Here is a 243,793-nt window from a genome sequence, read left to right on the forward strand (position 1 = left end):
TAGGATTTACGTGCCCCCTCTTGCCCCCCGCTGCGGACGCCCATGATCGTAGCCTAGTTGCACGTGTTTAACTGTGCGTCACAAAGCTGGCAAAAGACGCAACGTATTGTTTTGAAACAGAAAAAGCAGTCATCAGGGAATACTTTGCTGACGGGAAGCGTTTCCTTTATTAGCTCGCATGCCTGGTGGATAAGACGTTGTGACTGACTTAAAATCCAGTGTCAACATGTTTTGTCCATGGACTATCTGATTGCACAACAGAACAAAGTGCATCGACGTATGTAGGCCGTGGTTTAAAGGCCATTGCCGCAATAGGCCCCTTTATGTATAACTCTCACTTACAGCGTTTTTTAAATGACGGTAGTGGTAGGCTACTAGCGCCGTTGGGAGGTTCGCGTACCGCAGTTAGAAACCCATGATCTTTCATTTTAGCTAATAAATGGACTTTGGTCATAACGACAGTTTTCTAAACGCCGGACAGTAGCCAACATTGTGCAAACTTGCAGATGCAGCCTTTGTGCCGTTTGCGATTAAACGTCTACGCAAGTTAACATGGGCGATTTAAGTGTTCTCGTGCAAATATTTGTTTTTTTATTAAATACTACTTGGCGTAAGGGGCTTTATGCTCTTTTGACCCCTGTGCGCTTGTTGCTTAGCAGCATCTCTTGTTTGACTAACTTTTGCTCTGTTTAACTTGCGCCCGAATGGACCGACGGTAGGTGATATGTCTGAACCTAGTTTCTTTCCCCTCGTATCTTGCTGCTTAGTGATGTAGTAAGGTAAAGACAGCCATAGTTTAAAGTTCTGTGGACTCTGATTTAATTAGGCGACGCATTGTATTGCTTAAAGTTCTGACCGTTGTGTTTGTTGCTGTAGCATGTCGAAGAACGTATAACATATTTGAGAATTTATGACCTCAGTTATACACTGTCTGATGAGCTTCAAAGGCCTTCTGCTCAAACAGGCTAATATAACGTAGCCAATCAGCCCGATGTTGAAAAGGGAAACAATCGAGCACTATTGACTGAAAAAGTACGACAGATGGGCAGTGCAGTGCATAATGGCTCTACCCTCGCAATTGTTGACAGTGGGTTATTTTTGTGTGTGTTATGTTAGAATTAGGTACTTCGTTTTATCAAATATCTTTTTAGACTTTTTCATCTGGGCAACTGTTGTTTTAACGCAACGCACCTTTTCATGGTTGCAACTCAAGGAAAGAAATCTGAATTGGTCAGCATTTTGATGTTGCCTCAAGATGAAATAGACAACTGACGGTTATCTAAGGTTATACGCCTAAGAAAGATCACGTAGTTACCTTTGATTTTCTGTTGTCTGTAGTTTTGGTTTTACCACAGCACATTCCTCAACATTTCTGCATTACACGGTGTGAAAAACATTGCTGATTTTAGGCACTAAAACCCGCAGGTAGGTTTCCGAATCAAAATAATACTTGCGATGGCAATAGAGATAATCTGTTTCTTAGGTAGACTGGTTGCAATTAGGTTTATTTAACGCACAGGCTATAGTTCTGTCAGTTGATAAATGCGTGACGTGGCAAACATGCATATCTTTTCTATGAACTTCAACTGAACTGCAGCAGTAAAGCAACATGCGCTCAGCAAGTGCCATGATTCAGTTTTTGGTTGGCATAGCCAGTAACTGTTTGGTTTATGCTTTACAGTCCAATTCCAAGGCACGGACTATATAAGATGATTATCTGCAGTAAAGTGTGGGGTACTGTAGTCCACTAAGTGACAAGTTTACAACAAATGTTTTCTTTTTACTTTTACAACAATTACAGAAGTAGTGTAAACGTTAATACAAAAAATGAATGATCAAACTGATGCGACCTTTGTTTACCTTAAACATCCTGTCACAGGGGAAATATGCATCTACCCGGGCGGTTTTGGACAGAAACACCTTGATTCAGCGGTTAAGTACGAAGCAAAACCAACCGACATCTTTGTTTGTTCTTGTGCAAAGTGCGGAACAACCTGGCTTCAAAATATTGTTTGGCTGATAATACATGAAGGCGAGAAAATTTGTGGTGCTATGATGGACTCGATTCCAATGCTGGAGTTCAGTGGAAACGAGGTCACCAACAAAATTGACGACAGCAAGTATCCTCGAATAGTGAAAACACATTACAAGTACGACTGGGTTCCCAAGCACCCTACAGCAAAATACCTGTACATAACACGCAATCCAAAAGACGCAATGGTGTCTTTCTACTACCATTGCAAGGGATTTGAAGGCTACCAGTGTCCAGACCTTGATTTTAACAAGATGTTTGATCGCTATGTGAAAAGCGACATTGAATTTTGGGGTTACTTTGATCACGTGGCTGACTGGTATGGACGTCGTCATGAAGAAAATATGCTGTTTTTACTTTACGAAGATCTAAAAGTTGATCCAAAGGGTGAAATTTTGAAGATCGCCAAGTTTCTTGGCAACAAGTATTACGAGTCTCTCATGAAGGATAATGGAAAACTTCTTCAGGCAATCATTGAAAAGAGCAGCTTTTCCAGCATGAAAGTCGTCTCGGCAGAAATTGTGGGTAGATCGCAATGTTACCAACAAAAGTTATTACCTTGTGATATCCCAATTTTTCTGTTGAACAGATCTCAACTAAACGTCCAGAAAACCTTCCATTCATTCGCAAGGGGGAGGTTGGCGACTGGAAAAACCACATGAGCTCTGAGCAATCAAAGATTATGGAAGATTTGATTAAAGAGAAAGGAGATCCAAGTGGTTGGAGTTCGCTGTGGGATAATCATGAAAATGTGTGGGAAGACAATTAATACTTTTTAAATTTTGCTAACGTATTCGCTGACATACATTTATAGTTATGGGCCAAAATAGGTTTAAATACAATTCATCGGAAAATAGTATTAGGTTTTGTTTGACGAATTGCAAGAAATAAAATCACATTTCTGTTTGTAGCGTGCTTACGAAGTTTCAAAATCAATTGACGACATCAGCTCAGCTGCAGGGCAGGCAAAGAGTACAATGTCGCAGTTTGTGCAAAAGAGTTAAGCGTCTGGAAACAACCCAACGTTCTCATTGACCATTTGTGTACTGAAGTAAAAGCAGACTATACATTACAAGCAAAGCCAAACTTACCAGCACAATACAAAAAGGCAGCTGGAATCTCAGCCAAGAAATCATAACAATTTAGTTAATAGATGCCAAGGAAACACCAGTAATAATTCTTTGGGCACTGCGAGACATATTACACCAGTCAACAGCAAACACGCAAATACATACCACGAGTTAAGTTATAAACTCACTACAATACATACATAGCAATCAGGCCATGATGTTATCCAATAGAACACTAATTGTCTTATCGGTTGTTGCATCACAGAACAATTGTTACGTTTGCTCCACAATTTTAAATTCACATTGATTGGCAAAACGACTTTACATTTGGTGATTATTCTATACGTAGAGGCTTTAAATTGGCAATTGGTGTTCGCTGTGGAGTACCATGACAAAGGTACTTTACTTTTCTTTTGTTTATTGCTGGCAGACTAATGCAGCAGAACGGTCGCATTTATTGCTGTAATTTGTGTTCACTTTATATAAATTACGTTTCTTACATCGTGAAAGCTGGTGAAAACATGATAAACCAAGTATGGTTATTCATTTGTCATCTCTCAAAGAGTATATTACATTCACACGTTTAAAAGCTTTCTGCTAAGCCCAACAAATTAGTTTGATCTGCCCGATGTTAAAAAGGAAACAATTTAAGCTGCATCGATTGCATTCGCTGCAAAGCCTTTATTACTTGAAAAAAGTGGTCAGTGCATTAGTGCTTCCACTTCCCGCAATGTTTGACGATGGGTTGTTATTTGGTTGTTTAACTTTTATTTACAGTAACCCCGTTCTATAGATATTTTATTGTAATTTTGTAAAGGCTTTTGCTCCTTACTTAGCCTACTCTTGCTTTAAGGCAATAACACATTTGTTATGCGTTGTTGCGTACTTTTACAAAAAAAGTTCTAAAGCGAGATTACTTTCAGTTGTTGCAATAAAAGGAATGAAACTTGAATAGCGTTTTATCGCTGACCCGAAGTGAAATGAATCTGCTGGTCTGAAGACGCCATACGGCTAAGGAAGAGCTCACTCAGTAACCTAATAGATTTTTGTTATGAGCAGTTTTATGTGTCACTACAGCAGATTCGTCGACATGTATCTACATCGCACAGTGCGAAAAACTTTTGCACCGTAACAAGCAAAGTGACAGAATTTGGCGAAAAAAGCTTTGTCAGTTGACCGCTAAAACAATTGATTTAATGCGTGACATGACAACCGTGCAGATAAGCTTAATGAACTTAAAGTGAACTGCAGCATGCAAGGCATTGTTTTGTAACTTCCGCTAAGAGAGTGGCAATTACTTAGTTTCAGCTGGGCATGGCGAGTAACTGTTTGGTTATATACTGCACTGTCGTTATCGGCTATGTCAGCATTGTTTGCAGCGTAGTAAAGTTAAGTGCAGTGAAATTAACGATGAAACATTTATTGTAGATTTGAAATGTCAAAAACTCGCAGTGTTTGCATGTTGATTTGATGTGTGCATTTTTTTCTAGAACCAACAACCAATCAAGGTTATAATTAACGTTTTTTTCTACTTTTAATTACAAATTAGAACATAAAAAATGAACGATCCAACGGATGTGACCTTAGCTTACCTTAAACATCCAGTGACAGGAGAAACATGCATTTATCCAGGCGGGTTTGAACAGAAACACCTCGATTCAGCAATTCAATACAAGGCAAAACCCATGGACATCTTTGTTGGCTCCAGCACCAAGTGCGGATCAACTTGGCTTCAAAATATTGTTTGGCTTATAATACATGAAGGCGAGGAAATCTATGGGCCCATTATGGACTCGATTCCAATACTGGAGTTCTGTGGAAGCGAAGTCACCAACAAAATTGGCGACAGCAAGTATCCTCGAATAGTAAAAAAACATTTTAAGTACGACTTGGTTCCTCAGCACCCTACAGCAAAATACCTGTACATAACACGCAATCCAAAAGACGCAATGGTGTCATTCTACTATCACTGCAAGAGATTTGAAAGCTACCAATGTCCAGATCTTAATTTTTTTTTTTTTTTTTTTTTTTTTTTTTTTTTTTTTTTTCTTCACGGGGTTCGAACCCAGGAACCTCCCGGGGACGAATCCCGATCAGGTTTTTTATGTCTGTATATGGGTCAGACGCGCCAGGCCATTCGGCCAAGTTCCTGCCCCAGATCTTAATTTTAACAAGACGTTTGATCGCTATGTAAAAAGCGACATCGAGTTTTGGGGTTACTTTGATCACGTGACTGACTGGTATGAACGGCGTCACGAAGAAAATATTCTGTTTTTGCTTTACGAAGATCTAAAAGTTGATCAAAAGGTGAAATTTTGAAGATCACCAAGTTTCTTGGCACCAAGTATTACGACTTTTAAGAGAAAAGGAGAATGGAAAACTTCTTCAACAAGTTATGGAGAAGAGCAGCTTTTCCAGCATGAAAGTCGTCTCGGCAGAAATTGTGGGTAGATCGCATTGTTACCAAACAAATGTATTTAATTTCTGTCATCCTCTTTATTGTGTTAACAGATGGCAATTAAGCGACCAGAAAATCTTCCATTTATTCGCAAGAGGGAAGTTGGCGACTGGAAAAAACACTTGAGCCCTGAACAGTCAAAGATTATGGAAGATCTGATAAAAGAGAAAGAGATCCAAGTGGATGGAATTCATTGTGGGACAACCATGACAATGTTTGGAAAAACAAATGAACTTTTTTGATTGTTGTCTTGTCATTTGCTGTACATAGTTATGGGCCAATATTGGTTTTAATACAATTCATCGAAAATGGTATTAGGTTTTGTTTGACAGAGTTTTGAGAAATAAAATCTCACTTGAGTTTGCAGTGCGTTAATTGAAATACGTAAACTTTTAAAGATACAAACTCGAATGACGACATCAGTTGCAGGGCAGGCAAAGAGAACCATACGGACTTTGTACAAAACCCTGTTACTTATTGGCGTCAATAAGACTGTAAAGCAGGGGTGGGCAACCTACGACCCACGGGCCACATGCGGCCCTTTGATTAAAGTTGTGCGGCCCGCAGAGACACTTGGATTTCAAATCTAATGGCAAACGAGTCCAAATTATTATATTTTTTTGAGCAGATTAGTGCGCCTGGTGCTATTTTTCTGCGACCTGGCAACATGCTGCTGGAGTTAAATGGGAATTTTATATGTAGCTAGGCATTTTTGGTATGCAACGAAGTAAAATCACCTTGTTTTATATAAAGTTGCGGCCCGTGATCTAATCATCGCAATAGTATTTGGCCCCACAGTGAAAAAGGTTGCCCACCCCTGCTGTAAAGCGTCTGCAAACAACCCAACCAGTAAATATACCTGGCCTGGGCATTTCGACACAGGGTACACCAGTCAACAGCAAACAGGCACATACCACGAGTCACGCAATTTAAGTCGCCCCTTTATTCTCAGTTGTGCGTTAGTAACCTACGTACCTTCTGTTGGTTTTACTTCAGTTGACATTGACAACAGTATTTGTAAAAACGTTGAGATGTTTTACACAGATAGTGGCTGGTATTTTTCTTGTGAGAATATTTATAACCGTGTATTGTGTCATAAGTTTTAAAACGACGCTTTAAAATGAAGTTTTTCATAAGGCATAGATAAATACTGTATGTTGGCATCAATTATTAGCAAACGCCTTGTTGGTGGTTTTTGTTGTAGGTTTGGGCAAAAAGGGTTTCAATCATTTGAACTAGTGTTTGTTTATGTACTGCTTGATCCGTTTCAGTGACTTCCTTGATGCTAATTTGCATGTTGCAGCGGTTCCTAGTTTGCTTACATTAGGTTTTTTTAGGCAATTTCTGTTTAAGTTTTAGACGGTTTAATTGTACGACTGGTAACGGAAGTATTTGTTACTGTTTAAAAATTGCAGTGTGAGCAAAAGTGAGCGCTTTACTGTAGTCTTGTCGGCATAGACAGAACGCAGAGAAGTAACAGCTTTGGTGTTAAAAAAACATACTATTTAAGATTTGAAAGTTATTTCTTGTATTGAAGTTAATGAGAATAAAAATATTAAACTTATGTTACAAGCTAGTTTTATCCTATTTCAGTTTAAAAGTGTTAAGTTGCTGTTACAAATATGAGCATTTATTGCTTTCAGCATTTTTAACCATACAAAATGAACGACAAAACTGTACCGACCTACGCGTATCTGAAGCATCCAGTGACTGGTGAAATATGTGTTTCTCCAGGTGACTTTCAACAAAGACATCTCGAGTCTGCTCTTGAGTACAAAGCAAAGCCAAACGACGTGTCTGTTTGCTCATATTACAAATGCGGAACAACCTGGCTTCAGAATATAATCTGGCTTATTTTGCACAAAGGTGAAAAAATCCGTGGGGACGATGCTAAGCTTTTAGCCCGTAAACATTACAGTTTAGTAACCAAGATAAAACAATTTTGCACCCAGTTTGCATGATCGAACTCAAATTTATCTTCAATTTGCATTTTTTAACGTCACATGCAAATTGTACAAGCGTTGTGTTATCGGAGTGTTGTTGTTTTTCGCAATGGTGGTATATCAGACAGCAAAGAAATGTGTAAAGCAGCTATGTGTCTCTACCTGGAATTTTTGATGGAAGCAAGTTTCCAAGCTGGCGAATTCGACTGCTTTTTATCACTCTTCGATTCATTAAATGTAAGCCGGATAGGCGAAGTAGACTAATTTGGATATACGGAAGGTATTGCAGCATTGCAAAAGTTGAAGTTGTTTCTTATGTCTTTAAAATCAGTAGTGGGGCAAATGCGGCGATCGTAAAAACGTGGTTGCTTCATTGTTATAGTTCAGGTACTGATGGGAGTCGAACGACAATGGATGTTATGTTGGATGATGGGCATTTCTGACACCAGGGGTCACCAAACTACGGCCGGCGGGCCAGATCCGGCCCTCTAGGTCTTTTTATCCGGCCCGCGACCAAATTTTTTGGTTTTCCAAATCGTATTGATAACTTTGTAACATTCAAAAAATACTTTACTCCTTACGAAAATTTTCCTGTCACGATATGCAGAATTAGTATTACCTAAGTTTCATACGATTACTATGTCAGGATTGATCTTTGTGACCTAATATACAAGCATTGCTCGTCAAGATGACACTAACCCTGTAATTTAACAGTCGCATCACCAGATTTTAAAAGGGATGGTAGAAAAAACATATCTTAACGCCCCTTCAAAAATCACCTTACGGGCTAAGTTTGTAAAGACGGCCATAGGCGCCGAGTTTTACAAAAATGCAAGGTGGTGGGCATAAAATATGACGTCACTTTATGTGACGTCACTAATGCGAACAACCACAAGAACTCAAATTCAAAGCCAAACAAACTTTCCAAAGAATGCAACGTTCGTCAAAATCAGAAAAAACATATGTATGAAATAAATAATGTTTAGTTCGCAATTGTAACACGTCGCTGTAACGTTATCACAGCTTAGCAACGCTTTTTGGTCATTGCAGTTTGTTTGTTGATTTTGCGACAAGTAAAGTTCGAATGAGGCAAAAAAGTCGTTAAAACTCGAGTATTGGGTCGAAACCGCTTGTTTAACTTAAGTCTAACGTTCTTACACTTGTAAGTGTACAGTATATATATTTTTAGAGACCATAATTTTGCAAAGAGAAAAAAAAACATATCTGGGATTTTTTGGTTATACAGTGGGTCACCTCTGTTATTGCCATTAAAAAAAATGCCAAGGAAATTAACATGAATAAAATCAACACTCCCCCCCATCTTAAAATTTTGAGCTTATTGAACTTGGTGTTTTAATTTATAGGCTGTAGCCTTAAAGCCTGTAGCCCTAATTTTGACTCGGGTTAAAATATCCCAGTAAATTTGTTTGCTTGAACGAACCGACCCCAGCGTGTCAACTGCAGCCTTTCAAAGCGAAACTATCAAACTAACAGAAACTTGTGCATCCCTACAACAATTGCTAACTGACAAACTAGCTTAATGTGCTGTCAGACAGTGTTGGTGGCAAAAACTATAATAAGCGGAAAAATGAAACGCGTCCTGTCAGCTTGTCAGACAAGGCATTCATCGAGAAACGGGTTGACTCGCAATTATCCAAAAACTCAATAGACCAGTGGTTCTTAACCTTTTTATACCGACCGAACCCCTACGATATTTTTCATCCTTTGGTCGAACCCCAAAGTTACATCCTAGGTTTTAAACCCATTTTGTTTGGTGGGTCGTAATTAGTTTTTGTTCAAACGTAGTGCCAACAGTCAATGTTTGTCATTTTTTTTAATTCTGACATAATATTACAAGCAACTTGTTTTAGGATTGCTTTAATTCCGGCAATTTTTTAGTTTTTACCAAAATGAAGCATTGTATTTTTAGCATCTGTACACAAACAAAAAAAAGATGAAGTATATAACAAGTTTTTGCTGCCAACACAATTTTGTTGTTTTTCTGCTTACGAACAACACGCACAGTGCTCTTTGTTACCTCAAAAATAAAATAAAACCTTAGTGCAGGGGTGCACAACCTTTTTGCTAGGACGGCCGCATCGCAGAGATGCTTTTTTGTTTTAAAATACTTGGTTTATATTATATATATACCATCTAATAGCTTGGTGCACAGGTTGAGCTACACAGCGTGGAGATCAGTCTTAAGTGTTTATGATGTCATAATCTATATTGTGATGCTTGTGGTTCCTGTTTTGTTGGCATTGTTTGCACACAATAGGCGTACGAAAAGTCTGACGCATATGGTTATTTGGCTGGTAATACTTTTTTTAGTAGCACAAAAACTGTTTAGAGCAGTTTAAACATCAAAATATTTAGCAAAAGAGTTTTATTTACGTCACGGCCGAAAACACGACTCTGCGGCGGCATGCTGCCATACCCCCGCCTTAGTGTAAGTGTCCCATCCCTTAGTATAGTCACTATACTATAGTGTAACCTTCCAGCGTTTTGATATTTGGCAAATAGAAATACCATTTTTTAGCGACCATAGACCCTAAAGTTTAATGAAAACGAGTATTTGTATTGTACTTCAAAAAGACCTTCGTCGAACCCCTGGGGTTCGATCGAACCCCGGTTAAGAACCACTGCAATAGCCAAAGATCTGGTCACAGATTCGTAGTGAAAACCACCTAAATTCATTTGAATGAAAATGATTAGAACTCAAGTGAGCAATAGCATGGCAGAATATCTCCATTTTAACAACCAGACAGAGGTTTGTCACAACAGTAATTGCATGTTTAGTTTCGTGTGGTTGGATATAAGCAGCAGTGTCAAGCACTTAGCACTTGACTTTGTGTATGTGTTGTGTAACGTGTTACATACACTTAAGCCTTAACTGCCTTCATCATACGATAGTTTCCTGTGTTTACCCAGTGTTCAAATTGCTGAGCGTGTGTGTATGCTGGCGAGTTTCCTTTCAAGTTAATATTTAAAAAGAATCAACAAACTGTAGGCTCAGTTTTAAAGACGATTAAGTCCAAGTAACATAGCGTGATGCGGTTCCTTTATATCAGTGGTTCTCAAAGTATGGGTCGCGACCCAAACATGGGTCGCGCAGGGTCAAAAAATGGGTCGCGCTGCAGTGATTCCATTCTGCCCAAACGAACTATTACCGTATTAAGTAAACACAAACGAATTTTCTTAATGTAGTAGTAAAGTCACCTCATTTGACACGTTGTTCAGTAAATGAATCAATCATTACAACATACCGACAATAGCCTTTCAATTTTACTGTTACGCACATAGCGATTGTAACGTCATAGCACGGGGAAAAAAAGGACAAGGTAATCTTGCGAAACTAGACGTGGAGATATAACAGTTAGCGTTTAAGGATTATTAAGTATTCATACAAGGAAACTTTTTAGATTTGGGATTCACTTCTATCAATGATCATGGTGCTGCAAAGCCACAATGTGTGTTTTGTTATGCAGTGTTGTCAAACGAATCGACCTCGTTAAGCCTGCAGCCATTTAGACATGGGCAGACTCCTATGCGGCGACGGCGTGGCCTCGAAATTGCAGTTCGGCTCGTTAATAAGAATATTTAAATTTTTTGATGTTATTCATAAAACTCAGATTTGGGTCTTGGTCAAAAAAGTTTGAGAACCACTGCTTTATATGAAGTAAAACAAAGTGAATGGTTTAAGTGGGTAGCAGATTTTTTGTCATAACTCCGTCTCGAAGAAGCTTGATTTGGCTTGTGTTGGATTTGTCACTTATGGATATTTGCTGAGCTACTGCAGCTGGTAACAGAAGTTGGGACGTGATGTGCTTTGCATGATGCACAAACTATCAACAGTTATAGGGTTGAGTGGGACGGGAAATAACTATCGCGCCGCTTCCTAAAGCTTTGCACGTAAACGCAGGTCGACAACTAGTCATTGCAAGGATGTATGGCGTTGAAATAAAGTTACTTTAGATTAGATGAGGTTTGCAAAGCAAAATTGCTATGGTTTTTTACTTAGGCCTACAGTTATACAGATCCAAAAAAGTACAATTGGATTCTAAATGGAGAAATATAGTTTGTTTACATAACCGCTTTGCTTCTTTTGTTTCAAATTCAAAGTTCCAGGTTCGTTCAGCAAAATAATACCAAACTACGATTTGACAATTGTCTTTGTATTTCAGATAAAATATGTAAAATAAATTGAAAAATTATGTCAGATCAAACTGATGCCTTGTTTGTTTACCTAAAGCATCCAGTGACTGGTGAAACATGTATCTGCCCAGGTGGTTTTGAGCAAAAGCATCTCGATTCATCAGTCCAATATAAAGCAAAACCAACCGACATCTTTGTCTGTTCCGTCCCCAAGTGCGGAACAACCTGGCTTCAAAATATTGTTTGGCTTATAATACACGAAGGCGAGAATATCAATGGGAACATGATGGACTCGATTCCAATGCTGGAGCTCAGTGGAAGCGAAGTCACCAACAAAATTGACGACAGCAAGTATCCACGAATAGTGAAAACACATTACAAGTACGACTTGGTTCCTAAGCACCCTACAGCAAAATACTTGTACATAACACGCAATCCAAAAGATGCCATAGTGTCTTTCTACTACCATTGCAAGGGATTTGATCACTACCAAAGTCCACGTCTTGATTTTAACAAGTTGTTTGACCGTTATGTGCAAGGTGATGTTGAATTCTGGGGTTATTTTGATCACGTGACTGACTGGTACGAACGGCGTCATGAAGAGAATATTCTGTTTTTACTTTACGAAGATCTAAAAGTTGATCCAAAATCTGAGATTTTAAAGATTGCTAAATTCCTCGGCACTAAATATTACGAGTTTCTTACGAAGGATGATGAAAAACTTCTTCAACAGGTTATTGAGAAGAGCAGCTTTCCCGCGATGAAAGTGGCATCTGAGGATCTAGTAAGTGCAACACAATACACACGGATCAAAATGGATTATTCTGTTTTTGACTTTGCAGATTGGAGCTGATCGACGACCAAAAGACCTTCCATTCATTCGCAAAGGGGAAGTTGGCGACTGGAAAAACCACTTGAGCCCTGAACAGTCAAGGATTATGGAAGATCTGATAAAAGAAAAAGGAGATCCAAGTGGATGGAGCTCATTGTGGGACAACCATGGCAATGTTTGGAAAAACAAATGAACTTTTTGATTGTTGTCTTGTCATATGCTGTACATAGTTATGGGCCAATATTGGTTTTAATACAATTCATCGAAAATGGTATTAGGTTTTGTTTGACAGAGTTTTGAGAAATAAAATCACACTTGAGTTTGCAGTGCGTTAATTGAAATACGTAAACTTTTAAAGATACAAACTCGAATGACGACATCAGTTGCAGGGCAAGCAAAGAGAACACTACGGACTCTGTACAAAACCCTGTTACTTATTGGCGTCAATAAGACTGTAAAGCAGGGGTGGGCAACCTGCGGCCCGCGGGCCACATGCGGCCCTTTGATTAAAGTTGTGCGGCCCGCAGAGACACTTGGATTTCAAATCTAATGGCAAACGAGTCCAAATTATTATATTTTTTTGAGCAGATTAGTGCGGCTGGTGCTATTTTTCTGCGACCTGGCAACATGCTGCTGGGGTTAAATGGGAATTTTATATGTAGCTAGGCATTTTTGGTATGCAACGAAGTAAAATCACCTTGTTTTATATAAAGTTGCGGCCCGTGATCTAATCATCGCAATAGTATTTGGCCCCACAGTGAAAAAGGTTGCCCACCCCTGCTGTAAAGCAAACAACCCAACCAGTAAATATACCTGGCCTGGGCATTTCGACACAGGTTACACCAGTCAACAGCAAACAGGCACATACCACGAGTCACGCAATTTACGTCGCCCCCTTTATTCTACGTTGAGATGTTTTACACAGATAGTGGCTGGTATTTTTCTTGTGAGAATAGAAAAAAATACAACCGTGTATTGTGTCATAAGTTTTAAAACGACGCTTTAAAATGAAGTTTTTCATAAGGCATAGATAAATACTGTATGTTGGCATCAATTATTAGCAAAACGCCTTGTTGGTGGTTTTTGTTGTAGGTTTGGGCAAAAAGGGTTTCAATCATTTGAACTAGTGTTTGTTTATGTACTGCTTGATCCGTTTCAGTGACTTCCTTGATGCTAATTTGCATGTTGCAGCGGTTCCTAGTTTGCTTACATTAGGTTTTTTTAGGCAATTTCTGTTTAAGTTGTAGACGGTTTAATTGTACGACTGGTAACGGAAGTATTTGTTACTGTTTAAAAATTGCAGTGTGAGCAAAAGTGAGCGCTTTACTGTAGTCTTGTCGGCATAGACAGAACGCAGAGAAGTAACAGCTTTGGTGTTAAAAAAACATACTATTTAAGATTTGAAAGTTATTTTCTTGTATTGAAGTTAATGAGAATAAAAATATTAAACTTATGTTACAAGCTAGTTTTATCCTATTTCAGTTTAAAAGTTTTAAGTTGCTGTTACAAATATGAGCATTTATTGCTTTCAGCATTTTTAACCATACAAAATGAACGACAAAACTGTACCGACCTACGCGTATCTGAAGCATCCAGTGACTGGTGAAATATGTGTTTCTCCAGGTGACTTTCAACAAAGACATCTCGAGTCTGCTCTTGAGTACAAAGCAAAGCCAAACGACGTGTCTGTTTGCTCATATTACAAATGCGGAACAACCTGGCTTCAGAATATAATCTGGCTTATTTTGCACAAAGGTGAAAAAATCCGTGGGGACGATGCTAAGCTTTTAGCCCGTAAACATTACAGTTTAGTAACCAAGATAAAACAATTTTGCACCCAGTTTGCATGATCGAACTCCAATTTATCTTCAATTTGCATTTTTTAACGTCACATGCAAATTGTACAAGCGTTGTGTTATCGGAGTGTTGTTGTTTTTCGCAATGGTGGTATACCAGACAGCAAAGAAATGTGTAAAGCAGCTATGTGTCTCTACCTGGAATTTTTGATGGAAGCAAGTTTCCAAGCTGGCGAATTCGACTGCTTTATATCACTCTTCGATTCATTAAATGTAAGCCGGATAGGCGAAGTAGACTAATTTGGATATACGGAAGGTATTGCAGCATTGGAAAAGTTGAAGTTGTTTCTTATGTCTTTAAAATCAGTAGTGGGGCAAATGCGGCGATCGTAAAAACGTGGTTGCTTCATTGTTATAGTTCAGGTACTGATGGGAGTCGAACGACAATGGATGTTATGTTGGATGATGGGCATTTCTGACACCAGGGGTCACCAAACTACGGCCGGCGGGCCAGATCCGGCCCTCTAGGTCTTTTTATCCGGCCCGCGACCAAATTTTTTGGTTTTCCAAATCGTATTGATAACTTTGTAACATTCAAAAAATACTTTACTCCTTACGAAAATTTTCCAGTCACGATATGCAGAATTAGTATTACCTAAGTTTCATACGATTACTATGTCAGGATTGATCTTTGTGACCTAATATACAAGCATTGCTCGTCAAGATGACACTAACCCTGTAATTTAACAGTCGCATCACCAGATTTTAAAAGGGATGGTAGAAAAAACATATCTTAACGCCCCTTCAAAAATCACCTTACGGGCTAAGTTTGTAAAGACGGCCATAGGCGCCGAGTTTTACAAAAATGCAAGGTGGTGGGCATAAAATATGACGTCACTTTATGTGACGTCACTAATGCGAACAACCACAAGAACTCAAATGCAAAGCCAAACAAACTTTCCAAAGAATGCAACGTTCGTCAAAATCAGAAAAAAACATATGTATGAAATAAATAATGTTTAGTTCGCAATTGTAACACGTCGCTGTAACGTTATCACAGCTTAGCAACGCTTTTTGGTCATTGCAGTTTGTTTGTTGATTTTGCGACAAGTAAAGTTCGAATGAGGCAAAAAAAGTCGTTAAAACTCGAGTATTGGGTCGAAACCGCTTGTTTAACTTAAGTCTAACGTTCTTACACTTGTAAGTGTACAGTATATATATTTTTAGAGACCATAATTTTGCAAAGAGAAAAAAAAACATATCTGGGATTTTTTGGTTATACAGTGGGTCACCTCTGTTATTGCCATTAAAAAAAAATGCCAAGGAAATTAACATGAATAAAATCAACACTCCCCCCCCCCATTTTAAAATTTTGAGCTTATTGAACTTGGTGTTTTAATTTATAGGCTGTAGCCTTAAAGCCTGTAGCCCCAATTTTGACTCGGGTTAAAATATCCCAGTAAATTTGTTTGCTTGAACGAACCGACCCCAGCGTGTCAACTGCAGCCTTTAAAAGCGAAACTATCAAACTAACAGAAACTTGTGCATCCCTACAACAATTGCTAACTGACAAACTAGCTTAATGTGCTGTCAGACAGTGTTGGTGGCAAAAACTATAATAAGCGGAAAAATGAAACGCGTCCTGTCAGCTTGTCAGACAAGGCATTCATCGAGAAACGGGTTGACTCGCAATTATCCAAAAACTCAATAGACCAGTGGTTCTTAACCTTTTTATACCGGCCGAACCCCTACGATATTTTTCATCCTCTGGTCGAACCCCAAAGTTACATCCTAGGTTTTAAACCCATTTTGTTTGGTGGGTCGTAATTAGATTTTGTTCAAACGTAGTGCCAACAGTCAATGTTTGTCATTTTTTTTAATTCTGACATAATATTACAAGCAGCTTGTTTTAGGATTGCTTTAATTCCGGCAATTTTTTAGTTTTTACCAAAATGAAGCATTGTATTTTAGCATCTGTACACAAACAAAAAAAAGATGAAGTATATAACAAGTTTTTGCTGCCAACAAAATTTTGTTGTTTTTCTGCTTACGAACAACGCGCACAGTGCTCTTTGTTACCTCAAAAATAAAATAAAACCTTAGTGCAGGGGTGCACAACCTTTTTGCTAGGACGGCCGTATCGCAGAGATGCTTTTTTGTTTTAAAATACTTGGTTTATATTATATATATACCATCTAATAGCTTGGTGCACAGGTTGAGCTACACAGCGTGGAGATCAGTCTTAAGTGTTTATGATGTCATAATCTATATTGTGATGCTTGTGGTTCCTGTTTTGTTGGCATTGTTTGCACACAATAGGCGTACGAAAAGTCTGACACATATGGTTATTTGGCTGGTAATACTTTTTTTAGTAGCACAAAAACTGTTTAGAGCAGTTTAAACATCAAAATATTTAGCAAAAGAGTTTTATTTACGTCACGGCCGAAAACACGACTCTGCGGCGGCATGCTGCCATACCCCCGCCTTAGTGTAAGTGTACCCCTCCCTTAGTATAGTCACTATACTATAGTGTAACCTTCCAGCGTTTTGATATTTGGCAAATAGAAATACCATTTTTTAGCGACCATAGACCCTAAAGTTTAATGAAAACGAGTATTTGTATTGTACTTCAAAAAGACCTTCGTCGAACCCCTGGGGTTCGATGGAACCCCGGTTAAGAACCACTGCAATAGCCAAAAATCTGGTCACAGATTCGTAGTGAAAACCACCTAAATTCATTTGAATGAAAATGATTAGAACTCAAGTGAGCAATAGCATGGCAGAATCTGCCTTTTAACAACCAGACAGAGGTTTGTCACAACAGTAATTGCATGTTTGGTTTCGTGTGGTTGGATATAAGCATCAGTGTCAAGCACTTAGCACTTGACTTTGTGTATGTGTTGTGTAACGTGTTACATACACTTAAGCCTTAACTGCCTTCATCATACGATAGTTTCCTGTGTTTACCCAGTGTTCAAATTGCTGAGCGTGTGTGTATGCTGGCGAGTTTCCTTTCAAGTTAATATTTAAAAAGAATCAACAAACTGTAGGCTCAGTTTTAAAGACGATTAAGTCCAAGTAACATAGCGTGATGCGGTTCCTTTATATCAGTGGTTCTCAAAGTATGGGTCGCGACCCAAACATGGGTCGCGCAGGGTCAAAAAATGGGTCGCGCTGCAGTGATTCCATTCTGCCCAAACGAACTATTACCGTATTAAGTATACACAAACGAATTTTCTTAATGTAGTAGTAAAGTCACCTCATTTGACACGTTGTTCAGTAAATGAATCAATCATTACAACATACCGACAATAGCCTTTCAATTTTACTGTTACGCACATAGCGATTGTAACGTCATAGCACGGGGAAAAAAAGGACAAGGTAATCTTGCGAAACTAGACGTGGAGATGTAACAGTTAGCGTTTAAGGATTATTAAGTATTCATACAAGGAAACTTTTTAGATTTGGGATTCACTTCTATCAATGATCATGGTGCTGCAAAGCCACAATGTGTGTTTTGTTATGCAGTGTTGTCAAACGAATCGACCTCGTTAAGCCTGCAGCCATTTAGACATGGGCAGACTCCTATGCGGCGACGGCGTGGCCTCGAAATTGCAGTTCGGCTCGTTAATAAGAATATTTAAATTTTTTGATGTTTGAGGCTTGGGTCGTGAGATATTCATAAAACTCAGATTTGGGTCGTGGTCAAAAAAGTTTGAGAACCACTGCTTTATATGAAGTAAAACAAAGTGAATGGTTTAAGTGGGTAGCAGATTTTTTGTCATAACTCCGTCTCGAAGAAGCTTGATTTGGCTTGTGTTGGATTTGTCACTTATGGATATTTGCTGAGCTACTGCAGCTGGTAACAGAAGTTGGGACGTGATGTGCTTTGCATGATGCACAAACTATCAACAGTTATAGGGTTGAGTGGGACGGGAAATAACTATCGCGCCGCTTCCTAAAGCTTTGCACGTAAACGCAGGTCGACAACTAGTCATTGCAAGGATGTATGGCGATAAAATAAAGTTACTTTAGATTAGATGAGGTTTGCAAAGCAAAATTGCTATGGTTTTTTACTTAGGCCTACAGTTATACAGATCCAAAAAAGTACAATTGGATTCTAAATGGAGAAATATAGTTTGTTTACATAACCGCTTTGCTTCTTTTGTTTCAAATTCAAAGTTCCAGGTTCGTTCAGTAAAATAATACCAAACTACGATTTGACAATTGTCTTTGTATTTCAGATAAAATATTTAAAATAAATTGAAAAATTATGTCAGATCAAACTGATGCCTTGTTTGTTTACCTAAAGCATCCAGTAACTGGTGAAACATGTATCTACCCAGGCGGTTTTGAGCAGAAACATCTCGATTCAGCAATCCAATATAAAGCAAAACCAACCGACATCTTTGTCTGTTCCGTCCCCAAGTGCGGAACAACCTGGCTTCAAAATATTGTTTGGCTTATAATACACGAAGGCGAGAATATCAATGGGAACATGATGGACTCGATTCCAATGCTGGAGCTCAGTGGAAGCGAAGTCACCAACAAAATTGACGACAGCAAGTATCCACGAATAGTGAAAACACATTACAAGCACGACTGGGTTCCTAAGCACCCTACAGCAAAATACTTGTACATAATACGCAATCCAAAAGATGCCATAGTGTCTTTCTACTACCATTGCAAGGGATTTGATGACTACCAAAGTCCAAGTCTTGATTTTAACAAGTTGTTTGACCGTTATGTGCAAGGTGATGTTGAATACTGGGGTTACTTTGATCACGTGACTGACTGGTACGAACGGCGTCATGAAGAGAATATTCTGTTTTTACTTTACGAAGATCTAAAAGTTGATCCAAAATCTGAGATTTTAAAGATTGCTAAATTCCTCGGCACTAAATATTACGAGTTTCTTACGAAGGATGATGAAAAACTTCTTCAACAGGTTATTGAGAAGAGCAGCTTTCCCGCGATGAAAGTGGCATCTGAGGATCTAGTAAGTGCAACACAATACACACAGATCAAAATGGATTATTCTGTTTTTCACTTTGCAGATTGGAGCTGATCGACGACCAAAAGACCTTCCATTCATTCGCAAAGGGGAAGTTGGCGACTGGAAAAACCACTTGAGCCCTGAACAGTCAAAGATTATGGAAGATCTGATAAAAGAAAAAGGAGATCCAAGTGGATGGAGCTCATTGTGGGACAACCATGGCAATGTGTGGGAAGACAAATGAACTATTATATTTTTGCCAACGTATTCGCTGGACATTTGTAGTTAAGGGCCAAAATAGGTTTAAATACAATTCATCGGAAAATGGTATTAGGTTTTGTTTGACAAATTGCTAGAATAAAATCACACTTCTGTTTGCAGTGTGCTTACGTAGAAAATCAAATGAGGACATCAGCTGCAGTGCAGGCAAAAACACTATGCGCTTTGTACAAAACCCTGTTAATTGATGACATTAAAGAGTTAAGAGTATGCTCAACGTTCGTATTGAGAATTTGTGTACCGAAGTAAACCAGACTAATACCAAACTTACCAGCACAATGCAAAAGGGCAAATGAAATCTCAGCCAAGAAATCACAACAATTTAATAGTTGTTAAGAAAACACTGCTAATAATTCCTTGCCTGGTTGCTTTGAAACCTGTTACACCAGTCAACTGCAAACACACACATACCACGGGTAAAGTTATAAACTGATGCAACGTACACAGCAATCAGGCAATTTACGTCATTCAATGGAACACTAATTGTCTTATCGGCTGTTGCATCACAGATCAATTGTTACGTTTGTCTTACACTTTTAAATTCACATTGATTGGTAAAACGACTTTACATTTGGTGATTCTTGTGTATGTAGAGCAGTGGTTCTCAAACTGTGGTACGCGTACCACTAGTGGTACGCCGGGACTTTTCAGGTGGTACGCGAGTAGCTTTCTGCGATACCTAATTTACGTCCAATCTAAAATTGCAACTCAACTGACCCAACTGATCAGCCCTGGTTTGGGCGAAACTCGTGTTTTTTGACTTTCTTTTGAAATTGCTAAATATGCTAGCCGGGTTGAGAAAATTGGCTTATTTCTTGGTATCTATTCAAACAGGGTTTGAGACATTAGGTGGTACGCAGCGATACAAAAAAAATTTCAGGTGGTACGCGACCCGGAAAAGATTGAGAACCACTGATGTAGAGGATTTAATTAAATTGGCACTCAGTGTTCGCTGTGGAATACCATGACAAAGGTACTCTACTTTTTTGTTTATTGCTGGCCTGGCAGACTATTGCTGCAAAACGGTCGCATATATGGCTGTAATTTGTGTTCACTTTATATAAATTACGTTTCATACACCGTGAAAGCTGGTGAAAACATGATAAACCAGGTTAAGTTATTCATTTGTCATCTCTCAAAGAGTATATCACATTCACTAGTTTAGGAATCTACAATGAAAGTTAAACAGTGCCAGATGAGCATTAAAAGCTTTATTCTAAGCCCAACAAATTAGTTTGATCAGCCTGATGTTCAAAAGGAAACAATTTAATCCTTTATTACTTGAAAAAAGTGGTCAGTGCCTTAGTGCTTCCACTTCCCGCAATGTTTGACGATGGGTTGTTATTTGCTTGTGTAACTTTTACCTAAAGGAACCCGTTCTATAGATAGTTTATTATAATGTTTCAAAGGCTTTTGCTCCTTACTTACTCTTGTTTTAATGCAATAACATAATTTGATATACGCTGTTATTTTCTTTTACAAAAAAAGTTCAAAGGCGAGTTTACTTTCAAATGTTGCAATCAAAGGAATGAAACTTGAATAGCGTTTTAAAGTTGACCCTAAGTGAAATGAAAACTGCTGGTTTGAAGACGCCGTACGGCTAAGAGGAGCTCACTCAGTAACTTTCGATTTTAGTTGTCAGTAGTTTTATGTTTCACTACAGCAGATTCGTCAACATGTTTCTACACCGCACAGTGCGAAAACCTTTTGCATCGTAACAAGCAAAGTGGCTTTGTCGGTTGACCACTGAACCAGTTAATTTAAAACGTGGCATGACAAACGTACAGATAAGCCTAATGAACTTAAAGTGGACTGCAGCCTGTAAGCCATTGTTTTGTAACATCCGATAAGCTAGGGCTACCATATTTCCATCCCCATAAAGGAGGACAAATTGTTGAAACAACATGAAAAAATACTTAAGGGCCCCCCAAAAATAAAGCCTTAGAAATTAGATGGTATTGAATTATAATTCGGATCAAGTTTAACGTTTATCACATCACCACACTAAAAAATGCCTTGTTTTTTCAAAAAATTGTAAAATCTACCTGTATTCTTTAAAAAATAAGTTGAACATTAATATTTGACTGATTTTTAAAGGCATAATTGCCACTTATGTAGTTGTTAAATCAGAAATTCTTTGAAAAGGAGGACATTTGGGTACTTTTTCTAGTTTTCGGAGGACAACTTGGTTTTTGTTAAAAAGGAGGACATGTACTCCAAAAAGAGGACGTATGGTAGGCCTCGCTAAGCGAGCAATAACTTAGTTTCAGCTTTGCATGGTTAATGACTGTTTGATTACATACTGTACTGTCGTCATCGGCAATGGAAGCATTGTTTGCATTGGGGTGAAGTTTATAATTAAACAGTTTGTGTAGATTTTAGAATGTCAAAAATATTTTAAACTGGCAGTGTTTTGCTGCTTGATTTAATGTGTGCATTTGCTTTTATTGAACCAAGGCAAAGTTAAGTTTTTCTTTACCTTTCAGTTTATAATTATTTTGCGATAGAAAATAATGAACGATCAAACTGATGCGACCTTTACTTACCTCAAACATCCAGTGACAGAGGAAACATGCATTTATCCAGGCGGGTTTGAACAGAAACATCTCGATTTAGCAATTCAATACAAGGCAAACCAACCGACATCTTTGTTTGCTCCAGCACCAAGTGCGGATCAACTTGGCTTCAAAATATTGTTTGGCTTATAATACATGAAGGCGAAAAAATCTCTGGGCCCATTATGGACTCGATTCCAATGCTGGAGTTCAGTGGAAGCGAAGCCACCAACTAAATTGACAACAACAAGTATCCTCGAATAGTGAAAACTCATTTCAAGTACGACTGGGTTCCCAAGCACCCTACAGCAAAATACCTGTACATAACACGCAATCCAAAAGACGCAATGGTGTCATTCTACTATCACTGCAAGGGATTTGATCACTACCAATGTCCAGATCTTAATTTTAACAAGATGTTTGATCGCTATGTGAAAAGCGACATTGAATTTTGGGGTTACTTTGATCACGTGGCTGACTGGTATGAACGGCGTCACGAAGAAAATATTCTGTTTTTGCTTTACGAAGATCTAAAAGTTGATCCAAAAGGTGAAATTTTGAAGATCGCCAAGTTTCTTGGCACCAACTATCACGAGTCTCTTAAAAGGAGAATGGAAAACTTCTTCAACAAGTTATGGAGAAGAGCAGCTTTTCCAGCATGAAAGTCGTCTCGGCAGAAATTGTGGGTAGATCGCATTGTTACCAAACAAATGTATTTAATTTCTGTCATCCTCTGTTTTGTGTTAACAGATGGCAATTAAGCGACCAGAAAATCTTCCATTTATTCGCAAGGGGGAAGTTGGCGACTGGAAAAAAACACTTGAGCCCTGAACAGTCAAAGATTATGGAAGATCTGATAAAAGAGAAAGGAGTTCCAAGTGGATGGAATTCATTGTGGGACAACCATGGCAATGTGTGGGAAGACAAATGAACTATTATATTTTTGCCAACGTATTCGCTGGACATTTGTAGTTAAGGGCCAAAATAGGTTTAAATACAATTCATCGGAAAATGGTATTAGGTTTTGTTTGACAAATTGCTAGAATAAAATCACACTTCTGTTTGCAGTGTGCTTACGTAGAAAATCAAATGAGGACATCAGCTGCAGTGCAGGCAAAAACACTATGCGCTTTGTACAAAACCCTGTTAATTGATGACATTAAAGAGTTAAGAGTATGCTCAACGTTCGTATTGAGAATTTGTGTACCGAAGTAAACCAGACTAATACCAAACTTACCAGCACAATGCAAAAGGGCAAATGAAATCTCAGCCAAGAAATCACAACAATTTAATAGTTGTTAAGAAAACACTGCTAATAATTCCTTGCCTGGTTGCTTTGAAACCTGTTACACCAGTCAACTGCAAACACACACATACCACGGGTAAAGTTATAAACTGATGCAACGTACACAGCAATCAGGCAATTTACGTCATTCAATGGAACACTAATTGTCTTATCGGCTGTTGCATCACAGATCAATTGTTACGTTTGTCTTACACTTTTAAATTCACATTGATTGGTAAAACGACTTTACATTTGGTGATTCTTGTGTATGTAGAGGATTTAATTAAATTGGCACTCAGTGTTCGCTGTGGAATACCATGACAAAGGTACTCTACTTTTTTGTTTATTGCTGGCCTGGCAGACTATTGCTGCAAAACGGTCGCATATATGGCTGTAATTTGTGTTCACTTTATATAAATTACGTTTCATACACCGTGAAAGCTGGTGAAAACATGATAAACCAGGTTAAGTTATTCATTTGTCATCTCTCAAAGAGTATGTCACATTCACTAGTTTAGGAATCTACAATGAAAGTTAAACAGTGCCAGATGAGCATTAAAAGCTTTATTCTAAGCCCAACAAATTAGTTTGATCAGCCTGATGTTCAAAAGGAAACAATTTAATCCTTTATTACTTGAAAAAAGTGGTCAGTGCCTTAGTGCTTCCACTTCCCGCAATGTTTGACGATGGGTTGTTATTTGCTTGTGTAACTTTTACCTAAAGGCACCCGTTCTATAGATATTTTATTATAATGTTTCAAAGGCTTTTGCTCCTTACTTACTCTTGTTTTAATGCAATAACATAATTTGATATACGCTGTTATTTTCTTTTACAAAAAAGTTCAAAGGCGAGTTTACTTTCAAATGTTGCAATCAAAGGAATGAAACTTGAATAGCGTTTTAAAGTTGACCCTAAGTGAAATGAAAACTGCTGGTTTGAAGACGCCGTACGGCTAAGAGGAGCTCACTCAGTAACTTTCGATTTTAGTTGTCAGTAGTTTTATGTTTCACTACAGCAGATTCGTCAACATGTTTCTACACCGCACAGTGCGAAAACCTTTTGCAACGTAACAAGCAAAGTGGCTTTGTCGGTTGACCACTGAACCAGTTAATTTAAAACGTGGCATGACAAACGTACAGATAAGCCTAATGAACTTAAAGTGGACTGCAGCCTGTAAGCCATTGTTTTGTAACATCCGATAAGCTAGGGCTACCATATTTCCATCCCCATTAAGGAGGACAAATTGTTGAAAAAAACGTGAAAAAATACTTAAGGGCCCCCCAAAAATAAAGCCTTAGAAATTAGATGGTATTGAATTATAATTCGGATCAAGTTTAACGTTTATCACATCACCACACTAAAAAATGCCTTGTTTTTTCAAAAAATTGTAAAATCTACCTGTATTCTTTAAAAAATAAGTTGAACATTAATATTTGACTGATTTTTAAAGGCATAATTGCCACTTATGTAGTTGTTAAATCAGAAATTCTTTGAAAAGGAGGACATTTGGGTACTTTTTCTAGTTTTCGGAGGACAACTTGGTTTTTGTTAAAAAGGAGGACATGTACTCCAAAAAGAGGACGTATGGTAGGCCTCGCTAAGCGAGCAATAACTTAGTTTCAGCTTTGCATGGTTAATGACTGTTTGATTACATACTGTACTGTCGTCATCGGCAATGGAAGCATTGTTTGCATTGGGGTGAAGTTTATGATTAAACAGTTTGTGTAGATTTTAGAATGTCAAAAATATTTTAAACTGGCAGTGTTTTGCTGCTTGATTTAATGTGTGCATTTGCTTTTATTGAACCAACGCAAAGTTAAGTTTTTCTTTACCTTTCAGTTTATAATTATTTTGCGATAGAAAATAATGAACGATCAAACTGATGCGACCTTTACTTACCTCAAACATCCAGTGACAGAGGAAACATGCATTTATTCAGGCGGGTTTGAACAGAAACATCTCGATTTAGCAATTCAATACAAGGCAAAACCAACCGACATCTTTGTTTGCTCCAGCACCAAGTGCGGATCAACTTGGCTTCAAAATATTGTTTGGCTTATAATACATGAAGGCGAAAAAATCTCTGGGCCCATTATGGACTCGATTCCAATGCTGGAGTTCAGTGGAAGCGAAGCCACCAACTAAATTGACAACAACAAGTATCCTCGAATAGTGAAAACTCATTTCAAGTACGACTGGGTTCCCAAGCACCCTACAGCAAAATACCTGTACATAACACGCAATCCAAAAGACGCAATGGTGTCATTCTACTATCACTGCAAGGGATTTGATCACTACCAATGTCCAGATCTTAATTTTAACAAGATGTTTGATCGCTATGTGAAAAGCGACATTGAATTTTGGGCTTACTTTGATCACGTGGCTGACTGGTATGAACGGCGTCACGAAGAAAATATTCTGTTTTTGCTTTACGAAGATCTAAAAGTTGATCCAAAAGGTGAAATTTTGAAGATCGCCAAGTTTCTTGGCACCAACTATCACGAGTCTCTTAAAAGGAGAATGGAAAACTTCTTCAACAAGTTATGGAGAAGAGCAGCTTTTCCAGCATGAAAGTCGTCTCGGCAGAAATTGTGGGTAGATCGCATTGTTACCAAACAAATGTATTTAATTTCTGTCATCCTCTGTTTTGTGTTAACAGATGGCAATTAAGCGACCAGAAAATCTTCCATTTATTCGCAAGGGGGAAGTTGGCGACTGGAAAAAAACACTTGAGCCCTGAACAGTCAAAGATTATGGAAGATCTGATAAAAGAGAAAGGAGTTCCAAGTGGATGGAATTCATTGTGGGACAACCATGGCAATGTTTGAAAAACAAATGAACTTTTTTGATTGTTGTCTTGTCATATGCTGTACATAGTTATGGGCCAGTATTGGTTTTAATACAATTCATCGAAAATGGTATTAGGTTTTGTTTGACAGAGTTTTGAGAAATAAAATCTCACTTGAGTTTGCAGTGCGTTGATTGAAATACGTAAACTTTTAAAGATACAAACTCGAATGACGACATCAGTTGCAGGGCAAGCAAAGAGAACACTACGGACTCTGCACAAAACCCTGTTACTTATTGGCGTCAATAAGACTGTAAAGCGTCTGCAAACAACCCAACCAGTAAATATACCTGGCCTGGGCATTTCGACACAGGTTACACCAGTCAACAGCAAACAGGCACATACCACGAGTCAGGCAATTTACGTCGCCCCTTTATTCTCAGTTGTGCGTTAGTAACCTACGTACCTTCTGTTGGTTTTACTTCAGTTGACATTGACAACAGTATTTGTAGAAACGTTGAGATGTTTTACAGATAGTGGCTGGTATTTTTCTTGTGAGAATATTTATAACCGTGTATTGTGTCAAAAGTTTTAAAACGACGCTTTGAAATGAAGTTTTCCATTAGGCATAAATAAATACCCTATGTTGGCATCAATGAAAAGCAAAACGCGTTGATGGTGGTATTTGATGTAGTTTTTTATAGATGTGGGCAAATAAGGTATCTATTATATAAAATAATGTTTGTTTATGTATTGCATGAGCCGTTTAAGTGACTTCCTTGATACAAATTTGCATCTTACAGCAGTTCCTAGTTTGCTTAATTTACGCTTGAGTCACTCGCCTCAGTGGTATGTGTGATGTGTCTAACCATCCCTTAGGCACATTAACAAATTAAAACAATTTTTAACCCTGATTCATTCAAGTAAATCATAAATAGTTACTTGTGAACGTATTAATCGAATCATGGTGAGTTTTTATTTATCGGCATCCTCTTGTAAGCATAAAAGTTATCGTTCTGTTTACGCTTTAGACGGGTTAATTGTACGACTGGTAAGTATTTGTTCCTGTTTAAAAATTGCAGTGTCAGCAAAAGTTTACCGCTGTTGGCACAAAGTGAACGCTCCATTTCAGTCGTACAGGCATAGACAGAACGCAAAGGAACAACGGCTTTGCTGTTATAAAAAGACGATAGAAGATTATTAAATTAAAGTTGTTTTCTTAAAAATATGGTAAGTGGAGAAATATTAGTATGTTGCAAGCTATTTTTATCCTAATTCAGTTTAAAAGTTGTTGTTACAGATATGATCATTTTTTGCATTCAGCATTTTTGAACTAGACAAAATGAACGACAAAACTGTACCGACCTACGCGTATCTGAAGCATCCAGTGACTGGTGAAATATGCGTTTATCCAGGTGACTTTGAACAAAAGCATTGTGAGTCTGCTCTTCAGTACAAAGCAAAACCAAACGACGTGTTTGTTTGCTCATATTCCAAATGCGGAACAACCTGGCTTCAGAATATAATCTGGCTCATTTTGCACAAAGGTGAACAAATCCGTGGGGATATTAGAAAACAAATACCTATGCTAGAGTTTGATGGAGACGAGAAACTAAACCAAATCGACGACAGCAAGTTCCCACGAGTAGTAAAAACGCATTTTAAACTGAAGTGGGTACCACAGCACCCAAAAGCAAAATACATTTACATAACTCGCAATCCGAAAGACGCAATGGTCTCATACTATTACCATTGCAAAGGATTTGTCAGTCATTTTGACTGTGAGGATCTTGACTTCAACAAGTTGTTTGATCTATACGTAAAAGGTGACGTCGAGTTTTGGGGTTACTTTGATCACGTGACAGAATGGTACCAGAAGCGCAACGAAACGAATGTGCTGTTTTTGCTTTACGAAGATCTAAAGGTTGACCCAAAGGGCGAAATTTTGAAGATAGCTGAGTTCCTTGGCAAAAACTACTTCGAGTCTCTTCTGGTGGAGAATGGAAAACTTCTTCAGCAAGTTATTCAGGATAGTAGCTTTTCAGTGATGCAAACTGCGTCTGCAGAACTAGTAAGTGCGAATACAATATATTTAGAAGAAGCCTCGACCATAATTAAACTACTTTAATGTCAACAGATTAGTTTGCCGCGGCCGAAAAGCCTTCCGTTCATTCGCAAAGGGGTGATTGGCGATTGGAATAATCATTTGAGCTCTGAGCAATCAAAGATAATGGAAGAGCTAATCAAGGAGAAAGGCGACCCAAGTGGCTGGAGTTCGCTGTGGGACAAACATGAAAATGTTTGGTCAATCTGATTTTGTACGCGAAATTGAATTCTCAAAAAATAAAACATCCATCTTTGCCTGAAATGTTGTCAGCGTGAATTTATATGTTTTTATATGCAAATTTTGAAAAAAAATGCACGTCTTTGCTGGTCTTTATATTCGATTATTGAGATAAACGGGTCCCTGCTTTATGTTTTTACAAATTCAAGCCCCCCTCAGAACCATACTAAATTATGTAAAACATGTTTTCCACAGATGCTAATGAATAAAAATAAAAAAAAGTTTAATCAGCCATCATTAATTTTTTTGTCTTGTAGATGGAAAAGTTGCGCAACACTGTACCCCCTACTAACACATCTAGAATATACTTAATTTTAACTTGGATACTAAGCCGCAATATACAATATCTATTTCTCCCTATCTTTTTACGCAATATGGCTAATTCACCAGACGCCCCTGCCTTTACCAATCAACAAGGCAAAACAGTTTCTGAAAAAGTTTCGGACCATCATCTCTACCCGATAAAATTGTGTTGTTTTTCCTGGAAAATTAGTGTAATTTGTGAAGTTGCGGTTTAAAATTAAAATATAATTTTTGGTTGTTATTGTAAATTAATACCCTTACTTCACTTTGCTTTGAATACAACACATTTAGTCCCACACATTGAAGTAGAAAAGTAAAACAGGCATTTTTCAATTGCGTAAAATCTACCCGTTATCTGTGCTCTGGTACGTAACTCAAAATTTATTGGATGAAACGTCATTTCCTGTAATGTTTCATTGTTGCACTAATTTAAAAAAATATTTTGTGTCATGGAAAATGGTGTTTTGGGTCAATGGTTTTGTTTTTTATCGTTTCAAACTTTCCCCCATTAAGTATTGCTTCATAAAATACGGCCTGATCAATACTATTATTCTGGTCTAGTTAACAGCGTATATCTGTTGCAAGATAGTTCGCATTTATCACAGCGATATGCCTGCCCAGCACCACATAATGTCATTTTGACCTAAAGCTACAAATTTTTCCAATACCTTACAATTTCAAAAAACAAATGAACAACACATTAGCAAAAAAGAAGTTTCCTAATTTTCCCACACATTTTCATCGTTGTCCCACAATGAACTCCAACCACTCGAATCTCCTTTCTTTTTCATCAAATCTTCCATAATCTTTGATTGCTCAGTGCTCATGTGGTTTTTCCAGTCACCAATTTTCCCCTTGCGAAGGAAGGGTAGACTTTCTGGTCGCTTAAACGGGATCTGTCAACATCAAAATAGGAATGTCAAAAGATCATTACTTTTGTTGGTAGCAGTCCGAACTACTCACAAGTTCCGCAGACACAGCTTTCATACTGGAAAAGCTGCTCTTCTCCAGAACTTATTGAAGAATTTTCCCGTCATCCTTCCTAAGCGACTCGTAATATTTGGAACCAAGAAACTTAGCTATCTTTAAAACTTCGCCTTTTGGATCAGCTTTTAGATCTTCGTAAAGCAAAAACAACACATTCTCTTCATGACGCCGTTCGTACCAGTCAGCCACGTGGTCAAAGTAGCCCCCAAACACGATGTCGCTTTTCACATAGCGATCAAACAACTTGTTAAAATCAAGATCTGGACATTGGTATCCTTCAAATCCCTTGCAGTGATAGTAGAATGACACCATTGCGTCTTTAGGATTGCGTGTTATGTAGAGGTATCTTGCTGTAGGGTGCTTAGGAACCCAGTCGTACTTGAAATGGGTTTTCACTATTCGAGGATACTTGCTGTCGTCAATTTTGTTCGTGACTTCGCTTCCACTGAATTCCAGCATTGGAATCAAGTCGATCATGGGACCGCAAATTTTCTCGCCTTCGTGTACTATCAGCCAAACAATATTTTGAAGCCAAGTTGTTCCGCACTTGGGGAAGGAACAGACAAATATGTCGGTTGGTTTTGCTTCGTACTTAACTGCTGAATCGAGGTGTTTCTGTCCCAAACCGCCTGGATAGATGCAAGTTTCCCCCGTCCCTGGATGTTTAAGGTAAGCGAAGGTGGCATCACTTTGATCATTCATATTTTCTATTAATGTTTATTTTAAATTGTCATTAACAGCAGAGTAAACGTTCTACCAAACACATTTTGAGGGAAGCAGCAAAGCCTTGTCTGCTAGTTATTTTTTTTCTTGTGTGTACAAACTGGTCTGCTAACTTTTGACATTCTTAAATCCTGAAAAAAATGTTTTTGTGGTAAGCTTCAATACCTTACTACGGATAACCCTTTCAGAGTCAACAACGACTGTATGTGGTGTACAACTGTGTAGCGGCCATTACATTGTCGTGTACAATGTTTACATTAACGCCTGTATTTTCGGGTGCAAAAAGCATTACATAGAACGACAGGAAACTCGTCACAATAATTGTTTAAATAATTTATATTTCTCTCCCTTTGATGTCTAAGATATTTTGAGTCACATTGCCGTTTTAGAACACTCATTATAAACGTAAGGTGTTTTATCGATGCACTCCTCCTGATTATGCTGTTAGTTTCCTGTACAACTTCAGCAAGAACACAACCTGTTAGTACCTGGGAGAAATCATCGTTAACTATGTTAGAGGGCGCTATGAATCCGTTTTGCCGCAACATGTTTTTGAATAATTATTCCGGAGATTTGGATGTGAAATTGTTTGAATTTAGTTTGCCTCTTCAAAAGTACAAAGGAAGATGAGACACTGTTTCGTTGTTAATCAGTCAGCTGATATTGAAGTCTGACTTCACTCAGACTTCAATAAACAATTGTAATGAACATTACAGTTTTCATTGTAATCACCCCTTTACAAGTTGTCATCGAGGCAGGGCGACTACAACTGTTACTCGCTATGCTGAAACTAAGTTATTGCTAATCGCTAGGCGCATGTTACAGATCGTTGAAAACAATGCCTTGAATACTGCTGTTTACTTAAAGTTCAAAAACTGTCAACACGTTTGTCACACCACGCATTTGTTAACTGTTTCAGCAGTCGACTGTCTTTCAGCCACTTTCACAGAGTTCCGTCACTCTGACTGAAACAATACTAATTTTTTAGCCTGGGCGTTTGATAAAAGTAAAGACCACCGTACACGCCTGTCTAAGAAGCATTACGGTACCGGCTTCTCATTGCAAATCTCACATACATCGTAACCTACGGTCAATCAGCCAGCCTGGGGAAGCAGTTAAACGAAGACAGGCTATTTATCTGTAAAACATCAACTTCGTTCGGCCGTCCTCAAAACATGTCGCTTGTGGCATTGTTCCACGCTTAGCCTTGTTTGTTTGATAAACGAAACTAGATACCCAACACAGCATCGGTCTTTCCATCGTAAATCTCGTTGTTTGTACTACTAGACAATTCAGAAAGACAGAGTTGTAAGCGGGCCTGAAACTGGAGCCCGAACCCGTCCCGAACCCGAAAGTACGAGCCCGAAACCCTGCCCGAATCTGAATCGTTTTTGGGAAGCCCGTTTAGGCCGGAAAGCTTGAATGACAGGCGTATACATTAAAGCCTTTAGAAAAGACCAAGACAACCAACACAATATACAATTGGTCTTAAACAAAGCGTTTTAGGGCTGTTTGACATTAGGTTAGGACCAGCAACTCGCTACTTAGCTAGTTAAATTTATTTAAAAAAATGTTGACCCAAAGTGTAAAGTCGGACCCGAATCAAACCCGTTTTTTTTTAAGAAACTCATGCCAGAACCCGGCCCGAAACCGAAAGCGGCCCGAAAAGCCCGGCCCGACTAACAACTCTGCAGAAACATGTTGACGAATCTGCAGTGGTACAATATGAAACTAAACTAACAACAGATAACAATTAATCAATGGTAACCGAGTCACATCTACTCAAAGCGTCTAAATACCTTACTACACCAGCAGTTTTGCAATCGAGTCCATCATGGACCCATTGTTTGTCTCGCCTTCGTGTATTATAAGTCAATCAATATTTTTGGGGACGTAACAGACAAAGATGTTGGTCGGTTTTGCTCTGTATTGGATTGGTGCGACGTGGTGTGTTTGTTAAAAAACGCCTTGGTAGGTGTCGAATTTTCGCAAACATAGAGTATAGGCTAATTTGTTATGATGGGAAACAATTTATTTTTGGATGGCATGTTTGGTTGTTTCTGAATGCTTTCATCTATATGCCATTTACAAAACACACCTTAGTCCACAATTTGAAATAGAAAAATAACACTGGCGTTTTTCTTGTTGTGTATTCAACATCCGTGCACTTTACACTGGTGGATAAGTCTGTCAGATTACGTGAAGCAAAAACAAAGGTTTTGAAGCGATCGTGGATTTTTTTGTGCACCCGACCCATGTCCGAGTCATGTTACAAATGTGAAAGAGGAGCAACGCAAAATAGGCGTTTATGAACAGGCAATGGAGGTAATAGAAAACAAACAAACAAATGGCACACTTCGATGCGCATGAGTGAACAACACTGGTAGTAAAACGGTTGTGTCAAAATGATAAACAGAATTCCGTGGGGTGAAACGTCTTTTTCCTAATTGCAGGCCAATATTCGTCCATAATTCCAAAATTTAATTGTTTTCCCAGACATTATCATGGTTGTCCTACAACAAACTCCAACCACTTCGATCTCCTTTCACTTTTATCAGATCTTCCATAATCTTTGATTGCTCAGAACTCAAATGATTTTTCCAATCACCAACTTCCCCCTTGCGAATAAATGGAAGATTTTTCGGACGAAGTCCAATTCCAACCTGCAAATACACAAACGAAATATAACGCATGCGAACTTGTTAGATTTCATAGGATGTCCTCACTAGTTCTTCAGATGCAGCCTTCATTACTGAAAAGCTGCTCTTCTCAATAACTTGCTGAAGAAGTTTTTCATCCTCCTTAATGAGAGACTCGTAATACTTGCTGCCAAGAAACTTAGCGATCTTTAAAATCTCAGATTTTAGATCAACTTTTAGATCTTCGTAAAGCAAAAACAGAATATTCCTTTTATGACGCCGTTCGTACCAGTCAGCCACGTGATCAAAGTAACCGCCAAACACGACATCACCTTGCACATAAATATCAAACATCTTGCTAAAATCAAGATCTGGACACTGAAAAAATTGAAATCCTTTGCAGTGGTAGTAGAAAGACACCATTGCGTCTTTTGGATTGCGTGTTATATACAGGTATTTTGCTGTGGGGTGTTTAGGAACCCAGTCGTACTTGAAATGGGTTTTTACCACACGAGGATATGTGCTGTCGTCAATTTTGTTGGTGACCTCGTTTCCACTGAACTCCAGCATTGGAATCGAGTCCCTAGCTCTTCCTGGGATTTTCTCGCCTTTATGTATTATAAGCCAAATAATATTTTGAAGCCAAGTTGATCCGCATTTTGTAAAGGAACAAACAAAGATGTCGGTTGGTTTTGCTTCGTACTGAACTGCTGAATCGAGATGTTTCTGCTCATATCGGCCGGATAGATGCATGTTTCACCAGTCACCGGATGCTTAAGATAGGCAAACTTCGGTACAGTTTGATCCTCCATTGTAGTGATAACCTTGTAAAACATCGTAAGTTATTTATAGTTAATATTCAATTTCGGTTTCTAACTTGTGCCCAAGATGTGTATGTTCATTGTAACGTTTTCGTCTGTAAATTCGATTTACTGGTTGCGCGTGTTGGTGTTTTGGGGATTAGCTTGCAGCTGTTTTCTTTCGTTACTTGTGCCATGATATTTATGTATCCTGTCGTGAGCCAGGTACGTTTTTTAGTATTTCGTGTGATTTCGTTTCTTATTCTCTACTGTTACACGAAACTCTTACTCGCTAGTTGCTGTTTTGACTATACCTTTAATAAAGTCAGAGCACCTTTCTTTTAAGCTTTGTACGCGTCTGCTATCAGCCAAAAAATCTACTAACACCATAACTTACGTCAGTCGCATATTTAGTTAATTTTACCAAAGAGCACAAATCCTATTGAAAACGGTATATCTCACAATGTGCTGACGGTTAGGGCTGTTAGGGCTTTTAGGGAAGGAATTAGGTTTTATCGTTAAAGATTCAATAAAACTAACTATAAAGTTTAATTCCTAACGTAAAAATTTCTCACTCCCCAACCCTATCCTTCTTTAGCAGCTGATTAAATAACTCAGCTCCCTCGCCACCAATCGAAAATTAGCTAAATGTAGGGTGAGTTGTGGTGTCAGTAGCTGTACCCTATCAGCCATCGGTCGAGGCAATCGACGCAACGTTTTGCCAACCCGCCAGCAACATCCGATACTATTGTATCCCCCAACAACGTAAGCCAAAAGTTTTTCGTTGGTGTTGATATGCAAACAAATGCACCACCACTATTTGCAAGTAAAACACAACTAAAAAGACATGTCCAATCACACAAGGAATGAAACAAGAAAGCACGATCTGCTAAATTTTAATACTTTTGACATTATGACACCAGTATAAAATGTTTGATGGCAAACTTCAATACACCATGCCTTACTACAAATAATGATTTCATAATCCACAAATAAAACATAATACGGCATATAGCTGCTACTCGTTATGCCAAGCTGAAACTAAGACGTTGCTATACTTGCTGGGCGCATGTACAAACAATGCTATTACTGCTGCAGTCTACTTCGAGTCAAATGATTAATCGTCAGCCCGTTTTTAACGTCATGCATTTCTCAACTGCTTTCAGGGTTTACTGACTTTCAGGGTCGATTGACTTTTAGGTATTGTTGCTAAGTCATCTTACTGCGCTTGTTACGATGCTAAGCTTTTAGCCCGTAAACATTACAGTTTAGTAACCAAGATAAAACAATTTTGCACCCTGTTTGCATGATCGAATTCAAATTTATCTTCAATTTGCATTCTATAACGTCACATGCAAAATGTACAAGCGTTGTGTTATCGTAGTTTTGTTGTTTTTCGCAATGGTGGTATATCAGGCAGCAAAGAAATGTGTAAAGCAGCTATGTGTCTCTACCTGGAATTTGTGATGGAAGTATTTCCAAGCTGGCGAATTCGACTGCTTTATATTACTTTTTGGTTCATTAAATGTAAGCCGGATAGCCGAAGTGGACTAACTTGGATGTATACAAGGTATCACAACATTGAAAATAGTTTGTTACTATGTGTTTTAAATCAGTAGTGGGGCAAATGCGGCGATCGTAAAAATGTGGTTGCTTCATTGTTATAGTTCAGGTACTGATGGGAGTCGAACGACATTGAATGTTATGTTGGAAGTTGATGGGTATTTCTGACAAAACCAAAACGGCTTAAACAATTCAGGCGAGGAAAGGCATAGCGGTTTACGGCTAGGTTTTACGCATTTTGTTTCATTATAGCGCTTTTTGGTCATTGCAGTTTGTTTGTTGATTTTGCGACAAGTAAAGTTCGAATGCGCCAAAAAAGTCGTTAAAACTCGAGTATTGGGTCGAAACCGCCTCTTTAACTTCAGTCTAACGTTCTTACACTAAGTGTATATATTTTTAGAGAAATGACAAATGAATAACCGAACTTGAAACAAACTATTTATGTTTTTAAGAAGCATAAAAGGTAATGCTGTATATCTAAAGTCTAAATCGAACACAAATTACGGTCACACATGCGACAATTTTGTTGCATTATTTTGCTAAGGAACAAGAAGACAAGTCCATCTGGGCTGTTTAATTTGCTAATTTGTTTTTGATTGGCGTTTGTCATACTTTTAAAGCCTAACAATCTGCTCAGAAATATACGTTGTTATTCAATAAAAATATTGTGACTGGATTAAAAGATCCCAGAAAATTTGTTTGCTTGAACGAACAGACCCCAGCGTGCCAACTGCGGCTTTTAAAAGCGAAACTATCAAACTGACAGAAACTTATGCATTCCTACAATTGCTAACTGACAAAGTAGCTGAATGTGCTGCCATGCATGCAGTGTTTGTGGTAAAAACTATAGTAAGCGGAAAAATGGAACGCGTCCTGTCGGCTTTACACACAAGTTGTTCATCGAGAAACGGGCTGACTCGCAATAATCATCCAAAAACTCAACAGACAAAAATCTAGTCACTGATTCGTAGCGAAAACCACCAAAAAATCCATTCATTTGAATGAAATTACTTAGAACTCAAGTGAGCCATGCCAGTGTAGAATATCTGCCCTTTAACAACTAGATAGAGGTCTGTCACAACAGTAATTGCATGTTTAGTTTCGTGTGGTTGGATATAAGCAGCAGTGTCAAGCACTTGTATCGCTTGGCCTCGTGTCTGTGTTTTGTAACGTGTTACATACACTGCCTTCGTGGTACAATAGTTTCCTGTGTTTACCCAGTGTTCGATTTGTTGAGCGTGTGTATGCTGGCGAGTTTACTTTAAAGTTAATATTTAAAAAGAATCAACAAACTGTAGGCTCAGTTTTAAAGACGATTAAGTGCAACTAACTTAACGCGATGCGGTTCATTTACAACATGAAGGAATACAAAGAGAATTAATCAAGTAGGTAGCACATTTTTTGTCATAACTCTTTTTTAAATAAGATTCATTTGACTTGTGTTGGAATTGTAACTTACGGATTTTTGCTGAGCGACTGCAGCTGGTAACGGAAGTGTTTGGTCGTGATGTGCTTAGCATTATGCACAAACTATCATGCTGTAAGGCAACAGTTAGGGTTGAGTGAGGGCGGGAAATAACTATCGCGCCGCTTCCTAAAGCTTTGCACGTAAACGCAGGTCGACAACTAGTCATTGCAAGGATGTATGGCGTTGAAATAAAACCACTTTAGATTAGATGAGGTTTGAAAAGCAAAATTGCTATGGTTTTGTCACTTACAGTTATGCACGTCTAAAACAAGAACAGTTAGATTCTAAATTGAGAAATATAATTTGTCTGTAACCGTTTTGCTGCTTTAGTTTACATTAACCGTTTTTGTTTCGTTCAGCTAAATAACATCAAATTACGATTTGATTGTTGTATTTGTATTTCAGATAGTGTAACATAAATTGAAAAAATATGTCAGATCCAACTGATGCCTTGTTTGTTTACCTGAAACATCCAGTGACTGGTGAAACATGCATCTACCCGGGCGGTTTTGAGCAGAAACATCTCGATTCAGCAATTCAATACAAAGCGAAACCAACCGACATCTTTGTCTGTTCCGTCCCCAAATGCGGAACAACCTGGCTTCAAAATATTGTTTGGCTGATAATACATGAAGGCGAGAAACTTCCGGGCATTATGAGACACTCAATTCCAATGCTGGAGTTCAGTGGAAGCGAAGTTACCAACAAAATTGACAACAGCAAGTATCCACGAATAGTGAAAACACATTACAAGTACGACTGGGTTCCTAAACACCCCACAGCAAAATACATATACATAACACGCAATCCAAAAGATGCAATGGTATCATTCTACTACCACTGCAAGGGGTTTGATATCTACCAAAGTCCAGATCTTGATTTTAACAAGTTGTTTGACCGTTATGTGAAAGGTGATGTCGAATTTTGGGGTTACTTTGATCACGTGACTGACTGGTACGAACGGCGCCAAGAAGAGAACATTCTGTTTTTACTTTACGAAGATCTAAAAGTTGATCCAAAAACTGATATTTTAAAGATTGCTAAATTCCTCGGCAATAAATATTACGAGTCTCTTATGAAGGATGATGAAAAACTTCTTCAACAGGTTATTGAGAAGAGCAGCTTTCCCGCGATGAAAGTGGCATCTAAGGATCTAGTAAGTAAAACACAATACACCCAGATCAGATTGGATGGTTATGTTTTTATCTTTGCAGATTGGAGCTGATCGACGACCGAAAGACCTTCCATTCATTCGGAAGGGGGAAGTTGGCGACTGGAAAAATCACATGAGCTCTGAGCAATCTAAGATTATGGAAGATTTGATAAAAGAAAAAGGAGATCCGAGTGGTTGGAGTTCATTGTGGAACAAACATAAAAGTGTGTGGGAAAATTAGGAAACTTTTTTCAGGATCAATACCAACGGTCCTGCTTACAGTTCTAAAAAATATTGTTTTGGTAATATATGCTACAAGCTTGTAAGATTTTAGTCTTGAGAACCAACGGCAGTCTTGTTGTTAAAGAGACAAGTTTTCTTTTGATCCACAGAATCTGTTTTCACCATTCAAATGTACTAATGCTAATGTTTAAAATAACGTTGATAACTATGCCCGTTTCAAGTCTTATTACTGTGCAAGTGTTCTGATTAATTTCGTCGTTGTGTGACTGTAATACGATTTCCTATGGTAAGTACTGATATAAGCAAAATGTAGAATAACTTTGTTTAGAAACTTGTACTTGTTATAATACGTAAAATCATCCATTTGTCTAATCTCTGTAATCTAATTGGCATATGTTTTGTGTGTGTCGAAGTAATGCGTACAATGTATTTTTCTTTGTTATATATGCTTGTCGTGGTTTGACATTTTTGGTCGTTTTCGTGATAACTATCATTGGACATATCTTTAAAGACATTGAAATTGGTAAACGTTCTATTAACTTGATTACCATTGAGTAATGGTGCCACATATCCTGCAAGCATGATCTAAGCAAAACGTGACAGAGCTGCAGAAAACCACTATGGTTTGGTTGGCAATGCGATAGTATTGTTCTTTCAACAAGCCATGATCGTATTGTAATTAGTATGAATAATTTCACGAAGACAGTAAGAAAGTAAAAATGGGTGACAATATTACAACAGAATATTATAGCATAATAGTTCTTCGTTATACTTTCGTTCAAAAGAATTATTTGCTTTGGGGTATTGATTTAAACTACACTATTAATTGGGTATCTTTTCATCCCAAACATCTCCATGATTGTCCCATAACGAGCTCCAGCCGCTTGTGGCGCCCTTTTCTTTGATCATTTCTTCCATAATTTTAGATTGTTCAGAACTTAGGTGATTTCGCCAATCGCCCACTTGGCCTTGACGAATGAAGGGCAAATCAGCTGGACGTTCTGCACTTGTCTGCCAACAAAAAATACAAACAATATTTTAAGCTTGTCTGCCAACAAATAGTACCAACAATTGGTTAGGTTGTAGAAACAAAACTATTGGTTTCTTTAACGAAATGTTACAACTACTTAAACTCTCAAACCGACTTTCCAAATCGTATTCATGTATTTGAGAACTTTTTTCTTTTTGAAGCACTCCAGCGTGTTGCGGGTGTTTTAACGTGGCTAAGGACATTTTAAAGGTCTTCTATAAAATTGACTTGTAAATTTGTACATGGACCAGGATAGATATGATTTTAAATTGGCTACTTTCAAGTCATACCCATTTAACGTTGCTGTTGTTTTTCATGTGCTTAAAACTGCTTTTCTCCACAATGACTTTCAATAGTTTCCGGTCCTCTTTTAGCAGCGCCTCGTAATATTCCTCGCCCAGAAATCTTGCAATTCCCAATATTTGACCTTCTGCGTCTTGCTTCAAATTCTCGTAGAGCAGAAACAGAACATTTGATTCATTTCGCTTCTCGTACCATTCGGTCACGTGGTCGAAGTAGCCGTTTATGTTAGTTTCACCTTGCGCGAACATATCAAAAAGCTTGTCAAAATCGATTGCATCAAGGTATTGTGGAAAACCCTTGTAGTGAAAGTACATTGAAACCATGGCGTCTTTCGGGTTACGTGTGATGTACAGGTACTTTGCTTTTAGATGAAAAGGTACCCAGCTCTGCTTGAAGTGTGTCTTTATGAGGCGGGGATACTCAGTGTTGTCAATTTGGTTTGTAAAGTTGCTACCGTCAAATTCTAACATTGGAATGTTGTCACGAAGACAGCCTTGCATATCTCGTCCATGGTGGAGAATAAGCCATGCTATATTCTGCAACCATGTCGTTCCGGTTTTAGCATAGGAACAAATAAAGACGTCCGTGGGACCAGCTTTATATTGCAGTGCCTCGTCAATGTCCTTCTGGTGAATACTCTTTCCAAATTTGGAGGTGTCCTCTGTCACTGGGTGCTTAAGTGTGAAAAACATTGTGCACCCTATGTGCTGTTTTCGTCCTATTTGATTCTATATTATCATACAAAAAGCACAATAGTTAAATAAAAATCAAACGTTAGATTTTTGTTGAACAATAGTTACAATTTCCTTTTCTTGTGCGTAATGCGACTTCAAATCCTACAGCCTATATTGTCCGGTAGAGCTACTAACACCATGACTCACGTCAGCTGCACATTTACCTAGTTTTCGGTAAGTGCGCAGGAGATATTTTTTTATTTGGCGGCTAAAAAGGGGTATGGTTGAAAAGTAAGTTTTAAAAATTTTACAATACGAACTAAATTTTAGATGAAGTTTCATTAAATTTTATAGATAATACCGAAACCAAACCCTAATAGCCCCAACCGTCAGCATATTTTTGGATATTCTGTTTTCAATAGGGATTTGTGTTTTTTGCCACCTATCGAAAATTAACCAAATGTGCTGCTGACGTGAGTTATGGTGTTAGTAGATTCTCCATATTGTCCCGAAAAACACTGAAAAACTACATGTACAACAACTCGTTTAAATTTATGTCACATTGTTCTGACCACATTTTAAAACTCTATACGATTTAAATCAACATCAACGTAAACACGGACCGATCTATGCTTGAACTGAATCTAAAAGCTACCAACATGCAGTATAAACAAATAACTGTCATCTGTATTTCATCTGTATTTTCGCTACTGGTCACTGCCAAAAACAAAAGCATTTATGTGATAAACATTCCGCTTGGGTTGTCAATGTTTAATCAGTTAAATTACAACCAGAATGCCCAATATCATCTGGTACAGACCACTATTGCTAACTAAAATGTTGTCACGCGCATTCTTTAGTTTCGTCACATGATAAGGTGACGTAGCAATACGTATGGTTGCTGTGCATCCGGCCGTGCACTTGACGCATGCGAACTTCAGTGTTTGTGGAGAGCGTACGCCGTACATGAAACATCCCTACAGTGCGTGGTGTGTCAAACGAAAACTTTTAACTCATGTTAGCTTGGAGGTATCTGACCTGACTAGTTTACGACTGTTTGTGATGTCCTGATAGCCTTGTTTTGTATTGACCAAGCAATCACTGCGTTGACCGCATAGCACAGAGCTGCAGCCCATGTTTACACAGTGGCCTCGAGCGTAGAAAATAGAGAACAGTGTGCAAGCTAACGTGTTTGGTTTGAATACCAAAGCCTCTGTGTGCACAATTTGGTTAGGTTGCAAGATTGTTATCGGGAAGCTACTCTGCTGAAAAGGTTGGCGAGTTTTCTCATTCATCTCACGTTTCGTGACAAAATGCTTTGAAATAAGAATACCTCTTGCCACTAGTCGTTAACATATGTTTTCGTTAATGTTTGAATTGCAGAACTAGTCAAATATGGAATGTTACTTGATTAGTTGTACAGTTAAGCTAGTAATTTATGTTTACATGTAGGTTATTGAAGTAAATAAAACAGAGATATGTCACACGTTAAGCAAAACCAAGTAAGTGATTTGGACAACTCTGAAATGCCGAGTTTTATTCGACTGAAGCATCCAAATAGAGATGAAACAACACTGTATCCAATGGACTTTGAACAGAAAGAATTAGACGATGCTGTGAGGTACGAAGCCGAGGATAGTGATATTTTTGTCTGTTCTTATCCTAAATGTGGCACAACATGGCTGCAAAACATTGTTTGGCTGATTGTGCATAATGGTGAGCCGATTCCAGACAAAATACGGTACTCGATGCCAATGCTTGAGTTTGACGGGGCGACGGCAGTGCTGAAAATCGACAACAAAGTTTACCCTCGAATCATAAAATGTCACTTGCCGCAGAGTTGGATACCTTACAACAAAAACGCCAAATACCTCAATATCACACGAAACCCCAAGGATTCACTAATCTCTTACTTTTACCACTGCAAGGGCTTCAAGGAACACTATGGATGCCCAGACCTAAAGTTCGACGCACTTTTTGATTTGTACACTTACGGAGAGGTCGAGTTTGGAAGTTATTTTGATCACGTAAGCGGTTGGTATGCAAAGCGAGATGATCCAAATGTTCTATTTCTACTTTACGAAGACTTAAAGAGAGACATTAAGAACCAGGTGCTTAAAGTTGGAAAATTTCTCGGTGATCAGTATGAAAAGGCATTGCTGGCAAACAACGGAAAATTGCTGGACACAGTGGTCGAGTTAAGTTCTTTAAAATCTATGAAGAGTCAGGAACATAAGTGGGTAAGTGATTTGTGCTGCGACGGTTAGTTTTTTGTATCTTTTTTATTTTTTACTTCATAAAGGATACGCCTAAAGTCCAACAGGCCTTGGTAAATAAATTGTATTGTAAATTTTGTCGCTTTTAGACCATGTCTGCTAGGACGGACCAACAGCCTTTTATCCGCAAAGGGCAAATCGGCGACTGGAAAAATCACTTAAGCGAAGAGCAGGCGGCAGCCATCGACAAACGAATCAAGGAAATGGGTGATGCAACCGGTTGGTCAGGCTTGTGGGACGACCTCAACAAAGTCAATTAGTAACTTACGACCAATTTGTTGTCCACTAAAGTCATGCTGTTGTCAAAATATACAATTGATAATTTCCGTATCACATACATAAAATGAGTGGGCCAATTAAAATGCGATTTTACCTTGCTTTGGTAATTTGGTAATGCCTTGCTGACGCTGTGCAATACAAATGTGTGTTATAGAGTTTTTTCGCGCTTGTATTTGTTGATAGATAACTGCTCTTATTGGCGTATCCAGGCGACCTAAAAATACAAACCAAAATCCTCGGCACCAATAGTTTCCAACAACAAGGTTAAATACATTAAGTTTACAACCGACCAAAAAACAAATTTATTCCCGCAACGCTACGAGATCGTTCCGTAAGAACTTGAACGTGCGCTACGAGCGTCTATTGCGATGCTGGAACCGCTTGTGCGACCTTCCTCAGTTTGTGCACTTGAGCGTGGGAACGTCTCTTCCCCGTTTCCTGATCCCGGTTCAGAAGGTCCAGGAGATTTTGCCACGTCTAATGTAAACGTATCGCGGTTTGCATCGTCATTTCGGTATGACAAGGTCTTTTCCATCGCTGCCAATAAAGGCATGCTATTGGATCTAGGAAACAGTTAAGCGTTGGTTAATCGCGATAGGTGATCATAATCAGTTTCATTTGTACAATGGGTTGTCCATGAGTAAGGTATAAAAAAATGCTCAAAATCACATTGAACAAATCTTTGTGTCATACATTTTGTTGATAGCAAGGCAAATAAATATAGACAAGTCTTTGGTGATAATAAATTCTTTCTCCGAGCCTGCCACAATTGACGAAAAAAATAAAGCGAAGAATATAGGAATCGTACATACTTGATAAACTATATTGAATACTGCTTAGCTAAACGTACCTGTAACACCAGTACGCAATCGCTGCCATGATAATCACCGCTATAGCAACAGCAACAGGAATTATTAGTGACAAGTTAAAAGGTGATGTATCTTCAACATTTCTGTGTTTGGGGTCAGCTACAGACGGTGGAGTTTCTAAATCAAAGTAATTTAGTATTTACTTAGATGACCAGTTTACGGTTGAGTTATATTGGACCTACTTGTTGTTTGAACGGCTTCGGTTGGTGACATTGTGGATTCTGGAATTGGTGGTGGCGTTGTCTCATCATCTTTAAATGCAGAAAAAAATGATTGTTATTGTTTTTTCGGAATCATGGTTGATCCCTAGTTTATACAAACTTAAGCAAAGGGCTGATACAAAAATTACACTTCAAGTAGTCATAGCTCCATTATAAACTAACGCTCTACCCCTTTTCACAGTTGTTTTTCAACATAAGATCACTTAAGTAGATAACATATTTTGTGGAGAAACTCAGGTTATCCTTTTTATGATGTTTGATGACAATAAACGTTGATATCTGCAGTTGACACTTAATACATGAAATTTAAATACATTTTCAACAATTTTGTTCCTTAACGCAGGGGTCGGCAACCTTTTTTGCACTGCGGACCATTTTTGAAACTGAAAATTTGTCGCGGACCGGCCTCCACAAATCTACAAATATTTAGCAATGAAAACGCATAAATTAGTTTATCATCCCGGGATACATTGGAAAAATATTTTGAAGCATTTGACCTGAAACAGTATACGGCCCAGTAACGAACTTCTCGCGGACCGGCGACCACTGCCTTAACGCAATGCAAACTCATACCAAAAAAACAGTTTTATCCTAACCTTCGTCGATTGGTTCGCTATAAAAGCACACAGGCTCTCCGCTCCATTTGCCGTCGTTTTCACATTCCAGAAACTGCTGCTCGTCCATACTGGTCCCGTTCACACAATCCACCAGCACTTGGGATCCGTAAAAGTCGTCGCATGAAAAGCTTGTTGCTTTGGCTCTGCGCTGTTTTAGATACTCTTCTGGCAATCCGCAGCGAATAACTGATAAACGTAAATCAAACCTTATGTAAGCTGTTGCTACCAGACGTAATATCAAATTTATAGAGTTCATATTGGTATTATACCAACGTTTCGACGTTCATTTACAGGTCGCTTTCATCAGGGTGTATCAAATCTTTACTACTATAGTAACAATCAGTGCAACTTACATTTACGCAACCAGCAGTGTTATTGTTTACAATGCAGTGTAATTGTATTTGTTGACGTGATAGCTATTCTTATTGGTGTAGTAAGGCGAACTAAAACCCAATAAACCAAATCGTCGGCACTGAAGGTTTACAGCAGCACGATTACATACATACCTTGAGATTTTAAAACCGACAAACAAGTTGTTTGAAACAAAACAACATCCAACGTTTACTACCAACATTCAGTAAAATCTAAATTTACGCAACCAATGTTTTCGTTCACAATGTATTATTATGGCAAAATCCTTTAATACAGTATTCAAAACCGTAATAAATTCAGTCTCTGAAAAGTTGTGGCTAATTTAAAATGTCATGAACACAACTTTGTACCTTTAACTGAGATGAGAACAGCACAAGTGTCGTGGTTTCCTGCCGCATCAACTGCAGTGTAGCGATGCTCGTATTCTCCTTCAGTCAGGTTTACAGGCGGAGGTCTCGCTGGAGTTTCTAATCGGACTTCGCCAGAATTATCGCTGGCAGCTGGCATCTAAAACAAAATATTTACTACTAGTCATTTTTTTTCTGTGCTTTTGCGATTATCCGGTCTAGTTGCAACCATTTTTTGAAAACATTTGCGGATAAGCAAAAACAAATTAACTAAAGTTTATAGTTTTGTCCTAGAAATTGAAAAAAAAAAATTGAAAAAAGGATATTTTTTTATTGTTTGCATTAAGATACGCGTTTTATCTGCTGAGCTGACTCTCGAATCGATAACACTTTCACGATTTGGGTGCTAATAGTTAAAAAGGGAACCACTTGTACAATAATATAACATATTCTTGTTCTACAGAATTGTTCAAAAAATGCCATTTTTCAGGTAACTGTAACATTGGAATTCCTTCTAAAGGGAATTTAATATCGACACCACTGCCCAAACCCAAACACTTTTCACACATTAAAAACTAATCTCCAAACAGTCTTGGAACGAACCTTATAGTTGACCAAGACCTTGCTACCACATCGCGGGGCCACAAATGTCATTGGACCTGGACAGGTTCCGTTAAAGGTCGGTGCAATGCCGTCGGTGCTGTTGCTGGGCTTATCGCAATCTTTGTCTTGTTGTTCGTTGCCACACAGACATATCCGAGACGTAAGATATATGTCATTTTCCCCGTTGATTGCATTCAGTGACGTTCGATTTTTGGGCAGTGGAATACATAAGCCAGTGCAGTTTCCATTCGCATCCTGGCAAGGACTTGTTCCTATTTTGTAAAAATACTAGCTTAAAATCAGTGAATTTTGTTTAAACTTTTGCAACAACCGCATTGGGGTTAAACAATAATTAAAATTTGTTTAGTCCGACATAACTTATAATTAAATATTATTTTGGTTTGGAAAAAAGACAAAACCAAATGCTTGAGTTTTGCACATATAACATTTTTCGAAAAGTTCCCTGTCTCAGGTGTTTGTTTAAGTAAGTGTTAGGGTTGCTTACCATTTTCAAGTGGTGCAGTTTTGCTGCCAGTAAAACTGTGAACGTCGCTTGCTTTTTCGAAGATTTGCGGACCAAATTCTTGAACCACCCTTTCGGGGGTGTTCTTGCGCATGCGCATAACAGACGGGCGACTCCAGTCCGTCCAGTAAATAAAATCTTAAAACAAAGAACGATACGTCGTTACCATACCAAATATCACTTTGCCTTCAACATAAAACCGGATTATTTTCTGTTTAAAACGAAACTTCTTTTTTGGCATGGTGTTTGTTGTTCCAAATGTGATGTTTAACTATTATGTACTGATTTCACTACTGCGCATTGGTTAGTGTGCAACTAAATTACATCTCATGTTTTGGGGCGACTCTTACCATCACTTGTGTCGATTCCAAACACGTGTGTGTCATTGTCGTCAAACTTTTTTACCACTTGTCGGTTTTCACCATCCATGTCAGCCATCTCGATGGTGTCCTTTTTTGCATCACACCAGTAGAGCTTGGATGCTAGAAAAAATTTAAGCCTACTTTTAAGATCCAGTTTGGCTTTGGTTTCTACTTTATAATACAACATTTGGGTGAAATTTTGAGTACAGCTTTTACTACAAAATGTTGGTGACACAATGTTGATGCTATATAACCACATTCGACACTATTGAAATGATAAATTGATATTTCGTGATTGGTGGTAACGTTAACTTTATGGCAAGTTATGCCAAACAAACCGAGTCAACTGACCTGAATAATCAAGTGCCAATCCGTTCACCCACTCCACGCCTTCATCGACGATAACTTTTCTTCCACTGCCATCCATATTCGCCATTTCAATCGTGTTTCTTCCCCAGTCCGACCACCACATATAACCCAACGTGGGGTCGACCACCAAACCACGTGGCAAAGTAAAGTTAGAAAGAAGCGTTTTTCTGTGTTTCCCATCAGTTCGTACCACATTAATCGTTCCGGTTCCTATGAATGTGAAAGTTTACACGTTTGACATCAAGACTTTTAGTCACCAAGCATGTTGTTGTCCAAACATTACTGAGAACGTCCAATGCCACAAAATATTATATCAAGCCTGAAAACATTTTCCTGTGCCTCTCACACATTTGCTATGCTTAGTAACACTATACACGGATCTGTTCAGCCTAGTGATGTCTAGGATATAACGGTATACGAATAGATGTAAAAAGCGACATGTTATTTTGTTTAAACGTTTCGGCAATTGCTTATGCCATCATTAGCGAGATTCTGTGTCTATTTCTCACATCTACATTGTAATGTTTTTTGTTACTTTTTTGAACTTTCTGTTACCTTCGTCCGTCCAGTACAAATTTTTCGAATAGCGGTCCAGAGCTAATCCGGTGGGTTGTCGAACGTTTGTCTTTGCTATCACCACGTGATTACTGCCATCCAAGTCAGCGCGATTGACCGAAGATGACCCAATATCTGTCCAGTAAACCTTCAAGACAGACTTATTAAACCATGTGTGGTCTTAGCACAGTGGTCTAAAATGACAAGTATATGTTTTGAATTTTTCCATACCCTTTTAGTCTCTGGGTCGTATTGCGTTTGCACAGGTATGTTCAGACCGGAAAGATTTAACTTTGTGTAACGTTGGCCGTCTGCGGACACTTGAAAAATCCATCGCATATCCGAGTCGACTACCAAGTGAAAATTGTCTTTCATCAGTTCTGGCAAAAAAATGGACTTTGGATAGAGTTTGATTTTTCACATTCAGTTCGTTTTTACTCTACTTGATACACATGAGGCGCCGTCTGATCCCAAATCCATTCCCAAGCTGCAGCCGCATTTCCGTAAATTTCCTGGTGGTTGTGGGAAGCAGAAGTGCTCACAGCCACCGTTTTTAATGTCACACGGTCCTGTGCGATAAAACGTGCGTTGTTATTCTCACCACAATTTATGTGCGTTGAAAGCGCCAATGCAAACATGAATAGCGTACTGATACGACAACAGTTTTACGGTTTTAATTAAATTTTGTATTTAGTCAAGGCTGAACTGAAAATACGCGTGAAAAGCACAAAGTTCGGTGTTATCAAAACTCCAAAAGATATAGCATATTGAATATATTTTTTTGTCGTGCTTCAGTCATTTTGGGCGGTAGGTTTAAAAATGCAAAAACACCGATCGTACTATTTGCATTACATCAGCAACGCTACACTCAAACATGTTTCGCTAATACCAACATGCATATCTACGTATACCAACCCTCTTGATGCAGTTAAGTGTTCACCACCCACCTGGCGTGTTCGGCTGTGCATCTCCTCCAACTACGGTGACAGCAGTTGGCAAGTGGGTACGAATGGTTCTTATCACGTCGCCTGTTGTTTTGTTAAGCATTAGAATTTGATTTACGTTGTTAGCTGTGACGTAGATCCAGTCCTGCGCAAAACCGTACATCAGATTAAAACTGGGTGCATGCTTAGGCTTTAATGTTTTGCGTTGTTCTAAAATCTTCGAAGCAATATCGATCGCGCGTGTGAAGGAGTTATGAACTCAGTCACTTGAATTAAAAAGAAAAAACGGTCTTATTTTACTTAAAAATAGGGCGATACCAACGTTCATACACACCAAGGTATTGTCTTAGGGTTTGGCTTTGTTACAAAAAACAGGTTTCAGCAAAAGCCATTTAAGAGTTATAAACTCAATCAATCAATGGATTTGAAAAGAAACCCGTTTTTCTCTCATTTACTACAAAAAACAACCATAGCGTAACGAACGTTCGTAAGTACGTCATATAGTATGGTTTATATTATAAACCGTTTTCATTAGGATAAGATTAATCGAAGCTTACCCTGAACACATGTAAATCCTCCAGCACCATTGTCGAATTGGCGAATAACATCTGATATGTTGTTTTGCCATAAACATCCACTTGATAAATGGCCATCGAACTTTTGTCGATCCAGTATAGTCTGAACAAATTAAATTAAAGTTTAATTTATATTCGCGGTTTCATCAAATTTTTACGTCATCAAATTATACTTTTCGTTTTCGTAATCGATGGAAATAGCCGATGGTGTTCCCACTGTTGCAACGACTGTGGTCGGCTTCTCTCCAGAAAGGGAGGAACGCATAATTTTCGAGGAACCCATTCCATCGCCTAGTTCACTCCAAAACAGCAGCCTGCAAATTAATCACACCATTTAAAAAAATAAACAAAAAACCGTACCGTGTTTTTTCATGTTGCTCCAAATATAATAAACTTACCCCTTTTGTGGGTAAACTGCTATACCTCTTGGAGCGGCAACGTTTGGCACGGCCACAGTGGAATGGTTAAAGTCAGATGTGGAAACAAACAACCACTTGTGACCTTGATCGGTCCAGTATATATTTCCAGTGGTCCAGTCTATGGACACTGCAGTGGCTGTTAACAAACAAAATATGGTTTCTAAGAGGTATTTTACTGCATTACGAGCACCGCCCGGTGATATTTAAATTTAATCAAAAACATAACTGCCAGAGTACTTCTGTACATAGAGAGTTGTCTGCATGATGTATTCGGTATATACAAGTACCCTGCCAGTTATGTTTTTGATTAAATTGCTTTTCAAGTCCATGTATGTATGGCGGATTTTGTTTTTGAAAATCTAGTATTACAAAACAGGAGTTACACGTCGTTTGAATTCCTGTTGAATGATATACCAACGCACAAATATTTCTTCAAGCAGGGATAAGATAAAGAATAGCCTTAGGACAATATACTTCTGGCTTATATGTTCCAACTAATATGGAAAAGCGTGTTAACCTTGTTTTGTAAGTCCTTTGTGGTATCGAAGAATCGAATGCGTCTGTTTACTGACAATAGCAAGGTTTCCGCGGCCGACATCCATAATAGCAATTTGTCCCTTTGCGTCATTGCTACAGGAAACAAGAGAAACGTATGTCGCGTTTATGTGACAAAAACAACCGTTCTGAGAAACAAATTCAAACTTATGAAAATCGCTTGCCCATTACCTGTCGACGGAGCCGATAAAGTGCGGAAGCTTTAAACTTAAAATCCTTTTGCTGAAAATGAAACCGCCGGATGTTCGTTGCTGGGAAGGCAGCGCTGGCGCCAAGTAAATTCCTGAAGACCGAAACTCTGTCCTTTCTGCGCTCCACAGTAATTGTGGATTGCCTGTTACTGAAAGGCAAAAAAATACATATTGACAAAAGCATAAACATTTGAAAGTAACTATTTAATGCAATGAGTGCTGAACCATAACAATTCCTTTTAATGCAAGAACAGTACGTAAACAATAAAACTACATAGGTAAACTACATAAAACTACACGAATGTACGTAAAATACACATGTACGTAAACCGATTTTCGCAGACTCCACTGAAGCTGTATTTAATAAAAAATACTCCATTTAGAGTAGTCAGCCACATTTGATATTTGCTCCCTTCTTACCAGTTTTAATGTAAAGACACCAGAACGTCAACACAGGTAGAACAAAATAGGTAACAAATTGCATTCTTCAATCAGTCAGAGCTTACACCCAATCGTTTTTCTGTACGTTATATAACTATTCAATTTGGCATCATATTTCTTGGAACATAAGGGATTTATTCTTAATGGCAATACTAAACTTTACAAACAACACAACACTATATAGACTTACTAAAAAGCTATTTTGCTCACAAACACTTGCCTGGCCAAACTTTTTTTAAAAACTAGCCTACCTCCCTGGTAATGATTTTTGTTTCAGGCAATATACCGACATATGTTTTCAGTTTGCACGAAGGGCAAACGAGGCGATCGGAGAGTGGTAATGAAACGGATTGTGGCGATTAAGCGCTCCTAATCTCTGTCGCCGTAGTGATTACTAATAAGCGATTTTTCGACTGACCACTCCACAAAACGACAATCCGCGAATACTGATTGTTAACACCAAACAGGCACTGGAGACGACTAAAATAACAATCGGGTTTTACTACATACAGCTGTTAAAGCAGTGGTTCCCAACCGGGGAGGAATTCCTCCCTAGGGAGGAATTTTATGAGTTCAGGGGAGGAATTTCATAAAAACTGCAAAAAAATTATTTTGAAAATGTTACAGAATATTTTGTATGTACATTATTATGTATTATTATAATTTGGACCCGGTTCACATTTGGTAAAGGATTCTGAATGGACATCCCTAATTATAAGGTCTATTTCAAAATGCTTTAATTTTTACTGTTATATTTGTTTTTCTTCTTATGGGGAGGAATGAATAGTTCGAAAATGGGCGAAGGGAGGAATGTAACAAAAAAGGTTGGGAACCACTGTGTTAAAGCATGCATCCTGGCGTCGAATACTATAGTAGGCCTACAGTTTTTGTTGTTTGTAGGTCATATGAAAGTGAAGTATTATGTACAACTAATAACAATCATTTCATATAATTTGACCAGTTTGCACGGTAACAAAAGTTTAAGCAACCTCTCAGGTTAGGACGATTAAATATAACATCATAAAAATATAATAAATTTGTCAATCTCTTCTTTGAATGTTCCTTTTTAACACAACGCATGGATTGTAAGATAAAACCTAGCAAAACATTCGCTAAACACATAATAAAAAGATCTAAATCCCATTTCCAATTAGCTCAATCCAAATATAATAACAACCTTTCTAAACCCTCGCACCTTGGACTTATATTTTATTAGCAATACAAAAAGCTCGCCACAAGTCAAGTTTGCTGTTAAAACTACTGATGCACCGAAACCGCATGCCTAAAAAAAGTGAAGGTACCATCATCCTTTTTTTTAGAAATTAGTACCAAATGCACCAGAAAAATGATGAAAACGACATAAGTTTGGTCGTGATGTAGTATTTTTAGGCAGAACGGATTAATATTTTTTGCCATGTAGATACAATAAAAACATTAGATAGGAACAAATTATATATTTTTATTTGCAAATTGTGCATGCTTCGTTTTGTCGTACAATTAAGCAAGAAACTGGTAAATAACGTTACAATGATGGGCCGTATTGCCAAAATCCGTCATGGTTTAGTGGCGTTAGTTACCTGGAAGAAGATTTCAACAATTCCAATTTCAACTCATCAATGCACCCGTTCTAGCCTCCATTCTGGCTATTATTTCTATTTAAGCATGTCCGAAGGTTATTAAAAAAGTTTTGAGACTACCAAATTCTTAAAAAGGGTGTTAAATTTAAATTTTGATTTTAAAAAACCTGCCCGGTGCCGGTGCAACTAAAATACACAGGATCGCTTGGTGCACCTTTATATCACTGGGTGCATCCTAATAACATTTGGTGTATCTTAATCTTGCTTGGTGGAGATTTATATAGCTCGGTGCTCCTGTATAATGCTAGGTGCACCTTTCCCTAACAATATAAAGATACGCCAAGTGGCATCAAGGTGCACCAAGCGATATAAGGGTGCGGGTGCACCAAGGGAGATAAAGGTACACCAAGCGATATAAAGGTGCACTAAGTGTTATAACAGTTAGCCAAGCGGTGATAATATTTCACCAAATGACCCTAAATATTTTAGATACACCCTAAAAAGGTTGTAACTATTTGTTTTAAAGATTATATTTATTTTTGCTTTTAATTTTATTTACTTCTTGACAACTAAGACCAGGTTTAAATGACATTTGTTCCTTATGAATGAGCTTAACATTACATGGTGTTTAAGTTTACAGTTTCTTTAACAGGCATCAAAATGAGTACCACCAACTCTAACTTAGATGAAATCTGTGAAAATGTTAAAATGGGACGTGAGTATGCCTTACTGGGAAACTATGATACTGCCATGGTGTACTATCAGGGAGTATTACAGCAAATACACAAACATATGAATTCAGTCAAGGATCAAGAAACTAAGAGCATGTGGCAGGGTGTAAAACAGGATCTTAGCCATGAATATGAAAATGTTAAGGACATTACAACTACTTTGGCAAGCTTCAAGGGGGAGAACAGTTACACTGCGCCATCTCGTGGGGGAAGAGGAGGATTTGAAGAACCAACTAGGGATCCAGATGTGTGGCCACCTCCAACTCCAGTGGACCAAGGTCATAGACCGGCACCTAATGTCAGAAGGAACAATCCACCACGTGCGAACCCAGCCAGGCCTAGTCCCCAGCCAGCAGTAGATCGTAGAGTTGGAAGGATGAACAATCCAGGCCCTGCCAATCCAAAACAAGATGATCGTCCCTACAAACGTCAAGCAGATAAAGTAAAAAAGGGTGAAAAGGGGCGTGCTAACTCCCCTCGAAGAGGTTCTGAGCCAAACAAGGATGAGCGTCGCTTTGATCCCACAGGTTATGATAAAGATTTAGTGGAAGCTATTGATCGTGATATTGTGCAAAGAAATCCAAGTGTACATTGGACTGACATTGCTGGTCTAGATGAGGCTAAAAAACTACTTGAAGAAGCTGTGATTCTTCCATTACTTATGCCTGATTTCTTCAAGGGCATTCGCAGGCCATGGAAAGGTGTTTTGATGGTTGGACCTCCAGGGACAGGTAAAACTCTTTTGGCTAAAGCAGTTGCAACTGAATGTAAAACTACTTTTTTTAATGTGTCCTCTTCTACACTGAGTTCAAAATATAGAGGAGAATCTGAAAAACTAGTCAGGCTTCTTTTTGATATGGCAAGATTCTATTCACCAAGCACAATCTTTATTGATGAAATCGACTCAATCGGAAGCAAGCGGGGAACTGGTGATGAGCATGAAACCAGCAGACGGGTAAAAGCAGAACTGCTAATACAGATGGATGGAGTTGAAGGAGCAACTGGTGGAGATGATGCGACAAAGATGGTAATGGTGTTGGCTGCCACAAACTTTCCATGGGATATTGATGAAGCTCTTAAGCGCAGATTAGAGAAAAGAATTTACATTCCTCTTCCAGACACAGATGGCAGAGAGGCCTTGCTAAGAATTAATCTTAAGGAAGTGGAAATGGCTGAAGATGTTAATTTGAAGTTAATTGCAGAAAAACTTGATGGATATTCTGGTGCTGATATTACAAATGTATGTCGTGATGCATCACTAATGGCCATGAGAAGAAGAATTGCTGGATTAAAGCCCGACGAAATTCGTAATCTATCAAAAGAGGAGCTACATTTACCAACGACAGGAGAAGATTTCTTGCAGGCATTGTTCAAAGTCTCAAAATCGGTTTCTTCAACTGATCTAGAAAAATATGAGAAGTGGATGAAAGAGTTTGGTGCTGCTTAACTGTGAATTTTTAGCTTCATTGGGTAACTGTGAAGAATACAACTTGTCAGTGTACTAACATAGCTTGTGACTCTTCTTGTACAGTATTTGTTTTGCTCTTGCAACAGCACTGTTTCTGTACACATGTTTTATTGACTGCTCGACTACCCCCACTGTAACTGCTTTCCCTAATAATGGTACATGTTATAAAGTTCCCTAATCCAAAAAATTATTCCACTAAGTGTGTCACTGCATCATTTACAAACAATTCTTTGTTATTTGGTTTGAATATTAACAAATGTGGTGTCAGTATTACCTATAAATTCTTTGTGTGCTCTTTATAAAAATGTTTTGATCTTAAACACGTTCTTAATGCAATGCCAAGGTTCTGTATTGGTGCTAACTAATCAATTTCTGCATTTAATTGAAGATATGTTCCAGTTGCATAAGATTATTTCTAGGCTGTCAATCCATACCAAGACTGTGAATTTGTGTTTTCGAACCAACATGAATCTAAACGCTGTTGTATCAGTCCTTGATAATATTGCTCCTACAAAACATGCTGCAGGCTGGGACAATGTTGGCTTGTTAGTTGAACCCACTCAACCTCATATAATAAAGAAGATTATGTTGACCAATGATTTAACCCCAACTGTGATGGAAGAATGTGTGGTAGAGAGTGTGAACATGGTTATATCATACCACCCACCTATCTTTAATGCATTAAAACGACTTACATCATCATCCTGGAAAGAAAAAGTTATTGTTACAGCCATAGAAAATAGAATTGCTGTTTATTCACCCCATACAGCATGGGATGCTATTGATGGTGGGGTAAATGACTGGCTCAGTAAATGTCTCGGTGATCTGGAGTTTTCCAAACCATTACAGTGCAATGAAATCACCCTAAAAACATCTTTATCATTTGACATTGATTTATCTGTTCCCATCGATGTTGCTTTTACGAATGAGCTAAAGGAATTATTTACTGTGACTCAAGATATAATTGGAGAAAATTTAGCCAGATTAACAGTCACTCTGAATGAAAGCGACCAACAAAAAATAACTTCTTTGGGCAAGAAATTTAGTCAAGACATTCAATTTTGGCGAGGGACCCCAGCAATAAAACTTCCATTACCAAATATAGGTTCTGGCCGCCTTTGTAAATTAGCCTCTCCTGCAACTATTTCAAGCCTAATTGAAAACATTAAGTCTCATTTGGGTATCTCCCATGTTCGATTGGCCCTTGCTGAAGGCAGTTCTATAGTGAAAACAGTGGCACTTTGTGCAGGAGCTGGTTCATCTGTATTAAAAGGTGTGAAGGCTGACTTGTACCTCACTGGTGAAATGTCACATCATGATGTTCTGGATGCGGTGTGTAATGGAACAAGTGTGGTGCTATGTGAGCACACTAACACTGAACGGGGCTTTCTGAAAGTTATGAGTGACCAGCTGTCCATTCTAAAAGATATCAACGTTATTATCTCTAAAAAAGATGAAGACCCATTAAAAGTGTATTAACAGTGTATTTTCCAATTTAAAAGTGAGAAGCGAAATGAAAATTGCACATGCATTTCATATAATTTTCATTGTGTTGCATATGTGTACACAAAATTTTACTGGGAAAAAATGTTATAATGTATGGTGTGTTTCGTTGGGCGACTTAAATGTGTGATTCTGTACATTTTTAAAGATGAAAGTCCTAGTACTTTGGAAAAAGTCCTGCTCTCTTCTACACAACCGTTGCCATGTTGCCAGATGGGATCAATAAAAGTTAAATGTGGAAAGAATTCAAAAAACAATTCAAGGTGATACATACTGTTCAGGTGCATATAAGTCTTACAAGGTATGGATGCAGGAAAAATAATGTACATAATGGAGTTATCATAAATTAGTGACCTGTTTATGTGCATCTCAAGAAGTTTTAGGTCTGTTTCCATTGAATGTTGTATTTGTAGTGCAGACACAGTAGTTCGGGTTGTTGATTCTTTAGCTGGCCAGTTAATAAGGTGAAGAGGTGTACGATAAAACAAAACATTGATGTCACTATTATTTGAAATTTGACTGTGAGTTTTGACAATTGAGTGAAGATATTCAATACAAGGCAACATTCCACCTTCATAAGCCATTCCAAAACACAAAAATGTGAAAATATTGAGAACCATCCAGCTGCCACATAACAACTTAACATGCTTTATATGGCTAAGGCAGAATGAGCCCAAAACAACTAATGGAACAGTCAATGACAGCAATACATAATAATCATGAGGAGTAAAAAGCAATACAAGCAACAAATTGGCAGTGATCAAAGTCCACATCATGTTTACGGACCATTTCAAGTTGGAAATTGCACCATTATGGGTTTGAGTGAATGTCTTCCAAAAAGCAAAAAGATACAAGGGAGACAGTACAAAAAGCAACTTGGCTGCTTGAAAGTCAATGGCAGTTACCTCAATGTATTTGCTAAACTGGTCATAAGGCGCAAAATTCAGTTTAATAAATAAGTTCGACATTTGCTGTATTCCTGTGTCATACAGGTCAACCAGTTTCTCTGGAGTTGAGAAAAAGCAGTCAATTAAGGTCAAGATTGCAAAAGTAAAAGTACACCCAAGTAACAAACTGATGGCCTTGGAAACAAATGTAGTTCTGCTTCTTAACAACCAGAAGACTAATGGCAGCAACACCATGCCAGCGGACTGTACATCCACATAAGTAGCCAGAGAAGATAAGTAGGAGATCAAAAGTACTTGGTTGTGCGAGTAGTCCTTGCATATGATCAAAAATAGAATTGTAGTTACCAAAACCAGTTGAAATGTGGCAACAAAAGTTCTTGTGCAAAAAATCCAACTGATGGCAGAACTGGCAAACATGAGACTAGCATAATGAGCTTTTTCTTGACTGTTGTACAGTTTAAGTGATATTTTATAAGTTAGTATGTCAACAACAAGACTTGTTATTGTCATGAAGAAACGAGGTACCAACAACAACGTGTAGGGGGTAATGATTGAAGGAAATAGTTTTGAAATATATTGCAGCAACAAAAATGGCAATCCTGATGATAGAAGAGGGAACAGTACGGGTTGGCTTGAATGTCCATTATTCACAATTCCAAAGACATTAGCTGCAAAAAATCATTGTAAAAATTAATTGTTATGAATACTATCAATTGTATGTATTTATGTTACCTGCTGTCAGTTCTGATGATTCTGAAAATTCCCGCTCAGAAATTAGTCCAGTTTGAGGTAAAATGCAAAGCATAAACCTCAAAGCAATCAAATGAAGCCATATCATTTTAAGCCATAAGCAGTCCATAATAAGTTTATTTAACTAATTTCATTCCAGAGGTTAAATAACTATTCCTGTGACAAAGTAAATGCAGAGTTTACAAACACAAACAAGTATCCCTGTGCAGTTGTCCAGGTTTGATTTTTTTTGTTTACAAATGATGTGAAAGTTAATTACTACCCTTGTTTCAGTGGTGACGGAACTAAATCAGTCAAGTATTATGAGAAGGAAAACTTCAATGTAAATTACAGGATGTTATTTTCTAAAAATGAAGCAGATGAGTTGTTTCACCAGTTGGAAAGTAATGTGGACTACTATTCAGGAGACCTTGCTAGGATCAAGGTACCAAGTTTGTATGATAAATACACACACTTTTCATTAATGTGTTTGGCACAGTGTTGTACAGATACTAAGCACAGTTGATAAAATGCCAGAAAAGAAAAAATATAAACAACCAGAATGGGATTCTAGACCAGTCTATGTCTACAGAATATGGCAGTTCCCTACGAGATTTTGGGCATGCAGGACAAACATGTCCTGTTTGTGCACGTACAAGCGACAGAGGCCAAGGCAAGACAATTAAATGCCTTTGGTGCAAAATTTCTGCATACAAGGGAAAAAACGCAAACATTTAAAAAAAATTAATCCTGTGTGCACCTGCCATACTTTGCAGACTAGATTCTAGATTTGACTTCTCTATTCTGCAAGAGTGTATCCTATTTTAATTGCATATCCTCACATTACATAAACCGTATTTTATTCCATTTTTATTGTTTTCTGTGGAAATGTCTGCTATTTTCTTGTTAGATGTTTGGAAAGTGGGTTAATATTCCCAGGCAGCATGTTGCATATGGCAGCAATGGATTGCACTACAAATTTTCAGGAAACACTATCCCAGCAAAGCCATGGAGCAGTGTGCCATGTTTACAACAAATCAAGGACAGAGTGGAATCTGTATTGGGTGTTACATTCAACTTTTTGCTTATTAATCGGTACGCAAATGGAATGCAGTACATGGGTGAACACAGGGATGATGAAAAAGAGCTGGAAAGTGATGCTCCTATTGCATCTGTATCCTTTGGACAGGAAAGGGACTTTACGTTTAGGCATAAAGACTGTAGAGGTAAGCAGAAAAAAAGGAGTGATGTACCCAAAATTACACATTCTTTGCAGCACGGAAGCTTGCTGGTTATGAATGCACCTACAAATAAATTTTGGTACCACGCACTTCCCAAGAGATCTCACACAAAAAATCCAAGAATTAATCTAACATTTCGTGTAATGAAAGAGTAGTGTGTACGTTATCACAATGACGTTTGAACTATCACAACGTTTTATTGATGTTTAGCACTACTGTTTACAGTGTCCGACAATTGCCTATTGCAGCGGTTCTCAAAATGGGGTATGTGGTCCTTTAGGGCAGGGCTACTCAAACTTTCTTTCTTTGTGACCCCATTTTAAAACAGAAATTTCTACGCGAACCCTTGATGGGTATGATGTAGAGAAATATATATATTTTATATATATATATACCATCTATTGGCGCCTAAAAAGCCTAAATTTATTTCTAACTTGATACACAGGTTGACAGTCTTAGTTTTTATGACGTCATAATCTATATTGTGACGCCTGTGGTATATGCTTTTTCACATTGTTTGCACACAATAGGCATAAAAAAGTTTGGCGCATTTGGCTACTAGGCTGGTAAAACTCTTTTAAGTTCTACAAAATGTGTTTAAGAGCAGTTTGAATACACGGGAATGAGTAAACAATAAATGTACGCACGTATACCATTTATTGTGACTGACATAATAACCCATAATGTTTCGCGACCCCAAAATTATATTGACCCCAATTGGGGTCGCGACCCACAGTTTGAGAAGCCTTGCTTTAGGGGTCAGTGAGGCAATGTTGGGGGGACCACGAAAAGGTTGAAGTACTTCTATGTTCTATAATCTTATTTGCCATCACTTTAAATCTAAGTGGAATTAAGAATCGATTGTCTCCGTTGCCAAACAGTAGCCTTTATTGCATGAAAAATGCAATTGTTAGCGCACAATCGTAATGCTTTTGTTTTGTCTATGATGTCACAAGCTGTCTTTGGATCATTGTTATGCGCAATTTTGCATAACTAGCTAAAATCCTGCAATCAACTGTCGTTTTTCTGAAATACACATTCAGGCTTCAGGACCGCGAGCCCTCGATATAATGGCAAAGGGACCGTTTGGAAAAAATATGAAAAAGTTTGAGAAACACTGGCCTATTTGAAATTTTAAATAACGCTACGCATGGATAATGATGTACGCATTTATTCAATTAATCCGTATCATGCGGGTAAGGTTTACTGAACCGTGGAATTGTAGATGTAAAATCCTATGGTGCATTTTTTGTTGATTGCAAATGTATCTGTGATGTTCGCGAAACGTACCGTTTTGGCCGGTTTTGTTTTGCGGCTGTATCGGGCGCACGCCGCACGATGGACATCAACACGTGACCTAAAACGTAAATTTAAAGAGTCTCTGTGAGCGCGAACACTGGTGGCGGTTATGTCAATCTTGTTCAGCCAATTTTATCAATACAAAATAATGCCAATCACAATGTTTCTACAACTTTGTTTGGTTTATTTGTCTCTGTTTGTGTATGTCAAACTTCAGTGCGGAAAAATATGGAAATTTCGTGATTTTACAACAGCAAAAAACAGTTCGAAACATCAACAAGTCATGCTGTGATGGGCTTATAGAAGAACGTCTTGATGTTCACTTCCCCTCTCCGTACTTTGAGTAACCGCCATCAAGGTTTTGGGAACTAAAAATACAAACAGTATCATTACACCAGCGCCAATAAGCGTTTGATTTGAAGTAAAACGATTACGAAAATTTAAAGAAGGCGGTAGTGGGATTTCCACTCACTTCTTGATTCCTAACTTATTTGCGAGTACAACTGCTCTTGATCCTCGTCCGCCATGTTGACAGTGGAATACCACCTCATCTTCACCCGAAGGCTGATCAACTCCATACTGCTGCTTGAACACCTCCTTCGACAGTTTTAAGGCATTTTCTGATAATAACACCAAAATACTTCAGGTAATGATGATTTACTGGTTACAAAGGCTTTAGATGTGCTATTGGTGTGAACTATGTTTACATTACAACGTCTGAAATCGTGTTAGCCTACCTAGTTCTGGAAAAGGAATGTTGATACTTGGTTCAATAAGGCCATTATCCTTTCGTTCTTGTACATTGCGCACATCGACAACTAACAGTTTCTCCTTAGCAGCGAGTTTTTCCCTCAGTTGCGCAGGGTTAACTTTTTGATCATCACTGCAAATAAAACTGGATTTAAACAAGCCATCACTCAACCACACAAGTGTTACCGGTGTTGAATCACTTCCCTTAAGTATGAACAACGGAACTACCAGGCAAATCCAAAAAGGTTCAAATAATAAGTTATAATATTAACACGTACATTTATATGCGGTTAAGTTGTAACCTGTTTCCTTATTTTAATAATAGTGCACTAATAAATTAATACATGTTTACAGTATTTTCAGCTGCAACTTATTCAGTTGGTTGTGCACTGAATGACTTGCTTACAAGTAACAATGTCACTTTGTACAAGTTCCTAGTCCAAACTTAGTAATGACCCTGTTACAGAAACAAAGACATCATAACGGAAACTCTTACCGTAAATCAGCAATATTATGTGCCATCTTTGCAATACTTAACAGCTTAGATGCAGTTCCAGAGTCTGTGTCTGTCTGGTTGCTGTCTTTCGGCACAACAGTACTCCAACATGAATTATCGACACGATCAGTCAACCATTAACCAAGAACGCTTCCTTTCGTTTTAACGGCGTGTAAACTTGCGCAACGTAGAATTTTGCGATGCTTTCAGTGGGTTTGTCTATTCTTTAGATGTGCCCGCAAACAGTGACTTTGCACTTTGCAGAATGAAGGTAATAATGACTAACGGAGGCTAAATATAAAAAAATACGGTGGAAATAGAAATGAAACGGTGCACATTGCTTTTGTCATGTAGAAACCACAAAGCATACTCTTCTTTGCCATGCGATGACAGTTACGAAAAAACGTATCATACACTTTTAGCCGATTTGTAAACACTCCATGCATATAATATTTTTGGTTCGTTTATTGCTTTTTTCTATCTGGTATCCAGTGTTTAAGAACAACCCATGTCACTGTCAGCATGGCATTATTTGTACATTGTTTTTGCATTATTAAAACGATCTTTTCCATGTACTCTGTCCACCCTCCAGGTTTTTCACTCTGTAATTGAAAAAAAGGGATAGTCAATACGCACAGTGCCCGAAGCAAAATTTACAAACGGTTAAACATTGACAAAGTCAGTTGTATTGCATACTTGTCAAAGCCCAGTGAGTTGGCGGCAATCACTGCCTTTGACGCCCTTCCGCCTTTACCACAGTTAAAAACAATTTCTTCGCCTGGTTTTGACGGTTTTGGCAGCCCATACTTAGTTTCAAAATCTTCTGGTGACATCTGAAGGGCTGTCTCTGAAAATAAAATAAACACATGCAATCATGTTTTATTGGCCAACAGCTCAATACTCTTACCAAGTTCCAGCAAAGGAATGTTCATCCAACGTTTTGCATCAATCTTTCCGCTCCTGGCAACCTGGTCAGGGTCACGCACGTCAATTACGACAACCTGATTCTTTGCTACTCTCTCTTTCATGTTTTCAATCGATTCCTGCTGGTCGGGTCTGTAGACAGGAAAAAACAAATTAATCTACCTTCCTAAAGCTATTAACATTTCAATCGAAACAACCTGAGCGGGGTGACTTCCGGCTGATGCATTTAATTTTGCTACGACGACACTTTACAGCAAAGACTTCAGCTGAAAACTGTAGCTCTGGTATCGCAATAATTATGCGTCGCGCCTTTGTCGCATTTGTTCAAGTGCACGCATGGCTAGGCACGGGAAATGACGAGTCAGCAACTAATCGCTGCGTCACGCTTGCACGAATGCTTACAACCGAAATTTTACGAATCGCGCGATACTATCAAACTAACGAACTTAGTTTTATTATTTTACCCAAATCAACAACACCTTAACAGTCTAATGCGATTGCATTTACTTGGCTTTATGTCAACGGCAGTGGTGGGATTAAAATTTTTTGTCAGCCGGTTCTATCACAAAAGTCATGATTTTCAGTCAGTTCTGTTACAAAAAGTCCATTGACAGTAACCAGTAAAGCTAATCGGTTCGCTGATCTCATAAAAGTTCGTGAGAAGGTTCTATAAAACCTGTGCGAACCAGCTGAATTTCACCACTGGTCAACGGGTACTAATGTAGTTAGGAAAAATAATTTGCCTAAGGGCCAAGGTTTATTTGCTTCTTCAAAAGCTAGACTGTTTTATGCGATGGAGGTCAAAATAGGCTATTAGGCTACTTAAATTTGCCAACCTATACGTTTCCGACTCGCCCCATCGAAACCCCATTGACCGGAAACCCGCATTTCCATAAAAACGGCAATTCTTGGCATTTGTTTGAGCAGGCCCAAATGGCGCGCGGCGGTTTATGTGTTTGGCCTCGTACAGTCGTACAACAAACTTATTAGTAGGTGTAAGTAACTTGTGAAAGACTGTATTTTTTTAGAATTCAGCCCTGACTTTAACTATACAGTGGTGATGATTGCAGTTTTAATACTCTGTGCGCATATTTCCGCCACGGTCGGGTAAGTACTAAGTTCAGTGGAATAGATAATTAAAAATTTGATCAGTCATTTTTCATGCAAAATTTTAGCAATCTGTTACTTGAGTTTGTATAAGAATTTTTGTGTCTATGCAGACTTGACCATACTATCGTCGGAACCAAAGAGTTCCGAATTGGATCTGACAACAACGTTCTGCTTAACTTCCATGGGTATTCAGGCACTGCGAGGGTGATTGCGTTTCTTCAGGTAAAGCGTAAGTTTAAGCACTTGGATTGCATTTGATGTAAAAAGCTGCTTTGTTTATTTTCTAGACTCTGCCCCGTCGGAGACGAATTTTTGCCCGTACGCAAGAAACAGTCAACGTTGATGCACCAGTTCTTTTAAGATTCAACGTAACTTATAACAAACTTTGCAAATAGTTCTAACTTCTAATGCAGATCGAGTGACTTACACACAGCTTCTGTGCGGTACCGCCTATACCTCATGGTTTTGTAAAAAAAAATGGATGGGAGTGGCGTACTCCATCATACAGTGCATGTGGTATAAATTTCCTCTTATAAATAACGACCTATTCTTTTTCAAATAGTGCAAAAGTTAAGAGGTCGAGAAGTCATGGCTACCGTTCCGAATTAAATTAAACAGGCCTATGTGATAAATTAAAAAAAATTACTATGAAAAAAACAAAAAAAATTTTTTGAGAAACACTGGAACTATTTTGTCAACAAATACAAAAACATTTAAAACGATGAGTTTCAAGATCAAATCTTGCAATTTCGAAAGAGTTAAATATTGTATAAAATCGTTTTTTAGTTATGTGCGCACATTTGTTTGGAGAAATGGGAATATTAATCGCTTTCATTGTAGAAACAGTCTTGTGCGCTAAGTTGTACTAAGTTACATAGCCTATCACGTATTTTAATTAGAATTACATAAAATCATTTCGATGTGAGACAGGAAAAAGAGGAATGGTGTTGTCTGCTCTGTTATCTTGCCGTGGTAATGCAGTTGATCTTTGCTTTTGGTATTTGACTCCACCAGGTCTCGCAAACCGATTTGGTTGAACCGAGTAACGGCGGCGATATGTACGTGGAATTACATGTCAACGTGGAGCAATCAAGACGAAACTTTAGAGAAACCATTCCGGTTCTTCTTAACTTCACCAGTGGTTACATGTTTGTAACAACCGACCGCCCCGCTTACAGGTACACAGCTACTGTCATTACTACTGAACTTAACCGAATCTTATTTAGTAAGTTGTTTTGCAGGCCAGGGGAAGAGATGAATGTTGTTGCCATGCTCACCGATCAGAACCTACGGAAAGCAGTCAATGTTCCTGTAGAAATTATTTATAAGGTCATGGACCATATTTGACGATTGTTTTGGGCCAGATTAAAAACGTTAACGATTGACCGATATTAATTACCCACTCCCAAAAACATTTAACATTTTAAACTTATTCACATTTAAAACATTTGTTGCAAAAAAATACTGCTAAATTTCAAACTTCCATATATCAAGTAAAATTTCTTAACTTGAAAAACAATTGCAGACTCCTTTGGAACATGGTAAAATCGGCATCATGAAAATCAGGAAAACGACAACGGCCAACGAATTCATTAAATTTAAGTATCAAATTCCTTCCGAACCATTACTGGGAAAGTGGTACATCGAGGCCTCCGCCCCAGTACGCTTTTCTGCATTTAAAGCATAATTTTGTTTTTTTGTATGCTATTGGCAACTAGGTGATAAAGAAAAGTTTTAGTGAGTGAGATAGAAAGACAGCAAATTACATATGGCATAGTTACTTTTATTTTTTCTTAACTGATGGTCTGTAATGTTTAGACTCTTAAAATCACCAGTCAAACCACCTTTCTGATAGACAAGTACAGTAAGTGGATCTTTTTAACGGATTTTTGTGCGTATTTGATAGCGTGGGGGAAGTGTTATATTGAGTGCTTACTTTGTTGCCAGCTTTGCCAACATTTAACGTCAAATTGAAAATGGACCGACATTTCGTTCTGCCCACAACCAATTTTGTCAGTGGAACAATCAACGCCGAATACAGTTATGGCAAAAGGGTTACTGGCTCTTACTTTTTGTTCGTCAACCTTGTGCGAGGTGACGAAGCATCTACAACTGTGCAAATCTATCGTCAACCGGCGCGTTTCACACAAAGGGTAAAATATCTACATGTTTTGAAGATGCAATGTGCGATATAAAATTTTATCGTTGTGCAGGCGGGAATCGTCAGCGGTCGCAAACGCTTTGAGATCAGCACAGATGTAATAACCAACGCCCTGGGTGAAGGTGAAACCATGGACGATCTTGTTGCTGAAGGTGCTTCTCTTACTGTGGAAGTAGCGGTGACTGGTAAGTTTGCATTCTAATACCCTTTTACGCGCTGGACACAGTTTTCCGCGAATTTGAAAGTGAAATATTTTAAGCAATACATGTCTGGTCACCAACGACTTAGGAGGCCTTCACCGCGCATCGTTGGAGAAATACTTAAACGCCAAAGATTTTGTGTGACATTAGTTTCAAAAGTAAGCAATAGTCATATGGCGATTTTAAAGGCGATGTAACTGCATCGCGTTTAGCTGTGGTCGATCAAATGTGGCCTTTACTATTTCTTCCTAAAACGTTTCAACATGCACAGCAATTTCTATAAGTAATTGGTCTAGTGCAGGGGTCACCAAACTCCGGCCCGCGACCACATTTTTTGGTTTGTCAAATCGCATTAATAACTTTGTAACATTAAAAAAAATAATCTACTTCTTACAAAAGTTTTCCTGTCGCGATATGTAGAATTGATATTACCTTGTTTTATGGGATTACATCGCCCAGGATTGACCCAAAGCCAGTTTGTTGCGTCACAAACAAGACTAAAAGTGTTAATTGTGCGCAAACAATTGCTTTCTTTGGTCACTTGTTACGTAATAGAGCTTGTAGCATTGCTTGTAAGATGAGACTAACTATACAATTTAATAGTCGCATCACCAGATTTTTAATGGGATTATAGAAAGACCATATCTTGGCGCCCCTATCAAAATCGCCTTGCGGTCTAAGTTCGCAAAGACGGCGCTAGGGCATGTAAACTATCCGGCCCGCGCGAATTATTATTAAACTTATCCAGCCCGCAGTAAAAAAGTTCCCTGGTCTAGTGTAATTGTGTTGCAGTGTTTTCTTATACCAAACGAATTAAACTCAACTTAACCCAAAACATGCAAATTGTCAATGGGACCATACAAGTCAGCGTATCATTTAATTACGAACTGAATAACTTCCTTTTGAGTCTCTAAATTGCTTTGCAGGCCAAGCTGAAAGCATTTACGAGACCGACATTGCGTCCGGTATCAGGTTTACAAGTTCGCCCTACGTCATTAAAACTGACCGCAGCTCGCGATATTTCAACCCAGGAATCGTGTATGAAGTAAAGGTAAGTGGGCAAAAGTTTTTTTTTTTCTTTTTTGAAAACTTCTGAGTAAAATGGATGTTTGTTTTCAGGCCGATGTCTTGGATGCCGTAACGTTGCAACCGCTTCCAGACATTCCAGTCCACATCACTGGTTAGTTGAAACCAATTAATTGCGTTTGTAAACAAAACCTAATTACATCCTAGCAAGGTGGTTAATTAAGTATATATCGCTACAAGGACAGTCTGGCTTTTAAAAACCAAAAAAACAAAACATATCAGTTGTATTTTTTTAATAAAAAGTGAGCCAGATCCACTCTTGAGTTTAAACTTACAATTCACCTGTGTTGCTCAAATATGGGCCGATTTCCGATTTTTTGATTTTGTGCTTTTTGCTTTGGACGTAAAATTTAATAAAATAATATATTTTGAATAAGTTGGAAACATATTCAAAACACAAGATTCCGATGGGGAAGGAAAAGTAACAATTGATTTTGATACGACCGACATACCAGAGATGATCATAGCAGTAAGTAACTAAGTCAGTTATAGCAGTAAGTAACTAAGTCAGTAAGTTTTTGATTTTTAATTTAGAACACACTGATGCTGTGTGTGACAACTTCAAAAATATGCTGTACCAGATTAATTAAATGCTTTAAACGAAACACTTTGGGTTGTAGAATGAAATTTATTAAGACACAGAATGACCCGCTTAATTTTAGATAAATTGGCACATGCACAAATCCCCTAATCAACATATTGTAAGCATTGTATCAGATTTGCATTCATTTAGGTTAAAATGTGTTTAAACGCATATGTCACGTTTTTGCACAGCGTTGAGCTAATTTATCATTTGGAAAAGTTGTTTTTTATTTTATCTATTGGTATTTACAGGACAGTGCAGCACAAGCTGTTTTTAAAATAACACTGCAATAGTTTTACTTTAATCAATTTTTTTTATTTGTGCAGCTAAAAACTGGTAACCAGGAAGGCCAGTTCAACACCACGTTTACTGCACAAAAGCACGATGCCACGGCGTTCATGTCTATTACTTCAAAACAGAAGTTCGTACTACAACCATACTATCGCAATTTAGACGTGATTATATCCTCTGCACATATTATTGTTTAAACATGTTAACCTCTTGTTTTGTGGTCATGGATTTCCTTATGGAGATGATATACTTCAATCTAATAATTAATTTGTTAACTTGTTCAAATCAAGTCTCGACAGATTTGCTTGTAATTGCTGTTTCATATCCTTTGCAGGAGTGCTGTTGTTGGAGATGATTTTGTGGGTCAGTTGCGATTTGAGCCAGATGATGTACGTGGTGACATTCGATATTGCGTAAGTTGAACATTCTAATGGACTAAAACAAAATGATTTTGGCTAAGCGTTTTTTTTGCTTTGTTACCAAATTGGCATGACTTAAAAAATGGTTTCTGTGTTTTTTACAGATTGTCTCCAAGGGACAAATTGTGGGTCAAGGGCACATACCAAAGTCTACGAAGGGTGACAAAACGTTAGATATTCGCGTCACTCATCAAATGGTTCCTTCTGCTCGCTTGGTGGCGTACTATATGCGGGGCAACGAACTTATTTCTAATTCCATGTGGTTCGATGTCACTGACGTGTGTGCAGGGACGGTACGTGCTGAATGTAACGGCTAAATGTGTTTTACTTTGTCAAAGTGGCTAGGAATATCAAATATAGTCTAGGAAGTCATTTTTTCTACAGTACTTTTTGTTATGCCTGTGTCGTTGTTACATGAATTTTTTTTGTTTTATTTCTGTTTCCTATCATATAACCCAGTAGTTCTCAAACTGTGCGTCGCGACGCCCTGGTGAGTCGTTTTAATTTTCCAAGGGCGTCGCAGAATATTTCCGTTTCGTGGCTGAACTCAGTTTATCTCATAAAAATGAAGTTTCAGTGCGGTTGACGTATATGTACGTCCAAATACTTTTTGCGTAAAGTGCGGATTGACGTTTTACCTCAAATGTTTTTGATCAAAAGTCCGCACGTGATTGCCGGGTGCACTAAAAGTGTTGAGTGCAGTTTTATAACTTTGTCGAAACTAAAATTGTTCTCTAAGTGCTGTTTAATAGATTTAAATTAACTGTTTATTGATAAGTTTCCCCATTACCTTTTATTTGCTGGTGCGTCGCAAGTCCAGAAAACTTTTCCAGAGGCGACGCAACCAAAAAAAAAAAAAAAAAGTTTGAGAACCACTGATATGACCGCTTGCGTAGCCCAACTTTTTTAACTTTAAATTCTGACGATTAGGGTTGAAATTTTGGAACAAAATGCACACCTAACGGGCGGTTCCAGAGTTAAAATTATTCCACTTTCACAACTATTGGGGCATAACCAGATCTACTTTTATTTTGAACAAAGTAAATGTAAAATTAATTGCCGTTACAGGAACTCTCTATCGAGACAGAAAACGCGCCGGATGAAACTATACAAGTTCGGACACGAGGTTAGGGTGCCTGCCACAAATCACATCATAGATTTTTCAAACTGTTTATTTTTTCCACTTTTTAGATTGAAGCATTTGGGTTGGCGAACGCAAATTAATTCACCATAGTGGACTATTGACGATTTTTGCTCTTTTACAAATTCTTCTTAACTTTATCGACATGTAAACCTATACAAAAATAAAATAAAATAGCTTGGTTAGCGTAGTGCACTTAGCCCGTGCTAAGCCGGGTATCGGAGACAAGATAAAACTGTTATTTTAATTACAGACCCTTACTCAAACCCCAATAGCCCTAACTGTGTTAGTTTTTCAAAAAAAGTTTTAAAAATTAGAATAGGCTTGGAGGGACTTGTGGGTGAGACCGGAGCTTGGCATTTAGTGGGCTTATCCGGCATGCAATTTTAGACTTTTTCAATTTCCGTTGACTTTTGGTAAAAACAGTATGATTTAAGATTTTTGTTCAAGGCAATCCGAACGCACATTTTCATTTATGGGCGGTGGATCGCGCAGCTTACTTTGTATACAACGGCAGTCGTCTGACGCGCGACGTAATGTGGAGCAAAATGCAACAGTACGACAGTGCTTGTTCTCGCGAGGGCGGAAGCAACAACAAGGACGTTTTTCAGGTAGTGGATTGTTAAAAAGCCAATAATTACGGTATGTTTCCCCCTTTTCCCCTTCCCTTTTAGTTTTAATTTTGCAGATTTTTAGGGTGATATCGCAATGTTGTTGTTTTTTACTTTCTAGGAAGCAGGCCTTTTTGTCGTCACTAATGCTATTCGCCCAACCAGGTACACTCACCCAGTTTGTGCCCGACCGGTGTCCAGACAAAAGCGTCAATTGGATTTAGATGCGGCAGAAACTGACTTCGGTAAGAAGTGGATTAAAAGCGTATGTTTTGGGGGCAACTGTATCGTTTACTTTTCGTATTTAAATGTATTTTTAAGATTCGCATTTCCACACGAAAGATTGCCAACTGCACGGGGAGTTTGTAAGCTATGGCGACGAAACATGCAGTAAAAGGCGGGATCGTGTCCTTGATAATACTGGCAGTGTGGAGTGCGCCTTATCTTTCTTCCGTAAATGTCGTGAGACAGAACGCAGGCGGTAATCAAACTCTACGCTTTGCTAAAAACAGTTTACGTCGTTGTGAAGCCTTTTCTGGTGGTTATGTAAGAAAATATTAACTGTAAATGTTTAAACAGTGTGTTTAACTTTGTCTTAACGAACACGCGATTGCAATGGTGGTAATATTATAATATGACTGTCTATCACAAGTTTTCAATGTTTTACATTTTGTTTCAATGTTTTACATTATGTTTGCAACATCAACTGCATTTAATTGTTAACATTTAGATGGTCCTTCGGAAGATCAAACCAAATCCAAACTGTCTCCAGTGCCCTCCAGCGAAAACAAAGAAAAAACTTCGATGAAAACTGGCTCTGGATTACTGATTTTTTAAGGCAAATAATTGAAACCAACAAATTAAATCGGAAGGACGAATAAGGGTTTTTTTCTTCCTTTTTTCGGCAGGTTCAGATTGCAAAAATTTGAACATCTTATTTCGAACAAAGAGCTTTCAGTGTATAGTTTGTATTGGACATTTTTCATGTCTTGGTTATTTTTGAATGTGCGTTTGCGACGTTTGCTTTTACGTAATTTAATTTTGTTTTCTTAAAAAAGGCACATCTGGTTTGATGATTTGCAAAAGAATTTTAGTAGCCAATGACCACTGATGGTAACAACTGTATAAAGATCAATTTATTTAATAAAAAGACATTAATAGATAAGTCATATTTTTTCTCATTAATCTCTCCACAGTAACAACGGTGAATGGCATAGAAACAGACCTGTTCCTGCAAGCATCAGCACCTTTGAACTTAATGCCTTCAGTTCGAGCAATCAAGGTAAGCGGCTGCAAAACAGACGCAGACAATCTTAATTTACAGTAGGCTACCATTAAAAAACGTATGTAACAACGATACGTTTAAAAGCTTATTTCAATACTTTTATTTCATAAAACTTTAAAAATAGAATCAACCAGCTAGTTCTATTTGAATAAGATGCTGATGATGTTGTTGGAGAGAAATATATTTTTCAGTCTTCAGGACAAATGACTGAATGTTTTTCATAAATTATTTTTTGTCTATGTTTTTTTCCTTCAGTCTCCGGTATGGTATTTCTTTTGTGAATTTTTTTGCAGGATTTTGTATTGCCAGACCTGCTCAAGTTCTTGTTTTTAAAACGGTCTTTATCCAACTCTATCTTCCATATTCCATCCGCTTTATGGAGCAGACCAATATTCGATATTCGGTTTTTAATTACAATCCTAACGAAATTCAGGTAAACAGTGCGCTGACTTCCAAAGAACAGAATCCCAACACCACAAATGCTCCTAAAATTGTTTCATACAGGTTAATGTAAGGATGATGCACTCAGAAGGCCTGTGTTCCAAATATCCAGCAAGTAAGACGGCAACTAATTTGCTTCGTTGGCGTGTCAAATTTTCCTTCGCGATTAAAACAGAGTTATAAGCGGGCCGAATCCTGAACCAAGTGCAAACATAAACAGCCCGAACCATAAGTTTTTGTTTAAAGTAAAGAAAGAATTTGCTCCCAAATCAAGACTTATTAAGGAAAAGTTATAACACAAATGTGACGGAGTGCAAAGTCAGGCCGATTCAGACTTCCGAAAAGCCCGGCCCGATTTATAACTCTGGTAAAATATAATTTTTAACACGCAGTTTATACCTTATTAATAAAGCAACATATTTTTCTCCATATACCCTTAAAAATTTAAGTCTCCAACGACCCCTATAACAAATTCTATTATTATAGAAAAAATGACACCGATTGCCGTTTTGACGGTGCCCGGAAACTCAGCTAAATCTTCCTACATTACTGTAATGCCAATTAAAACTGGAGTACAGAATGATTCCGCTTGGATCGAAATGACAGCCAACTCGGGGGTGGGAAACGACGCGCTCAACAAGAAATTGCTCATAGAGGTCTTCGCCATCTAGTGGTGCCAAGCATTAAGCCAAATATAACAACTGTTTGTAATGTTTTGCAGCCTATGGGTATGATAAACGAAAGTTCCAACACCTTTGTGCTCGACCCTCCCAAAAACTTCACCTTTAATTTCATCATTGATGACGATTTTCAGCCACAGACTCGCAAGTGCAGGATTTACGCATACGGTAAAACGAATTGCTGTTCCACTATGTCAGTGGTATCCAACCGGGGAGGAATTTCACCCAAGAGGAATTCAAAAACTTTAGGGGAGGAATTAGCTATATTTTTTACATGTGGTTGTAAATAGACAATTCAGCTCTGGAAATATAACCTATGAAGTGATAAAATACCCAATTGTAGTATGACCTACTATGTAATCTATTGGAAAATCTTCTAACACCATACCTCACGGCAGACCCACATTTGGAGAATATTTGATAGGTGGTGAAGAGCATTTTAGCCATTTAAAACGACATATCTCTAAAATTGTCTTATACGGTTAGGGCTATTAGGGTAAGGTGCAAGCATTCACAATTCAATAAAACTAGCAATAAAACTTAGTTTCTAATGTAAAATTTTTAAAAACTTGCATCCTAACCCTACCGCTCTTTAGCTGCTATAAAAATAATGCAAGTTGTTGCGCAACCTATCGAAAATTAGTGTGGGTATGCCGTGAGGTATGGTGTTAGTGGCACTACCTAATCTATTGGGGGAAGATTGAAAATATTTTGATTTGTTAAATGAAGAATTCGTTGAAAAAGGTTGGGAACCACTGAACTAAGAGTATGATTGATCTATTGCTAAAAATCGACTATTTTCTCTTAGCTAACATCATGGGACCCATAGGGGTGCCGGATCCGATAACAAAAAAATTCAACAACCTGCAAAAACTAATTTATAAACCGACTGGTTGTGGGTAACAAGTAATAGTGAAAGTTGCTCCGATTGTTTTTGTGCATAAATACCGACTTGCCACCGGACAAGTGGTGTCTAGTGGACCCGAAGAACAAGAAGTGATCAAGTATATTCGACAAGGTAATATGTCCTGGCGTAGTTATGAGACTTTATGCTTAAAGCGTTATTGCCAAAATCGCATGGGGTAAATAAGTTAGCTAGTTAAGTTTGTCTAAGCGTGAGGTTAGTGAATACTTACAAAATCTTTTGTCAACAGGCTATGAGATTCAGCAAGGGCACCGATCAGATCGGGTTAATAAACGAGCATGGGCTATGTATCGCGGTTCATTGCCGAACATTTGGTGGGTGGGTGTGCGAGCATAATATTCTCTTTAAAGCTAACTTTAAAGCATTATACTTGTTTGTTTTTTTGCCTATCCTGGGACCACCTTTGTCAACTACCTATCCTTAAAATATTATTGCTCGATGCCACAGGTTAAATGCCTTTGTCGACCGAGTGTTTATTGAGGCGTTGGACATTATGTTTGACCTTGACACGAGACAAATCTGTTCGTCACTATTGAAGAACTCTGCTTCAAAACTAAAACAAGCAGTGTTTGTACTACAAGACATGAATAAGTTCTTATGATTTTCGATGCAGCAGGGAAAACTTTGAAAAGTGAAATTTGGCCCTGTCGGGAAAATATATCTGTCATTATAAACAAATTCTAACCCGATTTTGGCGCAGGAAATTTCGATGACGGCACACGTGGCTGTGACGCTAGGAATGGCTGACCGGGCTGATTGTCCTCATTTGGAGGAGAATCTTCGTACGGCAAAGCAACGTGCCTTGGGATATGTTCAAGGCCAGTTTGCGTCTCACATCAACAACACCTATGTTTTAGCTGTAACAACATACGGACTTGCAGTCAGTGGAAGTAATTTGTCACATGCACGCAGTTGGAATAACAGGTAACTTTGGCTGTTAGCATACCATCAACTAGTAATAAACCATATTTTTTATTGTGTGATATAAAAAAACTATAGTTGCCAGTTGGCAGTGTATCTATGTGTTTATAAAAATATGGCGAAAAATGCGCAGTTCCGGTGTTAGGGAGAAAAAATACATAAACCTAAAAAAAACTTGAAGTAGGTTTAGTTTTGTGGAGTCTTATTTTCAATAATGTTCTTTAATATAAATTCCTATTTTCTTTTTGTATTTTATTACCTATAAATAAGGTTTTACTTGTGGCGCAGATAAAATGAACATTTTAATAACTAAGGCGTTGTGCAACATTCAAGGTTCTCAAACCCCCTAAAACATCCCTGTAATTAGGCTGAGAGAATTGTGCACAGAAACGACGGAGCGCATTTACTGTAATGGATCTCTTGGTCGGGCAGCAATGGTTGAGACAACATCTTATGCCCTTCTGACCGAAATCGCCCTAACCTCTGATGTTGGTACGTATAAATGAATGCATCGTTACTTACGTTGCGTAAGTAAAACAGTAAATATCCACTGCATGCATTATTAAATATTGACAAAAGCTTAGAAGAGTAAGGGGTTTGGTTGATAAAACATAAGTTTGAAAGCTTCATAGTTCGATGTAAATTTAACATGTATGTTTTATCTTTATTTCAACTTTTGCCTGACCCTGTAGAAAAAATTATGCATCAAAAGTCCTTTGGCACATGGTTGCAGGCAGTGTTTTTTTAAGGTGTTTTGATTTCTCCAAATTTCTCCTGCGGTTTCCCAAAATTTGGACTTGCAATTCGTTTAAGCAAATATGGCTATTTTTTGGTATCTAAATGAAACACTTGCGGTCTCTTAAAACTACTTAGCGGTCACCCAAACCAAACCTTAAAAAAAAACCTGGTTGCAGGTACTGCTAATTTCTCTGTGATAGCGCTACTGTCCGTTGACAAAACATTGTAAAAACAACTGGTTAGAGGACTTATATTACATTTGCAATCATTTTTTCCCCGCTGACCGAAAATTTGGCGCTCGTTGTTTAGGAATAAGCTAATTCATTGTTATTCAGTTCTTAAACTGTGCAAATATGTATGTGTAATATGCTGGCCTACCCAATTTGTAACGACCCGTGAATGCGCGCCGGTTATAGCGCGGAACGTCACACTAGGAGAGAATTGAAACGCGATTCCTAAAGGCTTTCAACAAGCAGTCCGCACAGATAGGTGTTTGATAATCTTATTAGGAGAGTTATTTGAATGCAGGAAAAAGAGGACGATAGGATACGATGAAAATCGACAGGAAACGGTTCTGCATAAAGCATGACATTAACAAACTGCGCTTTAAATGCATAAATATAGCACAAATCTTACCAACTGTTGTAGTAACCGGAGAGAGTAAATAGCCCGGGCATTCAACTCGCAGCAATTACTGGTACATATACTTAAACGTACAATAACGTAAATCTCCACAATGTGCCTTTATGACGTCACTCACAGTTTTTGCCAAGCTATGTTGTGCGACAGTACAGGAATAAGTCACGCTTCATGTGAGGAAAAAACAGGAATACTGCGTAAACAAAATGCAACTTAAGCACCCTTGTCCAAACCCAATTACACATACAGTACAACTATTCCAAAGCGTAATGACCATTGCAGTTCAGTTCGAATTTATTATAGTATAGTTCACATTTTGGAGTCATTACACACATATGCACAAAGTCGCTCACCAATAATCGTCAACACGACAATAAACGGTTTTTCTAATTTAACCGACGCAGCACCGTGCTCCACGGAAGTCAGCAACGAAAAGAACCACACTACGTTGCGTTATTACACAAAACTGGCAGTCGTTTATTACGTCACACAACGCAATAGATTGCAACACAAGTTGTAGCGAGGAAAAGCGGAAATCAATAGAAATCGGCAATTACTGGCAAATAATATGTAACACAATTCATTGTTTCATTGGCATTATGTGTTTTAGTTGCATTCATGCTATTAAAAAAATAATATGTCTGATTTTCAGAAGCATGTCTTTGTGAACAAATCGATTCGAAAAAAACAGTTTTAATGTTGTTCACGAGTAAATGAAATATGAGTTCTCTAATTTTTGTATTTTTTAGCGAGCGTGGAGGAAAAGGAACGATTGCGTAAGATGGCTCTCTGGCTGGTTGAGCAGAGGGATAGTTTTGGTGCATCATACACAACCCAAGCAACAGTGTTGGCTCTACAAGCTTCTGCCGAATACATGAAGTGGATTGACGCAATTGTAAGTATTAAATTTATGTGACAAAATAATTCTAACATTATTATTTTTTTACAAACGTTTACAAATTGAATGCACTGTGGGTTTTTAGTTCCCAGGATTGGCATTGTATGCTTATTATAATGCTCATCTTTTTCGAAGAGCAGTTTTAACTTAAATGTCTGTCTATAAGCGTTTGCTGCCAGGCATAATATCAAGTTTTTTAGAGCTCTTCTGGCAAAAGTAATTTTATTCCGACGTTTTGACGTCCTACACAGGTCGTTTTCATCAGGGCAAATAACACTGAAAGCGACCAGTACAGTGCACGATAAACAAAGGAAAAAAGAATGGAACGCAAGCACGTTACAAGGCAACAAAAACACCGCGCGATAACGAATGATTGGGCCTCTAATCTTTAAGCAGGTGCCTGTAGCACGCTGAAAACATCACGTCTGTTTGATGTTCATTGTGTTGCCCCGTTGGTGAATATATCATGACTCAAGAAATAGTCTTTTTCTGTAGTCAGGCTCCCTTGCCACAGCAAACGCCGCATTGAAATGAATACGGTCGCCTTGTGATACCGCGTGATTGGAGAGGGCCGACTTCTTCGTGTCGTTGTTGGCAACATCCCGTTGATATTCTTTTCGGCGGGTGTTGAGGGACCTTCCAGTCTCCCCGAAATATATTAACAGACACTCGGCGCAGGGAATAGAATATAGAACACCTCGTTGTTCAAAGGTGTTGATTGTTTTTTTGGGGGTAACTCAGTAGCTTGGGGAGAGTATTGGCAGGTTGGACGCCAACCGCTACGCCGAAGTCACGCAACATACGCCGTATAATATCCGTCAGTTTCGGTATGTACGAAAGTGTCACAAATTCCTCTGTTTTTGGATGGGTCACCTGTTTGGGAGAAGTTGCCCGTCGATCACGGAGAATTCAGTTGAAGTAGCCGTTAAATTTCAAGGCTTTGCGAACCTTAGCCAGTTCCGCCTCGTAGTCGTCGCTATGTGTGCAAAGCGTCGTGCCTGATCTTTTAGGGAACAAACCATCTCACTTTTCCGGTATGTGGGGTTATGAGATCGAAAAATGAGGTACCGGCCGGTACTCGTTGGCTTAATGTGGTACACTCTCGAGTACATCTAAAAATAGCTTGAACATCTAAAAATGGAAGACAGTTTACCGATTGGAGTTCCATGGTAAACCGAATGCCTGACTGCGCCTCGTTGAGATGCCGTACGTAGAAATGCCTCAACCTTGTTCTTAGCAATGACACAAAAAATGTCGTCAACATATCGCCGCCAGAATCTTGGTGGGTTGGCAAATGTAGATAATCGTCGCTGTGCCTTGGGTTCCCCGGTCTCTGTGTTTGTCGCAAACATGACAATGGAAGCGCTTGAGAAAAAAGCCTTACCAACATTTGCGGCGATATGTTGACGACATTTTTTGTGTCATTGCTAAGAACAAGGTTGAGGCATTTCTACGGCATCTCAACGAGGCGCAGGCATTATTTAATTAACTTAAATTATATTTTCTAATTGAAAATTTATTTGTTCATATCTGTTTCTTACGAGGATGATTTTTTTATCAGTTCTGAAATACAGAGCTGTATGAAAATAACGTCTGCAATCAATCGTCTTATAAGTCTAAACTTTGCTTATTTATACGTAAAGTTGTGTTACAGAAACCACCTCCCACAAATATGAATCTGACAATCACCACAGTCGAGCCTGGAACATCCTGGAGTAATTCGCCTGTTGAGTTGCATTTGAATGATTCAAATCAGGCCTTGCAATACGAACGAATCGTGCCGAACGATGTTATCGGCGCGAGAATAAACGTTAACGTTACGGGTGGGTAGCCATCTAACAAAATATGCCAAACTGTGGACAACAAAAAAAAACGCTTGTTTCACCACTTTTCAAAAAATTTTAAATGTACCAAATTAATATTCTTGAAAAATGGAATATTGTGCTAAATTTAATTTCTTGAAAAAAAATGCGTCAAAATTAATTTCTTGAAAACAATTGTGCCACATTCGATTTCTTGTAAAAGTAATTTTCTGCCAATTTTTCAGGAGACGGGGAGGGGTCGATGTCGTACAGATGCACTTGGAGGGAAAACAGGGATAGCAAAAATTGTCAGTTCCAAATTACTGTCACTACAAGTGACGATAGTGATCCTGAGGACATCGACGACCCACAAACTTATCTTAAACTCAAGGTAAATTGTATTGTGAAGTTGACACTTATTATTTTTTGTCTTAATTCATGTCATAAATGCCTAAAATACCTGTTAAGTTTCCCCCCATCGTTTTGCCATTGGTAATAGACTTTTGGTTTTCCGCGCAGCTCAACGTTCGAAAACTAGAAAACCCGGATGCCAACATGTCCATTGTCGATGTCGGTCTCATTTCTGGTTATATACCTGTGGAAGAAAGCATTGATAACTTGCTGAACGAAAAGCTTGTAGACGGCATAGGTTTGGTTTGAACAATGGCTTTGTTTTGTTTAATGTTTAGTAGGCTTGTTTCTAGCGATGTCGGCATTAGATAAATTTTCAATGCATAAAAAATGTTTGCGAAATTTGACAAATATTTAAAAACCTATTTTTCAGAAGGCTTTGTGTTTTAATTCAAACGAACCTATATCAAAACCGAATTTGGAAACCAAATTGATAGTAAACTTTTGACATTGTGAATTTTATGCACCAACAGCCGACAGATACGAAATCACCCACAACTCGGTGAAATTCTATCTAAGCAAAATCAACCAGAATGACACCGTTTTGACCTTTAAACTGAAACGAGAAAGTAATGTTGAAAATCCCCAGCCTGTTGCTGTGACGGTCTACGATTATTACAACCCCGAGGTAAGGATCCTTGCAATTTGCTAGTAAACTAAAACTGGCTTTGCTGCCCAAATAGGTCCAATAGGCTTAACTACACCAACAGGCTTAATTTTTAAAGCGCTTTTGTGGTTGAAAAATGTGAAATAAGAATAACATTATGTATGTTTTACGATGAACATTTTCTGACTCGTGTTATTAGATTTATAGTTTGTTTTTTGCATTCAGATTTCTTGCTCGAAATTTTACGGCCTGGGCAGTCGCGTGGAGCTTCGTGCACCTTGTTTTAACGGGGCAGAAGGTTCGAAAAAGATATGTAAATGTTTGGAAGGAGATTGTCCAAAGTGCAGGTGATGTGGCTGGAGTTTTAAGGGACCTGTTCCCATTGTTGTGCCCAAAGTCTATACGAAGCAAAAGCTGTCCAGTCGTAGAAGTCTAAAACATAGAGGGATCCTGTTTTATATGTACTTTGATCTAACCTAGATTTAAGTTTCACATTTCTTTAAAACTAAGTTTCACAAGGCCCGAGCCCGAAGCCCGATGACGGTGTGCATTACAAACAGCTTTGTTTTGGGACTATGCGTTCGGGGTATTTTATAACACGGGATAATTTTTAACAAATTTGTAGCTCTTTCAGCAGTTTTTAATATAACATGCCGCCGTTTCGTTGTCCTATACGAGACACCTTCATCAGGGTATATAATGACATAAAACAAAAACAAAAAGTAAGTCACCATAAACGTGTTGGTCTGAGAATGTATGTTCCACGACGACTATAATCAAAACCGCTGGAAGGGCTACATATTTGTTAATAGATTATGCACAGCAGCAACAGTTTGTTTACGTTTACGGGATAATTAGGTCTCGAATGTGCACAAGTAATATTTAACTACGGTTAGGCTCAAGGCAGAGGTGTTTCATTATTTTGTTTTATTTTGCCTACTTCAAGGGTCAAATCGAATTTGTATGCTAGCTCAACTTTTCGATCCAAACCCTAATGTACAATCAACAAACAAATACACACTTTGTGTGTAAACACTCGTGCAATAAAAGCGAAAATATAATAGATAAGTAGTAAAGTATGAACTTGAGTCAATATCTGTCTCGTTGTTTCGAGAAAAGAATCCAAAACAGTACCTTTTTACAATCTAGGCCAGCTGGGGTCGGCAAGGTAATCTTTCTCGGCACGCCAATCGATTTGCGTGTTTATGTAGAAGTACTTACTGTTTGTTTTCAGTTTTTTTTAGCATGCCAATGTCTTAAAATCCAGCCTACAAGCACATAACACTCTACTTTCTGCTTACTATTGAAATTAGTTGGCAAAAATCACTATTACCCACAAAAATGTTAGCACGCAAAGCCATTATCACACGGAAATAACAAGCAAATGGGCACGCGCCGCTGAAAAGGTTGTCAAACCATGGTCAAGGGCAGGGGTCTCAAACTCAAACTGCTTTGAGGGCCAAAAACAAACTTTTAAGTAAGTCGAGGGCCGCACTATCGAAACATTTGTTACAGTGTGACATGACAACAAACATATTGCGTGATTAAAAAGGAAATGTTTATTAATCCCATTATAAATTGTCGTGGATGGGCAATATCTAAACCTCCAACAGCCGCCATGCATACCGACGATAACTGTGCAAATTGTTTAAAGAGTACTGTTGCGAGCGCCTTGGTTTCTTTTTGCCACCCCCCTTTTTCTCTTTACTTTTGTCCACGGTGTAGGTCTTGCCAGCTTTTCACAGGTGTTACCTTTAGGCTTTCCAGGCGTTGCTGGGTTTGCAAGGTTTTTAACGATTTTGTGTTTGGCGACACTCGCGTTGTTGAGTTGCTTAGAACATTGTGTTTGTTTTACATTCTTGATATTTTGGTGTTGATCTATTGCGTTTTTCAGGAACTGATGATGCCATTATTAGGCGAAATATATATTCCTACTTTCTAATTTACTGACTGATTCTGTTGGCAGTTGAGACAGTCCTCTCAAATTTCGAGTAATCCCATTATAGTATTAAAAAAACAATATTGTAATAAATAACACACAAACATACAGTGTAGCAAAGTGAAAGAGCCAACTCTGCTTTATTGCTTTGTGTTGAAACAATGGCATACAGTGACACAACAATCGCAATTACTGATTCTGAAGATGGACTATTTTGATCATGCCATTTAAACGTTGCAAATACCACTATCAGAGAATGATTATATCATGTAAACTCACTGGTTTTACAGGGTATTCCACCCGAGTAAAACACATAACTTCTAAAAGTACCTTCGCGGGCCGCACAAAAACCCTTGGAGGGCCGCATGCGGCCCGCGGGCCCCGTGTTTGAGACCCCTGGTCTAGGGCCTAGAGTCTAGGCCCTAGACCTAGACTCTAGGCCTTTTTCGGTCGTTGGACTTTCGTTTAAATCAGTGGTTGGCAAACCCTGGCACGCGAAGTGATTTTTCGTGGCTCACAGAAGCCCTTCAATTAGTTTTTGTTTGACTTTAAACAAATTTGTTGTAACTTACTTGTTGTACTTTATACAATTTATTGCTTGTTTACAGTTTGTTTGCGATGATGGCACAAACCATTATTAAACACAAGAATGTATGCGAAACCTTTTTGATTTTTTTTGACACAAGTCCCAAATTGGCACTCGGCGTTATATAGTTGCTGACCCGTGATTAAGAGACAAACATTTTTTTTATTTTAGAACACGTCAATCCGTGATGCATGATTCAAGTTGCATTTATCTTCGAGACTGGAAGTAAGTAATGTCAGTTATCAAGTCATGCACCATGTTGGCTAAATTAAATTTGACCCAAAATCGAATATTCGCCTTTTTCGCCAAAAAAAGATGTCCGAATTTTCCAAATTATGTGTGACTTCACGCAAAGTCGTACTTTAGGGTTTTGACGTGAAAACGTAAATTTTGCTGCCAGGCAAACAATTGTGTTTCCATTACAGGATGGTCGAAATTCTTAAAAACGGCCAAATTCGCACCAATAACTTAGGTTACATGAGTTTTCAGTACAACACTAGTTGTAACCTACAATAGGATTATCAAAACAGCTATTGAAACAGTTATTGTTTGCCATGACATCTATTGTTGTTGATATAAGCATGTCAACCGTTTACCATTGCAAACTATACGAGCATTATTTTCCGAAATATGATGTACTTTGAAAACTTAAACCAATTTTTAGATTATGGCCAAATTTTTGTTTTCGTTGGCACTTTTGTTTTTAAATGGCACTGAGTGGGAAAAAGTAGCAAATAAATTAAAATGTTAAATATATTTTATCTTAGTAAAGAATGCAATACGGGACTACCCTGCTCATCTCGACAAGCTAATGCAAGCTGTTTTGACGGAGTAAAAGAAGCTTGTGCAAGGTTGTTTTGTACTTTTCATTTTCGTTTAGCTTGTATTTTTGGTCAAATATACATATTTCCCTTGTTTTATAGCAACTATATATACTATCTATTTTGTGTGGTTAGTAAGGAAATATTTGGTTGTATTATTTGTAGTTGACAGTGTTTATTGTTCAAGGAGTTACCTCCTGTATGTAACGGTGACAGCAGTAAGAAATCATTCAATCTATTTGATGGAATTTAATGCCACTGTAGATGAAAATCCGAAACCCGGTAAGAAGAATCAGATAATAAACATTTTTTTAGGTTTGGGCTATTAAATTGTTCCTACGTGGCACAAATCTATTGCAGATATTAGAGGTGGTACTATTAAAGTTGCAAAACATTTAAGAAAAGATAACGACGCCAGAATATGTTATAACATGAAAGAAAAATGGTTTGCTTTCTAAATGAAAAAGCACAAATGAAACAGTTGCCAATTGGGCCACATGTACACCCGAAATAACAGGCATGTCACGTTTGTTTCCAAACTATTAGCATGAAGTTTTAGCATTGGGCTTCATGCTTGACGAGTGCTTTCTCCTAGAAGCTAGACCCTTTGTTTCGAATAATGCAGGTCGAGACACATCTAAAGGAACGAAAACCTTTCAAATAAGGCGCGACTGTTTTTCGAGTTGTCAAGATGAGGCTTTCACCAAAAGGGTCAGTTTTTACGTCTTATTAGCCAGTCCACATCATTACAGCACACTGACTAATTAGTTGTCTTACAACCGAGTAAAACAGACGACTTAACCACATGACCGATTTAGATTGCCTACACCCCAAACGAGTTAAAAACATTTAAAAATAATTTAATCTAAGGGGCATCTTACGTTGTGTTTTAATTGGTAATGCATAATACTGATTATAAAGGCCTAACACCACAGTGTGGAGACTTATTGTATTGCCAATCGTGTCTTGTATTGCAACTGTTTTTTTTTCATTGGATAGGGAGATCATATCATTAGGGTCAATCGACGCTTGGTGATCTATGGAAATGAACCAATCCTAAAAAAGAATTCCGAGTAAGTACGTTAATGTGTCATCGAAGTGCAAAGTATTGTAGTTGTTGATGTTTTAAATCGACATTTTTAACTTCTTGCGCCATCGCCCAATTTTACATCGTTTTGAAACCAGAAGCCATTTCAGCGACAAATGTTATCTGGTGTATTTTTAATATGACGACCTGATTGTACTGACGACCCAATTTTATACAACGCTTAAGCCATGTTTTCAACGTTTAAGGAATTCCTACATACAATTTCCTACTAGCATATTTAATTGCTGGTGATTTGTGACAGGTACCTCTACTATTTGGACGAGACTGCTATTATTGATGTGACCCCGGGAAACGAAAAGTGCGAACGGATTAAATCGAAATGCGGTCCAGAGGCAGATCAGAATTCACAAGCATGTCTTAAAAAGCGACTGTGTATGTATCATGAAAACCTGAGAAAAGAGGTTTACCGTGGATGTGGTTAGATATCTCATTTGATAGACAGACATGGTTTTAAAGCAAAACATTAAATATGAATAAATCAGTTCTACTCTGCCGAATCACATTCACATGGGTCCCACGGCCATGTGTACCATATATAGCTGGTATATGTTATTCAACTATTTTTCGTTTGCGTATCTTCTTTCACGATATATCAACTTCATTGTGAATACAGTCGTAAACCTGTCATCATGTATTTACTCCTAACGATGGTGAAGTATTTAATCTAAACCAGTAAGGATTTAAACATAGTTGATAATTTTAGGGTATTCAGTAGCCAGATACTTCTACAATTTCAACAACAACAACATCATCATATTCACACTTTCCTAAAACTGAAGCACATTTGATTAGAATTTCTAACCGAAAGCCAAGCAAATGAAATTGTGTGTGTTAAGTGAAACAGAGTAAATGTGCTTAGAACTAAGTTTTTGATGAAAAAACTGTCACTGTTTTGATGAAAATTCTTCTAATATAAGAACTCATACTCACATAAGACAAAGCTTCCTAAATATCAATAGACTGCACAAAGAGCATTGTAATGTCTGAAACAAATGAGGTAAAGTTTAATAATAATAGTAACAATAAAAACAATTAAAAAGCTAAGTTAACGTTAACGTTAAATTTAGTTCCTAACCCTACAATAGTATCACAGCTAATTTCAATAATTGTGCTCTTTAAGCCACCTATTGGTATTTCGTAAACTTTATCTGTTGTGGTTTTTATCTGTCAGTAGCTTTAATTACCTGTTTTAACCAAAATTAAACCAGAACAAGAAAAAGGAAAAAAAGAAATACAAAGCCAACAATTTGGCAACAATTCGCACCCATTGAAAAACAAAATTTGTGAGTTTTATGATTGGAAAGTTTAGCTATAATTAAATCTACTGACGCCTGAAAAGAGAAGTTGTCAAATCGAAACCTCTATTGGTCGGAGCTCCATACCTTTACCCTTCCTGTTTTGGATCTCGTTGGTTTGGCCGAAAGCAAGTAAAACACAAATATTAACCCTAATTGGCGTTTCCTGTTCCCAGAGCAATACGAAATTCATTTCAGACGGGAAATGCGTAATTCTTTTGGTGTTTGGCTGCAGGGACTTCTTTACACTTTGAATTGGAGCACAAGATTTGATAAAGAGTATGAGTCAGTTGGTTCGGTGAGGTGACGAGTCAAACCGTAGCAAGGGTAACAAGCACTCAGCCAAGATCGTGCACGGCGAGTCAGATACGACTTTGCAAAATATAGTTGGAAACATGCGGACGACCAGACGCTCTTCTGATACATGTATAAAAACCGTGTAGCAAACGAAGTTAACAAGTTGTGGGCTTGTCAAGCACATTTAACGGCCTACAAATGTAGTTGAAATCAAATAGATTTCCAGTTGTATGTGAATGAAATTCATGTTGATAAACCAAATCAACAAGTTGTAGATAACCTTCTGCTGCTGCAAGGGTCGCACTGTTAAATTGCAACTTGTTTTGCTAGAACAGTTTCGGTGACGCACGTTGAATCAAGTACCCTAGTATCGAAAACATGTTGACTGAGAGTCGGATGGTTCGAAGAAAAATTTCCGGCAATAGGGCAATACTTGTTCTTTTTTCATCAAGCCTTCTTAAAAGCCTCATTGTTGCCGGGTTATGAAGATAAACAACTTAGTTGCCGCTGGTCGAAAAGCGTATATTAAATAGGTTTAGGCCAAAATCTGATAAGGTTTAAGCCAAAGGTTGATGCTAAAGGTGGAATAGGTGTCCTGCTGTTTTTATGAAGTTATTGCCAACTTACTTTTCAGCGTAGGTACAAGTACAATGATATGAAACAAATGATGATGATCGCGTTTTTGGTAATTTGTGCAGTCACTAGTGGAGCATTCGGGTGAGTGGACAAGGTCGTTACTAAGCAAACCAGGAATAATAGTTTTTTAGCAAGTAAAATGTTTAAAACCAATATGTAGAAAGTTTTTATCTAACAAATTTGTCGTTCAACTGGTGTAATGCATAACAAAATACTAGTTGTTGTTTCAAGAACTTGTATTTGCTAACGTTTCGCCCACCATAACGGCAGGGCTTCATCAGAGCAATGAATGATGTATTGCGAGCAACAAGCGAAAAAGCGAAAAGTTTTTATCTTACAACTTGTGTTGCAGCCTTGACCACACTATCGTTGGTGCCAAGGAATTTCGTGTTGGTGCAACAAACAATGTCGTACTCAACTTTCACGGATATGCCGGCACTGCCAATGTTGAAGTGTTCCTTCAGGTAGGAAGGATTGGTAAATTAGGCAATACTTGTTATCAAAACGATAAAGTAACAACTTAAATGCTACTTTAATTATTTTTTGTCAATTTTGGAATTTTGTTTATAATCACACCGTCAACGTGTAAACAATTGAGCTTTATTTAAGTACATAACACCGGTGTTTTGTAGACTCTTCCTCGGCGGCTAAATCAATTTCCTGAATCGCTATCAGAGAGGGTTGACGTGACACAGCCATATGAGTTTAACTTACAGGTATTTTGTGCATATCTTGTAAAAGGATTGGCACAGCCCGCAGCCGGTAACACAAGTTTGTGAGACTGCGCAGATGATAAAAAATTTTAGTTATTTATTTGGCTTCCGAAACCAATTCGCTCAAAAACCCCTCCGAAAGCAAATTTCTTTGTTACTAAGTTATAATTTACTGACCAAAAACGGCCAGAAAAAGCGGCGGTTGTGGAAATAAGCATCTGTGAAGCGGCCGCTAATAGAAAAAGTGTACCCCTGTCATATAAAGTGCAAGAGCATCTGCTGCGAAGGTTTGTCGTTCCAACAAAAATCTTTCACTAATCTAAGGCAGGTTTTCACGTTTGCGCGACATAAACATTTTTCATGGCAATTTTACGCAAGATAACTCCAGAAGACTTGGTCGAACCGAATAACGGCGGAAACATGTATGTGGAATTACATGTCAACGTGGACCAATCGAATGAAAACTTTCAGGAAGCTATTCCGGTTCTTCTGAATTTTACCACTGGATACATGTTTGTATCCACCGATCGCCCTGCTTACAGGTATGTTAACACCAAACCTTGCGTGTGCCACACATTGAGCTTATTTCGGGTGGCGCAAAAAGCACGAATACCTATTTAATTTAAAACAATATATCTTCAAAAATGGTGAGGTTTCAGACTATTTGGGTTGTGGTATAAGGTATTATCTTAAAAAATAACAAAAATAACTTTGACTTCTAATCCAAATTATTGTTACTTCCTAACCTTGTCCCTTTTTTTCACGGGGTTCGAACCCAGGACACTCCCGGGGCCGAATCCCGATCAAGGTTTTTTGTGTCTGTATACGGGTCAGGCGCCAGGCCGTTCGGCCAAGTTCCTGCCCAACCCTGTCCCTTTTAGCCGGTAAATTAATATTTTAGCCCTATGAGCCACATACCGGAATATAGCCAAATGCTTGGCTGCCGTGAAGTACACAAATAGTAGCTGTTTACCAAGTGCCCCCAATCACATCACTCTACCATCGAATTATTTTGTAGACCAGGAGACGAAATGAGGATCATTGCCATGCTTACCGATCAAAACCTTATGGACAGTCATGGTGTTGATGTTGATATCATTATCAAAGTAAGTGTCTATAGCTGCAAAGTTCATTATTTTGTCCTGAAAGGCGTCCTTTGGTAAATCAACCAACAATTAACAACATGTAACAGATATGATGGATTGTTTGGTGTGTTTACTGCAAATAAAATTTACATTTTTAGCACCAGCAGACTAGTAAAACAAGCCTAAATTTTCACTTCGTTTTGGTAAGAATCAATAGACATGTACATGGCCACAAGATTCTTTTGCAAAAGCTTGAAAACACTAACATCTTCAGAGAAATTTCTGAATAAAATGCAAACAAATGTTTTCATGTGAATTTCACATTTTGGCAGTACAAAACGACAAGTTACATTTATTTATCCATCAGACGCCGTTTGAAGAAGGTGGTCATGGTAAAATAGGTGTTCTCAAAGCCAAGAAAACAACGGCTGCAGGACATTTTATTATCCATGAATATCAAATCCCACCAGAACCTTTGCTCGGAAAATGGTTTATAGAGGTTTCTGCTCCAGTAAGTTTTGCACAAATATGTTTTTTGCATTAATTTTATTAGAATAACAGCTCCATTTCCCTCGATCTTATGTATAATTTAGGACTTGGGTATCAAAAGCGAAACCACGGTCCTCATCGACAAATACAGTAAGTATTTCTAACGTATGTGAATGTAAATATACATTATTTGATTACAAAATACGACAGTGCCAGGATTTTGTAAGACTTTCAAACTTCAAGCCTGTGTGGCTGTTTTGTTTCTTGACAGCTTTACCAACTTTTAACGTCAAGATCAAAATGGATCAACACTTTATTCTACCTACCACCAATTTTATCAGTGGAACAATAAACGCCGACTACAGTTATGGCAAAAGGGTGACTGGCTCTTACTTCTTGTTTGTAAACCTTGTACGAGGTAGTGAAGTGTCCGAAACTGTGCAGATCTATCGACACCCGTCAAGCTTTACACAAAGGGTAAAGTATTTTCACGCTTCCAAGTTGCAATATGCGATATAAAACTGTATCGTCCTGAAGGCGGGAATTGTCAGCGGCCGCAAACGCTTTGAGATCAGCACAGAAGTAATAACCGAAGCTCTGGGTGAAGATGAAACCATGGAAGATCTTGTAGCTGAAGGCGCTTCCCTTACTGTGGAAGTCGCCGTTACCGGTGAGTACCCATGCAATTAGTGAGTGCCAAACGCTGACTTTATTTGATCTGGCGATAACCACACAACCTCTGCAGGTGGCGCTGAGAGCATATACGAGAGCGACATTGTTTCCGACATCAGATTTACGAGTTCGCCTTACCTAATAGTCACTGACCGCAGCTCGCGATATTTCAACCCAGGAATTGTGTATGAAGTAAAGGTAAGTAGACCTGGCATGTAAAAACACACCATTTATAATTTGTTGAGAACAAAGAACCCACTTTGACACTTTTATAGGCTAACGTTCTAGACTCTGTTACCAGAAAACCAATCAATGACGTTCCAGTGGCCGTTACAGGTACAGGTAGATTTTTCATGATTCCAAATTGGTTGTTAGTAATGTTACTTTATTTTAAGTCGGTGATGTTGTAAAAAGATCCAATTCGGATGAGCGGGGTGAGATTGTGGCCAGTTTTGATCGAACCAGCGACGCACAGGAACTGCAAATCACGGTAAGTAAACTGTCCAGAAAATTACTAATTTCCTGCCGTTAGACATTTGTTGTGTTGACCAGTTGGTTTACCTTTGACCATACGACCACGACCACACCTTTTATTATTCGATAACATTTGATCCAAAATACCGTTAATTTTACAAGAATGCAAAGATTACTAGCGCCAGTTGTGCAAGCCAAAGGTCCATAAACATGCTTTCATTGTAATTGGCATGAATATGTTTGGCAGTTGACAACAGCAAAGGAAGGACTTCAAGCGGAAGATCAGTATAGCACCACTTACACAGCACTCAGGCACCAGGCAGGAGCACTGATGTCAATCAGTGTTGACACGTGAGTTCGCAGGGCTCACTTGTTTGCCAGTTTAAAGCATTGCTACATATTCTTTGCTTGTTCTCAGACACGGTGTTGTTGGACGGATGATGAACGCTGTGTTTCGCTTCGAACCAGACGATGTAAGCGGCGACATCCGATACTACGTAAGTTTGCATGTTTGTTTAAAGTTTTTTACTCATTTCTGTGTTCTTGGTGTGATTTTAAGTCGATGGCTATAACTTAATGATGCAGTCGAGATCAGTAAATTTTCGGAAGCTGTCAATGGGCGCAAAATGCGAACCAGATTTGTCCATAAAAACAACCATTGCAATCTTAGGCATGTTTTTATCACCTAGACCCGTTTTTACTAGGGCACTATAGCAAAGCAAAACAAATTGTGACACTACAAGAAAGAACCATATGATATATATAATATATATATCTATGTATACATTCGCTAATCTGGCATCTTCGATTCCATCAATAAAAATAGATTGCAAAGACGAATTTTTGTGGCATAGACTACGGCAGTGGTTCTCAAACTTTTTGTTGTTGCGACGCCTCTGAAAAAGTTTTCTGGACTTGCGACGCACCAGCAAATAAAAGTTAATGATGAAACTTATTAAAGTTGTGTTTATTGATACAACCACAAAAAGCCACGAAAAGGAACCATTCTGCGACGCCTTTGGAAAATTGAAACGACGCACCAGGGCGTCGCGACGCACAGTTTGAGAACTACTGGACTACGGGATCAAATAAAAAACGAGTTTTTTTTCAGATTGTTTCCAAGGGTCAAGTCGTTTCCATTGGTTTAATACCAATAGATCCAGGACACCGCGGAGATAAGACGCATGATATTCCTATTACACATCAAATGGTTCCTTCCGCCCGCTTGGTTGCGTACTACATGCGCGGCAATGAGCTTGTTTCCAACTCAGTGTGGTTTGATGTCAACGACGTGTGTGGTGGAGAGGCAAGTACAACTTGTTGACTGTTACTGTGGACGAATATCATGAAAGGATTGTGTTTGCCTTGTTTCGTGAGCTACTGCTTTAACTGTGTACACTTTTTCAAAGGAACTTACAGTTACAACATCTGTGAGCGAGGCGCGACCTGGAGACGACATAACAATCAATGTGCGAGGTTAGTTATAGTTAGTCCTATAAAAATAATATTTATGGGTTTGCGAAGAGGCCTAAGGTGAAAAACAATCCAATGCACTTGCTTCTTTGCCTATCAGAATGTTTACACGTTAAAATCTCACCCGGCCCATTGGAGGCGTAACACTGAGCCTGGTTGTCTCTAAGTATTACACTTTTACAGGTAAAGCAATAATGTTAGCCTGCGGTGGGATTCGAACCCACGACAGTAGCCTTTCCGGGACTCGCGCTCTACAAACTAAGATACTGGCCGATGAGCCTGTTAAAAAGTCGAATCACAAGCAATGTTGTCTGCCTCGTTAATTATGTTTATTTAAAGAGTTTTTCGAAAAACACAAACTCACTTTTAACTTGATTTGTAAAGAGCTGTCCGTTTACCTAACAAGTCTTCAAACCACCTTTTTACAAAGGCAATCCGAACGCGCTATTTCATTTATCGGCGGTGGATCGCGCAGCTTACTTTGTGTACAACGGCAGTCGTCTGACGCGCGATGTGATGTGGAACAAAATGCAGCAGTACGACAGCGCTTGTTCGCGTGAGGGCGGAAGCAACAACAAAGACGTTTTCGAGGTATTGCTGATCGGAAACATACTTGCAATTTGCCTGTATGCATTTTAGTTGGCCACACTGTAAATTCAAATCAGGTTTCTGACAATGACTATTTTAGAGCTGTGACTACAATTTTTACATGATTTCAGGAAGCTGGACTGTTTATTGTTAACAACGCCCTTCGTCCCATATTATACGATCAACCAGTTTGCCCACAACCCGTACCGCGACGAAAGCGGCAGGTGGATGTGATGGTAGCTGAAACAACCAGAGGTAAGAAGCCAACATAATACATTTATTATATTGGAGCCCGACCTGGCCGGAATCCGATTTGTTTTTGAGAAGCCCGTTTAGGCCCGAAAGTTTGATTGACAGACCTATACATTAAGCCCTAGAAAAGACCAAGACAACAAACACAATAGACAATAGTAGACAATCAGTTTTGAACAAGGCGTTTTAGGGCTGTTTGACATTAGGTAAGTCCAGCAACTAGCTACTAAGCTCGTTAAATTTATTTAAAAAATACTGACACAGAGTGTCAGCCCGAAGCATGCCCGTTTTTTGAAGAAATCTAAGCCCGAAAAGCCCGGCCCGACTTATAGCTATGCCATGTACTACATTTGGCCACGTGCACATTGTATTTCTTATTGCCACTGTGGTGCGCAGCTATTCTCTTGTGTTGAACTTACAGATTTAGCATTCCCTCATTGTGCCTTTGGGGCTTTGTCTTGCACTGATTGGCGTAGAACGCGCTTCTTTGCAATTAAGCAGGCACAAAAGGATCATGTTTAAAGAGTCAGGCTTTCTTAGGTTTGCTTGAGATTGGTGTTGGCTGTTGGTCACATCAACTGTTTGCGCCATGTTTTGCCGTTTTACTATTTTATTGTTCAATTTGTGATACTTTTAGCTTTTCGAGTTATAACGGTGTTGAAGGAGCCCTTTTCAAGGATTTTTACCTCAACAGTTTTGACCATATCGAATAGGCCGAAGTTAATGCTTTATAAACTAGGATAGCATTTAGGTACACTATTCACGGTTTTGAATAATTTGAGCAAAAAAATCAGAGACAGTATTTGTATCTTCAGTCATATTCAGTTTGCCAGAACAAAAGTAATTTTAGAAATGTAGTCATGTTTTATACACAAATACTGGCTCTGATTTTTATGCTTGGGATAGCATTGCTTCACTAACTGTTATACACCATTAATCTTATACTGTTACAATAATTCAGTAACACAAGTAAGCTCTGTTTCAGGTCGCCAAACGTTTTTAGCAGACTGCGAAAGAAACGGTAGAGACACCGAAAGTGACGAATTATGTTTGAGACGAAAGTATCGTGTTTGGATCAACACCCAGGATTTGGAATGTGTTCGACTATTTGCTCAGGCGTGTCGGCAAGAGATGGCGCGGAAACGAAGGTAAATATACTAACTGTAATACATGTTATGTAAGCAAAAGCAGCCCAAGACTTTATAAACCATTTGTCCTTGATTGTATTTTTTGAAAATAACTTTTAAACAAGAAAAAGATTGATATAACAATACATAGAAAACATTGCCTGCTGAAAATCACCTTTACCAAGCAGTTTGCTTATAATATCCAGTGGGAAATTTGCTGGCTACTGCTTTATATGTGCTACTGCTAATTTGGGTACACAAAAAGGAATAGTTTAAAGTGAAATCAACTCTTTACAGTCGCAGTATTCCGGTGATTACTGTTCTCTACATCAACATAATCCAAAACCCACTGTACAAACCCCTAGGCCCAAAAAATCATAATTTTGTTTGTCCTACTAGGGTTTTGTACACCACATTAGTTTTGGATTATTTGTGTACACAATGCACGGGTTTAAATACAATCAGCAAAAAAACACAACCCAATTATTTTGTGCAAATCATCCTTATCGTTATAAGCATATGATGCTTTACACACAAATATTGGCTTTTTTGCTTTAACTATACCGCCAATTTGCTTTGGTTTTCTAGAGGTAGATTTGGAAGATCGAACAGCGCTGAAAAAGTTGGTGAAGCGCAGGATCGTAAGAAGCAAAGAACAAACTTTGAAGAAAATTGGTTGTTTATTACCAGGAGTTTAAAGTAAGTGTTTGTATTTAAGGTGAGATTGAATAATGTTTTTTACAAAAATTTTATAACGACGATGTCACGTGAAAAATATGTCGGAATTGTTTTGATATTTTGAAAGATTAAACCTCCTTAGCCAATCGATCTTGACTTAAACAGACACCAATTGTAAAAGCATATGTTTAGCAATGACGGTGGGTGGTCAGATACCAGGCCTGTACCAGGAAGTATCAGCACCTTTGAGTTCAACGCCTTCAGTTCCAGCAGTCAAGGTGAGAACTGTTATGTTTTGGTTTGTCGTAGCTAGAACCAGAAGGTTGTTATGCTGCTTGATAAGTCGTTGCTTGTTTCAGTTTTTTACTTAGCAAACTGCATTTGTCTTTCAAAAATTACAAAAAAATGTTTGTTTGTGGTGTTTCCCTATTCTGCCCCATACAATTTTTTGTTGTTGCTTCTTTTCTGTTCATATTTTAGAATAAAAAATAACTGGTTAATTTTTTTTGTAGGCTTTTGTGTTGCCAAACCAGCCAACTTTCTTGTGTTTAAAAAGATCTTCATCCAGCTTTATCTTCCTTACTCTGTTCGGCTAATGGAACAAGCCAGCATTCGTTATTCAGTATTTAATTACAACCCGAATGAAATTGAGGTAAACCATATAGGACACTTATTGTAAACGTTTTAGGAGCACGAAGCAACAAATCAGGGGTACTATAACACTAACACAAAGGCTTGTTCATGACAATTTGTTAAAAAGTAAAGTTTTAGTTTGGTGAAAGAAATTTATTGAATAAAGCACATAACACCACCGAATACGGAAATGGATGACGATTTTACTTTAGTAACTTAATATTAATAATACAATAAGATTTTTATCTGTCATTGGAGACACGGGGGTAAAAAAAATCCGAAAACTTAAGGGGTATGCATAAATGTTTGAAAGCACTGATGTAAGAGTTGTCAACAGGGTTACAGTTAAGTGGTGCGGGTCGGGACTCCAATTTCAGGCACGTTTGAAACTCTGGCGCAACAACCATCACGTTTGGGTTCATTATATTTAGGCGAGAGTTCAACTGAGACACTCCGAAGACTTATGTTCACAATTCTCTTCAAGTAAGTTAGCCATGTTTAACTTAACGATTGCCCTAAACATGTTAGAGTACACTTAATTCGTCGTATTATAGAGAAACAATTCCTGTTTAACTATAGACCTCGGTTAATTCGGACCAGTTTGGACCCAAACATTTGTCCACATTATAGGCGAGGATCCGAATAAAACGGTGTCGGTTAGTTCAAGCCTTTCACATTTCCAATTTTTTGTATGTTAAGTTTTGTCCGAATAATATGAAGATCTGATAAAACAAGTCAAGATTTAAGTGAGTTTTAAAGCAGTTGGTTTTAAAACGTCTGGAACTGATTTAACATATTAATAATTGAAAACAGCGCCTCAATCGACTAAAATTGTGCAAAAGGTTTTGGCAAACCGAAACTTAATGCAGCACTGCTTAGGCAAATGATACATGGTTACGGACAAAAATGGTTTCGTATCTAACAGAATGCATTCCTAACAATAAACAGAAACAATGAACACGATTGCCACATTACGAGTACCGGGCAATTCCGCCAAATCTTCCTATTTCACCGTGATGCCCATCAAAATTCCGGCTGACCCAAAAGGTGCCAGCATAGAAATGGCTGCTGACTCAGCGGCGGGAAATGACTTTCTTGTGAAGTATTTGCTAATTGAGGTACGGCTTTGGTTTATCACTTGAATATTTTTTTTTACTTTTGGATTTTTTTGCATACAGCCAAGCGGTCTTTTAAACGAAAGCTCAAAGACTTTTGTTCTCACTCCTCCTCAGAACATAGCCTTTAGCTTTTTAGTCCCAAACGACGGTTTTGAACCTAATACTCGAAAGTGTTGGATCTATGCATATGGTGAGAAGGCATGAAATACCTCTTAATCATACAAAGCCGTTCAACATAAATTTATGTTTCAAGCCAACGTTCTTGGGCCTATTGCGACACCAGACCCGATCACCAACAGATACAACAACCTGCAGAACTTGATTCGTCAACCAGCAGGCTGTGGGGAGCAGAATATGATTAGAACAGCTCCTATTGTTTTCATTCATAAATATCGACTGGCCACAGGTCAGGTGTTAACAGGCGGCCCAGAAGAGCAGCAAGTGATTGACTACATTCGGCAAGGTGAACTCCTTAACTTGGTTGGTCTTAAGCTAGAAACTATACATAAAGACGAGTGTACAAAATTTACAGGAAATATAATTTCACAATCGATAACCAAATGTGTTCCGCTTTAAGGTTGGGCAAGGTGGGTAATTAAACTGAACACAACACATTAAAAAGTATCTGACATGACTACGGCATCAAATTGAAATGCTTTTAGGTTGGGCAATTGAGCTTCAATGGCGATCAGACAGTGTAGGAAAGAGAGCCTGGGCTGTGTGGAACGGTGTGCCGCCAAGCGTTTGGTAAGTAATTGGGACTTTTCAAACTAATTAGAAATGATGGAAACATCAAAATTTTATGCTCTGAAAATGTTTGAGTCCAAATAGGCTTATAAGTATAATAATCATTTTAACAACATGAAGTCCGTTTTGCTACATTTTCATTGGTAGTTATGAACAGAGAAGTAAGAATGTTGGAACAGTTCAGTTGTATAAAGCAGATCTCCTAAAAGTTAATTTTTTATCAAACGATTTATTTGCGCTATTTTATATCAGAAACTTTTTTTAGTATTTCCACTAATAATGAAAGTAAAAATAATTTCTTTCTAAAATAAATTCTTAGGTTGAACGCTTTTGTGGACCGAGTGTTCGTGGAGGCTCGAGACATAATGGTAGATCTCGATCCAGCACCCATTTGCTCGTCGCTGGTTTGGTTAATGGAACAGCAAAAGCAAGATGGCAGATTTGTGGAAAGCTACCCTGTTAGGCACCAAGAAATGGACGTATGTTATCAAAGCTTTAGCTGCACTGTTTACCATATTTATACACAGCACATTTTCAATTTTCGTTACATTGACACCTGGTTGTTGGTTGAGCGTTTTAAAGGGTAGATAAACTACAATATAACGGATAGATCAAGTTCATTGGCATGTTAAATTTGCTTTGCAGGGTTTAGTTCAAGGTGACATTGCGATGACGGCTTACGTGACTGTGACGCTTGGCATGGCTGGCCGGGCTTGTCCACACCTGGCAAGGAATCTTAATGAGGCGAAAGACAATGCCTTACGTTTCCTGGACGACCAATCGACCGCTATGATGAATAACGCATACGTAACAGCTGTGACGGCGTACGGACTTGCAATGAACGAGGGTTATGAAAATCTTGCACGCGCATGGAACAACAGGTAAAATGGCCATTTGGAGGTTGACACTGAAAAGTGGCGTTTTTGCTTTCGACCCAACAGAAATCAACCATATTTTTATGTTGTGCCCAAGTAATGAACCAATGAAGTTCTTAAACAATATATCCATACGCAGGTTTTTTTTAAGGTTTGGTTTGGGTGACCGCTAAGTAGTTTTAAGAGACTGCAAGTGTTCATTTAAATACCAAAAAATAGCCATATTTGCAAAAAAATAGCCATAAGTCCAAATTTTGGGAAACCGCTGGAGAAATTTGGGGGACCGTTTCGGTCCCCCAAAACACCTTAAAAAAAACACTGCCCATACGTATGTTCAAAATGTTCTGTCCTCCTCATTTTATACATGATATTTCAAACGAACGTTCTGTTATTACCTATCTTTTTACCTAGATTGCGTGGCTTGTGCACTGAAACTGCACAGCATATTTACTGCCAAAGCGCCGGCGGCCAAGCGGGGAGAGTTGAAACAACTTCTTACGCTCTCCTGGCCCAGATCGCCCTTGTTTCCGATGTCGGTGGGTGTTTGTGAGATTTTTGTGAGATTTAGTGAAAAAGACAACCTAGTCTACACAAACAAATTCCTGGTTTTGTTTTTTTGTCAGCAACCGAGGATGAGATGTTACGGGTTCGTAAGATGGCTCTCTGGCTAATTGAGCAACGAAACAGTTTTGGTGGATCACAAACTACTCAAGACACAGTGATGGCTCTGCAAGCCTCTGCCGAATACATGAAGTGGATTCACACGATCGTGAGTTACAAAAGTGTATAAATCAGTATGTACTTGGCGACTATGTTACCTGACTTATCAGTCAATTACTTCCTGCAGGCAATGTATGCTTCGATGTACATGTGCAACAAGTAAAGCTTTGCGGAAAATAAATTATTGCTTTCCACAGAATATATTAACTGACGAATAATTCAATGTAACTGAAACTTAACTTCCGTATAAAGGAACATCAATTTTTTGTAAAGAACGCAGAACCTCCGCCAACTAATATGAACGTCACATTCTCGTCTATGTTTCATGGAGCTGACTGGCAAAACCAACCTGTGAAGATTGCATTGGACGAGTCAAATGAAGCTGTGCGTCATGAACTCGAGGTTCCAAATAACGTCATAGGCATGCCGGTTGATGTTAACATTGAAGGTGCGTGGCTGTTAGACTACAACTTCAATCAGCGTGAATTTATGCGCTTTTTTACCATATTGTTTTCGTTTTTGAAATCCGCATTGCATTAAAACAGTCTTTCTCAACCTTATACACCAATTGCATACCACCTGACAACTTCCTAAACCTTGCCACCTAAACTCTGTTTAATGGATATAATCTAAGATAGGCTTGTATTCATGATTTGAGGCAATGTTAAACCCCACAGAACCAAAATAAGGACGAAACACAACCATTCTGTACTAATAGCCAGGTAGATAAACTTTTGTTTTCATGTCAAACGCGTAGGGTACGACTTCGCGTGACGTCATAAATGATTCGGTTGATTCGGCCAAAACCGCCGAATATTCGGTTTCGGCCGAATCGAAATTTCGCCGATTTAGTCCATCATTAATTTAAACCTTGCCTCGTTTTTGTCCAGGCGTTGGAGAAGCATCAATGTCGTACAGGTGCACATGGAGAGAAAACGTTGATGGCAAGAACTGCCAGTTCGAAATCACCGTTACGACCAAAGTGATCCGCGATCCCCAGGACGTGGACGATCCTCAAACATATCTTAAACTAAAAGTAATCATAAAAAGTTATTTAAATGCAAAATACAAACTTTGTTAAATACAGTTTAAGTTTTATTAGGTAATAGAGATACGGTCAGGGAAAAATTTAGGTCGTTTACGATTTGTATATGTGCGTAGTTTGGTTGTGTGTCAAATCCATTTTGTTGGTGTAACAGATATTTTTGTTTTAAAGAAAGTTGAACCATATTTCAACTCATTGATTTGATGCTTTACTATCCACAGATCAACATTCAAAAACCGGAAAGTCCTAAAGCCAACATGTCCATCGTTGATGTAGGATTAATATCAGGTTTTGTCCCGGTTCGGCAAAGTATTGATAATTTGGAAAAAAACAACCGCGTGGACGGTACTGGTACGCAAAAAGTAGTGTTACAACATGCATGATTTTTTACTCAGTTTATGTGAAACCAAAAAGTTAGGTCCCATTTACTCAACAGGTAAATTACAGTAGAAACATGCTGTTCCGGTTTTGTTCGCTCTCACGTAGTTTCTATATTAGGGTTGCTACACCTGAAGGGACCAAATTCCGACAATTTTAATACATACCTTTCTTGAAACTAAACTGGCGACGTGTTGCGTGTTATACAATCGTGTATCAAAAACCGCACAGACAACAATAAACGTAAACAGCTTTAAATACACTTGTGCGCCGAAATAAGGAAGAAATCAGTCGGTTTAGAATGGTAACGTGATGGGGCATTGCCACCCTGGTTTGAATCACCATATCAAGGAAATTTTGGCCACCTTTAGAACTTGTAGTTTACTAAATACCGAATTCCGGACATTGGGCGTGTGATTTAAATTAGTTTTGCATTCTTAAATTAGATTTTACAAGTCTATTCTCCTTTAGTTGACAGATACGAAGTCACCGACAACTCGGTTAAATTCTACTTAAGTGAAATCAACCAGAACGACACTGTATTGAGCTTTAAACTGAGACAAGAAAGTGTCATAAAAAACCCGCAACCCGTTGCTGTGAAAGTCTACGATTACTACAATCCCGAGGTAAAATAATTGCAAAACCTATGATTTGCTCAAATTTATCATAATGTGAACATGCAATATTTTCTAAACGCATTTAACTGTATCAACTATCTTATGTTATTTTTTTCATCCGAAAAAAAAGGTATTTTTTGTGAAGTGTCGTTAGCAAACAAAAGCACATGGAAAGTTTCTAGTTCGTGGTAAATTCCGTGAACACGTATAGGCGATTTTTTAAAACTTCAACACGGTTTAAAACCTTTGCAAGCGCTTGCAAGTCATTATGTTTTACCTGTATTAGCAGCAGCAAACAGTTCAAGACTGATTTAGGCACTGCGTCTACCTTTACGAAGTTAACTTTTGCACGCAGATTTCATGTTCAAAATTTTACGCGTTGGACGATCGTGTCGAACTTCGAGTAGCTTGCAACAACGCTGCAGAAAGGTCGCAACGGATTTGCAAATGTGCGGAAGGAGGATGTCCAAAGTGCAGGTAACAATGGGGAGTGATCATTTCGTACAAGAGGTCATTTCGTATAAGAGCCTCCAAACTTTTTTCGCTACCGTCGTAAATAGCGCTGGCCGCATGGTTTTTATGCCCTAGCGCTGTCTTTCCAAACTTACTCCGAAAGTACATAAACTGTAATGGAAGCCAAACCAGTTTAAGCATAAAAAGAACCGAATTCAATAGGCGCTGCCTGCCACGTCAAGACAGGAGCGTAGTCGTTTTTATTGGTATTCTTTGATAATAAGTATTTTTTATGAATACTTTTTGGGTTTCCCTCTGCATTAGCCCAGTCAATATAAAAAACACATTTTTCAACTAGTTATGAGTTTATATTAAATTTGTAAACTGGGTATTAGGACTCGTGAAGAAGTCGCAACGGACTCAAAGTGCATCATACTTCCAGTTGCTAATAACAGGTACAGATTGTTTATTATCATACACCTGCAAATGTTTGCAAGGCTTTTCAACATGTGAAATTGCCACATCAATTTGTTACACGTAACATACTTATGTACACAATTCATATTTCCTAACTAGAAACAAACAAGCCAAATATTTGTGTAAAACATAACGTTTCGGTAGCAACTTATTCTCAAAACCTACGCGATCCTGGCAAACCGCTCAAAACGACTGAAATGTTTTACCGATTTATTTTAAGTTACCAAAATCGGGATATTTCGACCCAAAATTCAGATGCAATTTTTAAGGTTTTGCCGCAATTTTTTGTATTTTGAAATTCTGCATGCTCAACTTAGTACAGATGTGAAAGTTCACCGTTCTACCTGTTCTATAACAAAAGATATGCGATGTTTTTTGTGTGCACTGAAGCCGTTTTGCGCGGTTTGTCAAGATCGCGTAGGTATTCTCAAATGAATGAATGTAAGAACCAGTAAAAGCAATAAAAAATGCGCGAATAAACTCGAATGCCAGTTAAAAAAATAATCCAAAACCCAGTGTATAAACCTATGTTTAGAATCAACCGTTGTATATAGTATTTTCACAGTTCCTGTGAGCGAATACAACACTGTTATAAAAGCGATAAAATATTGGCAGTTAAAAACGAACGTTTTCTGAGTTTTTAGGAAAAGACGCTGCGCTGATTGGGAGGAAACTTGCATGAGAGATCCGAAAGTTGGTTGTCATGACTCTGTGGTCAAGGCTTGCGAAAGGCTAGTATTGTATTACTTTATACCAGGGGTGGGGAACCTGCGGCCTTTTAGGGCACTAAGTGCAGCTTTCGACGTCAGAATAAATTTTAGGATGTTGATATTTCAAACTGCACCAGGCGCTGAAAAATAGACAGAAACAGCCAAATGGTCCCGTTGTGGTACACGAAGCGATTTCCGTAGGTTCTACAATGCTACTTGTCTTGTAATTGTTTACGCATAATCGAATGTCTTAAACACGTCTGTGATGTCACAAGCTGGCCTTAGATCATCGATATTTGCAAACAAGCGAGTTTCTAGGTTAAATAAATCCTGAATGTTGTGTTGAAGGGGCAAATGTAGTGAGGAATAGTATTTAAGTCCTACAACTCTACGAGGGAATAACAAAACGACCATTCTGTAAGTCAAAAAGATTGAACACCACTGTCCTCGGCCTGGGAAATAGTCTATGCGGCCTAAACGAATGTAAATAAACCGTTTGGTGGCCTTTATAAACAAAAAGGTTCCCCGCCCCTGCTTTATACTGTACGCTTTTTTTCTGTTTTTTTTTTTCACACAAACTCTTGTTTGACAAAAAAAAACTCTTTCGTAATTATTTTTTGATTTCTTTTTCAATTTCACACAATTAAACAAAATGTTAACTTATTTATTTCTGCTTTTAAAGGAGTTACTTATTTTATGTGACTGTGACTGAGGTACGAAAAAACCAACCACCAAACTTCGTCGAATTTGATGCAAATGTTCTGCATAATCCCAAAAAGGGTAAAGTTTCATTCCATTCTTGTTGTGTTGTGTTAACAACCGCTCCCATACTCTCTTTAGTTTGTTTTCTAACTCAACTGATGCCGTGTCGATAGAAAATATTTTTTATTTGCTAGGTTTGGACCTAACAAAAGGCAAAAAGACTTTCCGAATGAGATTTGATTGCTTTGAAAATTGCCGCGATGAAGCACTCACCAAGCAACCGGTTAGTCTACATTACTAATGTGCATTGTGATGTTCTTAATCATCATCAATATCCTGAAAACTTTTATTCGTTGAGGAAAATATTTAAACTTTTTTTCAGAATATAGATGTGATCAAAGAAGGTCGCAACCTAATTATTTATGGAAACGAGCCGCAGAGAGCAACTAACCCGGACGGCTCGCCCTCGTAAGTGTTATAAAGGATAAGTAGCTTGAAGAAAAAGTTAACCAAAATAGACTACAATTAAAGCTAAAATAATCAGTTTTAACCGGTGTGTAGTCAGTTTGGAGTTGTAAGCGAAGCCCAATTTTGGCCCTTAAAAAAACGGAAAAGCCCGTCCTGACTCACAGCTCTGAATCAGTGTACTGTGGCACAAAGGTTATTTTATATTTATTATACACAACGAAAGGACTTCATTTTCGTCAATGTAAAACTGATGTTTTTTTAGTTACTTATACGTCTTGGATGAGACTTCCATTATTGAAGTTGCGCAGGCTGGTAAAAAATGCACAAAACTTCAGAAAGAAGAATGCGAATCAGCTGCTGCCATACTAAATAATGCTAAAAAATGCCTGCGCAAGCGAGTGTGCTTGCTGCATGAGAATCTAAGGAAGATGGTTGGTCGTGGATGTGGCTAATATCGCTAAAAGACGCAAAAAACAGTTTCATACCTTGTAATCAAACGTATTCTCATCCTGCTACTCTAATCATCTTTTGGACGATGTATTTAGATTCGATGAACTGTCTAATTATACGCTTGTGTCCTAATCCGCCAAATACATGAAACTTATGTATATGATTTGTTGAGGCATAAATACATAACTAGGACTCATATACAAATCATAGTACGCCAGGTATATTGAAGGCGTCATACCGAATTAGCCGTTCAAGCAGCAAACGAGGTAGGCAACGATGGGTTCAGCTGGTAGAGGGCGTGTCCGGGTAAGGTTCATGTTTTGGGTTCGAATCCCACCGCAGGCCAGACGCTTCTAACTAGTGATGCACCGAAGTTTCGGTTGGCCGAAACATTTCGGCCGAATACGCTGTTTTTCGATGTTTCGGTTTCGGCCCGAACTTTTTTGAAAATTCGGCCGAAACCGAACTTTTTGATTGCATAGAATTAATGCCCAAACTAGCATTTTCACCTGTACAAAACGTCATAAATTAACTAATTGTTGTAAGTTATCTATAAAATACGAGCCACTTTGTCTGCAAAATATTGCACGTTTAGTAAAGCTTCCAGATGGTGTAAGTGATTTTGATTTGTCATAATTCACTTCACTCGCATCAACGACACAAGGTTCAGTTGAAAACATCCATAGAACAGGATTTTAGGTTCGGCCTGATTCGGCCGAAATTATTCGGCCTCGTGGCCAAATATTCGGTTTCGGCCCGAACGTTTTTAGGCGGGTTCGGTGCATCACTACTTCTAACCTACTCCTTGCCGTATGTGAATGCTTGGTGACCAGCTGATAAGCCTGGCGTATACTATGATTTGTACGTGATTTGTGTACGGATGTGCGTAGGCGATCAAAAAGACATTCCTTCACTACTGTACTATAAATAAATAAAACCGATGCTGCAGTAGACCAAGCAATAGAGAGTTTGCTGCTTTAATAAACAATTGTGATAAATGAGAGTGACCTCATGTCAAAACAAGAAAACTTGGTAAAAAGATTATCAACGTCAAAATCGATCACGCTCACTCTCTTCACTATCTTGCATCAGTTAAAATGTTGTTTGTAAGTTTTGCTTTTTTACCGGTCACAAATCATAATTTATCATGTCACACATTTTGGCGCCGACAAACGCGTTTGGATAAATGCACTTTTGAGTTGAGTTTACTTTATTTCGCTTGGAAAAGCACATATAGCGTCACAGCGTCACAGTGGCACTGAACAATCACCAAGCCGAAATAAGTTGCACAACGTTGAAACGTTATGAGGCGCAAAGTAGTAAATGGCACAATTGCTGGATCATGATTAAAGGCGCTGCAGCTGTACCGTATTATAAAGCGTTATGGTGCGGAAGATCACCAGTGAGTGAGTTTGGCGCACTGTGAATATAGCACGACTAGGGGTACAAAGTGGAACCAGGGTGTTAGGAAAGAGGGTGAAATACACACACACACACGAAATGACCTTCCACAAGATTAGTTTACTTTAAACTACGTTATAGTTTTTGTTTAATTAAAAAAACGGCATTATTTTAGTTTCGATCAAATCATGAATAAAAAAGGAAGAAAAGTTAAAGCCATTTTTAAACAGCAATAAAAGGATTATGTATTGAAGTATTAAACGAAAAAAGAAAAAGAAAAACAAACATATAAAAACAAACAAAAAAGCAAAAATGTCGAGTAACTAGATGTACTTGAAATAGAAGTCGTCAGCGCAGATTTCTCCAACGCATGACGCAAGACTTTTATGCGGTTATGCGATACTTTTATGTAATTTCGACGGGTTAGACCCAAGTTCCAATTTGACGTGTCGAGCCTATAGTTTATTTTGTCCAAAAGAGCTCACATGAGCTTTTGACGCCTGTAGAGTTTAGCTCAAGCAAAACTGAAGTGTGCAGGGTCTTTGTGACCAGCAATGGAAATTGATTTTTGACTTTCGTGTGTGGACAAAGAGCTAGCGACGTGACTGGGAATAAATTCGGAGTTTTACAGATGTTCCTTTCTTTGACCACGTGCCTAATAATCGAAGCTTCCGGGAACAATCACTCGGTGAACAAGTTTGTAGACGCCAATGTTTCTGTCGAGACGTGCCGCGGCGCATCTTGCACACAAGGTCACGTGGGCGGGTACGTCACAGCAAAATATGTGAAACATTGAGGTTCTGACCGAGATTTTTCCAGGGTTTTCTTTTGTTTTGGCGACAGTAGCGGGGCCGTTCCACTTCACAGCTATGACAACAGGCTATTGTCAGCCAGTCACAAGTTACGATTTATGAGCTCGGCTTCCGACTCTTGTGTGCAATCGCTTGTGCGACGACAAGTGCTACAGGCGCGAGACATGAACGCTGTATAGGGATGCCTCAGCGGTAAAAATTCCAGTCCATTCAATCGGGGCCTTTATCGCGATCGTCGAGTGACACATAGTAGCACATAATGTTGGTTCAGAAGAGAGTTTTGACCGAGAAAAGTCGGATACAATGGATTATGGCGGTTATTGGGCCAGCGGCGAGTCATCCAAAACGCACACGCCTTACGTGAAATTTTAGGAAATGCGAAGATTATTGGAATTCAGGAGAAACGGAATCTTGTTTTCATCAACAAACCGCCCCAGTTTAAAAACGCACAAAATCATGCACCTTGTTCACTTAGCTTTGTGTTTGGGCGCAGTTTACACCCTCCAGTAAAATATAAAATCTACTCTTGTTATAAACTCCGTGTCGAAACCTGTAAAGCGAAGAGGTAGTTTCTAGTGGTCAGAAAAACTAGTTTACATCATATAAGGTATTTCTTGCATTTTGTCTTTACGTTTTAAATGGTTTGACTTCGCGACATGCTAGAAAACATGTTATGCGCCTAGTAACAATATTTGACTACCGTGTCACGTCAATGGAGATATAAAACAGTATATGCGGCATCGTCAATGAGTTATGGAGACATATATGGTACATTGGTCACGACATGTGCAAGATTACAGATCTAACAGCGCGTCTGTGGCTGCCAACACAAAAAGCTGTTTGGTTTGGGCTGGACAAAAAACCGACGCTGTTGATGTGAAAACTTGTTTTTTCAGTCGCTCTAATAGCGCTCAAGTAAAGCGGCGATATCTTATTTGATCGCGCGTGAATGGAGACTTATGTCGAAACAGGACTTGTGGTTAGCCGGGGTAAACAACAACGGCGATAGTAACTAATATACAATGGCGATTTGCGCAACCTCATAAAAATCGCGAGATCCGATTTCGATATTCATTGCAGCGATTACAGCGTATTTGAAACAACTTTGTATTGGAACTTTTGCCGATTTTAGCCACTCAAGAAATTGGATGCAGACATTAGGAGCTTTGAGAAAGATCAGTTATTTAGCACGTATTTTAGAAGTTAACATGGTGAATAACTTAAATTTCTTAAATTTCTATTTTAACCTTGCAAGAATTTTGTATAATAAAATCAGTGAGTAAATTAGCTTGTGTGTGCATAACAAAGGTTGTTTTTTTTGGTATTTTAAGCCTGCAAATATTTTGTATAACACTATAAGAGCCAATTTCTAGGAAGTTTAGTAAATTTGGTTGTGTGTGTATAAACATACAACTGCAAACACTGAAAACATTACTTTTATTCTCAGTTTTGCGTCAAAAGAAAAATACACATTAAGCATATTAACTAAACATGCCAATAAGTTCTACAAACAGTCGGCTTACTCGAGAACTGTATAAGCCTCCTCCGAAATCGCTGGAGCAAATTCGTCGAGAGGGGCAAGGTAGCGGTCAAGCATCAAGAGAGAGTACTCCATCTACTGTATTACAAAGAGAAAGACATTTGGACAGTTATGTAGGAAGACGAGTAAGTAGTTTTTCACCAATAACCGACACTTAATTTTGGATCTGATTGTAAATTCCCTCCTCGATGAATTAACGGCAGAAGTCACTAGCTACTGTGGTTATTCAAATGCGAAACTAGAAAAGTTAATAAAACCTCAAACCGAATTGTCTTCTGCGAGGACTTGCGTGATGTGGAAAATACTATAGTGGTGTCATAAAACATAAAACAAAAAGTTGTGTTCTAATTTGACTTTGTACTTACAGACAGCGGTCGTTGGTCCGGTAAACGACCGACCGCCTGACAATGGCAACGGGCTTCATACGAACGGCTATGCAACTTCGGGGGTCGCAAAGCCGAGTTTCCCGGCATATGCCTGGTCCGGGTCGGGTTGCTGCCTTAGGGGAGTGTGCTGCTACTGTCATGGACTTATTTGCACGCGTTGTTCTATTCTTGCTTTTCTACTCGGCTTGTTGCTTGGGGCACTCATCGCTGGGTTGGTAGTTGGACTAATCCTTGATGATAGAAACAGAGGTACGGACTGTTTTTTTCTTATGTTTAAAAAATGGTATTATGAGATCTATAAGAGGTGTGTATAAGCATATTGCTGTTGCAACAAAACGAGCCCAGGAACAATTTATGCGAGTTTACTCCTGTTTTATCAACTTTTTATGCTAAATAGGCTTAAGCTGCAGCGGAATGTCTTTCGTGAAAAATGTTGTATTGTAGCCTTAAATTTAGATACAAACGAATTGATTTTTTCGGCAGTTGTGCTTGATACATTTAGATTGGTCATCGATTGATTATGTATCAAGAATTTTTTCATGACTGTTTTGTTTGGAAATACAGTTGCTTTGGCTGAAGCAACCCAGCCGCTGACAGGATGCTTTCAAAGTCCGTGTCCGTCCGCTAACGCAACTTGTGAGTACAGAGCGAACAACACCGTGATTGACTGCAACTGTGTGCCTTTGATGGGGGAACCAATATCAACAGGTAGACTTTTGTATTCTCGACATTAATTGACTGCTAAATAGTATAATTGTGACATGGTGCAATCGTTTTGAAACATATTTGTTAAGATACGTTTCGCTGAAATGTTTTTGGAAACACGAAATACAATAATGATTTTAATTTTGTACAATGGTTGAAAACACAGAATAAAGATAGAATTATTTACTGGTTTGGTTTGGTGTCATGTTCACCGAAAACATTTTTCACCAACATTTAATGCATTCATTTTGTTTATAGTATCTTTTTTAAATTATGAAAAAGCGGTTTCAGTTTAGGTCCCGAATTTACTGTTCTTTTGAAGGTTACTTGGTTTTCCAATGTTACCCAATATTTTAAGCATTCGGTTTTCTTGAGATTTACCTTATCTAAATTCTAACCGTCCTTGTGTTATAGCTGGAGTATCAGCTGAGGGCTACAGATGCAATCTGTTCAACTTTACAAGCACGACCGTTGCTCCAGCAACCACCGCTCCCTGATGATGTTCTTTCGTCAAAACGACTTTCGTTCAGCCCTGGCTCGACAGGCGCTGTTTTTTTAACTTTTTTGTGATGCCTCTATTAGACGGTTTTCATCACAGCCTTCGGGAAAGTGTACATACGTTTTTTTACGATATTTATTAAAGCAGTGAAAACTGTGTTTTTTCGGTACTACTGCACAGAATACATTTTGTAGAAACTGTGTTCAGTTTGGATGGTTAACAATGTTTAACGATAGTACAAATGGATTCCAAAAGCGTAAAGTGTGCAAAAGAAAAGTAAGGTCTTCTGTTTGAAAATGCGAATTCTAACTCATTGTACCTTGTTTTAAAAGTAGCATTTAAAATTCACGGTTAAAACAGTTTCTTTTACTGAGATATTTTGACCGATACCAATTGTGCAAAAAAGCAACGTGACTTTATGAGACAAAGGCAATTCAGGCCTCGTTTATGTAACCATCACCTTCTTACATTACCACAAACAAAAAATGCTCTTTTGACTAATCTCTTCAGTAAACGGCTTAAATGCATCGCTCTGCGGTTGGGATGCGTCAACACCAGCCAAACTACTTCTAATACGTGTTCTGCCTCGGCCCACTTGTTCAGTGCCGCAAATAGCCAGCGGCATAACGTGAAGATAATGAAGCGTTAGAGTTGCCGAGAACAATTTGTGATTACGTTTTTCTTAGCGCGATTGAACATTTCCAGGTTGGCAATTATAGCTATTGAAGTCTAGTGAATTAACTTTACTGATACAGAACATAGATTCACCAGTGAGTAGGCTTGAAGAACTAATTGTTAGCACGTCGTAATGGAGTTCAACAAAAGCACATTACGTAGAAATTTTAAACACGGCATGTGCTATAGTATAGGCATAGTTATAATATTAGGTAGAATGTAAATGACGATCTGGCAAGCTGTTTTAAAACCTTTTAATGTGGCCTGAAATCGAATTCAATGTGGCCCGAATACATTAGTGTTTTCTTGCATCTATTTGTTTCTGTTACTTTTGCGGTCAAACCTTTGCTGAAGCGTGACGACGGGGGAGCCCCGGTACAGGCGGTGACGTGTAAGTTTTCAACTTATATTGATTTCTATAAAAAAATTATTTATTTAACTGAAAGTTGGTCTTTAGATACATACACTCGCTTCAGTGGTGAAACATTTTTTGTTAAACTTCGCGCACCGGCATCAAGCTGATTATTATTATTACAAGTTTCTAAACTTACTTTGACCTTTGTTTTGTTTGCTTGTTTCATTAAAAATGGCTTCCGCAATCCTAAGATTGCAATAGCATTAAACAACATATTAGCTAATAAAACTACACCGTAGAAAATGCTCATAAAATTGTAGCTGAAGCAAAATATCCAACTTGGTAGACATTGCGTGACAGCACAATAGATTGTGCCAATTCTGATTCAATTGGACTAACTAACAGCTTTTTTCTCGCAAACTAAAAATGCGCGAGTCACTTATTTCAAGGATAAGGCGTTAGCGTGCAAGTTTTTTTATTTTTCGGGTGTGGAGTTTTTAAATTCTTCTGGTTGGCAGGGTTTTGTGTTCAACGCGTGGAAGCAGGAGCGAAATGGAGAAACTTTCACAGCCGAGGTTACCCTAAAGCGCTTTACGTGAAGGATTCGCGATGTACATGGAGGTAAAGTAAACACGAATGCAACAGATTGCCACAAAACGTACCAAGCATATGGTGATACCGAACACGGCTAGTGTCTGTGGTTTCAACACTATTTGAGTTATATCGGGTAGATTAAAAACAGCCAAAATAACTTCACGTTATCAAAAAGTCATCGCCGCCTGCGGCAAGACATTGTAATGCCATAATAATATTTGAATAACATCAAGTAAATTAAATATATTTTTAAAGATTTACAGATAACTGCAAAAGTGTCGTTTTTTCTCATTTTTATGAAACGTTGGTTGCTGTTTGGCTAAATCTGAATTTGATAATAATATGTATTAATATATATTTCAAAACATATGTCAAAACAGTAATATATACATTAAAGCTGTTTGGCTTAATTTGATACATTTTCTATAGATTGCAGGCCGCCAAAGGTCAACGAGTTCAAATTGCTTTCAAAGGATTAGATTTGCATGCAGATGATCCTGCTCACTGTGCTTCCGATTATGTTGAAATCATTGATGAAACCATCGGAGTGTCACAAGCAAAGTTTTGCGGGAAAAACACGCCTGGTGACATTGTATCGCAAGGTATGCCAAATCGAGGCCTGTTAACTGACCCTGGCTTATAAGATTGTAATCATTTGTTGGTGCAGGTCGTAAATTACGGATTGACTTTCAAGCACAGCCGGGGAGGAGTAATATGGCCGGGTTTATGATTAGCTTCAAGGCGACAACCAAAAAGCCTGGATTTTACGGTAAACTGTTTTCTGTGCACCAAACCTATACACAATACCTTTTTAAGTTGTACTTTCTGTATAAACGAGGTTACCTGAAATTTTGGGGTTTAGATATGTTTGTTGGCACGAAAATGTAATCAAAATTCCTTTCAGAAATTCCTCATATTGTATACCAACGGCTGGATTCGGAAGTGTTAAATTAATATGCCTTACTATAAAAGTGTATCAACGATTGGTTAAGCATTGCTCTTTTACATGAAATGAAAGAAATTTGTTTTTGTATTAGCAAAAAAATCCTTTGAAACTCCTGTCACACAACGTCCGAAGAAGACATCGAAGAAGAAGAACACCCATACAAGTAACAGAAACTTAAATTCTCTTAACTTTATCCTATGCTCTGCAAACTTTTCACCCTGATTCGTGCTTAGATAATTTAAACAATAACAACTACAACGATGGAAACACCAATAGTCAGTCTTCAAGTATGAGCACTGTTCACATCGTGGGACTGGTCATAGGATTGCTGATTGCATTGGCTATCGTGATTTTCATCGTACGGCACATGCACAAAAAACGAAGAAAAAAGAAGAAAATGAATAAAGAAAGCGCAAGCAATCAAGTCACCAAGTTTACTGATCTTGATCCCAATTTGCCACATGTAAGGTCTGCAAGTATTAATTAGTTGAGATTAATTTAACTCAAAGCCTTCAAATTACCCTTGATTTGAATGGACACAAAAAAAATATTTACTTATTTCTGAAACAGAATGAAGTAGATCCGTTTGAAAGAATCGACATGGCTTGTGGACCCGCCCCATCAGCTCCTGATCTTCCTCCGCCTCCTTACGAACACAGACACGAAACGTTTCGACCTCCACCATATCCACCTACCACTGACCATCACTTTAAACCAACGGAGTTGCCAGAGTCACGCAATTTCTCATGGAACCAGCACAAATATAACAACATTAAGAGGCGAAGCACTCATGAAAAGCACGGTCCGGAAAATACCATTCCGATCTACAGCAACGAGATTGAAAACGCTGTGGACGTGCCCCGGCAGAATAGACACAGGCCAGGCCGAACTATTTCCTGTACGCAGCCTCCGATGCCACACAGAAATGGTTTGTTAAAATCAAGAGACAGAGACTCGAATGGTGATAACCGTCCACCACCCTTGAGAGCTTACCCGAAAACCCTTTCACACAAAGTTTCGCAACAACGTGGTAAGTGCGATGTACGTTGTAGAAACTGGCGTAAAAGTTTGGATTAGCAAATTGTGTTACAATGTTAGCTAAACGAATACCCAACCTGTAGCTATAATGTTAAGGTACATAAATGCAAGTACATTTTCCTCATAGGTTTTCTGATCTAGATTACTCCCAAACGCCACAAAATAATTGTTTGTTTATTTTACAATTGCCTGCAAAACATTCCGACTGTAGCACCATGTCGTACTCCATGCCCATTGATTGCATTATACCGAATCAAGCCGTTCTCCCAAGCAGGGCTGATCCCAGTACGTGTGATGTTTACCGCCTTAGATGTAGCACCATGTGTGCTTTGTTTGTCATTTTCACTGTTTTGAAGATAATGTGATTCTTATTTAAACTACAGATACGCAGGATTTGGTACACAAAAGTGGCACACAAAGTCTAAGCCACTTGAGACGTTTAGAAACCAGAGTCACATCTCGTCATCCCCAACGTCGAACTGATGAACATCATTCAAATAGAAACGGAACTGGGGCGGTTTCGTCACATCACGAGTCGACAACGAGAGTTGAAAATGGCCGACTGCCGTCCCGAATGACCAATCCGAGTCGCTTTTAGATTCCAAATGGGAACCAAAACTTAGAACGATAAACGTTAAACTAGATAGACGGTCATCCAATGCATCGTTCAGTTCAGTTCCGATACCTCCTAAACGAAGCATTGTCGTAGTGCAGGGGTGGGCAACCTGAGGCCAGCGGGCCAAATGTGGCCCTTGATTAAAGGTTGTGCGGCCCGCAGAGACGCTTGGATTTCAAATGTACTGACAAACGAGTCCAACTACTGTATATTATTGAGAAGATTATTGCGCCCTGTGCTATTTTTCTGCGACCAGGCCATATGTGGCTAGAATCAAATGCGAATTTTACTTGTAGTTAAGCATATTTGGTAAGCAACAAAGTAAAATCACCTTGTGTTGTACACAGGTGCGGGCCGCGGTCTAATCGTGGTAATTGTATTTGGCCCCACAGTAACAAAGGTTGCACACCCCTGCCGTAGTGGTTTGGTTTGGTAAGAAAAATCTGTGGTTTGGTTTAGTAAGAAAAATCAACTGTAACTTCAAACTATATGATGTGTTCAATGTCCTGTGTAATATGTACCAAATGTGTAAACCGCCAGTGTTATCAACGTATCTTTAATATCGTCGCTATCCATTTAACCTTTTATAGCTAGTCCGTCGTAAATATCTGCTGCAAAATCACGTGATATACTTTTGCTAAACAGTTCACAAGCAATGTAGCTGTAATAGCTTTTGCAGATTGCATTGGTTCTGTTTTCAAGATTTGTTGGAATTAAAGTTTGCAACAAGAGCCAGATGAAGAGAGTTTTATATCAGTTGTTTGAACATAATCTTGTAACAACGACCATAATCTGGTGTCGTTTACCGCGCTTTGGTAAACACAGCATCCAACGGCACATCTGCAAGGCTGTCGGCGCAATATGCCCCAAACAGTGTAATCAATTCAGCTTTATAGTGTGTCTGCACACTGAAAACACTTTAGTGTCTCACCAGTAGCGTTTTTGTTTGAAGCCAGTCAGTGAGGCAGGATTTTGTTTTTGTTTAAATAGTGAAAGTAACTAAGCTGCTAAAATGCGGGTAGTGGTAGCCGGTTTGTACAAAACTGGTACAAAGACTTTAAAACAAGCACTTGAAACACTCGGTTACAATGTTTGGGATGTCTCAGAACAACTGAATGCTGTGTGTGGTGGCCCAATGGCTTGGGAAGATTTGCTTCAGACAAATGCAGATCCTATCGTCCAGTTACAAAAGGTAAGTATCACAAAAATGTTAACACTTTTAGAGGAACTAATGCAAAATAGAATTAACTTGTCTTGGCCTTCAGCATCAGCAAACAAGGCGTCAGATTTAGCAGTATAAAGATTTTGTATGGCTTTAATGTGTTAGGTAGTAACTGCCCAAACGTTTATTTCCAAGTTGAAAGTTTTTTATTTTCAAAAGTTTTGTAAGAATTGTTTCGAATTGCCTACAGCTTTATTTTGCACTTATATTCGAAATATTGTGAAAACATTTTTTCACTGTTTTCTTTTTTGTTTTTAAAAGATGCTGCAATACTGTGATGCTGTTACCGATGGACCAAGCGCCGTTCTTGCCCCAGAAGTTGCCCAAGCATTTCCTGAGAGCAAGGTTTGTGTGAATGAAGTGTTTTTGTACAGTCAAGGCGACTTATCTTGCTATACCCAAGAACTTATTGTACAGAAATGTTAAAAGGGTTTGCAAAAGGGGTGAAAGGCATTTGATGGTTATACATTTTACGAGGAGTATTTTTTGGTTGGCACAGGTGGTCTTGTGTGTAAGGGACAATGAACATGTTTGGTACAAGAGTTATGAGAAGAGTCGCGATGTAAGTTATTGGTTTTTAGAGTTTTAGCCTACTTTGTTTTGAGTTTATGATGTACTGATCAATCATCTATTCACGAATTTTTTTAAGCAGATGTACGAAACTTTAGCGCTAATAATTTTCTGATCGCAATTGTACCTTGATTTGTTACGCAAAAAATATGTAAAAACTTTATTATCCTTATTTCCACTTTGACGCATGCCTTCGATTGCAGACGTTGAACTGGAACTTTTTCGTGCAGTTTTTTCGTCTTCTCTCGCACACAGCGCGTCGTCGTTACGAAATCATGCGCCTGGTCAATGACAGCTTATCTAGTGGCCGATTTTCCACAGGAGTGCATTCTCTTTCTTTTGGTCTCAGTTCTGTTTTATGCCAGCACGCCTACCTTGCCCATAACGCTCTAGTCGAAAAGCAAGTGCCAGAGAATCGATTGCTTAAATTCAATGTTAAGGAGGGATGGAAACCCTTGTGCGATTTCTTGGGTCACGAGGTTCCATCTGTACCCTTTCCTCATGCCAATCGTGGAGCATTTAACGCCTCCTTACCTGGTTTTCTGGACTACATGCGATACAACTCGGCTAAAGACACCCGCAACAAAGTCTTCATGGAAACAGCTTTTGCCTTGATGGCTATCGCTACCACGTTTTTGGCTCTGTATATTGCCTTTCACTTAAATTAGTTTTCAAGCTGTGTTTCTTGTATTTGCTTCAATGTAGTTTACATATCGCATGGACAGATTGTTAGAAATCAAAAACGCTTTGCAAATAAACATCAAAGAGAAAGTCCAGTAATGGATGTGATCCACCGATGGTAGTTGTTGACTTTTGTGTAAACCCCAGGGGCCAAGGGACGCGCACACCCATGGCCCCAACTTACCACGCCCCAAACATAATATGACCCTGCAAAACAAATTTGTTCTCAGATATTTAACATTTTAAGCAGAAGCCAAACGTAAAGAGTTGTTTGCTTACTCGTGGTATTGTCGTAGCAAAGAAGCGGTCCTCCTGAGTCGCCTTGGCATGTGTCGATTCCACCGTGCATGTATCCAGCGCAAAGCATGTTGACAGTCAAAGCAGTTCTGTATTCACTTTGCCTGATGCAGTCTGCGCGGTTGATAAGAGGCACCGTAGCTTCTTGCAAAACGTCGGTAAAGGGAACTTTGCCTGTAAACAGATAAGTGCGAAAATAGTGGGAAAAAATAAAGAACAGTTACACTATTTTTTCTGGTCAGTTTTGTCTGTCAGGCCGTTGAGGGTTGGTGGTGTTTGAAATATTTTTGAATGCCTGGCTTGATTTTTAATCCCTTTTGTGTTGCACTTTTAGACACTGAAGTTGCTTGCATAAGCGAAATATGTTTGTTCTTTGTGCTAAAGCTAGCCGATTTTAGTCTTGAAACAAACGTTTCGAAACTTGTGTTTTGGCTTGCTGCGTTTTGGTGCAGATGTTTAAAATATACTTATGTTTTAGAATGCCCTCAAACAGGTTTATGGTCCAGGGCAGTAGTTTTTTTTAACATTTTGTTGTCGTTACCCTTCATAACAACCAGATAAACGTCATACATTAAAAAACTAAAAAAAATGATAATGAAAATAGTAGATTACCCTTTGAAAAGTGTTTATTACACCTTCGGGGGTAACTACCACCAGGTGTAGAACCACTGGTCTAGAATGAAAGGCATCAAACCCAAACATTGCTGCAAATGTTTCTAAAGTTCAATACTTACTGTCAGATTCCGTTTGTCCCCAACCGATGATGTGACACTTGTGGTCATCGGGAAACGATTTGGAGGACGATGGAACGCAAACTGGCTTAACATATTCGTTGAAGATCGCACAGCGCCCGTTTCGTGACTGCAGCTGCACGTATTAAAAAAGGTTTCTATTAAAAATAGGAGGCAAATCAAACTGAATTGCTCTACCTCAAGTAAAGCTATATCGTTGTCATTGGTGTTCGTGCTGTATCGGCTGTGTGAGATGATTCGTTTGATTTTGAAGTCTTGTTCTGTTCGGTCCGAGACCTTTGTCTGGTGGTCGCCCAAACGTATTGTGTACGACGATAACTGGTAGCTTCGTCTAAAATGTACAAACCAAAGATTGTGAGTTAAGTTAAAAACTGGGTAAATTGAAAAATCGTCCTAATATCAACTCACTTTATTCGCAAAACAAAGGAATGAAGAAAACAAATCAAAGATTGTTTAGGAACACTACATAAAGTAATTTAATCATAAACATAAATGTCAAAGTACTGGTGTATATCGAATACATCATGCAGACGTTTCAATAATCTCTTTTTTTATCTTAGTGCAGCTTGTCAATCGAACTGTAAAACACGGTATATAAAGCACTTAGGAAAAAAGGTGAATGCCAGGTATGTAACGTCTGTATGATGTATTCTATATACACCGGTACTTTGAAAGTTGTGTTTATGATCAAAGATTGTTTGTTTTATTAAGACAAGTTTTAATAAGATCTCTGTCAATTTGCATTGATGGCCTCTGCGTTGTGTTGTAAACTCTGAAAGAAATTCGCTCATGACAAATGGTGATAATTTGCTTTGCTTACGTGAAACAATGTGCAGCAGTGAGTACCCAGCAGCTATCAATAAGACTTCCTCCACACTTGAACTGCCACGGAAGCCATATTCCAACCTGTAAAAGCGTTTTATCTTACACCGAAAACTAAAATGCAGTATCACTTTCACAAAACCTGCCACGGCCATTCATGAGCGTCTGCGTTTAATCCACCAACAACACGACTTCTGATGTGAGGTTCGTGTGGTGGCATATTTCCGCATAATGGCGCTGGTGGGCGTGTTACAACAGGTCGAGGTGTTGTGGTTGTAGGAGGCACGGTGGTTGTGATTTTTCTTCTTCTTCTTGTCGTTGTTTCAACTGTTGCTGAAGTAGGAGCTGGGTCCCCTACGCAAAGCACGATACTGCATTTGATTTTAAAAGCTCCGCAAGCAGCGACTATCGTATTTAGTAAATTTTCCGGGGCGTTTACCAAAACAATATTGTGTCGCACTGAACTATTGTATCGAGTGACATCGAAGTTCATGTCACACTGCGATTTTGTTGTGCATGCGTTTTTTGTTGTGCATGCGTTACTGGAACCTCATGGCCTTTTGGCGGCTGCCCAGAAACTAACAGAACAAGCTTTTTTCAAGTATTTTTTCTTTGGCGCAAAATACACTACCCATGCGCACAGCACCATTTCCAAAATTGACTGCCCTCGTCAACAACACAGGTCAACACCAATAATGTTACGTGTGCTTTACGAAAGAAGTTTGCGATTGCTGGCATTTACCAATCAACCACTTGTGCCTGAAGAAATATCCCGCACTGACATATCCCGCACTAACCGCGCAAACTGTACGCAAATTTGCCACAGTGAAGTGATCTCTTAAAGAACAAGCGCTCACAATACTGCAACACAAAAGACGAATTGACAGAAACACAATTCTGGCTCTACGCATTACAGACGTCCTTTCACTTAGCAACAAAAATGCAAGCCCTACCTTTGCAGACAACGCCGGCCTCGTGGTCCATGTTACAAGTCGCAAGGTTCCATCCATCGTGTTGGCAATCCCTCAATGATGATTCGCTTCCTCTGCATCGCACTCCACTTAACTTATAACCTAAGTTAGTGCGCGAAAAGAACTGGCCAGTCAATTCCATAAAGGCTCCTCTTCTGTGACGAACAAGTGCATATAAAATAAAATGAGACTATAGAGTGTATTCGTTATTTAAACAAACATACCGAAAGCCCAGCTGTCGGCAAGCTACATTTGCTTCGTTGATTGTCCAACCAACGTCGCAAATAAGACCGAAATCTGAATCTCCTGCGCTAATCTCCAAGCGGCCTTCGAACGCTGAAGGTCCTGCCGCTAAACGGAGAACCGCGTTCACTGGAATGTCAGCTCTTTCGGGTTCTGGAAAGTGCATTGTAAAATTGCTCCTGGGAATCATTCCCTATTCTATTGCCATTGTTGCAACGAACTCCACCTTTCATTACATGTATGTCACAGGTTGGGAAATGGTTATATCCTGGTTATAATCAGTTGACAATGTTAAAAGGACAAATTTATTTAACTAAAAAAGCATCTTCAGTGCCTAAAGAGAGCAATAAAAGGGATTAAAATTAGAAAAACCTAATAGTTACTTCGATCATTCCTCAACTGAAAGCCTAGCAGAGATTAACATTTTAGAATAAACAAATCTAACGAAACAAAAGTAATACTAAGCCTATATATTCCGATCAAAAACAATCAGTGGAGTTGCTATTTCAGTTAAGGAATAAGAACTATTAGCCTTGTATAATTTTAATCCATTTTGTGTTACCCTTTTAGACATTGAATATCCTTATGCTTACAGGTGAATTATATTTGTTTTATATAAGCTGGAAATAAACGTTTCTATTTTAACCTGTAAATAAACGTTTCCAAACAAGAGATATGTAGTATAAAAGGTGGAAATCGTCACAAGAATGTCAACAGAATAGCGAATGATTCCTAGAATCAATGTAGTAAATAGGATTAAGTTAGTTACTATTTCAGGTAACAAGACGAAAACCATACCACAGTTTTGTTCGTCAGTTCCATCCAGGCACTGCATTATTCCGTCGCAGACGTTGTTGGTGGAAATGCATTGGTCACCACAAAGAAACTGGCGGCAGTTGTTAAGTCTCCTCATTTCGAAGTGAATCCAGTTCTTCCTTACATTGGACGAAGGAACTATCAAGCCGAGGTCATCATTGGATTGCGTTGACATATGACACTCATGTTTTGCCTGTTGGTTGATAGAATAATGTGTTTTAGCGTAGAAGGCTTATTATAGGCCAGGGTATGTGGCACCAATCGTGTAATAGACACATTTGGGCGTAGCAAGGTACTGATATTAAGGTAAAGGTCATAGAATGTGTCACCTTGCTTAAAAATTAGGTCATCTTTTGGTCCTGTAATGTTGAATTTAAAAATATTTTATGGTTCTGGCCTTACATAAAGGCCTTTACATATTTTTGAAGTCTTCATTGGTGTCGAATTTTGTACGTAAGAATCAATTTGACAGATATAACCGCATGTGGATCCATGGAATGTGCGACTGTTTCTAACAAATCTGTTTGGACACTTTAGTGAACAGAAATGTGGCAGAGTGTAAATTAGGACCCAAACCTGACTCTTTGTAAAAAATAACTGAAAAACTTGGCGTGACCAACAACTACGTGATTGTGAAAAATACCACTGGTATTACTACTTAGTTTTACCTTGTTGTAGTCAAACGATGCACATTGAAACCTTTTCTCTTCCCTGCACTTTTTGGCGCATGCGTAGGCGGACACATGCCGCCAGCCAGTGCTATATTGTCGCTCGCCCAGTGGCAGCTTCACTTCGGGTTTGCGTCGAAAATGAGTCAAATGATCCTCTGTAAGTAACGACGAAAAATTGCTTTAAACCCATTTGCACCAAAAGTGACTGAAATTTGGGATACTTGAAACCTCATGCACTGCCAGTGAAGCGTCTCTTACCGCATGAGCTTTCGTCGCTGCCGTCAGGGCAGTTGTTTTCCCCGTCACAAACCAACAAGTTGGCGATGCAGTTGCCGCTGCTTCTTCCGCAGTAAAAAGACCCCGTCGGACACGAATCTGTACAGCACATATTAAAACCACTATTTTTTTCCATTATTGCAGGGGTGCTAACCCTGTGGCCGGGCACGTGTACAATAAAGTATAAGCACTGAAGTCCCACTTTTTGGATATTTGACTTCTCAAACGCTTGTAGGCAAAAGAGTGTTTAACAGGTACATTAATAACTTACTATACATACACATCTAAACACAGACCTTTTGCAGGTTCATTGAGTCCAAACAATTCGATAAAAACAGGCAATACAATGAGTTATAATGTAAATGGGAACGTCAAAAATAGTCAAGAGTGATTGCTTATGGGTTAAGCCTTCAATCAATTAAATGACAATGTCAAATTGGACTTTATTTTGGATTTAAGACATTGGTAGATGGGATACTATGCAATAAAACTAGTTGTTATAATTGTAGTCAAACAAAAACACAGAGACACCAGCGATGCGGTCATCCATAGCAAACTGGTTTATGGCCTAGTTCCAAAATATCAGAGTTCCCTAACATTTCAGATTTTCCATCGCATCTATAAACGTTTTGTTGCACTTGTTTCAATACGTTTACCTGACGCGCAATTTTCCTCGTCCGTGCCCCAAGGACAGTCAGCCATTCCATCACAAGAGTAAGATGGCGGTACGCACATTTGTTGGTTCCCACACAAAACCTCGGATTCTCCACAAGTTATGGTCTCAGTGGACGTACTCCGTTTACCTGCATATTAATCATTTTGTTGACTTTAAGTGAAAGAAATTCAGATAATCGTGTACCTGCACAGGTGACTGCAGCAACGCGATCCGGTTCGCATTCTCCCGATTCCAGTCGCTCTCCGCTGCATTCCGTAATGGTCTTCTCATCACCGTTGCAACCCACATTGGAAAAGAACCCAGCCAGACCCCGCGACGCTTTGGGAATCTTTTTTCTTTGGAGGCTCAGGGCCCGTCTAGCCCCACCACTTCAAAAAGCAAACTTAATATTTGAATTTTTTACTTGAAAAAATCCAATTAAATGGTTTACCCGAACTGCAAGTAGTTGCACACAACGCGAGCTTCTTCAATACCCCAATTGGCTCCACATAAAAGGCCCCAAGCATTATGTTCTCTGTTGTAAATTTCCACAACTCCTTTTGCACACTTTTTGTCCATGCAACCCAAACGCATGTCTCCCTTTTACAAATCAAAACAGTCAGTTACTTTTGACAACAAAACTGTACCTTTTCGCCTTTTAGTTGTCATACATGCAAGATAACTTATTTCCGAATACGAAAAAACTTGCTTTCATGCAACTGTGGTTATATTTTTTTCGCGAAGTTTAAAACAAAGCGTTACCGTAAAACTTCCCTCCCCTCTCCAGGGTCTATTTAAATTTTCGATGGACGGTGTCGTTATGACTGGAGGTCTAGCAGAGGGCGTTGTCTCTTCACTTTCGGTTACAGCACCTTCGTTATCACCGTTTCCCGTCGTGCCGAAAAAGTCGCTAATCTCGTCCGTATTGATTTGTATGTTTTCATCCCCAATCGACCACGTAAAGGAGTTGCTTTGAGACGATGATGATATTCCAAGCAGATCAAGAAATGAGCCAAAGACCGAACCACCAGCAGCCCGATTCGTCTGACCACCTCGTGTCATTGGGTTTCGTCCTCTTCCCTGTGGTGCACCTGCAGACCACAGCGTTACGGATTAAGCGTCGAGTTGTTTTGACCAGATAATAATTCAAACACACGCGTTTTAAGGAGTGAAACGGTGTATGTTCAATATTTTTAACACTTGCGCCATACAAATTTTGTTTACTACATAAGAGGTGTTTGTGGTTCAGCCCATTAAACCCTAATATTAAACCGAAGTGGGTGAAAGCATAAAGGATTCTAATATTGTATCTAAAGCCTATTTAAACTAGAGATGAATCTGGACATTTTGGGTTCGGCCAAAACCGAATATTCCGTAGTTATGCCGAAAAAATTCGGCAGAATCAAATGAATCATTTATGACGTCAAGCGAAGTCGTACGCAGAGCGTTTGACTTGCAAACATATGTTTCTCTATCAGACAAACCACAAAACAGTAGTGTTTCAGTGCCAGTTTCTAAGGTTCTCTGGGCCATGGATGTCTGCCTGATAATGATTCACTGACTTTCTTCCTGCAGTGGGAAAACGGTAATGTTTTAAAATCCATAATATTTTAGCCATGAAGTTTTGTGTGGCTTCAAATTTTTGTTCGTAAAATATTCGTTTTCAGTCGAATATTAATCAATTATTCGGCCGAAACCAAATCTTTATAAAACTGGTCAATTTGGTGGAAAAAATTCGGTAAACTGAATATTCGGTACATGCTTTCCAAATCTTGTTTTCGTAGGACACTTGTACAAACCGTGTCTGCGTCTTGCATCGTTCTCTTGACGTCCTCTGTTTCTTGGTGGGGGTTCGTGACCTCTCGAACGCGAAGAGTGGCGACCTCTATTTTGTCCATTTGAAACTTTAACAACCGAAGCTATTACCAAGATGCAAATGCAGCACAACAACCACGTTTTGTGTGCAAATTTCATCTTTCTTTCCTAGAAGGATTAAAATCTTTAGTAAAACGGCCTTAAACTATCGTGCCTAATTATATCTGTACGCCGCACTTCATATTTTTTTGGAAATCTTTTCTTTACAGATTGTTTTCCTGTTCGCCTGTGACCCTTTTTGCCTAAAAAGAGTCATGAGCTTTTGCATAAAATCTGGTTGTTTTTCTGGGCTAATTACCAAGTAGGTTTAGAATCTACTGGCAAACACAACAACTTCGCTGTTTCGCTGTGTTTGCAACCTAGTAACCGCTACTGTTTGTGAAGACTACGGGCTTTCACGCGTCAGCAGTTTTGAGGGCTGGTGACAACACACGCTACAAGGCTAATTGATAGTTGCTGTGCATGCGTCGGTTAACAATTTTGTACGCTTTTTTAACTGGACCTCAAGCCCACTGCAGGCAGTTGCTTGAATGGCAATGTCATTTAAGTAGCATATACTTCATGTACTAAAAATCGTTTTGTTGCAGGCATCGTTTGCGTTCCGTTATAACATATAGTACGCAGTAGCATTTGTTTTGAAGTGGATACTTTTTTGTGCACACGAACAACTCCCCTCCCTGTTCCTTGTTGGTCTCGTATGGAAGGGACGAAATCAATAATTATGACAGCAACTAAAAATGTTTCAGTATGTTTTTTTTCTAATTGGTAATAAAAGTGATGCATTAATAACAAAATTTTCATGTTCTGGTAGAGCAGACCTTGCAGAAACCAGTTGTGTATGCTGCCACCAGAGATTCTCGTTATGCTGCTGTAGCGTTTATTAGGCACCACTGCCGGTACGCGTATCACAGTTGTAAAAAGCACTGTGGTACAATATACACGAGTAATCACTATTAACGTATTCAAATATAAACGCACATAATATTTCAATAATACAAATAAAGTTTTAGAGACAATATGTTGTGATGTTGAAATTTCAGCGATAGCGCAGTACACCTCTTGAGCTACAGCCGTACATGTAGTACTTGCAAATTATATTAACTGTTACCGTTTTCCAGTCAGAAGAACCCTGTACCTTCCAGATATTGGCCTACATCCTCTTGCTTGGAATATTTAGATTCATGAACTGCGTACCTTTGTTAGCGCTTTCACTCAGCAAAAACTCAATTTGTAATAATAAACTCTGCCGTTTGCAAAGCTTTTCATATGGATAAAACTTTGTCAGAGTAAATTTCTTAGCCAATAGCTTATTTTAACTCGTTCATTCGGAAACTTGGTTCCAGCGTACAAAACATCTCACGCGAACTATTGCCAATGGTTCATGCTCCACGGAACGATCATTCGATCTTCGTCAACAAAACTCTGGGCTTTGGTTTGATTAATAGACTGTCTGTTTGTCGCCAAAATTTTTGACTTTCGGAGAGCTGCTTCCTTGTCTTCACAGGTTTCATGGCATCGCTATGATTCCACACGTATGTGTCACCTTTTGCCCGTTGTTCAGGATCTTTGGTATCAAATTGTCGCATGGACGTAACTGGAAAGCTTCCAAATGATTCCTGTGCCATGGGTAAATCTAACAAACACAGCAAAATACATATTATTCATGCATAACTAAACCCGTAAAATTGTGGTATATTGGGGCATTCTTACAATTAGGACACCCACGAATCCAGATCCTAGATAATCCGAAGTAATTTAACAAATAAGCAATCTGGTTTATAGGTTTGCTTAAAGATCTACAAAATGAACGGCTTTAGGCAACAAATCAATGCATACCCGGTGCGCATGCATATTCGCCTCAATAGTTAAAGTAAAAATACGAAGTCACATAGCTGGAAAAAATCTAAGCTCTAACCCACCCCGATAGGCTCGGCCCGACTTACAACACTCAATTGCTATTGATTGACAACTATACAAATCGACATTTTCTGAACCTTTTTACCTGCATCAACTCCATGACCTCTGACCTCATTTTCCGTCCCATCTCCTTTCTCTGTAATTTCTTCCAACAGGGAAATCCGTCTGTGTATGGGCGAGCGAATTCTCCTGGCAGCAAGGGCTTCTTGCTCCCTCTGGTGGTAGTCGGCTGATATCTTACGGTAGTAGTTGGAGTTGGGATGAAGCGATCGCTTAATTTGCAACGGCGGCAAAACCAGTCTTCTCGGCTGTTGCATCGGTGGGTAGGATGCGCTGAGCTGTTGACAAAAGTAGTATATTGCATTGGTTTTAAACGAAACGCTTGCTAATGTGTAAAGCTTATGTATTGTGAATTATCGAACTGCGCAAACTTTTTTAAGACAGTGATCATTTCTCGGTGTTATTAGATCCAATAAAAAACAATTGTGGTAAGTTTTATGTAGGTTGAATTGACCAGAGATGTAATCACAGCCTAACATGTGGATGCGAACCCAAATTTGTTTTATGAATAGCAAAAATAGGCCTAAAAATGTGATAAGTCAGGCACGGCTATACCCGGCAGGAGCCCGATATTAGTGGTCCGGCCCAGTTCTAAAATCAAAATTAGATCACGTAAATGAATTTAAATCAATAAAAGTTTGTTACAGTTTGATACAAACCAGTTCAGGGGTGGCGTACGATCCATAATTATGACCTGTAACCTCTCTGATGTCATCAAGATTTGCGACGTCGTGATGCGATTTGTTCCAAGTATTAATGGGCTTACGTTCCTCGATCTTGTACAGCTTGAAACAAAAACACATTTAAACTCTTAGATGAATACATCGACTACATGGTCGAGAGGCGATCCCCTATAACAGCATACAAGGCAGGCAACGGTGCTGGTGATTCGACTTTCGGCGGGTTCACCACTGAGCTACACAGGCTTACGAAAATAGTCCTGAAAGCACTCCTGTCGTGAGGTTGAATCCAACCGCAGGCTAGATTCACGTCTTGCCCTATTGGAATGCTTGGGAGACCAGTTTGATTCAAAAGACGCCTTAAATCGACCTAGCGTACCTTTTTAACTCAAAATCCCCTCTAAACTGTTGAGCCTGAACATTAGCTTTGTAGCTAACAGATGCTGTAAGACACACATTTACCTGTAAAATATCTTCAGCAAGCTTTCCGGCATGATTCGGACTTATGTCCCGTATTCTTCCATCTCGTTTTCCCTGAAAAAAACAACATAATTTTTCAAAACATAGTTGTAAAGCGAGGCTGAATTTAGGCCAGGGGCACCGAAAGTATATAAGCCCGAAGTCAGACCCAAACTTGATAGATTTTAAAAACAAAGCCCGAATTGGGCTCCACAGTTGGTGAAAAAAGTGGTGCTGAGTGTAAAGCCCGAATGAAGCAAGTTTCTCAAATCTCAATCCGAATCTAAACCCGACCCGACTAACGGCTTACAACTCTATCTCAGGCGCACAGTAACCAATAGGTTCCTATTCTCATACCTGCTCCAGTTGAATTCTTGCTTTTATTTTTCGTCGCTTTGCGGGGTCGCGAATGCGCTTGTACTTCTCGCTTTCGGCCTTAACCTGCTCCACTGTGGCACCACCGTAGCGACCCAGGTTAAGAAGCGGTCTTGTGTCCTCGTGAAACTTGCTTTGCTCTCGTACCGACTTAATGCGACGAAGCAATGCAATCTGGAATGCCTTGAGCTCGTCGTTGGAGTTTGTCATGTGATTGTTGTTTCTGCAAGTTGTTAACTTGTTATTGTCCGAACAGAAATTTTTAACGTAGCCTACTGAATAAGGACTCTTAGCTCCAAATGTATGACTTTTGTAGAAAATAGGCGCTGCTCTTGCTCGAGTAGTTGGGCTTCGGAAAGTTATCATGATTTCTTTTTCCGCAAAAACTACGTTTTGCGCTTTAATTTACACAATTTGAGAAAAGAATTTTACAACAAGTATGTCAAATACCGCGTTTAAGGCAGTGTGCTGAGTAAGCCGCAGTTATTTCGAAAAAAATCGCACAAAAGATCTTGTCAAATTGTGGTAGGTTATAGTCTCAAAACATATGTTTAAAAACTTTACAATGATTTAAATCGCGCAGAAAACTCTTTATTTTTACCTTTCCAGCTTGTGGTGTTCGACACTGCGGTCATTTTCTATCTGTCGCTTCAGAAAAGTCAATCGCTTGTTTTCAATTTCGTTGATAACTGTAGTGAATCTTCTGCGCTTTGTGTTTTGCTTGTAAATGTTCGCAACCCTGCCACCCATTGACATCGACAATGCGTCGGCCATTTTTGCAGTTTCTTACGTTACAGTATAAATTTAAATCCTATTTAAGAGGCAATGTACATAACATGTTAAAAATGGGATGTTTATGTCTATACACCCTGGCCAACTTCCAGAACTGAGTGCTAGAAATTGCCTACGAAGAGCCAAATAGGCTACGTTCAAATCAAAACACCTTTTCTGACATGAATCATTCTGACGCACTACAGTCTGTCTCTATCAAAACATATGCAGTTGTGGTCCCACCATTTCAACACAACTATTCTTTGTCTCCTTGTAAACTTCTCCAAAGTAAATAAATGTCGGACTTCCTGCAGGCCACAATACCGCCTTATATCACCTTTCGCCATTGTGTTTTTAATTAAACATTATTTAATGGCATATTGATTTCAAAGAGCTGTGACGGTCGCACGATCTTACGCGACCTTGTTCAGTCTATTCAGGCGCTATATGACAAGCTTCGGGTACACAAGTGGCAACTATTTTCAGGCACATTGTAATCAATATTGTTTGTTCACAAACGTTTATAAAAACATAATGTGCCTTTGCTCTGTAGAACAACTGTTCAAGTGTCACTTTGCTTAGAAACGAAACGACAAAGAGGGAAAACAAAAACCTCTTATATTATATCGTGAACAATCTTTATCGTCACTATCAGAACTTAGTTTTTCCCACCATTTTTGTAGAAATATAGGCTAACTAAGCTACATTGTGTCTTTGTTTGCTGACACTGCACATGTGTAAGCAACATTCTACTAAATCTGACGTCTCAAAGACTATTTTTCTTTTTACCGCTTGTTGTGCAGTTGTTGTTTCTCTTCTAAATTTTATCAGCTACGAAGCAGTTAATATATATGTGTAAAAAGGCATACAATACCTAAAGTTTACATCACAGTGTAATGGGTCACTCTGCCCTTTATCGGATCAGATTGCAGACGAAACATACGTTCAATAGAAAACAGCAGCACATTATCATGTTTCCTAAACAAAGCGTAGCGAAAGTAATTGACCTCGACGACTTCTGTAATGCTTTGGAAATTTCTGTCGTGACCAGAAGTGGAGAATTGCCATGGCTTGCACAAAATAAAAGAAATCTTAATAAATTGTGCCCCAAAATTTTTCAAAATAGAAACTTAATTCAACAACTTTTTAGTTTTTTCTTCAGCGTAGGTGACTAAACAAGTTTCCCTTAGAGATAGAGTCTCTTATAAACATTATTTTTAAGTATTTTTGCCACTAGATAAGTAAACAATGAAACGTCAAGCAGTCATGAAATTTAGCGATCATTCTTGCTTCAATACCAGTAACTCACTTCATGTTGGTTGACTATTTAGGAAATAACTATACCCACGTTTGTATTAATTAAATATGGTTACTATGGTAGAGCTACTAACACCATACGTTTCTCCTGATCCAAAAGTGCTTAATTTTCGATAGGTGGCGTAAAGAGCTGAATTATTTATTTAGCGGCTATAAATGGGTTGGGCTGGGAAATATTTACATAAAATTTTTACATTAGTAATTAATTTTTTGGGTTAGTTTTATTGAATTTTAAGTGCTAACACCTTACCCCAACCCTAATAGCCCTAACCGTTAGCATTTTTTGAGATATACCGTTTTAAATGAAAAAAGTGCTCTTTGCGCCACCTGTCGAAAATTAAGCACTTTTGGATCAGGAGAAACGTATGGTGTTAGTTAGTAGCTCTACCGGTTACTATTTATAAAACTATAGAAATCAGTTTAAAGCGTATTTTACATCAGGTAGAGCAGAGGTACCGTCCCAGGTTCCGAGGTTAAAATTACAACAAATAACAGCCCTAAAGCAATGCTAAAGTGCTAACTTTATGTGGTAAGTTTTTTGTACGGACATTGATTGCTTTATTTTTAAATCGCGACCCTATTTCTTGTCCTAAAACAATGTTACCATAGAAATTGATGATCTTTATTAAATGCCGCTTGTACATTTTGCTTTCGTCATGGTCGGGTTAACCCAGATGTTTGAGTTCAGTTAGTTGTCATTAAAATTTATAAACAAGAAGAATACAAATACCCGATCAAAGCAGTATTTAACCAGCAGCAACAGGTATTGTAACTTTTTTATGTTTTTATTTAATCTGTAGTCAACAATGTTGCTTTTTGAATATTCTTAGTTCTCACTCAAGTTACACGTGCCCCGAACACAAATATTATTTTAGATTTGCTGGTACACTTTTATTTTCTCAACACACACAACTGCATAATTTTTGTGTTTGGATCAGTGTGTCAGGAAATTTAGCTAATCTGACCATGATTTTTGTTCTTTATACATTTGTGCATGTGGTTTTATAAAATGCCTTACAGCAAGGGCGTGCAACCTGCGGCCTATTTTAGTAAAGGTTGTGCGGCAAGCAGAGATGCTTGGATTTCAAATGTACTGGAAAATGAGTCAAATTATTTTATATTTTTGAGCAAATTATTGTAACCCTTGCTATTTTTCTGTGATCTGATAATAATGCAGCAAGAACCAAATGCAAATTGTACTTTTGGTATGCAACAAGGTAAAGTCACCTTGTGTTATATGAAAGTGCTACCTGCGATCTCATCATAGTAATTGTATTTGGCCCAACTGTGGCAAAAGTTGCACACCCGTGCTTTACTGAACTATGAAAAAATGAGATTTACAGTAGAAAGTGTGATTTAGTTGTAAAATGCTTTTAAACGGTTTGTTTGTACAATTGTATTTAAGTAAAGAGCAGAAGAAAGTTTTGGACTCATAGACTTGAAAATGGATATAAATGAAGGTGCCACTGCCAGTGTAGACCAACACAGCTTTAATGCTAAATTAACTTGCATGGCACTTGCATGTAAACTTTGCTTTCTAAATATACCTACAAATTCAAACACTTTCGGTGATCAGAAATCTTTTTCTAAGAATGCCAGAAAAAATTAAAAAACTTCCTAAACTCACAATAATACTTCTTGTAGGTTATGAAACCATAATTGTTCATGGATGTTAACTTTGGCAGCTAACAAATATGTGTGCATTTAAAAAAGGCAAAAATTGATGTGTACTTTGATTAAAACCCTCTTTAAAATCAAATTAATTTGTTCATGCTATAATAAATGAATGACTTTGCGAATCTTTGTAATAGAACAAACCTTAAATAACTGGATTCCTTTTTGGCCAATAAATTAAAGTGTGATATATTTCCCTACCTGTCATGTTTTATTTGTTGGTATCAACAGAATCAAAACCTGCTGCTAAAGCCCAGAAACCTAGGTGGAACATCTTTCAGCGTGGCACAAAAAATAAATCGAATTCCTCACTTTCAACACTTGCCGATCCAGCCGAGTTGCAAAGAGTATCTTTTGCGACATCAATTAATGATCTCCCTGAAAGACCTTCTGCTTTTAAGCAGGTAAATTTGTACAAATGACAGATCAACAAAAATAAGTACTTGGTTGGATGCCACGAGTGTAAAAAAAGCCCATAAAACTAAGCAAAATGCTGAAAATAAAATATTTTCACGAATACAATTTTCTCTTTTATTTAAATCAAACGGTAGCCATTAGTCTGTGCTGTACTGTGTGCTATCACTTCACACCTGTAATGCTATTTCATAGCATGTTTTTTAATGCCATGTGTGCCTTATTTTTCTCTAGTATTATTGTTATTCAACATTTAAAAAACACTGTTTTTTCATTGCTTAACATGAGTTGTTTTGTTTTTTAAATATATATACTTTTGCACATTTGGGTTGTTAGTGACATTTTAATTTTGGGGCAATAATTTTTAACATGGATTTTCCCGTACCCATAGTTTAGATGCAGTTTCATTCAAAAAAAAAAATTAATGCAGTTCACTTGCTTTTTAGGTGCTTGGACAAATTGGTGCTCAAAAAGGTGCACAGAAAATGAAAAGGGTGCATAGTTTTAAAAAGCTAGCAAGAGATCGGGATGGAAGATGTAGTTCACCTCAGGTATCACAATGCAAGCAAATTGCTTCTCGAACAGACTAAAAACGTATTTCTAAAACTTGGCACACTCATATCCTCCATTCCATAACTTGTAATAAGTTCAGGATGCATAAGAGGAAGCTTACAGCTTAGTTCTTGGCAACCAGTACAAATTTAATTAAACTGCACCACAGTAAGTAACCTAATCTGCTTTGTTTTTTAGTATATTACACTTAGCAATACTAAGGAGCCTGCATTCAGTACTGGGTGGCATTGTAGTATTTTGTGCCCCAACGAACTGTATGATATGAATTTTATTCGACAGGGTCGACTATCTGTTGGAAGTGCTACTTCAGCAAATCTAGATGTTGCGTCTTACACAGGAATACCCAGGTTAGTGTGTATTAATCTTATTGTTCTCATTTTCCTATTGTGAAAGATATGGGTGAAATGCTTGCTGCAGTTTCTCCCTTTTTTAAGTAACTAGCAAGTGAGGGTAAAAATAGCACAGAAACTCATATATTTTACATGTTTTGTAGGTCTTCATCAAATTCTTCTTTTCATGGACTGCCTACTGAAACAAAATCGCTATATGCTGAGGAACATACGGTTTGTTAGATAATTTTGTTTTTTTGTTATGACTATGTTTACCTTTAAAAACATAGTGAAAAAAAAATGTTTCTTAAGTTTGATACTAGACGGTATCTTAAGCCAAATACAAACCATATCTATACTGGAACCTAAAACAGTTCCAGTAACTATATTTGATTCTTGTACAAGTTGAAAGTCCCAATCAAGACTTTTCAAAGTAGGCAGTGCAGCCCACGTTTAGGCATTTTGTAAAGTGAGTTGGCAGTCTAACATTAGTCATATGATGCATCCCATTATGTCTGCCAATGAAAAATGTTTTTGCATGGAAAAGATTGATTGTGAGGTTCCTGTCTAAATTATAAAAATCTCTAAAGTTATGGCTTCAAAACTATAATTTAAATATAAATTATAGGAAATAATATACTGGTTGATTGATTATTATCAGTGCAGTGGTGCGTCAATGATACAATTTCCCTTTGTACATCAATATGTAGCTTGAGCCATCTCAGGGGATCATTATTCAGACATGACATGCATTATGCATACCTTAGGAGTGGGCATGCTTTGACAAATTTTGACTCATTGACATGTCGCCCATATCTTTCCTGTCAAGCATCTTTTGTGCGTCGTGATGCACTGCTCAGACACAGACAAGAGCTCACTGGTGTAAACTAGACTTTAGAATTTGCCTGTGTGCATTGTCCAGACATTGTCGGTCGATTTTGCAGGGGATTTGGAAGTATTAAATGTCTTCTCTCAGAAGAAGAAGCTTAACAACAACGTTGGTGCATAGGGACCTCATCGTTCGGTATTGATCGGTCGTCGTCTTAATTTTTTGCTTGCTGCAGTTCTTTAAAGCATGCAGCAGTGTTGCTAGCCCTGTTATCGACTGTTTATTATGTCACGAGGCTTTGGTCGCAGTGCAGATGCCTTGTTTTGTACCACAAGCGTTTCAGGCGAGGTCACATTTCGATTATTAGATGTACAATCCCAGTTTTTACCGTTTACCGGCTGTTGGCATAGAATGACGTGCGATACGGAGAAAACATGTGTAATTGTGCACCAGATCTTTGTAGGGCTAAGAATGATGTAATCCGTTTGGCGTGCTACGTCATGTATGTGAGTTGCCGATTTGAATACCGCTGCCCACGTTGAAGCATGTTGTACGGTATATGTTTTGACAGCCACGCGTAAAGCAGCGTATGCCGGGTTGCCACGCGCCCAAAATCTGTATAAAGCAGGCCGCACCTTTATATCCCACTGAAGGCGGTTAGTATGTTTTACAATTTACATGGTTAGGAAACCTCGAGCATTTAGTCAGAAAGAGCATAACGTTCAGTGGTGTTGTGGTTCTAATGAACAAAACCTAATGACCGACATGTTTAAGGGCGGTAACATCAAAACAAACCGTATGGATGGACTTCCTCGTTAAGAGGATATACAGGTTCTATAACAAATGCGTTAGTTTAGTCAGTTCGGCAACCCAATGAGTGAAGGCACAAATAGACTTTATCTGACCTCGTTTGGCTGTTCATTGATGCTAAAATGACAGATACCGAGATGTGGCAATGGGAGTGTGTTGCGTCAGCGTCATTTAACTGACATAACACGTCTGTTTGGATGGCATTCGCGGCTTTTTGGATAGGAAGTAGCGTGGTATAAACTATGACAGGTCATTTAAATGAGAGTTTACTTAACACATGTTTTACTATAGTGGTTAAGCGTATGTTGCACTTTTATGCTGAGCATTTAGGTAGTTACAGTCTGTACCATTTGACTTGGCGCAATTGAGCAATATGGAGGATGTGGTTAAAAAGGATGAGGTACCTGAAATACCCGACTCGCTGAATATCCATCAACAGCAAGCTAGCGATACGTTGGACAACAGCAATGTGGTATCCGACTTGCCGGATATGACTGCTAATGACGCCGCAAACACCGATGAGTCAGGCTGGAGCGATCTGGACAGCGAAGACAGTGGCACAGTCGAAGACGCTAACAGCAACGGCCCTGATGAGTCATTCGAAGAGTTTGCACGCAAGCATAGCGCCCACAAGGAAATCTTCCGTTCCAAGGGCTGTTCTTCACTGTCAGCGGCAATTCCCAGATCGGTGTCTTTGTTTCGCCGACGAAGCCCTACCTCGCCACGACGGGCCTTCTTTTTCCCTAGCAAACCAGGCCCACACGGCGACGATTCAGAAGCACAGGACCAATGCAAATCAGCACCTCATAGTCCCCGCGCATCGCCGAAAAGGGTCGTTGGGCCACAGGTGCCGAAATCGCCGATAAAAGATGCTGTTGTACGGTCGAGATCGCTTGAGAACTACCGAGACCAGACCAACTTGACAAAATCGCCGTCGACCAAAATGCACTGGTCTAAGCGATTTTTCACGCCTCCTTCTATCGTTCTTACTCAACCTTCCGAACACTCGCATGGCGTTGCAGACACAAAATCCGATTCGGCCCTAACTTCAGATGCGAAGAGCCACTCGTTCGAAATATCATTGTCAAGGTTTCTCAAACCCGCATCGGGCCAGGCAGCAAAAAGGCACCACTCTGCTAAGGGCCACGTAACAGCCGAAGCCGAGTTTCAATGGAGAAATATGGTCAGTGGGATAGTGGTTTATCACTCAATCAAATGTGACACACATGTATGATGCACAGAAGAGTATATATGTGTTGCTTCGACGTTGGTCTTTATATGGAGTGTTCAGATTATATTCAAAACGAGCTTTCACTTGCGTTATGTGTAACATTTAAACCGCGAACCTGTTAAACAAATGGCGCAGCGCACAGAGCTCATAAGTCAACACGTAGGCTTTTCAGGCATAGGTTGTTTGTCATGCAAAGTTTAATTTAACCATCTGGCAGAACGTGCCTGTTTTGAGAGACTTTTTAAGAGTCTTGGTGTATCGTATCCACCAGTTGTTGTATGAAGTAGGTATAGCTATTCCACACGCTGCTTTCTCAAAAGGTCGTTGTGTTATTAATACCGCCGCTCATTGTTCCCCGTACGAGACAAAATGCTGTCGTCTTCAGCAACTATTTAAATTCTTATTGGTTGGGGAACACAGTAAATCAAGACAGTTGCGTTTTAAAAGTACGTGAGCATCTGAGGGCATTCCTTGTGTAAAGCATTTCTGCAACGGTATTGTCATACTTTGATATAACGTATTTAGGTTTATTTGTGTAGCAACATAAAAGCTATTTAAAGGCTCACTAGTTTTTGAATTATCGAAATTCTATTATGTCGTAAGTATACGTTTTAGCCTCTAAGACGCAACGGAAGTAAAGGGGTGTTTTGTTTTTCTTTACAGGCTAGCAACAACAACACGGACGGTCGAAATAACACAGACAATCGATCATCTACACCAGCAGCTGGGGTTCTGCTCTCTGAGGCGCCTATACAACCGTCGGCAGCTCCTGTTCTCATGTCAGGTACATACTTAAGTTTCAATGGACTGTAATTAATTTTTGCGAGCCTATCTTTGACTGTATCAACGTTGTGCTATATTACCACGTTGTGCACAAGTTCTGATGTGCCTGGTATGATAATTGCGCCAGTGGCAAAGTTTTTAGACTCGGTTTCGTATACGCGTTTGCGTGCATATACTGTTGGTTTCAAACACGTTAATAGCATGAAGGCTCCCTGTTTGCTTTTGCTAATTGGCTCAACCAATATTAATTTAAGTTGAAGTCCTGTGTGGAGTTACGCCCAAAGATAAGTGGTATTTTAACCATGGGCTTTGAAGTTTATGCAAACTATACTATGGTCCACGAATCAAAGTTAAAAATCGGGTCGGGTTCGGGCATAAATTTGATAAAACTGGCTCACTTAGGGCCTGACTTTATACTCGGCATATTGATTGCCGCGTTTACACAACATTTTTGGACTTGATTTAGGCTATAACCAGTGGGAGTCAATTGTTTTGTCAGTCGGTTCTATCACAAAAGTCATATTTTTCAGTCGGTTCTGTTACAAAAAGTCCATACTGACTCTGTCTCAAGAGATTTTATGAGATCAGCGAACCGGTTAGCATTACTGGGCCTATAAACAACTCTGCCACGAATAGGAAAAATTATGGTAAAAAAACGTAACCTATTCAGATCGTTGTAATTTGTTTGTTCAGGCGCAGAAAACGGAAATCAGAGCTTGAACGTTACGCAGTACGACACGGTGGACGGTTCACCTTCGGGCGAGCAACAGAGAAACCGTAATTCCGTTGAACTCGACCACATACAACAAAAGATCTTGAAAATTAGGTACAAAATACAAACTTACGTGCTGACTTTTCTGCAATACGTTTTTCAGTAAAATAACTTTCAACTATGAATCATTTTTAGAATAATTTTCACACGTAGTCAGAATACAAGTTAAGCATCTTGTTTTGTTTGGATTCTTTAAATATTTTACTCCACTTCAAATGGGAATTCGGCAAACCAAGCAAAAGCAGTTCATTGGCGATTTGCTTATGGCCTGCTCGTACAAATCTTAACAAAATAACTCTTATTATCACAATTATTTTCTACTTTTAAGAAAAGCACTTGTTTACGGTACAAGCTGCATCACACTTTATTGTGTTTTATTAAAAAAGAAGACAATCTGTTTGAATAACTTTTTAAAAAAAATTTTGACGACTCGATGAACATTGTAGAGAAACATGATTGTAATGGAAAATACTAGTGCCACTGAACCCTTCATAATCCGTATTTTGGTCGGTACCTTGTTAAAAAAAACACATGCAATAAATAGGGTCTTGTAACTATGGTGGACAATACCGATATATTTACTTCGTATGTTTTTGAGTTTGGGGCTATTTTTATGTCTAAATCACCGTGTTTTGCTATCCGGTGTTTTCACCCTGCTTTATTGTTCGGAGATTTCTGCAGAACACAAGCCTGTATTGTAACGTGGGCGTTTTCGAAAATTTCACAGAACTTCACTCTTTGTATGGTTAATGTTTTACCTGTGGTTTAAAGGCTACGTCATTCCATGTTTTTCTGCGAAATGTTGACCTTGAGTAACCTCGCAAACACTCTACCTCCGTGATTTTAAACGAGATCAACACGTACAAGTGGTCCTTGTTTGATTTTGCGACACATTGTTACTAGGTTGCACAATATCAGTAGCTTTCTGCAATATTTTTCACTGACGGCAATTTGAATATGCCTGAAAAACGTTGTTGCGATCTGTCCCTATTACGTAATTGCATTATGTGATTTGCCATTCTCATTATTTGCAACTAAGGAATGTATCTCCAACAAAAATCTAGCTTCTAGGCATTTTTAATGTTTTATTATGTAACTAGTTTGTTTAATGTTGTGTTTCAAATCTAAAGCCTTAAAACCTTTGCCACTTGCGTACTACACAAAGGGGTTTGGCGGCATAACCTGCAATTATAGTATATGATTCACTTGTCTTCTATTCTTAAAATAGCTGTACAGTTTCACAATAGGGAAAAAAGCTTGCTTGAAGCATAGCCTGTGTAACTTTGTTTTTTCTCAGGAAAACTTTTGTTCTATGTAACCCAAAATAGTTTCATGTCTGCCTAATACAGGGTTTGCTGGTCTTTAGTTCATTCTAACTTTAACTGCATTAATTTAAAACACAAACATAAATGTGTAAATTACAGACGTGAACTAATGTTTTCTGTGACAAAGATTACAGCTCTCCCAATTTTCTATAACGACCAGAAGTGGGCGCTACAGCCTAAGTAAAGAAGTCCAGGCCTAATGCATCCATCCATTCTTTATTCAAAATTAAAAGTTAAAATATTTTTTTGCAGCGAAGCGATCAAACTAGAACAAGCAACACGGGACAGCAACGTTGCCGATTACCTTAAGCTTACTACGAACGCCGACAAGCAACAGACAGTCCGCATCAAAACAGTCTTCGAAAAGAAAAACCAAAAGTCCAATGCCACTATTACGCAGGTTTGTCATTTTGCAATAGCTCTTTGCTATGAGGCCAATGTGTTACGCCAGCCCACATAACAGTTTTTTTGTTACTGTGGGCTCAAAAGATAGCGATATGTTTGTGCTATTGACTCTATTTTGTAGCACACCTAAGCAAGGGCTATGGTACGGCGTCTTTTGCGTATTAAAACACAAAAATTTAAACGTATAATGTTACACTTATGCACATAGAAGTGCATAGGAAAGTATGGGTTTAAAGCAAACAAAGGTAAAATTAACTGTCCTTCGGGCCACTTAGAACTACCACTGTTTCAAAATGAAATATACAAATCACATTCAGGGCGGTATTAACAGCTCGTGTGACTCTGGCAATTACAGGTCGCACTACGCATGTTTTTATTGTCGGTCTGCGAACGTAGAGCCCTGAGAAACGCCGCTTGAGGGAACCAAACCGCTATTTAATTAACCCGCATCGCTGACCTATCGTCGTTCCTGTCAGGCAATAAGCAGATTGCGTGCGTCGGAAAGGTGAAAGGTCACAGCCAGCGCAACGAAATTATATGCAGCGAAAGGCAGGGACAACAACATACTTCAGTTATATTTAACTGTGCTTAAAGATTGTTACGTACGACGCCGATGACTGAATGGGTTAGTCACTGGCAAGACGTAGAACGTACCCACTGATGGTGTGACTGCGGTTCGAAGTGAAAGCAAGCGGTACCGCAGATCTTTCCTTGTGTTAGAATTAGATTGGAGTGTCTATAGTTACCCCGCATTCAGGCTGTAGATACCATTGTGCAGCTGTTCGTTAAGAGTTCGGCTCAACAAGTGTTGGAATCAGACGCTTTGTGTTTTCAATTTATAAGAAGCTAAGAGCAGCTGTAGTCTAGAAAGTGTTGTGTATTTGTATTGCTATAGCTTTGGTTGTGTTCGTTTTAAGAAGTGGGATATTTTATAGATTTCGTTGGTTATAGAGCGCATGTTGATAGCAGAAAAGGACAAAGTTTTTAAGAAAAATTAGCTATTGCTGCATAAGAGTTGTTTTGTTCATAGGGTGCATGCTGACTTCATTGACAATTGTATAGCTCTGCGTAGACTAGCCAATTCTCAACTGTTTGTTTTTAATACCAGTGCATGTTGAGTTGCATTATGTTTACGTGTATTAAAATAATTAATAATCATTGAAATAAATCTGTTTTGGTGTCCGTAAGGAGAACATAAATTCTGCGTAATCTTTGCTTTAACAAAAGAAAGTTTAGTGTCACTATAAATAGGAGTTTGTGGCTTTGTAGCTGGTCACGCCTGAATGATGAGCAATGAAGCGTGTACTTGCCTTGGTTTGTAGTACCAGCCTGTGTGTGTAGTGTAGTATCCTTATTAGCAAAGCGCCGTGATCGATTGTCATTCAGTGAAACGTTATTTGGCCTTTTAAGATTTCAAGTGTACAGTATGGACAAGTCAAGTCCAAGCCAGTAGGCTGTGTCAATGTAGGGTTGACTGTGTCAGGAAGCAACTGGCACGTGAGTGGTTGCAACAGAGGTTACGCGTGGACACAATGAAAGGTCATGCGCCGAGAAGACGTAGTTTAAGATCCGCTACAACCAAACACTTGGTAAGTCCATAATGAGAGTACTTAGTTCAAGTGAGAAACATTTTTCTCAGGTCAGGCTTTATACGGGTAAATGCTAGGGCAGTGGTTCCCAATCGGTGAGGGATTCCTCCCAAGAAAGGGATCATAAACTTAGGGGAGGAATTTACTTTAATTTTTACATGTGGTCTGTAAATGACAATTAGGCTTTGGAAATAAAACCTGTGAAGTTGATAAAAGACCCAATGATCTTATATGGTTAAGCTGAGCATCTCCTATGCAGTATATTGGGGAGGAATGAAAATGTTTTCAATTGGGTAGGAATTCTTTAAAAAAGGTTGAGAACCACTGTGCTAGGTCATAGCCTGGTTTGTAATTACAAACACTGTAGTGAATAGCAACGTGAAATAGCTCTACGCCGAAACATGGACCTAGCGTGCTATTGGTTTACTGTAGTGATAAATTATTAATTTTTACTCGTATTGCTTTTGATAACTATTTTATTTCGCGACACATCTATTAGTTTCGTTATGTTAAATGAACATCAAACGCTAGATATGTCAAGAGCACAAAGGACTTAACATTACTAAATATAAGTACAACACTTAAATCGATTGGCAAAACAATAAATGCGTTCTTTCAGTCGTCACACATAAGTACGTTACGAAACCTGACCAACATGTTCACCAAAACTGAGTTTCTTTACAAATGATTTTCATCGATTATTTTCCGAATTTGAGTGATTTTTTTGTTGATGCTATGTTAAAATACTTGTGCATTGCAGCGAAATCTCGGAAAAAACATATTTTAAACATTCCATAAGTTTTGTATGTGACCTATGGTCCGTTAATAAAACATAGCTGCCACTTTTTACCATTGTGCTCGATTAACCGACTACAATTACTGACATTTAAGCGGCTGATGTATGGGACGCTGACCTAAGCCCACGATTAGCATGCCAATCACTCAACCGACTTATTCTTTGTTGTCACCGCGGTCTGATCGATCGACGGTTTCGACGTTAATCGTCCAAAAATAAGACTTCGATTTTGCATTGCGCTCTTATTGCAATCAATTTGCAACCCTGTGGTTCCCAACGTTTTTCGACGAATTCCTTGGTTAACAATTCAAAACATTTCCATTCCTCCCTAAAATACCACATAGGAGTTGCTATACCATACAAAGATCATTTAAAAAAATGAGTATTTTATAAACTTCACAGGTTATATTCTAAGTGTCCATTTACAAAACACATGTAAATTTTAAAGTTAAATACTCTCCTTAAGATTTAAAACTCCTCCCTTGGGAGAAATTCTTTCCCGGTTGGTTACAAATGCCACGGCTACGGTTGCTAGCCATTTTGCGTGGCAAAGAACTCGGCCTGCCTAAACTGTAAATATTTTTGTGACTTGAAATTTTACACGTTTTTTTATCTGTGTAGTTGCAAAAGAAGCTTGAGACCTACCATCGCCGCTTGAGGGAGCTGGAGAGTAACGGAGGAGGCAGACAAGGAAGGTTGCGGGATGTTGGTGCAAATCTGCGTGACTTTTCCGGTGGCGTAGTAGACAGCGTCAAGCAAGTAAAACAGGTGTGTATATGCAATCATATCATATATATCCAGCTCATTTTCAGCGCTATTGAAATAACAGTATTCTAAAAATTGCATACTTTAATAGTAGATCTACTAACACAAGAACTCACAGTACTCACCGTAAAGAGCGCAGTTATTTAAATTAACAGTGAGATGGATTAGGAATTAAATTTGTTTTACTACCTAGTGCAGTGGTTCACAACCTTTTTGTAGTCACGGACCCCTTTTATAAATTTTATGCGCCTGCGGACTCCCAACACAATTTACCGGAAGTCTTTCTATGTGTTTTGTTTTTTGCATTATACATTTTTGGCAGCATTTTAATCAACCTTCACAGTCCCTAAATTTAAATGATGTTCCGTACTGTAGAAGTCAACGCAACACAGAGATAATTTTTCTGGTGTACAAAACTTGAAACAAACACTATAAATTCCATTGTTCATGTGTGTTGTGATGTCACAATGAAGATAACAATCACAAAAAAGTAATTTTTCCCATTCCAAAGGTTTGATACACAGTCTGCACTCGTATGCAGGATTGCAAAAACAGTTCGAAAACTTACAAATATTTGACTATTGGTTAACGGTACTAATGGTGGTTGCCTCCACGGTCCCCCTAAAACCATCTCACGGACCCCTTGGGGGTCCGCGAACCATAGGTTGGGAACCACTGACCTAGTGTGAGTGCTTGTGTTAGTAGCTCCACCATTTTTGATAGGCAATTGGAAAAAATACATTTGTAAGCCTAAATGTTATTAATGCACAAAGCATGCTGTCCAACACGAGTTGATGCTTTTTAATTGTGGGGATTAGAATTTTTGTCCGAAGTTGAAAATATATATATTGTTCAATTCCTGATTTTTTTGCATTTTTATGCCCTAATTGTACTAATAATTTTGATAAGCAAAATGCCGCCCAACACACATTTTCGTGCGAAGTTGAAAACACACATTTTGTTTGATTCTTGAATTTTCTTAAATACTCTTATGCCCTGTCAACTAACGTTATTGGTGAACACAAAACACCGCCCTAATTTGAGTTGATATCTTGCAGGCAACGCAGAATGCAGCGGGAGCGATTGTTTCCAAGCCTAAGGGATTGGCAACAAAACTGAAAAATAAATTTGGGAGCGTGGATAATTTAAATTCTCTGCCATATGAAGATTCCAACGACGGTAAGACCAAAAACGGTTTGACTTTCGATTGATATACAGTTGGTTTTGTACGAAAAGGCGATTTAAGTCTAAACAGGTGTAAACGTTTTTTTGGGGGGTAACAAACATTATTGACAAAACTTTGGATAAGTCTTTTAAAGGGGTCCACGGCCCAGTACCAGTCAGCGAGAAGTTCGTTACTGAGCCGTATAATTTTTCAGGTTAAGTCCTTTAAAACATTTTGCCCATGTATCCTGGGAATGATAAATTAATTAAGGCGTTTTCATTGCTAAATATTTGTAGTTTTTTAAAGTCCGGTCCGCGATAAAATTTCAGTTTCAAAAGCGGTCAGCATTGCAAAAAAGGTTGCCGACTCCTGCTTCTAAACTTTTAAATGATCCTCTGAAGTGTTTCTGCATTCGGGTCCCGGTAAGACTCCTGTCGTGGGTTTGAATCCTACCGCATGCTACATTTTACTAACCTACGCCTTGCCATGTGGGAATGCTTGGTGTCCGGTCGATGTGGTATTACGCCTTCAACTATAAAACAAAGCTTATATTTGAAAATGCAAAGCCTCACTGAAACTATCAACTTTTTTTCAGAATTTGGGGTAAGTAATGATGAAGTCAGCTCGACATCTGGATCTATAGATTTCCCTGGCACATCGGCCTATGACGAACTGCCCAATCAACATTCGTCCGTCCATTCTGGTCCAGAGAGTCCTGAAAATGGAATTCAGGGACAAAAATCCCAAACCCAACAGCTTCATGCGCTTGCTGAACAACTTATGACTTTGCAATCAGAGCTAGAGGTGGGAATAATGAACATCTGATGATAAGATTGTCCTAGCGTAATGTCCTGAACTTATCGGTTATGATGAACATAAATCCACAACTGGGTCAACCCTGAAGCGCCTTTGCAGACCAGCATTCACGGCACACTCATATATAAATCACAGTCCCCCCCACTAATGGTGTTGTTACAAGAAACTGAAACTAAGATTTTCAAGAGCCACGTATAGGTTTCCGACCTTGCTTTATATTCTAATTTTATTAAGTTTCAAAAAAATATGTAAGGACCTGTTCTCAGTTTATCAACATAATTTGCAAAGTCCAGCAGTACGTTTATAGTGTGACTTTTGTATTTACAATTTTTTTTTTGAAAATTTTTCAGGCAATCCAACGATCACGTTCCCAGTTTGAATCGAGCTGGGACTTGTGGAAAAATCAGGCCAATGATGAAATAACATTTTTGACAGACGCACTGAGGGAGGAAAGACACAGGTAGGCAAAACAACGGAAGAATTTTGCGCACTTCTGTACCGGGAATATTTCATAGATTTGTCCCATTCATGTTTGTGTCCACCATCTATCCAATATAGTTTTTTACCATTATGAAGGCCAAAATCTGTCCAAGATATATAAGCTGTTGCTGCCAGTAATAATATCAACTTTAAAGAACTCTTTGTTGCGCTGTGACGTGCTTGCGTTTAATTCTTTTTTTACCATTGTTTATCGTGCACTGTACTACGCAAATTCATTGTTATTTACCGTAACCAAGGCGACCTGTATTGGACGAAAAACGTCGGTGCAAAAATGCAATTACCAAGCTCTGTAAAGTTGATGTCCAAGATATGAAGTGTGTTTTTCGTTTTCAATGTGCTCGCTACGACTACAAAATTATATGATTCAACGGGTTTAGTTTAAATCTGCTACCTCATTAAGGACCATTTTCAGAAGAGGGATCATTCATTTTTGCTTGCAGAAACACCTGTGTTGTAAAATGGCAAAAAGATAACGACCCAAGTGATTTTAGGTCTCTAAAGTATATCTTGTGATTACAACAAATACGGCATGTGGATATGTGTGTATCAATTGCAATGTTTCCCCAAAAAATAGTTAAATTGATGTGATTCCGTTGAACTCCGCTACATTTACAAACCCAAATTATAACAGATACGAGAGATTAGAAGTTCAGCTGAACGATTTGACGGAACGGCACCAGCACGAAGTTTCATCCCTCAAACAGGACTTGACCAGCATGGAGGAGAAGGTCGAGTATCATGCTCGTGAAAGAGAAAGAGATATGCAGGTCGGTACATTACACCTGTGCCGTTGAACAAAAGTTTGACTTTTAAAAAGGTTGTTAGTTGATAGCGTATGCCATAAAACTTTCCGAACATCGGTGTCGCAAACTAGTCATGCAGGTCAGATATCCTAACTGTGCTTATTTGTGTTAAACGCTGTCTATTGGCACACCAAGAACTGTCGAGATGTTTTTTCTAATCTTCTCAAAATCGAATGCCCTTGTTTAAAAATGCACACCACAGCACCCCAAAACCACAGGTTACTGTAGGTCAAACATAGCGTCATTACAGCGACCAGACGCACTGTTATGTCATAAGATGTGTAGGTTTCAATGCACTATACAAGTTAATCTGTGGCAATCGGAATTTCGATATTTGATGCTCGGTGCTCGTAAAAAAAAACAGTTTAAGGCCGTAATATGGTAGGCGAAAGTTTAAACGAAGCCAAAATTACCATACGTGTGTCATCGAAAGCCTTATTTTAAGTGGCCCTGGGGAATCTCATTGGTTAAATTAAACGAAGTCATTAACTCCCTCAGTCGGAAAAAAAATAAATCAAAAATGATCCATTCAATACCACACTGGATTTATATAATGCTTAACGCATGGAAGCGCTTCCCATCGAGATGGCATCAAAACAGGAAAATATCAGACAAAGTTTGCTAATAAATACCGTTGCATTTTCGAACGTTACAAAAGAAAATTCTGTAAAAATCCTCATGATTAAGGCTACTTTAGTTGGGATAAGGTTTTGTAATAAAAATTACAGTAGAAGTTCCTAACCTTTAATTTAGTTCTTAACCCAATTCCTGCGTAACTGCTAATTTAAATAATTGCTCTTTTCGCCACCTATCTGTATTTAGCTTTTTCTGGTCTTAGGAGCAGTTTCATAAAAAATAAACAAACGCATAAAAATTACCACCATGTGACATACCCTAAATATTAATTTACATTACTAGGAGGCGATAGAGAACTGCCAGACGCGTTTAGCGAAGATGGAACTGCAGCAACAGCAACTTGTGGCAGTGGAAGGTTTGGAAAATGCCAACGCCCGTGCTTTGTTAGGCAAACTTATCAATCTACTTCTGTCGGTGCTAGCCGTTGTACTTGTATTTGTTTCAACTATATCTGGTCTGATCACTCCACTGATGCGATCACCGGTAAGTTTCGTTAGTTATCATTTGTACACATTTAAGAGGAAAAGCAACCTATTTTTAAAGCGAATGATTTACTTGGTGTTGAAAATTTTTTGAATGTGAAAATTGGTGTTTTTCATGTCCAGAGAGATTTGTGTGGAAATTTCAATACTTCTTGCATTTCAGGAATGATTCCGTCGGGCTTAGTGACCAGATTTGCCCCACTTTTGTTCTGAGCACCGTATCATATAAAATTTGTAAAAAAAAAAATTGTACAGTTTTTACTCGATTGTATAAGCCACGCAAAGTGTGGAGAAAATCTGTCGTAAGCCCTGGCGTATACAATCGAATAAATGCGGTATTTTTTTATTTTTTAAAGTTTGCTTTCCAAATAAATACGTAAAACTACTTTTATCATCAACACGATTTTAATGCGAACTTGTTTTCTACAGGCTCGGATTTTTTCTACCATTGTCGCCATATTTGCTCTCGTCATCACCTACAAGAATTGGGACAATTTCGTAAACTGGTATATGGGTTCGCACAGATAACGAATATCAACCAAACTGATACATGTTTTATTCCCTGCGTGCGGTTCGAACTGGTATGGTACGGCCCGGGTGCCACATTTCGCCTGGGTCTTTTCCATTTTACCACTGTCCTCTTTGCGGTACAAACGGTACTCTTGCCGCTCGGTACTTCCCGGCACGTTTCACTTCGCTACTCGTTCCGGGATTCCTCCCGCGTTTTTTTTTATATTTATTCTCGCGGAATGCGACGACATGGCGCTTCTTAAGCCAGGAGATCCTTTTCGAAAGCAAATGATGTAGGTAACGTGTTTGCGGTTTATAGAGGTTAAGGCACGAAACCTTCTGTAGTTAAATGGTTTGCTGTGAAAAGTTGCGGCCGTGTCGTTCATGCATTGCGATCTAACCCACTAACTGTGATTTCATATTGATTCGTGTTTCAATGTGCGTGTTCAAGTTCGTTTACTATAGCGTATTGGGGGTTTGACCTCTCAAGTCTCTAGTCAATGTTTACCAGGTGGTATGTCATTTGTTGTGAACCTTTTCCAGCAGCTTGGACGCCAGGCATATATTTCGGTGGTTGAACTTGTAACCTTTCCATCAATGCAAAGACCTGTGTGGGCACGCCTGAATACTGAGAATGATTTTGATCATCCAAACCCTTACCTTGCAAGACTACCTTGCAAGTTGCAAGCTTTTGCCGACCGATGTATTTGTCTAGGCTTAATTATGGGCTGCAGTTTGTTTCAATAATTTTATTTTCTACTTTATTTATGTTGACCTTCATTGTTATGATGTCAACATATAAGAGCATTGTATGGCTTTGGTGATTTGCCCTTTGAGTTTTACAGTGGGTCCATTTTTCTGCTGGATCATTAATATGGCGGTGCCTTTTGCCCTCTTACCTATAATTGCGTGCAGCAAGCTGGCCTTGGTAGTTGGCTAACGCTAAAGGCAACACTCTTGCTGTGACGACCACTGTGACTTTTAGGTGGTTTTGCTTGCCTCGCAATCTTTCTACAGTTTTCTTCTGGCGATTTTAGATTTTTATTGCCATGTTTGTTGCGTTAGGGAATAAGAATAGGTTGTGAAATGCTGGGATCCAAAAGTTTGGACGTACGTATTTGCCGCGATCCTAGACATTGTATTTCGAATTTTTACATGTTGGAAGTTAAGAAAAAGAAATGTGCTACATCTAGTAGTTTAACCTTTCAAATACGAGTTATGCATTCCAAACACAATCTAATTACCGGCAACCAGCAACTATCGTACAAATTTGCGTTGATGTATGAACAGAGATGCTGCTTTAACGGATAAAAATTTGATTGACTTTCACCGTACTAGTGCCAGTAAGGTATGCTAGTCGCATAGTTTTATTATGTTTTACCTTTTTGAAAAACAATACGTACTTATTGCGGCACTAAGCTTTGGTTTAAATAAATTTTCAGTATAATTTTGTACCACAATCGAACTCGCTAAGTATTTCGCTAACCGCTGCCTTTAACTTATAAATTACTAATTTTTTAACTCCATTTCTTAATGGATAGAAGCCAATATTCCGACGCATCCCGCTTTCTAAAGTGTTGCTGAATAAAACAATTTAATCGCTAAATCTTTTCATTGTATGTCCAAGCTGTTCAGGTCTTAAGGCTAAATTGTCAGATCTAATTAGAGTACTTCAAGATGACTGGAAACTAAATCTAAAGGAGTCAGATAATAAGATTTGAGAGTCATATTTGGTCTTTTTAGTCCCGCTCTAAACTCACAACGTATAAACTTCATTCATTTTAGCGTATCAGTTTGCAAAAAAAGCTTACCGCAGTGGTTCTCAAACTTTTTTCAAAAATGTTTTCTTTTAACGATCCCATTGCCAATATCTCGAAGTTTTGCCGGGTTGAAGAGCTTTATGTATAACTTACATGAGCAGAACGAAAGATTATGTTAACAAATAGTAAAGTCGAATACCTACTTTCCATAGCAAGATACAAAAATTATGCATACCTTTGGTATAACGGAAGTTTCACAGTATACGCCAGGCCCATTAAAGGCACCATACCAAATCAGCCGGTCATCAAACATTCCCCACCATATGGCAAGGCGTAGTCTACTTTAAATTGAAATTTTCATTAGCTCAAAGAGGCATAAAATATCAATTTGGAAAATCTTCAAGCTCTTGGTGGTCCCCGCAAACTTGCTTCACAGACCCCTAAGATGGGACCGCGGACCTCAGTTTGAGAACCGCTAGCGTCAGCATTCATTTTCACGATGTTTCAGTTGATATAACACAGGGGAGGCCAACTTGCCAGTCGTTAAGATCGACTAATTTTTTTCTCAATTGTACACGATCGACTGTTCAGTCGTAATTTAGGCTGCCGCTAACACAAAGCAATAACGCAAAGATTGACAATTGCCACATATTTATAGGCACGAGTTTTATTGGCAAGCATCACCTAGTTTTTACAACAATAAAACGTCGCATATGTATATAATTTGTATCTAAGTAGTCAGTGGGAACTTTTAAAGTTTTAAATCTCCCCAACCAATAGCAACCGCTTCGTTAACGCAAACACAGAAATTGTGACGACAAACAGTGCAGTTGTTACGACATAATTTGGTGCCAAAATAACAATTGTTACGCAACAAAGAAAGTAACAATTACATAGGTATTGTCTTATTGCACATTTGTGTGTTGTGTCAAAATGTCAGAAATGCTGTTTTATATTATTTAATTTGTTTTTCAATTAATAAGCTGTTGATTAGTAGTGGAGAACTTAGTGGCGATCTACCAGTCTAAAGCAGGCGATCGACCAGTCGATCGCGATCGACGTGTTGGCCACACCTGATATAACACAAGCAAACAAAATTTTCTACCTATAACTTGGTATGACTGATTCCTTCTTCCACTATAATGGCAAACTTGCTATTGGACACAAACAGCTTTCAGGTTGTTTTAAAAAAAGTTCTGGTTCGTATCGGCTTTCGAACTTGTGCTTGAGAAAAGTTTAGAAATGGACAAACAAAGATGGTTAGCCACATTATTAACTTCACAGCTGTAACGGACAGTAACGCTCCCCTACAACAAAAACCTTTCCCGCCGTTGCAACCATCACACCATACATGTATTGTTACGTCATAACTGCCGACCTTGTGTGTGTCCTACTTTCACAGTTTCCTTCGTTCCACACGTGTAGTGTGGTAAGTCTTTCAGCAGTATTTAAGTTGTACTGTATGTATTTAATTTCGCTGTATTGGACAAGTTTATGTTATATAAGTTGCATTGTTTGGACTGTTTGGTAATTGTGACGTTTTTTGGTTATATTTGGTTTAGGTGGCAAAAAATCCGTTTTAAATCACTGAAAATAAAGTGCATCTGAAACCGGCTATCTTATTCTGACAGTCAAGAGACTGTAAGGTAGAATTAGCGAGAAGGCTTGAATTCGACATCATTTAAAACGGTTTTGCTTTGCTGTGGCAATAGTCCTCAGAGAAATGTCTGATGAAAGAGAGAATGTTCCTTCTACATCGCAGGAACTGTTTGACGTGATTGATGTTGTCAGGCAAGAAACAACTAACGAAGGCGCCCCGTCTGTTAAAGGTTCTGTGCGAAGTGTCAAGGGCACTGCCAGTGCGAGTGCTCGCCGTGAAGCCGAAGCTGCAGCATTGAGGCTGGAACAACTTAAACGGCGATGTGCTCTTAGGTCCAAGGCGTTGGACATGGAACTGGACCTGAAAGCCAGAAAACAAAATTTGGAAATGGAGCTCGAATTGGAGTTAGACAAAGCCCAAGAAGAATTCGAGTTGGCCGGCCGAGTTTGCTGCTGATACAGTAAGCGAGTCTGACTCATGTGAGTCTTCACATGGATGGGATCATACCCCGATCAAAAAGCCTAACCCTGTAGTGCTAGTGGAACACGCAAAGGTTTCTGCAAAGGCACAGGACTGCAATCAGGAAGTAACGTCTAACACTTATAGGCATACTAAGCCGTTAACGCGTGCCCAAATTGAACAGACATTAAAAGATAATACAGAACGAACAACGAATGTGAACTCGACAGACAAACCACTTGCACCAGCCAAGTCACAGGTTTTTGTCGGGCCTTCTCGAGTCCTCCCAGCGAAGGCAGAGGGATTCGGTCCTGTGGTTGCCACCTGCGCAGAAGCCACTGGGCCGGCACATTTAAAAAAGAGTATCAGAACGCAACAATAAAATCTTACCCTCATGGTCCACCGGCGACTACTGAGAATTGGTATGTAATTGCAGAAACTATAAAACAAGGTTTTAATTTACCGAAACTGTCATTAATGAAGTACGACGGCGACCCTATTAACTATCACAAGTTTATGAACGACTTCGATCGGCAGATAAACAAGGCGTATTTATCTGATGCTGAGAAGCTGGGATATCTCTGTGAATTTTGCACTGGAAATTCTCTGACCAACATTTTGGAATGCAAAAGCATGCCTCCCGAATTAGGATACAGGGAGGCATTGGATATACTCCACAGGAGACATGGGAGATTAGACCTTGTAGTAAGAGCACATATGGACAGATTGACGCAACGCCCACAATTAAAGGATAGCGACTTCCAGGGCTTGGGACAGTTTCGTGCACAAGCTGCAGAAAGTTACAAGTTGTTCAGTTAGTGGGACTGTAAATACACGCTCGATCTGCCTCAAAATGTTGAGGCCGTTGTGCAGCGCTTGCCGCATAGTGCAATTAGACGGTTCATCACTAAATCATCCGAACTTCGTTTACGAAATCAGCCAGTGACCTTTCAGACTTTGCTGGATCTTTTGGAATTGTTGGTAGAGGATACACTCTCGCCAATGATGAGGTTTATTTCCGACGAGGAACGTAAGTCAAGTTACCAATAAAGGCAAGTTCTCGGGTCGAGTCGCAGCTACATACTCGACAGTGTCGGGTGAAGACTCATTTGTGAATCACGATCTGCCGGGACGGACCCTTGCATGCCCACAATGCGGGTCGTCACATTTTTTGTGGAAATGTGAGGCCTTGAAGAGCCAACCGGTAAAGGAACGCCATGCCCTAGTGCGGCGTAACAAGCTGTGCTTTAACTGTTTTCGTCCCGAGCATTGTGCGGACGAATGTACATCCAATTATGTGTGTCGTGTAGACGGTTGTGGGAAAAGGCACCACACGCTACTGCATTGGTCGCAACCTTCTGGCCCATCCGGGCAATCTTCTAGCGCTTTAGCGGGAGTTGACGGATCCGCCCTGCCTGGAATATCCGCTGCTACTCTGCGAACTCACTCTGTGCGACTTAAGGTCGTGCCAGTTACCGTCTCGGATAAAGATTGTAAACCCCATTTCACACATGCCTTTCTTGACGACGGGTCAGACACGTCATTGTGCTCTGCAGCATTGGCAAAGAAACTGGGACTAAGCGGTGTTGAAGACAACTTGACAATTACTACCGTAAACGGAACGCAGACATTGCGCAGTCGAAAAGTTTCGCTATACGTACAAGGCCTGAACGATGGCGCATGTTTTTTGTTGAAAGATGTTAGGGTCGTTCCCAAGTTACCCAACCTACAAGGCAGCATTCCTACTGTGGATGATATAAAGCGGTATCCGAACTTTCGGGATCTCAAGTTCTCTACAATAAACTGTCCGAATGTCGACTTCCGATGTTTACGAGGCTCACGGCCGATGTTTACGATTCGCACTGGTTTGGGTTGGTGTTTGTTTGGCCCAGGAAAAAAGCAGGACACTGAGAACGCGAACGTAAATCACATACACGCTGACACAAAGCTACATTATCAATTGGAGCAATTATATAGTACTGAGTTTCAAGATAAACGTTCAAGTGACCTTGGACTTTCACTTAATGACAAACGAGCTCTTTCAATCATGAAAAACAGTGTCATTAAAGTGAATGGACATTACCAGATAGCCTTGCCTTGGAAATCGCCTGAACCCATTCTGCCCTACAACAGGAGCTTGGCAGAACGACGCTTGTCACACTTAAAGCGCCGCCTCGACAAGGATAAGGAATTGCTTGAAAGGTACACAGAAAAGATGCAAGATTACTTGAAACAAGGATTTGCTCGAAAGATTCCCCCAGATAGCTTGCCATGTACAAAGCAAACATGGTACATTCCACATCACGCGACGGGTGGCAAATTCCGAATCGTTTTTGATTGCGCCGCTTCCTACAAACGAACTTCCTTGAACGACAAGTTGCTGCAAGGGCCTGACCTTACCAATAGCCTTGTCGGAGTGCTCTTACGCTTTCGCCAAGAAATGATTGCCTTTGCCGCTGACATAAAAGGCATGTTTCACCAGGTTAGGGTTTTCGATTTCTGTGGTGGCCGAACGGGGATACAAGCCTGCCGCCAGTGGACTATCAAATGTTGGTACATTTGTTCGGTGCCACATCATCGCCTAGTTGCGCGAGCTTCGCGCAGCGTAAGGCTGCGCTCGACCAGAACGACATGTTTTCGCATGATGCTATTGAGACCATTTTGAAAAAATTTTATGTCGACGACTGCCTCAAATCAGCGTCGTCAGTTACGCAAGCCACTGCGCTAATCAGGGACATAACCGAGGTTTTGCGTGAGGGCGGATTTCACCTGACGAAATTTCTTAGCAACTCGACAGCCGTCCTCGAGTCTGTTAGCGAACCAGATCGCTCAAGTGCAGTGCTGAACTTGGATTTGTCGGACTTACCAAATGAAAAAACATTGGGAATTCAGTGGAACATGGCCAATGACAGCTTTGGGGTTCGAGTGAATATAAAACAAAAGCCGCATTCCCGTCGCGGAATGCTCTCAATGATCAGTCAGGTCTACGACCCACTTGGATTTATTCAACCTTTTATGCTATGAAACGGCTAATGCAGTCTCTTTGCAACCAGCAACTTGATTGGGACGATCCACTGCCCGAAAGTCCCAATGCAGTCATCGTTTCAACACAGCTGCACTGCTTTGGCGATGCCTGCGAGACCGGGTTTGGTGCGATGTGTTATCTTCGCTTTGTGGACTCAAACGGGAATATTCACTGTTCATCGGTGCTTGGAAAATCTCGTGTGACCCCTTTAAAACCTGTCACAATACCGCGACTGGAACTTGTCGCTGCTGTAACTACAGTTACATTAGGGACAATGATTGTTCATGAATTGGACTATGACGTAGACAATGTGTTGTTTTGGTCTGACTCGACAACTGTGCTACACTACATACACAATACTGCTCGCCGTTTTCAGACGTTTGTGCTTACTTGAGGCAGCGTAACTTTGTTGTGTTTCGTTTCTGACCTTCTGTCGTTTTGTGTAAATAACTTCTTTTCCACGTTCGTTATTTAGGGGCCGGTATGTAACGGACAATAACGCTCCCCTACAACAAAAACCTTTCCCGCCGTTGCAACCATCACACCATACATGTATTGTTACGTCATAACTGCCGACCTTGTGTGTGTCCTACTTTCACAGTTTCCTTCGTTCCACACGTGTAGTGTGGTAAGTCTTTCAGCAGTATTTAAGTTGTACTGTATGTATTTAATTTCGCTGTATTGGACAAGTTTATGTTATATAAGTTGCATTGTTTGGACTGTTTGGTAATTGTGACGTTTTTTGGTTATATTTGGTTTAGGTGGCAAAAATTCCGTTTTAAATCACTGAAAATAAAGTGCTTCTGAAACCGGCTATCTTATTCTGACAGTCAAGAGACTGTAAGGTAGAATTAGCGAGAAGGCTTGAATTCTACAACAGCGAAAGCCTTTGCATGGACTGATATTGCCAAAACCCTTGGCGAAATATACATAAAGTGAGAACTAAGGTATATTTCTCTATTTCGTGCGACCCTGCGTTTTGTATGCTTTTAGGATTAGGTTAATGCGAAGAACAGTTATCATTAGTTGAAGGGGATGGATGATAATACTAACTACACTTTGAATGGACACAAAACTCGAGTGAAATTCACTTTCACTCATAGGCCAGCAGTGATTCCCAACCTATGTTGTACGTATTTACTTAACTAATCAGCCTTGGCTTCGGGCGAAACTCGTTTGTTTTCACATGCATTCATAATTACCATGCAACCTATAGCGGGTCGAGAAAATGAATATGCTAGCTGGGTCGAGAAAAGGGGTCTGTATCTCGGTCCACCCATTCAAACACGGTTTATTGCTTAGTCTTAGGTCAGGGGTGTGCAACCTTTGTTACTGTGGGGCCAAATGCAATTGCCAAAATCAGATCGCGGGCCGCACCTGTGTATAAAACACTTTGTTGCTTACCAAATGTGCTTAACTACAAGTAACATTCGCATTTGATTCTAGTCACATATTGCCAGGTCGCTGAAAAATAGCATCGGACGCATTAATCTGCTCAAAAATATATAATAGTTGGACCCGTTTGTCATTACATTTGAAATCCAAGCGTCTCTGCGGACCGCACACATATTAATCATGGGCCGCATTTGGCCTCCGTCTTAGGTGCTAAGTCATCGTTTGTCGCTTCGACAGCTCCTTATGTCCATGTCTGAACGTGTAGGTCGGTGCCAAAATGTGTGACTTAAAACAAGACCTTTATGGCGGCGTTGGTGACGTGTAAAAACGCTTAAAAAAGCAAACAACATTTTAACAAATAATCTTGCTATTTTGTTTAAAATACTTGTAAAGTAAACCTGCGAAATCTCTTCTGCTCGGTCAACTGCAGCATCTGTTTTCACTTTCTAGTCACTTGAAAGAGTTTTAGTATTTGCAACGAATAACGATGACTTGTAGGCTACACAAATTACATAGCAATGAAATAGCCTACACGTTTCATGTGTTTTACCAAACAAGTTTGTGAACACGCGTTGAATTGGAAATTGGTTCGAATCTAATACAATCTTAAGGAGATAACAAAGGGACATAATGAAAGTTCGTGTGATTTTAAGATATATGAAGCTTTGGAGCAGATATGAAGCTATAAGTCGCGCCCAAAGCGATATTAGCCACATCCACGAGTAACCATTTTCCTTAAATTGTCATGCAGCATGCACACTCGCTTGCGCAGGCATTTTTTGGTTCCAAAGGCAGCTGGTGAAACGCATTCTACTCTGAGAAGATTTTTGCATTTCCTTTCAGCCTGCGCAACTTCAATAATGGCAGTCTCATGCAAGACGTATAAGTAACTAAAAAAATGTTCACATCAGTTTTACATTGATGAAAATGATAAAATCGTTTCGTTGTGTAATAAATATAAAATAACTATTGTGCCATATTACACTGAATCAGAGGTGTGAGTCAGGACGGGCAAAATTTGGCCCCGCTTACAACTTGTAAACTGACTACACATGCGTATTTTACCTTCATCTGTAGTCTTTTTTTGTTAACTTTTTTCTATAAAGCTACGTCTCCATCATAACACTTACGAAGGTGTGCCGTCCGGGTTAGTTGCTCTTTGTGGCTCGTTTCCATAAATGATTAGGTTGCGACCTGGTTTGATTACATCTATATTCTGGAGAGAAAAAAAACGTTTTAAAAATTTACCAAGGTTTACAGGTTATTGGTAACAAAAGACCTTCACCATGTGCACTAATAATGTAAACTAACCGGGTGCTTGGTGAGCGCTATATCGCGGCAATTTTCAAAGCAATCAAATCTCATTCGGAAAGTCTTTTTGCCTTTTGTTAGCTCCAAACCTAGCGGATAAAAAAATATTTTCTATATTGACACGACAGCAGTTAAGTTAGAAAACAAATTAAAACACGAGTATGGGAGCGGCTGTTAACATAACACAACAAAAATAGAATGGAACTTTACCCTTTTTGGGATTATGTAGAACTTCTGCGTCAAATTCGACAAAGTTTGGTGGTTGGTTTTTTCGTACCTCAGTCACAACCACATAAAATAAATAACTCCTGCAAACGTAAAAACATGTATTATCTTTTAAACCAGGGGTTCCCAACCTGTGGTACGCGTACCACTAGTGGTACGTCAGGGCTTTTCAGGTGGTACGCGAGTAGCTTCCGGTTTTTTCTCAAAAACCTGGATTTACAACTTTATATTTTGTTTATCTGATTTTGCTTACAAAAAAAATTCTCCAAGCTTCTTCTTATTGTTATACGTAACTATTCCTGTTGTTTCGTATCATTACGATCTTCAAAATACAGGTTATGTCAATTGTCAACAAGAAGCACAACTGCTTTGAAAAACCGTAAATGCTGTGGGACAGTGGGCATTAATTATGTCGAATGATTGCTCTTGATAGATATCATCTACTATTTTATAGCTTAAGCTACAAATAGCGTTGAATAATGCTAGTGTTGTAAGCTAAAAATAGATAAAAATGTTCAATAACGGTTACGTATGAAGACGTAGTTTATGCTTCGTAGTAGTGCATAGGAATGTGAGCAGATATTTTCCGTCACGATGATCATCAAGTCAAAAATTTGAAACCGACTAGGTGCGCCCGGAAATGACTTTCGGTGCGTTGCAAGTTATGGTGCACCGCGCATCGACCAATTGGTGGACAGTAAACAAAAATCTCATTAAATTTCGTTGTGGTGCTTTAGTGTTATTTTAGTAGGCCAATATTATTCTTCTGAATAAAATATGATTCGATCAAATTAGTAGTTCTGCAAGAAGTGGTACGCGTGGCAGTACAGAGCGTCCAAGCGGTACGAGATCGCAAAAAGGTTGGGAACCCCTGTTTTAAACTGATGTGAAAATTAACGAAGTTCGTGTCTTAGCAGAAAGTCGTGTCAAAAAGAAAAACCCAAGAAAAAAGTCTGCAGTAGAAAGTAAAACAAAACTAGCCTTTCGATAGCTTCGACCACAGAGTCATGACAACCAACTTTCGAATATCTCATGCAAGTTTCCTCCCATTCAGCGCAGCGTCTTTTCCTCAAACCTCTGAAAACGTTACATTTTTAGCTCTCTATTAACTATTATTTGTTATCCACAACATAATTACGTTATGTTTAACAAATTTAAGAAATCGATTTTAACACTAGGAAATCGAAATAAACATTTGCAGGCTGGATGTAATCCGATCGTATGTACCTGTTATTACCAACTGGAAGTATGATGCACTTTGTGTCCGTTGCGACTTCTTCACGAGTCCTAAACATCATACTTTAAGAAAATGGCAGAAAACCAAGTCACGGGCTTGATTCGGGCCTGACTTTACACTCGTGTCAGTATTTTTTTGAACAAATTTAACCGGCCAATAAGTAGCCAGTTGCTGGACCTGACCTAATGTCCAACTACCCTAAAACGCCTTGTTCAAGACCAATCGTCTATTATTGTCCATTGTGTTTCTTGTCTTGATCTTTTCTGAGGCTTCAATGCATAGGCATGTCAATCAAACTTTCGGGCCTAAACTGGCTTCTTAAAAACGATTCGGGTTCGGGCCAGGTTTCGGGCTCCAATTTCAGGCCCGTTTACAACTCTGTATTGTAGGACAAATAACCACAATGGTATAGCGTCACATTGGGCAATATAATTGGGCCAATTAAATAAAAGATGTCTGCTTAACCAATTTCCTAAAGTACCGTCTGCGCACGTATCGGGCCAAGACGCAAAAAAATTAACCGTTAGTAGAAAATGTTACTTGTCACTGAAAAACTATGACTAACTTTTCAAAATATTTAATCTTTTAATGTAATACGCAGTAACCTTTTTCTTTAATTAGGATATGATTCGTACCCATTGTTACCTGCACTTTGGACATCCTCCTTCCGCACATTTGCAAATCCGTTGCGACCTTTCTGCAGCGTTGTTGCAAGCTACTCGAAGTTCAACACGATCGTCCAATGCGTAGAATTTTGAACATGAAATCTGAGTGCAAGTTTCAAATCAGTTACGAAAATACCGATCTACCTTGACACCCTAATTTTGGATTGCAAACGATAAAGTGAATAACGTTACGTTTATTTTTGAGTTAATTTTTCTTTCAAAATTTATAAATACAACAAAATATGCTGAATGCTCACTTTGCAGAACAAATTAAAAAATACATGCAAGTAAACTAGTACTTACAATAAAAATACTGGAAGAGCTACATATTTGTTAATACATTATTCCTGGCAACAACAGTTTATACAAGTGAAATAGGTTTAATCGTTTTGAACGTAACTTGGGTGAGAGTTAGGTTTAAGTATAAAATTTCACCAAATTGCTTACAAAGGACTAAAATATAGATGACGCTTTATAGTATGTCCTGGTTGCCCAAGTTTAATCCCCTCTCCCAATTACCCATGTATTCTTTAGAGCCCCCTTCATTGATACGAACCCCAAACAGAGCCGTGTGCCCACTTTAATAACCACTCGTTTCAAAGAACAACAGCAGCTTTTTTGTGGCTGTTTGCCCACCAACAAAATTTATCAGCATTTTCACCACGTAATGTACTTGGTTCAGCTTTTGTCTAGTGCAACTTCTATGTAACGCCTCATTGGACTGAACACTGAATCATTTATAGAAACAAGCTATCGTAAATATACACCTTGATAATCGTTGGACAAACTGCACTGTTCAGTGTATTTGATGACATATTATGACAAAATGCCACAATACGGGCCCAGAGCACGACATACATCAACCAGTCATTCAAATTTGATAACGTGTACCACTCGCAATTATTACAAGAAATGAAAATTATCAATTTTACCTCGGGATTGTAGTAATCGTAGACTGTTATGGCAGCTGGCTGAGGGTCTTTTATGATACTTTCTTGTCTCAGGTTGAATGACAAAACCGTAGCTTCCTCGTTGATTGCACTTAGGTAAAATTTTACCGAGTTGTCACTGATTTCATATCTGTCGGCTGAAGAAATTCGAAACCACTCATTACGTGAAAGAACTGTAAACTGAAGTAAAACGTTCGCGCCGTGCACAAAAGTTTCGTGGTCACAAAAATAGTTTTAGTTTATAAAGATGCACTGCATTTTAAACATGACGAGTCGAGATAAAAATTGCTTCACAGCTTTGACAAAAAAATAATACATTTTGCAAGCTTATTCGAACAGTAATATAAAACTCATAAAACCGAAAAGTTTTAAAAGATTTACTTTTATTGAAAGTAACTCGATACGTACCAGTACCGTCAACCCGGTGGCTTCTTTCTATGTTATCGATACTTTGACGAACTGGACCAAAACCAGATATAAGACCGACGTCAACTATGGATATGTTGGTGTACTGATTTTCCAGTTTGCGAATACTAATCTGCGCACAGAATAGCAGACACCACAAATACTGATAAATTATTGTGGTGTGAAAAGCGTAAATAAACAGTGGAAGAAACGGAAATTAATCCAATTTTTAAAACATAGTATTGCAAAAAATTTTCGCATTACTTAATTTAACATTAGCGGAAGTAACAATTGGTGAACCCGACGTGCTAAGTTTATTGAAGCTCAGTTACGTTTCAAACAAGTGCACAAGTCACGTTGCGTTGCGACAAGAGTCTTTATCTGTGACAGGGATGGACAATTGCCAAAGTGTTTTGGGACATAAACAATATCGATGATATCGGTGTTAGAAAAGAGTTACCACAATCGCCAAATTTACGATTTTGGATCTCAGGTTATAAGACTGTATTTGGTTGAAAGGTAAAAGCTTCTTTAATCTGAATCGATTTTTCATGTTTACCCTGAGGTTGAGATATGTTTGAGGGTCATCCACGTCCTGGGGATCACGGATCAATCTGGTCGTGACTGCGATCTGGAACTGGCAATTCTCGCCATCAACGTTTTCTCTCCATGTGCATCTGTACGATATCGATGCTTCACCGACGCCTTAGTGAAAACGACATTTCAATAGTGATTGAATGCAGCAGCATAAAAAAGATAGCAGCCATATAGGAAATAACATTCATCGGACAAGTGTATTTTTCACGGTTGCTTGTTTTCGTATAGCAGCAACCCACCTTCGATGTTTACGTCAACCGGTGTTCCTATGACGTTATTTGGAACCTCAAGTTCATGACGCACAACTTCATTTGACTGGTCCAATGCAATCTTCATAGGTTGGTTTTGCCAGTCAGCACCAGCGAAGATAGACGAAAATGTGACGTTCATATTAATGAGTGGAGGTTCTGTGTTCTTTAAACAAAAACAATTTGTTCATTTCTTTATACGTGAGTCAAGTTTCAGCTACATTGAATTCTTCGTTAAGTACTATATGCTATGAAAAAAAAAACAATAATAATTTATTTTCCCCGAAACTTTACTTGCTACACATTTATATCGAAGCAGGCACGACTGGCAATGCAATAATATAGCAACATAAACATAATGATTCACAAACTAGGTCTTGCAACTCACGATCATGTGAATCCACTTCATGTATTCGGCAGAGGCTTGCAGAGCCATCACTGTGTCTTGAGTAGTTTCTATTCCACCAAAACTGTTTCGTTGCTCAACTAGCCAGAGAGCCATCTTATGAACCCGTGACATTTCATCTTCGGTTGCTGGTGAAAAACAAAACAATAAAGTCCTGTTTACCCAAATTAAACAAAACTTCCACAGGCACCCACCAAACTCGGAAACAAGGGCGATCTGGGCCAGGAGAGCGTAAGAAGTTGTTTCAACCCGTCCCGCTTGACCACCGGCGCTTTGGCAGTAGATATGCTGCGCGGTTTCAGTGCACAAGTCATGCAATCTAGTTCAAAAGAATGTTAATAAGCAAACTAAAATGTATATAATGAACAGGCCAAAACCATTTAAACATATGTATGCGTATGTTGTCTAGGAACTACATTGGTTCATTTTATCAGGGTACAACACAAAAATATATCTAATGTTTGCTGGTAAACTTTTTTAATCCCTCTCTGTTCCAAACCCGAAACGCCACTTTCCAATGTCAACCTCCATATGGCTATTTTACCTGTTGTTCCATGCGCGTGCAAGATTTTCGTAACCCTCGTTCATTGCAAGTCCGTACGCCGTCACAGCTGTTACGTATGTGTTATTCATCATAGCGGTCGACTGGTCGTCCAGAAAACGCAACGCATCGTTTTTCGCCTCAGTAAGATTTCTTGTCAGATGTGGACAAGCCCGCTCAGCTATGCCAAGTGTCACAGTCACGTAAGCCGTCATCGCGATATCACCTTGAACTAAGCCCTTCAAAAAAATTGTTTTGGTAAAATTCCGTTGGCCCAAAACCAACTAGGAGGAAAACACTTGGTGTAAACCAGAACTTTTCAAATGTAAGTTGTAGGGCTAGTAATGCGACGAACCCGCCCCAAGAGGTTCAGGCCAAAACCGAATTTTCAGCCAAAATGTCGAATAATTTCGCCCGAACCTAAAATCTCCGTTCTGATTTTTTTTCAAGAGATTTTGTTCAACCTGGCCCAAAGCTGAACATCAAAATATTTTGCAGACAACGATGCTTGTGTTTTCCAAACACAACAAACAGGTAAATTAATGTTCAAAATTTGCGATGTTGAAGTTACACCAAAATAATTGGCCTACACCAAAAATATTGACAAAACAGCATATCCGGTCTAAAACTATAGTGCATCATTGCGGTAAACAATAGGTGAAACCTTTGCGACATACATCCATATCTTGGTATAATATAGGGGTGATTTCCACAAATCTGCCATCTTGCTTTTGCTGCTCCATTAACCAAACCAGCGACGAACAAATGGGTGCCGGATCAAGATCTACCATAATGTCTCGAGCCTCCACGAACACTCGGTCCACAAAAGCGTTCAACCTAAAAAAATTGTCAAAAAAATTTTTGGGGAGGTGTTGGGCAGCGTACGGTTACAAAAAAATACGTTCTTTTAGCAGACGGTAGGTAGTTCAAAAATGTTGCAGTTAGTAGTTTAAAAACGATTTTGCCGTAACAACTTTACGATTCCATGTTGTTTACCATTGATATATTTTGTCTATATTTGGAAGTAACACTTCGAACATATAGAGTTTTAGTGTAAACATTTTACAAGACTCACCAAACACTTGGTGGATAACTGTAAAATATTGCCCAGGCTCTCCTACCAACGCTGTGTGACCGCCACTTTAACTGAATTGACCAACCTAAAAGCGAAACACATTCGTTATCCATTGTGAAATCATATTTCCTGTAAATTTTGTACAGTCGTCTTTATGTATAGTTTCTATAGCTTAAGACCAACCAAGTTAAGGAGTTCACCTTGCCGAATATAGTCAATCACTTGCTGCTCTTCTAGGCCGCCTGTTAACACCTGACCTGTGGCCAGTCGATATTTATGTATGAAAACAATAGGGGCTGTCCGAAACATATTTGATTCGCCGTCGCCTGCTGGTTGATGAATCAAGTTCTGCAGGTTGTTGTATCTGTTGGTGATCGGGTCTGGAGTCGCAATAGGCCCAACCACGTTGGCTTGAAATATAAATTTGTGTTAAACGGCTTTGCGTGATGAAAAGAGGATTCTCACCATATACTTCAGGCATTCTCACCATATGCATATATCCAACACTTTCGAGTATTAGGTTCAAAGCCGTCGTTTGGGACTAAAAAGCTAAAGGCTATGTTCTGAGGAGGAGTGAGAACAAAAGTCTTTGAGCTTTCGTTTAAAAGACCGCTTGGCTGTATGCAAAAAAATCCAAAAGTAAAAAAAAAATATTCAAGTGATAAACCAAAGCCGTACCTCAATTAGCAAATACTTCACAAGAAAGTCGTTTCCGGCCGCTGAGCCAGCAGCCATTTCTATGCTGGCACCTTTTGGGTCAGCTGGTATTTTGATGGGCATCACGGTGAAATAGGAAGACTTGGCTGAATTGCCCGGTACTCGTAATGTGGCAATCGTGTTCATTGTTTCTGTAGTTTGAACGAATGCATTCCGTTAGATACGAAAATACATTTGTCCGTAACCACGTATCTTTTGCCCAAGCAGTGATACACCAAAGTTTCAGTTTGCCAAAAGGTTTTGACAGAATATGCGATTAATGTGTTAACTCAGCCCAGGCGTTTCACAACCAATTACTTCAGTTGAATCGGACTGAAATATCCGGATCTTTGTGAAATTGGGACAAAAATTAACATACAAATGATTTGAAATGTGCTAAGGCTTAAACTAATAGACCCCAGTTTATTCGGATCTTCGCCTAACGTGGACTGGTCTGAGGTTTACTGTAATTAAACTGAAATTGTTTTTCTATAGTACGACCAAGTAAGTGTATCTAAAACGGGAAAATCGTTAAGTTAAACATGGCTGACTTACTTGAAGAGAATTGTGAACATAAGTCTTCGGAGTGTCTCAGTTGAACTCTCGCCTAAATATAATAAACACAAACGTGATGGTTTTTGCTCCAGAGTTGTAAACGGGACTGAAATTGGAGCCCGAATCCGCATCCTTTTAACTGCAACACTGCTGACAACTCTTACATCAGTGCTTATAAACGTTTATGCATTCATACGGTACAGCTACTAACACTGAGATTTGGCTTAGGCCAGGTCTGAGAAATTCTGGTGGGTGGCGCAATGGAGCATAGGCGTTTATGGTGCTGTTACACCAATTTGGGTTTATGGTAAGAATAATTGCTGAGTCAGCACTATAAACGCCAATGCTCTGTTGCGCCACCTACCAGAAGTTCCCAGACCGGGCCTAAGCCAAATCTCAGTGTTAGTAGTTCTACCCATTCATACCCATTGGGTTTTCGAAAATATTTTATACCCCCGTGCCTACAGTGACAGACAAAAATCTTATTGTATTATTAATATTAAGTTCTGAAGTACAATTGGCAGCTATTTCCGTATTCGGTGGTGTTATGTGTGTTCTTTAGCCATACTAAAACTTTACTTTTTAACAAATATGTCCGAACGTGCCTTTGTGTTAGAGTTATAGTACCCCTGATTTGTTGCTTCGTGCTCCTAAAACGTTTACAATAACCATGCAGTGTCCTATATAGTTTACCTCAATTTCATTCGGGTTGTAATTAAAGACTGAATAACGAATGCTGGCTTGTTCCATTAGCCGAACAGCGTGGGGAAGATAAAGTTGGATGAAGATATTTTCAAACACAAGAAGATTGGCTGGTTTGGCAACACAAAATCCTACAAAAAAATATACCAGTTTATTTCTTAACACCAAATATAAACAGTAAACAGTTGTATGCTGCGGAGAAGGGAAAAACTACAAAGAAAATTTTTGTTTATTTGTTGAAAGACAAATGCATTTTATATGTTCAACGCAAACTTGTGATAAATGTGTCGACGCCAAAAAAAAACTGAAACAAACAACGACTGATCAAGCAGTATAACAACCTTCTGGTTCTTGCGACAAAACCATAACATAACAGTTCTCACCATGACTGCTGGAACTGAAGCCGTTGAACTCAAAGGTGCTGATACTTCCTGGTACAGGCCTGGTTTGTGACCATTCACCGTCATTGCTAAACATATGTTTTTATAATCGGACATTATACAACTCAACCTTAAATACAAACACTTACTCTAAACGCCCGGTAATAAACAACCAATTTTCTTCAAAGTTTGTTCTTCGCTTCTTACGATCCTGCGCTTCACCAACTTTTTCAGCGCTATTAGATCTTCTAAACCTACCTCTAGAAAACCAAAGCAAAAACATACAGAATCATGATATTTTTGGCCTAGCGTTTCGTACACTGCGTTTTGGATTATGTTGATGTAGAGAACAATAATCACCGGAAACAGCGACTGTAAGGAGTTGATTTCACATTAAACTATCTTTTTTGTGTACCCAAAATAGCAGTAGGACTTACTTTCTTTTTAAACATAATTCTCCACTTTCGTTGTCTCTTCCGTTGCCTTCACAGTCTGCTAAAAACTTTCGGCGACCTGAAAAAGAGCTTGTTTGTATTACAACATCACTGGGGTTGTATAACAGAGTATGATCATTGTTATCCTAGTTTGTGACGAACTAACTTAAGCGAACTCGATATGGTCAAAACTGTTTAAAGTAAAAGCCCTTGAAGAACCCGAAAAGCCAAAAGTACAAAACTTTAAATAATGAAATAGTAAAACGGCAAAACATTGCGCAAACAAGGCGATGTGACCAACATCCAAAACCAATCTCGCGCAAGCTGAAGAAAGGTTGACTCTCCAAACATGATCCTTTCGTGCCTGCATAATCGCTAAGTAGCGCGTTCTACGCCAATCAGCGCAAGACAAAGTCCAAAGGCAAAATGAGGGAATGCTAAATTTGTAAGTTCAACTCTAAAGGTTAGCTGCGCACCACATAGTAAAAAAATACAATGTGCACGTGGCCAAATGTAGTTCATGGCATAGCTATAAGTCGGGCCGGGCTTTTCGGGCTTAGATTTTTCAAAAAACGGGCCTGCTTTGGCCTTTACTTTACACTCTGTGTCATTATTTATTTATTTAAATAAATTTAACCAGCTAAGTAGCTAGTTGCTGGACTTAACCTAATGTCAAACAGCCCTAAAACGCCATGTTCGAGACTGATTGTCTACTATTGTCTATTGTGTTTGTTGTCATGGTCTTTCCTGGGGCTTAATGTATAGGCCTGTCAATCAAACTTTCGGACCTAAACGGGCTTCTCAAAAACGTATTGGGTTCCGGCCAGGTCGGGCTCAAATATAATAAACAAATTATGTTTCCCCCTTACCCTTTGTTGTTTCAGTCACCATTACATCCACCTGTCGCTTTCGTCGCGGTACGGGTTGTGGGCAAATTGGTTGAGAGTATGTTGTTGGACGAAGGGCTTTGTTCACAATAAACAGTCCAGCTTTCTGAAAGCACGCAAAATTGTTATCAGAAGCACTAAACTAGTCATTGTCGGAAACAGAAATTTATAGTGTGGTCAACTAAAATACATACAAGCAAACTGCAAGTATTCTGATGAGTATTACCTCAAAAACGTCCTTGTTGTTGCTTCCGCCCTCACGAGAACAAGCGCTGTCGTACTGTTGCATTTTGTTCCACATTACGTCGCGCGTCAGACGACTGCCATTGTACACAAAGTAAGCTGCGCGATTCACCGCCGATAAATGAAATAGTGCGTTCGGATTGCCTTTGTAAAAGGTGGTTTAAACTTTTAAGACTTATTAGGTAAACGGACAGCTCTTTACAAATCCAGTTAAAAGTTAGTTTGTGTTTTCAAAAAACACTTCAAATGAATATAATTAACGAGGCAGACAACAATGCTTCTGATTCGACTTTTTAACGGGCTCACCGACCAGTGGCTTAATTTTTAGAGCGCGAGTCACGGAAAGACTACTGTAGTGGGTTCGAATCCCACCGTAGGCTAACATTTTTGTTTTACCCGGTGTAATAGTGTAATATGTCGACAAACAGGCTCAGTGTTACGCCTCCAATGGGCCGGGGAAGATTTTAACGTGTAAACATTCTGATAGGCAAAGGAGAAGGTGAAGTCCATGTTTTTCACATTTGACCTCTCTGCCAACCCAAACGTATTATGTTTATAGGACTAACTATAACTAACCTCGCACATTGATTGTTATGTCGTCTCCAGGTCGCGCCTCGCTCACCGATGTTGTAACTGTGAGTTCCTTTGAAACAAAAATACGACAAATCTGTTAAAATTTGTTTCGAAGCTTTGCAGGTGTACGCAATTAAAGCAATAGCTCACGAAACAACACAATCCTTTCACGATATTCGTCCACAGTAACAGTCAACAAGTTGTACTTGCCTCTCCACCACACACGTCGTTGACATCAAACCACACTGAGTTGGAAACAAGCTCATTGCCACGCATGTAGTACGCCACCAAGCGAGCGGAAGGAATCATTTCATGTGTAATAGGAATATCATGCGTCTTATCTCCGCGGTGCCCTGGATTTATTGGTATTAAACCAATGGAGACGACTTGTCCCTTGGAAACAATCTGAAAAAAAAAATTACCTTGTAGTCTATGCCACAAACATTCGTCTTTGCAATCTGTTTTTATTGCTGGAATCGAAGATGCCAGATGGGCGAATATACATATAGATATGTACATATGATACGGTTCTTGCTTGTAGTGTCACAATTTGTTTTGCTTTTCTATAGTGCCGTAGTAAAAACGGGTCTAGGTAATAGAAACCAGCCTACGATTGCAATGGTGTTTTTTATGGACAAATCTGGTTCGCATTTCGCGCCCGTTGGCAGTTTCCGAAAATTTACTAATCTCGACAGCATCATTAAGTTATAGCCATCGACTTAAAATGACACCAAGAACACAGAAATGAGAAAAAACTTTAAACAAGCATGCAAACTTACGTAGTATCGGATGTCGCCGTTGACATCGTCTGATTCGAAGCGAAACACAGCGTTCATCATCTGTCCAACAACACCGTGTCTGAGAAGAAGCAAAGAATATGTAGCAACGCTCTAAACTGGCAAACAAGTGAGCCCTGCGAACTTACGTGTCAACACTGATTGACATCAGTGCTCCTGCCTGGTGCCTGAGTGCTGTGTAAGTGGTGCTATACTGATCTTCCGCTTGAAGTCCTTCCTTTGCTGTTGTCAACTGCCAAACATATTCATGTCAATTACATGAAAGCACGTTTATGGGCCTCAGTTCGGCTTGCACAGTTGGTGCCGGTAATTTATCCATTGTGGTAAAATTAAAACGCGAAAAGGTATTTTGGAGCAAAAATTGCGATATCACAAGTAATTTCCCCAATGGCAAAGAAATGTATGGTCGCAAAAGTAAACCAACTGGACAACACAACAAACGTCTAACGGCAGAAAATCGGTAACTTTTTGACAGTTTACTTGCCGTGGCTTGCAGTTCCTGTGCCTCGCTGATTCGATTAAAACTGGCCACAATCTCACCCCGCTCATCCGAATTGGGTCTTTTCACAACATCACCGACTTGAAATAAAGTAACATTACTAACAACCAATCTGCAATCATGAAAATTCTACCTGTACCTGTAACGGCCACTGGAACGTCATTAATTGGCTTGTGGGTAACGGAGTCCAGAACGTTAGCCTATAAAAGTTTTAAAGTGGGTTCTTTATTCTCAACAAGTTATAAATGATGTTTTTTTCACTTTTCACATGCCAGGTTTACTTGCCTTTACTTCATACACTATTCCTGGGTTGAAATATCGCGAGCTGCGGTCCGTGACTATTAGGTAGGGCGAACTTGTAAACCTGATGTCGGACACAATGTCGGTCTCGTAAATGCTCTCAGCGCCACCTGCAGGGTTCGTTCAAATATGGTTATTGCCAGATAATAAAGTCAGCGTTTGGCCCTCACTAATTGCATGGGTACCCAGTCGAACTTTATCCAATGGCTATCTCCGAATCATACATGATATACCAGAAATATATTGCGGTTATCACAGAAGTTCTGGTTTAACGATTACGTACGATTTTCTGACGTAACTCTAATATATAACTACGAATTTCTGCGATATTTCAATGAATATTCACAATTGAAATGAACCGCTGTTTTCTTCTTTGCTTTTTACAAGGGTTATGTAAAAAATTCTTGGATGCTTTTAGCGAAGCATTTTTTAGAATCATATGTTTGGTTTTTTTTAAATAAGACCATTTGTAGCATTATACGAAAGTTGGTTGATTTTTTTTAAATAAGACCATTTGTGGCATTATACGAAAGTTGGTTGATTTTTTTTAAATCAGACCACTTGTCGCATTATAATAAAATTGGTTGATTTTTTTTAAATAAGACCATTTGTCGCACTATAAGAAAGTTGGTTGATTTTTTTTAAATAAGACCAATTGTCGCATTATATGCAAGTTGTGCAGTAAGATAGTATCATTTTCAAAAAGGTCAAAAAATCGTGTGACCCAAACGTTGATAGCAACGTTCCAGACAATCCAAGAGATTACGGTTACTTGCGCGTCTCCGCACAAGTATACATCCTGTTTCGACTTTACTTTTGCAAACATTTCCTTCCAAATTCTTTCGACGACAATAACCAAGAGATCGCATACGGCAATGACCCGCTGTTATCTCCCTACCCGACCCCAAAAACAATCAGAGCGAGAGAAAGATCACGTCGGCCCGTTTAACAACAATGCAGTCCGCTGCGACGCTTTCTTAATTACAAGGGTAAAAAGCGGTTTTCTCAAGGCGGCGTTAGCTTATTTGAAATATTGCCTGCACAGACGCGCAAGCGTTTTAGAGAGGGATTTGAACTTAGGTGCGTTTTTAGTGCGAAATGTGAGTTAATTTTGTCTGCTTTTTGTTGTGTGACCTGCAACCTCAGAGAGACGGATGTATCTGCTGGAACCAAGTTCAAAAAGTTCTGGAAAGCTTGCAAGCTAATCAGGCAAAGACAATCAAGATCATATGCAGATTTTCCGCTCATGGTTCCTGCTAAAACTGATGAAGACCTGGACAAGTTACTGAAAAATGTTCCGGTAAGTTTATAACCAAATGTTATAATGTATCCATTTTAACGTGAATGTAATTCCAGGATTTGCAAATGCTGGCCAAAAGAGTGGAACAAAATGGGATGAAAGCTACCATTCGAATATAGCTGCGTCCTACTCATGGTCAGGATGGGGCCAAAATGACAGCATTCGAAAAAAGCTTTCAAGGATCACAAAATTTATTCACTTCTTCGCAGTAAGTAATATTTACTTTATTTTAAATGTGGAGAAGCTTTTACAGATGAAAATAAAAACTTCATTGACTTTGAATTTGTGCAGATGTTATTCCACTCACTGACTACAAGAACGAAAAGAACAAAACAATCGCTGACGACATCAAGATTGTTCTGTCAGCAGCTGATTGGGACAACGGCTGGATGCAACGGCAAAAGAAACGACGGCAAAAGTGGTTCTTTAATAATAGAACCTATTGCATCATCCGATAAGGACGAGGCTTAGTGCAACTGAGACTTATGGTCGTCTATAAATTACCTAATGCGACCATAATTTGATCACCCACAACTTTTTCATTGCGACATGTTTGTAATCGCCTAAATACTCTGATGACTTTTCGTGCATTAAAAACATGTTCTTTATTTGAGTGTAAAATTTGTGAAACGATGACGTTACAGGACAGATTTATCACAGTTTAATGAAAGAAAATCACATATGTTGGTAGGGATTATGCGAGTATATTCTCAGAAAATCATGATAGGTTTATCATATATTAACCCTAGAAAAACGCAGGTATATGTACGGATTATGCGAGTATATTCTCAGAAAATCACGTAAGAACTTCACCTTAGCATCATGTATGATCCGAAGTTAACTTTCCGTGTAAAACCACCCTATATATCTAAGATTGTCACCAGAAAATCGTACGTAATACAACCATGAACTTACATATTAAATGCATGATTCGGGGATAATTTTCCGCCTGGGTACTCACCGGTAACGGCGACTTCCACAGTAAGAGAAGCGCCTTCAGAAACAAGATCTTCCATGGTTTCACCTTCGCCCAGGGCAGCGGTTATTACATCTGTGCTGATCTCAAAGCGTTTGCGACCGCTGACAATTCCCGCCTGCACAACGATAAAATTTTACATGACATTCAAACTTCGAAGCGTGAAAATACTTTACCCTTTGTGTAAAGCTTGACGGGTGTCGATAGATTTGCACAGTTGTGGATATTTCGTCACTTCGCACAAGGTTGATCGACAAGAAGTAAGAGCCAGTAACCCTTTTGCCATAACTGTAGTCGGCGTTTATTGTTCCACTGATAAAATTGGTGGTAGGTAGAATAAAGTGTTGATCCATTTTGATTTTGACGTTGAAAGTTGACAAAGCTGGCAACCAGCAAACAAGCTACATTGTCTTTTCCGTCATATATTTTCAAGACTTTATCATAAAGCATTCAATTTCTGTATTTTGAAGTATGTTTGCATTAAAAATTTCAGAATACTTACTGTACTTGTCAATGAGAACAGTGATTTCGCTGCTTATACCCAAAGCCCAAAGTGTAAAAACGACAAGTTTAAAATTTATAATGTGTAATATGTGTTGATGAAAGGCCAAATAAACTTTACCATTTTTAAAGGATACGGAGTTAATATAGTCAAGTATGGAGCCTCTACAATTAACCCCATTTAGAAACTTCTAAGTGTGTTTGGAGAATTTTGCATTTACGGATTCCTAATTGGAACCATTTAGTGAACCCCAGTCTGGACATTAGGTGGTTATTTCGTACTTTGAGATTATGGAATAAATCTTTGAGATTATGAATAAGAGACAGGGAGCCAAAAAGCAATACTCACTAGGGCAGAAACTTCTATAAACCATTTTCCGAGCAAAGGTTCTGGCGGGATTTGATATCGATGGGTAATAAAATGTCCAGCAATGGTCATTTTCTGCGCTTTAAGAACACCTATTTTGCCATGACCACTTTCTTCAACTGGCGTCTGAAGGATAAATTTATAAATGTGACTCGAAGAGATTTTTCTGTCAATACACCAAATTTCACGTGCAACACCACGGCGCACCACTAACTTTAATGGTAATTTCAACAGGAACATTGACGTTTTCTCTTAGGTCCATATCAGTAAGCATTGCAATGATAAGCATCTCATCGCCCGGTCTGTAACACAAGTTAAATGCAAAGTCGGGCCCGGGTTTGGGCTGAGGTTTTTTGTAACCAACGGGCGTAATTCGGGCCTGACTTTACATTTTGCGTCCGCATTTTTTTACAACATCTAGATTCTAGCTGAAAAGCTGGTTGCTGGACTTAAAATATTGCTATCAATCAAACTTTGGAGCCTAAACGGGATTCCAAACAAATTTTGGGCCCCGGCCGGGCTTACACTTTTCTGTTCGGCCTGGGTTTGTACTCCCAATTTTCGTTCCACTTACAACCGAACCGAAACTAGGTCTGAAATTGAAAGTAAAATCTTAGACCCAAACTTTCATAAAAATTACACCCAAACTAAGTCCAAAACTAAGTTAACCATAAGGTTTAATTACCACACAACTGTGATCTAGTACAGTGGTCGGCAACCGCCGGTCCGCGGCCCGGTTCCGGTCCGCGAGGAGTTCGTTACCGGGCCGTAGAATTTTTTAGGTTAAATGCTATAAAACATTTTGCCCATGTATCCCGGGGATGATAAACTAATTTAAGCGTTTTTATTGCTAAATATTTGTAGTGTTTTGAAGACCGGTCCGCGATAAAATTTTAGTTTCAAAAACGGTCCGCAGTGCAAAAAAGGTTGCCGACCCCTGATCTAGTAGATAGAACTGGTCAAGCCCATTTTAAAAAGTCATATCGCCGTTGCCGGGGTCCTCACCCCACCCGACTTAATACTCGGATCCAGAAAATTAACAATGCGATACGGCTAGTAAAAACCACTTGTTAAAACAGCAGACCTGTAAGTGGGGCGATCGGTGGTTACAAATATGTATCCAGTGGTAAAGTTCAAAAGGACTGGAATGGTTTCCCTGAAGTTTTCGCTCGATTGCTCCACATTGACATGTAATTCCACGTACATGTCGTCGCCGTTATTCGGTTCGACCAAATCTTCCCGGGATACCTTGCGTAAAATTAATTATTTCTTTTTTATGCCAATGCAAACTTCAAAGTAAAATCAAAATGCTGTTTTCATTTCAAAATCTTTTGTTTCGTCATTGTTTGGCATATTGGCGACAATATAGTATATAGCACACGACATAAGTTAAACACTTAAATAAAATAATATTTTTGCATAAAGCATTGCTTATCAAAAGTATCATTCGGAATGCTCTTTATATGACATATACAGCAAAAAGATTAAATTTTAGTAACTATATAAGCACCATCGAAAAGTGTTACCTACGCACTGGTAGAATAAAAAGAAAATATTAAACACAAACAATATACACACCAGAATACTGAACTGATATGGCCATCTCACGTCAACCCTAGTTGCCGGAATATCAGCAAAACTATATATCCGCCGAGGTAGAGTCTGCAAAACACTCATGTTGGGGACTAAAGTATTTCAAACATAATTTTTTGTACCTTATTTACACCGGATTTAAATGTTATTCAATTGACATAAAACTTTCTTACATAAACCTTTTAACAAACATAAATCGAATGCAATTTTAATGTTTAACTGTCTTATACCTGAAGATGCACTTCAACCGTAGCGGTGCCATCGTATCCATGAAAGTTAAGCACAACATTGTTTGTTGCACCAACGCGAAATTCCTTGGCACCAACGATAGTGTGATCACGGCTGCAAAATAAGTTGTAAGTTTCCTGCTAAAATTTTACTTTTTTTTAATTTTTTTTTTTAATTTTACTACTTACCCATATGCTGCAGTAATAACCGCACAAAGCACAAACAGTGTAATCATTATCAAAACTGTTTTACATCACTATTAGTTGTACCTGCATTGAAACATTAAATCTGGTTGTAACATTGGTAAAAGATCTGGACAAAGCAACTTCATATTTCATGCGTAAGTAGGCTTTCAAACAGATCTCAACCACTTTTGCCAAACACATGCACTTTGCTGTACAGCTTCAAGGAACAATTTTCTTAACCAAGCGTTTGATTCGTGTGCGTACAACAATCGAAAAGAAAACTTTCGTTCAATGAGTTTTCGATAAAAGTAGAACAAGTATTGTCCAATTACCGGAAATTATGCTGGTCCGTCGTAAGCTGACGTCAACATGTTTTTGACATTAACTTATATGTCTGAATGTAAAAAAAAAACATTGCAGTTCAACAGTGGAACTTGAAGGCTGCAACATGTTTTTGGATTTCCCTACATAATCTTGCCAACTCAAAGGCAGATACGGCTTTTCCTGAATTGGTTTTTATGTGAGATCTTGAACCGGATTTCAACAAGCACGTTGCAAACTCATAAAGCCTCATTTGGTAGGCCCTACCACAATTCTGGGTCACATTTTTATTGCTACCAGCCAGTAACCTGGTCGCAAAACGAAAACAAATATTTCGGCTTATTTTTGACAAACGTTGCAACTTGCAAGATCACGTGTACAGGGAATTCTGTAATAAATTTCGGCAATTATGTTTTACTGAAACAGCTGAAACAGTTTTGTTATTTAACGAATCTCCCGCAGACAATAAAATGTAAAAAAGAAAGATTTGCTTCTGATCAGTTGAATATTAGGCTAGACCGCTAGACTGTTTTCGTAAAAAACTTTTTACCTGTTTTCTGTTATTGAAACAGCATTCCAGACCGCTGGTGCTTACTTTAACCACTGTTTTAATCAAAAATGGAAGTAATTCACCTTAACTGCCCTTAACGAGTAATCAACTAACACAATTACACATTTTAGTCACTTGTGCAGCACAGATGATTTGTTAAACATACGCAAAGGCACAATTATCCAGACCAGTGGTTCCCAACCTTTTTGACCTTGCGGCACCTTATCAAAGAGATAAATAGTTTGCGGCACCCTGGCAAAATTGGATCAATTTTATGAGGTTTCTGTAATTCAAATAACTGTATGAAATAACACAGAATGAGTTGTAAAGTATAGCGCGCGTAAATAAATGTATCTAGGCCTATTTAAAAATCAGTGTGAAATTTGGGCTTGGCTTCTTGCACAAAGTCCCTTAATATCTGGGGGCACATTCGATAGACACCCACATTTCTTCCTCGACGTTGTCGTTTTTTTTATGTTCGTCAATACGAAAAATCCACTCACACATAGAAGCCTTGCACATATGCTTTCAAACGCACCTTGACCATGTCTTCGAGGCCATTTATGGGCCCGCCGCAGTTAAAGGGTTATCTTAGCCCTTTCTCGATTAGCTATGTATCGTGCTATTGGCTATGTATAGATCGGTTAGCCATGTATCGTATTCCCATGCAAAAGTTTCCAACAATGTTATCATGATGAACCAAGCGAAACGCCGTCTAGTGTTAAATGAAATAAATGAGTGCTTAACATTTATTACTGAAGCTCGGCTAAAAATAAATAAATTCCGCACGGCACGGGTTAAAGTTAAAATAAAGAATTGGCCGCAGTAATGCAATGTTAATATCTCGCGGCACCCTTCAGCATTGCAATTGGCACCCCAGGGTGCCGCGGCACCCCGGTTGCGAACCACTGATCGAGACTCTAGCGTTTAAAAAATAACGTCAAGACAAATAAGAACAAATTTTCTAAACAATAAAACCTTATTACGTGTGCTAGATTTAAAATGTGTTGGCTGTAGAGACCCGGATAATTTGTATCTGATCGCGGGAACGTTTAAACTTATTCATGCGAAACCAGTCACGTGATGAGCAGTTGTAAACAGTATTTACGAAATTGTAAATCCGTAAAGTGAGTTTGCACTTTGCAGTCTTGTTGCTCGTTCGTTCGACGAGGTAATCAACTTAGTAAAATGGAATTTACTCCGGAAGCTCAAGGAGTTGACTTGTTGTTCAAAAAGCTTGGTGGGTAGTTCTTTATTGTCGTAAATATTAGTGATGGGACGATACCAGGTTTTGAAGCGAGTACCGATACCGAGTACGAGTACCACATGTATATACCTTCGATACCGAGTACCGAGTACGATTACCGAGTACTTAAGTGTAGTGTTGTACTTAGTTGTATATCACTGGCTAATTTATCTGCCATGGCCGAGGTACAGTCATGCACACACACATGCCGAAAAATGTAATCACCACGTGATAGCGAAAAAAATATACGTAACGTGGCGGAACTTTTTCCCGATTTTGTGCTGTCCGAAGCAAATATTGGCCAAAAGTTGCCCGTATTCTTGTGGTGTAAATCGGCCTTCGGTACTCGCACGTTGGTATCGAAAACTGAGACAAAATATTTCGATACCGAGTACGAGTATCGATACCACTGAAACCGTTCGATACCATCGATACCGAGTACCGGGTACTCGTCCCATCACTAGTAAATATGTGTATTTTTAAGCTGATGAAAACTGTCATTTGCTTTTTAACAATTTTGTCTGGAGTTGTTTGGTTAATGCAGCGGGAAACTTCACCTGACTTACTTCATTGTTGGGTTTGGTTGATTGGCTTCTACATGCATATGTAGTTTCAGAAGGATCAATTTTATGATTTAATTTTTTTTTACAAATACAGGACATGATATTGCCGAAATTCGCACAAGAGCACTGGAAAGTATAATGTCAAAACTGGAGCATGGACTAATTCATGATGCTGATTTAGTCCAAGAGCGACAACTAATGGTTCGCCTATTGGAGTGGTTCAACTTTCAGGCATCACCTAAACAGAATGTTGTCCTGCAATTGCTTGCAAGGTTGACAAAGGTATTTTAAATTGACTTCCACATTTGTATCTCTGACAATCGCGTTTACTGAACGATTGTTCATTGTTCATCTTCAGCATGCATCTGCATGTGAACTGTTGGTGTCCATTGGAGCTGTAACATTTCTGTCACAACTGCGATCCAATATTGATTCTGACCTGAGGCCACAAATTGATGTGGTGATTGACAGAATGTTGCATGTTACCAATCGTGACCAAGTACATGGAAAGGCTGATAGACGATGTGTGTACGGAAAATCAAACAAACAAACCGGTATCGAAACCTGTCACATATATATATACATAATGAGTAGACATTTTTTTTAAATTTACTTCAGGTAGCTGTAACCAGACTGTTATTTTTAGTCGAGCCCACTTTGCCTGAAGATCAGCAAAAGTATGGATACTTCATGCCACACCCTGACAATGTCATGGACGATACTGTATGTAATTTACTTTTTTATGTAGCCTATGGTTTTATATATACTTTTGACATTTTATTTTTTTTAATTTTTTAGGCATCAACTGCTACACCACCATTGCCAAAGTCAATGGACAAACGAGTTGAAATTTCATCCACAATGCAACAAAATTGTCTGCGATTTGCTGGGTTTCCATGGCACAGTCTTACAGGTACTGATCGCCATGTTTTAGCATCAACTGGTGCATCACTATGTTCACCCAGCCCTCACTTGGTGAGAAATGCATGTGCATTTTTGCTGGATGTAATATTTCGTGATTTTCCACCTGAGATCTTTCTACAAAGACCAACAATTGTCCAGGTACAGTTTTCATGTTTTAACTTATAGCTAGTTATTTTTGATGTATTTATTTTCACATATCTATTGCAGACATTGCTGACTTTGATTAGTGCAAGGCCTGGTGGTCAGTTAATGACAAGTGCTTTGGAATGTTTGCAGTCACTTGGTGAAGGTATATTATCAAGACTTCATTATTTTCAGGACCCAAACCTCTACTGTCCCAGACAAGGTATGCTATTTTGAGGTTGTTGCTCAATTATGTAGCAATGAGTTTCTGACTTGCCTTTGTTTATTTCTTATTTAACTGTAAATTTATGATTTAAAATTGGTAGTAAATCAGGTTATTAACAGGGCAGAATTTAATAGTAATGGGATGATAACATTTTAAAGCGAGTGTCAATTCCGAGTTTGTATACCACATGTATATACCTTCAATACCGCAAATATAGTGTTGTACTTATACCAATGGCTAATTTGTCTGCCATGGTCGGGATACATATGCACAAATGCAGAAGCATCTAAAAAATTTAATCTACACATGATAGTGAAAAAAATATACATAACCTGGCAGAACTTTTTCCCGATTTGTGCTTTCAGAAGCAAATATTGGCAAAAAAGCCCATATTCTTATAGTGTAAACTGGTCTGCAGTATCAAACTTTGGTATTGAAACTGAGGCAAAATATTTCAATACTGAGTATAAGTATAGATACCACTGAAATCATTCGATACCGTGTACCAGGTACTCATCCCATCACTAGGATTTAACCCCTCAAAATTTGCCAAGCGTATATTTTACAAAGCAAAAAAATAATTTTCAGATTATTTAACTTTGTCTGTACATCTGCATTGCTACAGGTCTACCGTTTCACAGTGACAACCACAGCAGCACTGGGGTGTCAAGTGCTGGTTCATTTTCTCCCAATGAGATGGGATCAAGAGAAGGAGCTGATGGTGGATTGAGATTGGAGCGAAGTGGAGGAGATGGAAGGGATGATCACTCCTCTTCCACATCCACAGCTGCTAATAGGTGCCAGAAAAAGTTTTTTTGCATGAATATGTTATTGACAAAACATTTTTGTTGCATTTTTGAGTATAAGGCTTCGCTATGTTTTGGACTTGGTACATGGTTAACTGCAAATAGATGTATAGAATTTACTGAATAATCCAGTAAAAATAAATTTTTGAACTATTTTATGTCACATCTCTCATTACACAAACTACTATAGATCAACCAGGTTTGGGACTAATCTGGATAATTTTGTTGTTTCAATCATGTTCCGATCGACAAAGGTTCCCAACCTTTATGGTGCTGTGACTCCTCATAACATTTGCCGAGTTGCGGTGTCCCTAAGGATAAAATTAGTGGGGTAAATAGTAAAATTGACTTCCACTTTTGTATTTTATTTGTTACATTTATTTTGGACAAAACTGATTTTTCTCACAAATGAAGTGGTCCATGATTTTTTTTGGGGGGGAGGGCTAGTGGTCCATGGCCTAAAACAAGTTGGGAACCACTGCCTTAGGCAACCCCAGGCAAATTGTCAGGCAACCTCAGTTGGGGTTGCGCCCCACAGGTTGGGAACCGCTCACTGCACTAATGGTTTCTGTATTAACCACCCCCCCACAAAAAAATTGTTTAAAAACTAATTTATAACACAGTTTTTATTGAAAAACTTTGAAACCAAAGAAAATACATATATTTGTGGTCAGCGTGCACAGTTCCCCAGCAATACGACCCCACACATCTCACATTCCCTTTAACTCTGGATTCGGCTCACTCACTTGGAACTCTAGTGACATGGATGAAGAGGCAGAGAGCAACATCCCGGCATTACAGCGATCACAAATTATTGCTCCACAGTTCTGTCTCTCCGCTCTCATTGCTGCTTTCCCTTCAACCAAAACAGATAGCACAAGGCTAGCCCTCAGTCTTCTCCAGGTATTTGAGAAAGAAAGCATTGGTCTGCAAAATTATACTACGGCAACCCCACTTTTTACTTCACAATATTCCCAACAAGCTAACATGAAATAATTGACCAAAGCAATTTTTGTTCCATAAGAAAACACCCTATCTTTTTTTGGTTTTATTAAATAAAGCACTGTTTACAAATGTTTTGGTTACTAATCATGACCATGAAATAACCTTCAGTAGTTTCCCTTTGTGCAAGTTTTCATTATTGCCACAAAAGCCATTTTATAAAGTTGTCAAAAAACAAATACTGTTATTCTTATTTTGACTTTCGGTAGGCATGTACGCCCTTGGTTGACCTGCTGTGTCGGACAGTGAAAGCTGATAAACTGTGGGATGATAGATCTGCTATAGCTCAAAGCTTGGTATGTTTTCAACCATTCACTTTGTTAATATTGTATTTAAAGTTTACTAGTACTTTTTTGAGTTTTTCACATATTTATTTTTAAAACAATGAAATATCAGTAGTTTTCTGAAACAATGGAAACAAACTTTGGTAAATGAATTAGTGTTGTTGTAGTGTTCTCAAAATATGCTGGTACTGTAAGAGGTTTATTTAGCATTAAGAATTTAATTGGGCATTTAATTAATCACAATATATGGTGTGAAACAGATTGATCAGAACTGAAAACTCTCCAAAAGCTTGCCTGTAGTGAATACTTTTTAATGCATATGATTCAAGTGTAGAAAATCAGACGTTTATTCACACATGCTTGTAATACTGGTTTTGGGCATGTAAGTTTTACAAAAGTGACTTTTGCAAAATAGCTTTTATGATGGAAAAATATATGTTTACAAAACTAAACTTGGTCTAACTAATTGGTTTAATATTCATAGTTGGTCCATATTATTCACCAACATTTTATTGCAGCAAAACCATGCCCGCCAGCTACTCGAAATTGTTGGACTGGCTGTTATGTATCATTACAACATGGACGATGGTGTGTCTGCACCTGGGCATGAGCATTCAGACTGGACAGCCAAACAGTGGACTGAAGAAGAGTTACAAACACACCGATTGGTGTTTAACAGCGTAGCTGCTTTGTTGGTCAAACTGGTCAAGGGCCTCCTTCCTCTTGCAAAGGTAGTAAATCTTGTGTTTGAATAAAATGTAATTTGCATTTAAGTTTAGACTTAGACAAGTTGAGTTTACCTTGCTCGTAGCAGCACAATTGCACGGTATAAAGCGCGATAAAGTTGAGGGCACAAATGATCAATAGGTGGTAAACGCGCTGCAACTACATAGGAACTACAGGGTAAAAAATGCAAAAAAGTATATACCTTTCTCTGTTACCTATTTTGGTTACCTTTTGGCACAGTGATACGAATACTGAAAAGTATTATGTGTCTGTATCTAAAAGGGAAATAAAACAGGAAAACTTACTCTCCAAAAATGGAAATTGTTCGCAGGGAACTGTTGGATTTTGGCATCTAAAGTTTAATATAACAATGCACTAAGATGAACATACTTCATGTTGGAATCAGTCCGGAAACGTTCATGCAGACACAGAGTTGTAAACGGGCCTTAAATACGAGCCCGAACCCCAAAGTACAAGTCTGAAACCCTGCCTGAACCCGAATCGTTTTTGAGAAGTCCATTTAGACCCGAAAATTTGGTCTATACATTGAACCCTTAGGAAAGATCAAGACAACAAATACAATAGACAATAATAGACAATTCGTCTTGAAAACGGCATTTTACGGCTGTCTGACGTTTGGTCAGAACCAGAACCTTTTTACTTAGCTTCTTAAATTTATTCAAAAAGATAACACAGAGTGTAAAGTCAGGCCCGATTTAAGTCCGTTTTTTAAGAAACCTAAGCCCGAACCCCGGCCGACTTCCAACTTTGTGCAGACATACTAATTTTGTAATACATGTGTGTATAGTTATTTACCAAATAGCATATTTTTGTTTATTCATTCCTGAGACTATTTGTTTGTTATTTTTATTAAGACTTCATTTACAGTGACTCTTATTTCAGGCGTCTTCGGAAATCAAAAGTAGTTTGGGTCGTGCGCTCTACGTTATCGCTTGTGACGAATCTTACCGTGTTTGCTTTCCCGAAGAATGTGAGTTGGCTTTTTCCTATCTCGAGCAATTTAACCCCGATAGATGCGACGTAGTGGCTCGTGTACGGAAGGTTTCGAATTCCTTCAACCACTCCCACATGTTCATGAAGGATTACAAGGTAAGACTCATCTGAATTTTTTGCTAGATGTTGGTTCTGAAACTTCACAACACAAGAATGTTCACATATTTTTTTCTTTATTTTTGAGCATTTCTTTACCCTAAAACCATTATGGAATACATCTTGTGGGGTGTATTATATTATTTTGAACACCAAACTTTGTAGGACATGGGTGCACAACCTGCGGTCGTACGACCATTTGTGGCCGCGGAGATTTAATTTATACGGCTCTGAACATGTGCATTAAAATACACGTAATGGCGGTCGTGAATTAACAAAACTCTTTTGCTAGACATTAAGCTTTGAAAAACTGGTTTAAATAAATTTAGCTGGGATGCAAACATGCGCCTTAAAGTTCTGTACCCTATTGTATCTATTTTATTAAAACATAATTTATGTTCCATATATAGAGCCTTTTGTTTTGAAAACATTATGTAGTGGAAACATGTTTGTTTTATACCAGTAAAATTGCTCATGGAGAACTTATAAATAGATAAAGTTTAAAAAACCTAACGAGCTTCCTAATTGCTTAAGTTTTAATATTTGTCTATTGTATCTATCTCGACTTGCAAACGTTTACATGGTTTAACTTCTTATATAGGAAAGCAAAGGAGATTCGGTTACTTTAGAAATGATGGAAATGGCGGAGAGTGGATTGGGAGGCCTGCCGTACCGGTGTGAAACTTCATTCATAAAAACCATCGTGCGAGCGACGTCGAGAGTGTTTCTGGATCTCCCAGGAAACGCTGAAGGTAAATTAGTATGAGATAAAAGTGTAAAGAAGTATTTGGTCATCTACCGTTCTTAAACTTTCAGTGGCATCCTAATAAATGTGCATTTTGAGATAAATTTTATCAATTTTTTTCAACTGCAAGCAAATCTTATTGTAAGATGGGCTTTGAAACAGTAGTTTCATGGGGCCTTGCTGGAACATACGTCGCTAGAATGGACTTAAGTCCGGCTTGTTTCTGTTTTAGTGTAACACCATACACCGGCAAACAGTAAACCTCGGTTAATCAGGATCTTCGCCTAATTCGGACAAAACTCGAGGTACAGAAGACTTGAAGTAATCGAGATCGGTTGTTTCGTAACTTCACCTAATGCGGTCAATTTTTTGGGTCCAAATGGGTCCGGATTAACCCAGGTGTACTGTATTTAGACGTTTGTGCAGTTTAGATAAACTTAATACTGGGATTAATCCTGGTAGGGCGCGAGTCTCGAAAACGGCTTCTGTCGTGGGTTCGAATCCCACCGCAGACTAGGTTTTTCTCGCCTTTTCCTTGCCGTATGTGGGAATGCTTGGTGACCAGCTGATTCCTTATGACGCCTTCAATTCAATAGGCCTACCGTACAATACTTACAACCTTTATTGGTTTCCTTTTTGTGTGCACACTACCAAAGTATAGTTCTTGCTTTGGAGCCTAGAGCGCTTTACTAAAGTTACTGGTTACCAACCGTTTTTACCTTTTCGCAGACACAGATCAGGAAATGATTATATCGAAGCGTGTCCTCTTACATCTACTTGCACATGCACTGGTGAAAGTTCGTCGCACTGCTTATGAGGAAATCTTGCAGATAGTCCGCAGTGCAATCAACGTTAAGGCTGCAGCCGAGAACCCTGGACATACACCAAGTCATGCTGTTAGGTATGAACTTGTAAATTGCAATGTGTTAGAAACTTGGGTAAAGGCATCCGGCTTTATGTTATAATGCGCATTCAGCCTGACCTTTATAAACGTTCGCATCTATCCTGACTTTGCACCCAACACATTTTTGAAAGCCAACTTTCTACGCCAGGCTTTCAAAAAAATAATTCGGTTTGGCCCCAGTGTCTGTCTGTTAGCTTGAATATATTGCATACATTGTATTGCCAATTTGCTCTTGTCATTTATAATGTTTACCAAATACAAGCCCTTTAGAAGTCTTAATTTTTTGATAAGATTTTTTTTAAAACCATTTGTCTTTAATTGTCAAAAGTTTAAGCTGCAGACAGTGCACACTGTCGACCGTATTGGCTAGTGTAAGCAATTAATGGCACTCAAGTTTGTTGGGAGTAACAGGCTAAAAACCCACGCCTCACCTAGTCTGTGCGATGCCACAACTGGGCATTAAGCACAGATGAAACTGGCTCACAATAGCCAAGTAACTGCTTGGGAACCAACGTGAAGTCGGCATCACAGTATCAACGTAAAAGCACCGAGCCAATAAAAGATAAGCTGCAGGCTGTGCGATCATTTATTGGCTTTGTGGCTTCACATTGCTACAAATTTGATTTGTGTCATTTTTTGCAGGTTTTTGCTCGACACCGAAATCTTATACGAGCTGTGCTGCCACGGATTAGGCGATTCATCACGACTTGTATCGCATCCAGCCCAAGAAGTCATCTCACTTCTACTGCAGGGGCGCCTCCTAATGGCCGATAGTGTTTGGAAAGATTTTTGTGTTGCAGTAAAACCGGCTTTGCCCGCCCTACAGGTATTCTTAATGTGATGTTTTCAAACAGATACCACTGACAGGGTGATTTTAGGTATAAATCGATATTTATCAGCGCCGATATTCGGCCTATTACCGATTATATCGTTATCGGAAATCCGAAAAACGGCACGTTTGTAACTATGTTAATTTTGCTTAGCGCATTGGTCATTTGCTGATCGGTATCAAGGCAAATCGACGTGAAAAGCTTCAGTTCTTTTTGTGATTTATTCTATCTTACAATGTAACGTTCGCATTTTGAACAACGTAGAAATTTTCTGTCGTTATAAAAGTATGAATGTTGGCATTTACTGCAATAAAATATCGGTTATCGACTTACTTAAGTACCGATAATCAGCTTTAAAAATAATAATAAAAACACCCATGTCAATACTATATGTCGCTGTTATGCGTTTGTTGAAACTCATGTGTTTCTGCTTGAACGAACAATTGCCGCATAAAATTCCAGTTTGCGTATTTAAAGTGTAAAACGTAGTTACGTAGCGCTTTTCTGCTTAATAAAAAATCTTTCAAACTATGCCATAGCTAAAATCGCTTAAACCAGGGGTCTCAAGGGTTTTTGTGCGGCCCGAGAAGTAACTTTTAGAAGTTGTTTTACTGAGGCGGAATACCGTGTCAGACCAGTGAGTTTACATTTACATGATATAATCATTCTCTATTAGTGGTATATGCAACGTTTTAATTGGATGATAGAAATCAGCAATTGCGATTGGTGCGTAATTATGGGTCCCCTTCCCTGAAGGGGACATATATTGTTTTTGTCCGTATTTTTTTTTCTTTTTTCTGTCTAACGCTGGCTTGTGAGACCCGTTTGGTCAAGAAAAAGTGCTTGAAATTTATTGAAATTTGGACATATGTTAGATATTAATCCAAACTTGGTCCACCTGAAGTTTGACCCCAAATTACCCAGCGGTTCACCCACAGGCCCCCAAAACGTAATTTTTTTAATGCTGGTTTGTAACGCTGGTTTGGTCAAGAAAAACTGCTTTAAATTTATTGAAATTTGGACACATGTTAGATATTAATCCAAACTTGGTCCACCTGAAGTTTGACCCCGATTGACCCAGCGGTTCACCCACAGGCCCCCGAAACGTACATTTTTTAACGCTGGTTTGGTAAAGAAAAAGTGCTTCAAATTTATTCAAATTTGGACATATCTTAGTTATTAATCTGAACTTGATTCTCTAGAAGTTTGACCCCGAATGACCCAGCGGTTCACCCACAGGCCCCCGAAACGTAAATGTGTCTAACGCTCGTTTGGTCAAGAAAGACACTGTAGGCAGAAGTACCAAGAGAGTAACTCACTGGTTTATGATAGCGGGAGGGCTCAGCTTGACGTCGGACAGACGTTTTACGAGACGTCGTTTCAGTGATTAGAAATCAGCTGTTGTGCACAGCAATGCTATGTCATTTTATTAAGTTATCACTCACGTTTTGAGTTTTGGCGAAGGTTTTACACCTATGACGCGATTTAAACCTAATAACCGTGCTTCGGTTTTGTATATGTCAAGCAAAACTTTGTTAATCGAAGTAAAGATGAAAAAGTTAACTTGACTTTTTTGCCAAATAAATGTTTTTTTAAATGCTCGTTGTCAGGTTGGCCGCCGCATGATCACGGGTTACTTAAGGTCAACTAGTAGGTATTACAAACCAAATTTGTCCTTAAGGATCTAAAAATCACCGCAACATTTGTTTACTGTAAATCTGCACAAACGCGCGTGTGGGGACCCATTTGTTTTTGTTTACAAAAACAATCATATGTGTAGATCAAATGATGTGTATAGTAAATTGGTAAATATCGTATAGAAAATATAAAATGGAAGTATATCAGAAAGCCACTCTTCTAGTATTTTTCACATTTTTGCGTCATTGTATGCCATTGTTTCCACACAAAGCAATAAAGCACAGTTGGCTCCTTCATTTTGCCACATTATATATATGTTTGTTACTTATTTTTTAATGTAGTTAATACATTAATGGACATCTTACTTTTTTCATCATGTAATACGTTTGTTGTCACAAAAAAACTGTAACAAATGTTTCGGTAGTGCGGCCCGCGACTTACTTAAAAATTTGTTTTTGGCCCTCAAACTTGTTTGAGTTTGAGACCCCTGACTTAAACCATTGTGATTTTTAAAGATCTTTTTTCCCACTCTAGACAAAAAGTCGGTATTTCATTTGCAGGCTGGCAACCATGTCCGAAGCAGCCTTTAAACCATTCAGAACTATAACTATAATAAAACACTATTTTTTTGTTGTGTCACGCCACTGTTTCTCTGGTAAAAAAAACTGTTTTTATATCAAACACGTGGCGCACGACTTCGCACGACGACCAAACCCAAATTAAACTGATTCATTTCTAGTTTTGAGTTGCTAAATCCCGTGTAGTGTGCTTGACATTTCTGGGGCAATGTCAAAAAATGAGATTTTTAATTTCAGGCATTCACTGGTGATACGGAAGTTATGAGATCAGCAATCAACGTCTTCATTTCACCGAACGAAATTTCCATAAGCACTGAATCCGATACTGACAGCATTCGTGCCTGTTTGCGTGGTCTTATGCTCAAACACCGAGCCTCAAGAAGCGCCGCAGCTCTACGCTTACAGCAGATGTTATCAGACGATGACAGCTTGTCCAGAATATCAGGTTTGTTTAATTTTCTGTTTTTCTTCTTGTTACTACAGTTTCGTTGTGAGATTTTTTTTTTTTTGAGGAACCCTTAGAGCAGGGGTTGGCAACCTTTTTTGTACTGCGAACCGTTTATAAAACTTAAATTTTATCGCGGAATGGCCTTAAAAAAGCTACAAATATTCAGCAGTGAAAACGACTAAATTAGTTTATCATTGGCAAAATCTTTTAAAGCAATTAACCTGATACGCGGCCCGCCGGTTGCCGACCACGGCCTTAGGGCATGGATCGTCTGCCCCCGGCACGCGTGCAAGGAGTTTTTTATCACGCCAAACGCAAGTACAGTCTCCGAGTATATTTAAATCTAACATCGCTTGTTGTTAGTTCGTTGTGATTAATAATGCCATAAGCGCTGCGCAACTTGTAAATATAAATCCGCCTACTATCTGATTCTTATTACTCATTAAAACAGCTGTCACGATCATCAGTTACGCACAAAAATGTTGGCACGTGAAGTCATTACCAGTTTGACATAGCAGGTAACTTGGCATACGGATTTTAGAAGGTTGCCGACCCCTGGTTTAAAGTATTTTTTCGCTGTAATTGTTTTCTGGCCACTTTCATATGTAGGGCTTTGATTGCATGCCCAAATCTTAACCTTTTTTTTTTCGTTACCAATACGGCTTTTGGGTATTTTGAATCCTAATGTCTGCTTTTGGCTAGACAATTGTAGTTCCAAAAACATAAAAATCTTGCGTATTTATAATCAGCGATTTGTTTGTATTATAGGGCTGACCGATCTTCTAGTGGTGGACACGCCACTATCCCTTGTTCCACGTGATGAAACCGACTGCTTCCGCATCCGGCGATCCGTCTTCCAGGAGGAGGCAGTCCTCCGTATGCTCTCAGTCTTTCGTTCTACCACCACCGAGACATCAGTCCGTCTTGGAGCACTCCGTCAGCTTGCTACTATGCTAGAAGACCCTTCACTACATAAAGCTTTTCTCGCTAACAAGGGCCTGGACTCTATTACTGATAAACTAAAGGAGCTAGCGGCTAAGACAGTCCCCGTGCTTACAGAAGACTCCAAACTGGCTGTGGCCGCATGTGTCCTCGCCCTAAAGCTGCTGCTTAGGCGTGACCCTGTTGCTCGAGGTCGTTTGTCATGTGACCGAGCGTTGTTGCTCGTTTTGCTCCGTACCGCCTCCCTGTGTCGTCTCTCGCTGGCGTTACTGACCGAAGTGACAGTGGTGATCGGTTTGCTGGTTTTTCACGAGTGCTTGAGAGGATATACGAGATCAACTGATAAGCAACATTCGGCCGGTGGTGATATAAATAAGTCAGCAGAAACACAAGAGTTGAGCATGCCTGCTGCCGTTGTTACAAGATATCAGGTACGCTTCCCTTTGATTGCATCCGTGTAAAGAAATGGGCATTTTTAGTGCGCCTAAATCTGATACGGGCCAACTTGTCGGAAGTTCCTAACAAACATACCTATGGTTCAGTGGTTCTCAACTGGTGGTCCATGGACCACTAGTGGCCCGTGATGAGTTTTGGGGTGGTCCACAGGACGTTAATTTAATTGTATTTGGTGAAAAACTGCAATTGGGTGCTTATAGTTTATTGAATATTCAGTACGAAGAAACGTTATTCAAGTTATTGACAATTTCAAAATTCGAAAACTCAAAATTCTCGTCCATGATATTTCAAAAAAAAAATTCGAAGATCTGCACCGAATGTTAATGTTTTTTATTGTCAAAAACTGTGGGCTTATTCAGTTAATCTAAATCGAGAAATTTGATTGGGGCATCAACTCATTAAATCTGTTTTTAGATTCCGTTCTTGTGTCCGAATCACCACGCAGTAAGTGTCCATCGGCAACTCGTGTGTCCACCTTCACCGTCATGTGACCCACTGACCAGTGGACCAGCAGCCTGCGCTTTACGGATCGCTTGGAACATGGCCAAATTTGATGATGACGTAGTAGCCTTGCTTAAAACCGCACACGAAGATAGGAAAGATATTGAAGGTTAAAAATGTGCAAAGAACCTAAAATAACGCATCAAAATGCAAAACGAAATTCGCATCCGACACCATTTTGGTTCTAAAACGGTTGTTTGGCCATTGTGGATTTGGTTTCACTGTGAATTATGCCCAGTTGTGGCATCGAACAGACATAGCATTTTAGCCTGTTACTCCAAGCCCTTTCGGTTATAATATTTCGTTAATAAAACTTATGGACAAAACTTGGGCGAGGGTCCGCCGCGCCTGACCCATATACAGATGTAAAAAACCTTCATCGCGATTCGTTCCCGGGAGCGTCCTGGGTTCGAACGGCGTGAAAAAAAATATGATGAATTTTTTTGCTTGTTTTCATTTTTGTTTACTTCAACCAAAATTTTCAGATTCAGCTGATGAGATTTTGGATCTACGTCTCAGTGATGCTGACCGGATTTCTCTTCAATTTTCGCATCCAATAACAGCCTCCTCATTTCTGATCCGCATCATTTCTTCATCCCAATCCCACTCCGCCGCTTCTCACGCTTTTTCTCTCTTCCGGGTTTCGATTATGTCGTCACAAATGTCGCTTCCGGTGGTGAAAGCTTTACTGACGATGGAGAGTGAAAGTTGGAAAGATGCTTTTCTCAAGTTTCTACAGGTATGTAATGGTTTTTATCCATGGCCAATTAAAAACGCATGTTTTATTTCCGCAATTATCTATGTCTCACCTGTTGCGTACAAGTGGGATAGTTCAATGCATGTTTTCGTTTCAAAAACTTCTTTCAAGGTCGGCATTATTTCTTCTGTATAATGCTCGGCTTGGTATAATGCTCGGCGTGCGACTGCGCTCTGCCGATCACCCAGTATTAAAAATTCCGACGCTCGGTACCGAGTACTCGGGTTCTGGCTCGATTCGTCCCATCCCTAATAATTTGTATGATACATATACGCCTAGTTACAAAACTTTAATGCAGTGATATTAAACTTAGGAATAATTTCCCCAAAGGGGTGGTTTTTAGTGATAAATACTAGTGATGCACCGAAGCCGCCTAAAAAGGTTCGGGTCGAAACCGAATATTCGGCCACGAGGAAAAAAATCAGGCCGAACCTAAAATCCCTGTTTATATGGACGTTCTTAACTGAACCTTGTGTTGTTGATGCCAGTGAAGTGAATTATGACAAATCAAAATCACTTTCACAATGCGGAAGCTTTACTAAACTTGTAATATTTCGCAGACAATGTGGCAAGTATTTTATAGATACAACAAACAGTTAATTTATATGGCGAAAATGATTTAGGCATTAATTTCATGCAATCAAAAAGTTCATTGAAAAACAGCGTATTTCGGCCAAAATGTTTTCGGCCCACCGGTGCATCACTAGTAAATACATCATCATTAGTTTCGTGACGTCAACCTTTTGTGGCGTCATAGTTGGTAACTTTTTTTATGACGGAGAAGTAAACAAAATGATCAAGGGTAACAAAAAAAGGAAAAAACACCTATTGATGTGTCAACACTTGACTGGTCTGGTGTTGTGTTGGTGGAATTGGTACCTGGGCATAAGACCATTAGCACCATTTAATGTTATGACAACAAATATTAGGAGACACCTTTGTACCGTAGGTGCTGCCGACTTGTTACGAAGACGAGCTTCTCCTGGCAAACCTGACAGCCTTGCTTGACAAAATTCTCTCAGTCATCGAAACGCAGACCAACGACGACGAATTAGACAGCATAGTGACGTCTATCATAGATTGGCTTCTCGAAAAATGCTTACTCACTTCGACCAGCAAGACTCAGCAATTTTTAGAAAACGTCGGCAGTCCGTTTCTTAAAGCATTGGAATCTTCGGAGCCACAGCCCGAACCTGTTACTGCATCTGGACCGTCCGATAATCGCTTGTCTTCTGTGTCAGTGAGACGTCATTTATGCAAAGTCATTCTGTCATTGCTTTCCCGTCTCTCGCGGATGATTCTGCGTGCCCCGCGAATTCGTAGAGATGTAAGTAAGGCCAATGTGCAGTGTTTAGTATTTTAGCAGGAATCTTTTCTTAAAATTGAGTTTAGGGTTGATTTTTGTCCACGTTTTTGAAAGTTTTAGTCATTGGAAAATGGACGATTTGCATCGGTTACAAAGTGTGATTTGAACAAGGGTTAAGTTAACCTATTTCGCACCCTCTTACTAATATCAAAATAAATGTTAAATTATATAGCAACTAAGCTTGATCTTTCAGCACATTTTTGTGAGTGTGTTTATTACAATAATAATGTTGTGTCATATTAATTGACCTGTACTTGACACCGATTTGCCAGAGCCATTTTTTTGTCTTTTGGATTTTTCACACCATAAGCCAGAAATAACGGACCTACAAACACAAAACCCCTCAAATTGTATTATTGTGACAAAATATTTTTTTTTTATTGTAGCAAAACGTTTTTTTTTTGTGTGTGTGAAATGTTCTTCGTAAAAGGTGTGAAACAGCATTAGGTAAATCTGTTGAGCCACATTCATTTCCTACACAGGTTATTGTTCGTTTCCATCGTGAATTACGAACTGTATTGTTAGTTCGATTGCGTCTGGCCGACGCGCCACAGTTCTATGATCTCCCGTCCATGGAAGTCACCCTTGAATGCTTACTACACGTCAGCGCTACCCTTGTTGCTAGTAGCAACGGTCGTGCACAGATGGAAGCGACCGATCGTGTACTTCTTCAGCAACTACTGGGAACTTTGCTTGAGGTAAGCTGCGTTTTAAGGAGTTGCTAGTATTAAACTGCAATTTGCCTATTAACATGTAATATTTTGTTTGTTTATGATTTGTCACTACTAGGATAATCCTTTTGTATTGGACTCCACTTTAAAAATCAAAAAAATGTTAATTCCGTTAAGATGAACATAAATTCATAAGTGGGACCCTGAAGCGTTCATGCAGGCCAGCGATCACGACACAGTTATAAAAATTATGGTACACCAAGCCTATTGAAGGTGTGATACCGAATCAGCTGGTCACCGTGCAAAGGGCTGGCGTACTATAAATGCTAAACTGGTTTATAAATGTTTCTTTAAATTTGCCATAAATACATTGGTATTGGACTTGCTAACTGCAAATTTCAACCCCATTTCACCTTTCGGTTAACAGACAAAAAACTTTTGAATTCAAACTTACTTCACCGTAATTTTTACAAAATGATCAGTTTTTTTCATGATTTTCTTCACTGACTTAGGCTCTATTTCTGTTCAGATTGTTTCAGCGTTTCATATAGGCAGTGGAGCGAGTAATCTCTCTTACATGGGCAAGGGCGTTAGCAGGTGCGCCACCCAGTGTATACTTCACCTTGCTCATGAGATGGCTGCATTCGGAGTGTCGGTAAGCAATTTAACCTTTTGTCAGAAGTAAGATGCCCGTAAGATCGTCTCAATTCATTACTACGCCTCTTGAGACTTACTTGGATTTGTGCACACCCGACAAAGATGAACATACACTCCTTAATGGGTTCGGCCTTCAATTGTTCATGAAGACTGGCGATAAGGGCACACTTATGTGAATTAGATGCTTTGTCAAATTTTGTACTGCAGATATGGAATTCGGATAAAGGGAAAGACCAGTTAATCGAGACGAAACTGTTTACAAATTAGAATCCTGATTAATCGGTTTTGTCTGTTTATAGGGAATGCTGTTTCTTTTGGTATAACGTCTTCAGTATTTCTGGTGCACTGTGATTGCTTTATAGTATACACGTTTAAATGCAGATGAATTTAAGTAAATTCGTAGTATTTGGTTGCCCCAAAATCGTGCAAATCAGACCCACATTTAGCTAATTTTTGATAGCACCGATATTTTACCAGTTGGCGCAAAGAACTAAATTATTTACCAGTCACAGAGGGGTAGTGTTAGAAACTAAGATTTTTGAAAAACATTAGAAACTAAGTTTTAAAGTAATTTTGTTAAATTTGTAATTATATTACCTTACCCCAACCCTACTAGCGATAACCGACAGCTTTTTAGGAGGTATGTCGTTTGAAATAGTTATTAGTGCTCTATGCGCCACCTATCGAAAATTAGCTAAATCGGGGCTTGCCGTGAGGTATCGTGTTGGAAGATATTCCAGTTTCTTTGTTGCATAAGCTTAACGTTATATTTGGTTACCCAGAATTGGGCAAATCTTTTGGATTTCGCGGTTGCTCCTCAAAATGTTGATCGTCAAATCACTGCGCCCGGATTAGAATGGTTGATCCCGTTATGGTCGGCACGTGATCCGCGGACACGTTTCGCTGGGCTTGCTATTGCCTCGGCTGTTGCTGCCACCAAACGCGGTTGCATTGCATTGGCGAACGCCTTTCAAAGATATCCAGGCGGACTATGGAACACTGTGAGTGTGTTGGCTTATGGGTGTTATGTATTGTCCATAATGTACAAACCCGTTCTTGAAAAAACGCCATTGTTTTTTGTGTGTGTTTTAATTGCGCTGTTTAAGCTTTGTAAAAAGTTTTAACTACCGGGTATAATTGCCCTAACTGAGATTTTTTAATGAGAGAACAGCCGTAAAATGAGAATATGCAATCTTTAAAATTTATTCCTTGAAATTTTGCATTTTTCATACAACAAAATTGTTATTATCGATGGCAGCTATTTTGAATGACTAAAATCGATAGCTAAAATGTGAATAATATCCCTGTATTTAAATTTGGTAAAAGTATACTGAAATAAGCTTTTATGGTATCATCATATTGATTCTACCATTGGTTCTTTACTCTTAGGTGCTATGCGTGTTTCTCGATCACTCCGAATGCAGCGTAGTGCGTGAGCAGTCGTGCAACCTTCTCTGCAACATGACGTCACACGCCTTCGATGACGTCACGTCGACTTCCTCGCCCGAGGAAATTTGGCAGGTGCTAAGGAACCCTTAAAAAATCCAGAACTATTTTGGCCAATTATATTCATGGATTGGTTGAAAATGTTTTAGTTCATTAAAGCAACTCCTGGTAACGCTACAGTACAACATTTTTTTTTTTCTTAAGAATATATAACAATACTTTTATAGACTGGCAGTAGACCTTTTGGATAGGTTTTGTAACATTGCATTATACAACTTGCCAAAAAAAGTCCAAAATGGCGACACATTGTATCAAGCACTAGCATTAGTCTTGGTTCATTCTCAACTTTTTACATTTGGAGACAAACATTAATGTTTGTTGTGGGTTTTCAGGGGCCGGTTGTGCAGGACGAGAGCACAGGGGCGACACTTAGTGGTTTACCGGCGCTTGTTGCTCTTTTAAAACACACCCATTTGACTGATCACGTGATGCTCATGCTGTCCCACTACCATCCCGATCACGTGGTCAGATCGCCTGCTTCACTCGCTGGTAACCCGGATGTTGGTGCTGCTCATAGCAAAACGTCGCTTGCATCGGTCGCAGGTGTGACAAAAGGTTTTCTAACAAGATGGGTTTTTGTATTAAATGATTTTAAGCGTATATTACAGTGAAGTGATACTCAAATTAAGCTCAGCGAACAGCTTTCGGGCTCCATAAAAGATTACCACCATAATATCGCCATTAAAAAAAGAGTTGTGTCAATTTTCGGTAAACTTTCCTGCAAGAAAAGTGGAATTCTTACAAATGTGGAATTTGATAAAAAAAAAAAAAAAAACGAATGTGCAATACTTTTTGACTAAAGCCGGTATGAGGCACCTGCAACATCGCATGAACATTTTTGTTTCTCTTTTGCGTTTAGGAAGTTTGTTAGCAGTAGCAAACTGGTCAGTACTGTTTTTTTTTATCATGTTTTATTTCAGGTTCAAACAGTGGTGGTAGCAGTCCCTCAACCATGACGCCTCTTACCCAACCAAGCATTTCCAACGTTTTTCAATCGTTATCGTCAGCAAATAAGGTAAGTACCCTTGTTAGTGGGTTGTTACTAGTCGAGCAGCAGGGTAAGGACCGAATTACCAAACAGGCACCAATATCCCAAGGCGTACTAGGAAAAGACTTTCCATTCTTAGTTATTTAAATAACTTTGTTTTACTTTGCAGGAAACGTTTGTGTCTAGTATGACGTCACTGCAGCCTCAATCAACAGGTAACTTAATATTTTCCTTACAGCCTATGATGAGATATCAACTAACCGTACATGACTATTCATTAGCTAACGGCCAGCCTAACGAGTATGACGAAGCAAACCGTCGAAATTTTGGATCTCTACCTGATGAATGGAGAGCTTTGTGCACTCCGTCACTAGCGGCAGCCGTGTGCAAATTGCTGTGGAATCTATTGTCTCGGCTGCCACAGGAAATTGCAGGAGCCCTGGCACAAAAGGATATGCTCCATTGCCTAAACAAGTATGCATTCTACTGCTACATTGTGTAAATCTATTGTAATATTAGAGAACTATCTACATTTGTTAGTGTTTCAAGAGGTGCACAACTTTAAATTTAGTTATTATGGTTCCCTAAAGGGGACATATATATTGTTTTGCCGTATTTATTTTTTTCTTTCTTTTTTTGTCGAACGCTGGTTTGTTCCACGCGTTTGTTCAACAAATAGTGCTTCATACGTATTGAAATTTACACACATGTTAGGTATCCATCCATCCTTCTAAAATTTGGTCCTTCTAAAATTTGACCCCGAATGACGCAGCGGTTCACCCACAGGACGTACTATAAGTACATGATCCAGGAGTTTCATACTTTGTTGGTTGGTGCATTGTAAAGTATTCAAAACTATTTTGTAACCTTCAGTTAAAGTTTACCAATTTTTACACCTTAAACCCGAAATGTGCGTCTTTAGATTTGTCGGTCTCGGTCCCATAGGTCCGAAATACAAGCCCTAATGTAAATTTTAAACAATTGTTTGGAGTAGTTTTCTCGTTTACTATTTAAAATTTTAGCCTGATCGGTCGACTGGTCACCTTCACAGCCCTGGGTATGGAAACCTTTAGGCACTATAGTACAGAAATCGCAAGGGAGATTGTGGCATTTTAATGCGGAGCGGGAGGTTTCTGTTCTCTGTATTGCTTCGCGCATGCTCAGACGCACTAGGCTGTCGTTTCGGTAATAAAAAATTGGCTGTTTTAACTCAAAGGTTGATTAGTTAGCATGCGTATTTTTAGTTTTGGCGAAGGTCTCACACGTTAGACGTGATTTAAACTCGATAAACGGTATTTCACTGTGCCATATGTCAGGCAAACGTTGTTGCTTAACATAATTGTCAAAATATGAAAGCGACGAAAGCCACGATAAATGGTCATTGTCAGTTTGACCGCTGCATGACGAGAGGTCACTTAAGGTCAACTTGTAGTTATGACCCTGAAAGACTTCTTTATTTTGGAAAAACATTTTGGACAAATAAACTCGAAAAACAATACGTTACTTTTGTTAAACAATTAGGCAATACGTTATTGTTGAAAATAAAATATATTTCAAACCCTAAAATATATATCCACAAACTTTTTTGTATTCCAAATTACCAACCTCAACATCTCACAGTCTTCTTGACGTCAACCGCGTCGAGGCGATCTTCGTCAAGTTGATGATATCCTCTGATAGTGATGAAGATCAAATAGAGTCCTCCCATCCGTTGGATGCTGCGCGGAGGTCCCGAAGAACCATGTTAGCCCGGAGTTTGCTTCTGCAACATCAGCACACCTCTTTGCTCTTCACAGCAGCATCTGTGTCTGATCCGTCCATAGCAGAACATTTGGCAAGCGCTGAGGAAAGTTTTGTCCAGAATGTGTTAGCAACTTTTACATTAGAGGAGATTGGTAGGTGATGAGTTCGTTGGTTAATAAAGCGTTTTTTTTTGTAATTTTGGTTGTGAACACAACCTTACTTTTGCTAAAATTCGTTTATTCAGTATGAAAACAGAAAGGTCTAACTTTTTGCTACATGTAGCCACATAATGGTAAGAGTTTGGACATATCACTTTTACTATTGTTAGTAAATTAAGTTCAGATTTTCAAAAAAAATTTTTATGAGCGTTAAACAATTGATGATGTCCAAAGCTTTCCTTAATCCAGGGATCTACACAGAGTTTTAGGTCGGGCTGGGTTCTGGCTTAATTTTTTTTTAACAAACAGCTTATTTCAAATCTTTACATTCTGTGCAATTTTTTGAAATGTTAATTACCTCGCGAATTAGCTAGTTTCTGGACGTAACATAGTATTAGACCATTCTATTATTGTCCATTGTGTATGCCTTCATTATTACAGACATGTCAATCAAACTTTCGGCCTAAACGGGCTTCTCAAATACGATTTGGGGTCGGGCTCGAGAACTTACAATTCTGGGTTCGCAACAAGTCCCATATTGCTTAAAGACGCGTATTGTTTCTGCTGTGTTCAGTTAAAACTGTTTTCCGAAAAAGAACATGCATGTATCTCGCCGCTCGTTAAATTAATTTCGTTCGGTACCTGTTCGGACGCTATCATCGGCTATCCGATAATCGCATATTTCACTTAATCGCATAGCTCATTTAATCGCATATTTCACTCAATCGCATATTTCACTTAGGCGCATATTTCACTTAGGCGCACATTTCACATAATCGCATAGCTCACTAAATCGCATATTTCACTTAATCGCATAATTCGCTTAATTGCATATTTCACTTAAACGCATATTTCACTTAATCGCATATTTCACTTAATCGCATAATTCGCTTAATCACATATTTCACTTAATCGCATATTTCACTTAATCGCATAATTCACTTAATAGCATAATTCACTTAATCGCATATTTCACTTAATCGCATAATTCACTTAATCGCATAATTCACTTTATCGCATAATTCACTGAATCGCATAATTCACTGAATAGCATAATTCACTTAATAGCATATTTCACTTAAACGCATAATTCACTTAAACGCATATTTCACTTAATCGCATAATTCACTTAATCGCATAATTCACTTAATAGCATAATTCACATAATCGCATAATTCATTTAATCGCATAATTCACTTAATAGCATATTTCACTTAATAGCATAATTCACTTAATAGCATAATTCACTTAAACGCATAATTCACTTAAACGCATAATTCACTTAAACACATAATTCATTTTATCGCATAATTCACATAATCGCGTATTTCACTTAATCGCGTAATTCACTTAATCGCATATTTCACTTAATCGCATAATTCACTTAATCGCATATTTCACTTAAACGCATATTTCACTTAATCGCATATATAGTGTGAAGTCAGGCCCAAATCAAGGCCGTTTTGTTTAAACTGGAGCCCGAAACTCGACTCTATTATGAGAAGTGATCGTAATGTATGACCTGTGGCAAGCATTTGAGTTGTGTCTGCTAACTTAGTCCTTCGCCAAACAGGTTTTTGAACAACCTAATGTTTTTGTTTAAGATGAGTCATGGACAGAGATACTTACTTCAACAACCCGAGCTGCTCTGCAATGTCTTTGTGCTTTGCTCCACCAGAACATAAAACGACCCATGTCCACAGCCATTATCCGACAATGGCACGTCATACGAGGTAATTTCGGAACTGTTTCAGATTTTGGGTTTGGCTTGAGACTTGTTAAAATGTTAAAACAGTTACGAGACAGTGCGACAAGTGTCTAACTAAGTTGAGTATTTCTTTTGCATATCAATACCCGGGGTGTAATGACTTTGTTTCTTCGCAAATATTTTTTTGCTGCATTTAACGAGAAATAATAAACAATTTGCAATTTACAAAGAACACGTTTGATGGATCTAAAAATTCAACTTTTTTCAAACTTTGCCAATTTTTATGCTATTCAAACAAAAAAATTTATGCTATTCAAAATTTGCTTAGTAAATTACCTTGGTCAATTCCTACTTGTTTCATTGTAACACAAAAATGTTTCAGGTGCGATTACCCGAATTCTAAAGTCGGACTCCGATCATTCTCTTGACACACTTGTGCTCAAAACTATAGCTCTTCTTTTCAAAGCTGATCACCAAACACGCATGATGACGCAACACCCTGACGTCAGCCTTACGTGGGTTGTCGAAAAAAACAAAGGCAAGTTTTCAGAATCTTAGTTGTAAGCAGGGTTGTCATCGACATGGACGCCAAAATAAGGGCAACCAAAAAATTAAATGCCCATACGAACGAAAACAAACGTTTTGGATCAAAACATTCTATTCATACGAGCCATGGCTTATCATATGTCATACATTTTGTAAGAAACAATCTGTTCCAGCAATCATATGGCATATATTATCATATGTCATATATATTTTGACAGAAACAATTCTTGTTTGTAGCAAATACTTCGTGCATCTCACGACAGCTCAGGGCAAGGTTTACATTTCCCTGTAACAGGGATTTGACTGTCATTTCACTAAGTTTGTTCCTTGCAATTGTTGAAAACCAGACAAAATAAGGACTCTGGTCAAAAACAGGGACATTTCTTAGAAATAAGCACAATTTACTAAGACGTTGCCCTTCAAAATAAGGACAAATCTTAGGAATAAGGACGGTATGACAATCCGGGCTATAAGCAATCCAGTTTTAAGAAACGAATTTTAATTAAATAAATGGTCATTCGTAATACGAGTCTTATTTAAAGCAACTTATTATTTTTGGTCGACAACCAATTTACCTTAGAAAAGCATGCTCAGGCGATAGGTGAAGCATATGTGAACAGACTGGATGCGTTTTTTGTATTCCTTTAAAGAGCATTTGAGTGATAAAACTCGCCGCTTATGTGTTGAATTTCGTTATTGATTCTGGCGACGTAACTTTAATACTTTGTGTACTATAGTACATCATGAGTTGCACTAATCCGGGACCGGACAATCAATTTGGTCTTCCATTCTTTTGAATATGACATGCATACATAATGATAGTTGTTTGGCTGCAAGAATGATTAGGTAATAGGTGATGCCTAGTTCTTGACGTGCAAATATTCTTATCATGTCTCGGTAAACACAAAATCAAGTGGACTTTCACCCTGTGGAGCAGGGGTGTGCAAATTTTGTCACTCTAGGGCCAAATACAATTACCAACATTAGATCGCGAGCCGCACCTTTATGCAACACAAGGTGATTTTACTTTGTTACATATACCAAATATGCTTAACTACAAGTAAAACTCGGAGTTGATTCTAGCTGCATATAGCAAGGTCGCAGGAAAATAGCACCGGGCGCATAAATCTGCTGAAAAACAAAATAATTGGACTCGTTTACCAGTACATTTAAAATCCAAACATCCCTGCGGGCCGCACAACCTTTAATCAATGGGCCGGATTTGGCCCGCGGGCCGCAGGTTGCACACCCCTGCTGTAGTGTATTGGTCTTGTTTTCGTAACAAACTGCGTTAACCAGGTTCTACATGTGACGCAACGGATCTTTGCACAATGCTGATGACGATATTTGAGACAACAATCGCAAAACCCTCGGCTGGAATTCCTGGTGACGTAAACGATCGTTTAAACGCGTGCAGTCAAGCGTTGCAAAATCTCTTCGCGTGTTCTGATGTCGCCAAACAAACCGCAATGGAAGGTAGTTTGATGATTGACGTTAGAAGACCTTATATTTGAGTAAAGAGTTTCGCTGAAAAACGGTATTTGAATGTTTTTCTCCGAAAGTCTGTTTAAATCAGGGAGTCGAACCGGAACTGAACCCGAACCCGCGAACCGGTTTGAGCAGTTAATTTCATTAAAACCGAACCCGAGCCGCTAATTACGATTTTGTAAAAACCCGAACCCGAGTTGAACCCCTTATTTTGTTTGGCGTTAAACCCGAACCGGAACCGAACCAGTAAAAATGTAGTCTATTTTATATTTTCTGGTTTTTTGAAAAACAGCGCACGGAAGAGAATACACGAGATAACACTTATAGGGCGTGTCAAAAATAACAGTGCACTGGCAAAATTCTTTTGGAGACTTCTTTTCTTTGGATAAGACCAGGTAGATGAAGGATAGAATTAAATTACAACGAAACAAATATTTGAACCGGTTTAAAAACCGCAAACCGGTTCGAACCGGATAATTTGCCCAAACCGGAACAAAAACCGAACCCGAAAATATACATTTTTAAAAGCCTGAACCGAACCCGAACCCCTAAAAACAAAAACAAGTGAACCCGAAACGAACCTGAACCCATACGACAAGCGGTTTGACTCCCTGGTTTAAATCAGGGGTCGGCAACCTTTTTTGCACTGCGGACCGTTTTTGAAAGTGAAATTTTATCGCGGACCGGTCTTCAAAAAACTACAAATATTTAGCAATAAAAACGCTTAAATTTGTTTATCATCCCCGGGATACATGGGCAAAATGTTTTATAGCATTTAACCTGAAAAATTATACGGCCCGGTAACAAACTCCTCGCGGACCGGTACCGGGCCGCGGACCGGCGGTTGCCGACCACTGGTTTAAATGCTGAAAAAAAAAGTTTTTACGCAGTTTTAGCAGTATAACGTAATATGGTTTTTGGTAACCGCAGTGCAAGTATTACTGACAGCAAAATTTTGGACAAATTACAATGTTAACAATAGGGTTTTGCACATCATACAAAAATTGCCGACAATTTTTTCTGTTTCGAATTAGCTAAAAGTCCTATGAAGGCATGCGATGCATATGAAAATGCCATAAAACCTTTAAATTTATGCCATTGTATAAAACTTTGTCGTTTAGCCGTGCTAAAACGTACAATTATTGTTGAAAACTTGTTATTTTGCCCTATTTTTCAAATTTGTACGATCCTAATTTCAATCGAGTAAGTGAATTTCATGTGTTTTTAAGCTGGATTTCTGGAGCGTTGCTTAGAGGAGCTAAAACGCCTCCACCTCAAGATGTCACTTCGTTTTACCACCTCAATTTCAAACAAAGGAACTCAGTTACTCACAAATGACTCGAAATCACTATCTGTAAATGAAAGCGGTAAGTTGTGTAATCAGCAAGTACTGTGCCGATACTCGAATGTACTTGTTACAATGGAATTTGTGTATAAGTAGGGCTAAACAAACCAAAAATGTTTGTGTAAGACTTGCAGTAATTTGCTCTTAGCAGTTACATTGTTAGTTTGAATACAAATGTACCAGCGTTTACATTTTTTACTTGAAAAAAAGACTTTGCATCAGCTTTCTTTTTGTTTTGACGTTTTACTTGTGCATAAACCAATCCAAAAAGCCGATTAATTGTTACATCAGTTAACAAGGTCACATAAAAGCAGTATCAGTTATTCAGTTTCAAAGAGAGAGAAAATGTTTAAAAAATCTGATGTAGTACATGATTGATAATACATTTGTGGGCATAACTTAAACTGGAAAAAATTGTTTCGTGAGGTAAAATGGGTTGAGATGTTCTGGGTAAAACAGTAAACACGTTAAATTTTCAACCCAAACATTTCATTCCTTGTTTTCCAGAGTGCGAAAGTTTTGTCCAACCGACCTTGTTAATTATTTCTTTAATCAACAACCTGCTTCATGCCGATTCTGGCAACAAGAAACATGCTGCGTCATCGGGCTTAGGACAGGTCTGTGACGTCACTGTGCTAACTAAGCATTTTTTGTGTTGTATTAAATTGTATTTTCTCCAGATTCTAGGCCAACTTTGGTCGTGGACTCCAGTTTGCAATCAACTTCTCGTACCGTTGCTCAGACTTATTTCTACATACACGGCTGACTGCGAGAAAGGTATGCAAAGCCCGGAACATTTAAACAACGAAATAATAAAAATATTGATTTCGTATTAAACTACAGTCAACAAATATGCTATATTTTGCAAAATTTAGCACGCCATTTGCGTGTTATATTTGTGGTGTGATAACACTAACCTATATACGGCCAATGTCCTAATTGTTGCCAGCTTCACTGATGAAAGCTTATAGTTTGAAACAGTATGTACTGTGTGTAGCCTACTTCATGTAATAGCTCCATGCTATTATATTGCCACAATATACTCTTACCAGCCGATGTCCGGTCATGTACGTAGTTTTCCGTTCTATTCAGTGGCCAATAGGATAATAGGCTTAAAATTTCAACATAAATCTTTTCATGGAAGGTTATGGCAGACATTTGTGTTTCAAATAGTTGCACGTTTTGTAATATTAAAAAAATTATAAATCTCACAAAATTTAATTTCAAGAGTATTTTATTACCTCTACTTTGTATGTGTTTTGTACTTAATGCAAAAAAAAACACTTCTAATTTGTGAATTTTTTTTTTGGTCGACAAACAAGACCTTGTAATGCTTGAACGGTGTTCTATGCCTAACCCTGGCGTAACGTCGAAATTTCCCTACTTGTATTTCGTCGCAGCAAGCACAACGTTAGCATCGACACATGGCGGTAGTCAACAGAGCGTTGCATCACAGCTCGTCAGATCTTGTCGGGAAATCCACACTGCGGTTTTGACTCGTAACAAGCTCCCCACTCAAGTTCTACATTACACCTTTAACTCCATGGTCAACTGCGCGCCTTCACAAGAATGCAGAGCTCTTATATGGAAGGTAAGTAAAGTTACACTCTGAAACACAAAGTTCGACAAACAAGTAAGTTTCTGTGATGTTCGCTTTTCTTAATGCCAGAGGTAGTGACGGATTCAGAGGTGCAAAGCCAGAAGCCCTTACCATTAAAGAGGGTCAAATCTGTTAGTTTACTTAATTTCTACAGTTTCATAAGGATACATGCATTGATGCATAGAGCCGTTTTTTAGATTTTTGTCAGCGCCCCCATTTACAACATTATTCGGCCCCCGTGGCTAAAGCCAAGCGCTTGCTTTGTTCAATACTTGAATCATGTAAACAGCATATTTTATCATAGCAATTAAAAGTGTTCGCCACAATTTGCTATGCATACTTAATGCTAAATATGTTTTGATTTTTCAGATGAACATTCTGGAACTTTTCGCGACCGCAGCAGACAGGGGCCAACACCCGAAACGTTCCAAACACCAATCCATGCTACTTGAGCACTGGTTGCGGCTCTTACTTGCCTTATCGTTTTACCCAGACGGCCAACTAAATATACTTAAAATAAGAGGTATGAAAACTCTACAGTCAATATTTAAGTAACACTGTCCATTTAACCCTTTTTTTTCCTTTGCAGACATATTTGACATACTAATCGAACTGAAATCGTCTAACACTTGCGAGAAACTTATCATGCTTATAATAAGGAATTTGTGCTTCCATGGACCAAGCAAACACCGCATAAGTTCACACAGTAGGACTTTTCAAATAAAATACTTTTAAAAGACACCCGAATATTAAAATATCAATGATTGTATGAACTCATACGGAATGTACTGTTTTGTTTCAGAACGACTTGTAATGCTGCTTTTTGAAGGAATCGAATCCAATAAAACTGAAACCAACATTGCTGCGGCGTCAGGCCTTTGGTCTTTACTCTGCAATAGTCAGAAGGTAAGGCATGTTTAAACTCCTAAGTAACCTTAAAAACTCGATCGCTAGTTGTTGTTTGTTTTTTTATTATATTTTTCGACAATCCGGCGACAGTCCGAAAACTGAAAATTGCCCTTTGTCGTGTCATTATATTGCTAGTTCCCGGGGTAAAGATTCATTATACTTGAATAAGAAACTGGCTATATCAGAGTTGCAAGTCGGGCCGGGTTCGGGCTTAGATATTTGTGAGAAAACGGGCCTGACTTTACGTTCCGTGTCCGCCATTTTTTTAAATAAAATTACTCAGCAAAGTAAAAAGTCTCTGGCTTTGACCTAATGCCCACTCTACTCTAAAACGTATTGTTTACGCCATTGTCTACTATTGTTCATTGTGTTTGTTGTCTTTTTCTTTCTCATCCTTTGTTGCAATGCTTTCGTGGATAGGCCTGTCAATCAAAATTTCGGGCCTAAACGGGCTTCTCAAAAACGTTTCGGGTTCGGGCCGGGCTTCGGGCTTATACTTTCGGGTTCGGGCCGGGCTTCGGGCTTATACTTTCGGGTTCGGGCCGGGCTTCGGGCTTATACTTTCGGGTTCGGGCCGGGTTCGGGCTCAGATTTCGGGCCCGCTTGCAACTCTGGGCTATATGTATCACCTGTATTCTTAACTTTCAGGCCGAAAATGTTTTATGCTTATTTTGAGTGTCTCAGTTTTCGTTTCAAGTTGTCATTTTGATTGTATTTCAGGCCAAAGTACATCTCAAAGGTGCGGGTTTGACAAAAACTGTGCAAAACACAATTGCTCGCTTAACTTTGGAAGAAAACAACAATGTTTCAGAAACCACTGAGTTCAAGGATTGCCTGAATAGCGTGTTGCAGATCATGCAAGCTTAGGTTCATACTCCTACGTTCCTGTTGTCAGAAATTTTACAAGCTGCTATATTTTTGTACCCGTAGATATATGTAGTTACATTTGCGTTTTACTTAGATTGCATAATACACTGTGGAAAGAAAGTGGTATGTGGTCACTTGGCTGCTTTTGTGCGTTACACTGTTTGAAAAGGCTAGGTTGACAATGCTATACGCCAACATGACTGCAATGTTTGCGAATTAACCCCGCTACATCGAGTTTTAACGTTTTGCACTTGCTAGGCATCCAAAGATGCGAACTGTAGAAGTGAAAATTGTGAGTTGTTTCAGCAAAAGTAAGTATCGTGGTGCAAACTACACCGTTTTATAACAAAAATTTATTATGTAGCTGGTCACTTTACTGCATACGGAGATGCCAGGCTGATATTGGTCCTGTCGAACATTAATACTTAAAAGCCGAGCAGCCTATGTGTTTGCAAGACTTCAAACATATGTATTTTTAAGTTAGATAGTTTCCCACAGCAAACTGCTTGCTCCGGTAACAGTCCACACGGCTATGTGTTGTGTTTATACACAACTACACAAAATGATTGGTCCAGGTTGTTAAGGTCATGCGAAATGTAATTACTGGTACTTGGTCTCTAAATGTACAAGCAACATTGCTTTGGCAAGAGTGGGTATTTCCCTAATCCAGAAGCGGCCCTCAAGCGCGGCGACTGTGCACATATCAGGCTTGTGACTTTGTTTACCTTGCCTCGTTAGCTGGTACAACATGTTTCGAGTTTGCACTCAGGATATATGCAGCGTTCGTTTGTTAGCAAAGAGTTGCTCGAAACGGTCGTCTTCTGTTTCAACAATGTACCAACTTATTGGCGGGGAGCTGTCGCCCTACACAGCAAAAGTCAGGTCCTATCTTAGATACAAAAAGATTCCATTTGAACCAGTTCAAGCGACTGCGGATGTAGGTAATGTCAAATAAGTCAGATTTTAAAATATCAAATTCTCTATTGTTTTGCAGACGTATGCAAGATTTATTAAGCCTAAGGTGCGGTGGAGTGTTATCCCTGTTCTTGTAACACCAGACAAATGTGTCATTCAAGATTCAACAGAAATAATTTCTTATTTAGAAAAGAGGTAATACAACTTTTCATTGAATTTTTTTATCATTTTGTTAAACATTCATGTTAATCTTTTAGGCATCCAAATCCAACTATACTTCCACAAACACCAAGGCAAAAAATTGTTGCCTCACTTATTGAGTTATTTTCTGATGAATGGATGGTGCAACCAGCAATGCATTATAGGTGTAATTTTGTAAATGACTTTTTGCAAAATGAAATCTAATTCATGACTTTTTCAAGATGGTCTTTCAAAGAAAACATGCCCTTTGTACAAGAGGAGTTTGGAAGAATTGCTTTTCCAAGTGAAAGTGCAAAAAATCGAAGTGAAATTGCCCAAATGGTTTACAAAAAATTCAAAGGAATGTTGCCGACCTTGGGAATTACAGAGAAAACATTTTCAGGTGTGTAACTACATGTGTTGGTAGGAAGTTATCCAATTGCAGCGTTGATTTTTGCAAAATAATCTTGTAGCAATTGAGAAGAGTTGGGAATCAACGTTAGATGATATGTCTCGACATTTTGATAAGCATCCATACTTTCTTGGTGGTCAACCATGTATTGGTGATTTTGCTATGGGTGGAATGATGTATGCTCATCTGTTTAGAGACCCAATGCCTGGTAAATGACTTTTGTGTTATAAACAAAGACAAGACAAACAAGTGTAATTTGCTTACAGGATTTTTAATGAAAACCAGAGCACCACTTGTTGCTGCTTGGACAGAGCAAATGAACGGGCATCTGAAACATGCTAATAAATTGCACCTACATGAAGTGGATGCAAATGGTTGGATCATTCAAGAAGTATTGCCTCAAGAGAAAAGAGAGTTTTTGCCAAATGATGGTTAATAGTCACAAATTACTGAGCATCTCAATATATACTAAATGCCATATGTTTTGCAGAAATTCCAGATACACTTCTTCCCATTTTGAAAAGATTTTTTACAGAATTTGGGCCTGTTCTTCTTAATACCAAAAAGCACCTAACAGTGTACATTGAGGTCAGTTTTGTTTGCATCTGTGTAAGTTTTGTCACAAATAGTATATTTTGAGTGTAAATAAAAGCTCATTTTTGACTTGTGTGTATTTAATATTGTACTTATTTATTATTTGTAGGAAAATGTAACTCCTAACAAAACAAAGTTACCAAGAACTTTGGGGAAAAATCCATATACAATTGGTGATGCAACTGAGATGAGAGATGTAAGTCACAACTCAAATTTTAAAAAAGTTGAGAAAAGCATGAGTTTGTAAAAAAAACAGTCTTTCTATATCTAATGTAGCCCCTTTGTTAAATTGTAATATGTTTATACTACTGTACTAGTAGCAACACTTTTTATCAGATTTTAGCAAACTTTTTGTCCCACCCCTTTACAGCTCAGCCATAAAAAAACTCGACGTTTTATGCTCATTTACTCACACTGGTTTGTCAAAGTAGTCAACATTACAAAACAATTTTCCAAGTTGCTTATGTTGGACTGTTAGAGAGGTATACACCCAACTTTCTCTTGTAACAGTATTCTGTTCAAACCGACTAGATTTTTCAGTGCCCCTAAAATCTCTCATTTATTTTGGCCTTGTGCATTGTTGCAAACGCCGCCCCCAGGGGTGCAGTGGAGTACCTCTGATTTCTGTAAACTTTTAATTTGTTACATCTCTTAGATGTTTCCTTTCAACGTGTGGATGTGGCAACATGTTGTTGATTTGTATCAATCCTTGCCCAGTGCTGATCAGGCATCTGTGCTTGAATTTGTTAAACAGTTTCCACATGGAAGTGATATTGTGGCTGCTGATTTAAATAACTGTCGAGTTACAAGAATATCCAATTTCCTTCATGCTGCTCAAAAACAATCCAAGTTATGAGATTCTTACTTTTTTATTTTTGTCAGCAATAGGCTTAACGCAAAGTCATTACTCATCATGCTTATTTGTACTGCAAGTTAAATGCAACATTGATCACGAACTAATTTACTGTGAATCATTTACACATTGCTGTATCTTATTTTTTTCAATTAAACCATGTTGTGTCACCCATTTGATATTTTTTTTAACTTATTTTCCTACGGGTGTTTACAAAAGCGAAGTGTAAAAATAAACGATCACGCATAAAGTACGTCTTGGTCGTGCATAAGGAATACAATCTCTTTATATTGTCTGTAGCGTACTTCGCGATGGCTTTTCCACATGATATACACGGTAGCGAAAAGCAGCAACGTTCCAAATACGGCAATCGACGTTAGAATACCATATGCATTTTGTACACCGTCCCGATATTTTTTTGAAACCAGAGTCGAAACATCGGTTAAACTTGTACTTCCATTGCTTGCATTATTTGGAACAAAGAAAACAATATCGGTTGAAATCATACTTCCATTGTCTGTTGTTAAATACGAACTGGTAACATTTTGCTTCGTAGGTGCGTTTTGGACCACATTCACTGCAACTGCAAAAGTTGAAGGTTGAAAGTTGTATGAATCTGATTTAGCAGTGACACTTGTTGCTGTTGTATCCAATACACGGCCAGCTGTTGTCATACTTAACGGTAAAGCTGTAGAATTTGATAGCAAAGGTCCATTTGTACTGTTGTCGACATGTGGAAAATTTAACCAATTAGAAGAAACTGGTGCAGAAGTTGTGCTGGCAAATTTTTTTGGTGTTATGCTAACGGTCGTAGTCGTTGGTATGGTTGATGTTGTAGCGATTGGAGGCAAAATGAAAGCGTCCGAAGTAGAATACAGGTAATAATCAGTCTTTCGAACCGACTGGCAGCCAAGTGCGGTGTTGCAGTGAGCCGTGAAACAGTTCGTCGCTTTGCCTATCAGCTCTGAGCGAATTCGTTGGAAAACAACCACGTTACATCGTGCTGCAACAAAGACCGACATGATTTAATATTGAAGCAGCATTTTGTTTAATCAAGTCATTTTATTGAATCAATTTACTCCCGCGAGAAAATATTTGATTAACTTTGTATTTGTTTTAACTTTTTAGGTGTGTTTACCCCCTTGGCCACTTTTTACATAAACGCTACCCAGCCTTCGAGTTTTTTTTTTCTAATCGAACTCCTTCCCTTTTCAAAAAACGGAAAATGGGCAAGTTCATTTTAGCAGTGTGCTTCCGTGTGTGAGTTACATTGATAATGTAATAGGCTATGAGCCACTTCCATATTTCCAAAAAAGTAAAACTTGTGCTTCCAAATATTTACCCCTAACGTGTGTCACATTTACCCTTTCGGGTTTCAATTTTTCCCCGTGTAATAACTATAAAGAAACCTGAAGGATTTTAGAAAATCTGTAAATATTCTGACATTAAAAAAATCTACGTTGTTCATGTTAGAGGGGTCACATCTAAAACTGCGGGCCCACTTGGCCCGCTAGGCCCAGCACTTGGCCCGCCTCATGCAAGTATAAAAACTGCGGGCCGGCTTGATAAAGCCGTGGGCACGCCTGTCACATGTCATTAAATTTTGATTTCGACAAGATCTGAACGGCAAGCAATGGATGTAGTGGGCCCGCAGTTTTTCCTTGCGATAGACGCGACAAGCACAGGATATAGTGGGCCCGCGGTTTTTCGATACGAGAGGCGGGCCAAGCACTGGATATATAGTGGGGCTACAGTTTTTATACTTGCAAGAAGCGGGCCCGCAGTTTTCCAATTGCATGAGGCGGGCCAAGTGCTGGGCCAAGCGGACCAAGTGATCCAAGCGGGCCCGCAGTTTTAGACGTGACCGCATGTTAGAGTCGCCATGTGCGAACAAAATAACTATTTAGTACTTTAGTACCGCTAAAAACATAACATTTGCTACCCACCGTTGGCGCAACACTCAGTTTTGCATTCCAGTACGTTGCTAGCGTGGAACGACTGAAGCAATACCAGGCCCCGTCCCCCAGCCGATGCTGTAAACTCAAGAGATGTTCCTGGTTTTAGCGAGAACAAACAATGTCGAGACGAGGCAGCAACTAATCCTTTGACAGCGAAATCCAAAATGGCCAGCAACAAAAACGACAAAGCTTCGTTTGGAAATCGCATCGTCTGCTGGCTATTGTACAAGTTATAAATCAGTCCATAGTTTAATTAAGTATGTACTGTATGTTTATCGTAAGGACCAGAGATTGTACCTAAAGCTGTAAATAAGTAACATCCTAAAACTAGTCAAAAATTTTACAACTGTAGTCGGGTAAAATCTTTTCTATCAGCTATGGCGAAAACACTTGATCCAAATCTCAAAAATCAACACACTTTGCCTGACAAAATGACTATTGTGAAAATCTTTCTGTTGTCTGACTGGCCATGGTTCACTTCAGAGTGAAAGCAAATACTTTTTCGTGTTTGGTTTGCCTCCATAGCTCCGGGTCACATACAAAAACCGTCGGCCGACTTTCTTTGTGTTGCCTGTAATATCCGGGAGACGTTGACACAAGTTGTTATGGCACCTTGTCCCAAAGTTGGAAAGAACACTGCTCGTCTAAAACTCAATTGGCTGTAGTTGAGGTTTCACGTTCCGCTTCGGTTGGTTTGCATTCGAACGATGCGTGGGAAACTACCAGTGCTTAGTTTCGCTAAGCAACACGGTTAAGGTCTATCTTCGCCGCCATGGTTTTGTGTGACAGTCTGACAGACCTTAACAGTAATGCGTGTTGCCGCAGACACCAACCTGTTGCATAACAAACGTAGTCTAATTTTTTGCATTACTGAATTGTGACATCACGCAAACTCTTTGTAGAGAGATACTTTTTCGTTTTTAATCTGTTGTTTGAATCTTTTCATATTGATTTTCAAAGAATATTTTTTTGAAAGTGTACTCAACCATTACACCCGGTCTTCTATTTTTGCAAATAAATGACTATGGTCGGTTTGCTTTGTTTCAAGTCATTTGGTACACAATCACGCAGGATAACGCTTGGAAAAGATAAGAACTTGACAATTTTAAACCAGTTACTTTTACTGTCAGTCATAGAGATGATTAAATCACCCTGGTTTTCGCCCGTTTTGGGGCGTTTGTTGCATGTCTTTTAGTGAAGCTAACTAGGCGTGTTCAGTAGGAAACGAAAAACAGAACACTTATTTGCAACTTTTGAGTTATTGGCGACATTTACCGATAATTTTATTTAATTGTGCTTACCACTAGGTGGAAGTAAAGCGTTGCAATGGCGAGTTTCCGTTTGAATTTTAAAGAATGAAAAGCCCATGTAATTACACATGCATGTATATTTAGAATATGATGTTCACATAAGCCCTTTCTCGTTGGTTTTTGACTGTAAATTTGAAATCATATCGGTACGTTGGTGTGAACTGGTAATGTATTGTGTGCATATTAATTGTACTGCTAACTTTATTTTAGATCTAGTCGTCGGTCATTTAAAAATATATATACACGTATATACATGGTTATGTTTCAGGTATTACGCATCTTCTGTGTCTTATTCTAACATATTCTAATTGTACGCGAATGATGTTGCCATCTATACAGAATCTTCGGTGACTTGTGATATATAATATACAACACACTGTTTGTATTCGTAAAATCGTTTTCCAAGTGTCTAGGCAGGTTTGGAAAATGGAAAATTTGTTACTTGTTTTCTTTAAATTTGTCATTTGTTTTCTTTTGTTACAGGTCTGTTGAAACGTTTTAGTGTGGATACAATACGTTTGTACAAACTTTTTACAATTCCAGGCATGAATCACGACTTTCAAGAGGAACAAATCCACAACGTATATTTGTTAATCATACGAGAACGGCGCAGTGTTGAAATATTACCACAATTCTGAAATGTTTGCGAAACGTGAGTAAAGTTTTTCGCCAGTGCGTCGTCCACACAACAAGGAACAAACAAGCCATGCCAGCACGAATGCTTTTGTTTGCTAACGTGCTCACGTGCATAATGACGTGTAGCCTACGTTGTTTGAGCAATGTTGCAGATAATTTTAGAACGCAAACAGGTACAGTCATTCGCCGATAATAATGCATCGAATGTTTTATGGCATCTCTTAAAAATATATTTGTATGTGTGATAAATTACGCCTGCTATGTTTGCATAAATAAAAGGGGAATACGAATTTTGGTGTTCTTTCGGTTTCTTGTTATTTTTGTCTTTTTTCTGTGTGTTTTATCAGATTCATATTCATCACGCTGTATATTTAGGGATATAGAGTCTTTTGACCTGCGAGTGCGTTTTGCGAATGATTTTGCAGCACACTTAAATACAAGGAACGTTATTTTACAGCATTGATGTAAAAACATACGAAATTCTCGCATCGAATTTCCATTTTACACACGTTTCGCAAACTGTAAAGATTTGTTTTAATTTCAAACCTTAAATTGGCAACCTTTATGTTTATTCCAACAAGGATTTGTTTTCAAAAAACTTCAGGATTGTGTTGTTTTCCTGACAAACTTGGATGAAATGCGTGAGAAACGACATAAAAGATGGTTGTGTCGAAACAATAAAGCCAAACGATTACCAACCGACTATTTCAGACTGGAATTTATTATCACTAGTTTTTACCATTCGTACACAGTTGAACTTGACTGTCTTGCTGTTTTGTTATGTTGTTAGGAAGACTAAACAGTGGTAAATAGCCCATTAATCCCGAATTTGTTTTAACTTGCCTTAGCAAGGCCAGTTGTTTTCCTTCATGAAAAGCCCTAACTCACATAACAGGTCGTAAAGGTCGTATTTATCAAGTTGCTTAGTTTCTTTTTCGTCTTCAAACATTTGTAAGTCAAATGTTACGACTGGTTTATCCCATAGAGCAAAGAAGCTCCGTTTGCGCTCCTTACTCAAAGTCTTGCGAAACTGCCTGTGGGCCTGCTTTTGTCACTTTAATGATGCCAATTCGCTGTGCTAATGTCGTAGGAATGCATTTATGTTACTGGAATGTTTGCTGATCAAACTTTGGTGCGGCCACCGCTGTTCCCAGCACCGATAACCACGAAACAAATAAATTTTATTTCCAGGGCGCCAAGTCGATTTTTGTGAACATTTTACAATCGCATTGTTCGAAAAATTCTTTGTTGCGTCGCAATTCCACTTTGTTCGTTATTGAAAAGAAACAATGTTGGTATTTTGACGTTTAAATTTGAATTACAACTTTGCTTAAAATTGGTGTTTACCAACCTTTACGTATGAAGTTCTTACAATGTACATATAGAGCCTTAATTGGGTTTAATTTTCTTGCGGTGCTGTTTGTTGCCCTGTGCCTACTTTTTAAATGCTTTTACAACTTTTTGTGCAGCAAGACACAATTGGCATTAAAATAAACTTTATCATTTCTCATGCCAAAAAAATTTTACAATCACTGATTTAAATTACAATTTCGCGTAAAAGCATCTGGTATCACTATTAAGGCTTGATAAAAACGGTTGATAAAACAGTGTTGTAAATACACCAACCGTTTGTTTGTTCCACTTAGTGGTTTGTTTCTATTTTATTTAGAATCGGATTAATCTTAACCTGCCAGGACATGCTGGCATCGGTCTAGGCTAGGCTCAAAGTTTACAAAGCTTAGCAACCGTTGAGAGGCTGTCACCCAAGAGACCGATATTTGACAAAGTGTATTTGCGTATACTTTGGACGCGTCATGGAACAAACAAAAAGTAAAAAACTAGAAATGAAGGGGAAAACCACTAGTGATTGGAACATATATACGAACACAGTAGAATTAAGCAACACGTACATAAGACATGATTGGTTGAAAAACGGATTACTTGTGTGGTAACACTGTTGACAAATTAGAAACAGCAGCTCGAAATAAGCGAATAACTGACAAAGTGCTACGTTTTGCTTCTGCTGAGACACAACACAAGATAAATATTGACAGGATTTGGCATTAAAATTTTCATAATAAATACATTTTTTATAAATTACAAAATTAAAATATCGACACTAAAATTATTTTGGCACTTGCAGTAATTGAACTTCAAAACACACAATGATAAATTAATGACAGTGTTTTGCCCAGTAACATTAACAGCTTCAATTGTAAACACACAGATTGCATCAATTCAGTAACTATTGCAAACACAGTTTCATGCGTAAAAACAGCAGTCATAAACTTCAGAATTGCATTAAAAAAGAAAAATAAATTCAGAGGTATGTCCCAAGGTTTTCGGAAAATAAGCATGATTGCTAAAGGTCGGGCCTTGTAGGCAGAAATCCAGCCCACAAAACGCGTCACTTTGCAAACACCGAACTCAAAAGTCAGGACGATACTTCACGTACGTATCTAGTGACGTCAAAACTTTGTGTACTGAGGCTTGGCCCCTCGAATATAATTGCTTGCCCCGATACAGCGTGTAAAAATAGCCCGGTTGAAGTTCAATGGCAAACAGCAAAGCGCACGTAAGCAAACAACTGATAAAATATCGAAGAACGAGTATTGGACATTTTTGACAAGATATCGGAAAATAAGTTACTATTCTTTAATGAACCGGTTTAAATTTTGATGCAGGTGAACTGCATGTTTTTCAACCATGATGACACCTCATAATGAATCTATTCTAAATGACACCGAATGACAACGGAAAATGCGTTTTTGTTGATAAAAACTGCAACATGTATGATGGTCTAATAATAATAAACATCGTGATAGTGACGAAAAAAAAGTTCTAGATGTTATATTGGACTGGACATGCAGAAGTCTTGTTCTTTCTAGTTTTATAGATGAATTGCGAAATAATTGCTGGGTGTTGTCACAATGGTGATAGACGTGAAAAAATAAACCCAAACCTGCTTCACTGAACAACTACCTTCATTAAGACATGTGTCATGTCATAACTGTTAACATAACAGCAAAATAAATTGGTTAAAAAAGGCTAAGGAGGACGAATATCGGATGGGAGTGCTGGCAATTTACCCGTGTAGATTCTTTCATAGGGGCGGTTAACGATTGTCCTTTGGGATAACGACAGATTTATCTTTCCTTAAAAGTAGTCCCGAGATGGCGGTGCCGTTGGCGAACTTCGTTTGCTACTCGATCGCCTGGTCTGTGAATGAAAGCAGGTTCGTTAGAGGGTTCGTTTATTCATCTATCAGTGGTCGTTTCTTTTAAGTTGTGACAAAACAAAAATCACGGACATCAGAAGTAGCATGGGACGGGTTGGAAATGAACCTGCTTTAAAGTTTAGACCCAGTATAGAGATTGTTTTAGGGTATTTCCAATTTGGGCTTAAAGTCTTTCGTTTCAATATCGTTTTTACATTATTTCAAATTTCAATATTTTAAACTTATCAAACGAAATTGGAAACAACATTGCGTTGAATGATTTACAATTTATACCATTGCATAAGTTCAACAAACATATACAGGAAGGAAGGCAGGGGCAAATGTGTGTAGGTTTCGCACATATTTGAGTTCATAAAACGACCATGAGGAGAAACGGACGAGTGATTTTGATTAATGAGCTAAGATCCAACAAAGACGGTGGATATTTACACTCGATTTACAATTTTTTACAATTATAAATATTTTTGTATTACCTTATCTACTGTAGCGTAACCATAGTTGTTGTACGCACCACCCAAGTCTCCATCACTATCTCGTCGAGGCTGCAACAAAAAACGTCAAATATATTAATGTACAAAAAAATGCAAGTATGAAACCAGTGTGAGACCGCATTTTATTGCAGTTGCAAACGTTTTTACCAATCTTCTACATACCAACGCGCCATAGGTAAAATAAATCTGTTTAACAAACACACAGTAAACCGCAGAAGACTGTTGTTAACTGAAAACTGTAAATTCAGCCACATTATAACAAAGGCGACATAAACCTTAACTACCGCAAAACATATATGGTATTTTGATGTTGCAATGATCAACTAATAACCTGGTTAACCGCGCTGATCGAAGTACCGAAAATCGTCTATTCTATACCGAAAATCATCTATTCTAGGTTAGTTATTTTTATGTTACAATGGTCGAGCACTAACCTTCTGAAACGAGCAAGCTGAAAATTACAGCAAAACATGTATAGCTATTTTAATGTTGCAGTGACTGGCCACTAACCTGGTTAAACGTGCTACTCGATGTGGGTTGGGCAGAAGCTGAAGGGCGAGGAGCGGCCACTGGGTCGGTCACTGAGCTGGTCAAGTAGCTTGGCAGTTGAGCACGCATCATTCCGGGTTGATATTCGGAAAATGGGTTCTGCATTAAGAAATCAATATATACAAGTTGATACAATTTAGAGTAAAACCGTATTGGTACACTATAGTTCAGTACGATAAGCGCGTACAGTAGATATATAAAGTAGGCAAACTATTATATCACTTTGGTTTAGGAATGTAGTTATTCATTAACGCACGCACTAGGTCGTAAATTAGAGCGAAACTGGTGTTTCCCTAGCTTACAGGATTAACCCCACAGGCCTATCCCGGTAATATTTACTAAACGTGTGTAGGTTACGTTGTTAACTTCAAAAAAGCATACTTATTTGTACAGACATTCCGTAATCTATATTAGTGGACATGGGGACTGTGTTCATAATTGTTTAAAATTTCCCTACAGCGAAGCAATAAAGTCCCTTTCAAATCCTTCAGCAGGAAAAACCAAAGGGCAGAAATACAATAAACTCTGGTATGAAAATTACATACCAAATCATCCAACGGCTCCTCCACTCTCTTGTGTTTGCCGTTTTTCTTTTCTTTGCGCTTGTAGCACACAAACACGATAATAAGAATTATAATGATCAGGCCAAGACCAGAAGCGACGATAGTAAGTACGAACATCCATGCTATCAAATAAAAGTGGGGTTAGGGTAGGGTTACCAACACGTGGCTCTTTTGATAAATATATATGTGCGGCCCAAAACATTCAACAGAATACCTTTACCAGCTTTAAAAAAAAGCATGGGTGGAATGCCTAATATACTCCTGATTATTGCAATTTAAGGTATTAAGGTACGTTTTTTGTCAAGCGGCTCCGACAGTGCTACATTTAGGATTTTTTAATTAATAGCCTCTTATAGCTTTAAAGGTTGGCCACCCCTGGGCTAGCAAGACGACCGGAATTTCCCAGGCATGTCCGGAAATAACTTTCCAAAACAGATTTTATATTTGGAATTTGAGGGTCCATTATAGACTACATTTCTTTCACAAAATCCGTCCTAGGGCGATAAACAGAGGAGGAAATAACCTTACACTGCTAATGCAGAAAACCAACAAATCTGTGCTTTTTCCCGTATTATGTAAAACAATGTTTCAAATGCTTCAAACATAGTTATTTAAATAGTCAGGACTTTTGTTGGTCTCGTCTCGATATGGTAACCCTAGATTAGGATTGAAGTAAAGTAAAACGAAACTTACGTTGGTAGCAGTAGTCGCCTTGAAATCCCCACATGCAGTTGCATTGCTTAGATGTAGTGTTGCAGGACCCAAACGGACTGTTACAATCTGAATCACCGTTGCAAGTCGGCGCTTTTGCTATGAAACAAAATTTTCTTACATTTACCAAATTATGCTTGATTTGTGAATGTTTTTAGATGTACATACCCTCACACGTTTCACCCTGAAAGCCGGGGTCACAACGACACATCCGGGTATTATTGTCACCATGAAAACAAATGCCTTGGTTGTTACAATAATCACCGTTTGCGCATTCTTTATCTATAAGAATAAATTACAAGCATAAAAGTTTAACCATGTCTTTAATATAAAAAAACAAATAACATAATACACACCATAACACGTTGTTTCATTTAAAGTGTAGCATTCACTTCTGCAAGTGCAAGTTACATTTCCAGCTGCAGTTCCTTCACAGGTTGTTGTTTCGTTATCACAGTACCCATACCATTCACTGCCACTTTGACACACCAAACTTCGGTCTAAGATGGAATGAGTGGTTAGCCTGTTTTACTTAATGCCAATATAACAATCATTTGCTTACTTATTACAAGACCACATGACCGTGAACAGTTGACTTTATTATCAGCAGAATTCTTGCTGCTATCACTACAGTTCTGTAAATATTTGTACATGTTAATAAAATGTTACAATGTTAATATTTGTGGGAAACATTTAAACATAAACTTAATTGATTATACTTACACATTCAACATTAAATGCATCTTCCACTGTTTTTTCAGTTACAGTTTTGTCATCTTCATACAGTAACAAGTAATCTGCTATAATACTGCCAGGCTCAGTACTTAAAATGGTCACATTAATGAAAAAATCAGTGTCCTTGTAAATGTTGTAAACCTGGAAAAAACAAAAAAAATAATGCACGACTTAAACAGCAAATGATTTACTTTCACTTACAGCATCATAAGCTATCGTACTAGCGTTGGCTTCAAAATAAGTTTCTTCCAAAACAATTCCACCACCAAATTCTTTTACTGAAATAAAAGTAAATGATCAAGTTAGAGTCAATTTTTCTTCTAAAGAATATTTGATGCCAATTTTTACTAAATTTTCTCAACTATAAATTTATACTGACTGAATATTTTACCTGCAGTGCATGTCTCAGATATTTTTGTAAAACCACTTTTGCATTCACAAGTGCAACAATCATTATCGCAAACAGATTCTTCATTATCCCCACAGGTGGTAGGTTCACATCCTTCAAAAATCAATAACACATAAGTTTGTAAAAATTACCACTTTAAATGACCCCAAAAAATTTGCATGTTAACACACTTACCAGATCCACCAGAACCCTGAAACACAAAAAAAATTAATGGTTGATAAATTTATTTTGACAACTTTGAAAAGTGCTTCTTTATGTAACAAAACATTAATTACCGTAGTTGCCCGACTTTGTATCCAGTCTTCATTCATCACATTTATTAAGGATGTTTCATATTGTTGAACATCTAAAAATAAAATAGTTGGCACAGTGTGAATTTGTACAACATTTATACACTTTGGATTGTTAGATATATTTATGTTTTAGATTTTATCTACTAAAAAGCCGGTTAACAAAGTGATATCAATTAATATACAGGTACTTACCCATAGAAGCAGCACTTGTTGCAAAAAATATCCAAACAGCCAAAACTTTCATTGTAGTCATACTGTTGTTTTAATGTCAAGTTTTAAAATTTATTTAATATTACGCTTCTAAATTCCTTTTGGATAATGATAATTTATTTGCTGATTAAAGTTAAGTTACGTACGTTTAAAGTTATAATTTAATACAAGCCCTTACAACGAAAAATTGTTAGCTAAGCTACGATTTACAAAAGGTTGTAAAACATGCTGTTTAGACACACAAAGGAGCCAAGATCCAAAACAGCCTATGATCGACAGTTTCTTTACCACCCTGTTTTATCGCTTTGCGATTTTGAATCACTGGCAAATACTGAGGCGAATAGTATATAAAGGCCCAAAAATATCATCAGCGTTTCTCCTTAGCGTCTGTCGTTGCCAATGCCAGCTGCTCTTTGTTGACACCGTGTGGCTGAATGACGACGCACTTTTGCATTTACTCAGCATTTTTTGTTAATTTGTGCACTTTACGAATACCGCCCGAGTAAAAAAAACATTGCAACAATGAAAATCGCATTGCTGTGTTGTTATTTGTGTTGAGATTAACGTTCAGCTGGTTGTTTTTAATGTTTATGAATTAATTTTGTTTCTGCGCCGGTCTGCAGTATGTCACAAGTTGTCGACTTGGGAGAAGTCAAGCCATCGTGTTTGCGTTATTTAAATGCTCTTGGAAAGGCTTTCGACGGCAATTTTACTACAACATTGAAGACACTAATTAGCTTGTAAGTTACTGTTACATGTTTTAGTAAAAACAGAAAGTGGAGCATTTAGATAAAAACTGTCATATGAAATTATGAAAATTACCCTGTTTAGAAATAAAATAGCAAAAAGTAGTAAACTTATAAACACATAAAAGCGTAGTTAACAGTGTTGTTTAAACTTTTTTAATTTTGTGCTTTTTTCACAATGAAGTTTATGTCACTTTCAGGTACAAATTAAAGGCAATACCAGCACACCACTTCGGCAACAGTGAAGTAAAGAAAGTGAATTGCAGTTTTCCAATGCAAGAGTCAATTTTACTTTCAAAGTTACTGCATAAACTTGATCAATTAAAAAACAATCTTAATCTGGAAAGCAGGGCCGCAGTGTTGGAACAAATTATTTTGAAATGTGGTAAATGTATTTGTTGTGTTACACTTTTAAAGCACTGTCTTTAGTCAAACATTTCGTAGAGCTTTTTTCAAACACAAAGTATAAAAAATTTGATAATTTTGTGCTAAAGGAGTGTTGTTAATTTGTAATTAACTCGAGTATTATTGTACAACACAATGCCAATTTCTATTCCTCTCCATTTCTGTTTTTGTTTTCAGGGGTGTCATTTGTCAATGGGGCTGTTCATCTTAACCTTCATGATGGTTCAGCATTTTTTGAAAATCTGAACACTTTAAGGATACAAGAAAAATTCTGTGATATCACCATTAAAATCGGTACCCAAGTTTTTCTGTTTGTTATGGCTGTTTGATTGATTATGTTAGACCAATTAGCTTTGTTTGCAATAAAGAGTTACGTTGGTAGCCCTTATTTTCTATTCACATTTCATTAAAAAGGGATGTTTTTAGGTGAGACATCCTTCAGTGCACATAAAGTTGTTTTGGCTGCACATTCTCAGTACTTTTCCAATACAGTTAATGATGAACTGTTGTTGCTCAAGGTAATTTATGTCTGGAACAAGTGCATCACATTTAAACCCCTTTATGAAACATGTCCTGATTTTATACATTATTTTTATGTTAGTTATTTATTGATAATTTTGTCACAATGATATGATTTTGTTTTGCTGCTTGGAAATTTTATGATAAACATAAATTGTGATATAAAGGTTTTGTTTATTTATGATCCACCAATTGTGCCATCCACTATTTTACAGTCAACAACATTTTAACACTGCACAACTATTTGCAGCTTGGCGATGATTCAGTGCAATCGCGCTATGTATTCTTTTACCGAGCTAAATAAACTCTACTCAATTTCAAGACCATGAAAAATGTTCCAAAATTTTGGTATTTTTAAATAGTATGAAAAAGTTTCCCTGATCTAGTAAACATCAAAAGCTCCATTGTTAAACAGTTTTTCTGTCAATCACTGACTTTTTAAGTAGTATTATTTACGGGCTAAACAAAATAATTTAGGAAGAGGATGTGACAGCTGACTCTATGACGGCCATACTTGACTTTTTGTACACTGGAAAAATTGCCTTAAACTCAGCCAACTTCCATTCTCTGCATCATGCTGCTCAGTATTTTCAAATTTCAAAACTGTGTGATGTTTGCAGTGTAAGTGAATTCAGACTTGTTTTTCTTTTTTGACATAGCTGCTGTGTGTATTTATTTTTAAGGTATAGTTCTGTTATATTTCTGTTATCCTACTATTTCAAGTAAATTTGCACAAATGCATTCTAATGTTTCATAACTTGAGTTGCATGTATTTTTTTGTCACCACCATTTGACTCATAAAAAACCTTTGTATTTTTTTGCTTAATTTTTAGGTTTATGATGAAATACAAAAGTCAGTGTCAAATTTTCCTGACAATTTGTGCTTGGAAAGAGACAATGATGATTCAGACTCTGCTGATAATAATCAAATGTTTGAAATTCAGCGGACAAAACGACTTTCCATATTATCTCCACACAAGTAATATGCAACTGTGGTGTGCCAATTGTTGTTTTTTACCCCACTCCCTCTAGACAACTATTTAACAAAACAAAAACTAAACTGAAATTGGACCTCATATAATATGGTTAATTTAGCAGTGTATCTATCTTTAAAAGACCTAATATTATGGCACTAAACTTTCTTCTAGTTATGTTGTAAATTTTATCATACACAACCTTGTATGTTTGGGGCCCCTATAGTTTCTGCTTATGAAAACAAACGAGCTCTAGAAACATTGCCAATTATGGAAATAGATGTAAATCATATTATAGTGACTAATGTGTATGTGCAACAGTTATATGCACCAAGCTATACTTCTGGTACAATGATTAACACCATGTCCTAAAATATATTTTTTCAGACTTACCAAACCTGTGAAAAATGGTAACCCAAAAATGGCATTGATACCAGTATCAGACAACTTCCAGAAAGGTACATTTTTTGACATACTATTTTTAGATAGCAGTTGATTTTATACTGTTATTTTTGTTGTAAAGAATCTTCAATTACCAATCAATCCTGTTCATTTCAAGAACCAGCCAATAAAGTGATCAGAAAAAAGAATCTGAAATGCCCTACTTGCCATAAGCAGTTTTCACAAGTTTGTGGTTACCTTGTTCTATGTTTCTTTCACTAGTTTTCTTTCTGTGTAGGTAATGTAATTTTTTTCTAAATTACCTAATTGTGACTAAATGAAAAAACTTTGAGATGTTACCGTAGAGCTGGTCTTGTCAGGCCAAATTTCCAATTAACACAAAGAACTATGTTAAAGATAGACCCAAAAGGGCACCTTCTGAGTAAATTAAAAGCAAGTCCAAAACTAGCTCAAATTTACATGAAACAAATAAGCTTTTTTGTGAGAAAAATGAATGTCCAGGTGCATGTAAAAAGGTTTAGAAATCTTTGTATGTCCCGTCCAAAACACCGTAAAAAAGGACCCAAAAACTAAATGGAGCCTTTTACTCTTGTAATGCATGTTGACTTTTTTAGCGGTGATGTTGTAACTTTGTGATTTATTCAGCTATTGACATACAAACTGCACTTACTTTGCCATGACGAGAACCCGACTTACAAATGCTTCAAATGTGATTACATTGACTCCACGTTTGGGATGATACGAGAACACATGCGGGCCACGCACACTGATGTGACGATTGAAAGTGACGGTTCGGTCGAAATATCGTCCACAGACAACGGTAAACCGATCATACTACACAACAAATGAGAGTATTTTTGGTTCGGTACAACTCCTTCTGTAGTTTTATTGCTTAATCAAACTTGTCGAAACATGAAATATGCATAGCAGTAAGATTTTCGGACCCCACTGGATTGATTCCACCAACATTTTCCTCCAGTCCTGTTTCTACTTACAATGCACCAAACTCACTCTCTTGCGAGCTCCCGTCACATAGCGCTTTATAATACGGTGTAGCTGCAGCGCGTTTAGTCATGATCCACCAATTGTGCCCTTAACTGTTTTGCGCTCCATAACGTTTCAACGTAGGGCGGCTATTTCCGACTTGATGATTGTTTTATTGCAACTATGCCAGTATAAACTTGACACCAAACAAAAACGGAAGAGATACACTTAATTTGGCTTGTAGATATAGATCGAAGGCATTTGCGCTTTACTCCACTGACCACTTTTACAGCATTTCTTTTAAATACTTTAGCTGCTAAAGTAAAGTTTAGCACATTGAACATAGACGTAATTTAGCTTATTGTATGGATTCACCCCTTAGTTTCCTACACAACCAGATGTGGGCGCTACTGATTTACAAACCCTATTGCAAGTCCTAGGTTTCGTTGGCCAGGGATCAAATTGTTTGATACACAGACAAACGTAATTCAAACTCGAGAGCTTCCTGTACAGGAAATGTAGGCTGCAATTGCGGTTGCTGAGATTTGTAAAGACATACGTAACACCTTGACGTTAAACATCTTTTCAGCATTAACAGAGGAAACCAAATATGCTATTGTTGTTTAGTATATTATATAAGGCAGTGGTAAGATTCAAATGTTTTGTCAGCCGGTTCTATCACAACAGTCATATTTTTCGGCCGGTTCTGTTGCAAAAAGTTCATTGGCTAACTGGTAACGCTAACTGGTTCACTGATGTCATAAAATTTCGTGAGACGGTTCTGTAGAACCGGTGTGAACCGGCTGAATCCCACCACTGATAAAAGGGATTTTTTCCAGATGACGATGTTGCTTCTTGTGATAAATGCGAGCAAAGCTTCCCATCTTCAAAGGAGCTGGCCAACCACATGCAAACGCACCGAAAGACTCGTAGCGCCGCCACACGCGCTTACAACTGTCGAGTCTGCCACAAAAACTTCCGAAGCTCGAGCCACCTTAAACGTCATATGGTCAGCCACACAGGTACGCTATTGCTAGCAGTCCTCTCTATTGCAGCCAGGGGGATTATGTGGCGTAATTGGGCTTCTTTTTAAAATCGAGTTGCGCTTTTAGACGGGTTTTCAAAAGAACTATTTGTTGTTATTTAACAGGCATTTTCACATGTATGCGTCTTTGCAAATAGTAAATTGACAGCAAAATTGGACAAGTTTTGGGCTTGTATTAAATTTAGTTGCGCTTTTTGGGCTATAGTTTTGACGAGCAGAGTAGCGTTTTTTACAACACTGCATAAAACCTCAATAGTCTTTTGAATGATTTCATAAACCAACCACAGATAACTGATGCGGCCGCTTGTTTGTGTAGTATTTTATACGTGTTATCTTTTGGTAATTAACAATGTTTACCTAAACTCATCAGGCGAAAGAAAGTACTGCTGCATCACTTGTGGTAAGCTGTTTCTCAAGTCTGACCATTTGAAACGCCATGAAAAGATTCACACCAGTGAGAGACCGTTCACCTGCGAAGAATGTGGAAAAACCTTTCGGGACAAGGATCACCTGAAAGTAATGACCTAATTTTTTTCACTCTTACATTCATCTTTTAAACCGATTTTAAAATACTTTTAAGTGGACGACGTTTTAGAAGCGGTAATAATTCCGAAATCGTATTGATTTTGGAAAAAGAAAAACTAAATCCTTTCCACACCGAAATCGGGTCAGGCTTTTCGGGCATAGGTTTCTTTAAAAAAAAACGGGACCTGCCTGACTTTACACTCTGTGTCCGTATTTTTTAAATATTTTTAATTATGGGTCCCCTTCCCTGAAGGGGACACATATTGTTTTTGTCTATATTTTTTTTTTCTTTTTTTCTTTTTTCTTTTTTTCTTTCTAACGCGGATTTGTTCCCACGTTTTGGTCAAGAAAGAATGGTTCAAACTTTTTCAAATTTACACACATTACAGATATTGGTCTAAAGATGGTCCATGTGAATTTTGACCCTGTTTGATCCCTCGGTTCACCCACAGCCCCCCAAAACGTAAAATTTTTAACACGGATTTGTTCCCATGTTTTGATCAAGAAAGAATGGTTCAAACTTTTTCATATTTACACACATTATAGATATTGGTCTAAAGATGGTCCATGTGAATTTTGACCCCTTGGTTCACCCACAGCCCCCCAAAACGTGAAATTTTTAAAACGGCTATACTTGCTAAAGCAGATGTTTCTGGAGTTACATACGTTTTGATTGGTACATTGCAGCGTATTTTAAACTATTTTGTAACTTAAAGTTGTATATATCCATTTTCACCCCTTTAGCCCCAAATATTTGTTTGTTTGTTCACATGTTATTGAGGCCAGAAATACAAGACTTAACCTGCTGAATTTTTTAACAGCTGTGGATAGGGTACTCCTTGTTGGCTGGTAAAAATTTCAGTGCAATCGGCTCAGTAATAGTAAACATACGGTTTTACAAACAATCTTCTGTTATATTTGTGCTAGCTCAGTGCACAGCTGACGCGATGGGAGTGATAGTGATTAACGATAGTGGCACATGGAAAAAATGCCTCTGCTTCACGCATGAACGCAGTCGTCACTTGACCATTTTCTCATTGGTTGGAATTAAGATGATACGGTGTTAGTGATATTGCGCTGTAAACGTTAACGCTGCGGGGTCACGGCAGGGACAGGCGATGCGTATGACGTCATGACCGTATTTGCCTGTCGCTCAGTGCACAGCTGACGCAATGGGAGTGATTGACCATAGTGGCGCATAGAAAAAAAAATGCCTCTGCTTTACGCATGAACGCAGTCGTTACGTGACCATTTTCTCAGTCAGATAGAAGTCTCAACTCTCAAGGGAGTAATTCACTTGTTTACGATTAAGGCGGGTGAATGCAGCGGGAGTGCTCAGCTTGACGTCCGGACCGACGTTTTATGAGGCAGTCATGTCGGTGATTAGAAATCAGCTGTTTTTGCGCAGCTATGCTATGTCGTTTTATTAAGTTGTCAAGCTCATTTTAAGTTTTGGAAAATTGTGTTTAAAAATTGACCTTGAACGACAATATCAAGGTCAAAGCATGAGAATAAATTAAAAGTATTTTTCCTGTTCCTATTTACTGTGTTTTGTAATTATATGACAATAATGATGCAAAAACAATACGGACAAAACTTTTTGGGTTAAGGCTAAAGTTGGTTAAGCTTGTCCTTAAGAATCTAAAAATAACCAGTATGTTTGTTTCCCATAAATCCGCACAAACGCGCATGTGGGGACCCATTCGTTTTTGCTTGCAAAAACAATCATATGTGTAGATCAAATGATGTGTATAGTAAATTGGTAAATTTTTACTGTTACCAAATCGCATGTGCATATGTGTGGGGACCCATTAGATTATGCTTGCAGAAACAATTAGGTTATAAAGTGCCAGGAAAAAGATAAGGACCCAATTAAATGTAGGTGCCAAATATATATCCATTATGAATATAGTAAATGGAATATGTGATACATCATTAAATATGATGTAGTATGTATAACCCGGCAATATATAGGAAAACCACTATTCTAGTTTGCTAAGTAGCCGGTTGCTGGACCTGACCTAACGTCAAACAGCCCCTAAACGCCTTGTTCAAGACCAATTGTATATTGTGTTTATTGTCTTGGTCTTTCCCGGGGCTTCAATTTTATGTCTGTCAATCAAACTTTCGGGCCTAAACGGGCTTCTCAAAAACGATTCGGGTTCGGACCGGGTTCGAGCTCCAGTTTCAGGCCCGTTTAGCACTCTGCATCGAATATTTTGTCCCTCGTAAGATTCAAATCAGTGTTTCAAAGACCTTTTCAGCCAAAGAAAAATTCTAACGCGCTTCTGAAACACAACGAAGAATGATCGAAATTCGTATTTAATTTCAAACCATTGTAGTCAAGAAAGGAATTAGTAAAACACAAATTCAACAACAGAGCATAAATTTTTAATTTAATTCACCCAAATTAAAATCAACTTTAGATACCGTGTCCAGTTTGGTCATATTTTACAAACCGCTAGGTGGACGTAGCGAGCAAATTGCGGTTTGCAGACCACACCTAATAAAGCATAACTGTCTTATTAACACCTTTGTTTCATAGCTCTTGACTTTTAAGCTCTTTAAAAACAAAAACCAACCAAAGATTTCAGTAATGTAAGCTGTAAAACAGTGTTTATTAACTGGTGGTCCATGATGAGTTTTTGGGTGGTCCACAGCTTGTCCCTATAATTGGTGATGTACTTAACGTAGTTGAATATTATATATGGAACAATGGTCAAAATGTTAGCTGTTTAGATCACTTCTTGAATATCATATTTAAAGAAAGATATTACAGGCCAAAATGCTTGTTGTGTATGCTTACTTTACCAAAAACTCAAAGTTGGTTGATCGGGTCGATTCCTTTTGAACTGTACTTGTGGTCCATGGCCTGAAACGAGTTGAGAAGCACTGCTGTAGAAAGACATTGCGAGTTCAACAGTCGCATATTAACGTTATTTAATGTTACAGCGCCACCACTTAACACACACCGAGGAGCGACCGTACTTCTGTGAAATGTGCGGGAAACAATTTAAAGACAAAAGTACGCTGATTTCGCACCAGAAATGCCATGACGATGCAGCATTAGCGTGTGAGACATGTGGAAAACGTAAGTTATAATGTTGTAGTATGACAGAATGGTTGTTTCTACAACTAGTGATGCAACCAAAGTTTGGGGTTGACCTTTAAACCTCCTCTCTGATGGATTGTTTCAATTTAACTGTTGATACAAGAAAACTCATTTGCGACATTCCAAAATTTACAATACGTAAGCTGAACAAAACATCTGATATTTTGCAGACAACATAAGTTTATGATGTTAAGTTGCAGACAGTGCACATTTTTCGGCCTATAAGGTCTCATCAGAGCAGCTGGTGACAAACATAGGCAGTTTTGGCCAATGTGTTGGGAGTAACAGGCTAAGAGCCATGCCTCACCTATTCTGTTTGTTGCCACAACTGGGCATACACCACAGAGGAAAATGACCCTTCTAGGTCAAAACAGTGCGCACTGTCTGCAGCTTATCATTTATTGGCTCCATGCTTTTACTATGATGTTTTAAATTAGAGATATCAAACGGATAGGGTTAGGCATTCATTTTAAACGATAAAAATGTTCGGTTTCGGCCGAATTTTTTGAAAACTTCGGGCTGAAAGCCAAACATCCGCCAAACAGTGTATTCGGCTAACTGAAACTTCTGTGCATCACTACTTCTAACCTTTCCTTACAGTTTTTAAGTCCGAAGAGCGGCTCGAAACCCACAGAAAGAAACACTTGGAAGCGAAACCACACTCGTGTGACGTATGTGGCAAAAAGTTTCCATTTAAAGGCAGACTGAGAAAACACATGATTTCACATACTGGTACGAATAGTGGCTGGTGTGTAGGTCTACAAACCAGTTTAATTTTTATCAAACATTTCCACTTGATATAAATCTAACGTTCAATATGCAGTTCTGTACGCTTGTCTAAAAGCCCCATATCATATAAAGTTTTTCACGTTTAGTCGGTATTGGACCTAGACAAAATCCCTTTAAACGACATTTGATACTTGTAAAAAAAACATGTAAAAAAAATGTTTTACCATAGCTTATTTGCGTTTATAACCAACATACTACCGAATTAAAGGTAGGCTAACCATTTAACCATTAAAGCTAGATTTTGTTTTTAGGCAATACCATGTTATGTTTATCTATTTATCCGATGTTTACGTAATTTTATGCACTGTCCGGTTTGCTTACCAACACATTGAACAAAAATAACACTGTATGTTGGATTTGTGTGTTAACATTTTTATTTGCTGGCTTGTGGCAAACGGTTTAATACGTGTTATATGTGGTGAAATACGATTTTTTACGTTTTCTCGCGCAAAACAATAACAGTTTGTGTCGCTCTTCGTCAGTGTTTGTCAAGATCGAATTTTGAACACTGGACATTGATTGTGAAGATTGTGAAGGCAAACGTTTTAATACTTTTGTAAGCACTAAACAGCCATTTCCCGCATTTTTCGCACAAAACTTCTGTTTAAACGACATTTTCTAAATTCATTTTTGTCAATGCTAACCAAAGCACCATTTTCGAACATGGATTTTTGACACAATTGTTTACAGATGCGCGGCCTTTTCATTGTGAAACTTGCGGCAAACAGTTTCGGGATTCCCATTCGCTCAGATTGCATCAGAAAAAACACACAGGTATCGGTTTACATCCCTGCCTGGAATGCGGAAAGCAATTTACCAATGCTTGTCATTTGCGAAGACACGGCAAAGTTCATTCAGGTGAGAGATTTTCTTGTCCTACAATAGCCCTCTGCCTTATCACTGTGGCAAAGGGTACAGTTTAAAATTTGTGCTAAATGTGCGTGGTAACTTTGGTTCTCATCAGTTAAATTTATTGACCTGGTTGGGTCTATTTGTGCATGACTTAGTATATCACTTTAATGTTTGTTTTACCACTTATTTCACTCCTTACTCAGCCTGTTCCGTTCATTTGTAGTTAGTTAGTGCTCTGCCAAAGCTAATTACTTGTACATGTTTCACCCGTTTGTATTTAATAACAACCTGTTTTAATTTTTCTGTCCAAATGAGGCAAAAGTATAAGCTGAAAGGGGGAAAAAATAGTTCCAAAAATGGATAGAGGGGAAAATGATCGAATCCTAGGTGTACTACAAAGCTGTATCTTCATTGAATATTTTACCCAACTACATGCTATCATAATAAGCAAAGGTCTAAATCTACCACAAAGCGAAACAGTTATTACTGCATACATGCAATCCACTCATTTTATCAGGTGAGAAGCCCCATGCTTGTGACGTTTGTAAACGTGCGTTTGCCCGAGTTGACAACCTGGAAGCTCACCGTCGTATCTGTTCCGTACAGCAACAAATGAAAGGAAAGGTAAGACTAGTGGAAGTGCTGTTGTGGTTGCATAAATGTACACTTTAAAATAAACAAGCGGTTGCTGCCAGGCATAATGTATAAGTGGGTATCGCTCTTCCAGTAGTTTTTATTTTAAATAATAAATGGGACGTCGATGCTCGATCGTTTATAAGCATAAGCATAACTGCTGGATGAGCTATGCTCGTTTGTACACTTTAAAATGCCCTTTGTACTGGTAGACGTTTTAAGTTTAGATTTATGCATAGTAGGAATAGTGTATACAAAATATACTCAAAAAGAGCGGCAGACGATCAGCGTCAGTGTAAAGTTTTATTTGAAAAAAGGAATAATAATTTCGCCTATTAAGGCATCGACAGTTTCTTTCTAAAAAAAGAGTATATTTTTGAGTATATTTGTATATTTGACAAGTGAAGACAGATCTGTCGGTCACCACCCTATTACAGAGGCTGATTAGTCTGTTATGACATCACACTTACTTAGTCAGAATAGTGTTACTGATTTGTTTCTTCCAAGACGGCGACCATATAAACCTCCTCAAAACAATGACTAATGAGGTGTCTTGAAGGTTGACAGTTAGTAGATTTAACGCGCATTTAAATTTTGGTCTCACGATATGTAAACTTTGCCTACTCAAAAAGTCCTGTGTTTCTTTTATTGAAAATAGCACCCATTTACTGTTGACATACTTTGCAGAGTCTCCCCAACGGATTTAGTTCACAAGTATGGGATTCTATTGGCAGTGGGCAGGACCTGGGGCATCTAACCAACATTACTGATGATGTAAGCCATTTGCGACATTATCAACATAAAACTACACCTTATTTCAATTAAAATTTTGTCATCCATGCATTTGTTTTTCAGGACAACCTGCCCCCTACAATGGTAAAACCCGCTATGACAACATTACAAAACAAGTTGGTTCCGTAAGTGAAAAAGGTTCAGCCGGGATTTTCACATATTGATGGTCATTTGTACTTTTGTAGAAGTTACAGACATGGATATGCTCTTAATGAGCCACTGACTGGACACGATCAACCTTCCATGACAAAACACCCTGAGTTGTTTTCATCCTCGTTTCAGGATACTAATGCACCGGATCCTGCGATACCTAGTAGTAAAGATTTTTTTAGAGACATACCCTTGAGCAAAAATACCATTTAAAGGGTTTTAAAGCTTTTTAATGCATATTAGACTGGCTAACATTTCTTTGGTGTCAAACTAATACCCAACCTGAAGGGCTTTGTTAAACTGGCAGCAACATGTTGAAGCTGTAACTAGGTAAACATCAAGAAAGAAAACGCTTTTTTCAAATATTTTTTAAATTGGACTGTTTTGTGCCAAAAAAAAATTTGGTGGTTTGGTATTCAGTATTCATAACTGATCAAAAACGAATCTTAAAACAAAATGACCAGTGTACAACTTTATGCTGAAGGAATCTTACTGGTATTAGTAATCTGTTTTAAATAATAAGAACATTCAACCAAATTCACTGCCAATTTTATTTATCTGCATTGCGGAAAATAAAATCATTTTTCGTTTTGTTTTCTGTTGAAAAGAAAATATTACAAATCCACAACCAAGTCTTTTTGCAGGTTCTCTGAACTATCCCTCCAGCTTTGCATCTTATCATGTCGTCCATGACAATCCAACATGTGAATGAAAATTACCTACTTACTAGATGAAAAAAATATTTTGAAATGAAAAAGACGTGCCAACGTAACAAAGAACAAAATTTTCATTTAAGAAACAGGAAATCATATCATCTTGCAGCTCCGAAGTTTGAACAAAAATATTGTCTTTGTTGTGCCCAACTGTAACATTTTTGTTGCAAAAACATGTGTCGGCCCAGCATAATTTTATGTTCATAATTAAATTTTTTTACATTTTGCTTATGTGTAAGATTTTTCTATGCGATGTTGTTGGGTTATAATTTTGGAATGAGCCGATTTAATACCGAAGTTTACAGCACTATTTTTTGCGCTTGGTGTAAGGCCGATTGTGTGCGGATTTTCTTATCCAGAATTATCACGAATAAGTTATGGTTTCCTACATATAACTGCAGTTTATGATATTTATTGGGAAATGAAAAATGGTTTACCAGATTTTGTAAATAAGTCACGTTTTACGCGCGTTGAAAATTGCAGTAAAGTCAACCAGGCATTTGTTAAGTGCTGTAAGAGTATTTTTAAACAAAGAATGGGATTTGTCTTCTAAAAAGAGTAAACAAAACGGTTGAGAACCTCTGTTTAGGTAAGTGCTCGGTGCTTCTGAACACAATATGATAGTAAACAAAAGTAAAAAAAACGTAATTATTAGCAGAGCGTATCAGCCATTTACGAGTTTTTTTGGTGCATGCACAACATCCCTAAATAGAGAAATAAACACTGCACTTAATGTATTGCTTTGTGTGCATTTATAACAATCAATATTTTTTGTCCAACTGACTTTCTGGGATAATTTGGCTTTTAACAAACAAGCCCAATCACAACTAATTCCTTGATTTACTGTGGCCAGGTCGCAATATACAATTTAATTGGCGTTTTTGGCTAAAAAGACAGACCGGCGTTTTGTAGATGTTTTTTCACTGCTGTCACCAATATCGTTTGTTTGGTGCAATTTGACCTTTTTGTGCATTCGAGGGCTATATTATGCGAGGGGAATAAAACAACATTTAACTTGTCTTCTAGTGACTGTGTTTACAACCTGGAAGTAACACCTCTCAGTAAGGAATTCTAAAACTTCAGAGAACTAATTTAGTTTAGTTTTTTCATGTGGTTTGTGAATAGACAGACAATCTGTGGGAAAAGGACTTAAAAGTAGGTATAACCCAATCTTAAATACACATGTTTTGTATAGCGTGGTATTGTGGGGAGGAATGAAAATGTTTTAAACTGTTATGTGTAGGTATTTTTCATTTGGAGCCACTGCAATATGGGATTATAATAAAAGCATTTCGAAAATATCCATGAAGTATTTCACACTCTCGGCAAATTGAGCCAAATATGGCGCCTAGGGACAGGTTTCCAACAAAACCTGCCACACACGCGCCAGTCGAACGATATGTCCATACTAGGGCCCGATATACCCAGTTTTCAAAATTTCCATTGGTCAGCATTAAAGAATCCAAGGAGCTTAAAAGTGCAGGGGAGGTTATGTAACACTTAACATGTAAATCGCTTTTACGTTTCTTGTTTTGACCTTTTTTTACCACACGATAACAAATTGCTTTATTCGAATTGTCAAATAATACTGTAATTGTGCTGCAGACGGTGTAGCAAATTGTTGTTTGAAAGATTTTTTCACTACTTTTCAATTCTCAATGAAATTCGTATTTCTATGTATGCCATCTTGAATACGTGATAACGTGCCTGGTGTTTTTCACAGCTACAGAGGGAAATTCCCTAACTTAAGACTGGACAGTCAAGATAAGATTGTTATGAAAAGTGTGTTAAAAACTAAGGGCATTATGCGAAGTGTGGTTTGCTAGTAAAGTACAGCATGCAACAACAAATTGGTAAATATGACACGTATTAAGTGGTTCAGCAAAATATACCTAAGCTGCTCTCCTGGGCGTACAGCAAAAAGGCCAATTGCTTTTGTTGCTTTTGCATTTGCAGTTGTCATTTATGTCATATGGAATATTTATCCTAAACATTTGTAAGTATATGCTAAGAGTTAAATAAAAGGGATTTTAAAAACGTATAATATATTTGTTGCAGCAACGATGATCACACAAGGTTTTATAGATTGCCAGCTCAGTATGCAGAGAATGTCTACCCTCCTACTCATGCAAAGTCTTCATTTAACCTGTTTCCCAACAACTATTTTACGCGACAAGTATGTAGATGTTTTTATACTTTCTATGAAACCTAATATCAAGGTTTGTGTGCGTATATGTATTTTGGTTTTATTGTATTTTGCAGAAAAAGAAATTTCTCCTCTTTTTTGTAAAATCTGCGTCTGATCACTTTCTTCATCGCCATACTATCCGCCACACTTGGGGTGAAGTACAAGTTATTGACAACTTGATAATAGAGGTTGTTTTTCTGGTTGGAACAAGTAAAAATGCTGTGGTGAATAATCTAATAAAATTGGAGAGTGACTGCTTTGGTGACATTTTGCAATCTGATGTAATTGACACTTTCCCAAATCTCACTCTGAAAACACTTGGTGCTTTCAAATGGATATTTAATCAGAAAAAGTCATATGCATCATTCTATGTATTCACAGATGATGACTGCGTTGTAAATCTAAACAACACTATAGCTTTTTTAAAGAAAACAAGGTCTAGAGGCAAGTCAATGTACTGTGGGTTTATGTTTGAAAAAAATAGTGGTGTTATAAGGGGTAATGGCAAGCTTAGTGTTCAACCTGAACAATATCCTGAGAGTATTTATCCAGACTTCTGTAGAGGTGTGATGGTGATCATGACATATGAAATGTTAATTGATATCTATATGGCTTCCACTGTCACTAACTACCAATCATTTCCACTTGAAGATGTTATGGTCTATGGAATACTTCGTCAGAAAATTAGCACCAAGCGAAGAAATATACAACCTGTCATAAACCGAGGCCTTCCACTGGTATTTTACCCATGGGATGAAACAGAACAGTTGTTTGGGAAAATGAAAGACAAATGGCAAAAATATGCACAAGAACTACATTCCAGTTATTTGGTTCGACATAAAACATACAATCGGTTAAAGTGTTTTAGTTTTGACATAAAAATGCCAGCACTAATGCTGGAACTTAAGCAAGGCCAAGTATTTTAAATTTCATAGGAGTTGTGATTTGCTTTTTCATCCATGTTGTCTCAAATTTGGGCAGGTAGGATCAGTGGTGTAAGACAATTATGCAAACTGTCCAAATATTATGCCAAAGAGAATGATGTTTTTGCAAAAACGGCCATTTATTTAAGCAACACATACCAATGCAGTAGCATTAAAAATTATTCTTTGGTCTCAACACTTCACTTTGAGTGTGTAAAACTGTATACTGTGCATTATTATGTGCTTTATAGTTTTTATATTGCTTATTTGCATGTACTTTTAGTACAAAATATAGTGCACTCAACATTTACAGGATACAAGATGTAGAACTACATTATGTACTGTTTCTCTAAAATTGTAACATGGGTGATGTCTCTGTCATGGGGAATTATTTTTGGACCAGTGGTTCTTAACTATAGTAGTTCATGATGGATGTCCACTATATTTGGTGATAAAGTGGAGTTGCATATTATATATAGAAAGCGGGTCAATTTATGTCACTTCTTGATTCGGTTTCGAAGAAATATATTTCAAGCTAAATGCTTGTTGTGTATGCTTACTTTCCTTAAAAACTAAAAAAATAGAATGGATTATTTTCACAACATTATTTTAATTGCGCAAGTGGTCCGTCCGATTCTTTAATCTGGGCCAATGGTCAGCTTCTTGCCTTTTCGCCATACTAAAGGAATGTCAAAGTATACAGATTGTGCAACGTTATCTTTTTGCGTTGTCAAGAATAATTATAAACACAAAAATGATGGTGTTTTGCAAAATTTGGTCTTTGGGCTAGTCGAGGTGAATTGAACTGCAAGCTCGTCAATTTAACCTGCGAATGGCAGCAGCAGTCAAGTACAGAACTCCCAGAAAGACAATACGTCGGAAACAAACGCGTGAACTGTCCTGTCAAAATATCAATTTTGCCGCACGTGTTTTGGTATCACCTCGTGCTAGCGCGTGTCGTTTGGCTTCTCTCAGAAAGAGAATGGGTTTGAGTTTTAACCGACGTCATAAGTAGTGTCAGTTGTGCGCAAAGAAAGCACGAGCTATTCAATCGGGCCGTAAGTTGAGAATGATGAAGTGTCGGCAGTTGAATGTACATTACAGGCAAAATAATGCTTTTCGGTGGGCCTCGTTTATCAACGTCTGATAAGCAGTCAAAGTGCATATAATGTTAGACGTTCAGTAATGTTTATTTAAAAGTAGTGACGTTACTCCTTAAATCCGCGTTGAACACCTCAACTTGTGGAAACTGGCGAAATTTTAAATTTACCGGTTTGGGTGATTGTCTGTAAGTAAATCGTTGAGCGACCGTCACTGCAAAAAATCAAAAACGCAAGCGAGTTGTCGAGGTTTGATTTAAGTCTGAAAGGCCACTAGGCCAGTCAAGCCTGTCGGCGCACTAAAAGGTTAAATCCACGACCGTAAATCAAGCGAAAAAACTGCCAGCTTAAGTGACAGTTCACGTGCGCGGAAAGTGAAGGCAGCGAACCGAAAATTGCCTTGTATGTCCGAACAAACAGTTTTCTGCACAACCAGGCTGGGCTTGACGTGTAGTTGTGTTGTTGCAGTGATTAGCTCAACAAGAGGTTTAGAAATGAACAGTTGTGTTTTGCATTACCCATTGCATCAAAACATAGAAATAAAAGTAATATTTGAAAATCAATTATGCATCAAAGCATAAAGTCAGATTGAAAATGACTTATTAAACAGTAATTCATGTGCATACCTACTATGGTGCTCTCAAGCTGTTCGTGCAATCCAGATGTATCTCGAGAAGCCATATGGTGACCGTGGCGTTTCTGATAAGACACAGGTGTTTCTCGTACCTAAAGTAACGATAGCGTCACGTGAATTTAAATCTTAAATACTACAACTTGATTGAAAAACGAGGTAATTATAAGTCTATCATGTTTTATCGCAATAGATATTGCCTAAATCAAGCATAAGCCTTTGGAATTTGCCTAATCTACTAACGACGCCCAGCAGCCGTAAATGTGGCGCCAGATTATTTAAGTGCAACTACCGTGTTTCCAGAATACGTAAGTGTGAATTTATGGCAGCATATGCGTCTTCTATAATGAAATCTATAAAGAAAACATCAAATATTTATGGTAAAGGGGCGACTTTATTTCAACGAGTCCATCATGGCGCCCTGTAACATGTGTCGTTCGAGGAAAACACATTAAAAAAATCCAATCGCATTTAATTCGCCGCGCAAAAGACAAACACTCGCCAGTAACTCGCTGTCAGCTGTGAAGAGCACTCACCTTTTAGCATTGATCGCGTCGGCATGTTGATCAATACGGAATCTGTTGCAGTTAACGTAGCCTCAGAGCAGTTAGAGGCCGCCAAATCTTTATTGGCTGATTACCCAAGGGCACGTTTCAGCAAGCGACTGGCTCGCGGCTTTCTATCTGCTAAACACAACTGACTACTGCCGTTCGTTTTCTGCAGCGAGCAAGGCTACCGCTCTAGGGCTATTGTTTTGGTAGTGCTGAAAAGCTGAGTAATGAATTTGTCTGGAATTTCGGAAGAGGTTACTGAAGTAAATACCTGTTGGAACGTTTTCGCATCCAATGCAGAGGGTCAAAAGACTTCGGCTGTGGCAGCCATAGCAGTTTTGCTTGTTATTACTGCACTGAACTTTGGGGCCAATGTTTGGTGTGCTTTTGTGATGCTCGCAACGCCGAAACTGCGAAAGTCAACGTGGTTGTTAAAGTAAGTATAAAAAGCATATGATTCACCTTTTTTGAAAAAAAAAACATGATTCACCTATTTTTGAGACTGGTTTCAGTAGATTTCCAATTACGTGTTTCGCGATAGCTTCTCTGTAATCTGAAAGCGTTTGAACTATTTGCGTACTTACGATAAACGACTGTTAATACTATGAGTTATTGATTTTTATCAAATCGCTGGGGTCGCTAGGTCATATCCCAAAGCTAATTTGATGTCAAACTAATATGCACTTTTATTTATTACTGGATTTTTTAGTGCAAAAAAACATCACATTTAAGAAATGTCCAAATCGGTGGTCGAATCAAGGCTTTCAAGGCTTGTGGCACTTGTAATACGTGTCCTAATCAAGTCATTTTTCATGGCAACAAAAAACATTTCGACTAAACATACCGTGGTTAAAACTTCTTGTGGCTCAAAACAGACAATCATGGTGTTTCATATTAGTCGACATAAATACATGTGATAACCAATTCCACTTGCAAATCAGGCCATGTAAGCAGGTGTTGGTTTGACTTCATAACTCCATCAAACACTCGCCCCGAATGTGTCGTTAACTCGAAGAAATCCCAATGAAAATGATTTGTCGCGTTGACTTTACCGTTACGCGTCCAACTATCGCTGTAAATACTGTAGTGCACTACTAAACCCCATGGGATTTAAAGTTTGTTGTGTTTTACTGGTTAAGAGAATCTCTTAGAAGCGTTGTTTTCTACAATGCAACATTCTGATATGCATTTCTCGTTCAGGGGATCAATGGCGATAAAGGATGTGATCCTAACCACAGCGATGGTTTCTTATGGTTTATGGAATGTCACCCCAATGCTTAGCGGCCAATTACCTTCTCAGGCGGAGATCGACTCAAAAACGAACATCGTTAATCCGGTAATCCATTCTTCATAAAACATAAAATGCACCGCGGTCGTGGTAAAATCGACCGATCGGTTATTGTCTAATGTGGCGCGCTTGAAATGTGGTAAAAACAGTATTAGAATGCATCTAAAACCGCGTTTCACATTATATACGATGTATGATGTTATTTGCTGAAAGAGCTAAACCATGCTTGTGCTATTTAATAAAAATCGAATTTCGTTGCATTCAATATCGCACAATGAACTTAAATAACCACAAAATTGACGCCTAAGGTAAAATAACAAAGTAGTACAAACAGAATCCTGCTGGGCGACTTTGTGTTGGTTTTAATTTTAAATCTGCTTTAATACAATTTAACTTAAGACGCCGCCCTGTCGAATTGTCGAAATAAAACTGTCAACGCGATTCACTTATTGGCGTTCGTGCTGGCGTCAGCGCAGTCCATGCAATTACTTCGTATTTGCTGTAAATTGGTTTGCGATTGGACATGTCAGGAAAAATATTTGCTAGGGCCGGAGCGTAATTCCACGTTGCGGTTATTCCCAAAGGAAATCACATTTGAGGCTGCACCGTAGACCTTTAATACAACCGTTGATGATCATGTATATCGATTGTTGATAGATCGTGTTCGTCTTCAACGTGGTATATGTGACTTGCATTTCCGCTTCGTTCATGCACATTCTGGTGATTTGCCTTGATCGACATCAAGTTATTTCCCGGCCCTTCAGGTAAGATTAGTGTTGTATTTCGTGCTTGACAGCAAAACAGTGGCGGGTTGCGATAAGTATCACAATAACTAGCTGTGCGTAACTGCATTGGCCGTAGGGCAAACGTTGCTGACCGGATCGGGCTCTCGCTAATAAAGTTTAACAACGTCGCTACGAACAAGACTGCTGACAAACGTAAACAAAACATGTTACTTATCCAATTGCACTTTACCTAGAAAATAATGCTTCCCTTGCAATTCTTGTTGGTCAAGGCCCTTAACAGTTTAATGAAACAAATGACTGTCATCAATATTGATCATGTTCAAATTAACTTTGATTTTCAGCAAGTTAGCGTGCCAACAAACAAAACTTGTATTCATTTCATAATATTCCATCTAAAATACGGACACACAAACATGTTTTCATTTAAAATACAGGCACACAAACATGTTTTCAGTGCCACTTTAACTGGGAATCACAATGCTTTTACAATTTTACCGAATACCGCAGCTTCCTGGCTACGAAAGATCCCTTTTGCGTGGATCGCACGTGCAAAGGAGTTAAGAAATGCTCGTCAAGTCAAAAAGTCTACTTCTACGCTTTGGGTTCAAGTTTTCCTTAGTCGGGCAACATACATCGGCAAGCAGACGTTTAAACGGCGAAATGAATATTTGATAACCCTGCGCTGCGAAAGAGCAAATATTGTCACAGCCATCTTGAAACAGATTATAAAATGTTTAAATTGATTTGTCACCCAACATTTTCAATCCCACAGACAATGGGGTCCCGTGTATATTGTTTTTAATGTCGGTTAGTTGTTTTTACGAATGTTGAAGAAACCTTCCTCGTTGCCGTTGGATGTAATTTAATGCAAGGGCAAGTAAAGACAAGTCCGAGACCCGCTTTAGGTCCATAAGACAATTGTTGTTGACAAAACTTTACATGAATTAGATTGGATACTTTCTCCCTAACACCTTAAACCCACAAAACAAATCCATTTATTTCTCTCGATCGATTAACATGTTTATGTCTCACAAGTTGGAGTGTATTGGCACGCATCGAACAATAGTTATAGTTAAAGGTTGAACCGTAATATAAACCGTAATAATTGTTCTCATAGAAATGCGGTTAACAAAACGGCAAGCAGAACTTTCAAAACCATAGTTTTTCGCGTTTTGTCTTATTACAGCTTTCAATTTTTTTTCAGGTACCATACTGGGGATCTGCTACCTGCGAAAATTGCTTGGGTCTTGGTTGCATCAGTTTGGACAGTTTGTTTCGTAATCGGCCTAAGCGTTACCTCTGAGTCCCTTGAGACTTCGGAACGACTTGGCATTCTTCACACGACTGGTGTTCTCTTCCCTGTTTACCAGATGCCTGGCGTGCAAAAGTGGCTTTTAGGAGGCGGAATGTTAATCGTTTATGCAATCACTATAGGACTGCTGTGCACCGCCCTTCAAATTGTAAGTTGTCAAACGAAACTGCATTTACGCTGAAATTTTAAAGAAATGTGGAAATAATTCCGTTATTAAGTGGTTGCATGGACTGTAAGCTAACGGCCATATGGGCATGTACATCAACATACTTAAAATACAACAATAACTTTAACGATCATAACTTTAATCTTAAACTTAAGAGGTGATCGACATACTTGTTTATGAATTTAAAGAAATGTACAATCCCTATTTTCGTATCGTCTCATATAGAAATTGACGTATTTAAAATTTTGTTAAAAGTTACCAAGCATATACTAATAACCTCAAAAATGAGGTTCCCCGCCGTTAATGTTCAAACAGTTTGATGTTATAGCCGCACAGTCGTAAGAAACAATGTTGGGAAATAAAAATTTACTTCTTTCTGAATACAGCTTAAATGGCTTTGTTTAGTTTTCAAAAAGTTACAAGGCTTATTTTGTTTAATGAACAACGCAAGTTTACTGCTTTATCGATAAAGCACAAACCGCGTTATTTTGCAGGAATTCCAACGAGCAAGGACGCGCAAGGAAGAACTATTGAGCGGGGTTGGAGCTCCAGAGCCCCTGAGGAGCCGCAACAATTCAGTTTGTCATTCGAACAAAAGCAAGGCTTTGTACGGCGGAGCACGAGACTCCATGACCAACTCGGAATCGGACGCTAACGAGTTTCTATTGAGCGGTGGCGGTGGTTTTGCTTTCAATGGCAAAGGTAGGCATTGTTGTAGTACAACAACCTATGCTAGGGCAACCTGAGAAGTCTAAGAAATTTGAGCTCATCATTTGTTGGAAAATCACAAGTCGGCAAATAACACCTTGACTCGATGACTTTGGAAGAGGGCCGACATTAATATCCCGTAGGTGCTTCTTAACCTCTCTACTTGTTTTCTTTTAATCAAGGATGGGCCGAGCTGAGCTAGAAACCGAGTACTCGGTACCTAGCATCGCTGTTTTTGATGCTCAGTGCTCGATAAGCAGTTGCACAAACTGACCCAAGCATTAAATTTACATATTCATGCCCTTCTAACATACGAAACAAGTGTTCTAAAGGTTAACCAAGAATAAAAGTGACTGTTGTTTAAATGCGTTAAATGGTGAAAAACGCCTACTTCTGGGGCCTGCACAGCTTAGCGCACCGCTAGTGACGTAACTGGATTAAGAAAGCTACAAAACTAACACGAATATGGCAATGAAGGTGATACCACAATGCACCGAGTGTTCTCGCACGAGTACCGAGCATTAACATGAGACGCTTGATGTTCGACCAAACAGAACATTTGCAGTTTTTGCAGTTCCGCTGATTGTACGTTTTCACATTTAAAGCTGGTACATGTTTCAAATCTCGGCTACCATTTCCCAACACAAGTAAGGGATATTTGCATTCACTTTTTGCTTTTATTTGCATTTTGTGGCGTTTAAAAAACACGGTTGAAAGGAATGGGGCGCCACAAGGACAAAGACACACGCCAGATTAATAAGTCGGGTCGCATTTTGGCTATGATCACGGTTAAGTTTGAATATGGATGGTTTGATTTGAGTCTGACTTGTGCCGCAATTTTACCAACTCTTGGGCACAATTCGGGCTTTACAAAATGGGATTGGGATTGCGTTTGTACTTTCAGGTTTCGCCCCTAATACCCCACCACCTCATACAACTCTGACTTGCTGTCACACTGTTAACAATAAAAGACACCATGTCGAATTCCATCTACAACATCAGGCCGACATCAAATTTATAGTTTTCTGGCAATTGCATTTTTAGACCGACGTTTCCGACGTCTTATACAGGTCGACTTCATTAGGGCAGATAACACTGAATGCGCGTATACAGTGTACGATAAACAAAGAAAATAAAGGTTTATTCACCAAACGCTGTATAGATGTTCCATGCAGCATTGTGTTTGTGTATTTCACGTTCAGGCGACTTTGTGTGTGCATAAATTTTCAAACACCTGTTGTCTACAGATTTTGGCGGGTTCAGGCCTTTGTCGAAACCTTGGCAAAACGTAGCAGAGGAAGAGGCAACGTTTTTCACACCGGTTCATTACAGACCAAGCTTGCTTCGTCGCATCCGGGACACTTGGTCACTTTATTCGGCAGCGATGTGCTTTGTCGCATTTACCTTCACAACTGTCATTCCTTTTGTGGCAATGTTCCTTGCTAGTGCAACAGGTTTGTGAAATGCGTGTATTCCGTCACATAAGGCTTTACTGGAGTGACTAGCAGTGTTACATTAACTACGCCTTTTATTAACATGTTTGCCGTTATTATTTTATGGTAGCCGTTTTTGATGTCGGTAGGCTATTAAATCCTGTATTAAGATGTGTATTCTCATCTTTCAAGTAAAGGGAAAAACATGGTTATCAAATATTAAGGTTTTGTTGGTCGGCAAATGTTTCTGTAGCGAAAACAAACCAAATACGTTAAACAAGAGAAAAAATCAAATACAGTAAAATATTAGTGGGAGATATAATCTGCTAGATCACAAAAAATAGACTGCAAAACATGTGGTTACAGCCCTGGTTTGCTGACCGGGTATAATAACAGCGGTGACTATAAAGGTATTTAGTGTTGTAAAACGGATTTTCGATAATCTGAACTTTACTATTTGTTGTTAGGAAATTTGCAAGAAAAAAAAACTCAAACCTACTGCATCGGGTCTATGGTCGCCGAACACCTGTTTCTTCTACAGGGAATATGTTACGTCACTTTGTACCTGATTACCGATGACGTATTTCGGCCGTTCTTCACCAAGCCGTTAGGGTTTTGCAGATGTCAGGTAAGAATGCATTAACCACAAATTCCCAGCCTTAAGTGAAAGGCAAAAATTATTTAACAGGTCTGACATTCAAATATTTTTATTATTTGTTGGAATTGTGTTAAATTTGGCCATTCTTAATTTCAGTTAAAACAACTTAATATACGAGGCTAAGTTAAACAAAAAATTTAACCCCATGCAACCAAGATAGACTGGTTTTCTGAACGCGTTTTCTATGACATAATTTTATGAAGTGAAATATACAGACAAAGAGCAATTCGCCAGAAGAAAACCGAAATTTGCAGAGCAATCGACGAGGGAGTGAAGAAATAGTGGAGATTGGTTAAAGAACAGGTAAATCAATTTTTGTTCATAGATCTGAACCAGGGTTGTAAATCGGGCCGGGCTTTTCAGGTCGGGTTCGAGCCTTGGTTTTTTCAAGAACCGGGCCTGACTTTGTATTCAGTGTCCGAATTTTTTTGGAAAATAAATTACGCAGCTATACGTTACTGTAGCTAGTTCCTGGACTTAATCTAATATCCAATGGGCCAAAACGTCTTTTTGTGCATTGTCTATTTGTCCATTGTGCCAATACATGCTTCAAAAAAACGATGAGATTTCGAACCGGGTTTCGGACAAAAACATTCAAAATGATATCTTTCACATAATCGTACAAGTAGACATATACATGTTGACAAAGATACGAATTAAAGAGGCAATAATATTTTTTTTTATTGCAGAATCTTTTTGAAATTACGACATCATGACGCTATTTTGATGGTACACAGTACGTCCGATTCCAGGCGGGACAAGGGGTTGCCTGGCAACGCAGACTACTGATTTATCGTGGCATTTCAAATAAACCATTGCATATCTTTTACTTGGATGTGCACAGCTGCATGTTTATCACACAAAAGCGCTTGTCTTGAGTTTGTCTGTGAGCGTTAGATTATGGTTACTTGGTGAAAATGGGATCATTTGGGGTCTTCAAGATAAACTAACATCATTACCAAGATAAAAACTAATAACACAATGGTCCAGTGCTTATCAGAATATGAATTTCAACATTGGATCAGCAGACTGAAACCCCATCATTTTTTTGCATTTGTTGAGGGAAACATTATATAACACAGTGGTCTTCAACCTGTGGGTAGCGACCCCAAGTGGGGTCGCCACAAGTTGTCCAACCGATTGTTACGCGTTAGAGCCTCATGAATGATATTGTGTCCAAAATGATACAGCGGGTTCAAGGAAAAATACATAAATTTACTGATTTCCGCCAGCTGCTGAGCTTTAACGCGAATTAGGTTGGCCAAATTAAATAAAACTTGTGGGTTCTAACATTTAAGCGTAATACTGCACACTGAATGCTAACATTTAAAGTCTACTTGAAAATAAGGCGGGCATATTTACATGAAAATAATTTCTGTTTCGGCATTCCTTGAAAATATCGGAAAAATGGGGTCGCATGGAATGCTGATTTAAGTTTCTTTCAAATTGGGATCGCCTTAAAGAAAAAAGGGTTAAAGACCACTGATATAACACAAACATAAACAGCCATGCTAGCGTGTCATTTTTAAACATGGCCAGTCTCAATCGATTTTCCAACAAACACCATCGCAAACTTAGGGCTTTTGCGAAAATCGGGTCAAAATTTTCGATTTTAGAAACCGGTTTCAACCGGTTTGGTGGTTCGGTAGGAGGCTAAAACCGGCTAGAACCAGTTTGAAAGTGGAATATTCCGGCAAAAAC

The 243,793-nt window shown here is 38.5% G+C and overlaps 36 protein-coding genes, 1 long non-coding RNA gene and 3 pseudogenes across 44 annotated transcripts; 27 read left to right on the plus strand and 13 right to left on the minus strand.

The window, feature by feature from the left end:
• Positions 1–1,431: 1,431 nt before the first annotated feature.
• LOC145228477 (sulfotransferase 1C2-like) lies at positions 1,432–3,930 on the plus strand. Its single transcript, XM_080093538.1, has 3 exons — positions 1,432–2,553; positions 2,622–2,783; positions 2,944–3,930. Exons 1-3 carry the CDS (start codon positions 1,828–1,830, stop codon positions 3,034–3,036), a joined length of 981 nt encoding a protein of 326 aa, XP_079949664.1. The 5' UTR covers positions 1,432–1,827; the 3' UTR covers positions 3,037–3,930.
• Positions 3,931–4,661: 731 nt separating this feature from the next.
• Positions 4,662–5,863, plus strand: LOC145228166 (sulfotransferase 1C2-like; annotated as a pseudogene). Its single transcript, XR_013860034.1, has 3 exons — positions 4,662–5,159; positions 5,278–5,545; positions 5,614–5,863. The product of XR_013860034.1 is annotated as a sulfotransferase 1C2-like (transcript).
• A 5,830-nt stretch (positions 5,864–11,693) lies between these two features.
• Positions 11,694–12,764, plus strand: LOC145229878 (sulfotransferase 1C2-like). The gene is made up of 2 exons (XM_080095221.1): positions 11,694–12,442; positions 12,501–12,764. Exons 1-2 carry the CDS (start codon positions 11,717–11,719, stop codon positions 12,681–12,683), a joined length of 909 nt encoding a protein of 302 aa, XP_079951347.1. The 5' UTR covers positions 11,694–11,716; the 3' UTR covers positions 12,684–12,764.
• Positions 12,765–18,538: 5,774 nt separating this feature from the next.
• LOC145229312 (sulfotransferase ssu-1-like) lies at positions 18,539–19,656 on the plus strand. The gene is made up of 2 exons (XM_080094628.1): positions 18,539–19,285; positions 19,344–19,656. The coding sequence occupies exons 1-2, from the start codon at positions 18,560–18,562 to the stop codon at positions 19,524–19,526; spliced, it is 909 nt and encodes a 302-aa protein (XP_079950754.1). The 5' UTR covers positions 18,539–18,559; the 3' UTR covers positions 19,527–19,656.
• A 2,543-nt stretch (positions 19,657–22,199) lies between these two features.
• On the plus strand, positions 22,200–23,020 carry LOC145229349 (sulfotransferase 1C2-like). The gene is made up of 2 exons (XM_080094671.1): positions 22,200–22,798; positions 22,867–23,020. Exon 1 carries the CDS (start codon positions 22,464–22,466, stop codon positions 22,776–22,778), a length of 315 nt encoding a protein of 104 aa, XP_079950797.1. The 5' UTR covers positions 22,200–22,463; the 3' UTR covers positions 22,779–22,798; positions 22,867–23,020.
• Positions 23,021–27,531: 4,511 nt separating this feature from the next.
• Positions 27,532–28,503, plus strand: LOC145228167 (sulfotransferase 1C2A-like). Its single transcript, XM_080093169.1, has 2 exons — positions 27,532–28,260; positions 28,327–28,503. Exons 1-2 carry the CDS (start codon positions 27,532–27,534, stop codon positions 28,501–28,503), a joined length of 906 nt encoding a protein of 301 aa, XP_079949295.1.
• Positions 28,504–29,452: 949 nt separating this feature from the next.
• On the minus strand, positions 29,453–30,621 carry LOC145230134 (sulfotransferase ssu-1-like; annotated as a pseudogene). The gene is made up of 2 exons (XR_013860566.1): positions 29,800–30,621; positions 29,453–29,732 (listed from the first exon to the last, which is right to left on the minus strand). The product of XR_013860566.1 is annotated as a sulfotransferase ssu-1-like (transcript).
• A 2,438-nt stretch (positions 30,622–33,059) lies between these two features.
• Positions 33,060–33,938, minus strand: LOC145228168 (sulfotransferase ssu-1-like). The gene is made up of 2 exons (XM_080093170.1): positions 33,273–33,938; positions 33,060–33,209 (listed from the first exon to the last, which is right to left on the minus strand). The coding sequence occupies exons 1-2, from the start codon at positions 33,936–33,938 to the stop codon at positions 33,060–33,062; spliced, it is 816 nt and encodes a 271-aa protein (XP_079949296.1).
• A 3,492-nt stretch (positions 33,939–37,430) lies between these two features.
• On the plus strand, positions 37,431–39,008 carry LOC145229163 (sulfotransferase 1C2A-like). Its single transcript, XM_080094453.1, has 2 exons — positions 37,431–38,172; positions 38,231–39,008. The coding sequence occupies exons 1-2, from the start codon at positions 37,447–37,449 to the stop codon at positions 38,408–38,410; spliced, it is 906 nt and encodes a 301-aa protein (XP_079950579.1). The 5' UTR covers positions 37,431–37,446; the 3' UTR covers positions 38,411–39,008.
• Positions 39,009–39,058: 50 nt separating this feature from the next.
• LOC145229164 (sulfotransferase ssu-1-like) lies at positions 39,059–40,497 on the minus strand. The gene is made up of 2 exons (XM_080094454.1): positions 39,733–40,497; positions 39,059–39,423 (listed from the first exon to the last, which is right to left on the minus strand). Exons 1-2 carry the CDS (start codon positions 40,435–40,437, stop codon positions 39,235–39,237), a joined length of 894 nt encoding a protein of 297 aa, XP_079950580.1. The 5' UTR covers positions 40,438–40,497; the 3' UTR covers positions 39,059–39,234.
• A 1,400-nt stretch (positions 40,498–41,897) lies between these two features.
• On the plus strand, positions 41,898–43,216 carry LOC145229162 (sulfotransferase ssu-1-like). Its single transcript, XM_080094451.1, has 2 exons — positions 41,898–42,659; positions 42,785–43,216. The coding sequence occupies exons 1-2, from the start codon at positions 41,898–41,900 to the stop codon at positions 42,953–42,955; spliced, it is 933 nt and encodes a 310-aa protein (XP_079950577.1). The 3' UTR covers positions 42,956–43,216.
• LOC145229161 (uncharacterized) lies at positions 43,123–51,080 on the minus strand. The gene is made up of 19 exons (XM_080094450.1): positions 50,917–51,080; positions 50,477–50,645; positions 50,268–50,380; positions 49,730–49,886; positions 49,505–49,645; positions 49,314–49,434; positions 48,760–48,901; positions 48,256–48,381; positions 48,044–48,192; positions 47,813–47,960; positions 47,240–47,467; positions 46,877–47,008; positions 46,509–46,664; positions 46,004–46,275; positions 45,404–45,560; positions 44,661–44,867; positions 44,026–44,094; positions 43,825–43,960; positions 43,123–43,537 (listed from the first exon to the last, which is right to left on the minus strand). The coding sequence occupies exons 1-19, from the start codon at positions 50,978–50,980 to the stop codon at positions 43,291–43,293; spliced, it is 2,934 nt and encodes a 977-aa protein (XP_079950576.1). The 5' UTR covers positions 50,981–51,080; the 3' UTR covers positions 43,123–43,290.
• A 2,058-nt stretch (positions 51,081–53,138) lies between these two features.
• LOC145229009 (katanin p60 ATPase-containing subunit A-like 1) lies at positions 53,139–55,065 on the plus strand. Its single transcript, XM_080094247.1, has one exon. The coding sequence runs from the start codon at positions 53,175–53,177 to the stop codon at positions 54,690–54,692; it is 1,518 nt and encodes a 505-aa protein (XP_079950373.1). The 5' UTR covers positions 53,139–53,174; the 3' UTR covers positions 54,693–55,065.
• On the plus strand, positions 55,044–56,203 carry LOC145229010 (NIF3-like protein 1). Its single transcript, XM_080094248.1, has one exon. The coding sequence runs from the start codon at positions 55,044–55,046 to the stop codon at positions 56,190–56,192; it is 1,149 nt and encodes a 382-aa protein (XP_079950374.1). The 3' UTR covers positions 56,193–56,203.
• Positions 56,204–56,306: 103 nt separating this feature from the next.
• LOC145229012 (DNA oxidative demethylase ALKBH2-like) lies at positions 56,307–60,554 on the plus strand. 2 transcript variants are annotated; one of them, XM_080094249.1, is made up of 3 exons: positions 56,307–56,479; positions 58,148–58,298; positions 58,764–60,554. In XM_080094249.1, the coding sequence occupies exons 1-3, from the start codon at positions 56,313–56,315 to the stop codon at positions 59,247–59,249; spliced, it is 804 nt and encodes a 267-aa protein (XP_079950375.1). In that variant the 5' UTR covers positions 56,307–56,312; the 3' UTR covers positions 59,250–60,554. The 2 variants fall into 2 exon arrangements, with proteins under 2 accessions (XP_079950375.1, XP_079950376.1); XM_080094250.1 differs by having other exon boundaries at positions 56,411–58,091.
• A 45-nt stretch (positions 60,555–60,599) lies between these two features.
• Positions 60,600–61,842, minus strand: LOC145229014 (thiosulfate:glutathione sulfurtransferase-like). Its single transcript, XM_080094253.1, has 4 exons — positions 61,640–61,842; positions 61,131–61,276; positions 60,866–61,013; positions 60,600–60,761 (listed from the first exon to the last, which is right to left on the minus strand). The coding sequence occupies exons 1-4, from the start codon at positions 61,663–61,665 to the stop codon at positions 60,713–60,715; spliced, it is 369 nt and encodes a 122-aa protein (XP_079950379.1). The 5' UTR covers positions 61,666–61,842; the 3' UTR covers positions 60,600–60,712.
• A 244-nt stretch (positions 61,843–62,086) lies between these two features.
• Positions 62,087–62,886, minus strand: LOC145229013 (thiosulfate sulfurtransferase/rhodanese-like domain-containing protein 3). The gene is made up of 4 exons (XM_080094251.1): positions 62,761–62,886; positions 62,547–62,695; positions 62,336–62,486; positions 62,087–62,241 (listed from the first exon to the last, which is right to left on the minus strand). Exons 1-4 carry the CDS (start codon positions 62,787–62,789, stop codon positions 62,193–62,195), a joined length of 378 nt encoding a protein of 125 aa, XP_079950377.1. The 5' UTR covers positions 62,790–62,886; the 3' UTR covers positions 62,087–62,192.
• A 737-nt stretch (positions 62,887–63,623) lies between these two features.
• On the plus strand, positions 63,624–65,020 carry LOC145228169 (complement C5-like). The gene is made up of 5 exons (XM_080093171.1): positions 63,624–63,670; positions 63,784–63,895; positions 63,961–64,041; positions 64,688–64,851; positions 64,915–65,020. Exons 1-5 carry the CDS (start codon positions 63,624–63,626, stop codon positions 65,018–65,020), a joined length of 510 nt encoding a protein of 169 aa, XP_079949297.1.
• Positions 65,021–65,626: 606 nt separating this feature from the next.
• On the plus strand, positions 65,627–72,861 carry LOC145228170 (venom factor-like). The gene is made up of 18 exons (XM_080093172.1): positions 65,627–65,826; positions 65,887–66,019; positions 66,961–67,085; positions 67,154–67,214; positions 67,498–67,589; positions 68,030–68,124; positions 68,329–68,407; positions 68,518–68,706; positions 69,482–69,539; positions 70,005–70,165; positions 70,287–70,410; positions 70,487–70,646; positions 70,896–71,003; positions 71,362–71,447; positions 71,744–71,883; positions 71,955–72,006; positions 72,378–72,547; positions 72,613–72,861. The coding sequence occupies exons 1-18, from the start codon at positions 65,650–65,652 to the stop codon at positions 72,859–72,861; spliced, it is 2,259 nt and encodes a 752-aa protein (XP_079949298.1). The 5' UTR covers positions 65,627–65,649.
• Positions 72,862–73,347: 486 nt separating this feature from the next.
• On the plus strand, positions 73,348–74,018 carry LOC145229930 (uncharacterized). The gene is made up of 3 exons (XR_013860517.1): positions 73,348–73,589; positions 73,726–73,810; positions 73,944–74,018. It is a non-coding gene; the product is annotated as an uncharacterized LOC145229930 (long non-coding RNA).
• A 191-nt stretch (positions 74,019–74,209) lies between these two features.
• On the plus strand, positions 74,210–84,591 carry LOC145229929 (complement C3-like). The gene is made up of 14 exons (XM_080095270.1): positions 74,210–74,420; positions 74,785–74,909; positions 76,544–76,689; positions 78,347–78,515; positions 78,740–78,885; positions 79,014–79,143; positions 79,379–79,533; positions 79,738–79,859; positions 82,209–82,262; positions 82,805–82,888; positions 83,046–83,140; positions 83,484–83,569; positions 83,858–83,931; positions 84,208–84,591. Exons 1-14 carry the CDS (start codon positions 74,236–74,238, stop codon positions 84,386–84,388), a joined length of 1,752 nt encoding a protein of 583 aa, XP_079951396.1. The 5' UTR covers positions 74,210–74,235; the 3' UTR covers positions 84,389–84,591.
• A 1,622-nt stretch (positions 84,592–86,213) lies between these two features.
• LOC145228171 (venom factor-like) lies at positions 86,214–103,296 on the plus strand. The gene is made up of 42 exons (XM_080093173.1): positions 86,214–86,275; positions 86,547–86,658; positions 86,827–86,910; positions 87,286–87,449; positions 87,926–88,013; positions 88,360–88,503; positions 88,586–88,631; positions 88,753–88,958; positions 89,019–89,151; positions 89,227–89,351; positions 89,429–89,489; positions 89,549–89,643; positions 89,875–89,978; positions 90,046–90,124; positions 90,739–90,933; positions 91,037–91,103; positions 91,531–91,691; positions 91,820–91,943; positions 92,926–93,088; positions 93,656–93,766; positions 93,938–94,023; positions 94,258–94,397; positions 94,810–94,861; positions 95,327–95,496; positions 95,557–95,686; positions 95,750–95,959; positions 96,159–96,243; positions 96,563–96,722; positions 96,889–97,124; positions 97,530–97,654; positions 97,742–97,887; positions 98,112–98,286; positions 98,729–98,874; positions 99,105–99,234; positions 99,733–99,887; positions 100,234–100,355; positions 100,727–100,786; positions 101,453–101,539; positions 102,201–102,298; positions 102,415–102,503; positions 102,603–102,688; positions 102,951–103,296. The coding sequence occupies exons 1-42, from the start codon at positions 86,214–86,216 to the stop codon at positions 103,138–103,140; spliced, it is 5,202 nt and encodes a 1,733-aa protein (XP_079949299.1). The 3' UTR covers positions 103,141–103,296.
• Positions 103,297–106,824: 3,528 nt separating this feature from the next.
• Positions 106,825–108,683, plus strand: LOC145228939 (uncharacterized). Its single transcript, XM_080094164.1, has 4 exons — positions 106,825–107,016; positions 107,259–107,526; positions 107,842–107,985; positions 108,397–108,683. The coding sequence occupies exons 1-4, from the start codon at positions 106,843–106,845 to the stop codon at positions 108,477–108,479; spliced, it is 669 nt and encodes a 222-aa protein (XP_079950290.1). The 5' UTR covers positions 106,825–106,842; the 3' UTR covers positions 108,480–108,683.
• Positions 108,684–109,128: 445 nt separating this feature from the next.
• Positions 109,129–113,440, plus strand: LOC145228937 (uncharacterized). Its single transcript, XM_080094160.1, has 8 exons — positions 109,129–109,547; positions 110,030–110,132; positions 110,535–110,707; positions 110,773–110,874; positions 111,143–111,214; positions 111,285–111,514; positions 111,622–112,081; positions 112,473–113,440. The coding sequence occupies exons 1-8, from the start codon at positions 109,436–109,438 to the stop codon at positions 112,685–112,687; spliced, it is 1,467 nt and encodes a 488-aa protein (XP_079950286.1). The 5' UTR covers positions 109,129–109,435; the 3' UTR covers positions 112,688–113,440.
• Positions 113,441–113,493: 53 nt separating this feature from the next.
• On the plus strand, positions 113,494–115,286 carry LOC145228938 (uncharacterized). The gene is made up of 4 exons (XM_080094161.1): positions 113,494–113,897; positions 114,189–114,272; positions 114,427–114,489; positions 114,701–115,286. The coding sequence occupies exons 1-4, from the start codon at positions 113,718–113,720 to the stop codon at positions 115,163–115,165; spliced, it is 792 nt and encodes a 263-aa protein (XP_079950287.1). The 5' UTR covers positions 113,494–113,717; the 3' UTR covers positions 115,166–115,286.
• Positions 115,258–122,658, minus strand: LOC145228173 (neurotrypsin-like). Its single transcript, XM_080093174.1, has 17 exons — positions 122,481–122,658; positions 121,444–121,772; positions 121,133–121,281; positions 120,886–121,070; positions 120,683–120,829; positions 120,009–120,125; positions 119,748–119,905; positions 119,062–119,272; positions 118,932–118,995; positions 118,245–118,442; positions 118,003–118,175; positions 117,192–117,403; positions 117,048–117,133; positions 116,405–116,558; positions 116,210–116,342; positions 115,458–115,649; positions 115,258–115,385 (listed from the first exon to the last, which is right to left on the minus strand). Exons 1-17 carry the CDS (start codon positions 122,653–122,655, stop codon positions 115,258–115,260), a joined length of 2,811 nt encoding a protein of 936 aa, XP_079949300.1. The 5' UTR covers positions 122,656–122,658.
• Positions 122,659–123,417: 759 nt separating this feature from the next.
• On the minus strand, positions 123,418–126,850 carry LOC145229298 (uncharacterized). The gene is made up of 6 exons (XM_080094611.1): positions 126,649–126,850; positions 126,030–126,270; positions 125,676–125,747; positions 125,193–125,318; positions 124,559–124,811; positions 123,418–124,189 (listed from the first exon to the last, which is right to left on the minus strand). The coding sequence occupies exons 1-6, from the start codon at positions 126,819–126,821 to the stop codon at positions 123,954–123,956; spliced, it is 1,101 nt and encodes a 366-aa protein (XP_079950737.1). The 5' UTR covers positions 126,822–126,850; the 3' UTR covers positions 123,418–123,953.
• Positions 126,851–128,772: 1,922 nt separating this feature from the next.
• LOC145228058 (transmembrane and coiled-coil domains protein 1-like) lies at positions 128,773–146,949 on the plus strand. 3 transcript variants are annotated; one of them, XM_080093037.1, is made up of 16 exons: positions 128,773–128,898; positions 129,541–129,595; positions 130,041–130,213; positions 130,670–130,774; positions 131,076–131,143; positions 131,290–131,359; positions 134,659–134,779; positions 135,472–135,604; positions 137,128–137,275; positions 140,287–140,433; positions 141,489–141,609; positions 142,191–142,399; positions 142,762–142,871; positions 143,544–143,679; positions 144,634–144,834; positions 145,263–146,949. In XM_080093037.1, the coding sequence occupies exons 2-16, from the start codon at positions 129,580–129,582 to the stop codon at positions 145,359–145,361; spliced, it is 1,857 nt and encodes a 618-aa protein (XP_079949163.1). In that variant the 5' UTR covers positions 128,773–128,898; positions 129,541–129,579; the 3' UTR covers positions 145,362–146,949. The 3 variants fall into 3 exon arrangements, with proteins under 3 accessions (XP_079949163.1, XP_079949162.1, XP_079949161.1); XM_080093036.1 differs by lacking the exons at positions 128,773–128,898; positions 129,541–129,595 and adding an exon at positions 129,288–129,352; XM_080093035.1 differs by lacking the exons at positions 128,773–128,898; positions 129,541–129,595; positions 130,041–130,213; ... (1 more) ...; positions 131,076–131,143; positions 131,290–131,359 and adding an exon at positions 133,052–133,947.
• Positions 146,950–149,639: 2,690 nt separating this feature from the next.
• On the plus strand, positions 149,640–152,186 carry LOC145228174 (uncharacterized). Its single transcript, XM_080093175.1, has 3 exons — positions 149,640–149,976; positions 150,473–151,630; positions 151,861–152,186. Exons 1-3 carry the CDS (start codon positions 149,640–149,642, stop codon positions 152,184–152,186), a joined length of 1,821 nt encoding a protein of 606 aa, XP_079949301.1.
• Positions 152,187–154,008: 1,822 nt separating this feature from the next.
• On the minus strand, positions 154,009–165,778 carry LOC145228175 (complement C3-like). Its single transcript, XM_080093176.1, has 27 exons — positions 165,716–165,778; positions 165,123–165,283; positions 164,879–165,002; positions 164,013–164,088; positions 163,725–163,835; positions 163,579–163,664; positions 163,187–163,326; positions 162,494–162,545; positions 161,921–162,090; positions 161,730–161,859; positions 161,443–161,652; positions 161,243–161,327; positions 160,845–161,004; positions 160,171–160,406; positions 159,821–159,945; positions 159,609–159,754; positions 159,212–159,386; positions 158,935–159,080; positions 158,379–158,508; positions 157,953–158,107; positions 157,001–157,122; positions 156,346–156,405; positions 156,100–156,195; positions 155,104–155,201; positions 154,894–154,982; positions 154,713–154,798; positions 154,009–154,472 (listed from the first exon to the last, which is right to left on the minus strand). The coding sequence occupies exons 2-27, from the start codon at positions 165,195–165,197 to the stop codon at positions 154,289–154,291; spliced, it is 3,267 nt and encodes a 1,088-aa protein (XP_079949302.1). The 5' UTR covers positions 165,198–165,283; positions 165,716–165,778; the 3' UTR covers positions 154,009–154,288.
• Positions 165,779–165,904: 126 nt separating this feature from the next.
• Positions 165,905–169,960, minus strand: LOC145228176 (complement C3-like). Its single transcript, XM_080093178.1, has 8 exons — positions 169,761–169,960; positions 169,570–169,702; positions 167,294–167,418; positions 167,148–167,208; positions 166,994–167,088; positions 166,638–166,741; positions 166,492–166,570; positions 165,905–166,117 (listed from the first exon to the last, which is right to left on the minus strand). Exons 1-8 carry the CDS (start codon positions 169,935–169,937, stop codon positions 165,905–165,907), a joined length of 987 nt encoding a protein of 328 aa, XP_079949304.1. The 5' UTR covers positions 169,938–169,960.
• LOC145229180 (uncharacterized) lies at positions 168,161–169,216 on the plus strand (annotated as a pseudogene). The gene is made up of 3 exons (XR_013860382.1): positions 168,161–168,608; positions 168,665–168,816; positions 168,900–169,216. The product of XR_013860382.1 is annotated as an uncharacterized LOC145229180 (transcript).
• Positions 169,961–171,505: 1,545 nt separating the features above from the next.
• On the minus strand, positions 171,506–172,508 carry LOC145228177 (complement C5-like). The gene is made up of 4 exons (XM_080093179.1): positions 172,462–172,508; positions 172,276–172,387; positions 172,031–172,114; positions 171,506–171,700 (listed from the first exon to the last, which is right to left on the minus strand). Exons 1-4 carry the CDS (start codon positions 172,506–172,508, stop codon positions 171,506–171,508), a joined length of 438 nt encoding a protein of 145 aa, XP_079949305.1.
• A 1,902-nt stretch (positions 172,509–174,410) lies between these two features.
• On the plus strand, positions 174,411–203,813 carry LOC145228023 (rotatin-like). The gene is made up of 39 exons (XM_080092994.1): positions 174,411–174,569; positions 175,233–175,420; positions 175,497–175,692; positions 175,785–175,861; positions 175,937–176,200; positions 176,270–176,408; positions 177,037–177,208; positions 177,892–178,120; positions 178,429–178,515; positions 179,022–179,234; positions 180,133–180,339; positions 180,941–181,091; positions 181,814–181,985; positions 182,631–182,814; positions 185,272–185,479; positions 186,251–186,855; positions 187,295–187,490; positions 187,867–188,120; positions 189,088–189,465; positions 189,987–190,202; positions 190,705–190,830; positions 191,615–191,833; positions 192,222–192,353; positions 192,671–192,881; positions 193,259–193,353; positions 193,496–193,541; positions 193,608–193,800; positions 194,947–195,221; positions 196,832–196,960; positions 197,318–197,473; positions 198,781–198,957; positions 200,199–200,336; positions 200,822–200,931; positions 200,995–201,091; positions 201,715–201,905; positions 202,284–202,437; positions 202,504–202,620; positions 202,717–202,820; positions 203,544–203,813. Exons 1-39 carry the CDS (start codon positions 174,518–174,520, stop codon positions 203,688–203,690), a joined length of 7,005 nt encoding a protein of 2,334 aa, XP_079949120.1. The 5' UTR covers positions 174,411–174,517; the 3' UTR covers positions 203,691–203,813.
• A 448-nt stretch (positions 203,814–204,261) lies between these two features.
• On the plus strand, positions 204,262–206,897 carry LOC145228024 (uncharacterized). The gene is made up of 9 exons (XM_080092995.1): positions 204,262–204,627; positions 204,685–204,800; positions 204,863–204,970; positions 205,028–205,188; positions 205,259–205,405; positions 205,464–205,628; positions 205,688–205,785; positions 205,901–205,987; positions 206,447–206,897. The coding sequence occupies exons 1-9, from the start codon at positions 204,439–204,441 to the stop codon at positions 206,645–206,647; spliced, it is 1,272 nt and encodes a 423-aa protein (XP_079949121.1). The 5' UTR covers positions 204,262–204,438; the 3' UTR covers positions 206,648–206,897.
• LOC145228025 (uncharacterized) lies at positions 206,884–209,095 on the minus strand. Its single transcript, XM_080092996.1, has 2 exons — positions 208,591–209,095; positions 206,884–207,647 (listed from the first exon to the last, which is right to left on the minus strand). The coding sequence occupies exons 1-2, from the start codon at positions 208,808–208,810 to the stop codon at positions 206,884–206,886; spliced, it is 984 nt and encodes a 327-aa protein (XP_079949122.1). The 5' UTR covers positions 208,811–209,095.
• A 3,230-nt stretch (positions 209,096–212,325) lies between these two features.
• On the minus strand, positions 212,326–217,837 carry LOC145229234 (uncharacterized). Its single transcript, XM_080094534.1, has 14 exons — positions 217,730–217,837; positions 217,520–217,590; positions 217,419–217,434; positions 217,227–217,337; positions 217,037–217,113; positions 216,824–216,976; positions 216,663–216,735; positions 216,457–216,600; positions 216,269–216,382; positions 216,083–216,199; positions 215,372–215,511; positions 214,788–214,925; positions 214,260–214,328; positions 212,326–213,767 (listed from the first exon to the last, which is right to left on the minus strand). Exons 1-14 carry the CDS (start codon positions 217,788–217,790, stop codon positions 213,705–213,707), a joined length of 1,347 nt encoding a protein of 448 aa, XP_079950660.1. The 5' UTR covers positions 217,791–217,837; the 3' UTR covers positions 212,326–213,704.
• Positions 217,838–218,242: 405 nt separating this feature from the next.
• LOC145228842 (uncharacterized) lies at positions 218,243–231,406 on the plus strand. Of its 2 annotated transcripts, none has more exons than XM_080094047.1 (19): positions 218,243–218,487; positions 218,694–218,878; positions 219,076–219,192; positions 219,325–219,416; positions 219,895–220,038; positions 220,251–220,396; positions 220,779–220,849; positions 220,915–221,018; positions 221,439–221,613; positions 222,617–222,799; positions 223,193–223,338; positions 226,300–226,438; positions 227,060–227,191; positions 227,939–228,106; positions 228,618–228,724; positions 229,421–229,507; positions 229,589–229,650; positions 229,711–229,841; positions 230,320–231,406. In XM_080094047.1, exons 1-19 carry the CDS (start codon positions 218,372–218,374, stop codon positions 230,385–230,387), a joined length of 2,373 nt encoding a protein of 790 aa, XP_079950173.1. In that variant the 5' UTR covers positions 218,243–218,371; the 3' UTR covers positions 230,388–231,406. The 2 variants fall into 2 exon arrangements, with proteins under 2 accessions (XP_079950173.1, XP_079950174.1); XM_080094048.1 differs by having other exon boundaries at positions 229,711–229,838.
• A 652-nt stretch (positions 231,407–232,058) lies between these two features.
• LOC145228843 (beta-1,3-galactosyltransferase 5-like) lies at positions 232,059–234,043 on the plus strand. The gene is made up of 3 exons (XM_080094049.1): positions 232,059–232,384; positions 232,447–232,564; positions 232,651–234,043. Exons 1-3 carry the CDS (start codon positions 232,248–232,250, stop codon positions 233,500–233,502), a joined length of 1,107 nt encoding a protein of 368 aa, XP_079950175.1. The 5' UTR covers positions 232,059–232,247; the 3' UTR covers positions 233,503–234,043.
• A 1,737-nt stretch (positions 234,044–235,780) lies between these two features.
• Positions 235,781–242,957, plus strand: LOC145230487 (uncharacterized). The gene is made up of 9 exons (XM_080095917.1): positions 235,781–236,217; positions 236,982–237,117; positions 237,727–237,833; positions 239,020–239,275; positions 239,788–239,995; positions 241,249–241,455; positions 241,902–242,062; positions 242,308–242,395; positions 242,782–242,957. The coding sequence occupies exons 1-8, from the start codon at positions 236,009–236,011 to the stop codon at positions 242,386–242,388; spliced, it is 1,365 nt and encodes a 454-aa protein (XP_079952043.1). The 5' UTR covers positions 235,781–236,008; the 3' UTR covers positions 242,389–242,395; positions 242,782–242,957.
• Positions 242,958–243,793: the final 836 nt, after the last annotated feature.

Source organism: Phallusia mammillata, chromosome 5 (assembly GCF_965637545.1).
Source record: "Phallusia mammillata chromosome 5, kaPhaMamm4.hap1.1, whole genome shotgun sequence".
In the NCBI taxonomy this organism is placed as follows: domain Eukaryota; kingdom Metazoa; phylum Chordata; class Ascidiacea; order Phlebobranchia; family Ascidiidae; genus Phallusia; species Phallusia mammillata.

Excerpts from the sequence above, each read along its gene's own strand:
- LOC145228167 (XM_080093169.1), top strand. The coding sequence starts at position 27,532 with ATGAACGACAAAACTGTACCGACCTACGCGTATCTGAAGCATCCAGTG. Across the intron at positions 28,261-28,326 it reads AAACTGCGTCTGCAGAACTA|ATTAGTTTGCCGCGGCCGAA; the intron begins GTAAGTGCGAAT and ends TAATGTCAACAG.
- LOC145229009 (XM_080094247.1), top strand. The coding sequence starts at position 53,175 with ATGAGTACCACCAACTCTAACTTAGATGAAATCTGTGAAAATGTTAAA.
- LOC145228168 (XM_080093170.1), bottom strand. The coding sequence starts at position 33,938 with ATGCATCTATCCGGCCGATATGAGCAGAAACATCTCGATTCAGCAGTT. Across the intron at positions 33,210-33,272 it reads AGGCTGCATCTGAAGAACTA|GTTGGAATTGGACTTCGTCC; the intron begins GTGAGGACATCC and ends GTGTATTTGCAG.
- LOC145229012 (XM_080094249.1), top strand. The coding sequence starts at position 56,313 with ATGGTGTGTTTCGTTGGGCGACTTAAATGTGTGATTCTGTACATTTTT. Across the intron at positions 56,480-58,147 it reads AATTCAAAAAACAATTCAAG|TGGTGACGGAACTAAATCAG; the intron begins GTGATACATACT and ends CCCTTGTTTCAG. Across the intron at positions 58,299-58,763 it reads GAGACCTTGCTAGGATCAAG|ATGTTTGGAAAGTGGGTTAA; the intron begins GTACCAAGTTTG and ends TTTTCTTGTTAG.
- LOC145228842 (XM_080094047.1), top strand. The coding sequence starts at position 218,372 with ATGTCACAAGTTGTCGACTTGGGAGAAGTCAAGCCATCGTGTTTGCGT. Across the intron at positions 218,879-219,075 it reads ACAAATTATTTTGAAATGTG|GGGTGTCATTTGTCAATGGG; the intron begins GTAAATGTATTT and ends TTTTGTTTTCAG. Across the intron at positions 229,651-229,710 it reads TTACAAAACAAGTTGGTTCC|AAGTTACAGACATGGATATG; the intron begins GTAAGTGAAAAA and ends GTACTTTTGTAG.
- LOC145229161 (XM_080094450.1), bottom strand. The coding sequence starts at position 50,980 with ATGCAATTTGTTACCTATTTTGTTCTACCTGTGTTGACGTTCTGGTGT. Across the intron at positions 49,646-49,729 it reads GCAGTTTACCCACAAAAGGG|GCTGCTGTTTTGGAGTGAAC; the intron begins GTAAGTTTATTA and ends ATTAATTTGCAG. Across the intron at positions 44,868-45,403 it reads TGTTCTCATCTCAGTTAAAG|TTATTCGCTGCGGATTGCCA; the intron begins GTACAAAGTTGT and ends TACGTTTATCAG.
- LOC145228938 (XM_080094161.1), top strand. The coding sequence starts at position 113,718 with ATGCGGGTAGTGGTAGCCGGTTTGTACAAAACTGGTACAAAGACTTTA. Across the intron at positions 113,898-114,188 it reads CTATCGTCCAGTTACAAAAG|ATGCTGCAATACTGTGATGC; the intron begins GTAAGTATCACA and ends TGTTTTTAAAAG. Across the intron at positions 114,490-114,700 it reads GTTATGAGAAGAGTCGCGAT|ACGTTGAACTGGAACTTTTT; the intron begins GTAAGTTATTGG and ends CTTCGATTGCAG.
- LOC145228177 (XM_080093179.1), bottom strand. The coding sequence starts at position 172,508 with ATGATTACACTGTTTGTGCTTTGTGCGGTTATTACTGCAGCATATGG. Across the intron at positions 172,115-172,275 it reads CGGTTGAAGTGCATCTTCAG|ACTCTACCTCGGCGGATATA; the intron begins GTATAAGACAGT and ends AGTGTTTTGCAG. Across the intron at positions 171,701-172,030 it reads CATATCAGTTCAGTATTCTG|GTATCCCGGGAAGATTTGGT; the intron begins GTGTGTATATTG and ends ATTTTACGCAAG.
- LOC145228843 (XM_080094049.1), top strand. The coding sequence starts at position 232,248 with ATGACACGTATTAAGTGGTTCAGCAAAATATACCTAAGCTGCTCTCCT. Across the intron at positions 232,385-232,446 it reads AATATTTATCCTAAACATTT|CAACGATGATCACACAAGGT; the intron begins GTAAGTATATGC and ends TATTTGTTGCAG. Across the intron at positions 232,565-232,650 it reads ACAACTATTTTACGCGACAA|AAAAAGAAATTTCTCCTCTT; the intron begins GTATGTAGATGT and ends TGTATTTTGCAG.
- LOC145229312 (XM_080094628.1), top strand. The coding sequence starts at position 18,560 with ATGTCAGATCAAACTGATGCCTTGTTTGTTTACCTAAAGCATCCAGTA. Across the intron at positions 19,286-19,343 it reads AAGTGGCATCTGAGGATCTA|ATTGGAGCTGATCGACGACC; the intron begins GTAAGTGCAACA and ends TTCACTTTGCAG.
- LOC145228023 (XM_080092994.1), top strand. The coding sequence starts at position 174,518 with ATGGAATTTACTCCGGAAGCTCAAGGAGTTGACTTGTTGTTCAAAAAG. Across the intron at positions 175,421-175,496 it reads TGCTTGCAAGGTTGACAAAG|CATGCATCTGCATGTGAACT; the intron begins GTATTTTAAATT and ends GTTCATCTTCAG. Across the intron at positions 189,466-189,986 it reads CCCCGCGAATTCGTAGAGAT|GTTATTGTTCGTTTCCATCG; the intron begins GTAAGTAAGGCC and ends TTTCCTACACAG.
- LOC145228025 (XM_080092996.1), bottom strand. The coding sequence starts at position 208,810 with ATGCGATTTCCAAACGAAGCTTTGTCGTTTTTGTTGCTGGCCATTTTG. Across the intron at positions 207,648-208,590 it reads AACTGAGTGTTGCGCCAACG|CACGATGTAACGTGGTTGTT; the intron begins GTGGGTAGCAAA and ends TCTTTGTTGCAG.
- LOC145228939 (XM_080094164.1), top strand. The coding sequence starts at position 106,843 with ATGCCAATAAGTTCTACAAACAGTCGGCTTACTCGAGAACTGTATAAG. Across the intron at positions 107,017-107,258 it reads ACAGTTATGTAGGAAGACGA|ACAGCGGTCGTTGGTCCGGT; the intron begins GTAAGTAGTTTT and ends TTGTACTTACAG. Across the intron at positions 107,527-107,841 it reads CCTTGATGATAGAAACAGAG|TTGCTTTGGCTGAAGCAACC; the intron begins GTACGGACTGTT and ends TTGGAAATACAG.
- LOC145229929 (XM_080095270.1), top strand. The coding sequence starts at position 74,236 with ATGGCTGACCGGGCTGATTGTCCTCATTTGGAGGAGAATCTTCGTACG. Across the intron at positions 82,263-82,804 it reads ATTTATCTTCGAGACTGGAA|TAAAGAATGCAATACGGGAC; the intron begins GTAAGTAATGTC and ends ATTTTATCTTAG. Across the intron at positions 83,932-84,207 it reads ATCCTAAAAAAGAATTCCGA|GTACCTCTACTATTTGGACG; the intron begins GTAAGTACGTTA and ends GATTTGTGACAG.
- LOC145229163 (XM_080094453.1), top strand. The coding sequence starts at position 37,447 with ATGTCAGATCCAACTGATGCCTTGTTTGTTTACCTGAAACATCCAGTG. Across the intron at positions 38,173-38,230 it reads AAGTGGCATCTAAGGATCTA|ATTGGAGCTGATCGACGACC; the intron begins GTAAGTAAAACA and ends TTATCTTTGCAG.
- LOC145229234 (XM_080094534.1), bottom strand. The coding sequence starts at position 217,790 with ATGACTACAATGAAAGTTTTGGCTGTTTGGATATTTTTTGCAACAAGT. Across the intron at positions 216,601-216,662 it reads GTCATGTGGTCTTGTAATAA|ACCGAAGTTTGGTGTGTCAA; the intron begins GTAAGCAAATGA and ends ATTCCATCTTAG. Across the intron at positions 214,329-214,787 it reads CGAGTAGCACGTTTAACCAG|CCTCGACGAGATAGTGATGG; the intron begins GTTAGTGGCCAG and ends TTTTTGTTGCAG.
- LOC145229014 (XM_080094253.1), bottom strand. The coding sequence starts at position 61,665 with ATGGCACATAATATTGCTGATTTACG. Across the intron at positions 61,014-61,130 it reads CATTCCTTTTCCAGAACTAG|AAAATGCCTTAAAACTGTCG; the intron begins GTAGGCTAACAC and ends TGTTATTATCAG. Across the intron at positions 60,762-60,865 it reads AATAAGTTAGGAATCAAGAA|TTCCCAAAACCTTGATGGCG; the intron begins GTGAGTGGAAAT and ends TTGTATTTTTAG.
- LOC145228173 (XM_080093174.1), bottom strand. The coding sequence starts at position 122,655 with ATGAAATTTGCACACAAAACGTGGTTGTTGTGCTGCATTTGCATCTTG. Across the intron at positions 117,134-117,191 it reads CTCATGAATGGCCGTGGCAG|GTTGGAATATGGCTTCCGTG; the intron begins GTTTTGTGAAAG and ends ACGCTTTTACAG. Across the intron at positions 115,386-115,457 it reads TTGCTACGACAATACCACGA|GGTCATATTATGTTTGGGGC; the intron begins GTAAGCAAACAA and ends TTTGTTTTGCAG.
- LOC145228176 (XM_080093178.1), bottom strand. The coding sequence starts at position 169,937 with ATGGATCAACACTTTATTCTACCTACCACCAATTTTATCAGTGGAACA. Across the intron at positions 167,209-167,293 it reads GAATAGTGTATGAAGTAAAG|GCTAACGTTCTGGACTCCGT; the intron begins GCAAGTAAACCT and ends AAACTTTTATAG. Across the intron at positions 166,742-166,993 it reads CACAGGAACTGCAAGCCACG|TTGACAACAGCAAAGGAAGG; the intron begins GCAAGTAAACTG and ends TATGTTTGGCAG.
- LOC145230487 (XM_080095917.1), top strand. The coding sequence starts at position 236,009 with ATGAATTTGTCTGGAATTTCGGAAGAGGTTACTGAAGTAAATACCTGT. Across the intron at positions 239,276-239,787 it reads TGTGCACCGCCCTTCAAATT|GAATTCCAACGAGCAAGGAC; the intron begins GTAAGTTGTCAA and ends GTTATTTTGCAG. Across the intron at positions 242,063-242,307 it reads TAGGGTTTTGCAGATGTCAG|ACAAAGAGCAATTCGCCAGA; the intron begins GTAAGAATGCAT and ends TGAAATATACAG.
- LOC145229878 (XM_080095221.1), top strand. The coding sequence starts at position 11,717 with ATGTCAGATCAAACTGATGCCTTGTTTGTTTACCTAAAGCATCCAGTG. Across the intron at positions 12,443-12,500 it reads AAGTGGCATCTGAGGATCTA|ATTGGAGCTGATCGACGACC; the intron begins GTAAGTGCAACA and ends TTGACTTTGCAG.
- LOC145228175 (XM_080093176.1), bottom strand. The coding sequence starts at position 165,197 with ATGTGGAACAAAATGCAACAGTACGACAGCGCTTGTTCTCGTGAGGGC. Across the intron at positions 163,327-163,578 it reads CTTCAGTTCCAGCAGTCATG|GATTTTGTGTTGCCAAACCA; the intron begins GTGAGAACTGTT and ends ATTTTTTTGTAG. Across the intron at positions 154,983-155,103 it reads TCTACATAATCCCAAAAAGG|GTTTGGAGCTAACAAAAGGC; the intron begins GTAAAGTTCCAT and ends TTTATCCGCTAG.
- LOC145229349 (XM_080094671.1), top strand. The coding sequence starts at position 22,464 with ATGGTGTCATTCTACTATCACTGCAAGGGATTTGATCACTACCAATGT.
- LOC145229162 (XM_080094451.1), top strand. The coding sequence starts at position 41,898 with ATGTCACACGTTAAGCAAAACCAAGTAAGTGATTTGGACAACTCTGAA. Across the intron at positions 42,660-42,784 it reads AGAGTCAGGAACATAAGTGG|ACCATGTCTGCTAGGACGGA; the intron begins GTAAGTGATTTG and ends TGTCGCTTTTAG.
- LOC145228169 (XM_080093171.1), top strand. The coding sequence starts at position 63,624 with ATGATTGCAGTTTTAATACTCTGTGCGCATATTTCCGCCACGGTCGG. Across the intron at positions 63,671-63,783 it reads CATATTTCCGCCACGGTCGG|ACTTGACCATACTATCGTCG; the intron begins GTAAGTACTAAG and ends GTGTCTATGCAG. Across the intron at positions 64,852-64,914 it reads ACCGACCGCCCCGCTTACAG|GCCAGGGGAAGAGATGAATG; the intron begins GTACACAGCTAC and ends GTTGTTTTGCAG.
- LOC145228174 (XM_080093175.1), top strand. The coding sequence starts at position 149,640 with ATGAAGTACGACGGCGACCCTATTAACTATCACAAGTTTATGAACGAC. Across the intron at positions 149,977-150,472 it reads AGAAAGTTACAAGTTGTTCA|ACGGTTGTGGGAAAAGGCAC; the intron begins GTTAGTGGGACT and ends TGTGTCGTGTAG. Across the intron at positions 151,631-151,860 it reads CTTTGCCGCTGACATAAAAG|CGTCGTCAGTTACGCAAGCC; the intron begins GCATGTTTCACC and ends GCCTCAAATCAG.
- LOC145229298 (XM_080094611.1), bottom strand. The coding sequence starts at position 126,821 with ATGGCCGACGCATTGTCGATGTCAATGGGTGGCAGGGTTGCGAACATT. Across the intron at positions 125,748-126,029 it reads CAAGAATTCAACTGGAGCAG|GGAAAACGAGATGGAAGAAT; the intron begins GTATGAGAATAG and ends TGTTTTTTTCAG. Across the intron at positions 124,190-124,558 it reads AGGTCATGGAGTTGATGCAG|ATTTACCCATGGCACAGGAA; the intron begins GTAAAAAGGTTC and ends TGTGTTTGTTAG.
- LOC145228937 (XM_080094160.1), top strand. The coding sequence starts at position 109,436 with ATGTGGCCCGAATACATTAGTGTTTTCTTGCATCTATTTGTTTCTGTT. Across the intron at positions 110,875-111,142 it reads CAAAAAGCCTGGATTTTACG|CAAAAAAATCCTTTGAAACT; the intron begins GTAAACTGTTTT and ends TTTTTGTATTAG. Across the intron at positions 112,082-112,472 it reads CAAAGTTTCGCAACAACGTG|ATACGCAGGATTTGGTACAC; the intron begins GTAAGTGCGATG and ends TTTAAACTACAG.
- LOC145229164 (XM_080094454.1), bottom strand. The coding sequence starts at position 40,437 with ATGTTTTTCACACTTAAGCACCCAGTGACAGAGGACACCTCCAAATTT. Across the intron at positions 39,424-39,732 it reads ACAACAGCAACGTTAAATGG|ACAAGTGCAGAACGTCCAGC; the intron begins GTATGACTTGAA and ends TTTTGTTGGCAG.
- LOC145228171 (XM_080093173.1), top strand. The coding sequence starts at position 86,214 with ATGAAACAAATGATGATGATCGCGTTTTTGGTAATTTGTGCAGTCACT. Across the intron at positions 89,644-89,874 it reads CACAGGAACTGCAAATCACG|TTGACAACAGCAAAGGAAGG; the intron begins GTAAGTAAACTG and ends TATGTTTGGCAG. Across the intron at positions 100,787-101,452 it reads CTTCCAGTTGCTAATAACAG|GAAAAGACGCTGCGCTGATT; the intron begins GTACAGATTGTT and ends CTGAGTTTTTAG.
- LOC145228170 (XM_080093172.1), top strand. The coding sequence starts at position 65,650 with ATGGACCGACATTTCGTTCTGCCCACAACCAATTTTGTCAGTGGAACA. Across the intron at positions 70,166-70,286 it reads ACAACAAGGACGTTTTTCAG|GAAGCAGGCCTTTTTGTCGT; the intron begins GTAGTGGATTGT and ends TTTACTTTCTAG. Across the intron at positions 71,004-71,361 it reads TGGATTACTGATTTTTTAAG|TAACAACGGTGAATGGCATA; the intron begins GCAAATAATTGA and ends ATCTCTCCACAG.
- LOC145229010 (XM_080094248.1), top strand. The coding sequence starts at position 55,044 with ATGCAATGCCAAGGTTCTGTATTGGTGCTAACTAATCAATTTCTGCAT.
- LOC145228024 (XM_080092995.1), top strand. The coding sequence starts at position 204,439 with ATGTTTCGAGTTTGCACTCAGGATATATGCAGCGTTCGTTTGTTAGCA. Across the intron at positions 204,801-204,862 it reads ATTTCTTATTTAGAAAAGAG|GCATCCAAATCCAACTATAC; the intron begins GTAATACAACTT and ends TTAATCTTTTAG. Across the intron at positions 205,406-205,463 it reads GTTTAGAGACCCAATGCCTG|GATTTTTAATGAAAACCAGA; the intron begins GTAAATGACTTT and ends ATTTGCTTACAG.
- LOC145229013 (XM_080094251.1), bottom strand. The coding sequence starts at position 62,789 with ATGCATCAGCCGGAAGTCACCCCGCTCAG. Across the intron at positions 62,696-62,760 it reads CCGGAAGTCACCCCGCTCAG|ACCCGACCAGCAGGAATCGA; the intron begins GTTGTTTCGATT and ends TCCTGTCTACAG. Across the intron at positions 62,487-62,546 it reads CATTCCTTTGCTGGAACTTG|AGACAGCCCTTCAGATGTCA; the intron begins GTAAGAGTATTG and ends TTTTATTTTCAG.
- LOC145228058 (XM_080093035.1), top strand. The coding sequence starts at position 133,138 with ATGGAGGATGTGGTTAAAAAGGATGAGGTACCTGAAATACCCGACTCG. Across the intron at positions 133,948-134,658 it reads AGTTTCAATGGAGAAATATG|GCTAGCAACAACAACACGGA; the intron begins GTCAGTGGGATA and ends TTTTCTTTACAG. Across the intron at positions 135,605-137,127 it reads CAAAAGATCTTGAAAATTAG|CGAAGCGATCAAACTAGAAC; the intron begins GTACAAAATACA and ends ATTTTTTTGCAG.
- LOC145228477 (XM_080093538.1), top strand. The coding sequence starts at position 1,828 with ATGAATGATCAAACTGATGCGACCTTTGTTTACCTTAAACATCCTGTC. Across the intron at positions 2,554-2,621 it reads AAGTCGTCTCGGCAGAAATT|ATCTCAACTAAACGTCCAGA; the intron begins GTGGGTAGATCG and ends TCTGTTGAACAG. Across the intron at positions 2,784-2,943 it reads TGTGGGATAATCATGAAAAT|CGTGCTTACGAAGTTTCAAA; the intron begins GTGTGGGAAGAC and ends TTCTGTTTGTAG.